This window comes from Tribolium castaneum, chromosome 7, assembly GCF_031307605.1.
Source record: "Tribolium castaneum strain GA2 chromosome 7, icTriCast1.1, whole genome shotgun sequence".
Taxonomy (NCBI): Eukaryota; Metazoa; Arthropoda; class Insecta; order Coleoptera; family Tenebrionidae; genus Tribolium; species Tribolium castaneum.
In genome coordinates this window covers 3,133,121-3,384,457 of record NC_087400.1, presented here as the reverse complement: position 1 = coordinate 3,384,457, position 251,337 = coordinate 3,133,121, and the positions used below count along the sequence as shown (strand labels likewise).

Below are 251,337 nucleotides of genomic sequence, written 5' to 3'. Positions count from 1 at the left end.
CCTGTTCTATTTTTTCAATATTTTAATTCTCAGTTCAGTTGATTAAGTCGATTTTTTATTCTAAGTAGTTTTTTAATCAAAATTCTTTACATTCTTTTTTTATTGAATTTTTTATGTTATATATATTTTTTTATTATCTTCAACGTACTTTTCTGGCGATTTCTTTCTGAGTTTTCAGTTTTGAATATTTTTTGAATATTCTTCGTATCGATAATCAAGAGTTTTGTTTTCAGTTTCTTCATTTTTTCTTCATTCTTCATTCTTTTTTTTCAGATTTTAATTCTCACTTTATTTAATTACATTTCTTTATCCAGCAATTTTTTACTCAGATTTTTTCACATTCATCATTTTCTTGCTCAGTTTCTTCATTAATTAATAATTAACTCAAAACCTACCGTCTTCGACCTACTACATTTTTTTTCAGTTTTTTTTCAGTCTTGCATTTTTTTTAAGTTTTTACTTTTATTGTTCTTCGTTTCTTGATTTTTTTTATTTCAGTAATCATCTGATTTTATCAGTTTTGTTATTTTATTTTCGTTTTTTTTTATTAGTTCTTCTTCTTCAGTCTAATTTTTTCACATTTTAGTTCTCAGTTCGATTGCTAAATGATGTTTTTTACGTAGATTTATTTACTTTCTTAATTTTTATTTAATTTTTCATTATTACCTTTAACGTACTTTTTCATGTTTTCAATTTTATTGTTCTTCTTTCTTCACTTTTGTCTCAGTTTTATTACAATAATAATAATAATAATAATAATAATAATAATAATAATAATAATAATAATAATAATAATAATAATAATAATAATAATAATAATAATAATAATAATAATAATAATAATAATAATAATAATAATAATAATAATAATAATAATAATAATAATAATAATAATAATAATAATAATAACAATAATAATAGTTTTTATTTTGTTTTTTGATAAATTAATATAGGTTTCTTATTTATAGCAGTGTATATTTGGTTGCGGTCATGTCACCCAAATCACCCTGTACAAATAATAAACTTTTTCTTGTTTCGGATACTCAAAGCGAAACATTTGAACCAAAATAAATTATGTTGTCTCATTTTTTTAAATGGAACATTTTAATTTTTTTTTCGCTACATTTATGTAGAAAGAACTCTTATTAAGTATATTAATTATTACCTTCAACCGAAAGAGTATTTTACACTATTATTATGAATTTGCATTTAAACCGTTTTTTGTCAAGGTCTTGGACACAATGTCAAGACCGTTTTTCAAAAATTAAACAAAGAATTTGCTTGTTTTCGTACATTTTGACGGTTCGATGGCTCACAATGCGATGTAAAATAACGGGAAGGTTAATCAAAATTTGCAAGGATGTTTATTAAACAAATAAATGTATATCTAAAATCTTTCAGGGGAAAAAATTGTTGGTTGGTTGCATTATTATCGATTTTGTTGCAAACATAGCCGACAAGAACACAGCTAGTGTTTGCAAACTATCTCCCAACAACTGTTCTGCAAACTGTTTTTGCGTCCATTATCCCTCGGGATCCGTACATATTGGAAAGCCACCGGAGGAGGGTGGCTTAGGGGATGATATGACAGAACAAGCGACCGAATTCGGAAACTTAACATAACTTGGGCTAATTCGAGTCGTTTCTGTGCCAGATTGAATAACAGTTCGAGTGGTTTTTGGGGTGATTAATTGACTGGGGGTGGGGTTAAGTTCACGCAAAACTTAACACATAAAAAATGAAGAACAATAAGAGAAATCAAAAAATATACAATGTGAAGAAGTGAAATAGAAAAATATTTACATGAAAAAGAGAAAAGTTTAGAAAGTAATAAAAAATCTGTGTGAAAAACTGTTAATAATTGAAACTGTTTTTAATAAACTAAGGAAATTACAGCAAAAAACCAAGAAAACAAATAAGAATTTAAAATTTAAAAAAAAAAACCAAGAAAAAAATAAGAAAAAAATTCTGAGCAAAAACTACTTACAGAAGAATTGTACTGAAGAAACTGATCAAGAAATACTGATTAAATTGAAGAAATCTGAGTAAAAAACTACTGATAATAAAAAATTTTCTCAAATAAGCTTAAAATTATCAAAATGTGAAGAAGTCGAGCAGAAGAACACGTGAACTAAGAATGAAGAAACTGAGAACAAATTTTGAAATGACAAGAAGTTGAAGAACGAAGAACAATAAAAAAAGCGTGAAGTAGAAAACAGAGAAAGGGTTTGGAAAGTAAACCAAAGACAAGTAAATAATAGTGAAGAAACTGAACAAGAAATACTGATTAAATTGAAGAAATCTGAGTAAAAAACTACTGATAATAAAAAGTTTAATCAAATAAGCTTAAAATTATCAGAATGTGAAGAAGTAGATCAGAAGAACACGTGAACTAAGAATGAAGAAACTGAAAACAAATTTTGAAATGACAAGAAGTTGAAGAACGAAGAACAACAAAAAAAGCGTGAAGTAGAAAACATAGAACAGCTTTGGAAAGTAAACCAAAGACAAGTAAATAATAGTGAAGAAACTGAAGAAGAAATACTGAATAAATTGAAGAAATCTGAGTAAAGAACTACTAATAATAAAAAAAATTAATCAAATCATTATAATTTAAAGAAGTAGAGCAGAAGAACACGTAAACTGAGAATAAAAAATCTGCAAACAAACCTTGAAATAACAAAAAATTGAAGAATGATGAACAACAAAAAAAGAAGACGTGAGTTAGAAAACACAGAAAAAGTTTGGATTAAATAAAACATTCTTAGCAAGTAAATAATAATGAAGAAACACAGATAAAATCAAGAATATGAAGAAAGTTGAGTAAAAAATTGCTAATAATAAATAGTGTAATCAAATAAACTGAAAATTATTAGGATTTGAGGAAGTACAGTAGATGAACACGAGAACTAATAATGAAGAAACTGAGAACAAATCTTGAAATAACAAAAAGTTGAAGAACGAAGAACAACAAAAAAAGTGTGAGTTAATAAATTCAGAAAGGGTTTGGAAAGTAAACCGAAGACAAACAAATAATACTGAAGAAACTGAACAAGAAATACTGAATAATTTGAAGAAATCTGAGTAAAAAACTACTAATAATAAAAAATTTAATCAAATAAGCGTAAAATTATCAGAATTTGAGCAGAGCAGAAGAACACGTAAACTAAGAATGAAAAATTTGAGAACAAACTTCGAAATGACAAGAAATTGAAGAATGAAGAACAACAAAAAAAGAAGACGTGAGTTAGAAAACACTGAAAAAGTTTGGAAAGTAAACCAAAGACAAGTAAATAATAGTGAAGAAACTGAACAAGAAATACTGAAAAAATTGAAGAAATCTGAGTAAAAAACTACTAATAATAAAAAATTTAATCAAATAAGCGTAAAATTATCAGAATTTGAAGAAGCAGAGCAGAAGAACACGTAAATTAAGAATGAAAAATTTGAAAACAAACTTCGAAATGACAAGAAATTGAAGAATGAAGAACAACAAAAAAAGAAGATGTGAGTTAGAAAACACAAAAAAAGTTTGAAAAGTAAACCAAAGACAAGTAAATAATAGTGAAGAAACTGAACATGAAATACTGAAAAAATTGAAGAAATCTGAGTAAAAAACTACTAATAATAAAAAATTTAATCAAATAGGCTAAAAATTATCAGAATTTGAAGAAGCAGAGCAGAAGAACACGTAAACTAAGAATGAAAAATTTGAGAACAAACTTCGAAATGACAAGAAATTGAAGAATGAAGAACAACAAAAAAGAAGACGTGAGTTAGAAAACACAAAAAAAGTTTGGAAAGTAAACCAAAGACAAGTAAATAATAGTGAAGAAACTGAACAAAAAATACTGAATAAATTGAAGAAATCTGAGTAAAAAACTACAAATAATAAAAAATTTAATCAAATAATCTTAAAATTATTAGAATTTGAAGAAGTAGAGCAAAAGAACACGTAAACTAGGAATGAAAAATCTGAGAACAAACTTTGAAATGACAAGAAATTGAAGAATGAAGAACAATAAAAAAAGAAGACGTGAGTTAGAAAACACAGAAAAAGTTTGGATTAAATAAGACATTCTTAACAAGTAAATAATATTGAAGAAACTTAAAAAGAAACAGATAAAATCAAGAATATGAAGAGATCTGAGTAAAAAATTGCTAATAATAAATAGTGTAATCAAATAAACTGAAAATTATTAGGATTTGAAGAAGTACAGTAGAAGAACACGTGAACTAAGAATGAAGAAACTGAGAACAAATTTTGAAATGACAAAAAGTTGAAGAACGAAGAACAACAAAAAAAGCGTGAGTTAGGAAACACAGAACAGGTCTGGAAAGTAAACCAAAGACAAGTAAATAATAGTGAAGAAACTGAACAAGAAATACTGAATAAATTGAAGAAATCTGAATAAAAAAACTACTAATACATAAAATTTAATCAAAGAATCGTAAAATTATTAGAATCCGAAGAAGTAGATAAATTTGAGAAAAAACCTTAAAATGACAAGAAATTGAAGAACGAAGAACAACAAAAAAAGAAAACGTGAGTTACAATACTCAGAAAAAGTTTAGATTAAATAAAACATTCTAATCAAATAAGGAATGGTAAAGGAACCGAGAAATTCAAAGAAATTTGACTAACCACTACTGACAATAAGAAATTAACAGAAGATTATTAAGAAAACGTAGAATAGAAAAAAACGCAAGCTAAGAATGAAGAAACTGAGAACTGATACTTCCTGAGAAAGGAAAACGCGAGTTCGAAAAAAGAGAAAGGGTTTGGAAAGTAAACCGAAGACAATAGATAATGAAGAAACTGAGCAAGAAATACTGAATAAATTGAAGAAATCTTAGTAAAAAACTACTAATAATAAAAAATTTAAATAAATAAGCGTAAAATTATTAGAACCTGAAGAAATAGAGCAGAAGAATACGTAAACTAAGAATGAAAAATTTGAGAAAAAACTTGAAATAACAAGAAATTGAAGAACGAAGTACAGAAGAAGAAGGCGTGAGTTAGAAAACTCAGAAAAAGTTTGGATGAAATAAAACATTCTAAGCAAATAAAGAATGGTGAAGGATCCGAGAAATTCAAAGAAATTTGACTAACCATTACTGACAATAAGAAATTAACAGAAGGTTATTAAGAAATCGTAGAATAGAAAAAAACGCAAGCTAAGAATGAAGAAACTGAGAACTGATACTTCCTGAGAAAGGAAAACGCAAGTTAGAAAAAACAGAAAAAGTTTGGATAGTAAACCGAAGAGTGAAGACAATAGATAATGAAGAAACTGAGCAAGAAATACTGATTAAACTGAAGAAATCTTAGTAAAAAATTTCAGACAATCGGAAATGTAAACAAATAAACTGAAAATTGGAATCTGAAGAGCACGTAAACTGAGAATGAAAAATTAAGTACAAAACTATTGAATTTAGAAGAAATTGAAGAAAGAACAAAAACCTGAGAAAGAGAGAGCTTGGAACGCAAAAAAAATAGTAATAATGAATAATAATGAAGAAATTGATTTAAATAGATAGAAAAAAATCGTAAAACATCAAAAATAAAATCTCCGATCGATCCGCCTCAAACAACAAGCTTCTTATCTCTGAAATAATTAAATTCGGGCATGCGGTTGTCAAGTTGTATCAATTATCGTCGTACACACGTATCGGAGGATCAATTTGACTAAGTTAATCCGATAGATGTTGCGGCAGTCGACCTTTGATGTGGGAATATAACATGATACAGATATCTAAGTACACAAGCAATTTCCAAGTTGATGTTATTAGAAGCAATATAAACACTGACGCTACCACAACTAATGGCTCTTCCACAACACGATAGTTTAATGCAACTGCAAATTTATTATTAGCGAAAAAAACGCAAAATCCCTCGAGTTTATTTAGGTCCGAGCCCAAGCAAATAGTTCCCCTAATTTCCAATTCAGAGCAATATTTATGTTCAGGTGTTTTGTTTGCTCGCTATTTTAACGTCTTTGTCTCGCGCATAATCCGGGGAATCCAAGGAACGCGCGCTTAATTAAACAGATTTGCTTTTTTTGACTGGAAGAAGCCTACGATAAATTCTCTCTGTTGGAGAATTTATTCAAAATGAGAGCATTTTTCGACACGTGCTGTGAAAATGTCGCACACGTTTTCACTAAAACGTAAAATTATTTTATATATAAAATATTATAATAAAAAATTGGGTCGAGTTTGAATTGGCGTGCCGTGAAATGAATTCACGCTATTTCATACACAATATAAATATTTTTGCTGTGTTTGGATTTATAATTGCAACGGGATAACAAAAGGTGCTTTGATTCAGGTCACTCAAAACAATTTGTTTTTAATATTCCACAATTACATTTCCAAGTGCAGGGTTTTTTAAATTATTTTTCCATTTTCTGGTGGAAAATTTCGTGACGATTTTAAATTGTTTTACAATAAATACTTTCCGAAATATTGAAAATTATTAAGAGGCTTAACAACTAATTAACAAACAAAATTTTAATCACAAACTTTGATCGTTATGTTAAAAATTATCGCTCGTGGACGAAAAATGATAACAGATTTAGAATCCTTGGACAAATTTGCATATGGTAGGTTTAAAGAAACGGGTTACTACAGACTTTTTTTTTCAAAAATAAAAAAAAAATGGACAAGTCTTTGGATAATGAAAAATTAAATTTTAGCAAATGCTTTATTTTTGACTGATATCTTGAAAACTATTTGTCGTAGGTGAAAAACGAGACCAGATTTAAAATTCGTAGACAATTTTGTATAAGACCAGTTAAAAAGTGACTAATCTACACTTTTCCTTCTTTAAAAAAATAAACAAGTGTATGGATAACGAAAAATTAATTTTTAGCAAATGCGTAATTTTTGACTGATATCTTAAAAATTGTTTGTCATAGGTAAAAAACAAGACCAGATGTAGAATTCTCAGACAATTCTGTATAAGACAAGTTAAAAATCTACTATTCTAGACTTTTGCTTCTTCAAAAAAAAAAAAAATAAACAAGTGTGTGAAAAACGAAAAACGAAAAAATTTTAGCAAAGGCTTAACTTTTGATCGATATCCCAAAAACTGTTTGTCGTAGGTAAAAAACAAGACCAGAACTGGAATCCTCAGACAATTTTATTTAAGACAAGTTAAAAATCAACAAATTTTGACTTCTCTTTCTTTCAAAAAAAATTAAAATAATCAAGTGTGTGAATATCGAAAAATTAACTTTTAACAAATGCTTAATTTTTGACTGATATCTTAAAAACTGTTTGTCGTAGGTAAAAAACAAGACCAGAACTGGAATCCTCAGACAATTTTATTTAAGACAAGTTAAAAATCGACAAATTTTGACTTCTCTTTCTTTCAAAAAAAATTAAAATAATCAAGTGTGTGGATAACGAAAAATTAATTTTTAACAAATGCTTAATTTTTGACTGATATCTCAAAAACTGTTTGTCGTAGGTAAAAAACAAGACCAGAACTGGAATTCTCAGACAACTTTATATAAGACAAGTTGAAAATCAACTAATCTTGACTTCTCTTTCTTTCAAAAAAAATTAAAATAATCAAGTGTGTGGATAACGAAAAATTAATTTTTAACAAATGCTTAATTTTTGACTGATATCTCAAAAACTGTTTGTCGTAGGTAAAAAACAAGACCAGAACTGGAATTCTCAGACAACTTTATATAAGACAAGTTGAAAATCAACTAATCTTGACTTCTCTTTCTTTCAAAAAAAATTAAAATAATCAAGTGTGTGGATAACGAAAAATTAATTTTTAACAAATGCTTAATTTTTGACTGATATCTTAAAAACTGTTTGTCGTAGGTACAAAACAAGACCAGAACTGGAATCCTCAGACAATTTTATATAATACAAGTTAAAAACCGACTAATCTTGACTTCCCTTTCTTTCAAAAAAAATTAAAATAGTCAAGTGTGTGGATAACGAAAAATTAATTTTTAACAAATGCTTAATTTTTGACTGATATTTCACAAACTGTTCGTCGTAGGTAAAAAACAAGACCAGAACTGGAATCTTCAGACAATTTTATATAAGAAAAGTTAAAAATCGACTAATTTTGACTTCTCTTTCTTTCAAAAAAAATTAAAATAATCAAGTGTGTGGATATCGAAAAATTAATTTTTAACAAATGCTTAATTTTTGTCTGATATCTCAAAAACTGTTTGTCGTAGGTGAAAAACAAGACCAGAACTGGAATCCTCGGACAATTTTATATAATACAAGTTAAAAACCGACTAACCTTGAATTCCCTTTCTTTAAAAAAAAAATTAAAATAGTCAAGTGTGTGGATAACGAAAAATAAATTTTTAACAAATGCTTAATTTTTGACTAATATTTTAAAAACTGCTCGTCGTAAGTAAAAAACAAGACCAGAACTGGAATCCTCAGACAATTTTATATAATACAAGTTAAAAACCGACTAACCTTGAATTCCCTTTCTTTCAAAAAAAAATTAAAATAGTCAAGTGTGTGGATAACGAAAAATAAATTTTTAACAAATGCTTAATTTTTGACTGATATTTTAAAAACTGCTCGTCGTAAGTAAAAAACAAGACCAGAACTGGAATCCTCAGACAATTTTATATGAGAAAAGTTAAAAATCGACTAATTTTGACTTCTTTTTCTTTCAAAAAAAATTAAAATAATCAAGTGTGTGGATAACGAAAAATTAATTTTTCACAAATGCTTAATTTTTGACTGATATCTCAAAAACTGTTTGTCGTAGGTACAAAACAAGACCAGAACTGGAATTCTCGGACAATTTTATATAATACAAGTTAAAAACCGACTAACCTTGAATTCCCTTTCTTTCAAAAAAAATTAAAATAGTCAAGTGTGTGGATAACGAAAAATAAATTTTTAACAAATGCTTAATTTTTGACTGATATTTCAAAAACTGCTCGTCGTAAGTAAAAAACAAGACTAGAACTGGAATCCTTAGACAATTTTATATGAGAAAAGTTAAAAATCGACTAATTTTGACTTCTCATTCTTTCAAAAAAAATTAAAATAATCAAGTGTGTGGATAACGAAAAATTAATTTTTAACAAATGCTTAATTTTTGACTGATATCTCAAAAACTGTTTGTCGTAGGTACAAAACAAGACCAGAACTGGAATCCTTAGACAATTTTATATAATTCAAGTTAAAAAACAACTAATCTTGACTTCTCATTCTTTCAAAAAAAATTAAAATAATCAAGTGTGTGGATAACGAAAAATTAATTTTTAACAAATGCTTAATTTTTGACTGATATCTTAAAAACTGTTTGTCGTAGGTACAAAACAAGACCAGAACTGGAATCCTCAGACAATTTTATATAAGAAAAGTTAAAAATCGACTAATTTTGACTTCTCTTTCTTTCAAAAAAAATTAAAATAATCAAGTGTGTGGATATCGAAAAATTAATTTTTAACAAATGCTTAATTTTTGGCTTATATCTTAAAAACTGTTTGTCGTAGGTGAAAAACAAGACCAGAACTGGAATCCTCAGACAATTTTGTATAAGGCAAGTTAAAAATAGACTAACCATGACTTCGCCTTCTTCGAAAAAAAAAAGTGGACAAGTGTGTAAATAATAAAAAATTAAATTTTAGCAAATGCTATATTTTTGACTGATGATATCTTAAAAACTGTTGGTCGTAGGTTAAAAACAAGACCAGAATTAGAATCCGTAGAGAATTTTGCGTAAGATAAATTAAAAACTCAGCTCTGATTTAAGAGAAAAAAAAAACTGATTACTACAAAAAACAAATTGCAATTTTTTTTCTTCTTTCCTCCAAAGTAAATCCCTTTATTGATGTAGATTTTAATGGTCAATTCCGCTCGCAGCTCATTACAGCTGCCGTTTTATTTACAACGTCGTCTTAAGACAAGAAGCAGCAAACAAGTCCAAAGAGTAAAGTTTCAGTGTTGCACATGTTTATGTGCTGCAGCCCATAAAATAGTTAGTGTCTGGCGCATCTTCTCATAATAGCCAGAGGGGCACCGCATAAACTGCACACGACTCCATTAACCACTTTTTTTCAATTTAGTTGGAAATCAATTAAAGATCCGCTGAAAAACTCACGGTTCGTTAACAGTCGAAAATTTTCAGCAAGGTTGCAGTGTCATGTTTAGAAAGCCCTCTATCTGATAGATACGAGTAATAATAGCTCATTAGTATGGGTGAAATATGTGAAACATGGCGTATAACACGCAGTTAAATATTGCGATTCGGTTGCACCTAAGGTTAAGTTTGTTGACCCAGATAGGATTTCCGACGATTTTGATGGATGGCTGATTCATTACCGTTAGCCTGGAACGGATTTCGGACCAGCATTTTTACTCAAATTTTACTGAATGTGAGAAAGGTGAAAATCGACCAAAAAAAAATTAAAAATTTGTATATAAAAAAAAGAATATATGGACAAATTTTGACTTTTAACAACTCTAGAGGGTTGTAGAGTGCGAAAAACTATGATAGAACGAGTTTTATAAATTTTATTATTAAATTGGTGTTAATTTTTTTTAAATTTTTTTTATTTTCTCATTTACGGCTAAACTATTCTAAAAAGTGGAACTATTTTGATTTGTAACTGTGCAAACTGATCCAGGAAATCGATTGGAATCAAGAAAAGCGCCAAATTCTCAATAGTTTTTTAGTTATGAATTTTTGAGTATATGATCTAATTCTTGGTTTAATTTGCATTTTCTCTAAAACTATAAGTCGGACAACAATAATCTTTTTTGCAAATGATAGATCATTAAAAGAGCTTTCCAAAGATGGTACACATCATAGGGTTATCTCTAATAGTTCCGGAGCTATTGCTCGAGAAATGTTGCGGGTACTCAAAATCGACAAAAACTGCGACGAAAATTGAAAAAATCAAACATCAAAAAATCGAATATATGGACTTTTTGTGGACTTTTAACAACTTTTGTGGGTTGTTAAGACATGTAGAAGTCCATAAAAATTTACTGGAGTGAGTTTAAAAAAAATTTTTTTCACTTCTTTGAAGGTAAGTGTATTATTCAGGAAATTTTAGCAAAAAATCTGAAAATTTTAAATTTCGTGAAAAGTTGGTGTAATACAGAAAATGAGCCGCTGAATTCAATGGAACAAACCGCATTGCTCTACGACTTTTAGTTTTCGAGTTATGAATTTTTTTAATGGATAATATTTTTCACTATGACAAATGGCTACCCTAAATTTAGGCAAAAAGTTTTAAATTTTTAATTTTTGTGAAAAATTGATATATTATGTAAAATGAGTCGTAGAATTCAATCGAGCAAACCGCATTGCTCAACGACTTTTAGTTTTTTTTTTATTAATTTTTTTAGTGAAAAATTTTGATCGCCTCTGTAGCCGGAACCGTTGCCCGGAGCGGCTCCGGGTTTAAACGAAAAAATAGAGAAAAATAAGCGCTATCAGATGTTTTTTTGTTCGTTGCTCTAAGTCTTACAGTTTCCGAGAAAAACGCAAAAAAAGGTTTCCATTTTCACTTTTTTTTAATTTTTAATCGCTAATTACGGCGAAACTATTAGAGTTATCGAGAAACAGAAATATGGAGGACAACCGAAATAAAAAACTCTACAAAATGGCATAGGACTCAAGGCGATATCTCGCAAAAAAATTTTCAATTTTCAAACGCCGATTACGGCCAAACTAAAAGAGCTAGGAGAAAATGCTTTTTTAGATTGGAAAGAGCACATCAAAATCTATAAGATAGAATCGGTTTTATTTGATTTAGAGACACTTAAAAAATTGACCGATTTCTAAGGGGGGGTATTAACTTTTTTTTAATTTTTTTAAATTTTTTATTTACGGCTAATCTATTCTAAAAAGTGGAACTATTTTGATTCAGACCCATGCAAAATAATCCAGGGAATCGATTGGAATCAAGAAAAGCGCCAAATTCTCAATAGTTTTTTAGTTATGAATTTTTGAGTATATGATCTAATTTTTGGTTTAATTTGCATTTTCTCTAAAACTATAAGTCGGACAACAATAATCTTTTTTGCAAATGATAGATCATTAAAAGAGCTTTCCAAAGATGGTACACATCATAGGGTTATCTCTAATAATTCCGGAGCTATTGCTTGAGAAATGTTCCGGGTACCTAAAATCGACAAAAACTGCGACGAATATTGAAAAAATCAAACATCAAAAAATCGAATATATGGACTTTATGTGGACTTTTAACAACTTTTGTGGGTTGTTAAGACATGTAGAAGTCCATAAAAATTTACTGGAGTGAGTTTAAAAAAAAAAAAAATTTTCACTTCTTTGAAGGTAAGTGTATTACTCAGAAAATTTTAAATCTCGTGAAAAGTTGGTATAATACAGAAAATGAGCCGCTGAATTCAATGGAACAAACCGCATTGTTCTACGACTTTTAGTTTGCGAGTTATAAATTTTTTTTTGAAGAAAATTTTTCACTATGACAAATAGCTACCCTATATTTAGGCAAAAATTTTTAAATTTTTAATTCTTGTGAAAAATTGATATATTATGTAAAATGATCCGTGGAACTCAATCGAACAAACCGCATTGCTCTACGACTTTTAGTTTTCGAGTTATGAATTTTTTTAATGAATAAAATTTTTCACTATGACAAATGGCTACCCTAAATTTAGGCAAAAAGTTTTAAATTTTTAATTCTTGTGAAAAATTGATATATTATATGAAATGAGCCGTAGAATTCAATCAAGCAAACGGCATTGCTCAACGACTTTTAGTTTTTTTTTTATTAATTTTTTTAGTGAAAAACTTTGATCGCCTCTGTAGCCGGAACCGTTGCCCGGAGCGGCTCCGGGTTAAAACGAACAAATAGAGAAAAATAAGCGCTATCAGATGGTTTTTTGTTCGTTGCTCTAAGTCTTACAGTTTCCGAGAAAAACGCAAAAAAAGGTTTCCATTTTCACTTTTTTTCAATTTTCAACCGCCAATTACGGCGAAACTATTAGAGTTATCGAGAAACGGAAAAATGGAGGATAACCGAAATAAAAAACTCTACAAAATGGCATAGGACTGAAAGCCATATCTCGCAAAAAAATTTTCAATTTTCAAACGCCGATTACGGCCAAACTAAAAGAGTTAGGAGAAAACGCTTTTTTAGATCGGAAAGAGCACATCAAAATCTGTAAGATAGAATCGGTTTAATTTGATTTTGAGACACTTTAAAAATTGACCGATTTCTAAGGGGGGGGTGTTAACTTTTTTTAATTTTTTTTACTTTTTCATTTACGGCTAATCTATTCTAAAAAGTGGAACTATTTTGATCTAGACCTATGCAAAATGATCCAGGAAATCGATTGGAATCAAGAAAAGCGCCAAATTCTCAATAGTTTTTTAGTTATGAATTTTTGAGTATATGATCTAATTCTTGGTTTAATTTGCATTTTCTCTAAAACTATAAGTCGGACAACAATAATCTTTTTTGCAAATGATAGATCATTAAAAGAGCTTTCCAAAGATGGTACACATCATAGGGTTATCTCTAATAGTTCCGGAGCTATTGCTCGAGAAATGTTGCGGGTACTCAAAATCGACAAAAACTGCGACGAAAATTGAAAAAATCAAACATCAAAAAATCGAATATATGGACTTTTTGTGGACTTTTAACAACTTTTGTGGGTTGTTAAGACATGTAGAAGTCCATAAAAATTTACTGGAGTGAGTTTAAAAAAAAATTTTTTTCACTTCTTTGAAGGTAAGTGTATTATTCAGGAAATTTTAGCAAAAAAACTGAAAATTCTAAATTTCGTGAAAAGTTGGTGTAATACAGAAAATGAGCCGCTGAATTCAATGGAACAAACCGCATTGCTCTACGACTTTTAGTTTTCGAGTTATGAATTTTTTTAATGGATAATATTTTTCACTATGACAAATGGCTACCCTAAATTTAGGCAAAAAGTTTTAAATTTTTAATTTTTGTGAAAAATTGATATATTATGTAAAATGAGCCGTAGAATTCAATCGAGCAAACCGCATTGCTCAACGACTTTTAGTTTTTTTTTTATTAATTTTTTTAGTGAAAAACTTTGATCGCCTCTGTAGCCGGAACCGTTGCCCGGAGCGGCTCCGGGTTTAAACGAAAAAATAGAGAAAAATAAGCGCTATCAGATGGTTTTTTGTTCGTTGCTCTAAGTCTTACAGTTTCCGAGAAAAACGCAAAAAAAGGTTTCCATTTTCACTTTTTTTCAATTTTCAACCGCCAATTACGGCGAAACTATTAGAGTTATCGAGAAACGAAAAAATGGAAGATAACCGAAATAAAAAACTCTACAAAATGGCATAGGACTGAAAGCGATATCTCGCAAAAAAATTTTCAATTTTCAAACGCCAATTACGGCCAAACTAAAAGAGTTAGGAGAAAACGCTTTTTTAGATCGGAAAGAGCACATCAAAATCTATAAGACAGAATCGGTTTTATTTGATTTTGAGACACTTTAAAAATTGACCGATTTCTAAGGGGGGGGGGGGTGTCAACTTTTTTCAATTTTTTTTATTTTCTCATTTACGGCTAAACTATCCTAAAAGGTGGAACTATTTTGATCCATACCGTTGCAAAATGATCCAGGGAATCGATTAGAATCAAGAAAAGCGCCAAATTCTCAATAGTTTTTTAGTTATAAATTTTTGAGTATATGATCTAATTTTTGCTTTAATTTGCATTTTCTCTAAAACTATAAGTCGGACAACAATAATCTTTTTTGCAAATGATAGATCATTAAATGTGCTTTCCAAAGATGGTACACATCATAGGGTTATCTCTAATAGTTCCGGAGCTATTGCTCGAGAAATGTTCCGGGTACCCAAAATCGACAAAAACTGCGACGAAAATTGAAAAAATCAAACATCAAAAAATCGAACATATGGACTTTTTGTGGACTTTTAACAACTCTAGTGGGTCGTTAAGGGATATAAACGTCCATAAAACTATACTAGAACGATTCTTTACGAAATCGCAATTCGTCTCAAACTTTGGCAATCAAGCCACGTCTTTGCACCACATGCACAATTTGCATGTCCAACTTTGACACTTAGCCTTCGTCACCGAACGAACAATTTGACAAAAATTAAGCGGCCATTGGTCCGGAAGTGACATCAAAGCGTGACGGCCATCACCGAATCGTGTCAGAAAAAAATTCAAAACGTTTTGAAACACTCTGTAGATTAATAACAAAATTGATGCGAGAAAAAATTTCGTTATTAGGTTTTTCAATCGATGTGTGAGCGCGGGACAACGGACGGATAAATCTCATCAAGAACTCGAGCGGTTGTAAACAATGTTTTAATTAAAACGTTACTTACGTTGTTCGGCTTTGCTCTAATTAGAATAAATTTCTCTTAGCTTTGGTAATTTTTAATCACTTGCTTCGCAGATGATAAAACATGGCCGCCAAATGGAGGCTTCACTTAAGTAATTTTCTTCTCTTAAATTCCAATGTTTTTTCTTCATATTTTAATTAGTTTCAAAAATTTTGTTATTATGGTCCACATTTTCATTGATATCTCTGGACATGTAAATCGTAAAAAAAATCCAATTACAAATTCAAAATCCTTGTAAAATTTTACATAAGAAAAGTTGTTTTGTTACTTTAAATTAAAATTATCAGTTAAGTTAACTTGAATTAAATTATACAAAATCTTTGACCTAAAAAATTTGGTTGTTATGGTCACATTTTCATTTATATCTCTGGACAAGTAAATCGTATAACAAATTTGATTACAGATTAAAAATTCTCGGAAAATTCTACATAAGAAAAGTTGTCTTGTTGCTTTTAACTAAACTTAACAATTAAATTAACTTCAAATAAATTCTACACAGTGTTTGACCTAAAAAATTTGGTTATTATGATCCACATTTTCATTGATATCTCTGGACATGTAAATCGTAGAACAAATTGGATCACAGATTAAGAATCCTCGGAAAATTCTACATGAGAAAAGTTGTCTTGTTGCTTTTAACTAAAATTAACAATTAGATTAACTTCAAATAAATTATACACAATGTTTGACCTAAAAAATTTGGTTGTTATGGTCACATTTTCATTGATATCTCTGGACATGTAAATCGTAGAACAAATTTGATCACAGATTAAGAATCCTCGGAAAATTCTACATAAGAAAAGTTGTCTTGTTGCTTTTAAGTAAATTTAACAATTAAATTAACTTCAAATAAATTACACACAATGTTTGACCTAAAAAATTTAGTTGTTATGGTCACGTTTTCATTGATATCTCTGGACATGTAAATCGTAGAACAAATTTGATTACAGATTAAGAATCCTCGGAAAATTCTACATAAGAAAAGTTGTCTTGTTGCTTTTAACTAAACTTAACAATTAAATTAACTTCAAATAAATTATACGCAATGCTTGACCTAAAAAATTTGGTTGTTATGGTCACATTTTCATTGATATCTCTGGACATGTAAATCGTAGAACAAATTTGATTACAGATTAAGAATCCTCGGAAAATTCTACATGAGAAAAGTTGTCTTGTTGCTTTTAACTAAATTTAACAATTAAATTAACTTCAAATAAATTATACACCAAGTTGACCAAAAAATTTGGTTGTTATGGTCACATTTTCATTGATATCTCTGGACATGTAAATCGTAGAACAAATTTGATCACAGATTAAGAATCCTCGGAAAATTCTACATAAGAAAAGTTGTCTTGTTGCTTTTAACTAAATTTAACAATTAAATTAACTTCAAATAAATTACACACAATGTTTGATCTAAAAAATTTGGTTGTTATGGTCACAATTTCATTGATATCTCTGGACATGTAAATCGTAGAACAAATTGGATCACAGATTAAGAATCCTCGGAAAATTCTACATAAGAAAAGTGGTCTTGTTGCTTTTAACTAAATTTAACAATTAAATTAACTTCAAATAAATTATACACCAAGTTGATCAAAAAATTTGGTTGTTGATGTGATTTACATTTTTATCAATATCTTTGGATGTATAAAAGGCAGAAAAAATCTGATTACAGATTCGGAAACCTCGGAAATTTCTGCTCCAGAAAAGTAGTTTCGTTACTTGGAATTGAAATAACAGTTTAATTTAAACGCAATCATTTCCAGGTGAACCACACGTTCAAAACTTGTAAAATAATCCTCTTTGATCTCTATCTATTTGCCTTCGCTCTCCCCAATTTTCTATGTAAACTTGTTCCAAGTTAATCTGGCTTTGACTCCAATCATAAACTTTAGAATCGAGGATTTATTTGCTTTCAATACCTATTGGAAACTGTAGATTTATCTCCCTAAAAAAATTATTCAAAACGCAATAATTTTCGTCTGGTTCATCAACAATTCTCCTCCTCTTCACAAGGTTAGCAACACTGACCCATGGCCCATGGGCATGCGGCGATACGCTGTATAAATCACAGACAATGCCGATGGTCATATCCACTTGTTTGGTGTCGGTGCTGGGTTGCTGCAGTGGGTGAATGCTTGGCTGACTCGGATGACCACCATGGGGTGTTTTAAGGTAAGTACCATCATGGGCAAAGTCATTATTAGCCAGGTTATGGTAATTTTTGCGACCTTGTAGCTTTTTTTAATTGATGGGTTTGAATAGTAATTAAGTGTGAAGTGTTTTTATTTTCTCGATCCGGAACTATTTTGTAAAAAATAAAAATTAATTCAAAATAATTGATTTTTTAAGTTGTAGTCAGTTTAAAAAGTGGAATAATATTTTATATCGGCTTAAAAAAACCAAAATTTAATTAAAAAAATTAACGTTTATATATAATTTTTTGGTTAATCTAATTTTATAGGTTTGATATTTTTGTTTTCTTATCATTTTTTTTTCAATTTAGATGTTTTTGTCTTTCTTACTAAATTAGTCCAATTTTTTTCAGAGATTTAAATATTTCATCTCTAAACCAAACACATTTTGTAGTTTAAAAGACAAAAAAACAAATGTAATAATTAACTATCTAATGATATGTAATAATAATTTTTTGATTAGTCAAATTTTATTCTCTAGACATTTTTTTCCTCATTAATTTTCAAAAATTTTCGATGTTTTCTTCTCTCGTACGAAATTAAATAGCTGACTTTTTGAAACTTAAAAACTTCAAACTTTAACAACAAAACACGAGTTAACTCTTTTTTTGATTAAAATTTTATTTCTAAACCACATAAATTTTTGTGGATTAAATGACAAAAAAAAAGTTAATTAACTTTCATATTTTTGCATAGTTAAATTTTATTATATTTTTTTGATTTTTTTGTTTCCTTTTTTATTTTTGATGTCTTTTTCTATTTTACTAGCTCAAAAATTGACTTTTTGAAACTTGAAAGTCAGTTCCACTTTGAAAACAGTTTTTTCAGATTAAAATATTTTATCTCTAAACCAAACACATTTTATAGTTTAAAAGACAAAAAACAAATGTAATAATTAACTATGTAATGATATGTAATAATAATTTTTTGATTAGTCAAGTTTTATTCTCTAGACATTTTTTCTTTATCTATTTTTAAAAATTTTCGATGTTTTCTTCTCTCGTACGAAATTAAAAAGTAGACTTTTTGAAACTTAAAAACTTCAAATTTCAACAACAAAACACGAGTTAACTCTTTTTTTGATTAAAATTTTATTTCTAAACCACATAAATTTTTGTGGATTAAAGGACAAAAAAAAGGAAGTTAATTTTAACTTTCAGATTAAATTATTTCATCTCTAAACTAAACACATTTTGTAGTTTATAAATCAAAAAAACAAATATAATAATTAACTTTAATTTTTTTGATTAGTCAAATTTTTTTATCCATTTTTAAAAATCCTCGATGTTTTTTTTTGTTACTAAATTAAAAAATTGACTTTATCACAACTTAAAAGTTCAACTTCAACAACAATTTTTTTTTTATTATATTTCTAAACCAGACAAATTTTTGTAGATTAAAAGAAAAAAAAAGAAATAGGTTAATTAACTTAAATATATTTGTTTGGTTAAATTTTATTTTATTTTTGTGATATTTTTGTTTTCTTTACCATTTTTTTTGTATTTTTGATCTTTTTCTTTCTTACTAACTCAAAAATTGACTTTTCAAGACAATTTTCATTAAATTTTTGTGTTTTTTGTGTTACACTGTTTAACTAATCATAAACAAAAAAGTAAAGTAAATATTTTGTGAAATATTTCACAATTTTTAAAACGACAAATTAGCCACGCACCACCTACTTGTCTCAAATTACAATTTAAAGCAATTATAGTTTCAAAATTTCGCATTTTCCTTGAAACTTAAACGCATTCTTGTGTCAACTAATGTCACACAATTAACGTCATTACACAACGGATGACACAATTTCGATTAACATATTATAAAATTTTGTAAAAAAAATTTTGAAACAATAATTATTACAGTCTACAATTTTTTCTCTCACACACGATAATTAATTAAGTAAAAGGACAAATTTCCATTAAATGAAGCAAACATTTCTAATAAAATAAATTTTTTATTCCAATTACTACACAAAACCCATTCTTATTATCCTTTATTCGGTCGATGTCCCCTCATTATGTTCGTATCCGGTGACTAACCATTTGAAAATACAAACTAATTTAACGTAATTTGATTAAAAATTTATTTTCACCAATTTTTGACCACTCTAATGAGGCCCACAATTTCAGAGAGGCGGCACATCACGTTTGCCGCTTCATACAAATCAATAATTAACAAATTACTTAAATTCTGATAATTGTAATAAAAATTCGAATCATTTTCACATCTTTTTGACCATTTTAAAGCGGTCCACTATTTCAGCGGAGCGGCACATCATTAGAAAACTTAATTTTTTTTTAGTATTTTTTGAGTTCCGTTGATTGTAATATTTTAATTCGTATTTTTTTGGCTACTTAAAGCGACCCACAATTTCAACAAAGCGGCACACTAAAAAATATATTTTTTAGTACACCTTGATCCACTTATCAACTCTACTTCTTCTGGCTCATTGTGCAACCGTCAAAGACATATTTAACCTCAACACACGTGTGCCACGTGACAACAAGTACTACCCCCGCTACAGTTCCAGTACTACCAACCTCCAACCGCTAAACCGTGCTGTCAAACCGGAGGAATCCCCCGAAAGCGAATCTCCCGCCAATCCGGTTGAAAAACGATGCACCCGATGTGACTCGAGTTATTCCGATTCGCGATATCCGTACGAGGCGAGGCCGAGGTATGACGAACGTCGATACCGGCCATATGACTATGACGATCGACGTTATGACCGATATGACCGTTATGACGATCGGAGATACGATGATCGGAGATATGACCGATATGATGATCGGTATGAAAGGGACCGGTATGACAGGAGGCCGGGGTATGACCGCTATGATAGGGATCGGTATGACCGGTATGATAGGGATCGGTATGATTATGGGGGGAGGTATGACCGGTATGATAGGGATTATGACCGGGGATTTGGGTACGATAATCGGGGGTATGACTATAGGGATCGGGGATTTGGGGATTATCAGACGTCGGGTGGGGGATGGGATGGAGGGAGGGGGTATGGAGGGCGGCCGGAAGGGGGAGCGGGGTACTGGGGGACTGGGGGGTATGCTAGTGGATGGAACTATGGAGGAGGGAGGGACGAAGGAAGAGATAGGTAAGTCATTGTCAATAGTCATATTATAACTATTGACAATTAACTAAATATTAACGGTCAACAAAATTTTCACGTGATTTTTAAACTAAAAGTAACTATTGACAGTTTATTTAATAATGTTGCTAATAAAACTGTCAATATTTAATAATTTGTAGTTTTAGTTAAGTAAATATTTCCCAGAATTGTCATTGATAATTTACTTGACATAACTAGTAATAAACTTTTTTTGACGATAGCTAAGTAACTATTGTCAAATGTTTTTTGTTGACTAACTGATTAACAAACTAGACAGTTACAATTAGCTGAAGTTATGACCCTCTACTTAACTATTGACAGTTAATTTAATAACTATTGACAAGCAACTAACACATACATAACCGTAACTGTATTTCGTTTACGCAGTTTTAGGAAACAAGTGAACAGTTAGTTAACTATTGTCAGTCAAAAGTTAATTAACTATTGACAAACGCGGCCATAAATCGACACATAATATCATAATAACATAATAGTTCTGAAAATTAGAAGAAATAACTATTTTAGATAATTTTATATTTTAGTGTTACTTATTGACCAACAAAATCAAGCTCTTTTTAACTAGCTAACTATTGACACGCAATTTTAGACGTTTTTTAAAGTTTAATTACACAAATTGTTTCAGTTACCTAAAGGTTTTGCTTATAATGAAGTATTGTCAAAGCACTGTTAACATATTTTAGTCAATCGTTTATAACATTTAATAGTTAATTAACTATTGACAGTCAATAGTTATAAGCTAATGACAAAGATTCCGCAAAAACTTGCATTAATTTATTATTATTTATAGCAAGAGATGTTTTTGTGAGTGATATGCGTTGAATTGTCTTGCAAATGATGGTGTTGACAATAGTTATAATAGTAAAATAAACAGTTAGTTTTTTCAGCCGTAATTACGATCACGAAACACAATTTTTAAACCAATTAACTGGTAAATAATTGTTAGTTTTTTATTTGATTTACGACTGTCAGTCGTTAAGTGAATATTCAATTAATTATTGACAGTCAATATTTATAGTTTTATGTATTTAATAAAAAAATTTTAATTATAGGAAAAGAACTTTTTGTGTAAGGTATGTGTTTTAAATTTTTGGCAAATAATTGTGTCGACAATAGTTATATTAGTAGTTAATGGTAAAATTAGTAGGTAATTTTTCTAAAGATAGTTATGATCAAAATGCGATTTTAAATCAGCTATAACTATTGAATCAACCAAAGATTTCTATTAGGTTATGTAATAGTAATAGTTAAAAATTAACTATTGACAGTTAATATTTATAGTTCTTTTTTTTAACTATTTTTTTAACTTATAACTTTTTAACTTTTTGTGTATTGTATGTATTTTAAATTTTTGACAAATAATAGTGTCGGCAATAGTTATGTTAGTAGTTAATGATAAAATAAATAGATAAATTTTCCAAAGGTAGTTATGATCAAATAAGCGATTTTAAATCAGCTGTAACTATTGAGTCAATCAAAAACTTCTATTAGATTTTCGATTGTCAATGCTTAAGTGATTATGTAATAGTTAAAAATTAACTATTGACAATTAATATTTATATTTTTTTGTATTCTATTATAAATTATAAAAAAATTTCATGTTCCATTGAAATAAACTCCAATTAAAAAATCACGAGACGTGAAAAGTTCCAGCATGTTTCTGCGTTTATTTTTCTTGCAAACTTTCGACCATTCCGTTCCGATTTGATCAGTGTTCTGGCGAACTTTACAAGCAAAAATCAGCAAGTTTATTAAAACCCAATGAAAATAAAACGAGCGGAGTGCCAGCTGCTGCGGTAAAAAACCTGTGTGTTCACCTCTTGTTTAATTAAAATCGGAATGAAGCGAAAAAAAAGTGTTGAATTTCGGGGATTGTAGGGCTTATGACGGCTTCAAACCGTGGGATGAGACATACAGAGGAACCTCTGGATGGGATAGCCAAGGTCGAGGATTTTATTTCGCAACGGGAATCCCCGAAGTTGGGACCGAACATTGGGGAAGTAAAGGATATCTAGATCGGGACAGGTCAGTGTGACCTCTAACACGTTGTTCTTAACACTGGTGGATGAAATAACTCTCTAAGACTAGATTCTTCAATCGGGCCGCTTTATTTATAATCGATACGTGAAGTAGTGGGGGATTCCCAGCGCTTGCGCGTCAAGCGATACCAACATTACCAACGTTTTAATTTTTTTTCTCGTCTCTTTAATAAAAATATCGTGTTTTTATGATCGCTGTTCCGAGATGAATCAGTACGTGAACCCACTTCCGTCCACTCGGCAAATGGCCGGAAATGTAACAAAATCTCACTGATTTCACTTTCAGAATTTGCATTTTTTGAATACGAACGAACGTTTCGTAACGTTTCGTGTGTGTGCCATTTTTCGTCTTATTGAATTATGGTAATGGTGAAGAAATCAATCGCACACCTGTGATTTTAATATCGAAGGAAATGGAAATTTGGCGGAAATTGCAACGGGTTATGAGATAAATTAAATGTTGGAAGGTTTTACGCACCAAAATTCCAGTTAACTGAAGGTCTACTAATATCATTAACACTAAAAATGCCTAACAAAGTTAAATCTCTTAGTTTAGACAATAAAAAATTTGGGGTTGGATTAGTGGTGTCAATAGTTAATAACCTTATTGAAGCATAGTTTAACTAAAAATAGTTGAAATTTAATAATTAATTGAAACTGAAATAACGTCAGTACGCTAAGTTTGGCTGCTTTTTTTATTAATATATATTTAAATGTTTGTCTACATATTAATAGTTAAAACTGTCAATAGTTAATTTAAAAAAAACAATCAAAAATAGTGTTCCAATTACATTTTTTTATGTTATCAATAGTTAGGAATTGAATATTGTCAGTAGCTAACATTTTTAATATATTTTTTAATAAAATGTCGCTAAAAATAAAATAGTTAAGTGACAATAGTTAGTCGACAATTGTAGAATTTAAAAATCTAGCACTCCCAAGTTTGCTTAGCTGTCGAAAATTGTTTTTTTTGTGACTATTTAAGTATTAAGACCTTTGACGTTTTTAAATGTATAGCAGTCAATAGTTAGAAAATATCTGTCAACTGATAACTTTTTTTCATCTATATTATATTCATAACGATAATAAAAATAAATAAGTTTTTTTAACAAATTATTTACAAAAAGTGTTCGTATTTGTAACATCCAATTTTCGAATGACAATAGTTTATTGTCAACAGCTACTCATTAGTTAGGACAGTAAAACTATGTTAAATTTTGGCTCATATTTCAGGCATTAATTTTTTCTGCAATCTTCTAGCATGTCTACAGCTCTTATCTTAAAGAATAGTTAACTACTCACAGTCAGTAGTTAGTGGCAGTGTCAATAGTTAATTTTATTTTACCGCGACCACTCCACTTTTAAAAACATTAATAAAAATAAATATGATAAGAATAAAATTTATATTTGTAATATCAATTTTCGCTTGAATGACAATAGTTAATTGTCAACAGTTAAGAACAGTCAAAAATATATTAAATAAGTTGTGGTTTATATTTCAGGCATTAATTTTATCTGCTACCTTTTAGCATGTCCACAACTTTGAGTTTAAACAATAGTTAACTAACTAATGACAGTCAATAGTTAGTTACAATGACGTGTCAAAAAATCAAACGGTGATGTAATCAAATATTTAGGAGATATTTTCGTTACTTCAACATTCATAATTAGTCAATAGTTAGTAACAATGACAATAGTTAATTGTTAACAGTTACTCAGTTAAGACAGTCAAAATTATATTAATTAAATTGTGACTCATATTTCAAACATTAATTTTTTTGCTAGTTTGACAGTTTTAAGCTTAAACAGTAGTTAACTATTGATAGTCAGTAGTTAGTGACAATGTCAATAGTTAATTTGATTTTACAGCGGTTACTCTACTCTCAAAAAATTATTAAAATGATTATGATATGAGTAAAATTCATATTTATAACATCAATTTTCGAACGTCAATAGTTAATTGTCAACAGTTGTCAGTTAAGAACAGTAAAAAATATTTTAAATAATTTGTGATTTATATTCCTGATATTTATTTTATCTGCTACTTTCTAACATTTTGACAGATTTTAGCTTAAACAATAGTTAACTAACTATTGACAGTCAATAGTTAGTTACAATGACGTGTCAAAATAATCAAATGTTTAGGAGATATTTACACTCATAATTAGTCAATAGTTAGTGACAATGACAATAGTTAATGGTCAACAGTTAATCAGTTGAGACAGTCAAAAATATATTAATTAAATTGTGACTCATATTTCAGACATTTATTTTTTCTGCTACTGTCACTTAACTATTGACAGTCAATAGTTAGATATACCAAAAAACGGGTCACTTGATTCTGGAAAAATTCTACTAAACGGGTAATTTGTAAATAAAATTGTACATATGTGTGACTAATCCCCGTTCTAAAAATCCCATTTCGCTCTAAATCCCTGTATTCCATGTCGATTATAGAAATCCTGGACCTTCCGACAGCCATCACACATCGGTTTCCCCTCTAATAACGATCCAGCCGGTGGACGATAAACGGTGAGCAGAGTTGGAAAATTAGCAGTGGAAAAATGTAATAAGCGAATTTTTATTCAAAACGAACAAAACGTTGCGTATAAACATCGTATACAAAACAAAACAAAAAAAAACAAGTCGGGAAATTCTCCAGACAATGGAGTTTTGCAAGTTTTTCTCCTTCGTTTCAGGTACAGTGGCGGAGGCGGAGGGGCAGGAGGTGGGGGTTATTACCGACCTCGAGATCCCTATGACGGCTACCGGAGTACAAGCTATTTGTATGGAAGGCCGTCCTCGACCACCACCGACCAGAGCCCGGAAAATGACACCGGAGTGACACAAAGTCCGGGACAAGACAACACCTCAGGTTAATTTTAAGGAATCTTATTGTGCAATTTCTTTTTCAATCAAGTAGATTTTAATGTATTTACTTACAAAACTGCCTTGTTTATTTAATCAACCAAAGAACATTAACAGTATTTCATTTCTTGACGTGTATTTAATTTAATTATTTTATAATAAAGGTTTTTGAGATAATGTGTGTTTTTTACTGGACGTGAATTTGCATAATTCGGGCGAGTCGCTTAATGAACAAACTAAATTTAATTTTTCTAGTTTTGTAGTAAAATTTAATTGGGGATAATTACTGAAAAAGTTTCATTGCGCTGAAAGGCGATTAAATTTTAAGTATTTGCCGTGCGGCTGTCGCATATTATTCTGCTAAAATTTTTTACAATTTTAATAACTCTTGCTAAAATTAGCGGTTGTAGATAAAAAACAAGAACAGATTTGGAATCTCCGGACAATTTTACGTTAGGACAGTTAAAAATTGAGTTGTTTAGACCAATAAAATAAAAAATGCAAGTGTTTATTAAATTTTTGCACAACTAAAATTTTATCCAATGTCTCAAACTTTAGCTAGTATTTTCGAAACTATCGGTCGAAAATAAGAAATAATGCCAGATTTGGAATCCTTAGACCATTTTGCATAAGAGAAGTTAGAAATCGAGTTGTTAACACTTTTCCTTTTAAAGAAAAATACAAATGTTAGTATTTTGGAAAACTAAATTTTAACCAATGGCTCAAACTTTAACCGATATCTCGAAAACTATAAGTCACCGGTTAAAAATAAGCACAGATTCGGAATCCTCGGAAAATTCTACATACGGAGAGTTAAACAGTAAATTATCAAAACTTCTCTCTTTGAAAAAAAGATAAAAAAAATCAAGTGTTTGTATTTTGAAAATCAATTGTCTCAAACATTGTTATATGAAAAACTATTGCTTGTTAAAATCAGCGGTTGTAGATAAAAAACAAGAACAGATTTAGAATCTCCGGACAATTTTACGTAAGGAAAGTAAAAAATCGAGTTATTTAGACTAATAAAATAAAAAATGCATGTGTTTCAATTTTGCCAAACTAGAATTTTAACCAACGTCTCATACTTTGACTTATATTTTCGAAACTGTCGGTCGAAAATCAGAAACAAGAACAGATTTGGAATCCTCGGACAATTTTACATAAGAAAAGTTAAAAATCAAGTTGGTAACACTTTTCCTTTAAAAAAAAAAAATACAAATGTTAGTATTTTGGAAAACTAAATTTTAACCAACGTCTCAAACTTTAACCGTTATCTCAAAAACTATAAGTCACAGGTTAAAAATAAGCACAGATTCGGAATCCTCGGAAAATTCTACATACGGAGAGTTAAGCAGTAATTGTCAAGACTTCTCTCTTTGAAAAATAGATAAAAAAATCAAGTGTTTGTATTTTGAAAATCAATTGTCTCAAACATTGTTATATGAAAAACTATTGCTTGCTAAAATTTGCGGTTGTAGATAAAAAACAAGAACAGATTTAGAATCTCCGAACAATTTTACGTAAGGAAAGTAAAAAATCGAGTTATTTAGACTAATAAAATAAAAATTGCATGTGTTTCAATTTTGCCAAACTAGAATTTTAACCAACGTCTCATACTTTGACTTATATTTTCGAAACTGTCGGTCGAAAATCAGAAACAAGACCAGATTTGGAATCCTCGGACAATTTTACATAAGAAAAGTTAAAAATCAAGTTGTTAACACTTTTCCTTTTGAAAAAAAAATACAAATGTTAGTATTTTGGAAAACTAAATTTTAACCAACGTCTCAAACTTTAACCGATATCTCAAAAACTATAAGTCACAGGTTAAAAATAAGCACAGATTCGAAATCCTCGGAAAATTCTACATACGGAGAGTTAAGCAGTAATTGTCAAGAGTTCTCTCTTTGAAAAAAAGATAAAAAAATCAAGTGTTTGTATTTTGAAAATCAATTGTCTCAAACATTGTTATATGAAAAACTATTGCTTGCTAAAATTAGCGGTTGTAGATAAAAAACAAGAACAGATTTAGAATCTCCGGACAATTTTACGTAAGGAGAGTAAAAAATCGAGTTATTTAGACTAATAAAATAAAAATTGCATGTGTTTCAATTTTGCCAAACTAGAATTTTAACCAACGTCTCATACTTTGACTTATATTTTCGAAACTGTCGGTCGAAAATCAGAAACAAGACCAGATTTGGAATCCTCGGACAATTTTACATAAGAAAAGTTAAAAATCAAGTTGTTAACACTTTTCCTTTTGAAAAAAAAATACAAATGTTAGTATTTTGGAAAACTAAATTTTAACCAACGTCTCAAACTTTAACCGATATCTCGAAAACTATAAGTCAAAGGTTAAAAATAAGCACAGATTCGAAATCCTCGGAAAATTCTACATACGGAGAGTTAAGCAGTAATTGTCAAGACTTCTCTCTTTGAAAAAAAGATAAAAAAATCAAGTGTTTGTATTTTGAAAATCAATTGTCTCAAACATTGTTATATGAAAAACTATTGCTTGCTAAAATTAGCGGTTGTAGATAAAAAAACAAGAACAGATTTAGAATCTCCGAACAATTTTACGTAAGGAAAGTAAAAAATCGAGTTATTTAGACTAATAAAATAAAAATTGCATGTGTTTCAATTTTGCCAAACTAGAATTTTAACCAACGTCTCATACTTTGACTTATATTTTCGAAACTGTCGGTCGAAAATCAGAAACAAGACCAGATTTGGAATCCTCGGACAATTTTACATAAGAAAAGTTAAAAATCAAGTTGTTAACACTTTTCCTTTTGAAAAAAAAATACAAATGTTAGTATTTTGGAAAACTAAATTTTAACCAACGTCTCAAACTTTAACCGATATCTCAAAAACTATAAGTCACAGGTTAAAAATAAGCACAGATTCGAAATCCTCGGAAAATTCTACATACGGAGAGTTAAGCAGTAATTGTCAAGAGTTCTCTCTTTGAAAAAAAGATAAAAAAATCAAGTGTTTGTATTTTGAAAATCAATTGTCTCAAACATTGTTATATGAAAAACTATTGCTTGCTAAAATTAGCGGTTGTAGATAAAAAACAAGAACAGATTTAGAATCTCCGGACAATTTTACGTAAGGAGAGTAAAAAATCGAGTTATTTAGACTAATAAAATAAAAATTGCATGTGTTTCAATTTTGCCAAACTAGAATTTTAACCAACGTCTCATACTTTGACTTATATTTTCGAAACTGTCGGTCGAAAATCAGAAACAAGACCAGATTTGGAATCCTCGGACAATTTTACATAAGAAAAGTTAAAAATCAAGTTGTTAACACTTTTCCTTTTGAAAAAAAAATACAAATGTTAGTATTTTGGAAAACTAAATTTTAACCAACGTCTCAAACTTTAACCGATATCTCAAAAACTATAAGTCACAGGTTAAAAATAAGCACAGATTCGAAATCCTCGGAAAAATCTACATACGGAGAGTTAAGCAGTAATTGTCAAGAGTTCTCTCTTTGAAAAAAAGATAAAAAAATCAAGTGTTTGTATTTTGAAAATCAATTGTCTCAAACATTGTTATATGAAAAACTATTGCTTGCTAAAATTAGCGGTTGTAGATAAAAAACAAGAACAGATTTAGAATCTCCGGACAATTTTACGTAAGGAGAGTAAAAAATCGAGTTATTTAGACTAATAAAATAAAAATTGCATGTGTTTCAATTTTGCCAAACTAGAATTTTAACCAACGTCTCATACTTTGACTTATATTTTCGAAACTGTCGGTCGAAAATCAGAAACAAGACCAGATTTGGAATCCTCGGACAATTTTACATAAGAAAAGTTAAAAATCAAGTTGTTAACACTTTTCCTTTTGAAAAAAAAATACAAATGTTAGTATTTTGGAAAACTAAATTTTAACCAACGTCTCAAACTTTAACCGATATCTCGAAAACTATAAGTCAAAGGTTAAAAATAAGCACAGATTCGAAATCCTCGGAAAATTCTACATACGGAGAGTTAAGCAGTAATTGTCAAGACTTCTCTCTTTGAAAAAAAGATAAAAAAATCAAGTGTTTGTATTTTGAAAATCAATTGTCTCAAACATTGTTATATGAAAAACTATTGCTTGCTAAAATTAGCGGTTGTAGATAAAAAAACAAGAACAGATTTAGAATCTCCGGACAATTTTACGTAAGGAAAGTAAAAAATCAAGTTATTTAGACTAATAAAATAAAAATTGCATGTGTTTCAATTTTGCCAAACTAGAATTTTAACCAACGTCTCATACTTTGACTTATATTTTCGAAACTGTCGGTCGAAAATCAGAAACAAGACCAGATTTGAAATCCTCGGATAATTTTACATAAGGAAGTTTAAAAATCAAGTTGTTAACACTTTTCCTTTTGAAAAAAAATACAAATGTTAGTATTTTGGAAAACTAAATTTTAACCAACGTCTCAAACTTTAACCGATATCTCGAAAACTATAAGTCACAGGTTAAAAATAAGCACAGATTCGGAATCCTCGGAAAATTCTACATACGGAGAGTTAAGCAGTAATTGTCAAGACTTCTCTATTTGAAAAAAAGATAAAAAAATCAAGTGTTTGTATTTTGAAAATCAATTGTCTCAAACATTGTTATATGAAAAACTATTGCTTGCTAAAATTAGCGGTTGTAGATAAAAAACAAGAACAGATTTAGAATCTCCGGACAATTTTACGTAAGGAAAGTAGAAAATCGAGTTATTTAGACTAATAAAATAAAAAATGCATGTGTTTCAATTTTGCCAAACTAGAATTTTAACCAACGTCTCATACTTTGACTTATATTTTCGAAACTGTCGGTCGAAAATCAGAAACAAGACCCGATTTGGAATCCTCGGACAATTTTACATAAGAAAAGTTAAAAATCAAGTTGTTAACACTTTTCCTTTTGAAAAAAAAATACAAATGTTAGTATTTTGGAAAACTAAATTTTAACCAACGTCTCAAACTTTAACCGATATCTCAAAAACTATAAGTCACAGGTTAAAAATAAGCACAGATTCGGAATCCTCGGAAAATTCTACATACGGAGAGTTAAGCAGTAATTGTCAAGACTTCTCTCTTTGAAAAAAAGATAAAAAAATCAAGTGTTTATATTTTGAAAATCAATTGTCTCAAACATTGTTATATGAAAAACTATTGCTTGCTAAAATTAGCGGTTGTAGATAAAAAACAAGAACAGATTTAGAATTTCCGGACAATTTTACGTAAGAAAAGTAAAAAATCGAGTTATTTAGACTAATAAAATAAAAAATACAAGTGTTTGAATTTTGCCAAACTTGAATTTTAACCAATTATCTTAAACTTTGACTGGTAATTTCGAAACTATCGGTCAAAAATGAGAAACAAGACCAGATTTGAAACCCTCAGACAATTTTACGTAAGAAAAGTTAAAAATCGAGTTGTTAACACTTTCCTTTTTGAAAAAAAATACAAATGTTAGTATTTTGGAAAACTAAATTTTAACCAACGTCTCATACTTTAACCGATATCTCGAAAACTATTAGTTTTAGGTAAAAAATGAAAACAGATTCGGAATTCTCGAACAATTTTGCGTACGAAAAGTTTAACAATAAAATTTTTACAGTTTTTCTCTTTTCAAAAAAAAAAATAATTTCAAGTGTTAGTATTTTAACGAAGTAATTTTTTTTCATGTCTCATTCTTAAGTGAGATCTCAAAAACTATTAGTCACAGGTAAAAAATGAGTACAGATTCGGAATCCTCGGAAAATTTTGCATAAGGAGAGTTAAACAGTGAGTTGTTTAGACTTCTCTCTTTTGACAAAAGAAAAAAAAATCATGTGATTGTATTTTGAAAAACTTTGTTATTGCTTGCAATTAAAAAATTAAAACTGACTCAAATTCCTTATTTATTGTTTTAATAATATTTTTTAAATTTAACTTTTAATCTGAATAAAGCAACACAATGGGGGCAAACAGCCGTTAAACCAATGTTTAAACCCGATTAGTTGGCCCATTATCGCTAACTGAAACAAAGCCGTTCGACCAAGTCGAGCATTAACAACAACAAAATAAATCAACAAAAATGTACAAAAGTTGCAATTCTCCGAAGATAAATTCTCGCCACATTGAATCCCTTTTGCGTTATCTTGCCACTAATCAGGGCTTAAATTTGCATAACGAGGTTTCACTGCCCAATTATTTGCCAAGTTATTTGGTGAAGGGACAAAGGGCTCGTTATTGGCCCAGCAAGCGTCGAAACGTTGTAATCGGACGAGATTACAAGCGAAAGGTTTCAGGATGGATTTTTAAGGCTTTTTGCATATTTATGATTATAGCGTTGTGCAATAATTTACTCGTGACACTTATGCGTTAGAACAAACTCAACGTTGCAGAGAAATATACAAACCACTAACCGCTACATAATTTATTGAGACAGGATAAGTGTGGAGGGTTTAGCACCTACGAGGGTTGCAGAGATGGGCGACCGAAATTGCTAAATTATTATTAAGTACAGGGATTATGGCCTATTCAGGAATTTAGTTATTTCGAAAAGTTATAAACAAAGAATTTTTTTTAATTTCAGGAACTAAACCACTTAATGTTCCAACTTTTCAGACGCAAAATTTTTCAAGGATTCCGAATCAGTCTTGGTTTTTTCCGACGACTAATACTTACTGAGATATGTCATCAAAAAATAATTTTTCAAAAAAACTTAAAAATGAAATAAATCATGAAAAGTACAAAGCAATTACAATTTACTACTCAATTTTTAACTTTAATTGCGCAAAATCTTTCAAGCATTTCGAATCTGTCCGATAATTGTTAAGATTTGAGTTAACCGGGTTAAATATTGGTTTAACCCAGTGGTTAAAAAAATCTGGGTTAACTAAACCTCGTTTTGTATTTAAATTGTAAATTTTAAGCAAACACAATTTTTCCATTAAAAGTTAAAAACCACTTAAATTTATTCTTCCATAAGCTCGCCTAAATGATAATTAAACCCATAAATCAATATAATAAAAGTTAGCACAGTGGGCGCAGCACCTGTGTGTCCTTTTTAATTATAAAAAAACCCCAGCAAGAGAAAAATGTTCCAGGGGTTGTATTTGCTCATTTCCGGCCACAAATCAAGCTTTGGAACCAAATTGAAGCAAACTTATCGCCGGAGCAAAGTCGGTTCGATAAGTGGTTGAACGATAATCGGTTTATTGAAGCAGATCGGAATTGGTTTGCACCGATTCAAACACTGTTTGCACACAATATTACAAAACGGAAGTGAGATAGGGCGGAATTCACGATTTATGAACACATAGAGCGAGCTTTTATGCTACACCACTTTAAAAGAAAAGTTTATTTCGCTGACTGATGAGACGATTTAAGACGCGGATTCTTTGTGTTATCAGTATTTATAATATTTTTTCGGGCAAACAAATCATTAATCTTTGACTATCTCTTAGCCAAACAACTTGATATACGATCATGTTTGAGACGATTCAAGAAAAAAATTCAAAAGTGGGCGATAAATATTTATTTGGGGGTGTTTCAGGACTGATAAATGAATGGGTGGCTACAAATTTTCCAGGATCATAAATAAATCCTATCAGGTTAATTATTTCATTGAAACTTGAGCTTGTGTGCTAGCTTTAGAGCTCCGCCGTAATCGGTAAACATATGTCTATTAACCTAAAGCATATTAACTTATAAAATTTTAGTTTTTTATAGAAAAAAATTGCCTAAAAATTTGAAAACTGTCTAGATTTCTTATCTACACGTAATAGTTTCTAAGATATAGGTCAAGATATTGATTAAACAAAATACACATTTTTTTTTCAACCCATTCAAAAAAAAATCCAAAATGTGCTATAAATATTTACTTAGAGTTTTTTCTGGGCTGCTAAATAAATGTTTAGCTATAAATTGTGTTTCGATTTTTCAGAATAAGGTTAATTATTTCACTAAAACTTGTGCTTTTTGTGCTAGTTTCAAAAGTTCCGACGTAATCGGCCTTTGAAAAGTAAACATATGTCTATTAGTACTTACAGTTTTTTGCCCAGAAAACTATAAAAATTAAGACAAAAATAAAAAAATAGCAATCGGCTTAAAATTATTTATCGAATGGTCAAAACTAAAGTCAGGGTAACAGTTCCGATTACAGAGGAGTTTTTACTAAAAAATTCATAACTCGAAAACTAAAAGTCCTAGAGCAAAACGGTTTATTCCAACAAATTCTAAGGTCCATTCTACGTATTATAGCATTGCTTTCAAGATTTGAAATATTTTGCTTACAATTATAATAGTTAATCTCATTAGTCCTATTTTTTCTCCGATTTTAAACGACATTTTTTGGAAAACTATTTAACCTAGAGCATTTTAACTTATAAAATTTTATCCTTTCATAGAAAAATTTGTCTAAAAGTTTGAAAACTGTCTTGATTTCTTATCTACACGTAATAGTTTCTAAGATATTGGACAAGATATTTATTAAACAAAATACACAATTTTTTTTTCAAACCATTCAGAAAAAAATTCCAAAATGTGCTATAGATATTTACTTGGGGTTCTTTCAGGGCTGCTAAATAAATGTTTGGCTATAAATTGTGTTTCTATTTTTCAGAATAAGGTTAATTATTTCACTGAAACTTGTGCCTTTTGTGCTAGTTTTAAAAGTTCCGACGTAATCGGCCTTTGAAAAGTGAACATATATCTATTAGTACTTACAGTTTTTTGCCCAAAAAATTATAGAAATCAAAAAAAAAGTACAATCGGCTTAAAATTATCTATCAAATGGTCAAAACTAAAGTCAGGGTAATAGTTCCGATTACAGAGGCGTTTTTACTAAAAATTCATAACTCAAAAACTAAAAGTCCTAGAGCAAAACGGTTTATTCCAAAATATTCTACGGTCCATTCTACGTATTATAGCATTGCTTTCAAGATTTGAATTATTTTGCTTACAATTATAAAAGTTAATCTCATTAGCTCTATTTTTTCTCCGATTTTATACGACTTTTTTTGGAAAACTATTTAACCTAGAGCATTTTAACTTATAAAATTTTATCCCTTCATAGAAAAAAATTGTCTAAAAATTTAAAAACTGTCTTGATTTTTTATCTACACGTAATAGTTTCTAAGATATTGGTCAAGATATTGATTAAACAAAATACACAATTTTTTTTTCAAACCATTCAGAAAAAATTCTAAAATGTGCTATAGATATTTACTTGGGGTTCTTTCAGGGCTGCTAAATGAATGGTTGACTATAAATTGTGTTTCTATTTTTCAGAATAAGGTTAATTATTTCACTGAAACTTGTGCCTTTTGTGCTAGTTTTAAAAGTTCCGACGTAATCGGCCTTTGAAAAGTGAACATATATCTATTAGTACTTACAGTTTTTTGCCCAAAAAATTATAAAAATCAAAAAAAAAGTACAATCGGCTTAAAATTATCTATCAAATGGTCAAAACTAAAGTCAGGGTAATAGTTCCGATTACAGAGGCATTTTTACTAAAAAATTCATAACTCAAAAACTAAAAGTCTTAGAGCAAAACGGTTTATTCCAACAAATTCTACGGTTCATTCTACGTATTATAGCATTGCTTTCAAGATTTGAATTGTTTTGCTTACAATTATAAAAGTTAATCTCATTAGCTCTATTTTTTCTCCGATTTTATACGACTTTATTTTGGAAAACTATTTAACCTAGAGCATTTTAACTTATAAAATTGTATTCCTTCATAGAAAAAAATGTGTAAAAATTTGAAAACTGTCTTGATTTCTTATCTACACGTAATAGTTTCTAAGATATTGGTCAAGATATTGATTAAACAAAATACACATTTTTTTTTCAAACCATTCAGAAATAATTTCAAAATGTGCTATAGATATTTACTTGGGGTTCTTTCAGAGCTGCTAAGTGAATGGTTGACTATAAATTGTGTTTTTATTTTTCAGAATAAGGTTAATTATTTCATTAAAACTAGTGCTATTTGTGGTAGCTTTAATAGTTCCGCCGTAATCGACCTTTGAAAAGTAAACATACATCTATTAGTACTTACAGTTTTTTGCCCAAAAAACTATAAAAATTAAGACAAAAATAAAAAAATATAGCAATTGGCTTAAAATTATCTATCAAATTGTCAAAACTATAGTCAGGGTAACAGTTCCGATTACAGAGGCGTTTTTACTAAAAAATTCGTAACTCGAAAACTAAAAGTCCTAGAGCAAAACGGTTTATTCCAACAAATTCTACGGTTCATTCTACGTATTATAGCATTGCTTTCAAGATTTGAATTGTTTTGCTTAAAATTATAAAGATTAATCTAATTAGACCTATTTTTTCTCCGATTTTAAACGACTTTTTTTGGAAAACTATTTTTCCTAGAGCATTTTAACTTATAAAATTTTATCCCTTCATAGAAAAAATTGTCTAAAATTTTGAAAATTGACTTGATTTCTTATTTACACGTAATAGTTTCTAAGATATTGAACAAGATATTGATTAAACGAAATATAAGAGTAACAGTTCCGATTACAGAGGCGTTTTTACAAAAAAATTCATAACTCGAAAACTAAAAGTCCTAGAGCAAAACGGTTTATTCCAACAAATTCTATGGTACATTTTACGTATTATTGTACTAATTTTTTTTGAAATACTTAAAATTTGAATTTCTTGTTTTTAATTAAACTGATCAGTCTCAGTAGCCCTAATTTTTAACTACTTTAAACAACTTTTTTTCAAAAACTGTAAACCCTAGAGCATTTTAACTTAGACCATCGTGTTTAATACGTTACTTTACGTCCACAAAACTCTAATTAAAACTTTTTTACGTACTACTGTACAAGAAATAGCTGTTTTAGAGATGATAGTTAAAATTTGCGATTTTTTTCAGACGTTCGGGGAGAAAAAATCTAAATTGTGCGATAAATATTTATTTGGGTTTGTTTCAGGCTGATAAATGAATGGTTTGGTGCAAATTGTGCTCTCGTGTAATCTATGCACATATATTTGTAGTCTCATGAGCTTGCAACACGCGAAGAAAATGTACGACTGGAGATTCGTTATTGTCGCTTACAAGACACTTGACTGCCTGATCTAACGGCTTTGTTAGGGGCGGAATTGGGGGCGGTTTGTCATTGGCTCAATGCAACTGCCACGAAAAAAGCGTGAATGTTTCGTCGATTTGATTTTTCAGGCAAAGTTTTAATGAATGCAAAACCTCAGCTTTGACTTTTCCTCTCTCATCTTTTCATTAATTACCGATTTTCCTGAAAAAATACGTCGCAAAAAATCCAACAATTACTCGACTAATTAATCTTTCCGTCGTCTTGTCGGAATTCTTAATCTGAAGCTCGCAAGAAGCTAATAAAGCTCTCGAACCGGAGAATATTAATTTTAGCGCACTATAATGAGGTTCTTTTTTCGACGCTGCAATGATAACTCAGTTTTGTAAACTTGAACAACAAGGATTATTCCATTAAGTGGTCGGATTAGAGTTAATGAAATCATATACTTAAAGATTCAAACGCTCGCCCTCGAATTTAGACGATTCTAATTAAAGTTCTGTCCGATCCAGAACAATTCTTCTCATTAAACACAACCGTCTCGGGTAACAACTTAATTACTTTCTGAATGTTGGGACCTACTTTTCGACGATTTGTTGACACGAATTCGACAAATTAAACAAATTTTATTGGAGATGTAAAATAATTTAACTTGAGAGATGCTTTAACAACAAATTCGTCTCTGTCTCTTAGAAAAAAATTTTTTTCTAAAAACAAAACTTTAAAATTGCTTCAGAATTCACTAGAAAATTGAGAATTATAAGTTTCACGAGTAAAAAGCTTCAGACTTTGAAGTTACAAACTTAAAATACAAAACTTAAAAATTTAGAATTCTAGAAGCTATCGAATTTTGAAATCTTTAAAACCTGAGTTTTTAAGTCACTCCATCGCCAACTTAGAATATAAGAAACGCAAAACTTAAAAATCGAGAATAGAACTCCAGCAGACTTTTAAACTTTTTTTTTAAACTTAAAAACTTAAATTTTAGACTGTAAACTTAAATTTTGGGAAATGCAAAATCGAAAAACTTGTTAAACTCACAATTTTCAGAATGTTTAAAAAACAAATGAAAAACCCGAAACTTAAAAACCCAGAGTTCTAGAAGCTATCTTAAAAGCGAAACTTAAAAATCGATAATTCTAGAAACTTTAACAATGGAAAACATCAGAATTCTACAAACTTACTAAACATCTAAGTTTTAGAATGTAGAAATTACAAATTCAGAAACGCGAAAGATAAAAATTTAAATTTCTAGAAGTTAGAAAATTTTAAACTTAAAAATCTGAGTTTTAGAATTAAATGGCCTTGAATTTGAAATACGAAAAGCCAAAGAATCTAGAATAAAAAACACGCTTCAGATTTTTAAAAACTTACTAAACTTATAATTTAGGAATATTAAGATTACATATTTTTTAATCTTAAAAACTTAGGTTTTAGATTTTTAAAACTGTAACTTAGAAACTTAAAAATAAAAAATTGTGGAATTTTTATCAATAGAAAACTACACAACTTAAAAATCTTGATAAACCTATAATTTCTACAATATTGACGTTACAAATTAAAAAAAGGCGAAACTTAAAAACCTAGAATTCTAAAAACTTGCGAATTTTCAATACTTAAAAACCTGAGCTTTACAATTTTAGAAAAATAAAATTTAAAAATCTAGTATTCTAAAAACTTGCTAACTTATTATTTATGTTGAATTTACAAAGTCAGCAACGCAAAACTTAAAAATCTAGAATTCTAGAAACTAGCGAATTTTAAGAACTTAAAAACCTAGAATTTACAATCAGAAGACTGTAAACTTGGAATCTAAGAAACATAAAACTGAAAAAAAATTGTAAAGTTATAGAATTCTATAATCTTGCTAAACTTATAAGTTCTAGACTGTTGAAATTATAAAACTGAGAAACGCGAAAATTCTAGAAGTTAGAATTACTTGCAGATTTCTAAAAACTTACTAAACCTCTAATTTAAAAAATGTTAACGTAACACTTATTGCAAAACCGGAAAATTTTCTCAAAGATCTTAAACGTATTAGAAATATTATCCTTTTTTTGTTCTTACTTTCTGACTGTACAGTTGTTTTTTCTGACTAGAAACAATGGTTTCAAAAAAAAAAAATTTTCGATAAGCGTTTGTAGTTTGCTGTCAGGTCGATAAAAAATCACCGAACATCCAATTCCAATTGGAATAAATCAAATCTGCGAAAAAATTCCAAACTTGATTATTTCCATAATCGCCATTCATCATGTAACCAAACTGATTAAAACCCCGAGCTTTGGAATCGTCGTCGAGTCGTCGTCGTGACTTTGACAAATGTAGTTGCGAAATTCGTGCTTTTAAGCTTTATAAAGCATCTCCTCCCCCTCATAACTACTCGAAGAATTTTTCATTTCGGTGGTTCACCGGCTAGAATAAAGCGAGTTTCGTATTCAGAACGAGCAACGGCTCGATATTGGCCCGACATCAACTAAATGGAGTCTAATGGCGCAACGGACAGGATTACAAGATGATATTAGGGCCTGGCATGTGCCCGGCATAGTTGATACACCTCCTGGGGCGAAATTTTGACAAAAAAGAGCGATTTTTTTAAGTGAAAATTACGAGCTAATCGTGCTAATCTCGTGATGGATTTTTTTCCAAGGTGGAGAAATATGCTCTGAAACGCTTTTATCGCAAAGTATTTTAACGAGAAACGAGGAGAATGAATTTGTATGCGGTGTTCTGCATTCGGAGCATGTGGATCGATTTAAAGGGGAATAATTGAAATGCTGTTTCAAGATTCTATGATTCCGTGATTCTAAAACACGCATTCTTGCAATTTCAAGATTAGCAACCTTCAAGAATCTAAAATTTACATTATAGAAATTTTAGAATTAAAACGCTCATACAATTCAAGATTTTTAACTTAGGTACGAATTCCTCAAATTATGAAATTCTGAATTCTACAGAACTTTTAAGATTAAAGATTCTAGAATTCACGTATTGGATTTCTCAAAATTTCTCAAATTTGTTGTGGAATTTGAAGATGGAATTTAACATTTTCAAGTTTCTGAAACTCCAAGATCTTGAATTTTTAATAGAATTAATAATGGACCACTAAAAATCTAGATTATTAAACTATGTTTGATATAATTTGAAATTTCTAAGTTTTTATGTTCTAATATTTTTTATTAGAGAAAGATTCTATGATTCTGAAAAATCTATATCTTGAAATTTCAAGATTAACACACTTCTAGAATTTTGAATTTTAAAAAATGTTAAGCAAAGATTTTAGAACTCCAGAATCTAGATTCTGAAACTATAATAAAGATTCTAAAATTCTAGAACTTCTTGAAATTTGAAGATACAATTTAAGATTTTAAAATTTTTCAAACTTTAAGGTTTTGAATTTTTAGAATTAATAGACCTCTAAAAATCTAAATCTTTGAATTATGTTTTCTAGAATAGAAAATTTTCAAGTTGCTAATTTCTAAAAATAGTCATTAGACAAAAATTCTAAAGCTAGAACAAAAATTTTAGAATTTGAGAACCTTCATTTTAAAACTTTAGAAATTTCAAGATGAAATTTTAAATTTTCAAGTTTCTCAAACTCCAAGGACTTGAATTTTTATTAAGATTAATAAGAGACCACTGAAAATCTGAATTTCTAGATCTTTAAACTGGGTTTTCTATCCTAAAGTTAGTCATTAGACAAAGATTTTATGGTTCTGAGAAATCCAGATCTTGAATTTTCAAGATTAAGACGCTTCTAGAATTTTGAATATTAAAAAATGTTATGCAACGATTTTAGAACTCTAGAATCTAGATTCTAAAACTACAAAACAATTTCTAAAATTCTAAAACTCACATTTTTAAAATTTTGAAATTTGAAGATAGAATTCAGGATTTTTAGGTTTTTCAAACTTTAAGTTCTTGAATTTTTAGAAATTAATAATAGACCTCTAAAAATCTAGATCTTTAAATTATGTTTTCTAGAATTTAAAATTTTCAAGTTGTTATTTTCTAAAATTAGTCATTAGACAAAGATTCCATGATTCTGAAACTAGAACAAAGATTTTAGAATTCGAGAACCCTTATTTTTACTGTTTAGAAATTTCAAAGTGGAGCTCAAAATTTTCAAGTTTGTCGAACTCCAAGAACCTAAATTTTTATTAAAATTAATAACAGACCACTAAAAATCTAGATCTCTAAACTGTGTTTTCTATCCTAAAATTAGTCATTAGACAAAGATTCTGTAGTTCTGGAGATCCACACACTTTCAAAATTTTAAGATCAACACGCTTCTAGAATTTTGGAATTTTAAAATTAATAAGCAAAGATCTTATAACTCTAGAATTAAAATTCTAAAACACACATTTTTAAGTTCTAAATTTTGAAGATAAAATTTAAAATTTTCAAATTCCTTAAACTTCAAAATCTTGAAAAATCTTGAAAAAGATTTTAGAACTCTAGAATCCACAATCTAAAACTTTAATTATAGAAAATTTGAAATTAGCAAGCATAATTACTAAACTTTGAATCATTATTTGTGGATTTAGTTGATGATTTGTAAGATTAAAGATTTCTAATTTCTACCGTTTGATTTAAATACTTAATTTCTAAAACTTTTGCGATTGTAAAATCAAGATTCTACTTTTAATAGGTACATTACAGAAGTACAGTGAGGTCAGGTTTCTGAGTCGACAATTTTAAAGCTCGCATTCTTGTAACATCTAACATTCTATAATTTTTAAATGTCGCAAATTCTATAAATAAGTTTCAAAATCAAAATTCTATAATCTTAAAACTTTGTTCTAAAAATTTCTAAAGACAAAATTCTCAAATTTAGTGCTTGAGGTGTTACTTTTCTCAAATTCTTAAATCTTGAAATTTCAAGATAATGTTTCTAGCAGAATCAGAATAATAAATTAGAAAAATTTGAGTTTCCATTTTTTTCTTTGAATTTTTATTTATACGTTTCTGCATTCTAAATAAACTACATTAAAACTTTTAGCTTTCAACAAGAATGATTCGAAAAATTCACACTTTCAAAGTTTTAAGATTAAAGTTTCTGCTTCTAAAATTCTAGAATCTCAAGACTTCAAGCCAATGTTCCTAGAATTGCTGAATCATAAATTAATTAATTAAATTACTTTTAGAAACGAAAACACATCGATAAGCAATAAAATGCTGAAACAAACACCTTGAGACCGTTGAAAAATTCATCGGAATTTCCAGCCTTCATAAAATTTTTGCTCGCTGTAGGCGAACGTCATTGGAATCAATTTCACTTGAAGCGTGTCACGAAGCAGGAAAAAACAAAATTCCTGCTGCCAAGTGCAAATCGACACTAGCACAAGCCGCCATTTTAAGCTTTCATAGCAAGCTCGGCCATAAATTACTCAAACGTTGCATATGATGGAGATTTGAAACACGTTCTTGCGCCGAAATTTAATACTTTTCCTGTTTCAAAGCACTAAATTTCCTGTTACTACTCTAGCCGATTAAATTTTTCAGCAATAATTCCCCGGCTGAATTATTAGTTTGAATTAAACTGTTTGAACGTTTAATTGTAAGCGATCACACACACATCCTGGAAATTAGTTAGTCCATTAAACGCAGGTATATCAATAGTCCGAATCGTTTGAAGCGAGTTTTCTCTCTCTCATCATCAATCATCATAAGCTCCACCGTCTTTGGCGAACACATCAAAGCGAGAACGAATCTATGAATACTATAGCAAACTTTATCAATGGTGGAGTGAGGTTTTGGCGAATTTTATTCCAGTTTGTTGTTTGTGAGTATTTTAAACAAGGATTAAACACTTTCAACTAGGACGAAACAAAAGCTTCACATCATCCACAGTTGAGAAGCGATTAACACTTTCAGCAAAGTTGGACGGATTGCCTTTTAGTCAACGTTTATTAGATAAAAGTTGGGGGGAGAAGTAAACTAATTTAACTTGTAAGACAAAGGAAATAAATTAACAAAAATTTCTAATCTGCAAAACATTGTTTACCAAACAAGATATGAAACTAGGAGAGAAGCTGATTTACATGGAAAGTGCCCAACGTTTTTGCTCACAACTTTACTAAAAAATTATAATTACAAAAAATATTTTAGACAATTTATTCCACCACCCGCAGCTTAGCCACCCCTCTCTAATAATAATTCTGGTGGTGTATCATAAAAATATGAGGGTCACACTTATCCAATTAACAAATAGGGGCGCCCCCCTTTTGCTGTTTTACTTTTCTCCGAATAATTATTGGATTAAATCAATTTTAATTTCGGTGATATTTATGTGAGCAATTACAGGACGAAATCCTTCAATTAGGACGCGCCCGTAAATTGTATTTGAATCCGTCTTTAAGTTCTACTGTTTGCTACAACGAATTTAATTTAACTGGGTTTTATTCCCGAACATATTGGAATCGAATTTCCATCCACTTTTCATAATTTATCAGTTTGACAATTAAAATACACAGAGATAGTTATTAAATATGAATTGCAGAGAACGGTCGTAAAAATAAATTATTACGAGATAAATAAAACGATTGGGTGTTATCATATGCAGGCATAACTAAATAAATTTTCGGAAATTTTAGGAAACTACATTTTGTAATTCTCCATTACATCAGCTGCAAAAATTATGTATTTGTACAATGATTTATCCGATTTTTTAATAAATTCTAGAATTTAGAATTAATAAAATTTAAATTATGAAACACAAATCAGAAATTAAAAAAACTTTGTTTGAAAAAAAAGTTAAATCTTAAATCAAAAACTTTGAAGTCAAAAATAATTAGACCTCACCTAATTGTAAAATTTAGATCATGAAACAGAAATTAGTAACTTCAAAAATATTAATTCTTGAATGTAAAATAGTTGAATCTTGAATCAAAGACTTGGTATATAAAAAATTAAAAAAATTTAGTAAGTTTTTAAATTATTAATTTTGGAAACAGCTAAATATTCAGCAATCAAAAAGTTCTATCCAGTTTTATTATTTGTAAGTCAGATCCACAAAAATTCTCAATTCTGAAAACTTTAAACATTTTGTTCTCAAAACTGATGTTGGATTATTCTTTGACAATAAATTTTTTCTAAGACCCAACTTTAAAGAATTATTTAAGTATTCCTCTGATTGTGAAATCTTAAAATAACAATAAAAAATCTACTTGCAAAAGAACTGTAGTAAATATTTATACAATAATTTTGGAAGATAACTGGCATCTAGAAATTCTAAAATTATAGAATTGGAAAAAAACTTATAGAAATTTTGAATTCTATAAATTTCACTTTTACAACTTAACTGTCAGATCAAATATTTTGTTCTTAATCTTTTTTTTTGTAAAAATTAGATTTCAATTTTTTTTTTGTTATTGTCTTTTTCTGATTGCAAAATCTGCACTCTTAGAAAAACTAGAAATAAGTTAGAAAATAAAAATTCCAGAAACAAATGGCTATTTGCTAAAATGTTGTAACAAATATTAATAAAGCTGGTTGAATTATAAATTAAATATAAACTGTGTGTTTACAATTATATCAATTTTTATAACAATTTAACTAAAAACCAAGAAATGACAAAAAATTTCAAATGATAAATAGATTCAAACGTAAGAATTCTAAAATTTTTTAACTGGAAAAAACTCAAAAATTTAGATTCTAAAACTTTAATTTTGTAACTCAACTCCCAGTTTACTTTTTTTTACCAAACTATTCTTAGATTAACTTTTGAAAATAAAATTAAATTTTTTTTCTAAAACCCCAAAGCTAAGAATAAATTCTGAATGGACTGATTCTAGAATTGTTTTGTATTTTTCTGATTGTGAAATTTTTTATATTTCGAAAAACTAAAAAAATAAAAAATAAAAAAAATTGAAACATTAGAATTAGAAAGTTATAAAGTTAAAAATAATTAGAGTTTCTAATAAATAAAATAAATAAAGTTAAGAAATTTTGAACGTTTTAAGATGTAGTAAGTAATAATTTAGTAAGTAATAAGTAATAAATTAATAATTCTACTCAAGCAAAAAAAAATTGAAAATCTTTAATTTAAATCACTATGTTCAGAGAAAGTTTGTGTTCTGAAACCCGACTTTAAAATTAAGAAAACACTAATTGAAGAACTTTTAACTGTGAATAGAACTCTAGAACAATTATTTAGAAAAATTTCCAGTTTTAAGATTACCATTTCTACTATTTGTTTTTGTGCTATTTGTGTGCGGTCTGTAACCAACTTTTGACAAAATCAACGTTAAAACGCTCAATTTTTCCCAATAAAAAAATCGCGTCCAATTTCCCGCATTGTAAATTAATAATGAACATTATTCGCGACCACCTGCGACCACCGGCTATTAATAATCGCATTTAAATCCTCTTATTGTAAAAATCAATAGCGGTTGTTTTTTGCATTGAATTTTCCAGGGCATAAGAAAGTGCAAATCTGTGTGAAGAATGCGTGCAGCTGTTCTTGGCCCGTGTTCGTCAATAGAAATCCGAACGCAGCTGTCTTGAAAAAGCACGTGTCTTTCGAGCAGATAACGACCGAAATCTCTTGACCAAAGCAAGTGCATAATAGCGATTTGATTTAGAATAACAGAACGTTATGCAATGTTAACCGATCGCTTTCCCAAAAGATTCTACCTGAGAGAGGAGAAACGGGTTTGGGAGCCAAGATGGGCTCCCTAAGGACGAATCCTGCCACTCTACATAACGTACTAAATTATTTTCGTTAACGAAACCGGAGCGAAATGTTGTTCGGATAACGTGGACTTGGCCATATTAAGGGATTTGCTTAATGAGACCAAGGCTGGATAGGGAAGTGATTTTCTGGAGCGATGGGGCTTGGGAATGCACTCTGACACCTATTTGTCTTAAAGTTTTTTGACGAAAAAACAAAAAAAATTTTTTTTGAATTTTGTTTGTTTTTATACAGGGTGGCCAAGGAGTGTGTAATCGGTCTATAACTTTTTTATTGTTTGAAATATTGCCATGCCGTTTTTACTATCCGATAAATCGACGTAAAATCCACAAACTAAAAATATTTTTATTATGCACAGGGTGTTGTATACAGGGTGGTGAACCCAAGTTATATTTTTTTAAATGAAACACCCTCTATATTTTTGCATAGTTGGAATCTACATAAAAAACACTGTAACTTTATATAAACTACTATGGGTCTATTTTTTTTCGTTTTGGAATTATTCAACTTTTTGTTATAAAAAAAACTAATTTTTGAAACATCACTGCAAAGTCGCCTATGAATATTTTCCGGTAAATTTGCAACAGAAAAATTTAGAATACCTTGTAGTTTTAGCAAATACACGACTTTTAGTTAAAGCACGCCGCTAATATACAGAGTGTGCCAAAATGCAAAAAGTTGAATAACTCATTTTTTCAAATGGAACACCCTATATTTTTTCACGTATTGGTAGAATTTTTGATAAGCTTTCTGACGATATATATATATAAAAAATATTTTTATTACAAGAAAATTAGTGATCCTAGAATCTGATAAGTCAAAAGATTTTATTATTTTGATATGTACCAATGTAACCAATTACATATATTACTTGATACATAAATGAATTTTGCTCATCAAAAAATAATAATAAAACAAATAAAAAAAATTTTTTTTTAAACTTTAAGAAATATTTCACATTTGCTATACAAACTGCATATCATTAGAAAGCTTATAAAAAATGCTATCGATACATGTAAAAAAATACATAGTGTTTCATTTGAAAAAAATGAGTTATTCAACTTTTGGCGTTTTGGCACACCCTGTACATTATCTGCGTGTTTTAAGTCACAGTCGATTATTGCTAAAACTACAAAAAATTCTGAGTTTTTTTGTTGCAAATTTTTCGGAAAATATTCATAGGTAACTTTGCAGTGATTTTTCAAAAAGTGGTCTTTTTTATAATGAAAAGTTGAATAATTCCGAAACGAAAAATGATAGACCCATAATAGTTTATATAAAGTTACATTATTTTTTGTGCTGAATCCAATTATGCAAAAATATATAGGGTGTTCTATTTAAAAAAATTTAACTTTGGTTCACTACCCTGTATACAACACCCTGTGTACAATAAAAATATCTTTGATTTGTGGACTTTAAGTCGATCTATCGGATGGTAAAAACCGCATGACAATATTTCAAATAATAAAAAAGTTATAGATCGATTACACACCACTTGGTGGTCACCCTGTATCTTCAATCCTTTTTGTATTTTCAGAGTTTTTCATTTATTTATTTAAGAATAAAATTATTTTTTTTTGGAAATTTACAGTCCTGGAATTGGTTCTACAGTTTACAAGTTCTAAAACTGAAAATTTCTAGAAACTAAAAATTACTATTTCTAGAATTCAAAATTTTCAAATTTCAAGATCAACAAAAAATTAAATCATAAATAGGTAATCTATCGCAAAAAGCCGAAACTCGGACATTTTATCGCATAAAATGCCGACTCCCGGATTTTCATAATATCATTTTAACAGCCATCTTTTATCTCTAAACGACTTAATTAAAAAATTCAAAATGTCTTTCCCGTCTCGCGGCAAAAACTTGCATTTTTCCTCCCTTATCCCAACAAATCCCGAATTAATTCGTCCATTGTGCGCCTTAAAATCCCCGGCAATTTATAAAGTGCGCAATAAAACGTAACTTACCGTTGCAATTACTTAACACCTACTTACAATCACACAGGAGCTTTCAACTAATTGCAGTTTTGTGTTTGAATCGGATTTTTAATAATATTTCCTTCACCGCCAGCTTTTTTCGCCGAATTCATCAATCATTTCGGTCGCCATTAGCGGCCATTTTATTGTTTCGAATCGCTAATTCCGACTGAAAGCTCCATTAAGATGAATTTTTTTACAAATGGTGGGAAAGTGCAAACAGGGGCCGTGAGAATATGTGGGGGAATTCGAGCTAGGTACCTTCAGGTGGCTCGAATCATAACAGAGCTACTGTGAGAAATGAGACAAGGTGCAGATTTACATTTCTGGGGTGAATAATGAAGCAGCTTGTGGACGAACTTTCAGCAAAAAAAGGAAGAATAAATTTGTTTAAAGAAGTTTCTAAATAAAAAATATAGAAAAAAGTAAAAAAGTTGCTTTGTTAAAATTATTTTATGTTAAACTGTAAGAAATTACAACAAAAATGAGGATTTGGACAACTAGTAAGCCAAGGATTTAAATTTAAAGCAACTTCTAACTTTCTCAATACCTATTAAAAAATATTTGAATTTTGGAATTCTGAAATTGTAAATTAAGTGTTTTTGTTTTATCTGAAGAAGAAATATTTAAGATTTTTTTATTTCTATCGTTTAAAAACGACAATAAAATTTTATAAATGTTTTGTTTTCTTGACAAAATGCTAGACAAACGGAAATTAAAATTTTTTCAGAGTTTTTGGAATAAAACATTTCGCTTCAGGAAATTCTAGAAATCGATTGTTTTAGTGAAATTTTAAGTCAAGAAAAAATTGTGATTTTTTAAACAATAGCAAATGTTGTAAAGTTTTGCGAACACTTTTTGATTTCTTAGAATCACTTTTTAAAATTTTAGAAATATTTTTTTTAACAGTATTATTCTAAAATTCTAGAACATTTATTTATTTTGTTAGTGATTTTCAAAAATCGACTTCATTTTGTAGTTTAGTAGTAAAATTCTAGAGTTGATTTCTGAAATAAATAATTCTAGAATCAAAACAAAATCCATTCAACAAACTCTATAATGCGAGATTTTGTATTATAAGAGGTCGTGTTCTTAAATTATAGACGTAAAGAATTAAGTGAAAAAGAAAGAAAAAATAAAAAACCAAAAATTCTAGAATCAAAATATATAGCATCACGAAAACTAATTGTAAAAACTAATACTCTTATTAGAAAATTAGTGTTTTAAAAATTCTGAATTAAAACATTGAAAAATTCTTTAGTGATTTTCAAAAATCGACTACATTTTGTGTTTAGTAATAAAATTCTAGAGTTAATTTCTGTAATAAATAATTCTAGAATTGCAACAAAATCTATTCAACAAACTCTATGATGCAAAATTTTGTGCCATAAAGGGACGTGTTCTTAATTATAGATGTGAAGAATTAAGTGAAGAAAAAAGAAAAAATAAAAAAACAAAATTTCTAGAATCAAAAAGTATAGCATCAAGAAAACTAATTCTAGAAACTAATACTCTTATTAGAAAATTAGTTTTCTAGAAGTTCTAAATTAAAACATTGAAAACAATTTTAGTAATTTCTAAAAATCGACTATATTTTGTAGTTTAGTAATAAAATTCTAGAGTTAATTTCTGTAATAAATAATTCTAGAATCGAAACGAAATCCATTCAACAAACTCTATAATGCAAGATTTTGTACCATAAAAGGTCGTGTTCTTAATTATAGATATGAAGAATTAAGTAAAGAAAAAACAAAAAATAAAAAAACAAAATTTCTAGAATCAAAATGTATAGCATTAAGAAAACAAACTAATTCTAGAAACTAATACTCTTATTAGAAAATTAGTTTTCTAGAAATTCTAAATTAAAAGATTGGAAATTTTTTTTGTGATTTTCAAAAATCAACTACATTTCGTAGTTTAGAAATAAAATTCTAGAGTTCATTTCTGTAATAAATAATTCTAGGATCGAAGCGAAATCTATTCAACAAACTCTATAATGCGAGATTTTGAATCATAAAAGGTTGTGTTCTTAAATTATAGACGTGAAAAATTAAGTGAAAAAGAAAGAAAAAATAAAAAAACAAAAATTCTAGAATCAAAATATATAGCATCACGAAAACTAATTGTAGAAACTAATACTTTTATTAGAAAATTAGTGATCTAGAAATTCTAAATTAAAACATTGAAAAATGTTTTTGTGGTTTTCAAAAATCGACTACATTTTGTAGTTTACTAATAAAATTCTAGAGTTGATTTCTGTAATAAATAATTCTAGAATCGAAACGAAATTCATTCAACAAACTCTATAATGCAAGATTTTGTACCATAAAAAGCAGTGTTCTGAATTATAGATGTCAAAAATTAAGTGAAGAAAAAAAAACAAAAATTGAGTCAAAAAAACGGCTATGAACCAAATCTTTTCGTAAAAAAAAAAATCGAGCCAAGAAATTCCAAAAACAAACGACAGATTACAGAATCGTTGATTTAACTTAACAAATTCACGACTAAATTTCAATTCATTTTCAAACAAAACTGACGAAATTTTTTGATTAAACCGCCGTTTAAAAGCCGACAAATCCCTTCAAAGCCAAACAAAGCCCTTCTCCTTACCCTGGGAAGATTTCTCGCCACCCTTGGGGCGCAAACAGGGTCCCTTTGTCCCTACAAAACCCAATTGTCCGCCTTGGACCCGTTTAATCGCTCCCTCCGCCCTTAAACCATATAAAAAGGCGACGATTTTTCCAAAAGCCATTCTATCACAAGCAGTCGTCGAGTCGTTATCATCGAGTCGGCCCTTGAAGGGCCGCTCTTTACCCTTCAGTTAGTTATCAGTGTTTGTCTCAACTTGAGGTGAGTTATTTTATAATTTATTTTAAAAATTCATCTCTAAATTTAATTCTCCTACTTTCAGATGAACCCAACCACATTCTGTTAAGTTTTTGTTACGTTAAGTTTGTGGTTAAGTTTGCACTCGTTACGTTACGTTTGTGTTATTGTTAAGTTTCATGGAAAGAAATCATGTTGCTGTTCGGCCGTTCAATCAAAATTGCATTGTTAAGTTTACAACAGCGTTAAGTTAAGTTTGTGGTTAAGTTAAGTTTCCGCAATCTCCAAACCAAGCTTTAGAAGATTGCCATTTTTTTGTTTTTTCGTTTTTTTGTGTTTTCCGTTTTTGCCCAAAAGAACCCACATTGAAAAAAACCCAAAAAAAAAAATAACTGTAACTATTAAGTGACCTAAATAATTAATTAAGTGTGTGTCTTAGTTAGGTTAGTGATTAGTTAATAATTAATTGATTGCAACCGGTGTCAAGTTACGTCATAGTTAGGTTTGTGGATTAATTTTAAGCGATTTTTTTTGGTTTGCCTAATTGTGCCTTAAGTTTAGTTGCTTTCGCTGTGAGAAATGTTCAATTTTTTGAGGCACTCTCTACACAAATTACCGAGAATTGGAAAAATTCGAGGCAATTTGAGTACAAACGCCTCAAAAAATCGAATATTTGAGTTTTTGTTTTGAGTTAGGGGACAGTACACTTGATTTTGAGTACAATGAAATAGGACATCTGCTTTAACAACTCGCTAATTCCCAAAAATCCCTTTTTTGTTTTGTTTTGTTTTGTTTTTTTTGTTGAGTTTTTGTTTTTTTTTTTTTAATTGTAAATATGTGTACATAGTGTGACAATAAAATTGTTCTACATAGCTGGTCTATTATTACTTATCCCAGTTGGCTGTGCACAGCACTAGCAGCGCCCCCTCTTAAGCAAACAGCTAACTTTGTGCAGAAATCTATAAAAATAAGCCCAATTTTTGAATTTTAAGATACAGAAAGTAATATCTGGATTGTTTAAGCAAAATTTTGATAAAATAATTCAAACTAGTGATAAGATAAAAACTGTCAAGTGTTAGAAAAGGAATAAAAAGAGAAGGAAAGCAAACATAAACATGTGCTGTATGGTATTGATCAAGAGCTAGTGCAGTGTTGCCAAATTTACAAAATTCTCAGTTAACTCGGCTTAAAACCAATTTGTGGCTATTGAGAAAAAATTTGGACAGTTTTGGAATTTTTGAATTGATTTAAATCATTTATTACTTCATTAGCCATAAAAACATATTTTGGATTTTAATCAGTGTCACAAACTTTGACAGATATTTTAAAAACTATCGTTCCTACGGAAAAAACAAGACCAGATTTGGAATCCTCAGATAATTTTGCATAAGAAAAGTTAAAAATCAAGATGTTTGAACTTTTTCTTTTCTATTGAAATAATATAAATACAGAGGTTTAGATTTTGACAAATTAAATTTTAACCAATTTTAGACTTTGACAAATATCTCTGAAACTATTGATCGTAGAACAAAAATTCAAATATATTTGGAATCCTCAGATAATTTTGCATACGGAATGTTGAGAATTCAGTTATTTAAACTTTTCTGTATTCATAAAAGTAAAAATAAAAATACATGAAATTAGATTTTTTACGAAGTAAATTTTTTCTACTGATATCTTAAAAACTGTTGGTCGTAGGTAAAAAATGAAGACAGATTTAGAATCCTCAGACAATTTTGCGTAAGAAAAGTCAAAAAATAAATTGTTTTTGTTTTTCAATTTTTCAAAAAAAAAACAAAAAGCACAGGCACTTCAATTCTCAAAAAAATTTTTTTGACGAAAACTTCCAACGTTGCCATTTTCTGGCATGCGTTTCTCGCATTTTGCGATTTAGGTGCGCAGTGTGGCATCGTCGCCCCGCCTACCGCGATGGCGCCCCACATCTGCTATTTTCTTCGAATTACTCTCGTTTACATTATTTCCCAGCTTCTGTCTTTTTAAATGACTGTCTTCGCGATTACGTAAACCTACAGTGTGTTTCAAAATCCGGGAGGTGTGTCTGGAAAATTATGCAAAAATTGTGCCAAAAATTTCACTTTTATTGGAATAAAAACGTCAACAAATTTGTAGTTTTGTAACGATGTTAAGGTAAACTTGTTGTTGATGTTTGAGACGTGATGTGCAGTCGTAAATATTATTTTAACTTAAAATAGCCAAAGTTAAAATAATTCAATTAAATTACAGCAATTATAATAAAAATTAACCTTGGAGCGACTTTTCATTCATAATTTAATCACAGGTGAGCGAAATTTAGAGAAAAATTGCTTAATAAGTTTAAAATTTAATTTTTGCAAGTGGTGTCCTTCTAACATTTAAAATCTTGGCCAAATATGTCAATAAAAGCCGGTTCAAGGTGTGAATACATTAAAACGCCCACGTGTATACAATGATTTAAACGGAAAGGAAAAAATCAAAACAACTCAATTTTTCACTTTTCTTACGCAAAATTGTCCGAGGATTCTAAATCTGTCCTTAATTTTTACCTACGACCAACAGTTTTTGAGATATCCGTCAAAGTTTGAGGCAATAGTTAAAATTCACTTTATCAAAATACCAATTTTTGATTTTATTAAATTTTTTTGGGAAAGTCCAAATAACTAAATTTTTAACTTCTCTTACGCAAAATTGTCCAAGGATTCTAAATCTGTTCTTACTTTTTACCTTCGACCAATAGTTTTTGAGATATCGGTTAAAGTTTGAAACATTGGTCAAAATTAATTTTGTCAAAATACCAACATTTAATTTTATTCAATTTTTTAGACAAAGTAGAAGTCTAGCCAACTAAATTTTTAACTTATCTTATGCAAAATTGTCCGAAGATTTCAAATCTATTATTATTTTTTACCTGCAATCAATAGTTTTTGAGATACCGGTCAAAGTTTAAACATTGGTTAAAAATTAACTAAAAATTTTTTGACAACAAAAAAGTCAAATTAACCAAAATTTTACCGTTTCTAATTCAAAATTTTCCAAGGAATCCAAATCTGGCTCCAACTCTCACCTGCGATTAACAGTTTTTGAGATATCAGCCAACACGTCTTATCTCATTCTTCTCCAAACACTCAAATAGCGTTCAAGGTTTATTTACCCCAAATATAATAAAAAAACTGGATGATCTGTTAATCTGAAGCCGAGTTCTCGTGTTTGGTTACTGATAAGTTAATTTATTTAAATAGAGCCGAAAAAAATGGTTTTCAGGGCGTTTTCGGTTTTTTCAGGCGCTGAAACATCGTCAAGTGCATTCTCCTGAAAATGTGAAAAATTCCAAGTGGAAGCGCGCAAGTCGATCGCGTGCTTCTAGTTCTACACCAGTTTTACTAGTGACCAAGAACAGACGCCTACGAGTTTAAATAAATCTCTCGGGAGTTTTCAAATTTTGAAAAATTTCGAGTGATTGTGGTGTGGTTTAGTGACTGTGACTGGGAATAATATGAAGGAGTTTGCTTTCATTCAAGGTTTGTTTCTATTTGAATTTTAATAATTTTTTGTGTTAGAAACAAATTTTTAAGAGGTGACATAAAGTTTATAAAGGTAGCTGGCTTATGGCCGATTTTTCAGAAGTGACAGTTAAAAATTACAGTCGAGGGAATAAGGTTTGTTTATCACCGTTTAAAATAATTTTGTCGTGACAGAAAATTATTCAATTCGGTCGTAAAATGCGTATTTGCATTTATAATAGGCTCTTTGTTGTAATGTTATAAATATAAACAAGCTGAAATGACTTGTGAGAGGCTTATTGTGTGCTAACTAATGGGCAATATTGAACCAGTTAACATTTTTCTATTTTGGTCAGATTTTTTCTTGTTTGTTTTTCTTGTCAAAGTGAGGATTTTAGTTGTTTCCAAATTTTCGATTTTTTTTTGGGAAAATTTGATCTTCTACTATTACATAAAATTGTCTCAGGATTGCGAAAGTAGAGTCTACACTTTTTAGAATATCGCTCATAGAAAAACCAAAGAAAAAAATAAAAATTTTCAAATTTCAAATTCTCGAAAAAATTTTTTTTTTACAAAGTAACTCAAAACAGCTTGCATGTAAACTTTTCTAACGTAAAATTGTCTCAGGATTCCAAAACTGTTTTTATTTTTTATCTGTAGCTACTAGTTATTGAGATATCGGACATTTTTTGAGATTTGGATTAAAAATTTATAAATTTTCTTAAAAAATATTTTTTTGGCAAAGTTAAGTGACAAATTAACTAAAATTTTAACTTTTCTTACGTAAAATTGTCTCAGGATTTCGAATCTGCTTTTACTTTTTATCTGTATCTACTAGTTTTTGAGATATCGGGCGTATTGTGAGAAGTGAACTAAAAATTTATAAATAATTCTTTTAAAAAATATTTTTTTGGCAAAGTTAAGTGACAAATCAACTAAAATTTTAACTCTTCTTACGTAAAATTGTCTGAGGATTTCAAAACTGTTTTAATTTTTTATCTGCGGCTACTAGTTTTTAAGACATTTACATATTTTGAGATTTGTATTAAAAATTTACAAATTCTTTCAAAAAATATTTCTTTTTGGCAAAGTTAGATAACAAATCAACTAAAATTATAACTTTTCTCACGTAAAATTGTCTCAGGATTACGAATCTATTTTCATTTTTTATCTGTAGTTACAAGTTTTTGAAATATCGGACATATTTTAAGAATTGGATTAGAAATTTATAAATTCTTTCAAAAAATATTACTTTTCGGCAAAGTTAGATAACAAATCAACTAAAATTTTAACTTTTCTTACGTAAAATTGTCTCAGAATTTCGAAACTGTTTTCATTTTTTATCTATAGTTACTAGTTTTTGAGATATCGAACATATTTTGAGATTTGAATTAAAAATTTATAAATTTTTTCAAAAATATTTCTTTTCGGCAAAGTTAAGTGACAAATTAACAGAAATTTTAACTTTTCTTACGTAGAATTATCTCAGGATTTCGAAACTATTTTTATTTTTCATTTGTATCTACTAGTTTTTGAGATATCGGGCGTATTGTGAGAAGTGACCTAAAAATTTATAAATTTTCGTAAAATATATTTTTTTCGGCAAAGTCAAGACTCAAAACAACTTAAATTTAAACTTTTTTTACGTAAAATTGTCAGAGGATTTCAAAACTGTTTTTACTTTTCACCTAAAAATAATGGTTTTTAAAATATCAGTTAAAGTTTGACACATTGTAAAAATATATTTTTCTTTCTTTTCTCTTCCTTTATCTGATTTCCATCAGAGAACATTCACCACCAACAAAATTCACTGATTGAGGTCCGAACTCATCAAAAACCAATCGACTTTTCCCTCATCCCTTGTCACAAGTTGCAACAAGGGTTGAAAAGGGTTCAAATAACATTTAATACGCTAGCGTGAGTTTTAAGTTTTTTAAGCGCTTCAAACTTAACAATTACTACTTTTTTTCCTACTTAATTTTCAGGTTCAAAAAACTTAAAAAACGGTTTCAAGTCAATTGAGGTAAATTACTGTGGCTCCTGGCGACCCGATCTAAGGTTTTTACCAATTTTTTTTGTCAAATTTGTCAAAGAAAATGACCAGAAAAAAATGTCAGTAGGTAATTAAAACTATCGACTAATATATTTGAAGCACTCACTCGCTTCGCTCGCTCGTGCTTCAAACCGGCAAAATATTATTAAATTAATCAATTGTTATTATGTCAAAACCGTGTGAAAGTGATGTTTCTGTGTTTCAACTAACATTTTTGTCATCATCTCTTGCAGCTGGCGTCATTAATTGAGTCAATTGAGTTCCAGTGGCGTGCGCGTCTATTTTGATCGATGATTGTGGATTGTGATCGCGTTGGCTGTGGCCCAACTGGCCCGACGCCGGCATCCAGCAGGCCATGACAACACGTGAAGTTGTCTTAGACGGAGGTTCTCCGTGGGGTTTTCGTTTGCACGGTGGTGTCGACGTCCACCAGCCCTTGAGGGTATCTAGGGTAAGTGCGGTTCAAGTGCGCCTATGGGTTTCCACGCCTGCTTTATTTTTGGTTTGGCGTGTTTGCAGCCACCACATGACAATTGTTTACGTCTGATGGGAATTTGTTTCACACAGCACCAGCCAACGCGATGTTGTATTTAATAATTAAATATTGGAATATGTGATAGTTTGTTTGGATTTGGAAGAGGATTGGTTTCACGATTTTTTGTTATTTAGTTATGTTATAACGTATACATGAAATTATAATTAGCGAGTTGTCGTTTCAGTTCAGTTTCAGTTTCTATTTTTTCGGTGATTTATTTTGGGCGCGAGTTAGTGGTTAGGAATATCCAAGGTAAATGCTTGAGTTCAAGAATTGAGAAAATTTGCTAAAAAAATTATATTATATTAGTTTTTTACAAGATTTAAAAATTTAAATTTTTTTGATTAAAATTAGGATAGAAAATTTTATTTAACAAAAAATTCATAACTCAAAAACTAAAAGTCGAAGAGCAAAACGGTTTGTTCTAGTGAATTCTACGGCTCATTTTACATATTATATCAGTTTTTCAGGAGATTTAAAAGTTTAAATTTTTTTGCTAAAATTTCCTGGGTAATACAAAAAATTTTTTTTTAAACTCGTTCTAGCATAGTTTTATGGACTTTTATACGTCTTTACATCCTTCTGGAGCTGTTAAAAATCCTAAAAAAGTCCTTATGTTCGATTTTTTTATGTTTGATTTTTTCAATTTTTGTGGTGATTTTGGCCGATTTCTGGTACTCGGAACATTTATCGAGCAATAACTCCGGAACTATTAAAGATAACCCTATAAAGTTTATTATCGTTGGAAAGCTCTTTTAATCATCTATCTTCTTCAAAAAAGTCTATTGTTCTCCGACTAATAGTTTTCGAGAAAATTGCTGATGAAAGCAAAAATAGGTAAAATTAAAAAAAATCATAACTAAAAAACTATTGGGAATTTGTCAATTTTTTCGACGCCAGTCGATTCCCCGGATCATTTTACATAGGATACTGTCAAAAAAAGTGGATTCTAAAGGCGATTAGAGGCAAAAATTCGCCTCAGGAGTGGATGCAATTAATTTATATCTCTCTATCTGTTATTACATAAGCATGTGTGGGCTTGACAAGGTCATGATATACCGAATGATCGGAAAAATATTGCAGCTACTTATTCACACACTCCAAACATTTGCGATAAATATTTTCTGTTTGCAAAAAATTAAGAAAGCTAATATTTGTTCTAATTACCAGTTTTACGTCCTCGAGCTTTTAAACGCGCCACTCAATATAATATTTATTAGAAGCGTAAAAGTCCACTTTTATTGGTCGTTATTTTTTATACACTCTACTTTATTATTATTACAAACGAGAAAAATTCTAAACGCTTGAATGGTGATTTATCAGAGGGAGAATTATAAGAGGGTTCTAAAAATACAGCCTACGCCACTTGAAGTTCATTTACTTCCAATTGGTTTTAATCTAAGCCCTCGGATTTTTTATTAGCAATTATTCTGTTTAGAGCGGATTGTGAATGCAGATCAGGTAATCCAGTTAAAACCCTTGTCTGGCTGTCGGAACAATACAAAAATTACACTGACCTTTACAGGAACGTGACATTTCTGGTTAATTTCAGTTTGCGTTACGTCGGCTTGTAGCGAGAGAAAAGGGGCTTTAAGGTGACATTTTCGAACGTAAAATTCTTCCAGGATTCCGAATATGTGATTATTTTTTTTGTACGTGCGGAAGTTTTGGAGATATTGGTCAAAGTTTGAAACATTGGTTAAAATTTACTTTGTCACAATACTAATTTTTGTAAATTTTTTTTTGGAAAAAGACGAAAGCTAAACAAGTTGCGTTTTTCTTACGCAAAATTGTTTGAGGATTTCAAATCTATTCTTATTTTTTTTCTACGACCAACAGTTTTCGAGATATCGGTCAAAATGTGAGACATTGGTTAAAATTTAGTTGTTTAAAATACTAACATTTGCAAATTATTTTTTTGGAAAAAGAAAAAATCTAAACAAGTTGCGTTTTCCTTACTCAAAATTGTTTGAGGATCCCAAATCTATCCTTATTTTTTTTCTGCGACTAACAGTTTTCAAGATATCGGTCAAAGTTTGAGACAATGGTTAATATTTAGTTTTCTAAAATACTAACATTTGCAAATTATTTTTTAGGAAAAAGAAGAAATCTAAACTAGTTATGTTTTTCTTACGCAAAATTGTTTGAGGATTCCAAGTCTATCCTTACTTTTTTTCTACGGCCAACAGTTTTCGAGATAGCGGTCAAAGTTAGAGACATTGGTCAAAATTTAGTTTGCTAAAATACTAACATTTGCAAATTATTTTTTTGGAAAAAGAAGAAATTTAAACAAGTTGCTTTTTTCTTACGCAAAATTGTTTGAGGATTCCAAATCTACGACTAACAGTTTTTGAAATATCGGTCAAAGTTTGAGCAATGGTTAAAATTTAGTTTGCTAAAATACAAACATTTGCAAATAATTTTGTTGGAAAAGGAATAAATTTAAACAAGTTGTTTTTTTCTTACGTAAAATTGTTCGAGGATTCCAAATCTGTTCTTATTTTTTTCCTAGGACCAACAATTTTTGAGATATCGGTCAAAGTTTGAGACAATGGTTAAAATTTAGTTTGCTAAAATACTAACATTTGCAAATTATTTTTTTGGAAAAAGAAGAAATCTAAATAAGTTGCATTTTTTTCACGCAAAGTTGTTTGAGGATTCCAAATCTATTCTTATTTTTTTTCTACGGCCAACAGTTTTCGAGATATTGGTTAAAGTTTGAGACAATGGTTAATATTTAGTTTTCTAAAATACTAACATTTGCAAATTATTTTTTTGGAAAAAGAAGAAATCTAAATAAGTTGCATTTTTTTAACGCAAAGTTGTTTGAGGATTCCAAATCTATTCTTATTTTTTTTCTACGGCCAACAGTTTTCGAGATATCGGTCAATGTTTGAGACAATGGTTAAAATTTAGTTTGCTAAAATACTAATATTTGCAAATTATTTTTTAGGAAAAAGAAGAAATCTAAACTAGTTATGTTTTTCTTACGCAAAATTGTTTGAGGATTCCAAGTCTATCCTTACTTTTTTTCTACGGCCAACAGTTTTCGAGATATCGGTCAAAGTTAGAGACATTGGTCAAAATTTAGTTTGCTAAAATACTAACATTTGCAAATTATTTTTTTGGAAAAAGAAGAAATTTAAACAAGTTGCTTTTTTCTTACGCAAAATTGTTTGAGGATTCCAAATCTATCCTTATTTTTCTTCTACGACTAACAGTTTTCGAAATATCGGTCAAAGTTTGAGCAATGGTTAAAATTTAGTTTGCTAAAATACAAACATTTGCAAATAATTTTGTTGGAAAAGGAATAAATTTAAACAAGTTGTTTTTTCTTACGTAAAATTGTTCGAGGATTCCAAATCTGTTCTTATTTTTTTTCTAGGACCAACAATTTTCGAGATATCGGTCAAAGTTTGAGACAATGGTTAAAATTTAGTTTGCTAAAATACTAACATTTGCAAATTATTTTTTTGGAAAAAGAAGAAATCTAAATAAGTTGCATTTTTTTAACGCAAAGTTGTTTGAGGATTCCAAATCTATTCTTATTTTTTTTCTACGGCCAACAGTTTTCGAGATATCGGTCAAAGTTTGAGACAATGGTTAATATTTAGTTTTCTAAAATACTAACATTTGCAAATTATTTTTTAGGAAAAAGAAGAAATCTAAACTAGTTATGTTTTTCTTACGCAAAATTGTTTGAGGATTCCAAGTCTATCCTTACTTTTTTTCTACGGCCAACAGTTTTCGAGATAGCGGTCAAAGTTAGAGACATTGGTCAAAATTTAGTTTGCTAAAATACTAACATTTGCAAATTATTTTTTTGGAAAAAGAAGAAATTTAAACAAGTTGCTTTTTTCTAACGCAAAATTGTTTGAGGATTCCAAATCTATCCTTATTTTTCTTCTACGACTAACAGTTTTCAAAATATCGGTCAAAGTTTGAGACAATGGTTAATATTTAGTTTTCTAAAATACTAACATTTGCAAATTATTTTTTTGGAAAAAGAAGAAATCTAAATAAGTTGCATTTTTTTAACGCAAAGTTGTTTGAGGATTCCAAATCTATTCTTATTTTTTTTCTACGGCCAACAGTTTTCGAGATATCGGTCAATGTTTGAGACAATGGTTAAAATTTAGTTTGCTAAAATACTAACATTTGCAAATTATTTTTTAGGAAAAAGAAGAAATCTAAACTAGTTATGTTTATCTTACGCAAAATTGTTTGAGGATTCCAAGTCTATCCTTACTTTTTTTCTACGGCCAACAGTTTTCGAGATAGCGGTCAAAGTTAGAGACATTGGTCAAAATTTAGTTTGCTAAAATACTAACATTTGCAAATTATTTTTTTGGAAAAAGAAGAAATTTAAACAAGTTGCTTTTTTCTAACGCAAAATTGTTTGAGGATTCCAAATCTATCCTTATTTTTCTTCTACGACTAACAGTTTTCGAAATATCGGTCAAAGTTTGAGCAATGGTTAAAATTTAGTTTGCTAAAATACAAACATTTGCAAATAATTTTGTTAGAAAAGGAATAAATTTAAACAAGTTGTTTTTTTCTTACGTAAAATTGTTCGAGGATTCCAAATCTGTTCTTATTTTTTTTCTAGGACCAACAATTTTCGAGATATCGGTCAAAGTTTGAGACAATGGTTAAAATTTAGTTTGCTAAAATACTAACATTTGCAAATTATTTTTTTGGAAAAAGAAGAAATCTAAACAAGTTGCATTTTTCTAACGCAAAATTGTTTGAGGATTCCAAATCTATTCTTATTTTTTTTCTACGACCAACAGTTTTCGAGATATCGGTCAAAGTTTGAGACTTTGGTTAAAATTTCGTTAACCGAATTTTTTTATTTTTTTACTTATTTCTTTTTCTGAAATGGAGAAGTGGAAACAACTCGATTCTCACCTTTTCTTAGGCAAAATCGTTCACGAATTCCAAATCAGTGTTTGCAATCATAATTTTTCAACTCATCCTCTACCTAATTATGAGCAATGATTTATCCAAAAACCCGTAATTAATCCGTCCTGAATTCACTTAAACTTCGATTAATTATGAGTTTAATTAAAAACCTCCTTAGCTTCCTATTAATCAAACGAAATTACATCATTCAGCCTCGTCGTACATGAATGAAAGTTGTTTATAGTTATCTTAAGGAGCAATTTGTATGAATAAATCCATTGAATCAGATAAGCAGCGAATGAATGGTTATAGTGTTTTTTCCTCTCCCAATCGAGTTGAGAAAACGACCGAAAAAGGTCAAAACGTGAGGTCAAGTCGCTCCTAATTAAAGAAATGTGTGAAGTTAAACAGCCGACAAAGCGTCCGAAAAATCCGGATTATTGTCGCTTGGAAAACAGATAAGAAAAGCCCAAACACTAACCAAAAGCTTTCTGAAACCCTAGCCAAGGGGCGTTGAAGTGTCGAATAAAAACGGTGATAATGCACAAACACTTAATGAAACATTGTGTGTTTGTGTTGGAGGACCGCTTGCATACTAATGCTCGCTTAATATTAACATTCTTGTGCACCCTTGTGATAGTGGAATTCTGGGTTCTGTTGAATGTTAATGGACTTGTATGGACAGTTGGATGCCTGGAAGAGTGCCGATCGATTCAGTGTGGGTGGAAAAATGTTAAAGTTTTGTCCGGTGGGTGTATGTGTAATTTTCTAGCCGCTAAATCAATTTTTTGCAAAACTCCTCCGTAATCGACCGAAAATTAATTTTGAGATATTGACTCCAAAATTGTGCCATCTTGTAGATTTTTTTACACTGATTATTTTTGATATAAGGTGTGTTGGCAAAAATCCTGATAGTTTCGGCATTATTGGCGTTTGAAGACAATTAATTTGAAAAAAAAATGTTTTTTGACATTTTTAACGAGTTTTTCTGGTCAATTACAAATTTAACAAGGAAAACTAATAGACGGTCGGAATTGGCTTTTAATTATCTATCGAACGGTGAAAATTCGGATTTGATCGGAGCTATAGTTCGGGCTTGAGGGCCGATTAAAATTTATGGCTTTTTTTTCGAAATAAAAAAATATAGTCCAAAAACTGTTAGATTTAGGTCAAAACGGTTTGTGTGGTTGGATTTCCCGAATCGTTTTACATTAGATAAGGTTAGGAACTAAAATTATTGATTGCTGATTACGGTGGTGTTTGGCAATTTTCGATATATAATTCAGTTCCGCCGTAATCGGATTTTGAAACTCAAATTTTTTTTTGAGATATGAACACAAAACCTGCGGCTAGTTATGGATTTTTTCACGCTCAGTTTGCCGATATAAGGTTGTATGCCAAAAATTCTGGTAGTTCCGTCGTAATCGGCCTTTGAAAAAAGTCAAAATTTGGATTTTTGAAACACTTTTTTTCCAAAAGTGAAGTGTCACTCAAAAAATACAGTACGACATGGTAAAAACGCAAATTTTGCTGATATTTGGCTTAATATGGAAAGTTATGATAGTTCCGCCGTAATCGACCAAAACTTTAAAATACTTTTTTTCAGAAACTATTAGGGTTACAAAAAATATAAAAATATTGTTGGAATCTGCTTTTAATTATCTATCGAATCGTAAAATCTTGGAGTTGATCGGAGGTATAGTTTCGGGTTGAAAAACCACCAAAATTTTTGGATTTTTTTTTTTTAATAAAAAATTATAACTCGTGAACTATTAGTCCTAGGACAAAGCGGTTTTCGTGGTTGGATTTCTCGGACGATTTTTTGTAACATATTTGATTACTGGTTGTTTCCGGTGATTTCTGGATACCGAAAAATAAAAATTTGTGATATCTTCTTTAGTTCCGCTGTAATCGGCGTTTGAAAATCAAAAAATTAATTTTAAAAAGTCACTTAAAATATTCCTAACATGTTATAATTTTTTTGCGTTTAGTTCATTAACTTACGGCTTGATTGCAAAAATTGTGATAGTTTCGCCGTAATCGGCCAAAACTTTAAATGCGTTTTTCTCAGAAACTATTGGGGCTACAAGAAAAACAAAAATATTGTTGGAATCTGCTTTTAATTATCTATCGAATCGTATCGGAGGTATAACTTCAGGTTGAAAAAAAAACAAAATTTTTGTCTTTTTTTTAAATAAAAAATTATAACTCGTGAACTATTAGTCCTAGGACAAAGCGGTTTGCGCTGTTGGATTTCTCGGACGATTTTTTGTAACATATTTGATTATTGGTTGTTTCCGGTGATTTCTGGATACCGAAAAATAAAAATTTGTGATATCTTCTTTAGTTCCGCTGTAATCGGCGTTTGAAAATCAAAAAATTAATTTTAAAAAGTCACTTAAAATATTCCTAACATGTTATAATTTTTTTGCGTTTAGTTCACTAACTTACGGCTTGATTGCAAAAATTGTGATAGTTTCGCCGTAATCGGCCAAAACTTTAAATGCGTTTTTCTCAGAAACTATTGGGGCTACAAGAAAAATAAAAAATGCGTTGGAATCTGCTTTTAATTGTCCGTCGAATGGTGGAAAGCTGGAGCTGAAGTAGACAACCCATTCAACATGAAACCGTTTTGTTGTAGGTAAACCCTGGCAGTAAAGCTGCGCTTCGAGGCATCCGTGAAGGAGATTTCATCACTTCGATCAACAACCAATCCACAAAGGATATCACCAATGCCGAAGCTCACACTCTATTGAGGAATTCCGGAGATACCTTAAAGCTCGGCTTAAACGAGTAAGTGCAAGCTTTACGCTGAATAAAAAAAAACGAAAAAAAATTTTTGAATCGAGAGTTTTAAAATCAAATGATGAAATGATGCTTTTCCGGTGTGATGGGCGCGTTGTTGCTTTTTATAGCCATGAGATCAATAATATTGAATGGGCTATTTATTCGATTAAAGCAATCACTTTATGATTATTATCCTTGCAAAATTGCACTTTAAACTTATTAAAAAATCACAAATTATTTTGTTTTTGTTTTTTTGAATAATTGGATAAAAAAATCGATTTCTGGAAATAAAAGCCTCGCCCACTGGATGACCCTAAACCCTCCCAAGCATAAATCCTCTGATTATATAACTGTGATTTTTCCAGGGATACCAACCGCTCTCCGAAACGTCGACAATACAAAACCGTGCACCAGGAAACCCATTCGGAGACGGTTAAAAGTGAGTTTGATTTTTTTGCGTTGGTACGCTTGACTGATTTTGTCTTTTGTAGAGTCCAGTGTGACGTCATACACCGTCACGTCGCTCGAAACATCGAATCACAACGGTGAGTTGATGATGATGGACGTGTTGACGGTTTGTTGCAAAATTTAATTAAGCAAACAGTCGAAATTTCGTTGTAGTTTTGTTTGTTTTGGAGGGTTGGTAGACGGATCAATGACCCGTAGCGTCAATATGGCGGCTTTTTAAGGTCAATGACCGATTAGTTATAAAAAATCAATGAATTAATTACAAATCTTCAAAAATCATAGCTATTTTTTTTCTGTTTCACGTCAGTCAACTGAATCTTGGTCGATATCTCAAAAACTAGCAAGAGTATCAAAAAAATAAAAACATATTCGGAATCCTCAGACAATTTTACATAAGAAAACTTTAATTATATGGATTTGTTGGTCTTGAGCTTGATTTAAAAAAATCATAACAATTACTTTTCAGTTTGCTTTAAAGTTTTACTTCAGTCAAGTGAACTTTGGTCGATATCTCAAAAACTAGTGAGAGTAGCTAAAAAATAAAAACATATTTGGAATCCTCAGAGAATTTTACATAAGAAAACCTTAATTACATGGATTTGTTCGACTTGAGCTTGATTTCAAAAAATCATAACTGTTACCTTTCAGTTTGCTTTAAAGTTTTACTTCAGTCAATTGAACTTTGGTCGATATCTTAAAAACTAATGAGAGTAGCTAAAAAATAAAAACATATTCGGAATCCTCAGACAATTTTACATAAGAAAACCTTAATTACATGGATTGGTTGGATTTGAGCTTGAGTTAAAAAAATCATAACTGTTACTTTTCAGTTTGCTTTAAAGTTTTACTTCAGTCAACTGAATCTTGGTTGATATCTCAAAAACTAGCAAGAGTATCAAAAAAATAAAAACATATTCGGAATCCTCAGACAATTTTACATAAGAAAACTTTAATTATATGGATTTGTTGGTCTTGAGCTTGATTTAAAAAAATCATAACTGTAACCTTTCAGTTTGCTTTAAAGTTTTACTTCAGTCAAGTGAACTTTGGTCGATATCTCAAAAACTAGTGAGAGTAGCTAAAAAATAAAAACATATTCGGAATTCTCAGACAATTTTACATAAGAAAACCTTAATTACATGGATTTGTTCGACTTGAGCTTGATTTCAAAAAATCATAACTGTTACCTTTCAGTTTGCTTTAAAGTTTTACTTCAGTCAATTGAACTTTGGTCGATATCTTAAAAACTAATGAGAGTAGCTAAAAAATAAAAACATATTCGGAATCATCAGATAATTTTACATAATAAAACTTTAATGACATGGATTTGTTGTATTTGAGCTTGATTTAAAAAAATCATAACTGTTACTTTTCAGTTTGCTATAGAGTTTTAATTCAGTCAACTGAACTTTGGTCGATATCTCAAAAACTAGTGAGAGTAGCTAAAAAATAAAAACATATTCGGAATCCTCAGACAATTTTACATAAGAAAACTTTAATTACATGGATTTGTTTGACTTGAGCTTGATTTCAAAAAATCATAACTGTTACTTTTCAATTTGCTATAAAGTTTTACTTCAGTCAACTGAACTTTGGTCGATATCTCAAAAACTAGTGAGAGTAGCTAAAAAATAAAAACATATTCGGAATCTTCAGACAATTTTACATAAAAAAATTTTAATTACATGGATTTGTTGGACTTTAGCTTGATTTAAAAAAATCATAACTGTTACTTTTCAGTTTGCTTTAAAGTTTTATTTCAGTCAACTGAACTTTGGTCGATATCTCAAAAACTAGTGAGAGTAGCTAAAAGATAAAATCATATTCGGAATCCTTAGAGAATTTTACATAAGAAAACTTTAATTACATGGATTTGTTTGACTTGAGCTTGATTTCAAAAAATCATAACTGTTACTTTTCAATTTGCTATAAAGTTTTACTTCAGTCAACTGAACTTTGGTCGATATCTCAAAAACTAGTGAGAGTACATAAAAAATAAAAACATAATCGGAATCCTAAGATACTTTTACATAAGAAAACTTTAATTACATGGATTTGTTGGACTCGAGCTTGATTTAAAAAAATCATAACTGTTACTTTTCAGTTTGCTATAAAGTTTTACATCAGTCAATTGAACTTTGGTCGATATCTCAAAAACTAGTAAGAGTAGCTAAAAAATAAAAATATATTCGGAATCCTCAGGCGTTTCTACATCAGACAACCTAAATTTCAAAATTCTCTTGGACCTGAGCTTAATAAAAAAAAATCGTAATATTGCCTTTCAGTTTGGCTTAAATCTTCAAAACAGTCGACTGAACTTTGGTCGATATCTCGAAAACTAGGGAGCGTAGATAAAAAATAAAAACATATTCGAAATCCTTAAACAATTTTACATAAGAAAAACACACTTTCAAGATATTCTAAAGCTTGTCTTAGATGAAAAAAAATATAAATATGGGACAAAAGTTGTCGTTTCGTATTTTCTGAAGTAAAGTTGATTCGGTCTGCTCATCTCATTTCTTAATTGCCCTAAAATAAAACCTCTAAACTTCTCCATCCAATCAAAGCTCGAAACAATAAGACCAAGGAGTGTCCCCTATCATTAGTTCCGGCCAAAGATTCGTCAGCTCAGTCTTGTGCTTTCTCAAGTCGCGATCGATGAAAATCCGGTGGTTGATCTGTTTTAATAAAGTGTCGAGGTTTTTGAAACAACGGCGTCGGCGGAAAAAGCACCACAGTAAGTATTTTAAATAAAGTAGCGCACTTCCGCTATAATCAGGCATGAATCCTCCACTGGACATTGAAATTCAAGGCCCGGTAATTAATTTATCACGGCGCTGTATTGGACATTTTACGTTTACAACTACTTCCGATTGCACAAAAATTGTGTCATTTCGCGTATTGTCGAATTTAAGGAGCGACTCCGGTTACGCTCCGGTGGCTGCAGCCGCTCCCTCCCGGAGCCGGAAGAAGAGTGGGAAATATCTGATCCGTTTTGATCACAACATTGATAGTTGACGGGTTTTGGTGACATGGTTTGGTCATAAAACACTGAGTGCTTTGAACGTAAGTTTTTTGATTTATTGTTGGTGATTTATTTAACGCCCGCTGTATTGTATTGAGGGAAAAAATCTAAGACAATGGTTAAGCGCTCCATTGTTGCGATTTTTTCAAAATTTTATTACCGATTTTTTTATTTATTTAAGACCGTTCTAACACTCTGTATACAAAAATTTGTTCAAAAAAAAACAAGTTTGTAATTATTTTTGAAATATTGCTTAAAGTTGTTTCGTCAAAAAAGCATAAATGAAGTCAAAGTTTAAACACACTTGTGATTTTTTTTGTAAAATGGAAGACGTCTAAACAACTTGATTTGTAACTTTTCTTACGTAAAATTGTCTAAGGATTCCAAAACTGTTTTTGTTTTTTGTCTACGAGTTGTAGTTTTTGAAATATCAGTAAAAGTTAGAAATATTAAAATTTAGTTCGTCTAATTACAAGCACTTGAGCAAAATATTTTTTTCTGTAGTAAAAAATAGACTAGGCTACTTATTTTATGACGTTCTGAATCTGAAATTTTCCGAGGGTTTTAAATCTGTCTTTATTTTTTTCCTACGACCGATAATTCTAGAGATATCTGTTAAAGTTTGAGGTTGTACTCAAAATTTTAAAACACTTGTCTGCATTTTTTTGCTAAGGTGAACAATTAAATTAACAAATTATTTGAATATTATATTTTTGTGTTTTCAGTGTTTTTTTATGTAATTACTTTTCCTAACAATGATTGAACGAAAAAAAATGAGAATCAAAAAAATAATAAAAAAGAATAGTAAATTGAAAAAATATACAAAAGAACTACTCATATAGAATAATAGAAAAAAGAAAACAAATAAAAAATAATGAACTAAATAAAAGAAAAAAATACCAAAAAAATGATGAAGGATAAATAATAAAAAACATGAAAACTGTAAAAAACACAGAACAAAAATAAAAAAATAAGAAAATACAGAAAACATCCAAAAAATACAATGAGAAACAAAAAACAACAATACAATGAGAAAAAATATAAACAAAAATTTTAAAATAAACATCAAAAAAAAATTATTATTATTATGGGTAAATAAAACACCTCGGCTTCGCCTCGGCTATGATTGATTCCAGGGTTCGATTTCGCCAAGATAGAAGTGTTTTACTGATTTTTTATTCAAAATTGTTAATAAAATGTGTTTTTTGAATTTTTGTAGTCACAAAAATTCGGTTAAATAAATAAAAAGTTACATTTACTGGTGTTTTTTATTTACTTTCCTCAACAATGATTGAACAAAAAAATGAAGAACATAAAAAGCAAAAAATTAATAAAAAAGATGCAAAATAAAATGAAAAATAAACAAAGAACTATTCATATGGAATAATAGAAAAAATAAAACAAATAAAAAATAATGAACTAAATAAAAGAATAAAGAGGAAACAATACCAAAAAAATGATGAGGAGAAAATAATAAAAAACATGAAAACTGTAAAAAAACAAAAAAAAATAGTAAACATCCAAAAAATACAAGTTTTTTTAATGAGAAAAAATATAAATGGAAATTTAGAAATAAACACCAAAAGAAAAAGAAAAATAATCATTAGAGGTAAATAAAACACCTCGGCTTCGCCTCGGCTATGATTAATTCCAGAATTCGATTGCGCCAAAATAGAAGTTTTCTACTGATTTTTTATTCAAAATTGTTAATAAAATGTGTTTTTTGAATTTGTGCAGTTACAAAAATTCGGTTAAATAAATAAAAAGTTACATTTACTTGTGTTTTTTTATTTACTTTCCGCAACAATGAGTGTAACAAAAAATGTAAAATGGAAACATAAGAAGCAAAAAATTAAACAAGCATTGTTGACGAAAAGATTAAAACAAAAAAGAAAAATAATATTAAAACAACTAACAAAAAACTAGCCATAAATTACGAAAAAGAGAGTTTTGATCATGCGAAGGAACTGAAATTTTGCATACATACGTAATTTTCGTGACAATAAACCAAAAGGAAAAATAATATGCAAAATTTACTAGATAACAATAAATATAAATAATATCTATTGCCAATATTTTCAAAATAATTATTTTGGAAATACAAAAATGAAAAATATGCAAAATCGACGACTAAACAAAAATTGTAAATAATACATTTTATAAAACCAGTAATATTATTTGTTTTGCGGAAAAGCAAACACGAACACGTGCTGTCGCCCATTTAATCCGGAAATTAACCTTTGAACCTCCTATTACACCGAACAGTTTCACTAAATTACCATAAAACCTTGACCCAAAATTTTTGCAGGTACCTCCAAACCGCCCTGTTCTTCTAGCTCATCCTCCACCTCCACGTACACATCGCTTCCATCTCCTTCAGGTAAGTCCAAGTCCACGTAAACAAACCTTATCATTAGCGTAACATTCTCACGCGCGCTTAAAATAGCCTTGCAAAGTCATAAAAATATAATTCCACCTATGATTAGATCGTCCCGCTTTCTGTTATTGTGCAGTGCTGTGTCGAGTGTGTCTAACTGCGATTCCCCGCCAGTGACGTGTCTCTAACACCAAACACCCAATTTTCCCATAACCTGACGCATTTACGCAGGAATGGCAGATAACGGTCGCTCCAGACGTAAAAAATCCAAAAACCAACGAAAAAAAAACAAGTACCAAGTCGAATCCCCCAAACGTATCAAGTCACCTGAGCGGAAAAAACCCGTCAAAAGTCGAAGTCTGGACGACGATTCGGTCAAAATCGAAGAACTGTCCGAAAACGACGCAAAAAACGATTCTAGTACTTCTAGTACTGCTCTAGTACTTGAAGTAGAGTCGGACCAAGAGGTTGAGGAACCTCCCTTAATGTCCCCCGAGGAGGAACTAACCCTTCGAAACTTCCTCGAAGGCTTAAATCTTGTAAAATCCCCAGAGGAAGCTTTAGGGCAGGTCCATAGCACCATAGAAAGCGTCAAATCCCGAAGGGCCCAAAAAAGGGCAGCTCTGGAACAGTACTTTAACCCAATTGTCCAGAATCCACGATTTCTGGACGTGATCAGTGAAGAAACAAGTGATTTGAGTGACAGGGAACAACAAACTAGAATTTCCCATCATCTAAAACAAGGGACTCCTGAACCTGAAGTTACACCAAAGTTGCGGAAACGTCGCCGAATTTTGGAAAATCCAGTCCTGGTCGGTACTAGGATTATAGAAGTGCCAAATGTGGAGCAAGTTGCTAGTACTAGTCTTGTGGAAGGTAGTACTAGGGCCGAGGTTGTGTTTTTGGAGGATAGTAGTCCGGAGGAGGTGGGGGAGTTGACGCCGCCCCCAACCCCCAAAAATGAGAAAGTTTTTGCTCAAAGTGATCAAATTACTCAGAAAGATACTGAGACTTCTACTTCTACTTCCACTTCAGAATTGGACACAGAAGTGACTGAGTCTTCTAAACCTATTCCTCAAATAGTAGAAGAAAAATTGGAAACTTCTTTAGATTTGCAGTTGTTATCTAATTTAGAAGGAACAAGTGATCAGTTTTCTAATTGTTCTAGTACGGCTTTTGAAGAGACTTCTCAGAAAGTTGAGTTAGATTTTCCAATTTTGCCTGTTTCTAGTCTAGAAGCAACGAAATCTAATCTTCAACTTGAGGAACAATTATCTTCAAATGTAGATCCTGAGCTTACTACTCAACAAAGTTTCAAGTTAGAAGCAGAAGAATTTAAGGAGATGGATTATTTCGAACCGGTTTCAACTTCTGAAACACCACAGTTAGAACAATTAACACCAAATAAAGGATATGAGAGTGAATCTTCTAATACTACTTCTGAAACTTCTAATTCTATTCCTGAGGAAAGTTTACGCATAGTAGATTGCGCCCTGTCTGTTTCGACATCTTCTGTTGCAAAGGAATGTGAAGCTGAATCAAAAATGCTAACAAATTCGGATTGTGAATCTGCTAGTTCTAAAATTTTGGTTGAAAAAATGTCTAGTTTTGAAGAAAATAAAGAAACTTCTACAGATTCTAAATTTGAGAAAACTAGTCAAAAATCAGAAGAGTCTTTTAAATCTCCTGTTAAAAGCACATTTGGTGCAGAAGAAAATCAGAAAAGTTCTGACAATTCTAGTTCTACTGCTATGGAAAGTTTTCAATCAGTAGATTTTGTTCCAATTTATGCAACATCTTCTATTTCTAAAAGATACAAAACTGAACCATTCTTGGAAGAACGTAAATCTTCCAGTTCTGTTTCTAAAATTTTCGGTGAAGAAATGTCTAGTACAAGAGAAAATCAGGAAAAATTTGCAAGTTTTGAAAGTTCTAAATCTACTTTAGAGAAAACTAGTGAAGTATCTAAATCTACAGATGCAGAATGGGAGGGCAAATCTTCTAAATCTGTTTCTAAACCTGTTACAAGCACACTTGGTGCAGAAGAAAATCAGAAAAGTTCTGACAATTCTAGTTCTACTGCTATGGAAAGTTTTCAATCAGTAGATTTTGTTCCAATTTATGCAACATCTTCTATTTCTAAAAGATACAAAACTGAACCATTCTTGGAAGAACGTAAATCTTCCAGTTCTGTTTCTAAAATTTTCGGTGAAGAAATGTCTAGTACAAAAGAAAATCAGAAAAAATTTGCAAGTTTTGAAAGTTCTAAATCTACTTTAGAGAAAACTAGTGAAGTGTCTAAATCTACAGATGCAGAATGGGAGAGCAAATCTTCTAAATCTGTTTCTAAACCTGTTACAAGCACACTTGGTGCAGAAGAAAATCAGAAAAGCTCTGACATTTCTAGTTTTACTCCTAATGAAAGGTTTCACTCAGTAGATTTTCTTCCAAGTTATGCAATATCCTCTATTTCTAAGAAATACAAATCTGAACCAACATTAGAACAGTTGGTTAGAAATTCAGAGTGTGAGTCTTCTAGTTCTATTTCTAAAATTTCTGTTGGTAAAATGTTTAATACTGAACAGAATCAAGAGAGGTTTCCAAATTTTGGTCGTTCTGAAAAAACTAGTCAGAAAGCATCAACCACTTCTCAATTATCTAAAAATTTAAAATCGGTAGAACAATTGTCTACAGATACGGAATACGAGAGTGAATCTTCAAAATCTACTTTTAAAACTACTGTTAATAAAACATTTAGTACTATTCCTAGTGAAAGTTCACACTTTATTCCGTCTTCTGATTCTAAAGCAAAATTAGAAGAACAATTGTCTACAGATACAGAATATGAAAGTGAGTCTACTTCTAAAACTTCTGATAAAAGAACAGTGCGTACGGAAAATCTTACAAACTTAAGAAATTTTAGTTCTATGTATAACGAAAGAGTTCAGAAAACCGACTTTGTTCCACTTTCTTCTAGAATGTCTAAATCTGAACAATTTTTAACAAACAAAGAAAACAATGACGAATTTTCTAAAACTACGTTTAACAAGAAAAATCAGAGTACTTCTAAGCCTTCTTCCAAGGTAATAATTCATAAAATAAATTTAGAACCAACAAAAACAGTACCAGAACCAAATGCTCCAAAAACAGAAGAATTATTTGAAAATGTGGATTCTTTTCTTCCAAATTCATTTTCCACTTCTAAAATTTCTAAATCTGAAGTCTCCACACATAAAGAAACCAAGAGCGAATTTTCTAAGTCTACATTTAACAAACAGAGCAGTTCCAAGCCTTTTTCTAAAGAAATTATTCATAAAATAGAGTTAGAACCAAGAAGAACAGAACCAGAAATTTTTGATCCTTTTTCTCCTACGAAAATTGTAGAAGATTCAAAATCATTTTCTACTTCTAAAATTTCTAAATCCGAACAAATCTCCACAAACAAGGGCGAATTTTCTAAATCTACAATCGACAAGGAAAATCTGAGCAATTCTAAGCCATTTTCTAAGGAAATAATTCATAAAATAGAATTAGAACCAACAAGAACAGAATCAGAAACAGAAAAATTATCTAAAACTTTTTATCCTTTCGCCCACACGAAAATTATAGAAGATTCAAAAGCATTTTCTACTAGTTCCTCAAGCTTCAGGTCGGAGAAAACATTAGAAAAACATTTTAGCAGTCTCCAGTTTTCTAAAAATGCAAATTCTGATCAAAAAATAACCAAACCAGTAGAAATTATACACAAGATTGTTCTTTCTGATGACGATAACAATAGCAAGTCTGGTTTAGAAGAAACAAATCCAAAACCATTAGAAATCATACACAAAATACTTCGTTCTGAAAAAACAGAAGAAGCCAACAGAAGTGTGACTCCACCGTTAGAATCACAAGAATTTAAAGTTTCTATACATCAAGAACCACATCATTATGATAAAAATCAAAACAAAAATTCCTCTAAGAAAGACCAAGAAAAATCAGAAATTTCTGAAAACGGCAATATCCCGGAATCCCCCTCAAAAGAAGTGGAAAGTCTTTGTCTTACTCCCCGCCCCCAAGTCTCCACCACCATCCTCAGCCCCCCAGCGCCCTCCAGGTCCCCCAGCAGCGGCTCCTCCACCTCCTTCTGCACCACCAAACGCCTCTCCACCTCCATTGCCGACATTTCCTCCATCACCTCCAACCCCCAAACCCTCCGCGAGATCTGCCTCTACTTCCTCCTCTCGCAGCCGTTCGGCGCCGCCGTCCTCCAGGAGCTCGCCGACGTCTCCTCCAGCCTCCAACGCCTCACCACCTCCACGCCTCAATTTATTTCAAGCCACCACGATCCTACTAGTGCACCTCGAAACATGAACAGTGCACGTCTCCAAGCGCGAGATTTAACCGAATGGTTACACCACGCCCGAAGTAAAAATAGAAATGATCGTCGGAATTCGCTACCAAACGCACAAATGCTCTACCTCCAACAAAAGGAGCAAGAAATCGAAACGGAACTCAAACGCCTGGAGGAGGAAAAACAACGCTTGGAGGAAGAAATGGAACACAAGTTTCGCATTGAAGATTATCACATCTCCAAGCGTGGTGATTTTGCAGAAAGCAAAAAACGCCCAGTTTCCCTGCCTTCGGAATTCTTCCGACAACAAATGTACAACGAATACATGGACAAAATTGCACAAATGGAACAACGCAAGTTGGAAAAACAAATCAAAGTGTCACAAATCGAACTGACGACACCTGAGACTAAACCAAGCGGGATTTCCGATGAGTTCATGTCGAAAGTCAGGTTGAAACAACAGTTGGGGAAGCTCCAAAAGCCGGAATCGGAGAGTGAACACGAGGATGAGCTCCTCCCTAAACACCTCCAGGAGTTTGTGGAGTTTGGTGAGTGGTTGGTGTGCTCCTGTGTGGCTTTTTCCGTGTTTTTTTTTTTTTTTTTTTTTTTTGGTGGGCTTATATCTTGTTTAGGGTGCTCCAAAAAAGGGAAGGAGGCGAAGAGAATTAGCAAACTTCTGGGTAAAAATCGACGCGTTTTCAGCTTGTTGGAGGAGATAGATGCAGAACTAATCACAGCTAAAGGGTTTTTGCTTGGGAGAGGTTGGTTGACTAACGTGCATGTGCTACTAACAACCTTGAACTGAGCGTAATTGTGTTCCCAGCACTGAAAAGTGCAAACAGTTTTATTTTTACGTTCTCTGGACAAATTTTAACAAAACAAAACCAAGTTTTCAAAATCTGGCGATTTTTTTTTTTTTGAAAATGAGGATATTTTTCCAGTTGCTCAAATAAATGAGACATTAGGTTAGGTAAAACAGTTGTGTTCGAACAGTTGAGACTAGAATTGTTTGTATTTTTGTATTTTTTTTTTGATGATGTGATATTTTTATTTCCAATTTTTCGAAATAAACAGTTGAGTAAAATTGGCTTTTCTTCACTTGTCGCTTCCCAAAACGGGCGAAAACACGTGTAACACAACCCGCCTTCTTACACAACCCAGATTATTTATAATTCCCTATAATTAACTCGCAATTTTCCCATTCTTTGGACGTCACAACAACATAGCGTTTTGAAGCAACATTTTCGCTGATTAATCGCTCGGATGTCCATCAAAACGTCAAATAAACAGTCTTTAAATCGATTCGTCAAATTTAGTCGGTCAGATGACGGGCCTGGTCTATTTCGGCGTCGCGACGCTACTGGTGGTTGTTGGCGTCGGCAGTTCCAAGCGTCGCGTCTACGACAGAGCACGTGTGTTGTATGAGCGCTGAAATGTAGTGTGCTATGATCGCCCCTGCGCCCACTTTCAAGGCCACGGCGGCTAGTCCAAGTAGGTTTTGGAAATTTTTCCAAAAACAAGTGCCCAAAAAACGGTTTAAATTAGCTTAAATCAAGTTAAAGTTGTGGTAATTTCACGAGATATAATCGATTTTAGTTGCATTTTGTTCGGAATAAAGTATAGTTTTAGTAAGAGTGCTAAACCTCGAGTGCTAACACTATTGTTGCTGTAAATCAAGTAAGCCTTGGAATGTTTTGCAGAAATTTGGGCGAAAACGTGCCTATGGGCTTAGTAACGTGTGGCCGAAGTTTGGTCCGATTATCTCAACTAGAAGCCTCAATATAACTACAGAAAGGAATCAAAAAATTTTCAAAAAAAAATCCAAAATTTTTTAAGTTGGCCAAAAAGCGACTTTTTGGTCACATGAAGTTAAATCACGCAATGGCTAAATTAATTTAACAAAGTTCCGGCAAAAATTTATTTGAAACAAGTTCCAAACTGTGTTAGAGTGCTAATTTGAGTTCTAGCACTATAGTGCTGACACTATTATTGCCGTAAATCGGGCATGTCTTGGAATTTTTTATTCAAACTTGGGCTAAAACGTCACTAAAGATTGACTGACGTGTGACCAAAGTTTGGTCCAATTATCTCAACTAGAAGCTTCAATATAACTACAAAAAGGATTCAAAAAATTTTCAAAAAAAATCCAAAATTTTAGAAATTGGCCAAAAAGCGACTTTTTGGTCACATAAGGTAAAATTAAGCAAGAGCCGAATTAATTTAAAGACGTTACGGCAAAAATTTGTTTGAAACAAACTCCAAACTGTGTTAGAGTGCTAATGTGAGTTCTAGCACTATAGTGCTAACACTATTATTGCCCTAAATCGGGCATGCCTTGGAATTTTTTATTCAAACTTGGACTAAAACGTCACTAGAGATTGACTGACGTGTGACCAAAGTTTGGTCGAATTATCTCAACGAAAAGCTTCAATATCATTACAGAAAGGATTCAAAAAAATTCCAAAAAAATCCAAAATTTTATAAATTGTACAAAAAGCGATTTTTTGGTCACATGAGCTTAAATCAATCAATAGTCGAATTAATTTTATGACGTTTTGGTAAAAATCTGTTTGAAACACACTCCAAAATCAGTAAGAGTGCTAGTTCGAGGTCTAGCACTATAGTGCTGACACTATTAATGCTGTAAATCGGTCATGCCTTGGAATATTTTATTCAAACTTGGGCAAAAATGTTACTAGAGATTGATCAACGTGTGATCAAAATTTGGTCCAATTATCTCGACTAGAAGCTTCAGTATAGCTTTAGAAAGTACTCAAGGTGGGCTAAATCGTAGTCAAAAAATTTCAAAATTGTATAATTTAGTTATTTTTAAAGATTTAGCGATGGAATTTAAAAAAAATCTGTTTTTTCATATTCTTTTTCCGAATCTGGAACCATATTAGTGTTACAAATAAACGTTACGCCGTTATGGCCGTCAGTTTTTCAAAAAGATGCTAAATTCGGATCCAGCACTTCTAATGTTTTTTTTATCAAGTCACCTTTGGAAAATTTGGACGAAATTTTCACGACGCATGCATTTTAATACCAGCTTCCCGATTCTGAAGTTAGATTTTCAAAATTGTAAATATTTCGGTCTTTAATGATCTGAGTTTCTTTAATAGAGGGCTAACACTAGCACCAATACCTAAAATCTAGTCTAAATCGCGTAGGCCATAGAGTATTTTGCCAAAACTTTTTAAATTACATTATTGGCCATTTGGCAACTTTTTGGTAAAATTTGAATCAATTACGCCAACTAGAATTTTTGAAAAAAATTCAAAAACTCAAAAATGCTCCAAATCAGGATTAACTAATTCTTCAAAATTGAATATCTCGGGTGTTTGACTAGATATTTGCATGAAACTTGCATTGTTTACGTACATAATTATCGGCTTTCGGAAAACGGAGACGCAATTTTGCTAAAGCCGTTTGGTCAATTTTGGCCAAATTTGCGTCAGTTGTGATCGTTTGTCTAAGTCAAGGTTTCCCAAGTCAATAAAACTTATTTTTGGCATTTACGTTGCCGGAAACTTTTCAAACTTTGAAACAATTTAATTAGTTTCCAGTATCACGTTTCTCCCTGGCGCTAATTTTAAAACCAATTACTTCATCTTCAGGTAAACTCATCCAACACCTGGCCTTAAATCCCTAAGTTGGCAAGCGTCTCCGTCGTTATTTTCGAGTTATTTTCATTAAGCCTTACACAAGACCGGAAGTCGCATTTTTCGCACGGGAAACTTCAAAAATAGACACATAAATAATTATAATTATTTCGCTCGTGTGACTCACTTAGCTAAATCGGGCCGCTCCCCCGCGACTTCAATCAAAAATTTGTCCCGAAATCTCGATCAAACCTATTTTTAAATGCAGGTGTGTGGTCGCCGGGCCAGAAACAGGACTACCAACCACCAGAACGCCAAAGACAAGTCAAAGATGAGCCCATTTCGCCGGTGTGGACACCAAAAAGCGCCACTTCAAGCCCCACAGTCGAAAAAAAGGAGTTTCGACCAGTTAAGTTCGAATCACCGGTTCTGAGCCGAAAAAACCCGAATAAAACCGAGGTAATTCTAATTTTCGGGGGAAAAACACTACCAAAAACGCCTGATTTTAGGGGGGGAAGGAACCTCCCTGGAAATCACCGGAAACGAGCAGCGACACCGGAATCACCCTCTCCAGCACCCTCGAAAAACGTCTTCCAACTAGTCAATCGGCTCCGATTTCCGGATTTTGTGATTTTCCAGCCACAAGATTACCGAAAGCGCAAAATCCAACAATCACGCTGTTGCAGAAAGCGCGAGGTAGGTTTGGACCAATCAGCGGCTCTGTCTACCACCACGTGACCCGACTGGGCCAATCAGCGGCTCGACTATTGTCACGTGGCACAAGTGGGCGGCTCGGTTTACCACCACGTGACCGGATCGAGCCAATCAGCGTCACGTGGCCTGATTTTGGCCAATCACCTCAATCAGACTTTCTCTAGCCTCGAGTTTTGTTGTAGTAATAGAAAAATAAATGTTTTTGGCCAATTAATCTTTGTTTGTAACGTTGCCAAATGTTTTATTTTTGTTTTGGTCTTGATTTTAGAAGGCCAGCTGCCCAAGGGGGCCCTGTATATCGAGGAGCAGCCCCCTTTTGTAGGCCCCGGTGAGATACGTACGTACGCCCGCCTTTTCCTCCGCCCTCTAACCAATCAAATTGCAGTGTACAAGATCAAGAGCGAATACACGAGCGAATCAGATAGCGAGAAGCCGCGTAAAATGGCCGACCTTGGCCCGCGAAAATTTGAAGGTATTGGCCCGACAACAAAAGATGGAATGCCTCTTATACTTAGATCAGTAAGTATTGATAAGTTTCTTATCAGTTGTATTGATAACGCAATGTCACAGGAGGTGAAAGATGCCAACCAGTCAAAATGGTACAAGAAAATGTACGATACCATCCACAAACAGAAGCCACATCGAGGTAACTGCGATCAATTATCATCACTTTTAGGCTTATTTGTTTGGTTTTAGACGAGTTCGTTACCATCAAGTACAAACAGCGCAGAGGTATTGAGTTTTTTAAACACTTTCACTTGATTTCTGTTTAGTGTCAGTCAAAGTTTATCAATTAAAAGAACGATTTGTAAACATGTGTGTGATAAGCGACAAGCTTTGAGTTGGTATTTACTTGTGGTGGAGAGAAGAAGTGATTTTTTGTGTCTGGTTTAGGGAATTATCCTTACTCTTCCGGGTATTTGTCGGAACCGGAACCTGGAGCTTATGACAGCGATTACACGGACTATAAGTACGCCACTCTGGACAGGAGACGCCAAACAAGGGATAAAGAGAACGACTATAGTGTTGCAACTATGCCAAGATCGGTGCCAGAAACGTAAGACTATTTAAAAAAAAATTGTAAATTCAGTATGGCATGGAATTTTTTGGTGAAACTTGTTGAGTTAGCTAACAGGGTTATTAGTAATGTGTGGAAAAAATTTGGTCCAGTTTTGTCTACTAAAAGCTTCAATATGGGGCAAAATCCAATTAGGACCAATACTAGCCAAAAAAAATTCAAGTTCTAGTTTTGCTAGATCTCATATGCCTTGGAATAAATCGATGAAAATTCTAGGATTGTGTAATAAGGTTATAAGAAACGTGTGGATAAAATTTGGTACAGTTATGTCAACTAGAAGCTGAAATATTGAACAAATTCCAAACTGGTCTAACTTTAGTCAAAAAAATTTAAGTTCTAGTTTTTCTAGATCAAGTATGCCTTGGAATATTTTGATGAAATTTGCACCATTACGTTACACGGTCATTAGGACCGTGCAAATAAAATTTGGTACAGGTATGTCAACCAGAAGCTAAAATACTGAACAAGTTCCAAACTGGTCAAACTTTTGTGAAAAAATTTTAAGTTCTAGTTGTGCTAGATTAAGTATGCCTTGGAATATTTTGGTGAAATTTGCAGCATTACATTACTAGGTTATTAGAACCATGTAAATAAAATTTGGTACAGTTATGTCGACTAGAAGCTAAAATATTGAACAAATTCCAAACTGGTCTAACTCTTGTCAAAAAATTTGAAGTTCTAGTATCGCTAGATTAAGAATGCTTTGGAATCTTTTGCTGAAATTCACAGCAATACGTTACAAGGTCATTAGAAATGTGTGTATAAAATTTGGTACAGTTATGTCAACTAGAAGCTGAAACATTGAACAAATTCCAAACTGTACTAACTCTTGCCAAAAAATTTCAAGTTCTAGTTTTGCTAGTTCAAGTATGCCCAGGAATATTTTGATGAAATTTGCAGCTTTAAGTTATAAAGTTATTGGGAGTGTGCATATAAAATTTGGTATAGTTATATCTACTAGAAGCTGAAATATTGAACAAATTCCAAACTGGTCTAACTTTAGTCAGAAAAATTTAAGTTCTAGTTTTGCTAGATCAAGTATGCCTTGGAATATTTTGATGAAATTTGCACCATTACGTTGCAAGATTATTAGGAGCGTGTAAATAAAATTTGGTACAGTTATGACAACTAGAAGCGAAAATATTGAACAAATTCCAAACTGGTTCAACTCTTGTCAAAAAATTTCAAGTTCTAGTATCGCTAGATTAAGTATGCCTTGGAATATTTTTATGAAATTTGCAGCATTATGTTACGAGGTCATTAGAACCATGTAAATAAAATTTGGTACAGTTATGTCAACTAGAAGTTGAAATATTGAACAAATTCCAAACTGGTCTAACTCTATTCAAAAAAAATTCTAGTTCTAGTTTTGCTAGATCAAGTATGCCTTGGAACAATTTGACGAAATTTCCGAGATTGCGTTATACGGCTATTAGCAGCGTGTGGATGAAATTTGGTATAGTTAAGTCTACTAGAAGCTTAAATATTGGACAAATTCCAAAGTCGACTAACTCTAGTAAAAAAAAATAGTTCTAGTTTTGCTAGATCAAGTATGCCTTGGAATATTTTGATGGAATTTTCAGGATTATGTTACTAGGTTATTGATAACGTATGGAAAAAATTCGGTCTTGTTGTGTCTACTAGAAACTTCAATAAGGAACAAAATCTAAAATGGTCCAACTTTAGTTAAAAAAATTGCTAGGTCAAATATGCCTTGTAATATTTTGAGGAAATTTTCAAAAATGCGTTATTAAGGTTCTTAGAACGTCTGGTCAAAATTTGACTAAATTTTTGTTAAGTTTCAATAAAAAAAACTAAACCCAACCCAAAATTTTCCAAAAAAAACAACAACAACGATTGTTTCCCAGAATAATCAAGCATGGCCATGACCCTTACAAGAACCAACCCGGCCGCATCGAGAACTACATTCCCGGCCGCTCCTCCATCTCCGAGAAGGAAGCGAAAGAAGTGAGTCCCTATACCCCAAACACCCCTCCAAGCATGCTCACAAATCAATGACCAAAAATAAAAAAAAAACAATTTTGCTTAGTTCTAAATTCGTGTTTCCCTTTTTAGTGGTGGGACGAAGTGATGGATATATTCGACGGGGTAGGATTTTTATACCTCAAATATTACTTTTTGTTTAGTTTTAATAACACACTTGGTGTTGGATTTGTGACTAACAAACATTTTTTTCTCACAACCAATTATTAGTGGTTGGACGACAATTCAGCACTGCCAAGCTATGATATTATGTTCGCCAGAGCCTTAGCAAAATCTGTAAGAACCAAACAATTAATTCCTTGTTTTTCTTCTTACACCACCAACACACCTTTCAATTGACACGGCATGCTGCATGTCTCTAACTCGAGGAATTTTTTTTGGTACTAAGTAACTTTTTTCTAGCACTTGGAGCAGCAGAAGAGGGTACCACCACAAACCAAGAGTTTCATCAACCAGTGAGTACCCACGTGCCATTTTGACCAAAATTTTTGACCGTTTTTTTAAAGGGCTCTCAAGGAATCTGGATATGAAAGCGACTCGACTCTAGTTTTCCGGCGAAGGGACGAATCCACTCAATTGAGCCCTTCCGAGCAAAAGGAAGCCTACAAGATTATACAAAAAGGGGGCGATATTCCCTTACACGGCCTTCGGAAACCGGCCCCCGAACGCCCCAAAGGTAAGTCCTTCTTACCCTTCCTCTACCAAGTAACAGCTCGCTTTCTACCTCTCCTAACCCGGTGTTGGATCAAGGTTTGTCTTCAAAGTATTTGAACTATCGACACACTTCCGTTTCGTTCACACTTTAACACTCTTCAAGGCCAAAATTTTAACGCGGCCAGATTTTCCAGACGAACCGGAAATGGAATACTTTCCGATCTCGCCAACGTTGACTCGAATCCGCATACACAAAAAAACCATCAAACCACAAAGAGAAATCCTCTGCTACCCTGTAACCATACACCCACACCCATCCCAAGTTTTTGCCAACATTAAGCAAAAAAAACCACCTTCACCACCTCGGAGACGATCCTCCAGAAACAACACCACCTTAAGACTCATTTCGACCATAAAAAGCGAAAAACCAAGACACAGACACGAAACGTGCTTCACTTCCGACACAAACGTGAAGTACTTGCGTGATAAACTCACCTGTAAGTTGGGCACCAAGCCCAAAATTAGGGTATCCAAGGTGGTAACAGGAACACCTGATGTCAAAAAAGTAGTTTCCACGGTTAGCACAACTAAAGATTCGAAAACCAGAAAGGTCGAAAGTCGTACCAGTGTACATGCAAAACCCAGGAGAAGTACTACCCAGCCTGGGAAAACCTTTGGTAGTGAGAAGAAAAAATTTGACTTGACTTTGCCCAAAACCAGGAGTGGTATCAAAAGTTCGCCCGATTTGTTGTCACCAAACGAGGTCAAAAAGGCAGTCGAGTTACAGAAAACCACCTACAAGAAAACCAACGTGGTACTACCCTCACGCACCGTTCCCATCAAAGTCGGAATAACAGAAAAGGGGAAACAAATCCTGAAAGGGAAAAAAACCACGATCTCGACCATTGGTCGCCCCAAAACCATCACCAAAATGAAAGACACGCCCATCATAAAACAAAAAGAAGCGATTCAAACCGACCACTTCTTCCAAAACTTGCTTCTGCGCGATTCGCCACTTCCGCCAGTCGTTCGCCAGACCACGCCCAAACGAACGGAACCCTCCCTAAGCGCCATGAAAGTCTACCTAACGCACACACGTCCTGTAACCGACTCAAAATTCCGCAGTCTTGACCTGGCGATGCGTTCGCGCTCAATCAGCCCGAAAAGTGTGACTTTCGACGGCGAAAAACGCAGCTCAAGTCTTCCCCCAAAACTGATCTTTTCCCAAACAAGTCGCCCCGTTTCGCCCAAAGTGGTACCACGCTCACCATCCACTCGGAAGATCATGCAGTTGAAGGGCCAACCAATGATCCCTGAAGTTTCGCTTTACTCATGCCCCAGTGTTTGCCACAGCACCAGTTCGCTGGAATCGTGCAAATCCACACGGTTTAGAGACTTGAACCAGTTTTATGCCGCCATTGAACGCTTTGGTCGCTTGGAACAAACAGCAGCGTCTCGGACGCCGCGAAGACGTGGCGAAGGCGAAATCATCGACTTCGACAGGTGGAAGGAGGTGCGGACGCGCGAACGGGCGGAGAAAGAGTTGGAAACGCTTGTCATGCAACTGAAACACGATGCCAAGGAGAAGGGGTTCTTGTTCAGTCCCAAGGAAGTGGAGAAGTACCGATGGAAGCGCGAGCTGGACCGGGGGCTGAGGATTAAGGAGAAGTCGGTTGATGATATCAAGGAGGAGTTCGAACGATTGAAATTGTTTGAGCCAAAACCGCCAATTAACGATACGTACAAGCCGTTATGGCGTGGCGATTCTGTCTTGAGTCTTGCCAATAAAATGGTCGAACGGCGGTCGTTATCCGAGGGCCGGAGGACCAAAAAATGGGCCGATTGTGACGAAAAGCTCCTAACTCGGGCCATTGGTAGTAGAATCTGGTCGAGTCTTTCAAATGAACAGATTGGTATCTTGAAGAACCAATTGAGTGAGATTTACGGGCAAAAACAACAAGACTGCTCCATTGACGTACCACCGAACCCCAAGACAAGTAGCGACTTGACTGTGCGTCGGAACTCCGACAGTGGGGCGAAGAGTAGTACGGACGACTCCGCCCAAACCGTAATCGAGGTAAAACGGGACGAAATCAAGGAGAAAGTCAAGTTTTTTGAGAACGCTTCCGTCGAAAGTTACTCTCCGACGGTCTACAAGCCTCTGGAAGACCCTCCTGACTGTTCCCTCAGCAAAGTCAAGTCGCAATCAAACCAGGATTTTGAGGAACTCTTCGGGGAGCGTTTCGGGCGAAGACCGAGCCCTTCATTATCAGACGGAACGTCCCGAAGTCGCAGCTTATCCCCTTTTTTTGAGGTGCGAACCGGCGAAGTTCGCCGGTTGAGGAGCAAGTTCGACGGACGCTCCCACAGCGATTCAAACCTTCACAAAATCGGCGAAAACGTGCAGTTTTTGAGGAGTAAGTACGAGTATCCAGCTCACGTAGGCCGTGGCAGGAGTAGAGTTCGCCGCGGTGTAGTTTCGCCGACGTTTCTAAGAGCTGAGGACCGTTTCATGCCTCATATCAACATCATCAGTAAAATCGCGAGTCTCTACGCACGCAAAGAACCTCAAAAAGGTGAGGATTGTGTTCCTGTTCCGATGGGAGAGGTTGAAAAATTGAGGAGGAGGTTTGACGATGTTTCCCTTCTGGGCGAAATGTTCACTTCTTCGCCCAACTTGAGGGAATTGAGGGATATAGCTCCCTATTTGGCGGCGTCCTGGATTGCACACAAGTACCCGAAATGTGAGGATAATACGAGGTCACTGTCTTCTCCCGAGGGTAGTGCTGGGTCAAGGGATACGTCTCTAGTGCTAAGATCCCGTCCTAAGTCCGTTTCCCCTCTCCCGAAACAAGAAGATGGGAAGAAACGGCTTGAAAGGTACAAAGAGTGGACCAAGTTACAAAGACCCACAGTTTCGTTTAAAGGTGTTGTATTAAGTTTAAGACACACACAAAAACACACAAGATAGTAGAGACACTATTGTACACTTTTTTTTGTTTGTTTGTTGGTATAGTTCAAATGCTTTTGCATGTTTTGTTGTTGTTTCGTTTTGTTCATTCGATTGTTACGTGTAGAACCAGAGGTTCCGGTACCGCCGCCCAAAGGACACCATGCAAGAGGTCTACAGCAAGGTATGGTTTTTTGGATATTTCGAGGTACATTTAAAGGTTCTAAGGATTTGGACTTCAAATTTTAGATTTTTAGATCTAAAATCTATACATATTAAATTTGATATTTTTTATTCAAAATGAAGGAAAGGTTCTTTTTCTATTTACCACATTCTTATTCTATGAAATTTGGATCTTTTTTTATTTTTTTATTATAAATCTATAGATGATTATTGCGATTAGACGTTTGGTAAAGATTTTAGATTTTTGAAATCTACTTCTAAACTATCTCAGGGATATATTATATTCTAAAACGTGTATCTTAATTAAAAAATCAGAAATTAATTAAGGTTTTCTTAAAGCTTCTATGTCTTTTGAGCATTTTAGAGAATTTCTTATTTAATTTTTTGTTTTTTTATCTTTTATATTTTTTTCACTGTAGAATCTCTTTTCTTGAATCTTTTACTTTTGACTTTTTACAAAGACCTGATCCGATTTTCTGAAAAAAAAATCTTTCAAATTTTCTATTATCAAATCTATGAATGACTGTATTTTAATTTTAAATTTAGAAATTAAAACTTTTCAGAACTTCTGGAAGCAATTATGTTCTAAACGCCACATCTAATTAGAAATTCAGAAATTTTATTTACGATTTCGTAACGGTTCTAATTTTTTTCTAGAGTTTTTTTTTGGAATTTAGTTCTACAATTCCAGTTCTTATTTGTAATTTATTCTAATTCTAAATTAAATTAAATTAAATTTATGGATTCTAATTTTTAGAAACTATAAAGTGATTTACTTCATCGATTTCCACAGTTTGTTGTCTATTTTTTTAATTTTTTTTTTAAATTTATGATTGATTTTTTACTGTAGAATTCGTCCTTTAAAGGAAAATTAATGTCTTCTCTAGAATCTATTTTCTGTAATAGACTCCATTGCTGATTTCTTAGAAAACGTAGAACTTGCAATTTTTTGTAAATTAAACTTTTTTGTTTTTTTTTTATTTTGTTACACAAAGTTTTAAATAAACTGTGCTTTTTTAATTTTGAGTTTAGTTTCAATTCTCTCACTAATCAACAGTCTGTCTTTTATTCCAAAATCTTAAAGACAAATAAATAAAAATAAAAAATTAAAAACATAAACTTTTAAACAATTTTTCTTTCGTTTCTTTCTTTTTTGATTCTAGTTTCGAAAGTTTGATTAATAAGGTACCTGTTTTCTCATGCTGTCTTGGAAAACACAGTTACAATTTTTTTATTTAATATAACTTTTCAAGCATCTTGTTTTTTTTGTATCATATTTTTCAAACAAAAAACAATATCTTTAACTATGATTTTATAAATCGATGTCGAATTTAAAACAATATTTTTATTTTTAATGCAGTATTTTTTATAGAATGGGTTTTTTATTTTGTTTATTTTTTATTGTTATTCTATTTTTATTTTTTTTTGTTATTTTTTAATTACGAAATTTTTTTCTAGATCTATTAGCTTCTATATTTTCGTAATAAGTTTTTCAATCAATTCAATTCTAAATTTTCCTTTTTTAATTTTGAAACTTAACAAAAATAAAAGTTTTAAATCTAAATGGTGACATTTGATAAAAAATTATATAATTTTAAAGACCTGACCTGACCTGACCTTTAATTGTAAATTATAGAATTCTAGAAACTTTGTTTGTATCATTTTTTTAAAAAAAATTTTAATTCATAATTTAGATGAATATTTTTGTTTCTATTATTTTTATCTGACCTGACCTGACCTGACCTGGCCTTTAATTGTAAATCATAGAATTCTAGAAACTTCTTTTGTATCATTTTTCAATAAAAAAATAATTGAAATTCACAATATAGATCAATATTTTTGTTTCTATCATTTTCATCAGACCTGACCTGACCTGACCTGACCTTTAATTGTAAATTATAGAATTCTAGAAACTTTTTTTGTATCATTTTTCAAAAAAAAACATTAAATTTATAATTTAGATCAATATTTTTATTTCTATCATTTTCATCTGTTTTATACTTTTTTTTTTATTTTTTATTTTTAATTTTTCTATAATCTCAATTTTAGGATTGAATTTGCTAGAATTTAGAAAATTCTAATCTCTGAATCTACAGCTTTATGTTTTTTTTTACTTTGAGCACCGAGCCTTAACAAAAAAAAATCGTAAAGATGTTTTTGGAAAAATTATAGAATGTGTCATTCAATTTTCCAAAAAAGGACCTCGCCTAAAACAGCACTCATTTCCTCCACTTCCATTGTCAATAAATCGCGATAACAAATCGATCAGTTGATACGTTATCAGTGCTTGCAATGGACGTGGTGCATCTGAGGAAAAAAAACCCTTCCACCGGCACAAGGGAGGAAAAGGCCCATTTTCGGCACACCATCGCCAATTTTCCGCTGGTTTACGGCCCCATACCGTACAGTAAATAGTTTTGCTTTCACCAAAAAATGCGGTAAAAGTGGTTTTGAAGCCCAAGGCTTTTAAATATCGCGTTTCCACCTGCTGTTTTCCGGTCAGTGGGGATTTAATATTGCTAAAGACGGCAATTGCGGTCACACGGTGACAGTTTGTAAATAGTGAGTGTAACGGAAATACGATGTTAGGTATGACTTAATCGTAAAGTATTTACGTTACTAATAATTTTATGTTGGTTACCTTGACTTGGAAAAATAGATTCTTACGTAATGCTTGAGCAAAGTTTACTTAAGTCGCGTGTTTTTTTTTCACACATTTTCGTGAAAAGTGCAAAGAGAAATTCTATGGAAAGACGGTCAATGTGTCGGTGTTATTCGTTCTACTTATTGCGCTGTGGTTGCGTTTAATTTATTTAGTTAATAATTAAATAAATGGCTTTTAAAACGTTGTCGTTTTTGTCAGGTAACTAAAAGTCGATCATATTCTCCATTTTTCATTTTCTAGCTTATCGAAAAAATAATTTGAGATTATAGATATATCAAATGTTGATAAGAATAAATAATATGAGTATTTATTATGCAACTGATAAACAAATTACTCCATTTTTTTTAAATCTTGGACTCTAGATTAGGTTTAAGTCATACAGGGTTAGTCAACTAAAAGGATTTTTTACTATATCTTAAATAATTAATTATAAAAAATTGTGTAAAATTCTGAAAACAATCACAAACATTCAGAAAAATATAAAGCATTTAATTTAATTTAGTATTTCAAATGTGGTAAAAATATGCTTTTAGTAGCCTAACCCTGTAGAATCAAGAAGACTTAACTTAAAACTTACGAATTTTTAGAGCTTTTCTTTTCTTTCTTTTAATAATTATTCTAAAAGATTTACGTTATTTCATATAATTGATTTTAAAAAATTGTGTAAAATTCTGAAAACAATCACAAACATTCAGAAAAATATAAAACATTTAATTTAATTTAGTATTTTTGATGTAGTAAAAATATGCTTTTTGTAGACTCACCCTGTAGAATCAAAAAGACTCAACCTAAAACTTACGAATTTTCAGAATTTTTTTTCTTTTTTTTACTAGTTATTCTGAAAGATTCAACTTTTTACAAAATTAAATTTAGAAACAAAATTCTGTGATTTTAGTTACACAGGGTTAGTCTACTAATAGGATTTTTTACTATATCTCAAATACTTAATTATAAAATATTGTAGTAAAATTCTGAAAAAATCACAGACATTGACAAAAATATAAAACATTTAATTTAATCTTGTATTTCAGATGTAGTAAAAATATGCTTTTTGTAGACTCACCCTGTAGAATCAAGAAGACTCAACCTAAAACTTACGAATTTTCAGAAATTTTTTTCTTTTTTTTATTAGTTATTCTGAAAGATTCAACTTTTTACAAAATTAAATTTAGAAACAAAATTCTGTGATTTTAGTTACACAGGGTTAGTCTACTAATAGGATTTTTTACTATATCTCAAATACTTAATTATAAAATATTGTAGTAAAATTCTGAAAAAATCACAGACATTGACAAAAATATAAAACATTTAATTTAATCTTGTATTTCAGATGTAGTAAAAATATGCTTTTTGTAGACTCACCCTGTAGAATCAAGAAGACTCAACCTAAAACTTACGAATTTTCAGAAATTTTTTTCTTTTTTTTATTAGTTATTCTGAAAGATTCAACTTTTTACAAAATTAATTTTAGAAACGAAATTCTGTGATTTTAGTTACACAGGGTTAGTCTACTAATAGGATTTTTTACTATATCTCAAATACTTAATTATAAAATATTGTAGTAAAATTCTGAAAAAATCACAGACATTGACAAAAATATAAAACATTTAATTTAATCTAGTATTTCAGATGTAGTAAAAATATGCTTTTTGTAGACTCACCCTGTAGAATCAAGAAGACTCAACCTAAAACTTACGAATTTTCAGAAATTTTTTTCTTTTTTTTACTAGTTATTCTGAAAGATTCAACTTTTTACAAAATTAATTTTAGAAACGAAATTCTGTGATTTTAGTTACACAGGGTTAGTCTACTAATAGGATTTTTTACTATATCTCAAATACTTAATTATAAAATATTGTAGTAAAATTCTGAAAAAATCACAGACATTGACAAAAATATAAAACATTTAATTTAATCTAGTATTTCAGATGTAGTAAAAATATGCTTTTTGTAGACTCACCCTGTAGAATCAAGAAGACTCAACCTAAAACTTACGAATTTTCAGAAATTTTTTTCTTTTTTTTACTAGTTATTCTGAAAGATTCAACTTTTTACAAAATTAATTTTAGAAACGAAATTCTGTGATTTTAGTTACACAGGATTAGTCTACTAATAGGATTTTTTACTATATCTCAAATACTTAATTATAAAATATTGTAGTAAAATTCTGAAAAAATCACAGACATTGAGAAATATGTAAAACATTTAATTTAATCTAGTATTTCAGATGTAGTAAGATGTAGTAAAAATATACTTTTAGTAGACTCACCCTGTGGAATCAAGAAGACTCAACTTAAAACTTACGAATTTTCAGAGCATTTTTTCTCTTTTACAGTTATTCTAAAAGTCTCAACTTTTGTCAAACCTAATTTTGGAAATGTAATTTTGGAGTTCATTTATACAGGGTTAGTCTGCTAAAAGAATTTTTTACTATATCTCAAATAATTAATTATAAAAATTTGTAGAAAAATTCTGAAAAAAATCACAGAGACTGAGACTGAGAAACTATATAATTTTCAGAGGTTTAAGACCTTGCAAAATACATACTTTTTCTGAAATTAATCTCGTGAGACTCCACCGTTTCGTAATCAAACCAAAACAATTCGAATTTTCACACAACGTACGAATGCTAATGACACACAACTACGCCGAAGAATTCACTTGACCTCGAAATGTCTCAATTTCGTACTTAAATATAACGGTTCAGTGCTGCAATTCCGCTACTAATTGAAATTTTTCTTCACAAATTTTCAGAATCTCCAAGAAAATATGTGGAAAACGAAGTGACAATCCATTACAAGACGCCAGTCAGGCAAGAAATCAAAGAATATTTGAGCGAAGACGAGCTCGCCCATCGGCAAGCCGAAGCCATGAAGAAAATCTATCAGGAAGAACGTCGACGAAAATATCTTCAGGTTAGCAAGTCGTTGCAAGTAAGTAGAGAGGAGGTGAGATGAAAGAGTGGCGATTTTTTTAATAAAGCTTGAGGCAAGTATTAACAAGTGAGTTAGTTTTGGCGTTAAGACGGCAAGGTTAATTAATGCAGAATAATAATTAACTGGTTTAATTTGCGTTTTTTTATTTTTATTTAGAGCAAAGTCGCAGATTTTTTTCAAAAAATTCCAAAATTTGACGTGATTTCTATTTTTTTTAAACTCCGTAATTAATTTTTTTGTTGTACGTGTTTGAAAATGACTAGAAATCACTCGCTTTCATAACTTTCTCTTCTCTAACAGATAACCAATTAAACAAACCCTTTTTTTTTCATCAATTTTTAATTTTTTTTAACTTTGGTATTTTTCCTTCAGGAACTCCAAGACATGAATAACCGCCGCCACACCGACAACTTCATCCCCTCGCAAAAATCCCCCATCCCCCTTAACCGCTACGACGACTTCGACGGTGGTTTTTCACCCCCAGTTAAACCCCGTCCTAAATCACCAGAACCTAGACTTATGGCTCGAGCTTTGTATAATTTCGTTGGACAAACAGCCAGAGAACTGACCTTCCGTAAGGGGGACCTCATCTACGTGAGACGACAAGTCGACAAAAACTGGTACGAAGGAGAGTTGAATGCCATGGTCGGGCTTTTCCCGGTCAACTATGTCGAGGTTAGTGGGCCAGCGAAAGTTTAATAAAAAAATTAAAAAACAATTAACAAAAGAATAAAAATTGTATCAAAGGGAAATTAACAGCTAAGTGTAGTGTTTCTGATAGGAAATTGTCTCAGGAATCCAAATCTGTAATTGGTTTTCACTTCCGGTTAGTAGTTTTCGAGATATTGGGCAAAATCTGGTCGGTTGAGGTAAAAACTTGAAGCACTGAAAATTGAACTTTAAAAATTTTTTTCGGCAAAATAAACAGCTTGAAGACTTCAAATTTTAACTTTTCTTATGTAGTATTGTCCAATAAACTCAAATATGTCTCAATTTTTGACCTCCGATTAGCAGTTTTCAAGATATCGGTCAAAATGTTGTTGGTTGGGGTAAAAACTTGAAGCAACGGAAAGGCACATTTAAGAATTTTTTCCGTCAAAACGCACAGCTTTAAGGCTTGAAACTTAAACGTTTCTTACGTAAAATTGTCCAAGGAGTTCAAATCTGTTCTCATTTTTAAATTACGACGAGCAGTTTTCGAGATATCGGTCAAAATGTGGTTGGTTGGGGTAAAAACTTGAAGCATCGAAAGACACATTTACGAATTTTTTCTGTCAAAACGCACAGCTTTAAGGCTTGACACTTAAACTTTTCTAACGTAAAATTGTCCAAGGAGTTTAAATCTGTCCTCATTTTTAAATTACGACTAGCAGTTTTCGAGATATCGGTCAAAATGTGATTGGTTGGGGTAAAAACTTGAAGCAACGGAAAGGCACATTTAAGAATTTTTTCCGTCAAAACGCGCAGCTTTAAGGCTTGACACTTACACTTTTCTAACGTAAAATTGTCCAAGGAGTTCAAATCTGTCCTCGTTTTTAAATTACGACTAGCAGTTTTGAAGATATCGGTCAAAATGTGGTTGGTTGGGGTAAAAACTTGAAGCAACGGAAAGGCACATTTAAGATTTTTTTCCGTCAAAACGCACAGCTTTAAGGCTTGAGACTTAAACTTTTCTAACGTAAAATTGTCCAAGGAGTTCAAATCTGTCCTCATTTTTAAATTACGACTAGCAGTTTCCGAGATATGGGTCAAAATGTGGTTGGTTGGGGTAAAAACTTGAAGCAATGGAAATGCACATTTAGGAATTTTTTCCGTCAAAACGCACAGCTTTAAGGCTTGAAACTTAAACTTTTCTAACGTAAAATTGTCCAAGGAGTTCAAATCTGTCCTCGCTTTTAAATTACGACTAGCAGTTTTCGAGATATCGGTCAAAATGTGGTTGGTTGGGGTAAAAACTTGAAGCAACGGAAAGGCACTTTTAAGAATTTTTTCCGTCAAAATGCACAGCTTTAGGGCTTGAGACTTAAACTTTTCTAACGTAAAATTGTCCAAGGAGTTCAAATCTGTCCTCATTTTTACATTACAACTAGCAGTTTTCGAGATATCGGTCAAAATGTTGTTGGTTGGGGTAAAAACTTGAAGCAACGGAAACGCACATTTAAGAATTTTTTCCGTCAAAACGCGCATCTTTAAGGCCTGACACTTAAACTTTTCTAACGTAAAATTGTCCAAGGAGTTCAAATCTGTCCTCATTTTTAAATTACGACCAACAGTTTTCGAGATATGGGTCAAAATGTGGTTGGTTGTGGTAAAAACTTGAAGCAACGAAAGACACATTTACGAATTTTTTCTGTCAAAACGCACAGCTTTAAGACTTGACACTTAAACTTTTCTAACGTAAAATTGTCCAAGGAGTTCAAATCTGTCCTCATTTTTAAATTACGACTAGCAGTTTCCGAGATATCGGTCAAAATGTGGTTGGTTGTGGTAAAAACTTGAAGCAACGAAAGACACATTTACGAATTTTTTCTGTCAAAACGCACAGCTTTAAGACTTGACACTTAAACTTTTCTAACGTAAAATTGTCCAAGGAGTTCAAATCTGTCCTCATTTTTAAATTACGACTAGCAGTTTCCGAGATATGGGTCAAAATGTGGTTGGTTGTGGTAAAAACTTGAAGCTACGAAAGACACATTTACGAATTTTTTCTGTCAAAACGCACAGCTTTAAGACTTGACACTTAAACTTTTCTAACGTAAAATTGTCCAAGGAGTTCAAATCTGTTCTCATTTTTAAATTACGACTAGCAGTTTCCGAGATATCGGTCAAAATGTGGTTGGTTGGGGTAAAAACTTGAAGCAACGGAAACGCACATTTAAGAATTTTTTCCGTCAAAACGCGCATCTTTAAGGCCTGACACTTAAACTTTTCTAACGTAAAATTGTCCAAGGAGTTCAAATCTGTCCTCATTTTTAAATTACGACCAACAGTTTTCGAGATATCGGTCAAAATGTGGTTGGTTGGGGTAAAAACTTGAAGCAACGAAAGACACATTTACGCATTTTTTCTGTCAAAACGCACAGCTTTAAGACTTGACACTTAAACTTTTCTAACGTAAAATTGTCCAAGGAGTTCAAATCTGTCCTCATTTTTAAATTACGACTAGCAGTTTCCGAGATATCGGTCAAAATGTGGTTGGTTGTGGTAAAAACTTGAAGCAACAAAAGACACATTTACGAATTTTTTCTGTCAAAACGCACAGCTTTAAGACTTGACACTTAAACTTTTCTAACGTAAAATTGTCCAAGGAGTTCAAATCTGTCCTCATTTTTACATTACGACTGGTAATTTCCGAGATATCGGTCAAAACGTGGTAAGTTGTCGTTAAAACACAAAAGTGCAGTGTCGACGCCACTTTAGGAATTTTTTGCGGCATAATGAACAGTTGGTACCCCCGAAACTATATCTTATCTTACGTAAAATTGTCCAAGGATCACGAATCTGTTATTATTTCCCACCTCCGATTAATACTTTTCCCAAAATCGAGCAAAGTGTCAAAATCCATACCGACCCCTTGTTATAGATCGTCCCCTACGACACTGCCAAATCAACCCCTCGCAAGTCCCACGAAGGCCAAGCTAGAGCCAAGTACAACTTCGTGGCCCAAACCCACCTCGAGCTCTCTTTAGCCAAAGGAGAACTTGTCATAATTACTAGAAGAGTTGACGATAATTGGTTTGAAGGAAAAATCGGAGGTCGTAAGGGAATTTTCCCTGTTTCTTACGTCGAGGTTCTGATCGATCCTAGTGATCCGCCACCACCAAGCAGCAAACCGGTGGCAAGTCCAGCCGCCCATTCCTTGCTCCTGAATGGGTCAGCTGGAGGGAAGGAGTCCATGGGGAGTCATAGCTATACTCCAGCTTTGTCCTCGAACCAGTTAACTAGCAGTTATCATGCCAAACCTGTACAAGTTAGTAGTTATGGATCGTTGAGTCGAGGGGGGAAAAGTCCGGTTAATCAGGCGCTGCATATTGAGACCCAGTCGGAACCAGTACCGTAAGTACTTCTTAGAAATTTCTAGAATCTCAATTTCGAAATTAGAACTAGTTTTCTGCAGCTCACTGTTAGAACTTTTCAGACATATAAGATATTTGCTTTCGTATTTAGAAATCTGATTTATCTACATGAACTAGTTTCAATTTTAGAACTTGTAAAAAACTTGGATTCCTAAGTTCCTAATTTGGATTACCATAGTTCATGTTTCTTTGTTCTTAGACTACGTAATTTCAGTTCTAGAATCTATAAATTGCAAATACTTTACTTCATAAATCTATTAGAATCTCAATTTTTGTAGTTTTTTGAAGCTCACTTTTAGAACTTTTTAGATATATGAAATTTGTATTTAGAAATCTGATCTACATGAACTAGTCTCAATTTTAGAACTTTTAGAACTTGCTTTTCTAAGTTTGTAAGTTTGCTAAAACTTCATGTTTCGATGTTTCTAGAATACGTAATTTTGTTTCAAATTCTAGAATTTTCTAGCTTTGTGAAACTCACTTTTAGAACTTTTCAGACATAAAAAGTATTTAGAAATTTGATCTATGCCTACATGAACCAGTTTCAGTTTTAAAACTTGAAAAAAACTTGTATTTCTAAGTTCATAATTGTTCTAAAAACTTAGATTATTATATTTCGTGTTTCTGTGTTCTTAGAATGCGTAATTTCAGTTTTAAGTTCAGTTCTAAAATCTATAAATTGCAAATACTTTACTTCAGAAATCTGTTAAAGTCTCAATTTTTATAGTTTTCTTAAGCTCACTTTTAGAACTTTTTAGATATAGGTATGAGACATTTGTTCTTGTATTTAGAAATCTGATCTACATGAACTAGTCTCAATTTTAGAACTTGCATTTTTAAGTATCTAATTTTTCTAAAACTTCATGCTTCCATGTTATTAAATTCGTAGATTTTTCTAGTTTTTTTAAAATTCAGTTTTAGAACACACATACAGGATATTCGTTTTTATAAGAATTTAGAAATCTCGTCTAAATGGACTGGTCTCATAAGTTTTAGAACTTATTTTGTAATATAAATTTACAAACCTAGAATCAGTTATTTCTTTTTTTTTTTTTTCTAAAGCTCGTTATCTTCATTTAGAACACTAAATTCCAGAGTTTCTAATTTCTAAATTGTTTCAAATGTGATTTATGTTTCCATCTTGGAATCCACAGCTTTAATTGTTCTAAATTTCCGTCACTAGAAGCTGTAGATTCTACTTTTTTTTCTCTTGTTTGGTCAAACATAACTTTAGAACTTTTTCTAACCATCAAAACATTCCGTTTTTTCAAATTCAGAAATCTAATTTACGTAAATTAATCTTTATTTGAGAATTCAAAAATTAATTCTAAATTCGTAGAATTAAACACCTGAAAATTAAAATTTTCAAATTTGTGTAAAGCCATTTTTTGTATTTTGTATTTTAAAAATTTTTCCCGAGATAGACTTGTCGCCAGATGGCATAAAATTGTAATAATTATCGTCCATTTCGCATCAAAGCCGAAAACTAGTTTCGTGGGAAAGGCAAGTGCCGGTTTACCGTCTCATTTGTTCCACGAATGCGTAAATCGACCAATAAAAATGCAATCGTCACCTCCTCCGTGTTTATCTACTGGGCAAAAAATTGCAAGCTGCTTGTGATTGGATATTGACGGGCGAATGCACTCCCGAATATAAAACAGGCCAATTACAAGGCACTGCTTTAAACATCGCCCGATTTTTGCCAAATTACGTGGAATTTCGCTGTTTTAAAGCCCTCACAGCCCACCAATAAATCAACTAGCAGATGCTCAGCCAATCAAATTTCAAGATAGCGATGGAAGTGTTACTGATTGGTCAGTTTTAAATAAATCACGTTTCTGATCGTTTTAATTCATTCAGAAGATTAGTCAACGATTATTATTAGGTTTTTTTTGGTTTTTTATTTTTCTATTTTTTTTCAGTTATCGCGCTTTGTACAAGTACCTCCCCCAGAACGACGACGAGCTGGAGCTCCTCGAAGGCGACACCGTCTACGTCCTTGAAAAATGCGACGACGGCTGGTACGTCGGTTCCAGCGATCGTACCGGAGCTTTCGGTACTTTCCCCGGAAATTACGTCGAGAAAATTTAGCACCGAACCAACAAAACATGATGAAAATTGCAACCACCACCACGACACAACTGAGCTAACAACAAATACATTGCCATTTGAATTTCTCATCAACCAGTTGCAATTTTCAGCTTCTTAGGATAATTATACTGCTAGCATCTAGTCATTAGCCAAATAGAAGAGAGAGTCACACCATATCGATATTTGTTCTTCCATTATCTAACCTGTGGTAGGACTGTAATAAATGACGTGTTCGTGCGTTTTTAACCCCTTTCTATATACAAGACTTGAGATAGGAGAGTGCCTTTCAATACAATACCTTTAACCTTGTTATTATTTACGCATCAGTTAGGGATATTTAACTAGGTCAAGTGAGATTGCTTTATTGATGTTCACGTAAGGTTTATTTATAACATTGTTTTACAATAAATGTCACGTTACGAAGCTTTTTTTTACCTAAATACCCTTGGCGCACAACGTGGGGCCATGGCGCCCAACGTGGGGCGGAGGAAAATTAAAACGCAAATTTCCTAATAATCACCTACAATAAATGTCACGTTACGAAGCTTTTTTTTACCTAAATACCCTTGGCGCCCAACGTGGGGCGGGGAAAAGTAAAACGCAGTTAAATTTCCTGATAATCACGTTACGAAGCTTTTTTCAAGCCAACTACCCATGGCGCACAACGTGGGGCCATGGCGCCCAACGTGGGGCGGTGGGAAAAATTGTGAGAAAGAGAGGAAAACGCAGTCAAATTCCTAATAATCACTTTATTGTTTAAAATAATGACGAAAGCTCCTTGAAATAGCACTTAAATAAAGTACACCATCGACTGACTTTTCATATTACACGCCATATAAATAATTTAAATATTCACGTTTAAAATCTATACAGTATCCTATCACTACAGATCTACACCTATGGTCAGTATAAGTCATTATAACAATAAGAACACTATAAAAGAGAACAGAATTTTAGTGGCAGCTTGATAAATGCCGAAATCATGTGTCATTTGTTTTATTTAACCAATCACACCCGAGAACCGGACTTGCACAGATCGGAGTGTTTTCGCAAATGCTCTTTTCCAAATAGATTCTTTTTCGTAAACACAACACAAGGTGTCGAGTGAAAACAAGTCTAGCGGGAACAGAACCTTTCACTCTACACAGAGTTGCAGTAGTACCAACTCGAAAAAAATGATGGTAACTACTGTGATCTGTACAGGCCGGTACCACGTCCAATAGCACCCGCTCGAACGACATGTTTTAATTAAGGAGAGCTACGACAGAGAAGACGAGGGACGAAGGGGCAAGGAAGGAAATTAACTGAGGGGGGAAGGTCAATCGAGACGAAGAACCTTGGGCTTCTCCCAACTGAACCCATCGCGACCGAAGTGCCCATAGGTGCTGGTACGCTGGTAGATGGGCTGGCGAAGGTTCAACTCCCTTAATAAAAAAAAAGAAAAAATCACATACTGTTTTTTTTCTACAACTGGTTTTTTGTCTGGTGCGATTTGCCCTAGTCTAAAGTGGCTTTTAGACAGGAATAGGCGCACACCGGTTGTTCTAGCACACTTATGGAACATTTCAGCGAATCAAGTCACAAAAACGTGGACATTGATGTGTGCCAAAAAATATATATATATATTTTTTTATATAATATTATCCTATTACTGCTATTTTTAACTTTCACTATTAACCGTTGAATAGTTATTTACGTAATCAGTGTTGTTTAACAAGCGTAATGTTTGCCAAACCGAGTGAGCGCAACTTACTTGACGATTTTCCCCGGCCGTAGATCGAAGTTCCTCCTCACGACGGCAAGCAGTTCCTTCTGTGAAAGCTTCGAGGTTCCATAGTCGAAAACAGTGATTGACAAAGGTTCAGCTACGCCGATAGCATACGCCACCTGCACCAAACATCTTCGGCAAAGTCCGGCTTTAACGAGCGATTTGGCCACCCAACGAGCAGCATACGCTGCTGAACGATCCACTTTTGTGAAATCTTTACCCGAAAAAGCGCCACCTCCATGCGCCCCCCAGCCTCCATACGTATCGACGATGATTTTGCGACCGGTTAAACCGGCATCGCTCTGAAACAAACCGGTTAGGTTTTTGAAATGCTTGTGAAAACAAGTAAGGAAATAATCGGTTTGTGACGTAATCATCAGCTATTGGTTTACATCATGGCTCTTCAAGAGTAGCAAATACATAAGAACATCATGTGATTGGTCAATTGAACGCACAAATTGTTTTCGCACCGTTTTTGAAAAATCAAGCAAAAAAAATGTTCGAAAAGTATAGACAAATTTTTGGACCGTTTAAAGAAATTTTGAAAAAATCGAGATTTGGTGATAAAAACACTTAAGATTTTCTGTTTGTTTTTCGAGGAATTTTTTAGAAACAAATATATTTTTAGCCAAAAATCGTGTTAAAAAACTCGAAAAAAGCAAAAACCATTTTATTTTCGAGATAATTTGGTTCTTCTTGTTAGTTTTGACAAGTTACTCATCGAAATAATTGAGTTTTCGACTAAACACAAGACCAACAAAATGTAATTGCCATCATTAATACATTTTGGGCCGTTTTTACAAAAAAGAAGCCAGAAGTTTGAAAAAAAATATTTTTTTAAATTCTTTCGAGTTAATTATTTACTTACCTTCGCTTTCTTTTTGGCCAGTTTTATCAAAAAAAGCACAAAAAATAAAACATTTAACTCGAAAATGTGATTTTTGACCGAAATTTTGCGAAATACTTATGTTTCTGAGTAAAAAAAAAATTATAAAACATCGAAAAGTAAAATAGCATTGTTGTCTCAGTTTTTTAGCCAATTTCGATCTAAATATGCTGTTATTAGTCGGTTTTTCTCAGTAATTTTGCGTAAATTTCGATCAAAAAAAAGAAATATTTTTGGCAATTTTTTTAATAAGACCGTTTCTGGCTGAAAAACTTCGTAAATCACTCAAGAAAAATCAAAAATAATGTCATTTTCGCTTTAATTCAATGATTGCTTGCTCTGTTGTAATAATTAATCGCAAAAAAAAACAAAGTATACAACTCAAAAACGTGCTTTAATACTCAAAAAAGGTAAAAAATAACATATTTACGATTTATTTTAGTGACTTTTCAGACAAAAATTTACAAAACAGTAAGTTTCTTAAAAAAGAATTGTGTTAAAACATTCAAAAACCACTAAAATAACCAAAGTTTTAACTCGTTTTTTTGGCAAGTTTTAGCAAAAATCTCACGGCCAAAGTGATTTTTGGACTCAAAACGTGTTTATATGCCCTAAAAGTATGTTGAAAATAACGTTTTTTTTTAAATAAAATACTAAGATATGAATAAAAATGTTGAATTTTTACAGCAAAAAAACTTTTTTACGTAAAAATAGGGTTAAAGGCTTGTAAAAAACAAAATTGTAACTTTATATGCCATTACTGGGTTTATTTTTTTTTGAAGGCGACTTGATTTAGTGATTTTCGACCGAAACTTTGCAAAATAATTTGTTTCTGAATTAAAAATTTTGCTAAATTTCTAAGACTAAAATAACGACATTTTTGGATAAGTTTTTTAACTTTTTGGTGAGTTTAGATCTAAATATGCTATTATTCGTTTTATTTCAATTAATTTTAGAGTGAATTTCCATTAAAAAAATTATTATTTTCAATGTAAAAAGCTTCTTAAAAACAAAAAAAGGGTGCCTTATTAACTTAATTCACTGATTTTTTTTATGAGTTTTTCTAGTAATTTTTTGACAAAATTTTACAAGTTTTTGAGTAAAAAACTATACTAAAACACTCAAAAAAGTCCAAAATAACGTCATTTTTTGAGTTTGTTTTTTAATTATTCCTATAGTTTTAGCTAAAATCTTTCGAACAAAGTGACTTTGGGATTCAATAACGTGTTTAAATGCCTTGAAAATATGTAACAAAAATAAAAAAAAAATACTAAAATATAGAAAAAAAATACTTCATTTTTATAGCGAAATTTGGCGAAAAAACTTGGCTTAAAAGTGAGTTTAAAAGCTTTTAACAAACAAAATGGCCACTTGATTTGAATTATTAATCGATTTATGTGAAAATTTTTGAACATTTTCGACAAATATCTCTATAAAACACTTAGAAAAACGCACATACTACAAGTTTTTTTTTAATTTCTTTATATTTATATTTTTTTAAGTTTTCAAGCAATCCAGTAATTTTAACGCTCAAAACGGCACCTTTATTAATTTTTTGTCAAAATTTTGGTAATAACAGTTTGTGGATAAAAAAACTGTGCGAAAACATTTGTACAAGTTGTAGCTCAAAAAAATCAGTGACTAACCTGGGGTCCCCCGATGATGAAGAGTCCGCACGGGTTGATGTGTACGATAGTTTGGTCGTCGAGATATTGTGGGGGAATCACAGTCTTTATAACTTTATTCAAAATCTCTTCTCTCAACTCTTCCAACGTGATTTTTTCGCTATGTTGCACCGAAACCACGACCGTGTGCACCCTTTGCGGAATACATGCGCCATGGTCGAAGGTATATTCGCAGGTGACTTGCGTTTTTGAGTCGGGTCTTGCCCACCAGAATTGACCATTTCGGCGCAATTCAGCGATTTGGTGGTTAAGTCTATGGGCTAGTACCACCGTCAGTGGCATACACTCTTCCGTCTCGTCAGTGGCGTAGCCGAACATCAAGCCCTGGGTTCAAATTCGAATTATAAACCCAGATTTTTTTATTAAAAAAAAAGAAAAAATGGCTAAATTTTTGATAAGCCTGACGTTTCTTTTTATTATAAAATTTATTTTTTATTATATTATATATAATTTAATATATATAATATATATATTTTTTTATTTATAATTATATATATATATATATATAAATATTTTTTTATTTTTTATTTAAATAATTCATTTAAACAAAGATTATAAAATAAAAAATATCAATGTTATTTTTTTTTCAAAAGATTTTACAAAAATAAAACAAGTGCTAGAGTCCTTTGACGTTTCTTATTATTATAAAATTTATTTTTTATTATATTAAATATATTATACATTATTATTATATCATTATATATTATATATATATATATATATATATAAAAAAAATTGTTTTTTTAATATATAATTTATATGTAAGTCATATATATATTAATATTTTTTTATTTTTTATTAATTCATTTAAACAAAGATTATAAAATAAAAAATATCAATGTTATTTTTTTTCAAAAAATTTTACAAAAGTAAAACAAGTGCTTGAGTACTTTGAAAAAATCCAACATGAGAAGTCTAGATTAAAGCCCATTTTTTAAACGTAGTCATCAAACTTTTATCAAAAATCAGCCGATTTTTTGTATTTTTTTAATGTCCAGTAGCATTGCCCTTGTCTAATATATTGATTAGATAGGAACGCCTTTTGCTACCGCTGATTTCGCACACTTATGGAACATTCCAGTGACGTATGAAATCGCAAGAATGTGGACATTGTTGTGTGCAATGAGCTGATAACCCGAGCTACATTTTTAGCTGACAATCGTACGATAAGCGAAAGTGTTGGTCTTTCCAAATTAGGAACTGGTCGCTATTTGAAAAAAAAATTCGTAACCTTCACTGGCCTTGATAACAATTTATCACCAGCCTAAAGCAAACTGCGATAAGTATTATTTATAAACAAAAGACCAACACTCGAACCACCCGCCGCCTTCGATTAGTGAAACATGCAAAAATGACTGCGTCAGTTGTACCAACATGAGGAAACAAAGGGTTATGTCTGAATCAAATCACCTGGTCACCAGCGCCAACTTCCTCCTCGTTTCGATTTTCGTGCACGCCGGCAGCAATGTTTGGGGACTGCTGATCGAGAGCCAACAACACATTGCACGTCTTGTAATCAAAACCTGCGTAAAATCGTGCATGCATAAATGACATGTTTATGTTGGTAACAATGGTCCAGTCAATTAGTACGAAAAAAAAGTTTGGAGAAAAATTAAACAAGCATGAAAAGAAGCAAAGCAGTCGGTTTTTCCCCCAAAAGAAATCTTCAATACCTGATCACCAGCACCGATATCGGGCTCTTGACGGTTCTCGTAAACACCCTGTGCTATGTTTGGGGACTGCTGTTCAATTGCCACCAGAAGGTTCAGCGTACGCCAGTCCAATCCTAATCGAAGAATTTTTACCAATTTTTTTTTGTGTTTGTATTTTTTTTTTGTTAAGCATTTCGGAAAATTAGCAAAGAAATAGGCAAAGAAAAACACAAAATCGTAGAAAAAAAATAAATCATACCTTTACTGGAATCGTCATAACCAATGTGTGCAACTGTCTCTCGGACAACTTTCTGGTAATCCACCACGGCCTTTGATGTGATTTCGCCGCAGAGGAGAATCATTCCGGTTTTTGTCACAGTTTCTGTAATTAATTCGTTAAATTTGTCCAAACTGGGGTGATTTTTTTTTACCGCAAGCCACTTTTGCGTCAGGATCTTGCTGGAGGTGGGCGTCAAGAATAGCATCACTGATTTGGTCGCACATTTTGTCTGGAAAAAAAATTCCTTGGTGCAATTGTTCAAAAAATTTTTTGAATTACAAAGTTGGCGCTGCAACAAAACCACAAAATGGCGCTTCTACACAAAACAAAATTAAAATTAAAATTTAAAACTCTTTTATAAAATGGCGTTTCTATGTGAAATAAAAAGTTTCTAAAAGCAAAATATAAAAATTTTCTTAAAACATTGCCTGAAAAGGGCAAAAAAAATTATGTTTTTCTATTTATTCTGTAATTAATTATTGACCAGATATGTTTTTTTCTGATCATAAAACGTAATATACTAGTACTAATAAAATAATCAATAAAATGGCGCCTCCACATAAACAAACAAAAATAATTTCAAAGTGAAATATTTAAAAATTTGTGCATTTCTTTAGTGAAGTTGGTAACACTTTCACTCCAAATTCAGACATCACGTGACAATAACAATCAATAAAAAACAAAAACAAACAATTTAGTAATTCATTTAAAAAATGTTGGCATCACTTCTTATGCAATCATGGCCCTCTCTATCAATGTTTTGCTCCAATAAAATCAAAAACTAACAAAAAGGCGATAAAAATCACTAAAAAACACGTTTTTGTGTTTTCAAACTGACTCACGTAATCTCCGAGCAATTTTTTGTAAATTACGCAATACATGTTTTAGGGGCCTTCGGCCCCAAAACTGCCCCCTGGCCCCCAAACTTTTAAAACTTAATTTAAAACTTAAAACTCTTTTATAAAATGGCACTTCTAGGTGAAATAAAAAGTTTCTAAAAGCAAAATATAGAAATTTTCTTAAAACATTGGCTGAAAAGGTCGCAAAAAATAATGTTTTTCTATTTATCCTGTAAGTAATTATTGACCAGATATGTTTTTTTCTGATCATAAAACGTAATATACTAATACTAATAAAATAATAATCAATAAAATGGCGCCTCAACATAAACAAACAAAAATAATTTCAAAGTAAAATATTTAAAAATTTGTGCATTTCTTTAGTGAAGTTGGTAACACTTTCACTCCAAATTCAGACATCACGTGACAATAACAATCAATAAAAAACGAAAACAAACAATTTAGTATTTATTTAAAAATGTTGGCACCACTTCTTATGCAATCATGGCCCTCTCTATCAATGTTTTGCTCCAATAAAATCAAAAACTAACAAAAAGGTGATAAAATCACCAAAAAAACACTTCTCTCACTTATCTCCGAGCAATTTTTTGCAAATGACGCAATACATGTTTTTGGGGCCTACGGCCCCAAAACTGCCCCCTGGCCCCCAAGCCCCCCCTGAATACCCCCGAGCCCCCCGAAAACCTTGAAAAACGAAAAAAAACACGTGAGATCAATGAACCTAACCTCACTTTCCCCAACCGACGCGTGCTGGATGGTACCATTTTTAGGCCAAATTTTGGGGCGTTTTGCCCCAAAATCGCCGAAGTGGTGGCCAGTTTGTGGTAATTCAAGCCCCGTTCCGAAAATAGCGTGCGCACCAAGCGCCATATTTCGTGTTGGTGTTGAAAAAATACCAGAAATACCAACCTGGATGTCCTTCTCCCACCGACTCGGAGGTGAAGAGGAAATTGGAGCCGTCTTCCATTTCAAACATGTTGTTGTGGCCGTTGGTATATCCGTTGGTGAGCGACGTTTCCGGCATTTTCTGAACCTTGGTCGAACACTGACACAACCTTTAAAACTTTTGGTGGAAAAGAGGACGAAATGGTGGGAGTCTACCACTTATATAACAAGACGCAGGTCACGTGGGGGACGGGCCGGCCGACGATTGGACGAGGAACGGCGCCAAATCTGAAACAGGGTCGATATTGTGCAAACTTGGCCGATTTGAATGAAAAAACAGCCCGTTTTTTAATTAACCAAAGATTGTGGCTAATTTACACGAATATAGTCTTCTATCACATCTTTCTCCTTTAGTTCACCTAGTTTTTTTTTCTTGTTTGCTACAATACAGTTTTTTTGAATAGGACACCTTGTATTTTTTTTTCGTTTTTTTGGTGTAGCTTTTCACACTGATGTTTTTAAACTAAATATGAATATAAATTATTGGTCGATTTTTTCATTAAATTATTACATAAAAAGTTCAAGCCCTAAAGATATATTTTTTAGTTTAATTCAATAAAACAGATAAAAAATAAAGAGGTTAGACACTTCCTATATTTAAAAAAGTTAAAGTTTTAAAATTGACCATTCTGAGTTCAATTAAATTATTTTCAAAATGGTTGAGCTTTCGGAACTAAGAAAAATTCGGACAAACTTTGGAATTTTTATTGCATTTTTGAATTTTTTTTCAGGAGTTCATTCAACATATCACAGTCCTTGAACCTTTACAATAAAAAAAAATTCATTTTGCGTTTTATAACCAAAGGTTAGAAGGCTCTTCTAAATTTTCAACTGTCAAATTGCAAGGCTAATACGTTTTTTTGAAAATGATGATAAAAAAATTATTATAACACAGTTTATTCAAATGGAATAACCCTGTTTTTTCAATTGCAATAAAAAAAATATCGATTTTTAAGAAGACTTTTAACTTTCATCAACAATATCACTTATAGTTTTTGAAATAATCGCAAAAAACGAAATTTTAGCTCATTATTTTCATTTAAGAAATTCAAAATTTTACATAATTTACTAATAAGCCATAATTAATTGCATCTTATTCGATTATGATCACCTAAAAACTGAATAAAATGTTGAATTGTTGACGATTTTGCAAGGCCTACTTGATTAGCGATAAAAAGTCCAATAAAAAGTCCGTTTTTTGTAATTTTTTTTCAAACACTGTAACTGTAACAGGACATGTTGATAAAAGTTACGATAAAATGTCAATATTATTTCCATTGCCGCTAAATAAAGTCGTTTCATTTAAAAAACTAAATTATAGCCGTTTTTTGATAACCATTTTGAAAAAATCATAGTAGCCTTGAATTTTGCCAATTGACAATTTTGAAAATTCTAGAAGGCTCATCGAACTTTCGGTTAACAAATACAAAAAAAAATTGTTCACTTATCGCAAAGGGTTCAAGGACTGTGATATTTAAACAAAACTGCAAATAAAAATTTTTGCAAAAAAAATGACATGTCAGTAACTATGACAGATAAATACTGACAACCTCAGTAAACTTTAGTCAGTTTAACAAATTTAAAAATGCAATAAAAAAGTGTGGTTATTTCAAATTTCAAAGTTGGCGTCTGAAGTTCAGCCATTTTGAAAATAATGTAGTCAAACCCAAAATGGTGAATTTGGGTCGTATACAAAATTTTAAAGCTTTAGCTAAATTAGAATTAAAAAGTTTTTAATAAATTTCCAAGTTTATAAAAAATGACGTAATCTTCAGTTTTTTGGTGTTTTTTAAGGCCTAGTCTTAAAACCACTTACTTTAATGTGTATGTTCTTTTAGCAAAGGTGGTATTAAACTGTCCAACTTTGTAAATTACGCAAGTTTGCACAGATACACCAAACCAACCAACAAAACTGAAGCCACCAAGCACAGCCTTCTATTTTTAAGACTCGAAATTACTCAATTGATTAGTGATAAGAAGATGAGTTTTGTAACTGGAAATAACCGGAGGACATTTTCACAACTGTGACCCCCGATTATGAATTTTTTGCAACATACCTACGAAAAACAAAACACACTATAGCACTTGGCTGGAGACTGACTTGCTTTGAAGACCAATCGCGTTATCTGCGACTTTTATAGACCACTAGATGACGAAATTTCAATACGAAAATCATCTATTTGTGTTACCATGGATGTCATTCATGATATTGGAATATTGTTACCATGGATGCGGCCCCATGCCGCCTTAGATTTCGATATCCAAGAAAAATGCAATTGGATTGTTTTGACGTTGGTTTCTTTTATCTGGAATTGGATACGCCAGCACCTGATTCAGTAGAATAGAGGCACGTGTGTGTAATTATTACAATTAATGAATGGATTCCCTGTTCGCAAATAACTTGTCTTGAGGATAATTAATCAGTTATGTTTCACAATTTTTGTGTCAAAATACGATTTTTCTGACCTTTTTTGATACAGTATCGTTTGGCTATAATTTTCTTGCTTAATGTTTGGGCATTGTGTAATTTTGGCCAGGAGTTACAAAGGAAGGGTAAAGGTTGGAAAAACAACAAATAAGTGCATTGGAAAACACCGAATTGTTCCTGGCCGGATTTGGACGCCGATAACCTCTCAAAAGACAATAAATAGTTTGTTTTGTGTTTATCGCGATTTTTTCAAGGCGAAAAGATGCAACACATTTCGTCACGCTGGCAAATTTTTGCCAACAAATTGAGTCTGATTTTTTGTGCGATTAAAAAATCATACGAAGGAGCAAAGTTTGGTCAAAGCGGTGAAATGGCCGCCTGTTGGCCTGATTTAAGTCTGGGTGAAATTTTGCAGTTCCTAGTTTTTATGACAAAAAAACATCATTTGTTTTTAATTGTACTTCGTCAAAATGTTAATTTTTTTTGCTGACCAAGGAAATATTGCTTTTTTTACTGAGAATATTTATTTCTATCAATCTTTGAAGGAAAATTGATGCTACAAAAAAATCTAACAAATTTTTAGTCCTACTGACTGCGCCAGTTAAGTTTATAAAATACCTTCAGCGACAAAGTTGAAAAGCAAAATTATTGATTAAAAAAAATCAATAATTTCCAGAAACCTGGATTTCAATATTGCAGACAAGATATGAATAGAAGTTTTTCTTTGAGAGCTGCTATCTTGTATTTCTTTATTTATTTTATTTTTTTTGAAAAAAAAGAGAAGTGAATTTACTGTAACAACCGTTAACTTTTTTTTATTTTTTTTATTTTCTTTATTACGACTGAACTATTTAAAAAAGTGAAACTATTTTGATCCATACCCATGCAAAATGATCCGGGGAATCGATTGGCATCGAGGAAATTGCCAAATTCCTAATAGTTTTTTAGTTATGAATTTTTTAAAATTTTACCAATTTTTGCATTTATCAGCAATTTGCTCGAAAACTATTAGTCGGAGAACAATATTTTTTTTTGAAAAAAATAGATAATTTAAAGAGCTTTCCAACGATAATAAATTTTATGGGGTTATCTCTAATAGTTCCGGAGCTATTGCTCGAGAAATGTTCCGGGTACCAAAATCGACAAAATTTGCGACGAAAATTGAAAAAATCAAACATCAAAAAATCGAACATATGGACTTTTTGTGGACTTTTAACAACTTTTGTGGGTTGTTAAGACATGTAGAAGTTCATAAAAATTTACTGGAGTGAGTTTAAAAAAATATTTTTTCACCTCTTTGAAGGTAAGTGTTTTTACTCAGGAAATGTTAGCAAAAAAATTGAAAATTTTAAATCTCGTGAAAAGTTGGTATAATACAGAAAATGAGCCGCTGAATTCAATGGAACAAACAGCATTGCTCTACGACTTTTAGTTTTTGAGTTATGAATTTTTTTAATGAATAAAATTTTTCACTATGACAAATGGCAAATTTAGGCAAAACATTTTTAATTTTTAATTCTTGTGAAAAATTGATATATTATGTAAAATGAGCCGTAGAATTTAATGGAACAAACCGCATTGCTCTACGACTTTTAGTATTCGAGTTATGAATTTTTTTAATGAATAAAATTTTTCACTATGACAAATGGCTACCCTAAATTTAGGCAAAAAAATTTTAATTTTTAATTCTTGTGAAAAATTGATATATTATGTAAAAAGAGCCGTAGAATTCAATCGAACAAACCGCATTGCTCTACGACTTTTAGTTTTTTTTTATGAATTCTTTTAATGGAAAAACTTTGATCGCCTCTGTAGCCGGAACCGTTGCCCGAAGCGGCTCCGGGTTTATACGAAAGAATAGCTAAAATTAAGCGCTATCAGACGATTTTTTGTTCGTTGCTCTAAGTCTTACAGTTTCCGAGAAAATCGCAAAGAAAGGTTTCCATTTTCACTTTTTTTCAATTTTCAACCGCCAATTACGGCGAAACTATTAGAGTTATCGAGAAACGGAAAAATCGAGGACAACCGGAATAAAAAACTCTACAAAATGGCATAGGACTCAAGGCGATATCTCGCAAAAAATTTTTCAATTTTCAATCGCCGATTACGGCCAAACTAAAAGAGCTAGGAGAAAACTTTTTTTTCCATCGTAAAGAGCACATCAAAATCTATAAGATAGAATAAGTTTTATTCGATTCTGAGACACTTTTAAAATTCACCGATTTCTGAGGGGGGGTGTTAACTTTTTTTTAATTTTTTTAATTTTCTCATTTACGGCTAAACTATTCTAAAAAGTGGAACTATTTTGATTCATGCCTACGCAAAATGATCCGGGGAATCGATTGGCATCGAGAAAATTGCCAAATTCCCAATAGTTTTTTAGTTATGAATTTTTTAAAATTTTACCAATTTTTGTTTTTATCTGCAATTTGCTCGAAAACTATTAGTCGGAGAACAATAATCTTTTTTGAAAAAGATAGATAATTCAAAGAGCTTTCCAATGATACTACACTTCGTAGGGTTATCTCTAATAGTTCCGGAGTTATTTCTCGATAAATGTTCCGGGTACCGAAAATTGACCAAAATCGCGGCAAAAATTGAAAAAATCAAACATCAAAAAATGGAACAAATAGACTTATTTTGAACTTTTATCAACTCTAGAGGGATGTAAAGGCATATATAAATCCAAAAAATTATGAGCAAAGGATAAAAATTTATTTTTTAAAAAAAGTTAGACAGTCAAGACAACTCGAAATTTAGCTTTTCATGGGCAAAATTTTTCAATGATTGTGGACCCGTTTTCTTCTTATAATACATTATAATAGAAATTTTGTTCCACTTCTAATTTTCTTAAAAAAAAACTTCTTATGTAAGATTATCCCAAGATTCTAAATCTAACATTGTTTCTCCTCTAGCACCGAAAGTTTTCAAAATACCAAAAATTTTCAAAATCCAGCAACTGGAACTTTAGTTGAATGCAAAGTTATTCCCGTATTTGAATTTGTTTTTGAATACAGTCAGCAACAAATTTATCCTTCTAGTTAAAAAAGCAAAATTATTACTAATTTTGATTAATAAATTCAAAAAGGCCGATATTTAAATATTGCAAACAAGATGTGAACAATGGACGTTTCTCCTTGAACGTGTAATTTTTCACTCAAAAAACCTTCAAAGCTGACATTTTGGCCCGATTGTGCTTGGTGCCACTTTTTTCCATAAAAAAACCCAGACCTGAGTCCGTGTGAATTTCTCTGGGGGTTGCCTTCTCACATTGCATCACATTTTGTGAAATACAAGACTAGATGACTTGCACTTTGTTGCGATTAATATTTTTAAAAATAAACATTTTGTTATTGGAGAAGTTACAAGTGATAATGAATATTTAGAATTTCATGTTGGGGCATTTCTAGGATGCATGATTTGTCGAACTGCGTTCTACTTAACTGTTTATTAATTGTGTGATAAGCGGTACCATTATCTATCACAAAATTCAATGATAAGATTGTAGAGATTGGAGCAATTTGCGAATTAAACGATGAGTTCCACTTATATAATGTGACGTAACCTTTTCCCACCTTCATTCCTCCAAACATGATGCTTCTAAAAGTAGTACTCTTTGTCTCAATTTCCGGTAAGTACCAACTGACTCAAAATTTCAAGTCAAAACCGTGCGAAAAGTGTGTTTTTGTGACAATGACAACCGACCATTGGTCACAACCCCATTGGGCCGAATCCGCGGGTACCACAAAACGTCCCATGATGGTCGAAAGTTCGCCGCTTTCGAAGGCATCCCATTTGCCAAACCACCAGTGGGACAAAGACGCTTCGAAGTAAGTTACCAATGGTCAAAATTTGGTAAAAACGCCCAACATGCAGGAACCTGAGCCTGTGGACCCTTGGCATGGTACCTGGGACGCCAGGTACTTAACCAGCTGCGCCCAGACGTCCATGACCCAGCCGAACGTCACTGAAGGTCAGTGGTACTCCAAATAATCGGCTATAAATAACCCAACGTTCGTGCAGGCGCTGAGGATTGCCTACACATCAATGTGTACGTACCAAGGGAAGTACCAACACCTGGGGAAGGGCTAGATGTGGTGGTACACGTCCATGGGGGGGCTTACATGTATGGTAGTGGGCACGTGTACGCCCGCCCAGATTTCCTAATGGATCGGGACTTAATTTTCGTCACTTTTAACTACCGACTGGGCGTTTTTGGGTTCTTGAGTACCGAGGATGAGGTGGTACCGGGGAATATGGGTTTGAAGGACCAAGTAATGGCCTTGAGATGGGTCCAAAAAAATATTGACAGTTTTGGGGGGAACCCAAACAGTGTGACCTTGACGGGTCTATCAGCTGGTGGTTCCAGCGTCCATTTCCATTACTTCTCCCCTTTGAGTGAGGGTCTCTTCCAACGAGGGTTCTCCCAAAGTGGTGCTGCCACCAATTGTTGGTCTTTACAAGAGGATGGGTTGGCAAAAGCCAAACTTTTGGGTGGTTCCATGGGTTGTCCCATTGGTGGTACCACTCGTGAGTTGGTTCAATGTCTTAAAGAACGACCCATGGAGCAGATTTTGGGCAAGGTTTGGTTGTTCTTCAAGTACCAGTTTTTGCCATTTGCCCCTTTTGCCCCCGTTGTGGAGGAAAAAGGGCCAAGTGCCTTTTTGACCGACTATCCTTTTAACCTCTTAAAGGCCGGGAAAGTGTTAGATGTGCCATGGATTTCGTCAAACACGCAACACGAAGGGATTTTTCCCTCGATTTGTAGGGTGGTACCGTTTTTAGGTAAAATTTTTGATCAAGTGTTTTGCAGTCATGGTAAACGATTTAGAAAATGTTAACCAAAACTGGAAATCTTTAGCACCCGCATTTTTCGATTTTATTTACACTTTGCCCAAAACTCAGCATGAGACAGCTTCCCAGCAAATCCTAGAGTACTATTTGGGCAAAAACCAGAAACTGACCCAAGGAAACTCCGATCAGTTGGCCAAAATGTTCACTGACCGTATTTTCATAATTGATGCCGAAAGTGCAACTAAACTTCAGGCCAAAACCGCCAAATCGCCAGTCTATTATTACTTTTTTACCTATTTCGGAGACTTCAACCAAGTCAAAGGTGTAGGTCATGGTGACGATGCCAAGTACTTCTTTGGCAACATTTTCGAACCCAGACCTTTGAGTGAGAACGAATTGAAAATGAAAGACGTTATGTTGGACATGTTGGTCACTTATGCCAAAAAAGGGTACTACCAAATTTTTTGAGGGAAAAAAATAATAGAAAATTTTAGGACCCCGGTCATAAAAGGGGCCGACTGGAGGCCAACTCAAGGAGACCAGTTAACGTACCTTGAAATTGGGGGCCCTGAAGATGGGCAAATGACGCTCAAAACGAGCAGTGACCTTAGCGGGGCCAAGGACTTTTGGAACTCTCTAGGCTTGTCGGATACTGAAAGTTTTACTAGTAGTACCAAAGACGAACTGTAATACTTTTGCAATAAAATTTATTTTCTACAAGTTTGTTTAGAATTTTTGCCAAAAAAAGCCGACTCATTTGATACATAACAATTATCTATCGATAAGGTTACGATTCAGTGACACAACAATTACGCAAGATCATGGTACCACATTTCCTAATCCTCTTATTTATTTCGTGTAAGTACCCATATTTTGCAAATTCTTGCCTAACCCATCACAAGTGGCCCAGTGTTCGCGCCCGTTGGTACAAACCCCATTGGGTGCCATCCAAGGCCACACCAAAACGTCCCACAATGGGCGGAACTTCTCCGCTTTTGAAGGAGTACCGTTTGCCAAACCACCAGTTGGCCCAAAACGCTTCGAGGTGAGTACCAAGTGTACAAAATTACCATAAAACCCGAAATTTAGCCACCGGAACCCGTGGACCCATGGCATGGTACTTGGGACGCCCGTCACCTTGTAACATGCGCCCAAACACACATGACCCAACCAAACGTGACCGCAGGTAGTACTTTGATTAAAAATTGCTTAAAATTGTGGTAAAGGTTCGGAGGATTGTCTCTACGTCAATGTTTACGTCCCGGGGGAAGTACCAACTCCTGGCAAACAACTAGATGTCGTGGTACATATCCATGGTGGGGCTTTTATGTATTGTAGTGGGCACTATTACGCCAAACCTGAGTTTCTGATGGACCGTGACTTGGTTTTTGTCACTTTTAATTACCGACTGGGCGTTTTTGGGTTCTTGAGTACCGAGGATGGGGTGGTACCGGGGAATATGGGTTTGAAGGACCAAGTTATGGCCTTGAGATGGGTCCAAAACAATATTGCCAGTTTTGGGGGGAACCCAAACAGTGTGACTTTGACTGGGGTATCAGCTGGTGGTTCCAGCGTCCATTTTCATTATTTTTCCCCTTTGAGTGAGGGTCTCTTCCAACGAGGGTTCTCCCAAAGTGGTACTGCCACCAATTGTTGGTCTTTACAAGAGGATGGGTTGGCAAAAGCCAAACTTTTGGGTGGTTCCATGGGTTGTCCCATTGGTGGTACCACTCGTGAGTTGGTTGAATGTCTTAAGGAAAGACCCATGGAGCAGATTTTGGGCAAGATTGGGTTGTTCTTCAAGTACCAGTTTTTGCCATTTGCCCCTTTTGCCCCCGTTGTGGAGGAAAAAGGTCCAAATGCCTTTTTGACCGACCATCCTTACAACCTCCTAAAGGCCGGGAAAGTGTTAGACGTGCCATGGATTTCGTCAAACACGCAACACGAAGGGACTTTTCCATCATTATGTATGGTGGTACCATTGCTGGGTACTTTTTTTCACCAATTATTTTCCAGCTTTGATGAACGATTTGGACCATATTTACCAAAACTGGGAAAGTCTAGCCCCCACATTCTTTGAATTTATTCACACTTTGCCCCCAAGTCAACATGAGAGAGTTTCTGAGCAGATTTTAGAGTACTATTTGGGCAAAAACCAAAAACTGACTCAGGAAAATTCCGATAAATTTACCAAAATGTTCAGCGACCGTATTTTCCTAATTGATTCCGAAAGTGCAACCAAACTTCAGGCCAAAACCGCCAAATCGCCAGTCTATTATTACTTTTTTACCTATTTTGGAGACTTCAACCAACTCAAAGTTGTAGGTCATGGTGACGATGCCAAGTACTTTTTTGGCAGTGTTTTCGTACCAAGACCTTTGACTGAGAACGAATTGAAAATGAAGGACGTTATGTTGGACATGTTGGTCACTTATGCCAAAACAGGGTACTACCAAATTTTCTGAGGGAAAAAAATTATAGAAAATTTTAGGACTCCGGTCATAAAAGGGGCCGATTGGAGGCCAACTCAAGGAGACCAGTTGACATACCTTGATATTGGAGGTCTTGAAGATGGGGAAATAAAGGTCAAAACGTGTGGTGACCTTAGCGGGGCTAGGGATTTTTGGAATTCTCTGGGGTTAATGGATAGTGAAAATTTTGGTAGTACCAAGGAAGAATTGTAATAATTTTTAAATAAAAAAAATATATATTCATAGAAATTATGTGGTCTCTTACTTACCTTATAAATTTTTACGCACTTTCTTAATAATAATCGATGTTTTTTGGAAGGGCAGTGATATTAGGAAAGAAAACAAAATCCATAATACACATTATATTGAAGAATTAATAATTGATACCAATATTAAATACAATAATGAAATCCCATAATTATTTAACTACCCTACGGTAAATACCACGTGCAATCTTCATATCTCTTACGACGGCGGCGGTGGCGGCGGCGTCGTCAACAAGCTATTAACATCAATCCCTGGTGGCGGCGGTGGCGGACAACTCCCCGGCGGCCACGTGAACGCCGCCGCTTGCCACGGCATAGTCCCATTCGTCGTACTTGCCCCAGGCGGCGGCGGCTGATTATTCGCCCCCATCCATTGCATCATCTGTGGCGGACTGGAGGCTCCTGGCGGCGGTGGCGGCGGCATAATGCCCGGCGGTCCCGGCTGCCAACTCATATTCTGTGCCGCTACCGTCCACGGAGGCGGCGCCATACCATTCATACACTGAAGCGCAGTAGGCGTCGGCATCGGAGGCGGCATCAATGGGCGTGGCGTCATCGGCGAATCAAACAAATTAAAACTCGATTTACGCGTCGTCGTCGTGGTGGTGGTGGTAGCGACCGCCTCCGGGGGCGGCGCCTCACCCAACTCCGCCATCAACGACATGTACTCCTCGTCGATTTTGTTCTTTTCGCCGCCGGGGACAGGGGGGCCCCCGGCGCCGGGACGCTTCTGACGACAGTCGCGTGCGATATGGCCGGCAGCCCCACAACTCGAACAGACAATGTTGTTGGTGACGTTTGGTTTATCGGGGCACTAAAAAAAAATAATAATAATAATTTGGTGTTTTTTTTGCAAGGTTTAGGTTGGTATTACCAGCCAAGATTTGTGGTCAGTGGCGCCACAGTTGTTACAACGCATTCCGTCATTTTCGCGCAATGTGCCGTTCAGTTGTGCCAACTCACGCAATTGCATTCGGCGAAGGTCGTTTTGGTTTTCGGGGACTTCCACTCCCTGACGTATAACCTCCTTGATCTGTCATAAGAGAAAAAAAAACAAGTTACGTTACCATGCCAATAAACAGGCGTTGCTATGGCAATAACTGGCGTTACTATGGCAATAACTGGCGTTACTATGACAATAACTGGCGTTACTATGGCAATAACTGGCGTTACTATGACAATAACTGGCGTTACCATGGCAATAACTGACGTTACTATGGCAATAACTGGCGTTACTATGACAATAACTTTCGTTACTATGACAACTGAAGTTACTATGGCAACAAATGTCAAACTCACCCGTTCCACGGCCTTCTTGACGCATTCAGGATTCGTGGCCGTGATGTAGGCATGCAAGGGTTCATCCTCACCGGGAAGTGGTTGTCCGTCTTTTCGTCCAACTTTACCCTCTTTGACACTTCCCTTACCCCTGATAATAATTTTAGCCCCAGTTTCTTTCTCCATTGCTGCGAAAAAATCAATAAAAAATTGCAAAAAAATGATAAAATAATACTAACTTTTTAACGTATTCCCCCTTGGACCAATCAACAAACCTACAAAATTAATCTCAGGATGTTCCTCTTGCGGTATCATAACTTTATCACTTACACGAACCACAGGGGGTCTACAACTGTAACAAATAATTCAATTAAAGGAAAAAATTAAACAAAGGGTCAAAAAATGTGTCAATTATTAAATAAAAAAAAATTACTTGTAATCCATAGGCGGTTTGAAATCTGGGTTGATCTGTTGCATTTTCAAAATGAGCGAATGTCTTTCTTCCTCCAGTTTTTTTCTGGTGCGAAATTCGCGCGTGTTTAGACGTTTGCCATCGCTGCTGTAGATCGGTTCAGGTGATGGTGATCTGCACACATAGATGAAAAAATGAATTAATGAGAGAGAAGTACTCGGCTTCGCCTCACCGCTTGAAATTTTCAAATACCCCTGTATATGGTATAGTATATTACAAAAAAAATTGAAAATTTCAAGCGATGTGCAAAGCGACCTCTCTTAAACCTAAACTGTTCAATTTAAGTGAATAAGTAAATTTTTCAAATTGTATGAAAGAAGAAAACTGTTTTATCGGCTTAAAATTGCCCCCAAAAACAATTTCCTTATTCGCTTTTCCTAAAGAAAGAATTGATTAATTAATTGCTGTAATAGTAAAAATTAATTATCGCCTTCTTGATGGCTGAAAGTAAATTAGATTATATTGTGTGACGTTGTACCAACTGCTGTCAATTTCAGTGGATGATACTCCTGTTAATTAATTAATTAATTATTAAATTAGCGGACAGTTGATAACGTCGCGAGGCACAGGGTGCTTCGATCCTGATACTGTTGAGTGATTAAAAAAAATATTTTCCAAAATATTTTTTGAGTTAGGTGAAAATTATTAATGTTTTAAGGTAAAAACTAGTTTTTTTTCGAAAATTATCGAAACACCTATTCGAAGAAATCTATCTCTTTTGCAAGATTTTTTTTAAAACACTCCAAAAAAATATAAAGATAAATTAAAGTTGACAAAATTCTGCCTGATTTAACTCATTTTCGAGAAAAAAATCGTAATAAAAAATGTAAAAACTACATCTGATCAAAAAAAATCTTGTAAATTTTCGTAAAATAAGCCGAAAAATCACAATAAATCGATAAGCACATTATTTGATCATTTCGAGCAGATTAGTTATTTTAAAACGTAATTCTCTCATTGAAATTAAACCGAAAATGTACCAAACTAGTCAAAAACTACCGTAAAAACTTCTTTCTTTTTGAGTGTTTAAGCATGTTTTTTATGTGAAATAAACAAATCTGGCAAAAATTAACGCTAAATTTGCGTTTTTATGTTTTAAGCATGTTTTTGATGTAAAAACCTCTCAAAATCTCAAAAAAAATGTTCTAAAGGTCAAAAAACTTTTTTTAAGGACGCTAAAAAGTAATAAAAATAAATCAAAATATTGCACAATTTAAGTCGTTTTTATGCAAAACTTTGTCAAAAACAAAAAAAATTCCCATTTTCAAAATTTCACTAAAACAAACCGAACAATCAACAGATTTTCGGCAAAAAACGCGATTAGGTATTCAATTAAGAACAAGATAAAAAAAATCGCAGGATTTGGTTAAAGAAAAAACAGAAGGGGAACCCCCTGTGCCTCGGCCATCTGTTCAAAATTTGGTGCAAATTTTAATCGATTAAAGTAAAAAATGAACTAAAAACATTATTGATTGGTAATCGTTGCCAAACCGCTGCCGATGGTCTGATGGTCGGGAAAATAATGTTGGTAGTAACACTTCACCTGTCCTCTGGATTTGGTGGAATCCCCAGGTCTCCGGAGCGCAGTTTTCTACTGACTTCCTCAATCTGGAGTTGAACTGTAATGAAACGGGTTAGAGGAGGGCAAAAGCCCAAGAGTTAGCATTTTTGTTCAACAAAAGTGAAATACGATCTAAAAAATTTTTTCTCATATTATCTTGGCTCCAGCTTTACACACATACAACAAACCTACTTAATTAACAAACTAGTGAGAAAATTTGGTACTTACGCAAATATGCCTGCTCCTGGTTCTTGTCCAAGCCGGAGGGGAGGATTGTGGGCATCCCAGGGATGAAAATTTTGTCGTGTTCGCCTCCAGCCCATCGGGAGCGCCTTTTGCGTTTTCGGGTGCTGCCCTCCTCCTCTTGGCTCCCTGAATTTTTCAAAAAGATTCGTCAAAAATTAGTGTTTCTGAGATAAAATCTATTTTTTTTGCGATTTTTTTTACTATTTTAGCACGTAAGAAAGTTATTTCTGTAATTAGCCAAAAAAAAACATCGAGTATATACATACAAATTCGTATTTTCGAAATTATTGAAGCCGGCCCTGTTCAAATAAAAAATCACAGGTGTCATCTAATTGGTCGAAATGGCTCTGGTAACCATAGCAATGAAGTAGATAGACAGGACCGGACTCAAAATTAAAAAACTAAAAATTATCTCTAATAACTCTCCGGGGGCCCACTCACCGTTCGACTGATTCGAATTGGTATCGGGCTCCGGCTTGGGGGCGATCAAAGCCGCGAAATTCCTCGTGGCTGCAATAGTCGCCAACGTGTCGGCGATCAATTTCTCGCCATCAGGCTCCGGAGTCTTCTCCCTTCGTTTCTCGCGACTGCGACTCCGGTCCCTGTCCCGATCCCTGCGCTCCCTATCCCTGTCCCTGTCCCTATGCCTGTCTCGACTGCTCTTCCGCCTGTCCCGGCGATCCCGATCCCTGTCCCGGTCCCGGTCTCTTCTATCCCGGTCCCGGCTCCGGTCGCGGTGTCTCGAAGACCCCATTTTACACAAACACAAATTACAGCAAGAGCAAGAACAACACGACAAGATGGAGCGGAAAATGGCCGCCGCCAGGCGTGGGGTGGGGGAAAAAACACACCAGAAAAAATAACAACGGGCAAAAAACGGCCCAGATTGAGCCAAAAACCGTCAGTTGTGATAAGTGTTGTTACGTGCAACTGGCGATTATTTTTACCGATGGTTTTGGGCGAAAAAAGTGGGTCGGTTGGTGATAACAAAATCCCCCAGTTTTTTAAGGTGTTGTCACAAGTCGGTAAATGGGGCCTGGTTTTTGTTATTTTGTGCGATAATCGATAAAACGGACGTGATTTTAGTTAAGTAATTGCCGATAATGGTGTTTTTATTATTTGTGTTTTTTGTTGGGGTGAAAAAACGTAGCGTCCGTGGTGTTTTTGTCGGCGTTGTGTTGGCGTTCTGCGGGAGTGGCATACCTTGCGTCAACTAGGTGCTAGTGTAACTTGTGATGTTTTGCTAGCCCCCTTGTAGTGTGAATAATGTGCGTGCGTGTTGTTTAGCGAAAATGTTCCGTTGTATACCGATTTTCAAGGGTTGCAACCGACAAGTGGAGTTCGTAGACAAGAGGCACTGCTCCCTGCCCACGGTCCCCGAAGACATCCTGCGCTACTCGCGCAGTCTGGAGGAGCTCCTCTTGGACGCCAACCACATCCGCGATCTTCCAAAGGTAAGCCCCGCGCCGGCGCCCCCCTTTTTAGCCCCCTTGTCTCCCCAGAACTTCTTCCGGTTGCACCGGCTGAGGAAGCTCGGTTTGAGCGACAATGAGATCCACCGACTGCCCTCCGACATCCAGAATTTCGAGAACTTGGTCGAGTTGGACGTGTCGAGAAATGGTGGGGTTGGGCCCCCTTGTCTTTTTTGTTTAACTGTTAATTGTAGATATCCCCGATATTCCGGAGAGTATTGGGGCGCTCCGGTCGCTCCAAGTGGCCGATTTCAGCTCAAACCCTATACCGAGACTGCCTCCGGCCTTCAGCCAACTCAAGTCTTTGACGGTTTTGGGGCTGAATGATATGTCGTTGTCGTCGTTGCCCCCAGACTTTGGCATGCTCACCGCATTGACCTCTTTAGAGTTAAGAGAAAATTTGCTCAAGGAGCTACCACCAAGTCTGGCGCAACTCACGCGATTGGAGAGATTAGATTTAGGGGATAATGAGATTGAGGAGTTGGTAAGACTGGACGAGGTGACCTGGCAGTGAGATGCACGCGTTGGTTAAAAAAAAGAACTAAAAAGTATAAAAGAAAAGAATCTAAGAATGTCTAACAAAAAACTACACTTAAAACAAATATCAAAGAAGGAACAAAAAATATGCAAAAATTATGATTTTGTTTTAACCCGATATCTATTTATCCTATCCTATAGTCCTATAAAGCTGACGTGCTTTTTATTTGGTTAAAAAAGAACTTGAACGAAAATAGTTTCGTTTAAAAAAAAACATATTTAATTGTCTTAAATACCTACAAAAAAACTAATTTAAAAAAGTATAAAAAATACTGAAATAATTGAAAAAAGTGGGTATATCTATGCCTACAGATAAGAACTATTCGGATTTTGGTTGAATTAATAAGACAAATATAAAAAAATATTCAATTTCTTAAATAGAAAAATCTACTTTTATGAATATAAAGCTTAAGATTGTCTTAACGTAGAAAAAACATTAAAAAAAACACTTGAACGAAAAGCAAAAAACAGATAACACTGGAAGTGGAAAGAGTTTTTTTTATAATTATTAATTGTTTTGATTTTTATTTTAATACTTTAAGCTTTAAGCACGAAAAACGACGTCGATTAAAGTTTTTATCTAAAAAAAAAGAAATACTGAGAAAATAAAAAAAAACAAATCTTTGATTGAATGGATACAAAAAAATGCGTCTCAGATTACAAAAATATCTCGGAGAGTGTTCTAAAATATTTTTTATTTTTTTAATTTATATTTTTATCGCTTCAAAAAATACTGACGATAATAATAGAGTATCTTAAATTTTCTAAACTTCGTTTATTACTAATTACTTTTATTTTATTAGTTTTTGTTATTTTTTGCCTCGCACGTACTGTCTTTTTATTTATTTTCTTCAATAGTGACGAATTATTATTACTTTGAACTGTTTTTTAATTCATAAAAATTCTCAGAATATAAGTACTGAAAGAATATATCTTTGACGGCTGTTTGGAAGAAATATTAAAAAAAATATACAGAGGGACCATTTTATAACTTCTTCGGATATAAGTAGACGTTGAAACGTGGTAAAATTAATAATAACGTTAATTTATTGACGGTATTTACCTTTTACGAAGATAATTGTTATGAAACAGTCATTAAAGTATGTAAAAAAATGTAGAGATAAGACTTTGAATCTTAAACCATTCACCCATTGACTGTGTTTAGCTTATTGAAAGTTGAAACAGTGGCACTTTAAAAACAGTACTTTAAGCTTTAATCACGAAAAACTACGCCGGTTAAAGTTTTTATCTAAAAAAAAGTACGGAGGAAATAAAAAAACAAATCTTTGACTGAATGGTTACAAAAAAAATGCGAAAAAAATTATTACAGGTTTGGTTTACCTAGGACTTCCAAAAATATGTCTGACAGTATTCGAAAATATTTTTAATTTTTTTAATTTACATTTTTGTAGCTTCAAAAAATACTGACGATAATAATAGAGTATCTTAAATTTTCTAAATTTTGTTTATTGTTAATTACTTATATTTTATTAGTTTTTGTTATTTTTTGCCTCGCACGTACTGTCTTTATATTTATTTTCTTCAATAGTGACGAATTATTATTACTTTGAACTGTTTTTTAATTCATAAAAATTCTCAGAAAAAAAGTACTGAATGAATATAACTTTGACTGCTGTTTGGAAGAAATATAAAAAAATTATACAGAGGGACTATTTTATAACTTCTTCGCTGATAAGTGGACGTAAAAACGTGGTAAAATTAATAATAGCGTTAATTTATTGACGGTATTTAGCTTTTACGAAGATAATTGTTATGAAACAATCATTAAAGTATGTAAAAAAATGTAGAGATAAGACTTTGAATCGTAAACCATTCAACCATTGACTGTGTTTAGCTTATTAAAAGTTGAAACAGTGGCGCTTTAAAAAAAGTACTTTAAGCTTTAATCACGAAAAACTACGTCGGTTAAAGTTTTTATCTAAAAAAAATACTGGGAAAATAAAAAAAACAAATCTTTGACTGAATGGTTACAAAAAAAAATGCGAAAAAAATTATTACAGGTTTGGTTTACCTAGGACTACCAAAAATATGTCGGACAGTATTCGAAAATATTTTTAATTTTTTTAATTTAAATTTTCTAAATTTCGTTTATTACTAATTATTTTTATTTTATTAGTTTTTGTTATTTTTTGCCTCGCACGTACTGTCTTTATATTTATTTTCTTCAATAGTGACGAATTATTATTACTTTGAACTGTTTTTTAATTCATAAAAATTCTCAGAAAAAAAGTACTGAAAGAATATAACTTTGACTGCTGTTTGGAAGAAATATAAAAAAAATTATACAGAGGGACTATTTTATAACTTCTTCGCTGATAAGTGGACGTAAAAACGTGGTAAAATTAATAATAGCGTTAATTTATTGACGGTATTTAGCTTTTACGAAGATAATTGTTATGAAATAGTCATTAAAGTATGTAAAAAAATGTAGAGATAAGACTTTGAATCGTAAACCATTCAACCATTGACTGTGTTTAGCTTATTAAAAGTTGAAACAGTGGCGCTTTAAAAATAGTACTTTAAGCTTTAATTACGAAAAACTACGTCGGTTAAAGTTTTTATCTAAAAAAAAAGTACTGAGAAAATAAAAAAAACAAATCTTTGACTGAATGGTTACAAAAAAATGCGAAAAAAATAATTACAGGTTGGGTTCGCCTAGGACTACAAAAAATATCGCGGACAGTATTCGAAAATATTTTTTATTTTTTTAATTTAAATTTTCTAAATTTCGTTTATTACTAATTATTTTTATTTTATTAGTTTTTGTTATTTTTTGCCTCGCACGTACTGTCTTTATATTTATTTTCTTCAATAGTGACGAATTATTATTACTTTGAACTGTTTTTTAATTCATAAAAATTCTCAGAAAAAAGTACTCAAAAAATATAACTTTGACGGCTGTTTGGAAGAAATATTAAAAAAAATATACAGAGGAACTATTTTATAACTTCTTCGGTGATAAGTGGACGTAAAAACGTGGTAAAATTAATAATAGCGTTAATTTATTGACGGTATTTAGCTTTTACGAAGATAATTGTTATGAAACAATCATTAGAGTATGTAAAAAAATGTAGAGATAAGACTTTGAATCGTAAACCATTTAACCATTGAGTATGTTTGCTTTATTAAAAGTTGAAACAGTGGCGCTTTAAAAAAAGTACTTTAAGCTTTAATCACGAAAAACTACGTCGGTTAAAATTTTTATCTAAAAAAATACTGAGAAAATAAAAAAACAAATTTTTGACTGATAGGTTACAAAAAAAAATGCGAAAAACATTATTATAGGCTGGGTTCGTCTCAGACTACAAAAAATATTTCAGAGAGTATTCGAAAATATTTTTTATTTTATCAATTTATATTTTTGTCACTTCAAAAAATACTGACGATAATAATAGAGTATTTTAAATTTTCTAAATTTCGTTTATTACTAATTACTTTTATTTTATTAGTTTTTGTTATTTTTTGCCTCGCACGTACTGTCTTTATATTTATTTTCTTCAATAGTGACGAATTATTATTTTGAACTGTTTTTTAATTCATAAAAATTCTCAGAAAAAAAAGTACTCATATAACTTTGACGGCTGTTTGGAAGAAATATTAAAAAAATATACAGAGGGACTATTTTATAACTTCTTCTCTGATAAGTGGACGTAAAAACGTGGTAAAATTAATAATAGCGTTAATTTATTGACGGTATTTAGCTTTTACGAAGATAATTGTTATGAAACAATCATTAAAGTATGTAAAAAATGTAGAGATAAGACTTTGAATCGTAAACCATTCAACCATTGACTGTGTTTAGCTTATTAAAAGTTGAAACAGTGGCACTTTAAAAACAGTACTTTAAGCTTTAATCACGAAAAACTACGCCGGTTAAAGTTTTCATCTAAAAAAAAATACTGAGAAAATAAAAAAAAAACAAATCTTTGACTGAATGGTTACAAAAAAAAATGCGAAAAAAATTATTACAGGTTTGGTTTACCTAGGACTACCAAAAATATGTCGGACAGTATTCGAAAATATTTTTAATTTTTTTAATTTAAATTTTCTAAATTTCGTTTATTACTAATTACTTTTATTTTATTAGTTTTTGTTATTTTTTGCCTCGCACGTACTGTCTTTATATTTATTTTTATCAATAGTGACGATTTATTATTACTTTGAACTGTTTTTTAATTTATAAAAATTCTCAGAAAAAAAGTACTGAATGAATATAACTTTGACTGCTGTTTGGAAGAAATATAAAAAAATTCTACAGAGGGACCTTTTTATAACTTCTTCGCTGATAAGTGGACGTAAAAACGTGGTAAAATTCATAATAACGTTAATTTATTGACGGTATTTAGCTTTTACGAAGATAATGGTTATGAAACAATCATTAAAGTATGTAAAAAATGTAGAGATAAGACTTTGAATCGTAAACCATTCAACCATTGAGTGTGTTTAGTTTATTAAAATTTGAAACAGTGGCGCTTTAAAAAAAGTACTTTAAGCTTTAATTACGAAAAACTACGTCGGTTAAAGTTTTTATAAAAAAAAATACTGAGAAAATAAAAAAAACAAATCTTTGACTGAATGATTACAAAAAAAATGCGAAAAAAATTATTACAGGTTGGGTTCGCCTAGGACTACAAAAAATATCGCGGACAGTATTCGAAAATATTTTTTATTTTTTTAATTTAAATTTTCTAAATTTCGTTTATTACTAATTATTTTTATTTTATTAGTTTTTGTTATTTTTTGCCTCGCACGTACTGTCTTTATATTTATTTTCTTCAATAGTGACGAATTATTATTACTTTGAACTGTTTTTTAATTCATAAAAATTCTCAGAAAAAAAGTACTGAAAGAATCTAACTTTGACGGCTGTTTGGAAGAAATATTAAAAAAATATACAGAGGGACTATTTTATAATTTCTTCGGTGATAGGTAGGTAAGTGGACGTCAAAACTGAAAATTTATTGTAATATTTAGTAATTGGTTGAAGGTATTTAGCCTTTATTATGAAACAATTACAAGTAGATATGTAAAAAATTGTAGAGATAAGGCAAATTATTCGTTTAAAAAATATATCTTGTAGCAATATTCTGGAGAAAATATAATTGTATATTTCTTTAAGAATCATTTGAAGTGATTGAAAAAAATAGCCCCAAAAATGAAAATAAATAACTTATTAATTTTTTCCAACGCGCTTGCATCTCACTCGCTCCCGTCACACTCATGTGACATTGGTCCTTTTCTAGCCGCCCCATATCGGTCAATTACCGGCCCTGCAAGAACTCTGGCTCGACCACAATCAATTGCAAAGCCTTCCTCCCGAAATCGGGAATTTATCGAATTTGACATGTCTCGATTTATCCGAGAACCGTCTCGAGAGTATTCCGGACGAAATCGCCGGTTTACAAAGCTTAACCGATCTACATTTAAGCCAAAATGTCCTCGAAACCCTCCCGGACGGCATCGGCAAGCTCGAAAAACTCACCATTTTAAAAGTGGACCAAAACCGTTTAACTTCCCTCAATTCACACATAGGTTTTTGTTACAATTTACAAGAATTGATCTTAACCGAAAATTTCCTAACCGAACTGCCGAAAGAAGTCGGTAAATTAACCAAACTGACGAACTTAAACGTCGACCGAAATAATCTAACTACAATTCCCGACGAGTTAGGGAATTTGCACGAATTGGGCGTTTTGAGTTTACGCGATAACCGCCTAACTTTAATCCCTGATACTTTAGGGAATTGTAAGCGGTTACATGTTTTGGACGTTTCTGGCAATCGATTGCCTCATCTTCCATACAGTTTATTGCAATTGGATTTGAAAGCTGTTTGGTTGAGCGAAAATCAAGCACAACCGTTGCTCACCTTCCAGACTGATACGGATGAGACGGGCAAAGCCGTCTTGACGTGCTTTTTGCTACCGCAACAGGAGTACCAACCCACGATAGGTATAATAAACTATAGGTTTTTTCCCTCCGGATTTTTTCCCTTTGTGAAAGTGTTCACGTTGCTAATTAACGTTAGAAAGGCTTGCGACAAGAAATCACCACTAATTGGCAAAGTATGGATAATGGTTTTTTAGTGAAATCGGTTCATTGACGCCTGCTTGATGCAAAAATCACGTTTTTGTGCGGAAATTACCAGTATGGATTTTGAGTGTTTTTGATATATATTTTTAGCGAGTATGGAAAATGGGTTTTTGCTTAAAATGACTGTTTTTGAGTTCACTTAATCGTTTCTAATCATTTAATTGACTTCATATTACACTCCTGCGTGCTTGTGGTTTAAATCACGCTTCGAGTCTTGGTATTTCCGGTCGGCATAACTTTCTATAAAAAAATTTTTACAAGGGTTGTCCTACAAGTATTACACGCCCACTGTAATTATGGAAATTGAAGTAATAACTCAACGTTTTGTCAAAATAAGAGTATGTAAAAAGTGGCATTCCGTGCAAAATTATGACTTCCGTCGGATGTTGTTGCCTAGATCAAGCAATTACCAACAGGGGGAAAAAATCCGATTTTTGTCTTGTGTTTTTTTTATTTTTTTTTCTTGCTTGTTGTTTGTTTGCACCCACGCACTGTTTTTTTTTGTTCGCTTTGCACTCGTTTAGCCTCTGACGGTCGTTTGTTCCGCTGTGACGTGACATCGTCATTATCTAACGGTGCTATAGCTACCACAGATGATGCAGCCAGCGATGAAGATTGGGAAGAAAAGGAAGCAAGTCGTACCCATTCGGTTAAATTCTCCGATCCACAAGATCAAGATAACAAAGAGGTATATAATAATAGGATTAACCCTTTAACCTCGTCTAATATCGCTTAATTGTCGGCTTGTGTAGACTCCTTTCGTGCGTCAGAATACACCGCATCCGCGTGAACTTAAAGCCAAAGCGCATAAATTGTTCAGTAAGGGACAGAATTCGTTGGAAGATAGTGATTTGCATACGGGTCAAGTTGTCGAAGCGGTTAATACGACGATACAGAGGCCACAAACGCCGCCACCGCCGCCTCCACCACAAGTTGTAAGGGAGGAGGTGATTGGGAACGGGGAGGAGCACAGTGAAGGCGAGGAGGAGACGGTGGATGTGAGTAAAAAAGTGTGATATTGAGTGATATTTGGATGATATTGAGTGATATTGCCGTTTGAGAGTGGGAGTGTGCTTGTTGATGGTGATATTCTGCTGATATTTTGATATTGTGGAGCTAAATATCATAATTTATTTATAGTTTCGTAAAAAAATTGAAATGAAATATCACAGTCTAAAACCAACATATCGCAATTTTTTGAAAACCATTATTTTTGAAAAAGTTTATCAGTTTCAGTGTTGAAACTGTGATATTTACTGAGAAAAATGCATCAACATCATTGATATTTTGGAAATATTAGATATTATGGATGATTTTGTAAAACAGATTTTTGATATAAACTATCATCAGTCTGAATTCAACAAATTGATATTTATTTTTGAAAAGAAATCAATCAATATTTTCTTTGCATTAGTGTTGTAACTGTGATATTTTCTAAGAAAATACAAAATTATGACTTGTTTCGCAAATTAAATGCAACATATCGCAGTTTGATATCTATTTTTGAAAAGGTAACGAAAGTTTATCTGCATTAGTATTGAAACTATGATAATTGCAGTTATTTGCAACTGCAAATATCACAGTCTAAAACCAACATATCGCAATTTGATGTTTATTTTTGAATAGAAGAAGAAAAAGTTGATCAGTTTCAGTATTGAAACTGTGATATTTGCCGAGAAAAATGCATCAGCACCTTTGATATTTTGGAAATATCAGATGTATGGATGATTTTGTAAAACAGATTTTTGATATAAACTATCATCAGTCTGAATTCAAGAAATTGATATTTATTTTTGAAAAGAAATCAATCAATATTTTGTCTGCATTAGTGTTGCAACTGTGATATTTCCTAAAAAAATGCAAAATTATGTCTAATATCGCAGTTTAAATGCAACATATCGCAGTTTGATATTCATTTTTGAAAAGGTAACGAAAGTTTATCTGCATTAGTATTGAAACTGTGATAATTGGAGTTATTTGCAACTGCAAATATCACAGTCTAAAACCAACATATTGCAATTTGATGTTTATTTTTGAAAAGAAGAAGAAAAAGTTGATCAGTTTCAGTATTGAAACTGTGATATTTGCAGTTATTTGCCGAGAAAAACGCAACAACACAGATATTTTAGAAATATCAGATGTTTGAATGATTTTGTAAAACAGATTTTTGATATAAACTATCATCAGTCTGAATTCAACAAATTGATATTTGTTTTTGAAAAGAAATCTTAACTGTGATATTTCCTGAGAAAATGTAAAATTATGACTAATATCGCAGTTTAAATGCAACATATCGCAGTTTGATATTTATTTTTGAAAAGATAACGAAAGTTTATCTGCATTAGTATTGAAACTATGATAATTGCAGTTATTTGCTGAGAAAAATGCAATATCACGACTGATATTTTGGGTTTATCAGACATATGGCTTGATTTTTTTTGTAAAAAAGTTTATATCGAAAAAAAATTTGATAAACTACCAGTCTGAATTTATAAAAAAATTGTTTTGATGTTGTATTTGATAACTTATGTTGTCAATATCATAAAATCTTGAATATATTTTGCTGATATTCTAACTGGTATTGATATGCAATACGAAGAGCGAGTGCGATATACTGACAAAAGGGCAACACCAATATAAAAATATGCAAAATATCACATCTGATTATTATTTAAAAAGTTTTTAGTTTAAAAATATTAAATTTAATTAAAGTGAAATATCACTAGTATTTTATTAGTTGATGTAATGTCATAAAGAAGGAGTTTCTTCACAATTTCATGTGGAGAATATCGTCTAGATTTATAGTAGATTTTTTCGTTAGAGTTAGTACTGATATCAGTATATGATATTTGAAGAAAAACATATTTTATTAATATTTGAAGGAATATTGACAGATTTGTAGTTCAAATGTTTGAAAAATGTGGTAGAAGATACTATCAATATCAGTTGCATTTGTAGGAATTTTGATATCAGCCAATATCACAAAATATCGAATAAATTGTGCTGATTTTTTGAGTGTTTAACCGATTTTAAGGAATATATGAAATTTAATTGGTGATATTTTGAATTGTTTCATGTTATTGATCGTTTGATATTAGCAGAAAGTGTCAATATCACAAATTGTCAAACGAATTATGAGCCCATACATTAAATAATGAATGCTAGTGCTTGACATAATTTTTTTGTGTAATTATTTTTGTACAAAATAACGTTTACATTAATAATAAAGTTAAATATCACGCAATATCGGATGTAATTTGCTGATATTAAGTGCAATATCAGTATTGGTATCATTTCTGTGGTGATATTTAGGCGATTATTGCCGAAATCTAGCGTGAAATTCGCTTATTTTTGGTGTTTTTTGGTCGCAAAAAAACATTTCCTATGCAGGAATTGGTGCCGAAACGTGTGGGATTCACCGGTCCCATACCAATCGGTGAAGAAATCGACCCAACATCGCGTCCTAGTCGATTACATCGTCGCGATACTCCTCATCATCTTAAGAACAAACGAATCACAGCGACGATCGACAAAGATAAGGTCGCTTCCATCATTGCACAGGTTTTCGAAATTTTCTTTTCTAAATTTGTGTGTGTCTGAGTGTTGCTTTTTTGCCCACAATTTTGTTGCAATGTTTATATTTTTTTCTAGATTTTGGAGGTGAGTATTGTAAGCTGATGTGTTGTTTTTTTTATCGAGTTCTTTCACCTCCCGGTCGATGAATTTTTTAATTTGAATCGCTTCCATTAACACAGTTCTAAAAATTCCTCGCGTTCAAGTAAACAAATCGTTTTGTGTCGATTGAACATTCTTGAGGAAATGCATGCGGAATGGATCGATTTAATTTATGATGTATTTTTTTGAAGTAACGTAAAACCGGTCATAAATATGTGCATGCAAAATGTCAATAGACTTTTCCATCGGCTTAAGTCTAATTGAATTTGCTTGGACGACCGATTCTAGGCATTGAAACGTCGTGAAGATGACAACATCAGCGACAGAATGAGCGTTTCCACACCGCCAGAGTCGGAAAGGAGCGCAACAAGCAGTCAAGGTAAGAGTAAGTTTTGTGTATCGTTTCATTCGCTATTTGTCGGTCGTACCGTAATGTATGTGGTGGTAGTAACGTCGTCATCACGACGTTATCAGCTGCTGATAACGTGAATGAATGAATCAATGTGAAATTTTTGGTGGAAAAATGACGACGACTTTGCCGAAAATTCGGGTGAAAAGTGGCGGTAGTAGGATTGATATTGTTTCGAGGACTTTACCGAAAAGTGTACATTCGGGTTTGAACGGGAGAAGGAGTTCGACGGGAAGCTCGGCGAGGAGGTTTCTCAAATATTCAGGTTAGGATTTGAGAGGTTTCCGAACGGCGAGGAAAATTCGTAGTTTGCAGCTTTAAAAGTTTGCTGCTTTTTTTTCCAAAAAACTGACAAATTTTCGAAATTTTTGATTTATCGCCAACAAACGAATAAATTATAACCTGGGCAACCTCTAATTATTCAAGAACTTTGGTCTCATCAAAGTAATTGGTCGGTTATTGTTATTACTGTTTCGGAATTTTTTTTTTTTTTTCAAGATGTTGTTCTATGTTTTAAGAAACTGCTCAATATTAGTGACATTTGAGGAATACTTTGGAACTTTTGGTTCTAGTATCATTATTTTCTGCTAATTTTTGAATTTTTAATTTTTGAATTTTATTTTTACGTTGGATGTCGAAATTTTAAAAGATATTGACGGTTTTTTGTTTCGGAAATTAAAATTTTTCAAAAATTTTTTTTGCGTAATTTCTTTGTGTAAATCTAATGAGAAAAATGTCAAAATTTGGTTATTTTTAATACATTTTGCTGTTTTTTTAAATCAATTTCTTCCAAGGTAATGCTTTTTCTTAAAAAATTTATTCATTTAATTTAATGTGCGCAAAAATTTTTGATGGTTTATTGGTTTTTTTATTATTTTTTCAAACTTTCCATTAAGAAATTTCTAAATTTTAGTGAGATTTGACGAATTTTCGTGAGAAAAATACTCAAATGTCGTAATTTTTTATAAATTTTGTCGGATTTTTGTTTAGTTTTTTTTATAATGAAAAATGGCTACATTTTGACTGAGTTTATTAAAATTTTGTCATTTTTGGTTTTAGAAACCCTATTTTTAACCAGTTAAATTTTTTTTTATTTTTATTAATTTTTGATTTTTTGTTTTTTTTTATTATGAAGCTTTTTTGCAAATTTTAATAAAATGCGATGTATATTTTCAGATTGGAATTTTGGGTTTTAAAATCGTAATTTTGTGGAAGGTTTTTCGAAATTTATTGAAATTTTGTACTTTTAATGCTAGAAAGATTATTTTATGTTGGTTTTGGATTTTTTTGTTTTTATTTTTTTATAACTTTTATTGGGTTTTTGGTTCAAAATTTCTCTTAAATCCAACAAAACGTTGTGCGATTTGAAAAATTTTATTAAAATTTCTGAATTTTCGGCTCTGAAAACATAATTTTGTGTAAATTTTGATAAGAAAATTGTAAAAAATATAAAATTTTTCGTAATTTTTGTTGGTTTGTTTCGAATTTTTTTCGATAATGAAGTTTTCTGTTAATGAAATTTTGGCGTGATTTGACAAGATTTATAAAAAATTTGTAACTTTTGATCGATATTTTGTGTAAATTCCGTGAAAAAATGCAAACATTTGGTCATTTTTTTTGTTCCGGAATTAATATTTAGATTTTTTTTAATTCCTATGAAGCTTTCTTCTGATAAATTTTAGGAGAATTTATAAAAAAATACAATTTTTGGATTTTTCAGTTTTAGAAACATGCTTTTTTGGATATTTTAGTCGATAAATTGTGGACTTGTAAAAATATTATTAGTATTTTGCAATTTTTGGTTTTAGAAGCATAATTTTAGTGTAAATGTTAGATTGTCGAAAATTTTTCCTAGATTTTTTTCATTTTTTAGAAAACTCTCCTTAAAAAATTGCAAAATTTTGAGTAAATTCGGCGAGATTTATTATTATTTTGTGTTAACTTTGTCTTTTTTTATAACTTTTATCTAATTTTTCTTTTGGAATTACGAATTTTCTTAGAAATGTTATTTTAATTTGTTTGGTTTTTGTTTCGATCTTTTTTATATGCCAATTTTTTTGGGAAGATTTGAAGATATTTATTCAAGTTTCTGAATTTTTTGTTTTAGAAACATGATTTTTTGGAATTTTGTACTATTTTTTTTCAGTCGCAAAATAGCGAACATAAGTTTTGTGTTAATTATGCTGAGAAAATGCTAAAATGTCAAATTTTTATAAATTATTTCTTTAGAAATATTGTGCTGTGTCGACTTTGTTTTTTTTTTTAGAACTTTTATCGAATTTTTATTTCGGAGTTAAGTGTTTTTTTATAACTTTTTTTTATACAAAATAACAGAATAAAGTTATTCGTAAATAAAACAGTGAAAAAAAGAGTGTCAGAATAAAAAAAATTAATAACAAGATATAGCAAAAATAATGTGGTACATATTATAAAAAAATGAACTGATTAATAAAATGAATTAATAATGAAAAACGAACAAGTGCCAGGGAGTAAAAAGTCAACGAAAAAATAATAATTAAAAAAAAACAAGAAAAAATACAGGCAAAATTTTTATAATTTTTTTCTTTAGAAATATTGTATTGTGTTGACTTTGTTTTTTTTAGAACTTTTATCGAATTTTTATTTCGGAGTTAGTGTTTTTTTACAAATTTGTTTTTATTTTTTGTAAAAAATCGTATTTTTTTCCAGCCGGCGAAACAGACTCTGTGGTGGAACTCCGTGAAGAAAAATACGAGATCCACATCGAGCGTTCCAACACCGGCCTCGGCCTGTCAATCGCCGGTGGCCGTGGTTCCACCCCTTTCAAAGGTGACGACGAAGGCATTTTCATATCACGCGTCACCGAAAACGGCCCCGCAGACCTAGCCGGCCTTAAAATCGGCGATAAAGTTCTCTCCGTGAACGGCGTCTCCGTAATCGGCGTCAGCCACTACGACGCCGTCGAAGTCCTCAAAGAATCCGGCCCTGTGCTCATCCTCCAGGTGTCGCGCGAAGTCACAAAATTCGTAAAACGCCCCGAAAACCCAACAACCCCTCAACCCCCACCACCTTCCGACGACGTTATCCTAAACAAGGTGTTAGTGCACACGACCCTAATCAGAGACTCGCGCGGTTTGGGGTTCAGTATAGCCGGAGGCAAAGGCTCTCAGCCGTTTAAGGCCGATTCGGAGGCGGTGTACGTGTCGCGTATCACCGAAGGGGGTGTCGCCCATAAAGATGGGAAATTGTGTGTGGGGGATCGTGTGGTGTCGATAAATGGGGTTGATTTAACGGGGGCGTCGCACGATCAAGCCGTCGCGATGTTGACGGGTTTGGAACGATTCGTACGCTTAACGGTGGAGAGGGAGGTGCCGGTGACGAAGGGGGAGGAGGTGCAAATCAGTGGGGGGATGCAACAGTCGCCCAAAGTGTTTGGGGTGCCTAAACCATATACGGGACTTTATTCGGCGAATAGTTATATGGCTAATCGGCCAGGATATACGGGGTATCGGAGGTCGTTGGAGGCCGATAAAAAGGTAAGTTGTAAAAAGGGCAAAATGTTTTTATTTCACCTAAAACAACCAGTTTATTCAAAATAATAGCAAAAATATAACGAATAAAAAATTAATTAATAATGTGATTGTAATCCGGCTCGGAGGACCATTATGTGGGATCGGAATCTAGGTATAAATATTTTTATTTTGTTAACAATAAATAAAAATATTTATAATTTTGTTGTATAAAGAAAAGACGGGAAATAAGGGAGAAAAAAGAAAAAAGAGAACCTAAAACAACCAGTTTATTTAAAATAATAGCCAAAATATAACAAATAAAAAATTCTTAATCAATAATGCAAGCGTAATCCGGCTCGGAGGACCATTATGTGGGATCGTGTAGCTCGAAATAAAAAGAGTTATTTTCTTCTCTGGTGGACTGTATTTCCAAACTACTATGTACAAAATTTTGATTTGTGTATGAGATTATTTTTATGTTTATTTTTGCCACCAATAAACATATCATTATATTATTAAAAAAACTAGTGTTGGTGAAGGGAATTTGAGGTCTTATTGCCTTAAGTTTTGAACAATTTGAGTATAAATATTTATAATTTTGTTGTATAAAGAAAAGACGGGAAAGTAAATATTGAAAAATAAGGAAGCAAAAAGAAAAAAGAGAACCTATAACAACCAGTTTATTTAAAATAATAGCCAAAATATAACAAATTAAAAATTCTTAATTAATAATGCAATCGTAATCCGGCTCCGGAGGACCATTATGTGGGATCGTGTAGCTCGAAATAAAAAGAGTTATTTTCTTGTCTGATGGACTGTATTTCCAAACTACTATATACAAAATTTTGACTGGTGTATGATATTTTTATGTTTATTATTGCCACCAATAAACATATCATTATAGTATTAAAAAAACTAGTGTTGGTGAAGGGAATTTGAGGTCTTATTGCCTTAAGTTCTGAACAATCTGGGTATAAATATTTTTATTTCGTTAACAATAAATAAAAATATTTATAATTTTGTTGTATAAAGAAAAGACGGGAAAGTCAATATTGAAAAATAAGGGAGAAAAAAGAAAAAAAGAGAACCTAAAACAAGCAGTTTATTTAAAATAATAACCAAAATATAACAAATAAAAAATTCTTAATAAATAATGCAATCGTAATCCGGCTCTGAGGACCATTATGTGGGATCGTGTAGCTCGAAATAAAAAGAGTTATTTTCTTGTCTGATGGACTGTATTTCCAAACTACTATGTACAAAATTTTGACTTGTGTATGATATTATTTTTATGTTTATTATTGCCACCAATAAACATATCATTATATTATTAAAAAAACTAGTGTTGGTGAAGGGAATTTGAGGTTTTATTGCCTTAAGTTCTGAACAATCTGGGTATAAATATTTTTATTTCGTTAACAATAAATAAAAATATTTATAATTTTGTTGTATAAAGAAAAGACGGAAAAAGTCAATATTGAAAAATAAGGGAGAAAAAAGAAAAAAAGAGAACCTAAAACAAGCAGTTTATTTAAAATAATAACCAAAATATAACAAATGAAAAATTCTTAATTAATAATGCACTCGTAATCCGGCTCGGAGGACCATTATGTGGGATCGGATAGCTCGAAATAAAAAGAGTTATTTTCTTGTCTAGTGGACTGTATCTCCAAACTACAATGTACAAAATTTTGACTTGTGTATGATATTATTTTTATGTTCATTATTGCCACCAATAAACATATCGTTATATTATTAAAAAAACTAGTGTTGGTGGATGGGAATTTGAGGTCTTATTGACTAAGTTCTGAACAATCTGGGTATAAATATTTTTATTTTGTTAACAATAAATAAAGATGTTTATAATTTTGTTGTATAAAGAAAAGACGGGAAAGTATATTGAATAAGGGAGAAAAAAGAAAAAAGAGAAATGATAGGGAGAAAAAATAAATGGAAATGCAAATAAAGTAAGGAAGTTACGAAACTACTAAAAGTATAAAGGTAAAACTGAAAGCAGGCTGAAAAAGAAATACCTACGAAAGGAAGATAAAAGGGCTGAAAAAACATTTAAGGAAAGAGAATGGAAAAAGATGCTTTTTTCTTCGTGCTTTAATTATAAATATTTGTAACAAAAATGATTTAATAAATAGGAAAGCAAAAGTAATAAGAAAATAGACAGAACAGTAGGAAGAAGTATATAGAAGAAAAGGGAAAAACTAGAAGAAGATTAAAGAACAGAAAAAACATGTAAGGAAAAAGAATGCAAACTAAAAAACAGAATATTATAATAAAAGAATAAAAATATAAAAGAAGACAAAAACACAAAAAATAAGTGAAGAAAAACGTAAAGCAAAACTAAAAACTAATAAGTTACGTATCTATAATATAAAAACTAGCGAATTATTAAATAGGAATTAATAACGAAAAATAAACCAGTACCAAGGAGTGAAAAGTAAACGAGAAAATAAAAAATGAATTGAAAATGTTCAAAAAATAACTTGTGAAAGTTATGCCTATCTACTTAGAATGCTGGCATAAAAAAACAGAATACAAAAAAAATAAAAAGTTGCGGAATCATAAAATAAAAAAACAAGAAAAAAATGCTAAGAACGTAAATAAATAAAAAAGCAGGAAAACAAGAAATACAAGAAGGGGATTAAAGAACAGAAAAAGCAAAAATAAAAACATAAAGTTGAAAATACGTAAAGAAAAGTTACTTATAACTTTCTGTAAAGAATTAATAATTGCATAGGTTTCAAAGTGGTACCTCGTAAAACGACCCACACCTCGTCAATATTTGCAAAAATTGGCCCATAATAACAGTAAAATAAATAAATAAAATTAGCCTTGATTTTGTGTAGGTACAACAACGTTATTATCTAACAGGCTCTGACAAATACAATCAACATTTGACGTCATTTCGATTGTTAATAACAACCACCTGATCCGAATTTTTTTTGCCACATTTTACCAAATGGTAATCTAGTGTCACGGCCAAGGCCAACCACGCCATGCAATTTGAGTTCAAAAAATCACAAAATATGCGAATTTCACTTGTCATGGCCGCCGCGACCATGCATTTGTTTAACAAATGAAGTGTGGTGAAACAGTTGCATTGTTACTAAGCGCCAACTTGATCGAATCGTATTACAAATCCCAGCCTACTAGATTTTGGTGGTTTTTGATTTATTTATTGATAATTTCGCAACGCCATTCCATATTCCACGCCATTCCAAACGTTTTAATAATAATGACATCATCAATTTCAAACTGGAAGGCATTTTTCACCTGTGTGAAGTGTGATGATATCATCGACCAAGACGACAACTTGAACTTTCGAATTTTATAAACGAAACTTTACAACAGTTGTGCAAATATTTTTCAACTATACTACTTATAGGTAGTAAAAAACAAATAAATAATTCGTGAAAGAAGATTCGTGTCAAGGTGGAAAATATCTAAGTAAAATGAACTTCGTAAACAATTAACACACTAACCGTGTGGACATTTGCAATTGTAATTTTTCGTTTAAATACAGTGATTAAGACACGGAAACGTCGGTTTTGTACCGTTACCATCATTTTCTCAGAGAATTTATTTCGAAGAAATTTCGGGGCGGAAAAGTGCACGCCACTGAATTGTTTTCTAATTTTTTTTTGTTATTTCCCAACGCCGACTTATCGGACAATTATCGTCCATTTCGCATCGCAGACGAAAACTAGTTTCGTGGGAAGGGCTAGTGCCGGTTTAGCGGCTCATTTGTTCCAGGAATGAATAATTCGACCAATAAAAACGTAAAAGTACCTCCTTCGTGTTTATCTATTGGACAAAAAATTGCAAAGTGTTTGTGATTGGATATTGACGGGCGAGTGCACTCCCTACTATAAAACAGACCAATCACGAATCGGCTGATTTTTAATTAACACTTTGAAGAATTGTAACAATCGGCTAAAAAAACCGAACTTGATTTATTTCAATTATGAAAATATGAAAAAAAAAAGAAATATTTCCAAATAAGTTGGTTGATTTTGGGTGTTGTTACGAGCCGCATCCGAGTGTCGTTAGTGCAATGTAATATATTTTTTCTTTTTTTTTTTTTCAGACTGTTGCACCAATAAGCGATCAGCTCCAAGAATCGCCAAAAACAAACGGCATCGTCCACGAAGTGCCAAAACCGGCGCCGCGGCGCATCTCAGCCGCCGCCACTACGCCGCCGCCGCCAAACGACAAGAAGGCGGCGCCGTCGACGCCGCCACCGTCCATCGTCGACGGCGACGACGCACAGGTACTGCCGAAGCCAATCACCAACGAAGAGTTCCAAAACATGATTCCCCCCCATTTCCTCAAATCAAATAAATCACAAACCAATAATAATAACAATAATCCCGATACCGTAAATGCCGTTACCGTTACCATTAAGAAGCCAGATCCGATCGAGTTGCCGCCCGCGCCCTCTGGGCCCGGACGCGTCACTGAAACCATCACCAAGAGTACCTTTACGGAAACAGTGGTCACTCGCATCACCGATAATCAGCTGATCGTGCCCGTTATTATCGAGGTATGCCCTGGATTACACAACACGATCAATGATTTTGTACAACCCTTCTCCAGAAAAAAATACGAAAACAATTTTTATAATCTTTGCACCATCATATACACGACTACACGAGGTTGAGGTTTGCTTTCACTCTTTTTTTTCTTTTTTTTTTGTTTTTTTGTTTAGTTTTTCTTTTTAATTTCTAACTTTTCATCACTGTCAAGTTGGCTGGGGCGCATGTGGGTACTGATTGTAACGTGTAATAGTGTAACAGGAAACTGATTACAACAAATAATAACGAAAAAAAAAGCGAAACAGTGAAAGAAGAAGAATGAAGGAATTAGAATCATACAATACATCCAAAAAATAAATAATGTGCCAGTGAAAGTAAAAATAGCAAAATTACGAAGCAAAGTATTAGGAATTTTATTAAATGAAACAGGAAAGACTGAACACTAAATTAAAATAAAAAATAAAATAAAAAAATTCGGGAAAAAAAGAATAAAAACACAAAAACATAAGAAATAATAATAAATAAGATATAACAGAATAGACAAGAATTCAAATTTAAGAGAAATACAAAATAAAAATACGTAGGTTTTAAAAAAAAACTTAATCACGGAAATAAGTTTTGACAATATTAAGTTTTATGTTCGTAATAGGAAAAAATGGTGTCAATGAACTAGAAAATAGAGCGTAAAAGAACTAATAAAAATAAAAAAATCGGCGATTTTAAAAAAATATGTAAGGAAAACGGAAGGAAATAATACTGAATTGAGAAACAAAATTATTTTTTTTCGTAGAATACTTAAATAAAAGATATTTAAAAAATTGCTAAAAGAGATTATTACAAAAAAACGCTGTTTAAAATTTTTAAATAAAATAGTTATTAATAATACAAGTGTGAAGACACAAGCTTAAAGTTCGAGGGCTGTTGTTATGCATCGAGCGAATGCGAGTTGCATATCTAGACACCCGAGTGTTATTAAAAAAATTTTTTTTAATGTTTTAATTTAAAGCACATTGATATGGGAAGCGTGTTTTAAAATAAAATAAATCTAGCATTTAGATATTAAAAAAATATTACCAACAAAAAAATATTTAATAAAAAATTATGAAAAAAAATATGCTAGCAAATAAAAAGAAATGAAAATTACTGATAAGAGATAAATTAAAAAAAAAATAGAAAATATAATAGAAAAAATAAAGAACAATACTTTAAAATAGGTAAATAGGTAGGTAAGTTTCTTCAAAATAGAAGTTAATTTTGAAATGGAATTAAAAAAATAGGAAATAAAACAAGAAACAAGTAAACAAAAAAAGTCGGCTCAGTACAAGACAGTAAACACTCTGTATAAGCTAATAAAGAAAAAACTCTTTAATAAAATACATATGAAGGTATAAGAAAAAAATTAAATATGCTAGCAAATAAAAATAAGTGTTAAATTACTGATAAAAGGTAAATTAAGAAAAAAAATAGAAAATATAGTAGAAAAAATAAAGAACAATACTTTAAAATATTTAAGATATGTAAATAGGTAGGTAGGTTTCTTCAAAATAGAAGTTAATTTAGAAATGGAATTAAAAAAATAGGAAGTAAAACAAAAAAAATCGGCGAAGTACAAGACAATAAACACTCTGTATAAGCTAATAAAGAAAAAATTCTTTAATAAAATATGAAGGCATAAGAAAAAAATAAAATATGCTAGCAAATAAAAATAACTGTTAAATTACTGATAAAAGGTAAATTAAGAAAAAAAATAGAAAATATAGTAGAAAAAATAATGAACAATACTTTAAAATATTTAAAAGATTTAAATATTTCTTCAAAATAGAAGTTAATTTAGAAATGTAATTAAACAAAAACAAGTAAACAAAAAAAAATCGGCGAAGTACAAGACAGTAAACACTCTGTATAAGCTAATAAAGAAAAAACTCTTTAATAAAAAACATAATGAATAACAAAATAAGTTAAGAAACGAAATTACTTGAATACCAAAAATAAAGAAATATAACAGAAAAGAATGAATAAAAATGCGCAGAAAATAAATAAAATACGCCAAATTGTTAATAAATAATGAGACGTAATACCAAATTGAGAAAGAAAAATATTTCGTATTTATAGGAAACACTGAAATAAAAAATCGGATCGAAAAACTAGGAAATAGAGCGTAAAATAAAACACCAAAAACTATTTTTTCTAAGAGATGAGATAAATAAATAAAAGATAGGTAATGAAAAATACGTAATAAATACTCTTTCATAAAAAGGTAGAATTAGATTCGTATTAATTTTAACATTTCACGGTCACTGACTTGCAAAAAATATGTAGCGAGAAAAATGCCTTAATTTGCCACGTTAATTAAATTTTGACCAAAGAAAATTGAGAAATTGAATTCAACGAAAAAAAAAACAAACACTCAAACGCAGAGTAACTGGATATTGAGTAAAATCTACGAGTAAAATTGAAGTTTTTTTAATAAGTTTTGACAAAATTAAAGCATGTCTTATTTTTGCTCATTTATTTTATTTCGTTGGTAGAGCGTGTCAATACAATGTCAAAGATCTTGAGATGTTTTTTTCGTTGTTTGTACAGGTTTTGGAATGCATTTCATTTAATGTGGATTCCGATTTAATTGTTAATAAAATTCAAGGTCATTCTAAAAATAAATTTCGTTGTTGAAAATATTTATCTTGACGTAAGAATTGAATTTGTTTGACAATTTATTAAGTTTTTCGTGCGTAAAAAAATGAAAATTAAAATAACTTAACTAGTTTAGGTCAAGTGCGATAAAAAATATGATTCAGTAAATATTTCACTCGGATAAACCAGAATCATAATTAAATGAAAAATGACTCACGTTTCAATTATTTATTGCTTAGAGGAAATGATCACAATCTAGTCAAATACCACTCGACGCCCATCGTAAAAAATCACTTTCTCTTATCTATTTATAGAATTTTTTTATGAAAAGTTGGCAAGTATTTGATGACAATGACTTAAAAACTATGACAAAAAATAATTCAAGGTCAAAAATATACTTGAAAAATGTATCTGTCTCTTAATTATTTTGACACGATATGTCTTGATTATCAGAAACTGTTTTTCAAAAACCATTTACATCATTGAACTATTGTCATACTTGTCATATATCAAGTGTCAAAAACAATTATTTGACAAATGTTTCAAGGTCAGTCTAAAAAAATCGAGTTAACTGTGAGTTTTGAGATAAGGCCTACTGCGATATTCCCATAAAATTGAATCCGGGGCGGGTCCTTATCAAACTATGATAAGGCAATATTTGACATTTGATAAAATTCTTCAACCGGAAAAATCGAAACGCACGTTCAATCCTTTAATACGGTCATGTGTGTTGACAAAATGTCGTAACATAAAATTTCTCAACTGTTTGAACAATGTAAACCGATTCATTGTAACAACGCTCAGTCGACCCAAATTTACTTTCTTTTCCTCGTTTTACTGATGCGGAGGAGTTAGTGTAGGGTCAAAAGTTCAAATGTCAGGCCGAAAAAATGCCACATTTTCTTCATCATCTTCTTCTTTCACACACAACTGTCAAAGTCGTGGTGCGCGATTTTAATCTTTAGAAAAAATGCGATCAAGTGAATGGAAGGTCTCGTGTAATAACGGACAGTGTGGGATTTATTAAATATCAAGTCGAGTAGAAAACGACTGACAAAGGGGACTATTTTTGGAACGGGATTTGCGATCAGCGGACCGCAGACTGAACACCCGATTGGAAATAATTGAATAAAAAATACGAATGTTTTGTTGTGATAGTAGAATCAATCGGGGAAAGTTGGAGTTGCCTTCGATTGGAGTTTAGTGCAATTTGAATCATGTTGCAAGGTTGGAGGTGTTTAAAAATGTGAACTTGAAGGTTTCCGCTGTAATCGAAATGTGTAATCGGATTTTTCAAAGTTTTTAACTTTTTTTCTAGTTAACTATAAGTCTCTCGGCAATAATAAAAACCATTCATTTAACTTTGAAAACTTGCAGATGAGAGCCGTTTGAAGTTTTTTGACTTGAGCGTTTAGTTAGTTCCGCTGTAATCGGCTTTTGAGAATCAAAAATAGTCACAAATCGAATTTTTAAAACTTTGGACACGTTTTTTTAAGCTACAAGTCTCAGAAACTGTAAAATAAGAGTGGTTTAATTTTTTTTTGACTTTTTTAGATAAAAAAATTGTAAGTCGAAAACTATGAATATTAGGTCAAAACAGTTTGTGTAGTTGAATTTTTCGGACGATTTTACATAAGAAATCGCCGGTTTCAGTCAGACACTTTGAAATAACTCGTCGTAGAAAATTTTAACGAGTTTTTACTTTTATTGAACTTTTTTTTAACTTCTTCCTGTGGCCACATGGCACTTGCGTCATTTTATAGATTTTTTCACCGCTGATTACGACGGAGTTTGGCATTTTGCTATATCTCATTCAGTTCCGCTGTAATCGGCTTTTGAATATCAAAAATATAAAAAAATCGGATTTTTCAAAATTTTGGACACGTTTTTTTTTAACTACAAGTCTCACAGAAACTGTAAAATAATTACTGGAATCTCTCTTTTATTAGCTATCGAAGAGCGAAAACCAGTAGCCAATTGGAATTATAGTTTTGGCGTGAAACAGGTTTAATTTTTTTTTGGCTTTTTTAGATAAAAAAAAATCGTAAGTCGAAAACTGAATATTAGGTCAAAACGGATTTCTCGGACGATTTTACATAAGAAATCGTCGGTGTCAGTCAGACTCTTTAACACAACTCGTCGTAGAACATTTTAACGCGTTTTTACCTCTGTTAAACTTTTTTTTTAACTTCTTCTTTTGGCGACATGGGACTTACGCCATCTTATAAAATCTTATAGAGCCTTTTTACGCGTTTTTATCTTTATTAAACTTTTTTTTTAACTTCTTCTTTTGGCGACATGGGACTTACGCCATTTTATAATTTTTTAACGATGATTACGCCAGAGTTTGGCGTTTGGCTATATCTCATTTAGTTTCGCTGTAATCGGCTTTTGAAAATCAAAAATATTCAAAAATCGGATTTTTCAAAATTTTGGACACGTTTTTTTTTTAAATACAAGTCCCACAGAAACTGTAAAATAATCACTGGAATTCCTCTTTTGGCGTGAAAGAGGTTTACATTTTTTTTGCTTTTTTAGATAAAAAAAATTGTAAGTCGAAAACTATGAATATTAGGACAAAACGGTTTGCGCAGTTATATTTCTCGGACGATTTTACATAAGAAATTGTCGGGTTCTGTCAGATATTTTAAAACAACTCGTCGTAGAGCATTTTAACGCGTTTTTACTTTTGTTAAACTTTTTTTTAACTTCTTCCTTTGACGACATGGGACTTACGCCACCTTATAGATTTTTTTTACGCTGATTACGTCGGAGTTTGGCGTTTTGCTATATCTCATTTAATTCCGCTGTAATCGGCTTTTGAAAGTCAAAAATATTCAAAAATCGGATTTTTTAAAATTTTGGACTCGTTTTTTTTTAAATACAAGTCCCACAGTAACTGTAAAATAATTACTGGAATCCCTCTTTTATTAGCTATCGACGAGTGAAAACCAGTAGCCAATTGGAATTATAGTTTTGGCGTGAAAGAGGTTTAAATTTTTTTTGGCTTTTTTAGATAAAAAAAAATTGTAAGTTGAAAACTATGAATATTAGGTCAAAACGGTTTGTGTAGTTGGATCCCTGGGACGATTTTACATAAGAAATCGTCGGTTTCAGTCAGACATTTAAAAAATACTCGTCGTAAATCATTTTAACGTGTTTTTACATAAAAAAAAAATTTTTACTACTTAGCCGTTTTATTAATTTTTAACGCTGATTACGATGGTGATTTCCGCTGTAATCGCCATATTTTTTAATGTGACGAACTTATTATTACTACAATGCCAAAATAACACATTTTAACCCACTAATAATTAACTCCATAGTTTAGTTATTAGTTATAGGTAGTTATAAGCTAGTTAAATAAGCCAATAGACAAATCTTGGGCACAAACCTAGTAGTGACCGATCAGGATTCAGGTAAAACACCCATTTTTCCCCTTCAATCCCCCTATTCACCCCCTTTTCTCCGGCTTCTTTCTATTTTTCGGTAGAAAAAAAAACCAAAATCGGTGCCAAAATTCAAGTAAACTATTTTTTCTTGTCTCCAGGACGTGACTTTGAGCAAAGCCCATGGCTCACTCGGATTCAGTATTATCGGCGGTACCGACCATTCCAGTATTCCGTTCGGTGTCAAAGAACCGGGAATCTTTATCTCGCACGTGAGTACTAACACGCTAGCGTTAATGCCAAAATCTATGAAAAATTTCACAGTTGGTACCTGGCGGTACGGCCGCCAACTGTGGCAAACTTCGAGTCGGTGATCGAATTTTAAAAGTGAATGGAACTGACGTCACACAAGCCACCCATCAAGAGGCCGTAATGGAGCTATTACGCCCTGTGGAGAAAATAACGCTGACGGTACGGCACGATCCGTTACCGGACGGATATCAGGTTGGTATTACAGTTTCCTGTAACGTGGCCAATGTACGGTTTGTATCACTTTGATTTGGTTTCAAGCAACTCATGATTTCGTACGTTGATGCGAAGGTGAGTGATTTTTAACACGGAACGAATCACCCTGTATAGTTTTTTGTTTGAATTTTCACGCGAATTTCGGTTTTTCCCCCAGGAACTGGTGATCGAAAAGGGCGAGAACGAAAAACTGGGCATGCACATCAAGGGCGGCTTGCAGGGCCAGCGTGGCAACCCATTGGACAAATCCGACGAAGGCGTTTTCATTTCGAAAATAAATTCCGCTGGAGCGGCGCGTCGCGACGGCCGATTGCGCGCCGGAATGCGTCTTCTGGAAGTCAACGGCAAGTCACTTTTAGGCGCAACGCATCAAGAAGCCGTTAACACGCTACGTTCATGCGGAAACGTCATAAAACTGGTCGTTTGTAAAGGCTACGACCGATCCGAAGTCGACAAGGCGATTGCCGAGGGTCGTCTCACGCGCGCCGGGTCGGTCAGCAGTCGCTCGCAAAGTGTCAGCTCACTTGATGTGCCCGACGAAGACGTACAACACGAGCAAAATATCAAGTCGGAAATCGTCCAATTCGAGAAAGAACAAGAAGCCGAAAAACGACTCAAATTGACCGAAAATTCCGACGATGAGTTGCATTTAGTTGAAGCCAAAGCTTCGACAACACCGGCCGATAAGGTGCTTGATGTGGTGCGAGCCGTCGAAACGTTGGCCGAAAATTCGGTACCTCCCAAATCGCCAGGTGGACCGAATTCCGAACTGAAAACCACGACCATTGTTATGAGCAAACATACGCTCGCACCGACGACGACGGTAAGTTGATTTGTTGTCTGTGTAGTGTTTTGTCTGCTTTTGTGGCCGTTTGCTGTGTCTAGAAGGCGCTTTTTTGACATGAACATGAAAAATATATGTTTTTCCGAACTCAGTTGAATTGTTCGGAACTTTGGAAATTTGTGATACGGAACTTCAGAATAGGATATTTCACCGAAAAATTATTAATTTGTGAAGTTCGAACTTTTTGGCGACTGAAAATAGTGTATTATTAAATGAGTATATAATTCGGACACTCGCTCGCTACGCTCGCTCTTGTTCTAAACAATTGAACGACTGCATTGTTTTCGTCAATTTGCATAAAATTGTCGGCCATTTCGCATCAAAGACGACATTATAGTTTTGTGGGAGGGGTTAGCGGAATTTGACCAATGAAATCATAGAAGGGCCTCCTCCGTGTTTATCTATTGGACCAAAAATTGCAAAGTGATTGTGATTGGATATTGACGGGCGGACGCACTCCTGACGTAAAAACGGACCAATCACAAGGCGCTTAAAAAACTGGTGTTTGGTTATGTTATGAATTTCGCTGTTTTAACACTTTGCCTAAAGAATCGAAACAGTTTAGATGTAATCGGCTAAAAAATTTTTTTTTTGATTTTTAGTCGATAAAAGTGATTAAAGAAACTACTTTTATCCGATTTATTGGATTTTTTTTTCAAATTTGCATCATTAGAAGGCTGAAGCATGTATTTTGTCGCATGATGCATGTTAAAAAAGTAATCGTTACTATCGAATTTCTATTTTTGATTCCAGAAACCGAAAAGGACTCCATAACAAACACTCACGAATGAGATTTTACTGTAACACAACAGTACGTAAACATCTAAAAAAAAAAACGCGATTTCTTTTTGTCGAAATTGTTAAACGTGGTGCTCATGTAATAATAATAAGAATAATAAATAAGTAGCGAATAAGCGAATTTAACAATAACACAATTTGGTCTATGTGTTCATCGCTTGTGTTTATTGTATACAGGCTGATTTTTTTAGGGTTTACATTAGAAACTTTTCAACTTCTAATACAGCTAGAGCTTTAATTTGTTTTATACAATCCTGAGTTCAACTAAATTATTTTAAAAATTTAAATTTGTCTTTTGAAACTGAGTACAATGTACCTTATCTGTCAAAGTTTTTGACATATGTCAATTTTTCTTACAAATTTTTATTTTTGAACTTTTTACAATAAGTGAATAATCCTTTTTACGTTTGATAACCAAAGGTTTGAAGGGTTTTCTGAAATTCTCAGGATTGTCAACTGTCAAATTGCAAGCCTACTACGATTTTTTGAACATCAAAAAATCATTTAAAAAGCTGGTATAATTATAATTATAACATTATTATAGCCGTTTGTTGATAACCATTTTTATGCAAATAAAAATTTGAGCAAAAAATTGACATGTGTCATAAACTTTGGCAGGTAAGTACAAACAATTTGAGTAAATTTTCGTCAGTTTGAGGTGAATTCAAAAATGCAATAAAAATGTGTGGTTACTATTTAAAATTTCAAAGTTGGCGCCAATTTCTCTCAGCCAACTTGGATCGTATAAAAAATTTTAAAGCTCTAGGTGTATTAGAAGGCCCTAAAAGAATCACTATTGTGAATCATATCAAAATAATTATGTACCAAATGAATGTCTCAATGGACACCTTTCTGTTCGAGCGAAAGAAACAGTATTTATTTGATATAATTGAACTAACAAATCAGTTCCTCGATAGACCGATTTATTTAAATTCAAATCGTGTTCGTTGTCAAATGCCTTATTGTTTCGGTGTCAAAACATTTGAATTTAAATAATTCTTATATATTTTTCTAAAACATGGTCCAGTCGACTGGATTTTCTAAATTTCGTGCCATAAACTCACACACACACATACAGGGGGGCCATAACTTTGCGTTCACATTCCCGCCAACTAGATTTTTCGGTGTGTATCCAAACGGCCCTCGAATTCTAACCTCAATTTGTGTTTGATTGTTGATTGTCCAACCAGTAGTCGCATAGATTTTTATATTGTTGTTATGACTCGGTATTGTCTATTTATTAAACGCATAAAAAAATATTTATTAATGTGATCATTTTCAATGGCAAATATATTTTTCATATGACGTGTGTGTTGCTTTTGTCCTGTCGTCCGATAGTATAATTAATATCCAATAAACAGGCGAAAATCCCTAACCCCGCCCCGACTCCTCCCACCACACCCACTCGCCTCGAATCGAGTCTCGAGAATCTCGTAATCCCGCCTCCTGACGGCTACTCCGAGGACGAAACTCCGCCCGAATTGCCCAAAACGCCGAAACCAACACTCGATTTGCTCAAAAGTAGCCAATCGCTTGATTTGTTGTGGGAGGGCGGGGCCAAGCCGGCACCGCCTCCACGGCCACAATCGCTGGTCATAGCCAATAAACACGTCCGGTTTTCTAACCAGGTAATTGACACGCCCACAAAAACAAACAAAACACTAGATCGCGTTTTTTGTTTCGTTTTTTATTGCTTTTTTTTAAATTAGCCGCCACAATCACCGAAAAAATCGACAGTTAGTGATAAGAAAAAATTCTTTGAGACTGCAATGGAGGAGAGTCAGAAGCCGCCTCCAAAACTTGACAAAGTTTTCACTTATTTAAGCTCCGACGAACTGGAAAAACTCAAAGCCGAAGAAGAACGAAAAATTGCGAGTCTTTCGCCCGAAATTTTGGATCATTCCGACAGCGAATCGATTGATTCGCAGCATACCAGGTTTGTTTGACATTTATCAAATGTCAAAATTCTATAAAATTGTCAAATGGCAAAAATTTGACGATTTGTCAAATGTAAAAATCGGTCACATTTGACGTTGTCTAATGTAAAAAACTGTCAGATGTCAAAAATTGTCAAATGTCAATATTTGGCCAAATATCAAAATTTGACGATGTTGTCAAATGTAAAAAAAACTGTCAGATTTGACAATGTCAAATGTAAAAAATTGTCAGATGTCAAAAATTGTCAAATCTCACAATTTGGTAAATTTGTCAAATGGCATGATTTGTTCAAAATTTAACAAAATTGTCAAATGTCATATTTTTAGCGTGTCCCATCATAGCAATATCGGCGTGGTGCGCACGGCGAAGGCCGAACGTCGTCTCAAGGACAAATTACGTGAAGAAGGTCTTTTGACAGATGAAGATGACAGTGCATCGCATCTGTCACCGGCCGAAGAAAGGGCCTTAAGGGCCGAAAAAAGGGCCGCTTGGAGGGCAGCACGTCTCAAATCGCTCGAACAAGATGCAATTCAGGCCCAAATGGTTATTAAATCAATGACAGATATGGTAGGAGCCGGGGAATTACCGCCATCGGAAAAAGATGAGGTAAGAAAGAAGGATGGGGTTATGTGATGGGTGTTTTAAGGCTTTGTGTCACTTTTTGTGACGTTTTCCCGGTCATTGTGACACGAATTTATGGCTTGATGTGTTTGAGAGAGATAGGTTTAGAGGGGGAATTACAGAAACCTGTATTTTTTAATGCGGTCTAGAAAATAATAAAACATATTATGATTAAAGTTTATAAAGGTTTGACATCTGTGACAGATTTTTCTCAATAATTTACTGTTATTAATTTTTTGAGATTACAGAAACCTGTAATTGTTTTGTCTATTTTAAAAACCGCAAATTTACAATAATTTTTTCTACTTTTAAATAATTTTATTATAAATAACATTTCGAACTGTATTATTTTCTAGTTTTTAATTTGATTTTTGTACTTTTTTAAGTTACAGAAACCTGTAATTTTTTATTATGTTAATTTATTTCAGTTTTTTTTCTTTACAGAGTGATTTTTTTTTACAATTTTGTTCTAAATTTTGCCGATTTGCGTGAATAGTAGTTTTAAAATTACAGAAACCTGTAATTTTGAAACGTATAATTTGCCATCTCTCTCACACGGTCGCTCTATTTTAACACTTTGCCTTGCATAACTCGGCTTCGCCTCGGGAAAACGTCACCAAACCGAGCGCCATCTATATGTATTGTGTCAAACTAACTCACTAACATTTGACTGGATTCGGTACATGTCCAGCAGGGCTCAGGTACTAACAGCATTGCATGTGTTGTTCAGCTGAGGCCATCTAGTGCCGATTTTCCCAAGTTGGCCGTGCGTAGTAAACCCGGCAACACAACAGTGAGAGAAAGCGAGAAGGTGATAGATGAGAAAGTGACACAACGTACTGAAGAATATATCGATGACGTCACAGGCGAAAAACGAGTTAGGACGGTCGAATATGTCGAGAAGCTGATAGAGAAAGAGGTATAAAAGAGAGAGAAACAAACATTTTCCAACCAATCAGCATGACTTATACACTCACACCTGGTTAGTCTACTTAACACTTTTTTTCTTCTAGTAGCACGCTTTGGTTTTTTTTTTTTTTTGTTAAATGTACTTTTTATCTGAGGCACTGCCGAGGAGTTGTACTTATTCCTTGTTGTGTTGTTCTATCGCTTGGGTGAATATAGTCTATCCCTCAGTTACAGGAACCTGTAATTTTTGGGTTATTGTTTAGTGTTTTTTTTTCGTGAACAGGTGGAAACACTTCAGGAAAAAATCATTTCGTTAGAATTAACCAAACCCGAAGACTTTGTTCCGCTCAATGGAGCCAATAATGACCTTGAGACCGCGTCAGAGCCGCCTACTCCGACCACTGGCGATGAAAAACCTTTCGATGAGGAAAACACAAGTGCGAAAAAACGTCGGAAAAAACGGTCGAAAAAGGGCAAACATTGAACTTTAATAGTTTAAAGACATCACGTTTCTACAGGGTGGATGGGTTTTATTTTTAAGAGTATATAAATTATTGTTATGTACAAAGTATTTAATGTATTATGTAGGCTCCAAGGCTTGTTTTTTAACACTTTTCACTGTGGTGGTACGATTTTATACAAAGACCTCCTAATTCGCTTTGGATTTCAAATTTTAATAAATAATTCAAATGAAGACTGGGGTTTTATATTACAGAAACCTGTATTTTTTTCCCAGATTTGTCTGATTTTTTAATTTTGCATAATTAAAACAGGCAAGAGTGAAAAAACTTTATTAAATAAAAGAAATTGTACTATTTCTTCGGCGCTATGATGCCCTCGAGTTGCGTTTTTAATTGCTGGTTAGTTTTCATCAAGAAGGCTATTTCTTCGGTATGTTTTCTCTCTTCGGCTAGTCTCGTTTCGGCCGCTCTACGGTCGGCTTGTTCCGCCCTTTGCTTCAATTCAATGATTTGATGCTCTAATTCCTGTTTTTCCCGCTTCAAATCATCAACATCCTGCTGCAAATCGGACTTCCCCTGTTCTGCTTGTAGCGCTTTTCGCATTCCAAACGCAATACTGCTGCAATACAAGGCCTGGTAGGCTTCAATTGTCATGCGCATTTCGTCCCGAACGCGTAGTAACAGTAGGCCACGCTCGGCACAGTTGATTGTCACTTGTCGGATGATTTCGTCGAAACACTGTGTATATAACTCGCGTCGGACGGGGCATATGCCAGTCTCGCGCGCCTAAATTTAAAAAATTATAAGCGGCCTCTTGTGGCCTTTGCCCCCACCTACTGGGACTATGGGTCAGGAACAGTTGGTTTGAAGCCAACGAAAAAAAAATAAAATAAAATTGCTTAAACGGCAATATAAGAAAATATAAACTTATAAACATTTCTGATTTTTTGCTATTTTCCAAATTTTTTTTGCTATTTTTTGGGTACAAAAAATCGTAGCGCCTCCTAACCCATAGTCCACCCTAGACCCCACCTGTTGCTGTTGTAGCCTCATATCTAGCTGCTCCTGCAAGTTGATAACGTCTAGCCTCGTTGCAGGGGTGGTGGAGACATTCTGCCTCCACAGCTGGCCTTCTTCCTCCCATTCTTTGGGGGGGAGGATCGTATTAAGAATTTCTTCAGTTTCACGCCGTGCGTCGGTTAAAATCGCCGCTGATTTCGCCCTAGTGTGCGATTCTTCACCCGAACGCTCCTGCAATTTTTTTTTCATAAGGGGTGGTTCAAATAAATTTGTACCTTGGCAAGGGCTGGTTTTTTCTCCTCATGTTTCGTAACAAGGACGGGATTGTCGTATTTGACTAAAGTGGTGCTTAGGGGGATGATACGTTCGGCCATTTTTGACAGTTTTTCGATCAAATTTTAAGGGTGTTATAGCAACAAGGGGGTGAATTCCAAAGCAGGCAACCAGTAATACAGAGCTAGTTATGTTAGAGGTTCAGGTTGGCATTGTCACACTTGCTAGACCGTTATTTTAAATATTGAATAGTTAAACTCATTAAACAATAAACATGGTGAGTTCATCAATACTCATCGATTTTACTATTTTTAACAACGTTTCTTGAATGTGGTCACAGTTTGTGTCATTCCGTTTGTGAAAGTAAAAAAGTGGCAAGTTAACCTAAGAAAAAATGGCGCCAAAAACTGTCCAATTTTTTGTGGACCAGTGTTTGAAAAGCAATTTCGACCACGTTTGTGGCCTTATCACCACCGAAAAGCCCAAACTCGACTCTTCAAGTGCAATAAAAATCATCAATGCGATTTGTTACGCTTGCAACCAAAATTTAGCAACACCTGAGAAAGTCAATGAAGTGGCTTTGGAGCGCCTTTTGGGGCTTTTACTGACCTCCATTGACTTCACAACGGACGACAACTTCGAATCTTACCTCAAAAGTGTTTTCTACATCCTTAAACTACTGGAAAAGGTGAGAGCACTTTTTCCTAATTAAATCAGATAACCAAGTTTTAGAAAAACGTCGAGTTGATTTTACGCTTGGAGCGGCTTTTTTTGCCCCCTTTCAAGCCTTTAATCCTCACCGACAAACACATCAAATTTTACAAAAGCATCTGCTCGGCTTTATACAACGTGATCGTCCGAATCGTCCAAGGTGGGCCCCACAAGGGGGCTGTCTCCGACCTGTGCCACCTCCTCACCCGTATGTGTGCCAAAATCAACAACAAACCCAAACTACTCGAAACAATACACAACTGTCTCGTCGCCTACTTAATACTCAAAATTGACCCCCAAACGGCCTTCAAATTTTACAAATTCAGTCTTAATTTCATCACCGGTGTCGAAACATCATTGTTCCCCCAAGTCGTCAAAAATTTCGACTTAATTTACAACAACTTGCTCAAAAGTGGGGCCAATGACTCGGCAAGTGCCTCGTACCGACTCACCATAGCCAAGCTTGAAGAGTTGTTCCCGGGGCCTGAGTTTCAACATTTGCGCGAAATTATGCGGGCTGTCGAGGGGGCCCCCCCGACAGGGGCCCCCTTGTCTCGGGTGTCCCCCGACACGCCCTTTATAACCCCCGTGTGTGAAGTAATCGCAAACGTGGCCGCAACGCGCCTCCAACTGTACAAGGCCAAGCCCGAGGTGTGGCGAGCCGAAGCCGAGTGTCACACCACATATTTCAAATTTCTGGGGGAGGTTTCGGTAATTTTGGGGCGTTTTGACAAAAAGGGGGCCCTACGTGTGTTGGACACCATCGCCAGCCTGGGCCGACTCACAATAGTGGGTTCGGACGAAATACCGAAAAACTACCAGTTGGAAGTTCTAACTCATTTGGAGTCGTTTATTGACGGTTTGGACGCGTTTAAATCACACAGTGACAAATGGAAGGAGTTCTGGTACGCCTTGGGTGTGCACTTGTACACAATCGGCGTCCATTTGAACCAAAAACACGATTCGGAACTTTCGGTACTCTACTTGCGCAAGTTCGTCCAAAAGTACCACGACTACCAGGCGCTCGAATCGTCCATTATTGGCAAAAACTACGTGGTGGCGGCCCTCCAACTCATCTCCGACCACCACCTCAAACGCCAAGAGTTCGAACAATGCTTGGCTTTCATCGCATTGGCCATTCTCTTCGGCTCCGATCCGAAAATCGAAATCCAGCGCTGGATTTTGGCGAAAGTTGCGGCAAGGGACCGAAATGTTCCGAACGTGCAAGAAATGACACTAGTTTCGGCCCTTGATAAGTCCGAACTTTCGCCAAGTGTGGACAAAGACCGAAAGATCGAACTGTTAGAAGTGGAATTGCGTGGTTATTTGAAACGCTGGCAAAGTAAAGTTTCCATGAGTTCGGCCCTGGACCATTTGAGTCAATTGGCCGACCCGGTCCGAACAGGTCGGCTCATTACCGAAGTGTGGACAAGCGGGGATTTACCGTTTCATGACACTTTTCTAACAATCCTACACCGAGTTATCACAAACTTCGAAAAGGTCCGAACGTGCCCGACCCTGGCCCACTTGTACTTCCTCAAGCACAAATACAAGGTGAAAGCGCGAGTTTGGAAGCACTGTGAGGAGTTAGAGAGGACGCTAAATGACGAAGGGACCGAACCAGGTTCCGACCTACTTTCATGTTTGGAATTAAGTAACTATTTAAAAATGCTCAAAGACTTGCAAAAGTCGCTCGATTTGTGCCGAACGTTCTCGAAAGGGTCCGAACGCTTCTACGCACTCTTGATCGACCTCGGCCACGAGTTCCGACTCCAGGGGCACACGCTCCAGGCCCTGGAGGCCTGGCAGCTGGCCCACGGCCAGGCCCGAACTCCGACCGAAAAGGTCGAATCCATCGGCTTCATCATCGAGTGTTCGGACGCGTCCCAACCCTACGTTCGGTCTTTAGTCGACGAGGCCGACGCTTGCATCGAGTGCCTCGAGTCCGAACAAAACTACAACAAACTTATCGTCTATTTTTTGTGCAAATCTTTGGCGTTTTTCGATTCGGACTTCCAAACGTCATATGCGGCATTCAAGCGAGTGAAGAACTTGCTAGAAACTTGCACTGTTAGTGATATTTTAATGGCGAAAGTTTTTCTGACCGAACATAAGTTTATGTCGTTGCCGTGCCACTACGGCGTGGAAGATCACACGAAATTCACCATAGTCCGAATACATCAAGCAGGCGATAAGGCGACCGAATATTTCAAGCAATCGCGGTGCTCGTCGTTCGGCGTGCGCATTTTTTTCGATGTTTTCGAATTTTTGGCGCGAATGTACACCAACTTGCGGCTACCGCTTGAGGTCCGAAGTTTGATCAAAAGTTCGGTCAGTGTCGCCCGGGAACTGTTACTCCCTTTTCGCACCGCCACTGTCTTATTTTACCTAATCAACGCTGACGTGATGTCAATGCGCTTCGATGACGCTCGTGTCAAGATTCGGGAATTTTCGGACATTGTCGGTTTGAAATACGACGACGTTGATGTGAACAAACAAATCGACGAATTGTGTGATGTGTTGGTACAACTGCAAGTGCAAGAGTCAACCGATGCAGGGTCGCCAATCTTCCGCAATGACACTTTCAAACTTCCCGATTTCATGCGCCACGAGGCGACGTGCGAGTGTTTCAAGTGTATATCTTATGAATATCGGGATAACGTCCTCAAAATTAATTTCCTGGCCGGGCTTTTGGCTTTATACGAAGGGAGATTAACACAAGCGAAGAATTGCTTCATGATTGCCATAACTATTTACAAGTTTATCAAAAATAACCACTCGGACTTTACCAAAAAATGGGCCAAAAAAATCACGCCTGATTTAGTACCGAACCTAGTACCGTTCCTCGAGACATATTGTTACATTTTGATAAATTGGGCCAACTGTGCACTTAAACATGGCAAAATTTCAAGTGGCAAAAAAATGAATAAGATTGTGTTACAAAATCTGGAGCCTCTACACTCAAAACTGCCATACTTGTCTTACGAGGCCTTGGCCCAGGAAATAAACATCGTAGAGTTCGAGAAAGAAACAGAAAAAACTACACTCCAAGTTGAAAGTGATGATGAGGATAAAAATATTAACACCGGCGTAAAAACGCCCGAAAATCGAGTGTCCACGGTTACAGTGTCGCCAACTATTGTTCCCGACAATGCCGACAACTACCGAATCAGGCCGAAGTTGCTCGAGTTCGTCCTGAGCGATGAGGAAGAAGATGGGGAGAAAAAGGGGGAAACCCCGGCCAAGCCTAGGCGGAGGGGGCGTCCAAGGAAGGAGGAAAAAACACCGGCGCCTTCGACCTCCAAAATTAGGATTTATGTCGATGATGGGGTGAAAAAAGGGGCGGCTTTGACCGAAAATCAAAGTGAAGAACCGAATTTTAAAACTCCCGCGCCTAAAAAAGGGGCGAATAAAAATGATGTTTTGGCGAATCGTACAAAGGTTTTGACCAAAACGTTGCGCAGTTCTAGTCAAAAAGTTGTGGAAGCGAACGAGGTCCGAACTAGTCTGTTCCAAGATGGGGGAAGTACCGAAACGTGTGCCAGGAAGACCAGGAGACAAAGATAGGGTTTTGTATTTATGTAAAAATTAGTTAAATTATCAAAGTGTTAATTGTATTTTTGTACTTATGAAAAATAAACTACCAAAGTGTTGATTTACTCTTTTTTTTTTATTTTACGCAATAAATAAGCGCTTGATTTTTTCGTTCTATTTAATAAAAACTAGAAGAAAAACTTGATTTTTGGTCGAAAAACGTTAAATTCTCAGAATTTGCAAAAATAATGTCATTTTTGACATAATTCTGTCATTTATTGGCCTACTTTTTAAAAAATTTTACGGAATAATTAAGTTTTTGCTGAATAAACGCTTAGAAAACGTAAATTTTTTGGTCATTTTCACTTAAATTTGGTAATTTTTTCGTTCTAGTTTAATAAAAACGGGAAGAAAAACTTGATTTTTGGTCTAAAAACGTGTTTAAATCCTCAGAACTTGCAAAAATAATGTCATTTTTTGACATACTTCTGTCATTTATTGGCTTACTTTTTTAGAAATTTTACGGAATAATTAAGTTTTTGCTGAATAAACGTTTAGAAAACGTAAATTTTTGCTCATTTTCACTTAAATTAGGTGATTTTTTCGTTCTAGTTTAATAAAAACGGGAAGAAACACTTGATTTTTGGTCTAAAAACGTGTTTAAATCCTCAGAACTTGCAAAAATAAGTCATTTTTGACATAATTCTGTCATTTATTGGCCTACTTTTTAAAAAATTTTACGGAATAATTAAGTTTTTGCTGAATAAACGCTTAGAAAACGTAAATTTTTGGTCATTTTCACTTAAATTTGGTGATTTTTTCGTTCTAGTTTAATAAAAACGGGAAGAAAAACTTGATTTTTGGTCTAAAAACGTGTTTAAATCCTCAGAACTTGCAAAAATAATGTCATTTTTTGACATACTTCTGTCATTTATTGGCTTACTTTTTTAGAAATTTTACGGAATAATTAAGTTTTTGCTGAATAAACGTTTAGAAAACGTAAATTTTTGCTCATTTTCACTTAAATTAGGTGATTTTTTCGTTCTAGTTTAATAAAAACGGGAAGAAACACTTGATTTTTGGTCTAAAAACGTGTTTAAATCCTCAGAACTTGCAAAAATAATGTCATTTTTGACATAATTCTGTCATTTATTGGCCTACTTTTTAAAAAATTTTACGGAATAATTAAGTTTTTGCTGAATAAACGCTTAGAAAACGTAAATTTTTGCCCATTTTCACTTAAATTAGGTGATTTTTTCGTTCTAGTTTAATAAAAACGGGAAGAAACACTTGATTTTTGGTCTAAAAACGTGTTTAAATCCTCAGAACTTGCAAAAATAATGTCATTTTTTTGACATAATTCTGTCATTTATTGGCTTACTTTTTTAAGAAATTTTGCGCAATAATTGACTTTTTGCTTAATTAATGTATTGTAAGACTTATTTGTATAAGAAATTGAGTCAAAAAAACGCGAAATATGTATGAAATCGGCTAATTATTAGCCGATTTCACCCTAATCTCGCTAGGTAGCCTCCTTGCCTAGAGTAAATCGTGTTGCCAACCGAAACAACCCAAGCCGAGTGGTGTCAATTCGTGGGGTAATTCCCCGTTTGTGGCTTAGTTGGGGCTTTGGCCGTCTCCCGGAGCCCCTTTCGTCCATTTGACGTCACAAATGGCCCCAAAAGTGTGAAAAATCGTGCAAAAAGCGCAAAAACTGGTGCTTTTTTGTCCGTTGTGTTGGCGTTCGGCGACGCCAAGCCGCATGGTACCATGGGATAATCATGTACGTCTGTGACAAGTGAAACAATCGAGTTTGAAGGTAAAAATAAACACAGGTTGGGTGTGTTTTCTGGCCCATTTCGGCCCATGGTAGCCCCCTTGAGCGCGCCCCCGTCCCATTGAGCCCCCTCGGCGCCTCTCCGGCCGCAGTTCGCGCGCAGATCCCTGTAATCGGGGCTCCAAATACGAAGTAAATCGGCTTTTTTAGGCGAGAATTAAATGACACGGGCAAAATGACCGACGAAGAAGGCCCCAAGTACAAGGACGGTGACATTGTTTGGGTGAAATTGGGGCCCTGTTGGTGGCCGGGCGAAGTCACCGAAGACGCCCCCGAAGACTTCACCGCCAAAAAGCCACCATTAGCCATCGTCAAGTTCTTCAACGAGGCCACTTAGTAAGTGCAAGGGGGCGCAGTGCCATAACCTAATTTATGGTTTTTCAGTGAATTTGTCAAGAGCCACAACCATATTTATTTTTACAATTGCGAGCGCAAAAATGAGTTTATCAAAAAAGGAATGGGTGAGTTGACTGGTGTTTGTTGATTTACGCAAGTGTGCAAAAAATTTATGACTTAAAAAAATTACTAAACTTGCCTGAATGCTTATAATGAGATATACAGGGAGTCCCAAAAATTACGAAACCGCTTATGACACGTGGTTGGAATTTGTGCAAGGACTAGTGGAAAAAAAATTACTTTTATATAATAGTGTTATTTAATTTTTTGCACATTTATTAAAACCACAGGGAAATCTGTTTAAATAAGTGTTTAAATGAAAAAAAATCAAGTTAGTTTTTTTACAACTTGCTTTAAAATCGTGTTATTTTGGCTTACTTGTGCCCAAAAACTATCTAAATCTAGTAGGACTGGATAAAATAATATGTATTGTGATCCTATTGCTTTATTTTTCTGCCAGTTTTTGCAATTTTTTTGTGCAAAATTACGTTTATTTTATCGAAATTTTTTATAATAATAATAATATAACGATAATTATTATTTATTTTTATAAATCTTATAGAGAAATAGTGTTTCTAGTTGTTTCTTCAATACTTTCCGTGTTCAATTCAAAAAATTAACTAAATAACAAAAATTTGGTCTTAAAAAAATTCTTAAAAATGATAAAATGGGACAAATCTGGAATTGTTAAAAAAATTACAGATTCCTGTAATTTCAAAAAAAAAAATTATTGATGAAAAAAAAAACACAAAACCGACGCCTACTATTGAAATTGACTATATTTTTACTTTAATTAATTAATTAATCATTTGCACAGTTCTACTGTAATTACTTTGTTACAAAAAATAGAAGTTTCTGTAATTAAAAAAACAAAACTCAAATAAATTAAAAAAAATGAAAAACACTTTGTTTTTAGTTGCAATTTTTATTAATTTTACATGGAAGCCTCTGAGATATGTACTAAAAAAATGCGAAACTTTCGTCATTATTTAAGTTAATTTTAAACATGTGGTAACATTTAAAAAAAATTGTTTTTAATTTTAATAAGTAAGAATAGAGAAATTTTCCAAAGTAATGTGCATATTAGTAATTTAACAAGAAAATGTCAGTGAAAATCAAAGAAAACATTCGAAAAATAGCTTAAATCTGGTGCATATTTATTTTGAAAAAATATTCACACATCAAAAATCACAAAAAAATACAAAAATTCAGGCTTTCGTAATTCCAAATACATAGTAAAATTGACAAAAAACCTAAAAATTTACGTTTTTTTTTAAATAAACATTGTTTTTTAATTTTTAAAAGTAAAATAAAACAAACTGTTCATGATTAATAAAAAAGTACAAGAATTAAATAAAAAAAATGTAATGCCTTTTAAAGAAACAAGCTTTAATTTTAAGTAAAATTAACATAATGTTTCCTTAATAATAATAATAATAATAATAATAAAAATCTTTGTTTATCTGTATTTTTTACAATTTCTTTTAATTAAAGACAAATTTCCCAATGACGCAAACAATTAACGATTTCGGCTTCTAAATGCTTAAGAAAATAAATAATCGGATGAATCAGGAAATATTCAAAAAAATATGAAATAGTAAATTATACGAAAAAATGTTCGAAGGAAAAAAAATGATGAAAAAAAATATTAACGAATTTTTTAATGTATTTTATTAATTTCACGCAAAAAATTACAGTTGTATTTCTTGAATTATGAATTAGTAATTAGGAAAAAAAATGTAGATTTTTGTAATTTTGAATAGTAAAAATATGGAAAAAAATATCGTTTTACTTTAATTTTCTTGAAATTTATGTGTTTATAACTAAGATTTTTTTTAAATTTTAAATGAATAAAAGTTTAAACAAATTTTATTTAAATTATGAGCCTATTTTTATCACAATTCAGCCTTAACCTCGAACCCGCAATTACAGATTCCTTCCGTGCCAACAACCCCCACATGGAGAAATTTCCAGGCGACGTTAGTTTGGCCGAAATACGCACAGATGGCAACCCTAACATTCTCTCAGACCCGATATTCGCCCCCCAAAAGAAAAGTAATATCATTGCAGAGGTGTTTGGCAGCCCTGCACCCAAAAAAACCCCAAAAGACGGCCGAGGACGCTCGAGTAAAACCCCCATTTTTTTCAAAAAAAATTCAACTAACTTTTTTTTTCACAGAAAATTCGTCCAAAAAGCCCAAAGTTAACATAACCCATCGCCGATTTCTCGGTTTAGACGATTACGAGTCACATATTCGTGTCCAATTTCCGGGAAAAGACGTCGAAAATTCCAGTGGTGATGAAGAAATTGTTAAATTGAACGCTGAACCCGAAAAAACGTTCAATTGTTCGTCTTGTAGTTTTCAAACGAATCGAATTGATGTGATGTTGTTTCACGTTCAGTGTCATATTAAAGGAATCGCATCACCTGGGCCGGTTAAGAAGAAAACTGCACCAAAAAAGAAGAAATCGAAGATTATTAAACATATAACTTCCGATGACGATCACACGAATTCAAGTTCTGCCTTCCTTGATACAGACACTGACGAGGAAGAAGAAGAAAAACCGAAACCGAAACGAAGAAGACGAACGGTTTCACCGAAGAAGAAACCCAAACGAAAAGAAGAACCAACTGTTGATATTCGCACCGACCTTTTGGCCGAATGGTCCGATAGTGAAGAAAATGAAGCAGAAGAAGCCGAAACTAGCAAAGAAGAAAATGTTTCGAACGAAGAAACGAAGAATGATGCTAAAGATTTGAACAAATCGTGCTTCGATTTCGACGAAGAAGAGGAAGAAAATGAAGATATGGGTGAAACAGCAACTGGACGTAAAATCCCACGTGTAATTCCCCCAAAATCGAGCGAACTTGAAGAAACCGGAAGCGAATCAACTGAAGCAACAAACGAAGAATTCAAAGATCTGATGGAAGCAACATCGGTTCCCGAACTACCAGAAGTACCAAAACCACAGAATAATCTCAAAACGGAAGTTGCAACGAAATTAACAAACCCGAAGAAACGTTTCGTTAAATCGTTTGAAGATTTCGAATTGTTGCAAAACGAGCAACGCAAAGCACAAGAAGAAGAAGAAAAGAATAAGGGAAAAGAAGAACACAAAACGGCCGAGTCCGAAACTGTTGAAGAAAAGGCCGAATCGAATGAAGAAAGTTCGAAAGATGCCGAAAAAGTTGAAACAATTGAAGAAAAAACTGAAGAAAAGGAAAAAATTGAGGAGGAAAAAATCGCCTCAAATCTACAAATATCAAAATTAAAATGTCAAATTATGTCGAAACTTGGCGATGAAGAACAAGAACTGTCGAAGAAAGTGGCGAAAACTTCGCACAGATCGCCACGAAGTAAAATTCTGGAATCGTATCGAAAAGACAAGAGGAAAAGTGTCGAAGATGAAGAAGAAGCGAAGAAAGTCGAACCGGTGATTGAAGAAAAAGAAGAAGAAGAGAAGAAACCGGTCGAGGAACCGGCTGAAGAAGAGAAGAAACCGGACAAGGAAATCGACGATTATCTCAATGAGTTCCTTTTCGATTTTCCGAAGAAGGAAGAAGAAGAAAAGGAGAAGATCGAACCTGAAGAAAGCTCGAACGAGGTTCGGATCAAGTCGGATTCGGGCGACATGGATATTGCGATTAAAACCAATTTGAGTAATTTTAACAAAGATGAGGAGGAAATGTCAGCGCTGAGTACGCTAGCAATGGTTTCGCAAACGGTCGAAGAAGAAGAAAAGGAAGAAATCAAGTTACCGTTTGTTGAAAAACCCGAAACTGAGATGGTACCAATCGACGGTAACTTGACCAAAGTATCGGAGAAGGATTTAGCCGATGGTCAAGTTGAAATCACCGCAACTTGCAAAAAACCGGTCACTTTGACTAGTTTTTCCATGGATTTCCCCGACTGTAATAATAGTAATAGTGAAAGTACAACGAGCGAAGCGAGTGAGTCAAAACCAGTCGAAGAACCGCCGAAAAATGACGATCTAATGGATTTGGAAGAACACATACCGTCACAAATTGTCGATAAAAAACCGAAAGAAGAAGAAGAACCAGTGGCGACGTCGAAACTACTCGAACGTCTGACCGAAAAACCGAAAAAAGTGCCTAAAGATAATAGTAGTAGTAGTACAAAAGTGACAAAGAAATTCGTAATCAAGTCGCCACCAACGACTAGTTCCAACAACAAACCGGTTATTTTATCCGAGAAGATTATTAAACCGGTTATAACCACTGCTTCGGTTTCGGTTCAGAAAGTCACTTCGAAGCGAAATCTCCACGATCCGGACGAAATCGACGCTTTTATTATCCAGAAAGGTAACAAAACACAAGAAGATGAAGAAAGTGACGAAACACCGGTTAAAAAACTGAAGAAAAGTGCCGTTTCGTCGACTTCGGTGAAGAAACGCGGGAAAGCGAAGATCCTGCAACAGACTATAATCACACCAGCTGGGGAAATCATCCAACCAGGTGTGCCAACCACTGACGACAACAACGTCTTCGACATCAATTCAATGCCAATTGTTCTCTCCGATCAAATCCTAACACCTGAATCCATTGAAAATATGCCAATTTATTTATCCGAAGCGCCAACTGAGACGCCAAAAATCGTCAAAAAACCACCACAAACAACTCAAATGCGTGTTTTAAATAAATCGATTGCAACGCCAACTCCCGGCACTAAGTTGATTAAAACACCGAAAATTTTGGGCTCGATTGGTGGCACCACCACCAAATTGATTAAACAAAATTCCTTTAGTCCTAAACAAAAATTCGTGATTGTAACACAACCACCAACCACTGGCACGACTACTAGTAAATACACCGTGGGTAAAAAAATAATCAAGAGTGCGGCAACGTTGACTAAAGTACAAAATATTGCACCGGAACCGAGTGGTAATAAAATAATGATTTTGACTGATCAACAAGGACAACAACAGAGAGTGCTTCTGACGCCAGCGCAACAAAAAATGATGGGGTATCAGAATCAGGGGAAGGTCAAGACTGTGATGAAAGGTAGGGATTGAAGAAATTGGTGACTGTTATTATTCTAAAGCGTAGAAAATGTTTTTGTTTCGAATGGAAGATAAGAAAGATATTTTTTTTTATTTCGTTAAGTCATAAGTCGAAAACAAAAGACGATAGAGAGATGCGGTTTTGACTAAAATTATCTTCTCAAAAAATGAGCTAGATAATGTATCACTCGTTTTGCTCTAAACCTCGTAGTTATGGAGTTTTTTACGTGGGCATGAAAAATGCCGCACCCTGTACATGGCCGGTGAACGAGAAAAACAGTGATTTGATGTAAATGTAATGAATAAACAACGTAAATAAACATATTCCTTGAAAAAAATAATAAGATAATTTATACAAAGTGAAAAATTTTAAATTAAAAAATTTTTAAACGAGTAAATTTTTTTTTGCTTGGAGATTTTTGACTCAATTTTTAAATAACTTGTAATAGTATTACAGTAAATCGTTTTAAATTAATTTATATTTTTGAAAGTCTAAGCTTGTTTTTAAAATATATTTTTCTTTTTTTTTGTGAGATCTTGCGAGATTCTGATAAAATTCCAAGTTTATGTAATCTGTGTGATGTATGAAACGGTAAAAAAACAAAACATGCGAAAAATCATTTTGTAATTTTTTTCAGGTAATATAATCCAGAAGGCGAAGGACGGTTCAGTGGCGGGCTCCAGCGGCCTAGTCACAAAAACAGTGACACCAAGTCGCATCAATTCATTGATCTCGTCAAATCGGCCAATCACCGGCCGTAAAATCCAAATGCAAAGTCAAAAAGTACCAATCAAACCACCGCAAAAAACCATCCTCATTAAAAACCAACACGGTCAAACCGTTCGTAAAATCCAAGGCACCGACGACGCTCTTTTAGACAAACAAGTCGCCGAACAAATCGAAGCGATCAAAGCAAGCGGCGTATTACAACAAAAACAAAACACAACAGCAACACCGAAAACAGTAACAACCACACCAACCGTGCGACGTTCCTACGTCAAAAAAATCGAAAGTAGTCCGAAAAAAACCGAACCTGCTGTACCACCACTCGCGCCAATTTCGCCGAAAAAACCCGAAAGTGAATCGAAAGACAATAAACCGGACCGAGCCCTACATCAGTTGGTAATCCAGGACGCCATGGGCAACCAAACTACGATCACAGAAGGCCAGATTTTGGCATTGCCGAGTGAGACAATCGATGGGCAGCCACAGTCCTACATGTTGGTAACATTGGACGAAAGTGGCAACTTGACCCCGCTTAATAACGAAGCCCTGTTGTCACTTGATCCGAATCTGGGATTGGGGGGCGATTTAGGCAACACTGTGCTGCAAATTGATCAAAATAACGCCACGAACACACAAACTGAGACGGTGGAAGCGCCACCGAAAAGTACCGAGGAAGAAGGCGCTGCACGAGCCGAAGAAGAAAAGGCGCAACAAGCAGGCGACGGCCAGCAGTTGATTGTGACAGGTGATCCAATAGCCGCCCAAAAATTCTTAGAATCACTAACTGAAGGCAACACTGACTTGGCCAATATCCTGGCAAGTGCCGAAGGCTCAAGCATTTTAATACATGCTGACGGTCAACAAATCCTAATCAACACGGATTCCGACAATCAAATGTTACTCTCCGTCAACACGGATAATTTAAACATGGCGGAAAGTAGCGAGGGTGGGGGTAATCCAATCTTCGCCACCCAACCGTCGAAAAATCAAGACATCCTTGCCGCCGCCTTGGCCGACACTGATGTCTTTCAAGGCGAGCAAAACAACGGCCAAAAACTGAGCCCCAACAGTAGTTTATATCCAATGAATGTTGGCAATGTCCTCGAGACCAGCCTGACCTTGAATTCACCAATCATGACACCGCTGGAAGTGCCGAGCACCAATAGCAAGAAAATCGACGAGAGCGATATTCTGGCGCCGGTACCGAAATCAGTCGATCTACCAATCACAATCACCGATCCGAATATCTCGCAAACGGTTGCGCAGCAACAAGTCGCGTTGCCGGGCAACTTGGAGCTGGCGTTGCCAATCAGCGAGTCGGCCATTGTCACGTGCTCCGACATGTCTTATTATTCGCTGTCGGACCGAAGTATGCCGATCTTGACCGAGGATGACGACAAGGCGAAGGGCGAGGATGAGGGGTTGTGCACATTGGGGGGCGAGATGTGCAGTTCGTTGAGTGAACCCCCGCCTGATATGTTCGATTTAACGGCCGTTTTGTCCTCTCAGAAGGAAAAGGACGAGTCGAATCCGGGTTCGGTCACTGAGACCAGTAGTCCGAATACGTTGAATGAGGATTCGTGTGAAATACCGGTACAGCCGGAGATTGTCACGAAGTTGGACGAGGAGAAAGAGGCGAATTCGACTGAGGTTGTGTAAATAAAACTGTAAAAAAGTGGAGGGGGCTGTATATAGTTGTTGTTATGTACGTGTGTACATAAGGATGCTTCTTTTTTTATTCATATCTTTAATTGTAGGTAAAATATGTATGCACATTATGCTTATCGTAGTGTATGTTAGTGTAGCTCCATGTGTCATTTTTCGTGTGATGAAGTTGGTACTGGATAGGATTTTAATCTTGTTTAAGTAAGCTTAGAGGTAAAGTTCTTTTCAATAATTACGTTATGTATAATTTTATTGTAATAAAAAATTAATCAGACATGGTTAGCTAAGCTAATGGTGCCAAGATGGCGTGTGACCTTGGCTATGACATGTCACTAAACCCAGTCATCGAATAATACAGACTAACCCTGTATATAATTTTTTGCTACTATTGCCATGCCGTTTACTTCATGTTCACAAATTGTTGTATACAAGGTGGTGAATAAAAGTTGCAAAAATATAACTGGCGACCACCCTGTATATAATAAAGATATTTTTGGTTTGTGAACTTCAAGTAAATCTACCGGATTATGAAAACGTCATGGCAATATTTTAAATAGTAAAAAATTATAGAGGGTCACCCTGTATATTATCGGTGCCTTAGATATATTTGAAGACAACATCGCGCCTGTCGGCGACCGTCTGAAGCTCCACTTTTACAGGACACTGTAACCAAAAACTCAACAACTCCTCCGTATAACCGATCAAAAAGTACATTTTCCGGGCACTGACACTCCTCCTCACAATTCCCGCAATCCTGATAATGTTATGTTGCCGTTTTATTATAATTTCACTCAAAAATAACGCGTGCCAAGTCCCTGTCATAAACTTGCGAATGAAAATATCCTCAATTGCGGTTTCGGACGACCTTAAACCGCCCTCCAAGTTCGAAGTGTTGATCGAATTCCAAGTTTTACGGTGGGCTATTTGATGGGGTGGATTTGCCATTTCGTAAGTGAGGGGTAGGTCTTTACGGGGGGTGATTCGGTATCGGCCCGACTGTGATTTCTGACACGCTGTTGATGTGGACAGGAGGCGATAAAAAGTTGGAGCTCTTAAAATCTGGGGGCACCGTAAAGTGAGGTTAGGTTGATTGATTGACTTGTGGGGGTGAAGTACGTACGTTTTTGAGCTGGGGGAGCGACATTGTGGTGGCTCTGAAGGTGAAAAATTACCCCAGAAACGCGTTTTTTACGTTAAATAGCGTTATTTGGGCAATTTTTAGGTTAAAAACTGTGACGGTATTACATTAGATGACTAGCGGCTAGCCCCTGCCGGTCTACAAATGTTCGCTCAGTCGAAATGTTGCGAGCGAGGTCGGAACAGTACGAACGGAGACCATAACGGACTTCTCATTTCAGCTGGGCATATTGGAATAGTGGTTTTTATGGAAATATGTTGCGCGTGGCTGGGGCTTCGCCCCAGTTAACTAAAAGGAAACAAACCCCACGACCAATTAAACTCGAAAACGTGGAACTCGAAACGTGGAATAGTGTTTTTTTATGGAGCTAGGGTGGCGTACAGTTCATAAACATAAACACTATTCCACGTTTCGAGTTCCACGTTTTCGAGTTTAATTGGTCGTGGGGTTTGTTTCCTTTTAGTTAACTGGGGCGAAGCCCCAGCCACGCGCAACATATTTCCATAAAAACCACTATTCCAATATGCCCAGCTGAAATGAGAAGTCCGTTATGGTCTCCGTTCGTACTGTTCCGACCTCGCTCGCAACATTTCGACTGAGCGAACATTTGTAGACCGGCAGGGGCTAGCCGCTAGTCATTAGATGTCGCCACACGCCTAGAATAACACTTTTATAGAAGCGGAACATAATGGTTGGCAATGAATTCCTAGCTGAAGCCATCTAGCCGCATCATAACGTACTAAAAATGGCGCGAATTTAAAATAATTCCGATTACTTTATATTTTTTTAATTTTTGCTCACGTCAAAATGATGCCAATACCTTATCAAATACAATTATTATGAAAATTTCTTAATTGTATTTGAAAAGGTGGATGCACAGACAGCACAGATGGAAGAATTTTACCCAACATGACACGATCACATTTAATGTTAAAGATATTTATTAAATCCATTAAGTTTACGAAACTAATAGTCGTCACCGAATCGATGATAAAGACATACTTGCAATCAGCCAAACTGGCACCGGTCTGGCACCTTATGTTTGCAACTTCTGTCTATGGGAGTCTCCTCGCAGTGTGACTCACTTGCGGTTCGATCTCAAAAAACTCACTTTTGGGAAAAACGCACCTATCTACGTAAACCTTCTGGAGCTCATTACTATGTTATATTTTTGGAGATCATGTTGTTCCTAACCGATAGTAGGCAATAGTCTAACCTAAAGACGACACTTTGATCCACTATAATAATAAAAATTAACGTGATATTATAAAAAATAAACTCAAATTAAAATCAACAAAAATGGCGATTCAAGTAAAAAGTGAGTGAAAATAAAAATTATTTTTCTAATGTTATTTTCAATTTGCACAAGAAAATTCATAGTGTACAGTCATCAGGGCACTCAGAGGAATCGTTTGGTGTAAGTTTCAGCTTGAAAATCCAGAAGTAGTTAAAGTAAAAAATTACCAAGTTATACTTTATGTTTTATTACGTGGTAAAGTTAACAACACACGTTAACATACCCTTTATAAACGTTTAAACACCCTTTTTCATGAAAAGGTTGACACGAGAAGTGCATTTTTCAATAAATCTCACTGAAATTTATGTCGTTGACTCAAGGTAGATTTGTCTGTCCTTAAACATGTTCAATAATAATTAATAGCGCTCTAGAAGAGCAGGAAAGCACACAAAAAACATTAAAGTTAAAATTTAACACTTCAGAAGAGAGCATAATACACCCTAACCCTACTTTCTGAACTTTTGTCCGTATCTGGCAATAGCACATAATAAAGGTAGAGATTTCGACCCTAAATATCCTATCATAACGCTCTGAAAGGGCAGAGATGGAGACAAAATTCATAAAAGTGTAAATTTTGTCATTTTCGAGTGACAACATAACCCTACTTTTGGAACCTACCGAATTTTCAACAAAACGAAACAAACAAACAATGTGGCTATACGCATTGCGATACCACTAATTTTCGCACCAAAATTTCACATTGCCAGTTTCTGTTTAAATAAAAACATGCATTTTTATTTTTCCATTGACTGCATGCGAAACTTTTATAATTTTAGACGTTTATAGGCAAATACATTTGTCATAATTAATTTTTTTAGATCAATGCTGTTCTATTTTAAATAATTCTGTGTATGAATGTTTCTAAATTTCACGAATTTTTCCAGTGAATATTTCTGGTAATGACCTGTTTTAGACTTAGTGACGTCACATCCGTGACGTGTCCCGAGGTTAGGTGTGCGGCGCAGGCGGCGAGAGCGCTTCAGTCGACAGCGAGCAATGGCACGGGTCAGATCGTGAGCGGGAAGCAGGAGGCGAGGTGAGTCGGGTCGGTTTATTTAAATTATTGTGTATTGTGCCGTTTCGTTCAATTTATTCAGTTTGTTACTTGCCGTTGTCGGGAACGGACGTGTGCTCAAGCTAATCTAAATTTTCCGGTTTAAATTTTCTATTCGGTGACTAGTGATCGCGTTTGAGTGACACATTTTAAATACAGTAAATAAAATTATAATCAAACACTCAAATAATTAATTGCCACGTAATAATTTTGTCTTTAATTTCAATGAATGAAAGTGGCTTGCTCAAAATTTAATGCAAATAAACATTTTTTTTATTTCATTTTTATTATTATTATTTTTTTTAATGCTACAAACGGTAGCCAACGTGGAAGCGATATGAAGGTAGGTGTATTTTATTGCTGTGTCGTATTTATTTATTTCACAAACCAATAATTTCATAAAACTTAAATGCAATTAAAATCTTTAAATGCGGTGTTGAAAAGTGATATTTTGAGTGACACATTTTAAATACAATAACTATAAATAAAATAAACCACTCAAATAATTTATTGCCACGAAATTTTGCTTTTAATTTCAATGAATGAAAGTGGCTTGCTGAAAATTTAATGCAAATAAACATTTTTTTTGGTTTCATTTTTATTATTATTTTTTTTTTGGTTTCATTTTTATTATTATTTTTTTTTAATGCTACAAACGGTAGCCAACGTGGAAGCGATATGAAGGTAGGTGTATTTTATTGCTGTGTCGTATTTATTTATTTCACAAACCAATAATTTCATAAAACTTAATTGCAACTAAAATCTTTAAATGCGGTATTGAAAAGTGATATTTTGAGTGACACATTTTAAATACAGTAACTATAAATAAAATAAAACACTCAAATAATTTATTGCCACGAAATTTTGCCTTTAATTTCAATGAATGAAAGTGGCTTGCTCAAAATTTAATGCAAATAAACATTTTTTTTGGTTTCATTTTTATTATTATTTTTTTTTTTGGTTTAATTTTTATTATTATTTTTTTTAATGCTACAAACGGTAGCCAACGTGGAAGCGATATGAAGGTAGGTGTATTTTATTGCTGTGTCGTATTTATTTATTTCACAAACCAATAATTTCATAAAACTTAATTGCAATTAAAATCTTTAAATGCGGTATTGAAAAGTGATATTTTGAGTGACACATTTTAAATACAGTAACTATAAATAAAATAAAACACTCAAATAATTTATTGCCACGAAATTTTGCCTTTAATTTCAATGAATAAAAGTGGCTTGCTCAAAATTTAATGCAAATAAACATTTTTTTTGGTTTCATTTTTATTATTATTTTTTTTTTGGTTTCATTTTTATTATTATTTTTTTTAATGCTACAAACGGTAGCCAACGTGGAAGCGATATGAAGGTAGGTGTATTTTATTGCTGTGTCGTATTTATTTATTTCAAAAAACCAATAATTTCATAAAACTTAATTGCAACTAAAATCTTTAAATGCGGTATTGAAAAGTGATATTTTGAGTGACACATTTTAAATACAGTAACTATAAATAAAATAAAACACTCAAATAATTTATTGCCACGTAATTTTGCCTTTAATTTCAATGAATGAAAGTGGCTTGCTCAAAATTTAATGCAAATAAACATTTTTTTTGGTTTCATTTTTATTATTATTTTTTTTTTGGTTTCATTTTTATTATTATTTTTTTTAATGCTACAAACGGTAGCCAACGTGGAAGCGATATGAAGGTAGGTGTATTTTATTGCTGTGTCGTATTTATTTATTTCACAAACCAATAATTTCATAAAACTTAATTGCAACTAAAATCTTTAAATGCGGTATTGAAAAGTGATATTTTGAGTGACACATTTTAAATACAGTAACTATAAATAAAATAAACCACTCAAATAATTTATTGCCACGAAATTTTGCCTTTAATTTCAATGAATGAAAGTGGCTTGCTCAAAATTTAATGCAAATAAACATTTTTTTTGGTTTCATTTTTATTATTATTTTTTTTTAATGCTACAAACGGTAGCCAACGTGGAAGCGATATGAAGGTAGGTGTATTTTATTGCTGTGTCGTATTTATTTATTTCACAAACCAATAATTTCATAAAACTTAATTGCAACTAAAATCTTTAAATGCGGTATTGAAAAGTGATATTTTGAGTGACACATTTTAAATACAGTAACTATAAATAAAATAAACCACTCAAATAATTTATTGCCACGAAATTTTGCCTTTAATTTCAATGAATGAAAGTGGCTTGCTCAAAATTTAATGCAAATAAACATTTTTTTTGGTTTCATTTTTATTATTATTTTTTTTTTTGGTTTAATTTTTATTATTATTTTTTTTAATGCTACAAACGGTAGCCAACGTGGAAGCGATATGAAGGTAGGTGTATTTTATTGCTGTGTCGTATTTATTTATTTCACAAACCAATAATTTCATAAAACTTAATTGCAATTAAAATCTTTAAATGCGGTATTGAAAAGTGATATTTTGAGTGACACATTTTAAATACAGTAACTATAAATAAAATAAAACACTCAAATAATTTATTGCCACGAAATTTTGCCTTTAATTTCAATGAATAAAAGTGGCTTGCTCAAAATTTAATGCAAATAAACATTTTTTTTGGTTTCATTTTTATTATTATTTTTTTTTTGGTTTCATTTTTATTATTATTTTTTTTAATGCTACAAACGGTAGCCAACGTGGAAGCGATATGAAGGTAGGTGTATTTTATTGCTGTGTCGTATTTATTTATTTCAAAAAACCAATAATTTCATAAAACTTAATTGCAACTAAAATCTTTAAATGCGGTATTGAAAAGTGATATTTTGAGTGACACATTTTAAATACAGTAACTATAAATAAAATAAAACACTCAAATAATTTATTGCCACGTAATTTTGCCTTTAATTTCAATGAATGAAAGTGGCTTGCTCAAAATTTAATGCAAATAAACATTTTTTTTGGTTTCATTTTTATTATTATTTTTTTTTTGGTTTCATTTTTATTATTATTTTTTTTAATGCTACAAACGGTAGCCAACGTGGAAGCGATATGAAGGTAGGTGTATTTTATTGCTGTGTCGTATTTATTTATTTCACAAACCAATAATTTCATAAAACTTAATTGCAACTAAAATCTTTAAATGCGGTATTGAAAAGTGATATTTTGAGTGACACATTTTAAATACAGTAACTATAAATAAAATAAACCACTCAAATAATTTATTGCCACGAAATTTTGCCTTTAATTTCAATGAATGAAAGTGGCTTGCTCAAAATTTAATGCAAATAAACATTTTTTTTGGTTTCATTTTTATTATTATTTTTTTTTAATGCTACAAACGGTAGCCAACGTGGAAGCGATATGAAGGTAGGTGTATTTTATTGCTGTGTCGTATTTATTTATTTCACAAACCAATAATTTCATAAAACTTAATTGCAACTAAAATCTTTAAATGCGGTATTGAAAAGTGATATTTTGAGTGACACATTTTAAATACAGTAACTATAAATAAAATAAACCACTCAAATAATTTATTGCCACGAAATTTTGCCTTTAATTTCAATGAATGAAAGTGGCTTGCTCAAAATTTAATGCAAATAAACATTTTTTTTGGTTTCATTTTTATTATTATTTTTTTTTAATGCTACAAACGGTAGCCAACGTGGAAGCGATATGAAGGTAGGTGTATTTTATTGCTGTGTCGTATTTATTTATTTCACAAACCAATAATTTCATAAAACTTAATTGCAACTAAAATCTTTAAATGCGGTATTGAAAAGTGATATTTTGAGTGACACATTTTAAATACAGTAACTATAAATAAAATAAACCACTCAAATAATTTATTGCCACGAAATTTTGCCTTTAATTTCAATGAATGAAAGTGGCTTGCTCAAAATTTAATGCAAATAAACATTTTTTTTGGTTTCATTTTTATTATTATTTTTTTTTAATGCTACAAACGGTAGCCAACGTGGAAGCGATATGAAGGTAGGTGTATTTTATTGCTGTGTCGTATTTATTTATTTCACAAACCAATAATTTCATAAAACTTAATTGCAACTAAAATCTTTAAATGCGGTATTGAAAAGTGATATTTTGAGTGACACATTTTAAATACAGTAACTATAAATAAAATAAACCACTCAAATAATTTATTGCCACGAAATTTTGCCTTTAATTTCAATGAATGAAAGTGGCTTGCTCAAAATTTAATGCAAATAAACATTTTTTTTGGTTTCATTTTTATTATTATTTTTTTTTTGGTTTCATTTTTATTATTATTTTTTTTAATGCTACAAACGGTAGCCAACGTGGAAGCGATATGAAGGTAGGTGTATTTTATTGCTGTGTCGTATTTATTTATTTCACAAACCAATAATTTCATAAAACTTAATTGCAACTAAAATCTTTAAATGCGGTATTGAAAAGTGATATTTTGAGTGACACATTTTAAATACAGTAACTATAAATAAAATAAACCACTCAAATAATTTATTGCCACGAAATTTTGCCTTTAATTTCAATGAATGAAAGTGGCTTGCTCAAAATTTAATGCAAATAAACATTTTTTTTGGTTTCATTTTTATTATTATTTTTTTTTAATGCTACAAACGGTAGCCAACGTGGAAGCGATATGAAGGTAGGTGTATTTTATTGCTGTGTCGTATTTATTTATTTCACAAACCAATAATTTCATAAAACTTAATTGCAACTAAAATCTTTAAATGCGGTATTGAAAAGTGATATTTTGAGTGACACATTTTAAATACAGTAACTATAAATAAAATAAACCACTCAAATAATTTATTGCCACGAAATTTTGCCTTTAATTTCAATGAATGAAAGTGGCTTGCTCAAAATTTAATGCAAATAAACATTTTTTTTGGTTTCATTTTTATTATTATTTTTTTTTAATGCTACAAACGGTAGCCAACGTGGAAGCGATATGAAGGTAGGTGTATTTTATTGCTGTGTCGTATTTATTTATTTCACAAACCAATAATTTCATAAAACTTAATTGCAATTAAAATCTTTAAATGCGGTATTGAAAAGTGATATTTTGAGTGACACATTTTAAATACAGTAACTATAAATAAAATAAACCACTCAAATAATTTATTGCCACGAAATTTTGCCTTTAATTTCAATGAATAAAAGTGGCTTGCTCAAAATTTAATGCAAATAAACATTTTTGTTATTTCATTTTTATTATTATTTTTTTTTTAATGCTACAAACGGTAGCCAACGTGGAAGCGATATGAAGGTAGGTGTATTTTATTGCTGTGTCGTATTTATTTATTTCACAAACCAATAATTTCATAAAACTTAATTGCAATTAAAATCTTTAAATGCGGTATTGAAAAGTGATATTTTGAGTGACACATTTTAAATACAGTAACTATAAATAAAATAAACCACTCAAATAATTTATTGCCACGAAATTTTGCCCTTAATTTCAATGAATAAAAGTGGCTTGCTCAAAATTTAGTGCAAATAAACATTTTTTTTGGTTTCATTTTTATTATTATTTTTTTTTGGTTTCATTTTTATTATTATTTTTTTTAATGCTACAAACGGTAGCCAACGTGGAAGCGATATGAAGGTAAGTGCATTTATTTACTGAGGTATTGAATTTGATTTGAATTTTAATTGCCACAAATTGAAACGTATTGTGTATTTTTTATTTTGTTTAATATTGACAAACGTTGCTTGTTGTAACTTTCATGCAAATAAAGATTTTTATTGGTGTTGTTTTAATTTTTTAAATGTCTTGCTACAAACAGTAGCCAACGCAGAAGCCATATGAAGGTAGGTGCATTTTTTTGCGTTTTATCTTGTGATGTGTTGATTTAATAGCTTGTGTGCCATATATTATACCGTATTGTGTATTCTTTATTCTGTATAATATTTGTTAAAGTCGCTTGTTGTAACTTTCCTACAAATTATTTTTTTGTTGGTTGTGTTTTTAATTTATTTTTTAGGTTTTGCTACAAATGGTAGCAGATGCAGTATAAAGGTAAGAGCATTTATTTAACGCCAAGTGAAAAAGCTTTGATTTTTGTGTACTATTTTTTCATTTCACAAACCAATAATTCCTTTATTCCCTTCATTTGAAATAATCATTGTTTACCTCATCCTTATATCCATTTTTCCTGGCAAGAATGCTCTAAACCTCCACGTGGTTCTTGCCGGACAAATTAGTTATTGACTAATTTGACCAATTAGAGCAATCCTTAAATATAACATTGTTGACTGTTTTTTACAGCCGTAAAATTATGTCGCTTGTTGTAATTTTCATGCAAATAAAGATTTTTTATTGGTGTTGTTTTTAATTTTTTTTAATGCTACATACGGTAGCCAACGTGGAAGCGATCTGAAGGTAAGGTGTATTTTATTGCTGTGTCGTATTTATTTATTTCACAAACCAATAATTTCATAAAACTTAATTGCAATTAAAATCTTTAAATGCGGTATTGAAAAGTGATATTTTGAGTGACACATTTTAAATACAGTAACTATAAATAAAATAAAACACTCAAATAATTTATTGCCACGAAATTTTGCCTTTAATTTCAATGAATGAAAGTGGCTTGCTCAAAATTTAATGCAAATAAACATTTTTTTTTGGTTTCATTTTTATTTTATATTTTTTTTGGTTTCATTTTTATTATTATTTTTTTTAATGCTACAAACGGTAGCCAACGTGGAAGCGATATGAAGGTAAGGTGTATTTTATTGCTGTGTCGTATTTATTTATTTCACAAACCAATAATTTCATAAAACTTAATTGCAATTAAAATCTTTAAATGCGGTATTGAAAAGTGATATTTTGAGTGACACATTTTAAATACAGTAACTATAAATAAAATAAAACACTCAAATAATTTATTGCCACGAAATTTTGCCTTTAATTTCAATGAATGAAAGTGGCTTGCTCAAAATTTAATGCAAATAAACATTTTTTTTTGGTTTCATTTTTATTTTATATTTTTTTTGGTTTCATTTTTATTATTATTTTTTTTAATGCTACAAACGGTAGCCAACGTGGAAGCGATATGAAGGTAAGGTGTATTTTATTGCTGTGTCGTATTTATTTATTTCACAAACCAATAATTTCATAAAACTTAATTGCAATTAAAATCTTTAAATGCGGTATTGAAAAGTGATATTTTGAGTGACACATTTTAAATACAGTAACTATAAATAAAATAAAACACTCAAATAATTTATTGCCACGAAATTTTGCCTTTAATTTCAATGAATGAAAGTGGCTTGCTCAAAATTTAATGCAAATAAACATTTTTTTTTGGTTTCATTTTTATTTTATATTTTTTTTTTGGTTTCATTTTTATTATTATTTTTTTTAATGCTACAAACGGTAGCCAACGTGGAAGCGATATGAAGGTAGGTGTATTTTATTGCTGTGTCGTATTTATTTATTTCAAAAAACCAATAATTTCATAAAACTTAATTGCAATTAAAATCTTTAAATGCGGTATTGAAAAGTGATATTTTGAGTGACACATTTTAAATACAGTAACTATAAATAAAATAAAACACTCAAATAATTTATTGCCACGAAATTTTGCCTTTAATTTCAATGAATGAAAGTGGCTTGCTCAAAATTTAATGCAAATAAACATTTTTTTTTGGTTTCATTTTTATTTTATATTTTTTTTGGTTTCATTTTTATTATTATTTTTTTTAATGCTACAAACGGTAGCCAACGTGGAAGCGATATGAAGGTAAGGTGTATTTTATTGCTGTGTCGTATTTATTTATTTCACAAACCAATAATTTCATAAAACTTAATTGCAATTAAAATCTTTAAATGCGGTATTGAAAAGTGATATTTTGAGTGACACATTTTAAATACAGTAACTATAAATAAAATAAAACACTCAAATAATTTATTGCCACGAAATTTTGCCTTTAATTTCAATGAATGAAAGTGGCTTGCTCAAAATTTAATGCAAATAAACATTTTTTTTTGGTTTCATTTTTATTTTATATTTTTTTTGGTTTCATTTTTATTATTATTTTTTTTAATGCTACAAACGGTAGCCAACGTGGAAGCGATATGAAGGTAAGGTGTATTTTATTGCTGTGTCGTATTTATTTATTTCACAAACCAATAATTTCATAAAACTTAATTGCAATTAAAATCTTTAAATGCGGTATTGAAAAGTGATATTTTGAGTGACACATTTTAAATACAGTAACTATAAATAAAATAAAACACTCAAATAATTTATTGCCACGAAATTTTGCCTTTAATTTCAATGAATGAAAGTGGCTTGCTCAAAATTTAATGCAAATAAACATTTTTTTTTGGTTTCATTTTTATTTTATATTTTTTTTGGTTTCATTTTTATTATTATTTTTTTTAATGCTACAAACGGTAGCCAACGTGGAAGCGATATGAAGGTAAGGTGTATTTTATTGCTGTGTCGTATTTATTTATTTCACAAACCAATAATTTCATAAAACTTAATTGCAATTAAAATCTTTAAATGCGGTATTGAAAAGTGATATTTTGAGTGACACATTTTAAATACAGTAACTATAAATAAAATAAAACACTCAAATAATTTATTGCCACGAAATTTTGCCTTTAATTTCAATGAATGAAAGTGGCTTGCTCAAAATTTAATGCAAATAAACATTTTTTTTTGGTTTCATTTTTATTTTATATTTTTTTTTTGGTTTCATTTTTATTATTATTTTTTTTAATGCTACAAACGGTAGCCAACGTGGAAGCGATATGAAGGTAGGTGTATTTTATTGCTGTGTCGTATTTATTTATTTCAAATAACCAATAATTTCATAAAACTTAATTGCAATTAAAATCTTTAAATGCGGTATTGAAAAGTGATATTTTGAGTGACACATTTTAAATACAGTAACTATAAATAAAATAAACCACTCAAATAATTTATTGCCACGAAATTTTGCCTTTAATTTCAATGAATGAAAGTGGCTTGCTCAAAATTTAATGCAAATAAACATTTTTTTTGGTTTCATTTTTATTATTATTTTTTTTTAATGCTACAAACGGTAGCCAACGTGGAAGCGATATGAAGGTAGGTGTATTTTATTGCTGTGTCGTATTTATTTATTTCACAAACCAATAATTTCATAAAACTTAATTGCAACTAAAATCTTTAAATGCGGTATTGAAAAGTGATATTTTGAGTGACACATTTTAAATACAGTAACTATAAATAAAATAAACCACTCAAATAATTTATTGCCACGAAATTTTGCCTTTAATTTCAATGAATGAAAGTGGCTTGCTCAAAATTTAATGCAAATAAACATTTTTTTTGGTTTCATTTTTATTATTATTTTTTTTTAATGCTACAAACGGTAGCCAACGTGGAAGCGATATGAAGGTAGGTGTATTTTATTGCTGTGTCGTATTTATTTATTTCACAAACCAATAATTTCATAAAACTTAATTGCAATTAAAATCTTTAAATGCGGTATTGAAAAGTGATATTTTGAGTGACACATTTTAAATACAGTAACTATAAATAAAATAAACCACTCAAATAATTTATTGCCACGAAATTTTGCCTTTAATTTCAATGAATGAAAGTGGCTTGCTCAAAATTTAATGCAAATAAACATTTTTGTTATTTCATTTTTATTATTATTTTTTTTTTGGTTTCATTTTTATTATTATTTTTTTTTGGTTTCATTTTTATTATTATTTTTTTTAATGCTACAAACGGTAGCCAACGTGGAAGCGATATGAAGGTAAGTGCATTTATTTACTGAGGTATTGAATTTGATTTGAATTTTAATTGCCACAAATTGAAACGTATTGTGTATTTTTTATTTTGTTTAATATTGACAAACGTTGCTTGTTGTAACTTTCATGCAAATAAAGATTTTTATTGGTGTTGTTTTAATTTTTTAAATGTCTTGCTACAAACAGTAGCCAACGCAGAAGCCATATGAAGGTAGGTGCATTTTTTTGCGTTTTATCTTGTGATGTGTTGATTTAATAGCTTGTGTGCCATATATTATACCGTATTGTGTATTCTTTATTCTGTATAATATTTGTTAAAGTCGCTTGTTGTAACTTTCCTACAAATTATTTTTTTGTTGGTTGTGTTTTTAATTTATTTTTTAGGTTTTGCTACAAATGGTAGCAGATGCAGTATAAAGGTAAGAGCATTTATTTAACGCCAAGTGAAAAAGCTTTGATTTTTGTGTACTATTTTTTCATTTCACAAACCAATAATTCCTTTATTCCCTTCATTTGAAATAATCATTGTTTACCTCATCCTTATATCCATTTTTCCTGGCAAGAATGCTCTAAACCTCCACGTGGTTCTTGCCGGACAAATTAGTTATTGACTAATTTGACCAATTAGAGCAATCCTTAAATATAACATTGTTGACTGTTTTTTACAGCCGTAAAATTATGTCGCTTGTTGTAATTTTCATGCAAATAAAGATTTTTTATTGGTGTTGTTTTTAATTTTTTTAATGCTACATACGGTAGCCAACGTGGAAGCGATATGAAGGTAAGGTGTATTTTATTGCTGTGTCGTATTTATTTATTTCACAAACCAATAATTTCATAAAACTTAATTGCAATTAAAATCTTTAAATGCGGTATTGAAAAGTGATATTTTGAGTGACACATTTTAAATACAGTAACTATAAATAAAATAAAACACTCAAATAATTTATTGCCACGAAATTTTGCCTTTAATTTCAATGAATGAAAGTGGCTTGCTCAAAATTTAATGCAAATAAACATTTTTTTTTGGTTTCATTTTTATTTTATATTTTTTTTTTGGTTTCATTTTTATTATTATTTTTTTTAATGCTACAAACGGTAGCCAACGTGGAAGCGATATGAAGGTAGGTGTATTTTATTGCTGTGTCGTATTTATTTATTTCAAAAAACCAATAATTTCATAAAACTTAATTGCAATTAAAATCTTTAAATGCGGTATTGAAAAGTGATATTTTGAGTGACACATTTTAAATACAGTAACTATAAATAAAATAAAACACTCAAATAATTTATTGCCACGAAATTTTGCCTTTAATTTCAATGAATGAAAGTGGCTTGCTCAAAATTTAATGCAAATAAACATTTTTTTTTGGTTTCATTTTTATTTTATATTTTTTTTGGTTTCATTTTTATTATTATTTTTTTTAATGCTACAAACGGTAGCCAACGTGGAAGCGATATGAAGGTAAGGTGTATTTTATTGCTGTGTCGTATTTATTTATTTCACAAACCAATAATTTCATAAAACTTAATTGCAATTAAAATCTTTAAATGCGGTATTGAAAAGTGATATTTTGAGTGACACATTTTAAATACAGTAACTATAAATAAAATAAACCACTCAAATAATTTATTGCCACGAAATTTTGCCTTTAATTTCAATGAATGAAAGTGGCTTGCTCAAAATTTAATGCAAATAAACATTTTTTTTGGTTTCATTTTTATTATTATTTTTTTTTAATGCTACAAACGGTAGCCAACGTGGAAGCGATATGAAGGTAGGTGTATTTTATTGCTGTGTCGTATTTATTTATTTCACAAACCAATAATTTCATAAAACTTAATTGCAATTAAAATCTTTAAATGCGGTATTGAAAAGTGATATTTTGAGTGACACATTTTAAATACAGTAACTATAAATAAAATAAACCACTCAAATAATTTATTGCCACGAAATTTTGCCTTTAATTTCAATGAATGAAAGTGGCTTGCTCAAAATTTAATGCAAATAAACATTTTTTTTGGTTTCATTTTTATTATTATTTTTTTTTAATGCTACAAACGGTAGCCAACGTGGAAGCGATATGAAGGTAGGTGTATTTTATTGCTGTGTCGTATTTATTTATTTCACAAACCAATAATTTCATAAAACTTAATTGCAACTAAAATCTTTAAATGCGGTATTGAAAAGTGATATTTTGAGTGACACATTTTAAATACAGTAACTATAAATAAAATAAACCACTCAAATAATTTATTGCCACGAAATTTTGCCTTTAATTTCAATGAATGAAAGTGGCTTGCTCAAAATTTAATGCAAATAAACATTTTTTTTGGTTTCATTTTTATTATTATTTTTTTTTAATGCTACAAACGGTAGCCAACGTGGAAGCGATATGAAGGTAGGTGTATTTTATTGCTGTGTCGTATTTATTTATTTCACAAACCAATAATTTCATAAAACTTAATTGCAATTAAAATCTTTAAATGCGGTATTGAAAAGTGATATTTTGAGTGACACATTTTAAATACAGTAACTATAAATAAAATAAACCACTCAAATAATTTATTGCCACGAAATTTTGCCTTTAATTTCAATGAATAAAAGTGGCTTGCTCAAAATTTAATGCAAATAAACATTTTTGTTATTTCATTTTTATTATTATTTTTTTTTTAATGCTACAAACGGTAGCCAACGTGGAAGCGATATGAAGGTAGGTGTATTTTATTGCTGTGTCGTATTTATTTATTTCAAAAAACCAATAATTTCATAAAACTTAATTGCAATTAAAATCTTTAAATGCGGTATTGAAAAGTGATATTTTGAGTGACACATTTTAAATACAGTAACTATAAATAAAATAAACCACTCAAATAATTTATTGCCACGAAATTTTGCCCTTAATTTCAATGAATAAAAGTGGCTTGCTCAAAATTTAGTGCAAATAAACATTTTTTTTGGTTTCATTTTTATTATTATTTTTTTTTGGTTTCATTTTTATTATTATTTTTTTTAATGCTACAAACGGTAGCCAACGTGGAAGCGATATGAAGGTAAGTGCATTTATTTACTGAGGTATTGAATTTGATTTGAATTTTAATTGCCACAAATTGAAACGTATTGTGTATTTTTTATTTTGTTTAATATTGACAAACGTTGCTTGTTGTAACTTTCATGCAAATAAAGATTTTTATTGGTGTTGTTTTAATTTTTTAAATGTCTTGCTACAAACAGTAGCCAACGCAGAAGCCATATGAAGGTAGGTGCATTTTTTTGCGTTTTATCTTGTGATGTGTTGATTTAATAGCTTGTGTGCCATATATTATACCGTATTGTGTATTCTTTATTCTGTATAATATTTGTTAAAGTCGCTTGTTGTAACTTTCCTACAAATTATTTTTTTGTTGGTTGTGTTTTTAATTTATTTTTTAGGTTTTGCTACAAATGGTAGCAGATGCAGTATAAAGGTAAGAGCATTTATTTAACGCCAAGTGAAAAAGCTTTGATTTTTGTGTACTATTTTTTCATTTCACAAACCAATAATTCCTTTATTCCCTTCATTTGAAATAATCATTGTTTACCTCATCCTTATATCCATTTTTCCTGGCAAGAATGCTCTAAACCTCCACGTGGTTCTTGCCGGACAAATTAGTTATTGACTAATTTGACCAATTAGAGCAATCCTTAAATATAACATTGTTGACTGTTTTTTACAGCCGTAAAATTATGTCGCTTGTTGTAATTTTCATGCAAATAAAGATTTTTTATTGGTGTTGTTTTTAATTTTTTTTAATGCTACATACGGTAGCCAACGTGGAAGCGATCTGAAGGTAAGGTGTATTTTATTGCTGTGTCGTATTTATTTATTTCACAAACCAATAATTTCATAAAACTTAATTGCAATTAAAATCTTTAAATGCGGTATTGAAAAGTGATATTTTGAGTGACACATTTTAAATACAGTAACTATAAATAAAATAAAACACTCAAATAATTTATTGCCACGAAATTTTGCCTTTAATTTCAATGAATGAAAGTGGCTTGCTCAAAATTTAATGCAAATAAACATTTTTTTTTGGTTTCATTTTTATTTTATATTTTTTTTTTGGTTTCATTTTTATTATTATTTTTTTTAATGCTACAAACGGTAGCCAACGTGGAAGCGATATGAAGGTAGGTGTATTTTATTGCTGTGTCGTATTTATTTATTTCAAAAAACCAATAATTTCATAAAACTTAATTGCAATTAAAATCTTTAAATGCGGTATTGAAAAGTGATATTTTGAGTGACACATTTTAAATACAGTAACTATAAATAAAATAAACCACTCAAATAATTTATTGCCACGAAATTTTGCCTTTAATTTCAATGAATGAAAGTGGCTTGCTCAAAATTTAATGCAAATAAACATTTTTTTTTGGTTTCATTTTTATTTTATATTTTTTTTGGTTTCATTTTTATTATTATTTTTTTTAATGCTACAAACGGTAGCCAACGTGGAAGCGATATGAAGGTAAGGTGTATTTTATTGCTGTGTCGTATTTATTTATTTCACAAACCAATAATTTCATAAAACTTAATTGCAATTAAAATCTTTAAATGCGGTATTGAAAAGTGATATTTTGAGTGACACATTTTAAATACAGTAACTATAAATAAAATAAAACACTCAAATAATTTATTGCCACGAAATTTTGCCTTTAATTTCAATGAATGAAAGTGGCTTGCTCAAAATTTAATGCAAATAAACATTTTTTTTTGGTTTCATTTTTATTTTATATTTTTTTTGGTTTCATTTTTATTATTATTTTTTTTAATGCTACAAACGGTAGCCAACGTGGAAGCGATATGAAGGTAAGGTGTATTTTATTGCTGTGTCGTATTTATTTATTTCACAAACCAATAATTTCATAAAACTTAATTGCAATTAAAATCTTTAAATGCGGTATTGAAAAGTGATATTTTGAGTGACACATTTTAAATACAGTAACTATAAATAAAATAAAACACTCAAATAATTTATTGCCACGAAATTTTGCCTTTAATTTCAATGAATGAAAGTGGCTTGCTCAAAATTTAATGCAAATAAACATTTTTTTTGGTTTCATTTTTATTATTATTTTTTTTTAATGCTACAAACGGTAGCCAACGTGGAAGCGATATGAAGGTAGGTGTATTTTATTGCTGTGTCGTATTTATTTATTTCACAAACCAATAATTTCATAAAACTTAATTGCAACTAAAATCTTTAAATGCGGTATTGAAAAGTGATATTTTGAGTGACACATTTTAAATACAGTAACTATAAATAAAATAAACCACTCAAATAATTTATTGCCACGAAATTTTGCCTTTAATTTCAATGAATGAAAGTGGCTTGCTCAAAATTTAATGCAAATAAACATTTTTTTTGGTTTCATTTTTATTATTATTTTTTTTTAATGCTACAAACGGTAGCCAACGTGGAAGCGATATGAAGGTAGGTGTATTTTATTGCTGTGTCGTATTTATTTATTTCACAAACCAATAATTTCATAAAACTTAATTGCAATTAAAATCTTTAAATGCGGTATTGAAAAGTGATATTTTGAGTGACACATTTTAAATACAGTAACTATAAATAAAATAAACCACTCAAATAATTTATTGCCACGAAATTTTGCCTTTAATTTCAATGAATAAAAGTGGCTTGCTCAAAATTTAATGCAAATAAACATTTTTTTTGGTTTCATTTTTATTATTATTTTTTTTTTGGTTTCATTTTTATTATTATTTTTTTTTAATGCTACAAACGGTAGCCAACGTGGAAGCGATATGAAGGTAGGTGTATTTTATTGCTGTGTCGTATTTATTTATTTCAAAAAACCAATAATTTCATAAAACTTAATTGCAATTAAAATCTTTAAATGCGGTATTGAAAAGTGATATTTTGAGTGACACATTTTAAATACAGTAACTATAAATAAAATAAAACACTCAAATAATTTATTGCCACGTAATTTTGCCTTTAATTTCAATGAATGAAAGTGGCTTGCTCAAAATTTAATGCAAATAAACATTTTTGTTATTTCATTTTTATTATTATTTTTTTTTTGGTTTCATTTTTATTATTATTTTTTTTTGGTTTCATTTTTATTATTATTTTTTTTAATGCTACAAACGGTAGCCAACGTGGAAGCGATATGAAGGTAAGTGCATTTATTTACTGAGGTATTGAATTTGATTTGAATTTTAATTGCCACAAATTGAAACGTATTGTGTATTTTTTATTTTGTTTAATATTGACAAACGTTGCTTGTTGTAACTTTCATGCAAATAAAGATTTTTATTGGTGTTGTTTTAATTTTTTAAATGTCTTGCTACAAACAGTAGCCAACGCAGAAGCCATATGAAGGTAGGTGCATTTTTTTGCGTTTTATCTTGTGATGTGTTGATTTAATAGCTTGTGTGCCATATATTATACCGTATTGTGTATTCTTTATTCTGTATAATATTTGTTAAAGTCGCTTGTTGTAACTTTCCTACAAATTATTTTTTTGTTGGTTGTGTTTTTAATTTATTTTTTAGGTTTTGCTACAAATGGTAGCAGATGCAGTATAAAGGTAAGAGCATTTATTTAACGCCAAGTGAAAAAGCTTTGATTTTTGTGTACTATTTTTTCATTTCACAAACCAATAATTCCTTTATTCCCTTCATTTGAAATAATCATTGTTTACCTCATCCTTATATCCATTTTTCCTGGCAAGAATGCTCTAAACCTCCACGTGGTTCTTGCCGGACAAATTAGTTATTGACTAATTTGACCAATTAGAGCAATCCTTAAATATAACATTGTTGACTGTTTTTTACAGCCGTAAAATTATGTCGCTTGTTGTAATTTTCATGCAAATAAAGATTTTTTATTGGTGTTGTTTTTAATTTTTTTTAATGCTACATACGGTAGCCAACGTGGAAGCGATCTGAAGGTAAGGTGTATTTTATTGCTGTGTCGTATTTATTTATTTCACAAACCAATAATTTCATAAAACTTAATTGCAATTAAAATCTTTAAATGCGGTATTGAAAAGTGATATTTTGAGTGACACATTTTAAATACAGTAACTATAAATAAAATAAACCACTCAAATAATTTATTGCCACGAAATTTTGCCTTTAATTTCAATGAATGAAAGTGGCTTGCTCAAAATTTAATGCAAATAAACATTTTTTTTTGGTTTCATTTTTATTTTATATTTTTTTTGGTTTCATTTTTATTATTATTTTTTTTAATGCTACAAACGGTAGCCAACGTGGAAGCGATATGAAGGTAAGGTGTATTTTATTGCTGTGTCGTATTTATTTATTTCACAAACCAATAATTTCATAAAACTTAATTGCAATTAAAATCTTTAAATGCGGTATTGAAAAGTGATATTTTGAGTGACACATTTTAAATACAGTAACTATAAATAAAATAAAACACTCAAATAATTTATTGCCACGAAATTTTGCCTTTAATTTCAATGAATGAAAGTGGCTTGCTCAAAATTTAATGCAAATAAACATTTTTTTTTGGTTTCATTTTTATTTTATATTTTTTTTGGTTTCATTTTTATTATTATTTTTTTTAATGCTACAAACGGTAGCCAACGTGGAAGCGATATGAAGGTAAGGTGTATTTTATTGCTGTGTCGTATTTATTTATTTCACAAACCAATAATTTCATAAAACTTAATTGCAATTAAAATCTTTAAATGCGGTATTGAAAAGTGATATTTTGAGTGACACATTTTAAATACAGTAACTATAAATAAAATAAAACACTCAAATAATTTATTGCCACGAAATTTTGCCTTTAATTTCAATGAATGAAAGTGGCTTGCTCAAAATTTAATGCAAATAAACATTTTTTTTTGGTTTCATTTTTATTTTATATTTTTTTTTTGGTTTCATTTTTATTATTATTTTTTTTAATGCTACAAACGGTAGCCAACGTGGAAGCGATATGAAGGTAGGTGTATTTTATTGCTGTGTCGTATTTATTTATTTCAAATAACCAATAATTTCATAAAACTTAATTGCAATTAAAATCTTTAAATGCGGTATTGAAAAGTGATATTTTGAGTGACACATTTTAAATACAGTAACTATAAATAAAATAAACCACTCAAATAATTTATTGCCACGAAATTTTGCCTTTAATTTCAATGAATGAAAGTGGCTTGCTCAAAATTTAATGCAAATAAACATTTTTTTTGGTTTCATTTTTATTATTATTTTTTTTTAATGCTACAAACGGTAGCCAACGTGGAAGCGATATGAAGGTAGGTGTATTTTATTGCTGTGTCGTATTTATTTATTTCACAAACCAATAATTTCATAAAACTTAATTGCAACTAAAATCTTTAAATGCGGTATTGAAAAGTGATATTTTGAGTGACACATTTTAAATACAGTAACTATAAATAAAATAAACCACTCAAATAATTTATTGCCACGAAATTTTGCCTTTAATTTCAATGAATGAAAGTGGCTTGCTCAAAATTTAATGCAAATAAACATTTTTTTTGGTTTCATTTTTATTATTATTTTTTTTTAATGCTACAAACGGTAGCCAACGTGGAAGCGATATGAAGGTAGGTGTATTTTATTGCTGTGTCGTATTTATTTATTTCAAAAAACCAATAATTTCATAAAACTTAATTGCAACTAAAATCTTTAAATGCGGTATTGAAAAGTGATATTTTGAGTGACACATTTTAAATACAGTAACTATAAATAAAATAAACCACTCAAATAATTTATTGCCACGAAATTTTGCCTTTAATTTCAATGAATGAAAGTGGCTTGCTCAAAATTTAATGCAAATAAACATTTTTTTTGGTTTCATTTTTATTATTATTTTTTTTTAATGCTACAAACGGTAGCCAACGTGGAAGCGATATGAAGGTAGGTGTATTTTATTGCTGTGTCGTATTTATTTATTTCACAAACCAATAATTTCATAAAACTTAATTGCAATTAAAATCTTTAAATGCGGTATTGAAAAGTGATATTTTGAGTGACACATTTTAAATACAGTAACTATAAATAAAATAAACCACTCAAATAATTTATTGCCACGAAATTTTGCCTTTAATTTCAATGAATAAAAGTGGCTTGCTCAAAATTTAATGCAAATAAACATTTTTGTTATTTCATTTTTATTATTATTTTTTTTTAATGCTACAAACGGTAGCCAACGTGGAAGCGATATGAAGGTAGGTGTATTTTATTGCTGTGTCGTATTTATTTATTTCAAAAAACCAATAATTTCATAAAACTTAATTGCAATTAAAATCTTTAAATGCGGTATTGAAAAGTGATATTTTGAGTGACACATTTTAAATACAGTAACTATAAATAAAATAAACCACTCAAATAATTTATTGCCACGAAATTTTGCCCTTAATTTCAATGAATAAAAGTGGCTTGCTCAAAATTTAGTGCAAATAAACATTTTTTTTGGTTTCATTTTTATTATTATTTTTTTTTGGTTTCATTTTTATTATTATTTTTTTTAATGCTACAAACGGTAGCCAACGTGGAAGCGATATGAAGGTAAGTGCATTTATTTACTGAGGTATTGAATTTGATTTGAATTTTAATTGCCACAAATTGAAACGTATTGTGTATTTTTTATTTTGTTTAATATTGACAAACGTTGCTTGTTGTAACTTTCATGCAAATAAAGATTTTTATTGGTGTTGTTTTAATTTTTTAAATGTCTTGCTACAAACAGTAGCCAACGCAGAAGCCATATGAAGGTAGGTGCATTTTTTTGCGTTTTATCTTGTGATGTGTTGATTTAATAGCTTGTGTGCCATATATTATACCGTATTGTGTATTCTTTATTCTGTATAATATTTGTTAAAGTCGCTTGTTGTAACTTTCCTACAAATTATTTTTTTGTTGGTTGTGTTTTTAATTTATTTTTTAGGTTTTGCTACAAATGGTAGCAGATGCAGTATAAAGGTAAGAGCATTTATTTAACGCCAAGTGAAAAAGCTTTGATTTTTGTGTACTATTTTTTCATTTCACAAACCAATAATTCCTTTATTCCCTTCATTTGAAATAATCATTGTTTACCTCATCCTTATATCCATTTTTCCTGGCAAGAATGCTCTAAACCTCCACGTGGTTCTTGCCGGACAAATTAGTTATTGACTAATTTGACCAATTAGAGCAATCCTTAAATATAACATTGTTGACTGTTTTTTACAGCCGTAAAATTATGTCGCTTGTTGTAATTTTCATGCAAATAAAGATTTTTTATTGGTGTTGTTTTTAATTTTTTTTAATGCTACATACGGTAGCCAACGTGGAAGCGATCTGAAGGTAAGGTGTATTTTATTGCTGTGTCGTATTTATTTATTTCACAAACCAATAATTTCATAAAACTTAATTGCAATTAAAATCTTTAAATGCGGTATTGAAAAGTGATATTTTGAGTGACACATTTTAAATACAGTAACTATAAATAAAATAAAACACTCAAATAATTTATTGCCACGAAATTTTGCCTTTAATTTCAATGAATGAAAGTGGCTTGCTCAAAATTTAATGCAAATAAACATTTTTTTTTGGTTTCATTTTTATTTTATATTTTTTTTGGTTTCATTTTTATTATTATTTTTTTTAATGCTACAAACGGTAGCCAACGTGGAAGCGATATGAAGGTAAGGTGTATTTTATTGCTGTGTCGTATTTATTTATTTCACAAACCAATAATTTCATAAAACTTAATTGCAATTAAAATCTTTAAATGCGGTATTGAAAAGTGATATTTTGAGTGACACATTTTAAATACAGTAACTATAAATAAAATAAAACACTCAAATAATTTATTGCCACGAAATTTTGCCTTTAATTTCAATGAATGAAAGTGGCTTGCTCAAAATTTAATGCAAATAAACATTTTTTTTTGGTTTCATTTTTATTTTATATTTTTTTTGGTTTCATTTTTATTATTATTTTTTTTAATGCTACAAACGGTAGCCAACGTGGAAGCGATATGAAGGTAAGGTGTATTTTATTGCTGTGTCGTATTTATTTATTTCACAAACCAATAATTTCATAAAACTTAATTGCAATTAAAATCTTTAAATGCGGTATTGAAAAGTGATATTTTGAGTGACACATTTTAAATACAGTAACTATAAATAAAATAAAACACTCAAATAATTTATTGCCACGAAATTTTGCCTTTAATTTCAATGAATGAAAGTGGCTTGCTCAAAATTTAATGCAAATAAACATTTTTTTTTGGTTTCATTTTTATTTTATATTTTTTTTGGTTTCATTTTTATTATTATTTTTTTTAATGCTACAAACGGTAGCCAACGTGGAAGCGATATGAAGGTAAGGTGTATTTTATTGCTGTGTCGTATTTATTTATTTCACAAACCAATAATTTCATAAAACTTAATTGCAATTAAAATCTTTAAATGCGGTATTGAAAAGTGATATTTTGAGTGACACATTTTAAATACAGTAACTATAAATAAAATAAAACACTCAAATAATTTATTGCCACGAAATTTTGCCTTTAATTTCAATGAATGAAAGTGGCTTGCTCAAAATTTAATGCAAATAAACATTTTTTTTTGGTTTCATTTTTATTTTATATTTTTTTTGGTTTCATTTTTATTATTATTTTTTTTAATGCTACAAACGGTAGCCAACGTGGAAGCGATATGAAGGTAAGGTGTATTTTATTGCTGTGTCGTATTTATTTATTTCACAAACCAATAATTTCATAAAACTTAATTGCAATTAAAATCTTTAAATGCGGTATTGAAAAGTGATATTTTGAGTGACACATTTTAAATACAGTAACTATAAATAAAATAAAACACTCAAATAATTTATTGCCACGAAATTTTGCCTTTAATTTCAATGAATGAAAGTGGCTTGCTCAAAATTTAATGCAAATAAACATTTTTTTTTGGTTTCATTTTTATTTTATATTTTTTTTGGTTTCATTTTTATTATTATTTTTTTTAATGCTACAAACGGTAGCCAACGTGGAAGCGATATGAAGGTAAGGTGTATTTTATTGCTGTGTCGTATTTATTTATTTCACAAACCAATAATTTCATAAAACTTAATTGCAATTAAAATCTTTAAATGCGGTATTGAAAAGTGATATTTTGAGTGACACATTTTAAATACAGTAACTATAAATAAAATAAAACACTCAAATAATTTATTGCCACGAAATTTTGCCTTTAATTTCAATGAATGAAAGTGGCTTGCTCAAAATTTAATGCAAATAAACATTTTTTTTTGGTTTCATTTTTATTTTATATTTTTTTTTTGGTTTCATTTTTATTATTATTTTTTTTAATGCTACAAACGGTAGCCAACGTGGAAGCGATATGAAGGTAGGTGTATTTTATTGCTGTGTCGTATTTATTTATTTCAAATAACCAATAATTTCATAAAACTTAATTGCAATTAAAATCTTTAAATGCGGTATTGAAAAGTGATATTTTGAGTGACACATTTTAAATACAGTAACTATAAATAAAATAAACCACTCAAATAATTTATTGCCACGAAATTTTGCCTTTAATTTCAATGAATGAAAGTGGCTTGCTCAAAATTTAATGCAAATAAACATTTTTTTTGGTTTCATTTTTATTATTATTTTTTTTAATGCTACAAACGGTAGCCAACGTGGAAGCGATATGAAGGTAAGGTGTATTTTATTGCTGTGTCGTATTTATTTATTTCACAAACCAATAATTTCATAAAACTTAATTGCAATTAAAATCTTTAAATGCGGTATTGAAAAGTGATATTTTGAGTGACACATTTTAAATACAGTAACTATAAATAAAATAAAACACTCAAATAATTTATTGCCACGAAATTTTGCCTTTAATTTCAATGAATGAAAGTGGCTTGCTCAAAATTTAATGCAAATAAACATTTTTTTGGTTTCATTTTTATTATTATTTTTTTTGGTTTCATTTTTATTATTATTTTTTTTTGGTTTCATTTTTATTATTATTTTTTTTAATGCTACAAACGGTAGCCAACGTGGAAGCGATATGAAGGTAGGTGTATTTTATTGCTGTGTCGTATTTATTTATTTCACAAACTAATAATTTCATAAAACTCAAATTTGTGAAATTTGTGACGTTTGTAAAATTTTTACTTGTCAGCCGCGCATCGGCACCACGTTTTTCTTCAATAATCTGAAATTTTAAATCCGCCAATAGGATTTCTTTTTCCCGTAAAACACTAAGGCCATCTATCCGCATCATCAGTAAAACCTAATTCAGTGAGGGCTCGATTTGGCTATATCAGTTCGGGATGCCTGGCCACACGTTATTTGAAAGTGACATCTAGGTGCGAGACACTCAAGTATAATCTTACAGGCTTGTATAATAGATGGCACTCTATCGATGCATAGTTTTTTAAAACAGCGGACATTTAAATTAATTTTTTTATCATTCCACAAATTTTAATAAAAATTAAAAAAAATCTGTGATTCACAAAATGCAAAATATCTTCGTACCTGTAGGAGACAGAGGGGTAGTATAAAACAAGTTGTTGAGGAAACAGAACGGAATAAAAAATAAAACACTTGTAACAAATAAAATAATAAAATATATTACTTTTTATTTACAATTAATTAATTCGTGCCTAATCTCCCCTCATATATTGATGACAGACGACGAAAAAATCTGTTTCAAAATTTGCGGCAATTGTGTGACGTCACGACAAATAAAAGCACGTCCGGCTGGTAATTTTTCGGTTAATCTAAAACACAATATTTATAATAACATTTAATTTAACGCACTTGTGCCTTCACCTCTCGGCTTGATCCCCCAATCCTCCGATAAAAATCGCATAGGCACTGATATTTGGTTTGGAGGTCAAAACCTGTGCCAACTTTGACGGTGGTATTCTGTAACGTTCTAAATTAGCATCAGACAGAACAATAACAATTCCCTCGTCACAATCCTCTTCCGCTAGTGAATTAATAGCCGATTCGGCGCCCTCTAGCGTGTGATCACCGGACCAACAATACTGCGCATGCGCGTGCATTGTCTACGGTTGTAACACAGTTGTAGAAAAAAATAAGTGTATGAGTCGTGCGCTTACTCGGATTATATCCAAGCGTTCTTTGTTGTTTTTTGGCGGTTCTTTAAACTTGACGAAGGGTATAGACGGGGCTTCGCCCGAATGGCCGATAATGTCGTATTGGATTTTATCGTCGAAGCCTTGAAACGCCTCCATTACCAAAACGGCGGCTTCGAGCTCGCGGTCAAGTCGGCCGTCGTAACCATTGAACCTTTTTTTAATTTTTTTATTTAATTTTTTTTTTAATTTTTGAAATCTAGCCACACATTTTTGACAAAGAAATAGTTTAACATCTACTATAGGAAAAAAAAAATAGCGGTGGAAGTAGTAGAAAAAATTACCTATACATACTCCCAGAGACGTCCACAACCAACCGGAACAGTTTGGGCTTAATTTGCGGGGCCCCAAGTTCGGGCTCCTGCTCAGCACGTCTGCGAAAAATCGTTTTTTCGCCCAATAATCCATCGATTAGTTTGACATCGTCCAATTCGCCCGCCGTTTGGTGACGTGTCCAGTGGCGTTCCTTGTTTTTCGCCTGTAAATTCCCCAAAATCACGCGCAAACTCTGGACTTGACGTTCGACAGAATGGTAGAATTGGTTGTAAAGCGAGGCGTCGTAACCACTCATTCCGATTTCTTTTAATTTTTCCTGGAACGCCTTGCGCCCCATTTCACGAGCCGCCCTTTGCACGTGCTCCGGGACTGAGTTTTTTTCCTCGTCGGAGAGTTGGTGTACCTGATTTTTTGAAAATTAAGACGTCAAGAAAATATGCTAGATTATGTTATTTTCTGTCATTTTTTTGACAGCTGACAAATATAGCAATACATACCTTGTGCCCCTTATCGAGCCTATAGGGCCCCCCTTTGCCCCCCAACCCGGCCGTGTCCCGCCCCCCGGTGCCCCCCGCCCAGGTATTCCCCCCAACGTGGGGCTCATTCTTCGGATCCTCCTTCCCATGCTTGGGGGCGCTCACATCGAGCCCACTTTTCCTATTCACAGTGACCTGAATCCTCTCCTTCACTTTTTTCGGTGTCAACATCAAGTTTTTCCCCCCTGTGAACCCATGCTTCTCCAGTATTTCCCCCAAGGTATCGACCACTTCCGACGAGTACCGATCAAAGTCGAACACGTTAAATATGACCTCCTCAAGGTCAGAATTGGGGAATTGATTCAAGTGTTTGACAATGTTTACAACCTCACGCGTGGAGTACGGATACGACACTAGACCCTGGTCGGCCATATTGCGTAATTCCCCGAAAACTTTGACAAGTTTTTTGATAGTTTCGAGGGGGACTTCAGGGCCGTACTGGCGCAAAAGGGCGATTTCGGCCTCCGGTTCGGGATTTTCCACCGAATGGCTGCTGAACAAGTCGCCCAAAGCCCCGAAGAAATCGTTGCCAAGGAACGGGAAGCCGGGCCTGTTCGCCAGTACTACCACCCTAAAGTCGGGATGGATGGGGATGTGGTGGGGGGAAGTGCCACCAATCCTACGTCCATCGCTTAGGACCATCTGACCTGATTCGATCAGAGTCTTTAGAATACATGTGACATGGGTGGGGGCCTTGTCTGCCTCATCCACTACCAAAACATGGCCGCTTTTGACAGCCTTGACAAGTGGCGAGTCTTCATGAACTAAAACGCCATCTTTGACAGTGGGCTGCACTGTCAATGTTTGGACGGTGGTGTCCCTGTGCAGCTGGATGTACTCACGAGGGCGATTCATCAATTGCAAAAACCTAAAATTATACAGGGTGTTGCGTCTAAAAAAACCTATAACTCAAAAACTAAGACTCGTAGAGCAAAACGGTTTGTTCTAGTGAATTCTGCGGTTCATTTTACGTATTATAACTGATTTTTATAAGTTTTTGCCTAAAATTCACGAAAATAAAAAAAATATATATTTTTTTTCAAACTCATTCTAGCAAAGTTTCTTGAACTTTTCTATGCCTTACAACCCTCCCGAGTTCTTAAAAGTGCAAAAAACACCTCGATATATATTTACTGACCTATCAATTATTTTATTTTTCCCCACACCTTGATTCCCCACTAGGAGAATACAGACTAACCCTGTATATAATTTTTTGCTACTATTGCCATGCCGTTTACTTCATGTTCACAAATTGTTGTATACAAGGTGGTGAATAAAAGTTGCAAAAATATAACTGGCGATCACCCTGTATATAGTAAAGATATTTTTGGTTTGTGAACTTCAAGTAAATCTACCGGATTATGAAAACGTCATGGCAATATTTTAAATAGTAAAAAATTATAGAGGGTCACCCTGTATATTATCGGCGCCTTAGATATATTTGAAGACAACATCGCGCCTGTCGGCGACCGTCTGAAGCTCCACTTTTACAGGACACTGGAACCAAAAACTCAACAACTCCTCCGTATAACCGATCAAAAACCTAAAATTATACAGGGTGTTGCGTTTAAAAAACCTATAACTCAAAAACTAAGACTCGTAGAGCAAAACAGTTTGTTCTAGTGAATTCTGCGGTTCATTTTACGTATTATAACTGATTTTTATAAGTTTTTGCCTAAAATTCACGAAAATAAAAAAAAAATATATTTTTTTTCAAACTCATTCTAGCAAAGTTTCTTGAACTTTTCTATGCCTTACAACCCTCCCGAGTTCTTAAAAGTACAAAAAAAACCTTGATTTATATTTACTGACCTATCAATTATTTTATTTTTCCCCACACCTTGATTCCCCACTAGGAGAATATGTTGCCCTAAATGAAAATCTTGCAATAAACGTTCCATAAGTTGTAAATGTTGCGGCACGTCATAGAATAAAATTTCGGGGACTTTACTCAAATTCGACGTTTGGTGGACGGGCACAGATGACGCGCCAATCGTCAAGACGCCATCTTGCACCTCACATTTGACACTAATCGGGTCACGTGCCGCTTGCGTCACACCCAACCTCTCAAAAGTACGTTCCAAAGCCCCCCGCGCTAAAGACGGCAAAAACTTGACCATGAAAGTGGTTTCAAGGACATCATAGAGATCAGTAGTCGGGAATTGTGACATTCGGGCTGCTAGTCTCAATATTTGACGCGTTGACAGATGGCCTGCTAGATTTAGGAGAGTTTGGTCGCCACTGTGACGTAACACGTGTGCCAACTCGATGATTTTGTGCATTTGGGGCGAAACCGGGCCGTATTTTGACGTAACAACGTGGAGTTCCTCTTGTTTGGTTAAGGAACGCACTTCGTGGAAGAGAAACAGGCTGAGAACTTCAGGCGTTAGCCAATTGGTGGTGTTGGTGTTTGGGGGTTCCCCGATTGCGACAATGCGGAAATCGGGGTGAATGGGTAAAACCCCGTCGGTTGGGGTGGTTTTGGTTTTGAGAAGTTGGTAGCGCTCGTGGGAAATGAGTCGTTTGCCGTCGTGCAGCTGCAGTTCGCGGTTCTGGACCAGGCGGTGGAGGCACGACAGTGTGCTCGGGTGAATTCGGTGGATTCCGTCCAACACCGCGATTTTCCCCTCCAGTGCTGCCAACACTAACGGGGACAGGGTCCAGACAGTGTCGCCATTTTCCAGTGTTGTGCGCTGTTGGATCAAGTCCCTAGCTGTCATGTCCTGGTACAGGACTATGTTTTCGGTTTGTTTGCCTGCAATGTTGGCAACTTGTTGCACTAGCAGGGATTTACCGGAGCCGCGCGGGCCGATAATGCAGAAATCTGCGGTTTGTTCGCTTTGGAGCATTTCCTCGATTAGTTTGTTTTGGTAGTCGGTTTCGATGTAGGTTTTTTTTGGGGTTGGGGTTGCGAGGAATGTTTTCACTTTTTGGGTGAATGCGGAGAATACTGATTGGGGTTGGGGTTTGACGTCGAACGATTCAAGGAGTGACTCTAAGTGGGTGGTTTGCTCTTTCAGGAAGAGTTTGTAGGGGTAGAGGCGGAAAAAGAGGTCGTAGGGTGGTAGTTTGGGGTTGTTTTCTAGGATTTTTGCACCTAGGGTTAGATTGTCGAGGGGGAAGTCCGGGAATCCCAGAGCGGCGCTTTCTTTTGATGAGATGGCGAAGGCGCATGAGAGTAGTTTGGTGATTGTGGAGTCGGGGGCGGTGGGGGCGGCAGCTTTCATCTCTTGGTAGCATTCCTGACGGAAAAGTGATTTCTACTATTAATAGGAAATTATTTTAACTTGGTGGAGGCGCCGGGTTTTTTTTATTAAAAAAATTCATAGCATGGAAACTAAAAGTCCTAGAGCAAAACGGTTTGTTTCAGCCAATTCTACGGTTCATTTTACGTATTTTTCTAGTTTGTTTCAAAACTAGACTTTACGAGAACAAATTTTAAAAAATTATTATAATTTGAAAAATGGTGGAGGCGCCGGGTTTTTGACTTAAAAAATTCATAGCATAAAAACTAAAAGTCCTAGAGCAAAACGGTTTGTTTCAGCCAATTCTACGGTTCATTTTACGTATTTTACTAGTTTGTTTCAAAACTAGACTTTACGAGAACATATTTTAGGAAATTAGTTTGAATTGGAAAATGGTGGAGGCGCCGGATTTTTGATTAAAAAAATTCATAGCATGAAAACTAAAGTCCTAGAGCAAAACGGTTTGTTTCAGCCAATTCTACGGTTCATTTTACGTATTTTACTAGTTTGTTTCAAAACTAGACTTTACGAGAACATATTTTAGGAAATTAGTTTGAATTGGAAAATGGTGGAGGCGCCGGATTTTTGATTAAAAAAATTCATAGCATGAAAACTAAAGTCCTAGAGCAAAACGGTTTGTTTCAGCCAATTCTACGGTTTATTTCACGTATTTTACTAGTTTGTTTCAAAACTAGACTTTACGAGAACAAATTTTAAGAAATTATTATAATTTGAAAAATGGTGGAGGCGCCGGGTTTTTGACTTAAAAAATTCATAGCATGAAAACCAAAGGTCCTAAAGCAAAACGGTATATTTCAGCAAATTCTACGGTTTATTTTACGTATTTTACTAGTTTGTTTCAAAACTAGACTTTACGAGAATATATTTTAGGAAATTAGTTTGAATTTGAAAATGGTGGAGGCGCCGGGTTTTTCACTTAAAAAAATTCATAGCATGGAAACTAAAAGTCCTAGAGCAAAACGGTTTGTTTCAGCCAATTCTACGGTTCATTTTACGTATTTTACAAGTTTGTTTCAAAACTTGACTTTACGAGAACATATTTTAAGAAATGATTTTGAATTGAAAAATGGTGGAGGCGCCGGGTTTTTTACTAACTCAACTCACTCAAGAACTAAAATTCTACGGTCGATTTTACGTATTGTAGTAAATTTTTTAAAGTTTTTTTCAAGGATTTCAATTAATTTTTCCTGCTGCGTAACAATTAGTCCCCGTTTGGCCTTGCGTGTAATTAAATCAAGTCATTGTGATTCGCTGCAATCGAGTTAAATTCCTTTAATAGTCTTCATTTACTTATTTTTGTGTCTATATCGACCTAACAAACGTCGCTAAAAACGCGAAAAATTTACAATATTCGTCATAATTGTGATTTTATCTTTCGCATCACGCTTTCGTTCGCAATAATGGAATTCCAAAATTAACTTTAAAAAGTGGAATTATCGATAATAGCAAGGACACAATAGCCGGAAATTTCATTACTTAAATTGAATTATTATTATAAGGGAGCTTTAGACTTCATCCACTCACTCATTCAATTTTTCTACAGTTTTCTTCGCCTTCAATTTTCGATTAAAACACCGATTAGATCTGGGGTTATTGAATGCGTTTGTTTGAAGCAATTCACACGAAAACGGATAAATGTTTCCAGTTCATGCGAGCGAGTTTTGTACACTTTTCGAGCGACAAATTGGCGTCTCGCGTGGCGAAATCAATTCGACAAGTTTGCGAATTATTTGTACTTTTTAGACAGGAATAATTAGGACAGTTATCAACTTTCCAAAATTTTTATCTTCCGAACCCGATTCTTTTCAACGGTAAAATTTTGCGCATTTATGACCCTGATCAGGGTCTACGTATTACGAAAATTTCATTGGAAAATATTGATTGGAACTTTGCGAAAAAAATTTGTTTGATGTGGGAGAGGGAAAACGTAAAGTTGCCTCAACTTAACTAAAAAAATTCATATCTCCCGAACCCGGTTTTCTTTAGCAATGAAATTTTGTACACTTATAACCTTCATTCGTGTCTACCGTCTGCCAAAATTTCGTTCAAAAATATTAATTGGAACTTTGCGAAAAAAAATTCGATTTATGTGGGAGAGGGAAAACGTAAAGCTGCCTCAACTTAAATAAAAAAATTCATATCTCCCGAACCCGGTTTTCTTTAGCAATGAAATTTTGTACACTTATAACCTTGATTGGTGTCTACCATCTGCCAAAATTTCGTTCAAAAATATTAATTGGAACTTTGCGAAAAAAAATTTGTTCGATGTGGGAGAGGGAAAACGTAAAGCTGCCTCAACTTAAATAAAAAAATTCATATCTCCCGAACCCGGTTTTCTTTAGCAATGAAATTTTGTACACTTATAACCTTGATCGGTGTCTACCATCTGCCAAAATTTCGTTCGAAAATATTAATTGGAACTTTGCGAAAAAATATTTGTTTTATGTGGTAGAGAGAAAACGTAATGTTACTTCAACTTAAATAAAAAAATTCATATCTCCCGAACCCGGTTTTCTTCAGCAATGAAATTTCGTGCACTTATAACCCTGATTGGTGTCTACCATCTGCTAAAATTTCGTTCGAAAATATTAATTGGAACTTTGCGAAAAAAAAATTTGTTTGATGTGGGAGAGGGAAAACGTAAAGCTGCCTCAACTTCAATAAAAAAATTCATATCTCCCGAACCCGGTTTTCTTTAGCAATGAAATTTCGTACACTTATAACCTTGATCGGTGTCTACCATCTGCCAAAATTTCGTTCGAAAATATTAATTGGAACTTTGCGAAAAAATATTTGTTTGATGTGGTAGAGAGAAAACGTAATGTTACTTCAACTTAAATAAAAAAATTCATATCTCCCGAACCCGGTTTTCTTTAGCACTGAAATTTCGTGCACTTATAACCTTGATTGGTGTCTACCATCTGCCAAAATTTCGTTCAAAAATATTAATTGGAACTTTGCGAAAAAAAATTCGATTGATGTGGGAGAGGGAAAACGTAAAACTGCCTCAACTTAAATAAAAAAATTCATATCTCCCGAACCCGGTTTTCTTTAGCAATAAAATTTTGTACACTTATAACCTTGATTGGTGTCTACCATCTGCCAAAATTTAGTTCGAAAATATTGATTAGAACTTTGCGAAAAAAAATTCGATTTATGTGGGAGAGGGAAAACGTAAAGCTGCCTCAACTTAAATAAAAAAATTCATATCTCCCGAACCCGGTTTTCTTTAGCAATGAAATTTTGTACACTTATAACCTTGATCGGTGTCTACCATCTGCCAAAATTTCGTTCGAAAATATTAATTGGAACTTTGCGAAAAAATATTTGTTTTATGTGGTAGAGAGAAAACGTAATGTTACTTCAACTTAAATAAAAAAATTCATATCTCCCGAACCCGGTTTTCTTTAGCAATGAAATTTTGTACACTTATAACCTTGATCGGTGTCTATCAACTGCTAAAACTTCGTTGAAAAATATTAATTGGAACTGTGCGAAAAAAAATTCGATTTATGTGGGAGAGGGAAAACGTAAAGCTGCCTCAACTTCAATAAAAAAATTCATATCTCCCGAACCCGGTTTTCTTCAGCAATGAAATTTCGTGCACTTATAACCTTGATTGGTGTCTACCATCTGCTAAAATTTCGTTCGAAAATATTAATTGGAACTTTGCGAAAAAAAAAATTTGTTTGATGTGGGAGAGGGAAAACGTAATGTTACTTCAACTTAAATAAAAAAATTCATATCTCCCGAACCCGGTTTTCTTTAGCAATGAAATTTTGTACACTTATAACCTTGATCGGTGTCTACCATCTGCCAAAATTTCGTTCGAAAATATTAATTGGAACTTTGCGAAAAAATATTTGTTTTATGTGGTAGAGAGAAAACGTAATGTTACTTCAACTTAAATAAAAAAATTCATATCTCCCGAACCCGGTTTTCTTTAGCAATGAAATTTTGTACACTTATAACCTTGATCGGTGTCTATCAACTGCTAAAACTTCGTTGAAAAATATTAATTGGAACTGTGCGAAAAAAAATTCGATTTATGTGGGAGAGGGAAAACGTAAAGCTGCCTCAACTTCAATAAAAAAATTCATATCTCCCGAACCCGGTTTTCTTTAGCAATGAAATTTTGTACACTTATAACCTTGATCGGTGTCTACCATCTGCCAAAATTTCGTTCGAAAATATTAATTGGAACTTTGCGAAAAAATATTTGTTTTATGTGGTAGAGAGAAAACGTAATGTTACTTCAACTTAAATAAAAAAATTCATATCTCCCGAACCCGGTTTTCTTTAGCAATGAAATTTTGTACACTTATAACCTTGATCGGTGTCTACCATCTGCCAAAATTTCGTTCGAAAATATTAATTGGAACTTTGCGAAAAAATATTTGTTTTATGTGGTAGAGAGAAAACGTAATGTTACTTCAACTTAAATAAAAAAATTCATATCTCCCGAACCCGGTTTTCTTTAGCAATGAAATTTTGTACACTTATAACCTTGATCGGTGTCTATCAACTGCTAAAACTTCGTTGAAAAATATTAATTGGAACTGTGCGAAAAAAAATTCGATTTATGTGGGAGAGGGAAAACGTAAAGCTGCCTCAACTTCAATAAAAAAATTCATATCTCCCGAACCCGGTTTTCTTTAGCAATGAAATTTCGTACACTTATAACCTTGATCGGTGTCTACCATCTGCCAAAATTTCGTTCAAAAATATTAATTGGAACTTTGCGAAAAAAAATTCGATTGATGTGGGAGAGGGAAAACGTAAAACTGCCTCAACTTAAATAAAAAAATTCATATCTCCCGAACCCGGTTTTCTTTAGCAATAAAATTTTGTACACTTATAACCTTGATTGGTGTCTACCATCTGCCAAAATTTAGTTCGAAAATATTGATTAGAACTTTGCGAAAAAAAATTCGATTTATGTGGGAGAGGGAAAACGTAAAGCTGCCTCAACTTAAATAAAAAAATTCATATCTCCCGAACCCGGTTTTCTTTAGCAATGAAATTTTGTACACTTATAACCTTGATCGGTGTCTACCATCTGCCAAAATTTCGTTCGAAAATATTAATTGGAACTTTGCGAAAAAATATTTGTTTTATGTGGTAGAGAGAAAACGTAATGTTACTTCAACTTAAATAAAAAAATTCATATCTCCCGAACCCGGTTTTCTTTAGCAATGAAATTTTGTACACTTATAACCTTGATCGGTGTCTACCACCTGCCAAAATTTCGTTCAAAAATATTAATTGGAACTTTGCGAAAAAAAATTCGATTGATGTGGGAGAGGGAAAACGTAAAACTGCCTCAACTTAAATAAAAAAATTCATATCTCCCGAACCCGGTTTTCTTTAGCAATAAAATTTTGTACACTTATAACCTTGATTGGTGTCTACCATCTGCCAAAATTTAGTTCGAAAATATTGATTAGAACTTTGCGAAAAAAAATTCGATTTATGTGGGAGAGGGAAAACGTAAAGCTGCCTCAACTTAAATAAAAAAATTCATATCTCCCGAACCCGGTTTTCTTCAGCAATGAAATTTCGTGCACTTATAACCTTGATTGGTGTCTACCATCTGCTAAAATTTCGTTCGAAAATATTAATTGGAACTTTGCGAAAAAAAAAATTTGTTTGATGTGGGAGAGGGAAAACGTAATGTTACTTCAACTTAAATAAAAAAATTCATATCTCCCGAACCCGGTTTTCTTTAGCAATGAAATTTTGTACACTTATAACCTTGATCGGTGTCTACCATCTGCCAAAATTTCGTTCGAAAATATTAATTGGAACTTTGCGAAAAAAAATTCGATTTATGTGGGAGAGGGAAAACGTAAAGCTGCCTCAACTTAAATAAAAAAATTCATATCTCCCGAACCCGGTTTTCTTTAACAATGAAATTTTGTACACATATAACCTTGATTCGTGTCTACCATCTGCCAAAATTTCGTTCGAAAATATTAATTGGAACTTTGCGAAAAAATATTTGTTTGATGTGGTAGAGAGAAAACGTAATGTTACTTCAACTTAAATAAAAAAATTCATATCTCCCGAACCCGGTTTTCTTCAGCAATGAAATTTCGTGCACTTATAACCCTGATTGGTGTCTACCATCTGCTAAAATTTCGTTCGAAAATATTAATTGGAACTTTGCGAAAAAAAAATTTGTTTGATGTGGGAGAGGGAAAACGTAAAGCTGCCTCAACTTAAATAAAAAAATTCATATCTCCCGAACCCGGTTTTCTTTAGCAATGAAATTTCGTACACTTATAACCTTGATCGGTGTCTACCATCTGCCAAAATTTCGTTCGAAAATATTAATTGGAACTTTGCGAAAAAAAATTTGTTCGATGTGGGAGAGGGAAAACGTAAAGCTGCCTCAACTTAAATAAAAAAATTCATATCTCCCGAACCCGGTTTTCTTCAGCAATGAAATTTCGTACACTTATAACCTTGATCGGTGTCTACCGTCCGCCAAAATTTTGTTCGAAAATATTAATTGGAACTTTGCGAAAAAAAATTCGATTTATGTGGGAGAGGGAAAACGTAAAGCTGCCTCAACTTAAATAAAAAAATTCATATCTCCCGAACCCGGTTTTCTTCAGCAATGAAATTTCGTACACTTATAACCTTGATTGGTGTCTACCATCTGCCAAAATTTCGTTCGAAAATATTAATTGGAACTTTGCGAAAAAATATTTGTTTGATGTGGTAGAGAGAAAACGTAATGTTACTTCAACTTAAATAAAAAAATTCATATCTCCCGAACCCGGTTTTCTTTAGCAATGAAATTTTGTACACTTATAACCTTGATCGGTGTCTATCAACTGCTAAAACTTCGTTGAAAAATATTAATTGGAACTGTGCGAAAAAAAATTCGATTTATGTGGGAGAGGGAAAACGTAAAGCTGCCTCAACTTAAATAAAAAAATTCATATCTCCCGAACCCGGTTTTCTTTAGCAATGAAATTTTGTACACTTATAACCTTGATCGGTGTCTACCATCTGCCAAAATTTCGTTCGAAAATATTAATTGGAACTTTGCGAAAAAATATTTGTTTTATGTGGTAGAGAGAAAACGTAATGTTACTTCAACTTAAATAAAAAAATTCATATCTCCCGAACCCGGTTTTCTTTAGCAATGAAATTTTGTACACTTATAACCTTGATCGGTGTCTATCAACTGCTAAAACTTCGTTGAAAAATATTAATTGGAACTGTGCGAAAAAAAATTCGATTTATGTGGGAGAGGGAAAACGTAAAGCTGCCTCAACTTAAATAAAAAAATTCATATCTCCCGAACCCGGTTTCCTTTAGCAATGAAATTTTGTACACTTATAACCTTGATCGGTGTCTACCATCTGCCAAAATTTCGTTCGAAAATATTAATTGGAACTTTGCGAAAAAATATTTGTTTGATGTGGTAGAGAGAAAACGTAATGTTACTTCAACTTAAATAAAAAAATTCATATCTCCCGAACCCGGTTTTCTTTAGCAATGAAATTTTGTACACTTATAACCTTGATCGGTGTCTACCATCTGCCAAAATTTCGTTCGAAAATATTAATTGGAACTTTGCGAAAAAATATTTGTTTGATGTGGTAGAGAGAAAAAAATTCATATCTCCCGAACCCGGTTTTCTTTAGCAATGAAATTTTGTACACTTATAACCTTGATTCGTGTCTACCATCTGCCAAAATTTCGTTCGAAAATATTAATTGGAACTTTGCGAAAAAATATTTGTTTGATGTGGTAGAGAGAAAAGGTAATGTTACTTCAACTTAAATAAAAAAATTCATATCTCCCGAACCCGGTTTTCTTTAGCAATGAAATTTTGTACACTTATAACCTTGATCGGTGTCTACCATCTGCCAAAATTTCGTTCAAAAATATTAATTGGAACTTTGCGAAAAAAAATTCGATTGATGTGGGAGAGGGAAAACGTAAAACTGCCTCAACTTAAATAAAAAAATTCATATCTCCCGAACCCGGTTTTCTTTAGCAATGAAATTTTGTACACTTATAACCTTGATCGGTGTCTACCATCTGCCAAAATTTCGTTCAAAAATATTAATTGGAACTTTGCGAAAAAAAATTCGATTTATGTGGGAGAGGGAACACATAAAGCTGCCTCAACTTAAATAAAAAAATTCATATCTCCCGAACCCGGTTTTCTTTAGCAATGAAATTTTGTACACTTATAACCTTGATCGGTGTCTACCATCTGCCAAAATTTCGTTCGAAAATATTAATTGGAACTTTGCGAAAAAATATTTGTTTGATGTGGTAGAGAGAAAAAAATTCATATCTCCCGAACCCGGTTTTCTTCAGCAATGAAATTTCGTACACTTATAACCTTGATCGGTGTCTACCATCTGCCAAAATTTCGTTCAAAAATATTAATTGAAACTTTGCGAAAAAAAATTCGATTTATGTGGGAGAGGGAAAACATAAAGCTGCCTCAACTTAAATAAAAAAATTCATATCTCCCGAACCCGGTTTTCTTTAGCAATGAAATTTTGTACACTTATAACCTTGATTCGTGTCTACCATCTGCCAAAATTTCGTTCGAAAATATTAATTGGAACTTTGCGAAAAAATATTTGTTTGATGTGGTAGAGAGAAAACGTAATGTTACTTCAACTTAAATAAAAAAATTCATATCTCCCGAACCCGGTTTTCTTTAGCAATGAAATTTTGTACACTTATAACCTTGATCGGTGTCTACCATCTGCCAAAATTTCGTTCAAAAATATTAATTGGAACTTTGCGAAAAAAAATTCGATTTATGTGGGAGAGGGAAAACATAAAGCTGCCTCAACTTAAATAAAAAAATTCATATCTCCCGAACCCGGTTTTCTTTAGCAAAGAAATTTTGTACACTTATAACCTTGATCGGTGTCTACCAACTGCTAAAACTTCGTTAAAAAATATTAATTGGAACTTTGCGAAAAAAAATTCGATTTATGTGGGAGAGGGAAAACGTAAAGCTGCCTCAACTTAAATAAAAAAATTCATATCTCCCGAACCCGGTTTCCTTTAGCAATGAAATTTTGTACACTTATAACCTTGATCGGTGTCTACCATCTGCCAAAATTTCGTTCGAAAATATTAATTGGAACTTTGCGAAAAAATATTTGTTTGATGTGGTAGAGAGAAAACGTAATGTTACTTCAACTTAAATAAAAAAATTCATATCTCCCGAACCCGGTTTTCTTCAGCAATGAAATTTTGTACACTTATAACCTTGATTCGTGTCTACCATCTGCCAAAATTTCGTTCGAAAATATTAATTGGAACTTTGCGAAAAAATATTTGTTTGATGTGGTAGAGAGAAAACGTAATGTTACTTCAACTTAAATAAAAAAATTCATATCTCCCGAACCCGGTTTTCTTTAGCAATGAAATTTTGTACACTTATAACCTTCATTCGTGTCTACCAACCGCCAAAATTTCGTTCAAAAATATTAATTGGAACTTTGCGAAAAAAAATTTGTTTGATGTGGGAGAGGGAAAACGTAAAGCTGCCTCAACTTAAATAAAAAAATTCATATCTCCCGAACCCGGTTTCCTTTAGCAATGAAATTTTGTACACTTATAACCTTGATCGGTGTCTACCATCTGCCAAAATTTCGTTCGAAAATATTAATTGGAACTTTGCGAAAAAATATTTGTTTGATGTGGTAGAGAGAAAACGTAATGTTACTTCAACTTAAATAAAAAAATTCATATCTCCCGAACCCGGTTTTCTTCAGCAATGAAATTTCGTACACTTATAACCTTGATTGGTGTCCACCATCTGCTAAAATTTCGTTCGAAAATATTAATTGGAACTTTGCGAAAAAAAAATTTGTTTGATGTGGGAGAGGGAAAACGTAAAGCTGCCTCAACTTAAATAAAAAAATTCATATCTCCCGAACCCGGTTTTCTTTAGCAATGAAATTTTGTACACTTATAACCTTCATTCGTGTCTACCAACTGCCAAAATTTCGTTCAAAAATATTAATTGGAACTTTGCGAAAAAAAATTTGTTCGATGTGGGAGAGGGAAAACGTAAAGCTGCCTCAACTTAAATAAAAAAATTCATATCTCCCGAACCCGGTTTTCTTTAGCAATGAAATTTTGTACACTTACAACCTTGATCGGTGTCTACCATCTGCCAAAATTTCGTTCAAAAATATTAATTGGAACTTTGCGAAAAAAAATTCGATTTATGTGGGAGAGGGAAAACATAAAGCTGCCTCAACTTAAATAAAAAAATTCATATCTCCCGAACCCGGTTTTCTTTAGCAATGAAATTTTGTACACTTATAACCTTCATTCGTGTCTACCAACCGCCAAAATTTCGTTCAAAAATATTAATTGGAACTTTGCGAAAAAAAATTTGTTTGATGTGGGAGAGGGAAAACGTAAAGCTGCCTCAACTTAAATAAAAAAATTCATATCTCCCGAACCCGGTTTTCTTTAGCAATGAAATTTCGTACACTTACAACCTTGATCGGTGTCTACCATCTGCCAAAATTTCGTTCGAAAATATTAATTGGAACTTTGCGAAAAAAAATTCGATTTATGTGGGAGAGGGAAAACGTAAAGCTGCCTCAACTTAAATAAAAAAATTCATATCTCCCGAACCCGGTTTTCTTTAGCAATGAAATTTTGTACACTTATAACCTTGATCGGTGTCTACCAACTGCTAAAACTTCGTTAAAAAATATTAATTGGAACTTTGCGAAAAAAAATTCGATTTATGTGGGAGAGGGAAAACGTAAAGCTGCCTCAACTTAAATAAAAAAATTCATATCTCCCGAACCCGGTTTCCTTTAGCAATGAAATTTTGTACACTTATAACCTTGATCGGTGTCTACCATCTGCCAAAATTTCGTTCGAAAATATTAATTGGAACTTTGCGAAAAAATATTTGTTTGATGTGGTAGAGAGAAAACGTAATGTTACTTCAACTTAAATAAAAAAATTCATATCTCCCGAACCCGGTTTTCTTTAGCAATGAAATTTTGCACACTTATAACCTTGATCGGTGTCTACCAACTGCTAAAACTTCGTTGAAAAATATTAATTGGAACTTTGCGAAAAAAAATTCGATTTATGTGGGAGAGGGAAAACGTAAAGCTGCCTCAACTTAAATAAAAAAATTCATATCTCCCGAACCCGGTTTCCTTTAGCAATGAAATTTTGTACACTTATAACCTTGATCGGTGTCTACCATCTGCCAAAATTTCGTTCGAAAATATTAATTGGAACTTTGCGAAAAAAAATTTGTTCGATGTGGGAGAGGGAAAACGTAAAGCTGCCTCAACTTAAATAAAAAAATTCATATCTCCCGAACCCGGTTTTCTTCAGCAATGAAATTTCGTACACTTATAACCTTGATTGGTGTCTACCATCTGCTAAAATTTCGTTCGAAAATATTAATTGGAACTTTGCGAAAAAAAATTTGTTTGATGTGGGAGAGGGAAAACGTAAAGCTGCCTCAACTTAAATAAAAAAATTCATATCTCCCGAACCCGGTTTTCTTTAGCAATGAAATTTCGTACACTTACAACCTTGATCGGTGTCTACCATCTGCCAAAATTTCGTTCGAAAATATTAATTGGAACTTTGCGAAAAAATATTTGTTTGATGTGGTAGAGAGAAAACGTAATGTTACTTCAACTTAAATAAAAAAATTCATATCTCCCGAACCCGGTTTTCTTTAGCAATGAAATTTTGTACACTTATAACCTTGATCGGTGTCTACCATCTGCCAAAATTTCGTTCAAAAATATTAATTGGAACTTTGCGAAAAAAAATTTGTTTGATGTGGGAGAGGGAAAACGTAAAGCTGCCTCAACTTAAATAAAAAAATTCATATCTCCCGAACCCGGTTTTCTTTAGCAATGAAATTTCGTACACTTACAACCTTGATCGGTGTCTACCATCTGCCAAAATTTCGTTCGAAAATATTAATTGGAACTTTGCGAAAAAATATTTGTTTGATGTGGTAGAGAGAAAACGTAATGTTACTTCAACTTAAATAAAAAAATTCATATCTCCCGAACCCGGTTTTCTTTAGCAATGAAATTTTGTACACTTATAACCTTCATTCGTGTCTACCAACCGCCAAAATTTCGTTCAAAAATATTAATTGGAACTTTGCGAAAAAAAATTTGTTTGATGTGGGAGAGGGAAAACGTAAAGCTGCCTCAACTTAAATAAAAAAATTCATATCTCCCGAACCCGGTTTTCTTTAGCAATGAAATTTCGTACACTTACAACCTTGATCGGTGTCTACCATCTGCTAAAATTTCGTTCGAAAATATTAATTGGAACTTTGCGAAAAAATATTTGTTTGATGTGGTAGAGAGAAAACGTAATGTTACTTCAACTTAAATAAAAAAATTCATATCTCCCGAACCCGGTTTTCTTTAGCAATGAAATTTTGTACACTTATAACCTTCATTCGTGTCTACCAACCGCCAAAATTTCGTTCAAAAATATTAATTGGAACTTTGCGAAAAAAAATTTGTTTGATGTGGGAGAGGGAAAACGTAAAGCTGCCTCAACTTAAATAAAAAAATTCATATCTCCCGAACCCGGTTTTCTTTAGCAATGAAATTTCGTACACTTACAACCTTGATCGGTGTCTACCATCTGCCAAAATTTCGTTCAAAAATATTAATTGGAACTTTGCGAAAAAAAATTCGATTTATGTGGGAGAGGGAAAACATAAAGCTGCCTCAACTTAAATAAAAAAATTCATATCTCCCGAACCCGGTTTTCTTTAGCAATGAAATTTTGTACACTTATAACCTTCATTCGTGTCTACCAACCGCCAAAATTTCGTTCAAAAATATTAATTGGAACTTTGCGAAAAAAAATTTGTTTGATGTGGGAGAGGGAAAACGTAAAGCTGCCTCAACTTAAATAAAAAAATTCATATCTCCCGAACCCGGTTTTCTTTAGCAATGAAATTTTGTACACTTATAACCTTGATCGGTGTCTACCAACTGCTAAAACTTCGTTAAAAAATATTAATTGGAACTTTGCGAAAAAAAATTCGATTTATGTGGGAGAGGGAAAACGTAAAGCTGCCTCAACTTAAATAAAAAAATTCATATCTCCCGAACCCGGTTTCCTTTAGCAATGAAATTTTGTACACTTATAACCTTGATCGGTGTCTACCATCTGCCAAAATTTCGTTCGAAAATATTAATTGGAACTTTGCGAAAAAATATTTGTTTGATGTGGTAGAGAGAAAACGTAATGTTACTTCAACTTAAATAAAAAAATTCATATCTCCCGAACCCGGTTTTCTTTAGCAATGAAATTTTGCACACTTATAACCTTGATCGGTGTCTACCAACTGCTAAAACTTCGTTGAAAAATATTAATTGGAACTTTGCGAAAAAAAATTCGATTTATGTGGGAGAGGGAAAACGTAAAGCTGCCTCAACTTAAATAAAAAAATTCATATCTACCGAACCCGGTTTCCTTTAGCAATGAAATTTTGTACACTTATAACCTTGATCGGTGTCTACCATCTGCCAAAATTTCGTTCGAAAATATTAATTGGAACTTTGCGAAAAAATATTTGTTTGATGTGGTAGAGAGAAAACGTAATGTTACTTCAACTTAAATAAAAAAATTCATATCTCCCGAACCCGGTTTTCTTCAGCAATGAAATTTCGTACACTTATAACCTTGATTGGTGTCTACCATCTGCTAAAATTTCGTTCGAAAATATTAATTGGAACTTTGCGAAAAAAAATTTGTTTGATGTGGGAGAGGGAAAACGTAAAGCTGCCTCAACTTAAATAAAAAAATTCATATCTCCCGAACCCGGTTTTCTTTAGCAATGAAATTTTGTACACTTATAACCTTGATCGGTGTCTACCATCTGCCAAAATTTCGTTCGAAAATATTAATTGGAACTTTGCGAAAAAATATTTGTTTGATGTGGTAGAGAGAAAACGTAATGTTACTTCAACTTAAATAAAAAAATTCATATCTCCCGAACCCGGTTTTCTTTAGCAATGAAATTTTGTACACTTATAACCTTGATCGGTGTCTACCATCTGCCAAAATTTCGTTCAAAAATATTAATTGGAACTTTGCGAAAAAAAATTCGATTTATGTGGGAGAGGGAAAACATAAAGCTGCCTCAACTTAAATAAAAAAATTCATATCTCCCGAACCCGGTTTTCTTTAACAATGAAATTTTGTACACTTATAACCTTGATCGGTGTCTACCATCTGCCAAAATTTCGTTCGAAAATATTAATTGGAACTTTGCGAAAAAATATTTGTTTGATGTGGTAGAGAGAAAACGTAATGTTACTTCAACTTAAATAAAAAAATTCATATCTCCCGAACCCGGTTTTCTTTAGCAATGAAATTTTGTACACTTATAACCTTGATCGGTGTCTACCATCTGCCAAAATTTCGTTCGAAAATATTAATTGGAACTTTGCGAAAAAATATTTGTTTGATGTGGTAGAGAGAAAACGTAATGTTACTTCGACTTAAATAAAAAAATTCATATCTCCCGAACCCGGTTTTCTTTAGCAATGAAATTTTGTACACTTATAACCTTGATCGGTGTCTACCAACTGCCAAAATTTCGTTCAAAAATATTAATTGGAACTTTGCGAAAAAAAATTCGATTTATGTGAGAGAGGGAAAACGTAAAGCTGCCTCAACTTAAATAAAAAAATTCATATCTCCCGAACCCGGTTTTCTTTAACAATGAAATTTTGTACACATATAACCTTGATTCGTGTCTACCATCTGCCAAAATTTCGTTCGAAAATATTAATTGGAACTTTGCGAAAAAATATTTGTTTGATGTGGTAGAGAGAAAACGTAATGTTACTTCAACTTAAATAAAAAAATTCATATCTCCCGAACCCGGTTTTCTTTAGCAATGAAATTTTGTACACTTATAACCTTGATCGGTGTCTACCATCTGCCAAAATTTCGTTCGAAAATATTAATTGGAACTTTGCGAAAAAAAAATTTGTTTGATGTGGGAGAGGGAAAACGTAATGTTACTTCGACTTAAATAAAAAAATTCATATCTCCCGAACCCGGTTTTCTTTAGCAATGAAATTTTGTACACTTATAACCTTGATCGGTGTCTACCATCTGCCAAAATTTCGTTCGAAAATATTAATTGGAACTTTGCGAAAAAATATTTGTTTGATGTGGTAGAGAGAAAACGTAATGTTACTTCGACTTAAATAAAAAAATTCATATCTCCCGAACCCGGTTTTCTTTAGCAATGAAATTTTGTACACTTATAACCTTGATCGGTGTCTACCAACTGCCAAAATTTCGTTCAAAAATATTAATTGGAACTTTGCGAAAAAAAATTCGATTTATGTGAGAGAGGGAAAACGTAAAGCTGCCTCAACTTAAATAAAAAAATTCATATCTCCCGAACCCGGTTTTCTTTAACAATGAAATTTTGTACACATATAACCTTGATTCGTGTCTACCATCTGCCAAAATTTCGTTCGAAAATATTAATTGGAACTTTGCGAAAAAATATTTGTTTGATGTGGTAGAGAGAAAACGTAATGTTACTTCAACTTAAATAAAAAAATTCATATCTCCCGACCCCGGTATTCTTGAGCAATGAAATTTTGTACACTTATAACCTTGAGTGGTGTCTACCATCTGCCAAAATTTAGTTCGAAAATATTGATTAGAACTTTGCGAAAAAAAATTCGATTTATGTGAGAGAGGGAAAACGTAAAGCTGCCTCAACTTAAATAAAAAAATTCATATCTCCCGAACCCGGTTTTCTTTAACAATGAAATTTTGTACACTTATAACCTTGATCGGTGTCTACCAACTGCTAAAACTTCGTTGAAAAATATTAATTGGAACTTTGCGAAAAAAAATTCGATTTATGTGGGAGAGGGAAAACATAAAGCTGCCTCAACTTAAATAAAAAAATTCATATCTCCCGAACCCGGTTTTCTTTAACAATGAAATTTTGTACACTTATAACCTTGATCGGTGTCTACCAACTGCCAAAATTTCGTTCAAAAATATTAATTGGAACTTTGCGAAAAAAAATTCGATTTATGTGAGAGAGGGAAAACGTAAAGCTGCCTCAACTTAAATAAAAAAATTCATATCTCCCGAACCCGGTTTTCTTTAACAATGAAATTTTGTACACTTATAACCTTGATCGGTGTCTACCAACTGCTAAAACTTCGTTGAAAAATATTAATTGGAACTTTGCGAAAAAAAATTCGATTTATGTGGGAGAGGGAAAACATAAAGCTGCCTCAACTTAAATAAAAAAATTCATATCTCCCGAACCCGGTTTTCTTTAACAATGAAATTTTGTACACATATAACCTTGATTCGTGTCTACCATCTGCCAAAATTTCGTTCGAAAATATTAATTGGAACTTTGCGAAAAAATATTTGTTTGATGTGGTAGAGAGAAAACGTAATGTTACTTCAACTTAAATAAAAAAATTCATATCTCCCGAACCCGGTTTTCTTTAGCAATGAAATTTTGTACACTTATAACCTTGATCGGTGTCTACCAACTGCCAAAATTTCGTTCGAAAATATTAATTGGAACTTTGCGAAAAAATATTTGTTTGATGTGGTAGAGAGAAAACGTAATGTTACTTCAACTTAAATAAAAAAATTCATATCTCCCGAACCCGGTTTTCTTTAGCAATGAAATTTTGTACACTTATAACCTTGATCGGTGTCTACCAACTGCCAAAATTTCGTTCAAAAATATTAATTGGAACTTTGCGAAAAAAAATTCGATTTATGTGAGAGAGGGAAAACGTAAAGCTGCCTCAACTTAAATAAAAAAATTCATATCTCCCGAACCCGGTTTTCTTTAACAATGAAATTTTGTACACTTATAACCTTGATCGGTGTCTACCAACTGCTAAAACTTCGTTGAAAAATATTAATTGGAACTTTGCGAAAAAAAATTCGATTTATGTGGGAGAGGGAAAACATAAAGCTGCCTCAACTTAAATAAAAAAATTCATATCTCCCGAACCCGGTTTTCTTTAGCAATGAAATTTTGTACACTTATAACCTTGATCGGTGTCTACCATCTGCCAAAATTTCGTTCGAAAATATTAATTGGAACTTTGCGAAAAAATATTTGTTTGATGTGGTAGAGAGAAAACGTAATGTTACTTCAACTTAAATAAAAAAATTCATATCTCCCGAACCCGGTTTTCTTTAGCAATGAAATTTTGTACACTTATAACCTTGATCGGTGTCTACCAACTGCCAAAATTTCGTTCAAAAATATTAATTGGAACTTTGCGAAAAAAAATTCGATTTATGTGAGAGAGGGAAAACGTAAAGCTGCCTCAACTTAAATAAAAAAATTCATATCTCCCGAACCCGGTTTTCTTTAACAATGAAATTTTGTACACATATAACCTTGATTCGTGTCTACCATCTGCCAAAATTTCGTTCGAAAATATTAATTGGAACTTTGCGAAAAAATATTTGTTTGATGTGGTAGAGAGAAAACGTAATGTTACTTCAACTTAAATAAAAAAATTCATATCTCCCGAACCCGGTTTTCTTTAGCAATGAAATTTTGTACACTTATAACCTTGATCGGTGTCTACCATCTGCCAAAATTTCGTTCGAAAATATTAATTGGAACTTTGCGAAAAAATATTTGTTTGATGTGGTAGAGAGAAAACGTAATGTTACTTCAACTTAAATAAAAAAATTCATATCTCCCGAACCCGGTTTTCTTCAGCAATGAAATTTCGTACACTTATAACCTTGATTGGTGTCTACCATCTGCTAAAATTTCGTTCGAAAATATTAATTGGAACTTTGCGAAAAAAAAATGTGTTTGATGTGGGAGAGGGAAAACGTGAAGTTGCCTCAACTTAATTAAAAAAATTCATATCTCCCGACCCCGGTATTCTTGAGCAATGAAATTTTGTACACTTATAACCTTGAGTGGTGTCTACCATCTGCCAAAATTTAGTTCGAAAATATTGATTAGAACTTTGCGAAAAAAAATTCGATTTATGTGGGAGAGGGAAAACGTAAAGCTGCCTCAACTTAAATAAAAAAATTCATATCTCCCGAACCCGGTTTTCTTTAGCAATGAAATTTTGTACACTTATAACCTTGATCGGTGTCTACCAACTGCTAAAACTTCGTTGAAAAATATTAATTGGAACTTTGCGAAAAAATATTTGTTTGATGTGGTAGAGAGAAAACGTAATGTTACTTCAACTTAAATAAAAAAATTCATATCTCCCGAACCCGGTTTTCTTTAGCAATGAAATTTTGTACACTTATAACCTTGATCGGTGTCTACCATCTGCCAAAATTTCGTTGAAAAATATTAATTGGAACTTTGCGAAAAAATATTTGTTTGATGTGGTAGAGAGAAAACGTAATGTTACTTCAACTTAAATAAAAAAATTCATATCTCCCGAACCCGGTTTTCTTTAACAATGAAATTTTGTACACTTATAACCTTGATCGGTGTCTACCAACTGCTAAAACTTCGTTGAAAAATATTAATTGGAACTTTGCGAAAAAAAATTCGATTTATGTGGGAGAGGGAAAACGTAAAGCTGCCTCAACTTAAATAAAAAAATTCATATCTCCCGAACCCGGTTTTCTTTAGCAATGAAATTTTGTACACTTATAACCTTGATCGGTGTCTACCAACTGCTAAAACTTCGTTGAAAAATATTAATTGGAACTTTGCGAAAAAATATTTGTTTGATGTGGTAGAGAGAAAACGTAATGTTACTTCAACTTAAATAAAAAAATTCATATCTCCCGAACCCGGTTTTCTTTAGCAATGAAATTTTGTACACTTATAACCTTGATCGGTGTCTACCATCTGCCAAAATTTCGTTCGAAAATATTAATTGGAACTTTGCGAAAAAATATTTGTTTGATGTGGTAGAGAGAAAACGTAATGTTACTTCAACTTAAATAAAAAAATTCATATCTCCCGAACCCGGTTTTCTTCAGCAATGAAATTTCGTACACTTATAACCTTGATTGGTGTCTACCATCTGCTAAAATTTCGTTCGAAAATATTAATTGGAACTTTGCGAAAAAAAATTTGTTTGATGTGGGAGAGGGAAAACGTAAAGCTGCCTCAACTTAAATAAAAAAATTCATATCTCCCGAACCCGGTTTTCTTTAGCAATGAAATTTTGTACACTTATAACCTTGATCGGTGTCTACCATCTGCCAAAATTTCGTTCGAAAATATTAATTGGAACTTTGCGAAAAAATATTTGTTTGATGTGGTAGAGAGAAAACGTAATGTTACTTCAACTTAAATAAAAAAATTCATATCTCCCGAACCCGGTTTTCTTTAGCAATGAAATTTTGTACACTTATAACCTTGATCGGTGTCTACCATCTGCCAAAATTTCGTTCAAAAATATTAATTGGAACTTTGCGAAAAAAAATTCGATTTATGTGGGAGAGGGAAAACATAAAGCTGCCTCAACTTAAATAAAAAAATTCATATCTCCCGAACCCGGTTTTCTTTAACAATGAAATTTTGTACACTTATAACCTTGATCGGTGTCTACCATCTGCCAAAATTTCGTTCGAAAATATTAATTGGAACTTTGCGAAAAAATATTTGTTTGATGTGGTAGAGAGAAAACGTAATGTTACTTCAACTTAAATAAAAAAATTCATATCTCCCGAACCCGGTTTTCTTTAGCAATGAAATTTTGTACACTTATAACCTTGATCGGTGTCTACCATCTGCCAAAATTTCGTTCGAAAATATTAATTGGAACTTTGCGAAAAAATATTTGTTTGATGTGGTAGAGAGAAAACGTAATGTTACTTCGACTTAAATAAAAAAATTCATATCTCCCGAACCCGGTTTTCTTTAGCAATGAAATTTTGTACACTTATAACCTTGATCGGTGTCTACCAACTGCCAAAATTTCGTTCAAAAATATTAATTGGAACTTTGCGAAAAAAAATTCGATTTATGTGAGAGAGGGAAAACGTAAAGCTGCCTCAACTTAAATAAAAAAATTCATATCTCCCGAACCCGGTTTTCTTTAACAATGAAATTTTGTACACATATAACCTTGATTCGTGTCTACCATCTGCCAAAATTTCGTTCGAAAATATTAATTGGAACTTTGCGAAAAAATATTTGTTTGATGTGGTAGAGAGAAAACGTAATGTTACTTCAACTTAAATAAAAAAATTCATATCTCCCGAACCCGGTTTTCTTTAGCAATGAAATTTTGTACACTTATAACCTTGATCGGTGTCTACCATCTGCCAAAATTTCGTTCGAAAATATTAATTGGAACTTTGCGAAAAAAAAATTTGTTTGATGTGGGAGAGGGAAAACGTAATGTTACTTCGACTTAAATAAAAAAATTCATATCTCCCGAACCCGGTTTTCTTTAGCAATGAAATTTTGTACACTTATAACCTTGATCGGTGTCTACCATCTGCCAAAATTTCGTTCGAAAATATTAATTGGAACTTTGCGAAAAAATATTTGTTTGATGTGGTAGAGAGAAAACGTAATGTTACTTCGACTTAAATAAAAAAATTCATATCTCCCGAACCCGGTTTTCTTTAGCAATGAAATTTTGTACACTTATAACCTTGATCGGTGTCTACCAACTGCCAAAATTTCGTTCAAAAATATTAATTGGAACTTTGCGAAAAAAAATTCGATTTATGTGAGAGAGGGAAAACGTAAAGCTGCCTCAACTTAAATAAAAAAATTCATATCTCCCGAACCCGGTTTTCTTTAACAATGAAATTTTGTACACATATAACCTTGATTCGTGTCTACCATCTGCCAAAATTTCGTTCGAAAATATTAATTGGAACTTTGCGAAAAAATATTTGTTTGATGTGGTAGAGAGAAAACGTAATGTTACTTCAACTTAAATAAAAAAATTCATATCTCCCGACCCCGGTATTCTTGAGCAATGAAATTTTGTACACTTATAACCTTGAGTGGTGTCTACCATCTGCCAAAATTTAGTTCGAAAATATTGATTAGAACTTTGCGAAAAAAAATTCGATTTATGTGAGAGAGGGAAAACGTAAAGCTGCCTCAACTTAAATAAAAAAATTCATATCTCCCGAACCCGGTTTTCTTTAACAATGAAATTTTGTACACTTATAACCTTGATCGGTGTCTACCAACTGCTAAAACTTCGTTGAAAAATATTAATTGGAACTTTGCGAAAAAAAATTCGATTTATGTGGGAGAGGGAAAACATAAAGCTGCCTCAACTTAAATAAAAAAATTCATATCTCCCGAACCCGGTTTTCTTTAACAATGAAATTTTGTACACTTATAACCTTGATCGGTGTCTACCAACTGCCAAAATTTCGTTCAAAAATATTAATTGGAACTTTGCGAAAAAAAATTCGATTTATGTGAGAGAGGGAAAACGTAAAGCTGCCTCAACTTAAATAAAAAAATTCATATCTCCCGAACCCGGTTTTCTTTAACAATGAAATTTTGTACACTTATAACCTTGATCGGTGTCTACCAACTGCTAAAACTTCGTTGAAAAATATTAATTGGAACTTTGCGAAAAAAAATTCGATTTATGTGGGAGAGGGAAAACATAAAGCTGCCTCAACTTAAATAAAAAAATTCATATCTCCCGAACCCGGTTTTCTTTAACAATGAAATTTTGTACACATATAACCTTGATTCGTGTCTACCATCTGCCAAAATTTCGTTCGAAAATATTAATTGGAACTTTGCGAAAAAATATTTGTTTGATGTGGTAGAGAGAAAACGTAATGTTACTTCAACTTAAATAAAAAAATTCATATCTCCCGAACCCGGTTTTCTTTAGCAATGAAATTTTGTACACTTATAACCTTGATCGGTGTCTACCAACTGCCAAAATTTCGTTCGAAAATATTAATTGGAACTTTGCGAAAAAATATTTGTTTGATGTGGTAGAGAGAAAACGTAATGTTACTTCAACTTAAATAAAAAAATTCATATCTCCCGAACCCGGTTTTCTTTAGCAATGAAATTTTGTACACTTATAACCTTGATCGGTGTCTACCAACTGCCAAAATTTCGTTCAAAAATATTAATTGGAACTTTGCGAAAAAAAATTCGATTTATGTGAGAGAGGGAAAACGTAAAGCTGCCTCAACTTAAATAAAAAAATTCATATCTCCCGAACCCGGTTTTCTTTAACAATGAAATTTTGTACACTTATAACCTTGATCGGTGTCTACCAACTGCTAAAACTTCGTTGAAAAATATTAATTGGAACTTTGCGAAAAAAAATTCGATTTATGTGGGAGAGGGAAAACATAAAGCTGCCTCAACTTAAATAAAAAAATTCATATCTCCCGAACCCGGTTTTCTTTAGCAATGAAATTTTGTACACTTATAACCTTGATCGGTGTCTACCATCTGCCAAAATTTCGTTCGAAAATATTAATTGGAACTTTGCGAAAAAATATTTGTTTGATGTGGTAGAGAGAAAACGTAATGTTACTTCAACTTAAATAAAAAAATTCATATCTCCCGAACCCGGTTTTCTTTAGCAATGAAATTTTGTACACTTATAACCTTGATCGGTGTCTACCAACTGCCAAAATTTCGTTCAAAAATATTAATTGGAACTTTGCGAAAAAAAATTCGATTTATGTGAGAGAGGGAAAACGTAAAGCTGCCTCAACTTAAATAAAAAAATTCATATCTCCCGAACCCGGTTTTCTTTAACAATGAAATTTTGTACACATATAACCTTGATTCGTGTCTACCATCTGCCAAAATTTCGTTCGAAAATATTAATTGGAACTTTGCGAAAAAATATTTGTTTGATGTGGTAGAGAGAAAACGTAATGTTACTTCAACTTAAATAAAAAAATTCATATCTCCCGAACCCGGTTTTCTTTAGCAATGAAATTTTGTACACTTATAACCTTGATCGGTGTCTACCATCTGCCAAAATTTCGTTCGAAAATATTAATTGGAACTTTGCGAAAAAATATTTGTTTGATGTGGTAGAGAGAAAACGTAATGTTACTTCAACTTAAATAAAAAAATTCATATCTCCCGAACCCGGTTTTCTTCAGCAATGAAATTTCGTACACTTATAACCTTGATTGGTGTCTACCATCTGCTAAAATTTCGTTCGAAAATATTAATTGGAACTTTGCGAAAAAAAAATGTGTTTGATGTGGGAGAGGGAAAACGTGAAGTTGCCTCAACTTAATTAAAAAAATTCATATCTCCCGACCCCGGTATTCTTGAGCAATGAAATTTTGTACACTTATAACCTTGAGTGGTGTCTACCATCTGCCAAAATTTAGTTCGAAAATATTGATTAGAACTTTGCGAAAAAAAATTCGATTTATGTGGGAGAGGGAAAACGTAAAGCTGCCTCAACTTAAATAAAAAAATTCATATCTCCCGAACCCGGTTTTCTTTAGCAATGAAATTTTGTACACTTATAACCTTGATCGGTGTCTACCATCTGCCAAAATTTCGTTGAAAAATATTAATTGGAACTTTGCGAAAAAATATTTGTTTGATGTGGTAGAGAGAAAACGTAATGTTACTTCAACTTAAATAAAAAAATTCATATCTCCCGAACCCGGTTTTCTTTAACAATGAAATTTTGTACACTTATAACCTTGATCGGTGTCTACCAACTGCTAAAACTTCGTTGAAAAATATTAATTGGAACTTTGCGAAAAAAAATTCGATTTATGTGGGAGAGGGAAAACGTAAAGCTGCCTCAACTTAAATAAAAAAATTCATATCTCCCGAACCCGGTTTTCTTTAGCAATGAAATTTTGTACACTTATAACCTTGATCGGTGTCTACCAACTGCTAAAACTTCGTTGAAAAATATTAATTGGAACTTTGCGAAAAAATATTTGTTTGATGTGGTAGAGAGAAAACGTAATGTTACTTCAACTTAAATAAAAAAATTCATATCTCCCGAACCCGGTTTTCTTTAGCAATGAAATTTTGTACATTTATAACCTTGATCTGTGTCTACCATCTGCCAAAATTTCGTTCAAAAATATTAATTGGAACTTTGCGAAAAAAAATTCGATTTATGTGGGAGAGGGAAAACGTAAAGCTGCCTCAACTTAAATAAAAAAATTCATATCTCCCGAACCCGGTTTTCTTTAACAATGAAATTTTGTACACATATAACCTTGATTCGTGTCTACCATCTGCCAAAATTTCGTTCAAAAATATTAATTGGAACTTTGCGAAAAAAAATTCGATTTATGTGGGAGAGGGAAAACGTAAAGCTGCCTAAACTTAAATAAAAAAATTCATATCTCCCGAACCCGGTTTTCTTTAGCAATGAAATTTTGTACACTTATAACCTTGATCGGTGTCTACCATCTGCCAAAATTTCGTTGAAAAATATTAATTGGAACTTTGCGAAAAAATATTTGTTTGATGTGGTAGAGAGAAAACGTAATGTTACTTCAACTTAAATAAAAAAATTCATATCTCCCGAACCCGGTTTTCTTTAGCAATGAAATTTTGTACACTTATAACCTTGATCGGTGTCTATCAACTGCTAAAACTTCGTTGAAAAATATTAATTGGAACTTTGCGAAAAAATATTTGTTTGATGTGGTAGAGAGAAAACGTAATGTTACTTCAACTTAAATAAAAAAATTCATATCTCCCGAACCCGGTTTTCTTTAGCAATGAAATTTTGTACATTTATAACCTTGATCTGTGTCTACCATCTGCCAAAATTTCGTTCAAAAATATTAATTGGAACTTTGCGAAAAAAAATTCGATTTATGTGGGAGAGGGAAAACGTAAAGCTGCCTCAACTTAAATAAAAAAATTCATATCTCCCGAACCCGGTTTTCTTTAGCAATGAAATTTTGTACACTTATAACCTTGATCGGTGTCTACCATCTGCCAAAATTTCGTTGAAAAATATTAATTGGAACTTTGCGAAAAAATATTTGTTTGATGTGGTAGAGAGAAAACGTAATGTTACTTCAACTTAAATAAAAAAATTCATATCTCCCGAACCCGGTTTTCTTTAGCAATGAAATTTTGTACACTTATAACCTTGATCGGTGTCTATCAACTGCTAAAACTTCGTTGAAAAATATTAATTGGAACTTTGCGAAAAAAAATTCGATTTATGTGGGAGAGGGAAAACGTAAAGCTGCCTCAACTTAAATAAAAAAATTCATATCTCCCGAACCCGGTTTTCTTTAGCAATGAAATTTTGTACACTTATAACCTTGATCGGTGTCTACCATCTGCCAAAATTTCGTTGAAAAATATTAATTGGAACTTTGCGAAAAAATATTTGTTTGATGTGGTAGAGAGAAAACGTAATGTTACTTCAACTTAAATAAAAAAATTCATATCTCCCGAACCCGGTTTTCTTTAGCAATGAAATTTTGTACACTTATAACCTTGATCGGTGTCTATCAACTGCTAAAACTTCGTTGAAAAATATTAATTGGAACTTTGCGAAAAAAAATTCGATTTATGTGGGAGAGGGAAAACGTAAAGCTGCCTCAACTTAAATAAAAAAATTCATATCTCCCGAACCCGGTTTTCTTTAGCAATGAAATTTTGTACACTTATAACCTTGATCGGTGTCTACCATCTGCCAAAATTTCGTTGAAAAATATTAATTGGAACTTTGCGAAAAAATATTTGTTTGATGTGGTAGAGAGAAAACGTAATGTTACTTCAACTTAAATAAAAAAATTCATATCTCCCGAACCCGGTTTTCTTTAGCAATGAAATTTTGTACACTTATAACCTTGATCGGTGTCTATCAACTGCTAAAACTTCGTTGAAAAATATTAATTGGAACTTTGCGAAAAAAAATTCGATTTATGTGGGAGAGGGAAAACGTAAAGCTGCCTCAACTTAAATAAAAAAATTCATATCTCCCGAACCCGGTTTTCTTTAACAATGAAATTTTGTACACTTATAACCTTGATCGGTGTCTACCAACTGCTAAAACTTCGTTGAAAAATATTAATTGGAACTTTGCGAAAAAAAATTCGATTTATGTGGGAGAGGGAAAACATAAAGCTGCCTCAACTTAAATAAAAAAATTCATATCTCCCGAACCCGGTTTTCTTTAACAATGAAATTTTGTACACTTATAACCTTGATCGGTGTCTACCAACTGCCAAAATTTCGTTCAAAAATATTAATTGGAACTTTGCGAAAAAAAATTCGATTTATGTGAGAGAGGGAAAACGTAAAGCTGCCTCAACTTAAATAAAAAAATTCATATCTCCCGAACCCGGTTTTCTTTAACAATGAAATTTTGTACACTTATAACCTTGATCGGTGTCTACCAACTGCCAAAATTTCGTTCAAAAATATTAATTGGAACTTTGCGAAAAAAAATTCGATTTATGTGGGAGAGGGAAAACATAAAGCTGCCTCAACTTAAATAAAAAAATTCATATCTCCCGAACCCGGTTTTCTTTAACAATGAAATTTTGTACACTTATAACCTTGATCGGTGTCTACCATCTGCCAAAATTTCGTTGAAAAATATTAATTGGAACTTTGCGAAAAAATATTTGTTTGATGTGGTAGAGAGAAAACGTAATGTTACTTCAACTTAAATAAAAAAATTCATATCTCCCGAACCCGGTTTTCTTTAGCAATGAAATTTTGTACATTTATAACCTTGATCTGTGTCTACCATCTGCCAAAATTTCGTTCAAAAATATTAATTGGAACTTTGCGAAAAAAAATTCGATTTATGTGGGAGAGGGAAAACGTAAATCTGCCTCAACTTAAATAAAAAAATTCATATCTCCCGAACCCGGTTTTCTTTAGCAATGAAATTTTGTACACATATAACCTTGATTCGTGTCTACCATCTGCCAAAATTTCGTTCAAAAATATTAATTGGAACTTTGCGAAAAAAAATTCGATTTATGTGGGAGAGGGAAAACGTAAAGCTGCCTCAACTTAAATAAAAAAATTCATATCTCCCGAACCCGGTTTTCTTTAGCAATGAAATTTTGTACACTTATAACCTTGATCGGTGTCTACCATCTGCCAAAATTTCGTTGAAAAATATTAATTGGAACTTTGCGAAAAAATATTTGTTTGATGTGGTAGAGAGAAAACGTAATGTTACTTCAACTTAAATAAAAAAATTCATATCTCCCGAACCCGGTTTTCTTTAGCAATGAAATTTTGTACACTTATAACCTTGATCGGTGTCTATCAACTGCTAAAACTTCGTTGAAAAATATTAATTGGAACTTTGCGAAAAAAAATTCGATTTATGTGGGAGAGGGAAAACGTAAAGCTGCCTCAACTTAAATAAAAAAATTCATATCTCCCGAACCCGGTTTTCTTTAGCAATGAAATTTTGTACACTTATAACCTTGATCGGTGTCTACCATCTGCCAAAATTTCGTTGAAAAATATTAATTGGAACTTTGCGAAAAAATATTTGTTTGATGTGGTAGAGAGAAAACGTAATGTTACTTCAACTTAAATAAAAAAATTCATATCTCCCGAACCCGGTTTTCTTTAGCAATGAAATTTTGTACACTTATAACCTTGATCGGTGTCTATCAACTGCTAAAACTTCGTTGAAAAATATTAATTGGAACTTTGCGAAAAAAAATTCGATTTATGTGGGAGAGGGAAAACGTAAAGCTGCCTCAACTTAAATAAAAAAATTCATATCTCCCGAACCCGGTTTTCTTTAACAATGAAATTTTGTACACTTATAACCTTGATCGGTGTCTACCAACTGCTAAAACTTCGTTGAAAAATATTAATTGGAACTTTGCGAAAAAAAATTCGATTTATGTGGGAGAGGGAAAACATAAAGCTGCCTCAACTTAAATAAAAAAATTCATATCTCCCGAACCCGGTTTTCTTTAACAATGAAATTTTGTACACTTATAACCTTGATCGGTGTCTACCAACTGCCAAAATTTCGTTCAAAAATATTAATTGGAACTTTGCGAAAAAAAATTCGATTTATGTGAGAGAGGGAAAACGTAAAGCTGCCTCAACTTAAATAAAAAAATTCATATCTCCCGAACCCGGTTTTCTTTAACAATGAAATTTTGTACACTTATAACCTTGATCGGTGTCTACCAACTGCCAAAATTTCGTTCAAAAATATTAATTGGAACTTTGCGAAAAAAAATTCGATTTATGTGGGAGAGGGAAAACATAAAGCTGCCTCAACTTAAATAAAAAAATTCATATCTCCCGAACCCGGTTTTCTTTAACAATGAAATTTTGTACACTTATAACCTTGATCGGTGTCTACCATCTGCTAAAATTTCGTTCGAAAATATTAATTGGAACTTTGCGAAAAAATATTTGTTTGATGTGGTAGAGAGAAAACGTAATGTTACTTCAACTTAAATAAAAAAATTCATATCTCCCGAAGCCGGTTTTCTTCAGCAATGAAATTTCGTACACTTATAACCTTGATTGGTGTCTACCATCTGCTAAAATTTCGTTCAAAAATATTAATTGGAACTTTGCGAAAAAAAATTTGTTTGATGTGGGAGAGGGAAAACGTAAAGCTGCCTCAACTTAAATAAAAAAATTCATATCTCCCGAACCCGGTTTTCTTTAGCAATGAAAGTTTGTACACTTATAACCTTGACTCGTGTCTACCAACTGCCAAAATTTCGTTCGAAAATATTAATTGGAACTTTGCGAAAAAAAATTTGTTTGATGTGGGAGAGGGAAAACGTAAAGCTGCCTCAACTTAAATAAAAAAATTCATATCTCCCGAACCCGGTTTTCTTTAGCAATGAAATTTTGTACACTTATAAGCTTGATCGGTGTCTACCATCTGCCAAAATTTCGTTCGAAAATATTAATTGGAACTTTGCGAAAAAAAATTCGATTGATGTGGGAGAGGGAAAACGTAAAACTGCCTCAACTTAAATAAAAAAATTCATATCTCCCGATCCCGGTTTTCTTTAGCAATGAAATTTCGTACACTTATAACCTTGATCGGTGTCTACCGTCTGCCAAAATTTTGTTCGAAAATATTAATTGGAACTTTGCGAAAAAATATTTGTTTGATGTGGTAGAGAGAAAACGTAATGTTACTTCAACTTAAATAAAAAAATTCATATCTCTCGGACCCGGTTTTCTTCAGCAATGAAATTTTGTACATTTATAACCTTGACTGGTGTCTACCATCTGCCAAAATTTCGTTCGAAAATATTAATTGGAACTTTGCGAAAAAAAATTCGATTGATGTGGGAGAGGGAAAACGTAAAACTGCCTCAACTTAAATAAAAAAATTCATATCTCCCGAACCCGGTTTTCTTTAACAATGAAATTTTGTACACTTATAACCTTGATCGGTGTCTACCAACTGCCAAAATTTCGTTCAAAAATATTAATTGGAACTTTGCGAAAAAAAATTCGATTTATGTGGGAGAGGGAAAACATAAAGCTGCCTCAACTTAAATAAAAAAATTCATATCTCCCGAACCCGGTTTTCTTTAACAATGAAATTTTGTACACTTATAACCTTGATCGGTGTCTACCATCTGCTAAAATTTCGTTCGAAAATATTAATTGGAACTTTGCGAAAAAATATTTGTTTGATGTGGTAGAGAGAAAACGTAATGTTACTTCAACTTAAATAAAAAAATTCATATCTCCCGAAGCCGGTTTTCTTCAGCAATGAAATTTCGTACACTTATAACCTTGATTGGTGTCTACCATCTGCTAAAATTTCGTTCAAAAATATTAATTGGAACTTTGCGAAAAAAAATTTGTTTGATGTGGGAGAGGGAAAACGTAAAGCTGCCTCAACTTAAATAAAAAAATTCATATCTCCCGAACCCGGTTTTCTTTAGCAATGAAAGTTTGTACACTTATAACCTTGACTCGTGTCTACCAACTGCCAAAATTTCGTTCGAAAATATTAATTGGAACTTTGCGAAAAAAAATTTGTTTGATGTGGGAGAGGGAAAACGTAAAGCTGCCTCAACTTAAATAAAAAAATTCATATCTCCCGAACCCGGTTTTCTTTAGCAATGAAATTTTGTACACTTATAAGCTTGATCGGTGTCTACCATCTGCCAAAATTTCGTTCGAAAATATTAATTGGAACTTTGCGAAAAAAAATTCGATTGATGTGGGAGAGGGAAAACGTAAAACTGCCTCAACTTAAATAAAAAAATTCATATCTCCCGATCCCGGTTTTCTTTAGCAATGAAATTTCGTACACTTATAACCTTGATCGGTGTCTACCGTCTGCCAAAATTTTGTTCGAAAATATTAATTGGAACTTTGCGAAAAAATATTTGTTTGATGTGGTAGAGAGAAAACGTAATGTTACTTCAACTTAAATAAAAAAATTCATATCACCCGAACCCGGTTTTCTTTAGCAATGAAATTTTGTACACTTATAACCTTGATCGGTGTCTATCAACTGCTAAAACTTCGTTGAAAAATATTAATTGGAACTTTGCGAAAAAAAATTCGATTTATGTGGGAGAGGGAAAACATAAAGCTGCCTCAACTTAAATAAAAAAATTCATATCTCCCGATCCCGGTTTTCTTTAGCAATGAAATTTCGTACACTTATAACCTTGATCGGTGTCTACCGTCTGCCAAAATTTTGTTCGAAAATATTAATTGGAACTTTGCGAAAAAATATTTGTTTGATGTGGTAGAGAGAAAACGTAATGTTACTTCAACTTAAATAAAAAAATTCATATCTCTCGGACCCGGTTTTCTTCAGCAATGAAATTTTGTACATTTATAACCTTGACTGGTGTCTACCATCTGCCAAAATTTCGTTCGAAAATATTAATTGGAACTTTGCGAAAAAAAATTTGTTTGATGTGGTAGAGAGAAAACGTAATGTTACTTCAACTTAAATAAAAAAATTCATATCTCCCGAAGCCGGTTTTCTTCAGCAATGAAATTTCGTACACTTATAACCTTGATCGGTGTCTACCAACTGCTAAAACTTCGTTGAAAAATATTAATTGGAACTTTGCGAAAAAAAATTCGATTTATGTGGGAGAGGGAAAACATAAAGCTGCCTCAACTTAAATAAAAAAATTCATATCTCCCGAACCCGGTTTTCTTTAGCAATGAAATTTTGTACACTTATAACCTTGATCGGTGTCTATCAACTGCTAAAACTTCGTTGAAAAATATTAATTGGAACTTTGCGAAAAAAAATTCGATTTATGTGGGAGAGGGAAAACATAAAGCTGCCTCAACTTAAATAAAAAAATTCATATCTCCCGAACCCGGTTTTCTTTAACAATGAAATTTTGTACACTTATAACCTTGATCGGTGTCTACCAACTGCCAAAATTTCGTTCAAAAATATTAATTGGAACTTTGCGAAAAAAAATTCGATTTATGTGGGAGAGGGAAAACGTAAAGCTGCCTCAACTTAAATAAAAAAATTCATATCTCCCGAACCCGGTTTCCTTTAGCAATGAAATTTTGTACACTTATAACCTTGATTCGTGTCTACCATCTGCCAAAATTTCGTTCGAAAATATTAATTGGAACTTTGCGAAAAAATATTTGTTTGATGTGGTAGAGAGAAAACGTAATGTTACTTCAACTTAAATAAAAAAATTCATATCTCTCGGACCCGGTTTTCTTCAGCAATGAAATTTTGTACATTTATAACCTTGACTGGTGTCTACCATCTGCCAAAATTTCGTTCGAAAATATTAATTGAAACTTTGCGAAAAAAAATTCGATTGATGTGGGAGAGGGAAAACGTAAAACTGCCTCAACTTAAATAAAAAAATTCATATCTCCCGATCCCGGTTTTCTTTAGCAATGAAATTTCGTACACTTATAACCTTGATCGGTGTCTACCGTCTGCCAAAATTTTGTTCGAAAATATTAATTGGAACTTTGCGAAAAAATATTTGTTTGATGTGGTAGAGAGAAAACGTAATGTTACTTCAACTTAAATAAAAAAATTCATATCTCCCGAACCCGGTTTTCTTTAGCAATGAAATTTTGTACACTTATAACCTTGATCGGTGTCTATCAACTGCTAAAACTTCGTTGAAAAATATTAATTGGAACTTTGCGAAAAAAAATTCGATTTATGTGGGAGAGGGAAAACATAAAGCTGCCTCAACTTAAATAAAAAAATTCATATCTCCCGATCCCGGTTTTCTTTAGCAATGAAATTTCGTACACTTATAACCTTGATCGGTGTCTACCGTCTGCCAAAATTTTGTTCGAAAATATTAATTGGAACTTTGCGAAAAAATATTTGTTTGATGTGGTAGAGAGAAAACGTAATGTTACTTCAACTTAAATAAAAAAATTCATATCTCTCGGACCCGGTTTTCTTCAGCAATGAAATTTTGTACATTTATAACCTTGACTGGTGTCTACCATCTGCCAAAATTTCGTTCGAAAATATTAATTGGAACTTTGCGAAAAAAAATTTGTTTGATGTGGTAGAGAGAAAACGTAATGTTACTTCAACTTAAATAAAAAAATTCATATCTCCCGAAGCCGGTTTTCTTCAGCAATGAAATTTCGTACACTTATAACCTTGATCGGTGTCTACCAACTGCTAAAACTTCGTTGAAAAATATTAATTGGAACTTTGCGAAAAAAAATTCGATTTATGTGGGAGAGGGAAAACATAAAGCTGCCTCAACTTAAATAAAAAAATTCATATCTCCCGAACCCGGTTTTCTTTAGCAATGAAATTTTGTACACTTATAACCTTGATCGGTGTCTATCAACTGCTAAAACTTCGTTGAAAAATATTAATTGGAACTTTGCGAAAAAAAATTCGATTTATGTGGGAGAGGGAAAACATAAAGCTGCCTCAACTTAAATAAAAAAATTCATATCTCCCGAACCCGGTTTTCTTTAACAATGAAATTTTGTACACTTATAACCTTGATCGGTGTCTACCAACTGCCAAAATTTCGTTCAAAAATATTAATTGGAACTTTGCGAAAAAAAATTCGATTTATGTGGGAGAGGGAAAACGTAAAGCTGCCTCAACTTAAATAAAAAAATTCATATCTCCCGAACCCGGTTTCCTTTAGCAATGAAATTTTGTACACTTATAACCTTGATTCGTGTCTACCATCTGCCAAAATTTCGTTCGAAAATATTAATTGGAACTTTGCGAAAAAATATTTGTTTGATGTGGTAGAGAGAAAACGTAATGTTACTTCAACTTAAATAAAAAAATTCATATCTCTCGGACCCGGTTTTCTTCAGCAATGAAATTTTGTACATTTATAACCTTGACTGGTGTCTACCATCTGCCAAAATTTCGTTCGAAAATATTAATTGGAACTTTGCGAAAAAAAATTTGTTTGATGTGGTAGAGAGAAAACGTAATGTTACTTCAACTTAAATAAAAAAATTCATATCTCCCGAACCCGGTTTTCTTCAGGAATGAAATTTCGTACACTTATAACCTTGATCGGTGTCTACCAACTGCCAAAATTTCGTTCGAAAATATTGATTGGAACTTTGCAAAAAAAATTCGATTGATGTTGGAGAAGGTTAACGCAATTTTGCCTCAAATAATTCAAAATTTCGTATCTTCCGAACGTGTTATTCTTCGCCTTTGAAATTTTGTGCATTTATAGTCCTAACTCAAGTCTATCACCTCCCAAAATCTCATTCAGAAATATTGATTATAACATTACAAAAAAAATTTATTGTTTAAATTGGACAGGGAAAAAATTGTTTGACACAAATTTGGTTTAAGATCGATAAAAAACGTAATTCCTTCGCAATTCCTCATCCCTAATTTTACGCTCCCTTCACACGCAATTACCCGAATTCCTCCACAGTGTCTCTGATCAAAAATGCAAATCCCCTCAAAAACATCTCCTCAAACACTGCGCAATTTCGTGTGCCATGCAGTTCCACATCTCAAGTGTGGTTTCTCAGTTTCTCTGTTTATTTCCGGGTGAAATGTCGTACAAGTCGCCTGTGCCTGTCCCCGGAGTTTCGATTCGCGTGTCCTCGCCTTGAAAAAATGCCCGGAAACCGCTGGGAATCGAGCAAGAGACCGCTCTTCATCCGAACGGTGTGGAAAGACGGCCATCACCACGTCCTTTTCAAAAAAGAGGACGAGACCCGGACCCGCGCCCGGAAAAATCCGGGCACAGCCCGCCGACACCCCGACTTATCCACCCCTCAGGTGCCGCCAGTGACGCTATTCCTCTCCGGGTTGCGGAGTTTCAGTGAACACGCGAAAATCCGGAAATCCGCCAAAACTGACCGGAAATTCGCCAAAAGTGCGCTCACTGTTGACGTTATTCCGGGTGATTCGGTGCGGTTTAGCGATTTAAACAAACAGGTGTTTTTCCAAAACGAGAAAAAAATACACTTCAAGGCCAAGAGTCTTGAAGTTGAGCGCGAAAATCTCGAAACGCCGCCGCCGTTTTCGTACGAGAATTTCTGCATGGATCAGTTTAACACAACGTTGAGTGAACGCGTGATTATTTGGCTTGACTTAGCCGTGCAGAATAATAAAGTGATAAAGATTTTGCCCCCCAAAAAATTGGAAAAAACCGAGACAGTTCCAGTGAAAAAAGTGGCCCCTTTGGTGACCTCCCGGATGGAGTGTGAGCGAGTGGAACAGCCCCCCGTTGTAGAGGAGGTGCCAAAAATTCGCCCCCATACCGCCGCCAAAAGACAGTTGCATATTTTTTTGCCGAACTTGCCGAAAAAATCGAGCGAGAGTGGAAGCAGCAAGTCGAGTTCTTTGTTTCAAAAATGTGATCGATAAATTTTTAACAATGACTCAAGGTGAAATTGTTGGCATTGCGGAGAGTTACGCATGGAGTTTTAAGTTGAAGATTGTATTTGAGATTTTTTGTTGAATAAAGGTTGGAAGAGAAATTGTTTTTTTGTTTCCGAATTGTTTTATATTTTTGATTAAAATTTTGTGGGACTTGTAGACCCTTATCAAGGCTATGAAAGCACGAAATTTTATTGTTAAAAAAAATGGGGTGCGGGAGTTATGATTTTTTTAATTTATGGCAAATTTATATTTTTTTTACACACATATTAAAGCAATAATTAAATTTCACAGCCAAATGAGTGTAATTAAGCAAACGTTGCATGAAATTAAACAATTTGGACAATTAAACGTGCGGGGAATATTAAAAGTTACGTTACAATTGATTAAAATCAAAATCAAGTCGTAATGCATGCAACCAACAATACACCTGGCAGGGTTGGTTGCATACACCAACAATCATTTTTATTAATTTTAATAAAAGTAGATTAAAAACGCTTAACACCTACTTGGTAGCTCATGGTCCCCACATCCCTGGCTTGAAACCGCGACCTTAAGGGCGGATCCAATGGATTTCCCCGATACCTAACCAAAAAAAATTAAACACGAAAAAATAATAAAAAACACATAGAATTACTTAGGCACAGGTAGTCCCAAGGCAATAACACGAAAATTGTCATCCACTCGCACCAGTTTCCACTTATCTAACTCTTCGCTACCATATTTCTATAAAAAAATGGGTAAATACCCCAACCACAAACATTGCTACCAACTACCCACTTCTCGTAATTTATCGTATCTGGCGGCAGGAATGAGCAATCTCCCGTCCTCTAAATGCATTTCCCTGTTTTCAAGTAGGTTATTTAATACTGGAAGAACGTTTCGTTCCGCTTTTTCGACACCTTCAAGGATTAAAACTCGCCCTTCAGTGGCGGCCCTCACAGCGCTCTAAATATTGCTAATTATTGTTGGCCCTTTTCGGGATAGTGCAAACCTGGTCAAAGTACGTCGCTGTCCCTTTAACAATCTCCCTTCGTTGTTTTAAATCTGACTCAGTGGTGTCCCTACTAAGGGCAACATATTCGTGCTCTCGATTCGTTAATTCTAAATATTGCATCGCTAAGTTGCGCTTGAGGGCCCCCGGGGGCCCCAGAAGGAAGATATCCTGCCCTAAAACGTCCTTTTGCATCATCCATTTGAGGTGGTTTAAGCTAGTTTGCCCTAAGCCATCCCTATCTAAAACTCGCTTTTTTGTACTCGAAAAAAACGGCAAAAATTACACAACGTTACAGTAGTTACAAGGGACGTATTCGGGCCGTTTCGCCTCCGTTACAACCTTTGTAACTCCACCAATTGAAACGGAATCTTGCGAGACATAGGCGCGCACGTTGTGGCCCCAAATGGGGTTGGCACGGGTCAGAATGCGAAATAAAGTGTTAATGCGGCGATTTGCAGGGGTTTGGTACAACATTTTCGCGTCAAAAGTGCCGAATTACTGATTTGCACGATTTTTGGGTGAAGATACAAAGGTTAGGTTGTCATTTAGCTGTCAAGTGTTACGTACGCAGTGGCGTAACAATTACGTGACACAGCTAATCGGAAAATTGACAAAATCTCGCACAAAAAGTGTTTATTTGCCTCAAAAACGTGTCATTGACTTGAAAAATAATATTATCATATGTTATATAACATAATTACAAGCAACGGAAGTGCTCAGTTTTTTATGTGTTTTACACAGTGTCGTAACATTAAAGGGGCAGGTTAAGTATTTTTTTCTAGTTAATTATCAATCAGTGAAGCAAATAATATGAATAACACAACTTGGTCAAAATTTGTACATGCTTATATAACAATTTTTAAGTGATCATGGCCACAGTGGCGTAACATGCGTTACAAATCGGGGACCTAAACTATAAAAATGTGTTTATTTTTCACAAAATTAACCACGTAATAAACCAACTCGCAGATTAGGACAACAAAAGAAATAGTTAAACCGACCAAAAAACACACAAAAGCCGATTTGAGACGCTCCATATTGACATAAGAACTGTCACTAGTTGCGTTCAATTTTGACATTTCCTCGCTCTTCCACTTGTGACTGTAGACCTGACGCGCCCAAAAATCCACAAAACCGCCTTCTACAAGCCGCGAAATGATCCCATTTAAGCGGGATTTTAGGGGAAACCCCTTCTTCATCAATAAAACAACAGGATATGTTGCAATATTATTCGGGAAGCAATAAATAAGGGGCTTATTGTCACTAATGTATGACTTTTTGACGTAATAAATGTACGTCGATGACAGACAGAGGGCGCTGTCTCGGTCATAGGCGACTCGTTTGAAACAATCCCTCATGTCACTACATTCGAGACTTTTGTTCAAAATGTCGTCACTCATCGAGAGATTTTTATCAAAATGGCTGAAAAAACTCGACGGAAATAGCAAACCCAGCCTATTTTCAACCACCTGATCCATTGTTTTAATCTGTGCGTCATAAGTTGGCCTAGTTAGGACGCTGACAAGTCTCGTGTTATACAAGATGGCGAAATTGAAACAAAAAATTAACCAGAAACAGGTTATACAACGTAAAAAATGACTTTTGGGGTACGAAGGCACCGAAATGCCCAACGCCATTGCGTAGAAATTTACTAAACAGTTGGCAAAACTGCGATAGGTCGTTTCGGCCCGTCCCCGACTCAAATTCCAGAGCAGCCAACTGAACGCAGCAAAAGAAACCAAAAACGCGCCCCATAAATCGGCGCTAACTGCGTCCAGTATTTTGCGCCAAGTTGGCTGCGCATGCGCGTGCGGGACGCACCACCGGAACGACTCAAAGTAATATGATTGGCTCGTTTCGAAAAACTTTAATCTTTCGAAAGTTGGTGTGAGTGATGCAATGCCTACGTCGATTTTTTTCTGACGCAGGAGTGCCATAAGACCGGTGCCCGTCCCATTGACAGACAAATGTCCCCAGTTTAGGGGTTTTTCCGAAATCGTGTAACTCACGTTCATTTTAAGTTGGTTACTTATGGTTTGAATGAGACGCACTTCAAGACCGTCCGTTATGACGTAGCGATCGGTGTTGGCAACCCTTTTTTTGGGCGACATGACGTAAGGGGGCCACACCACGGCCCCCACCCCCAATTTACAAAATCTCAAAGTTTTGGGGATTTTGGCCGGGAATAGGTTGGTACCACGTGTCATAAAACCAAACTGACAGGTGTCAATGAGTTGTAACTTGTCGTAACCGTTTTGACACTTCTTGTAGGGGTACCAACTGTATAAATTTACAACTAGGGGATTATGGCAGCTCGGTATAACTAAAATAAAGTTATAAATGCCTTCGTACCATAAAATTTCCACCATTTTTGCTAAATTTGTTTCGGTTTCGTTGTCAACTCCGATTATAAAGCGGGCTTTGGAGTTCCAGGAGTGTAAATATTTGAGATTCTGGATCGTTGATTCGAGTTGGAGGTGGTCTGGGGCTTCAATGAGATAGTTGGCGATTTTTTGCCTAAAATTTTGGTCCAGATTCGGGTTAAAGTCGCTGGAGATGGCGATTGGGCGGTTTTGGGACACACTTTTGACGAAGTTTGAGTCGAAAAGATCAGTTTGGTTGTGTGATAGCCAAAGGGTTGAAAATTGGGTCGAAAATTTGGTGGTAATTGAGTGGAGACACTTGGAGAGGGAAGGGTTTGGATGAGGGGATGTTTCGGTTAGAAGGAGAATTAGGAGCAACATTTTTATGGAGTGAAGGGAGAAGAACTGGCAGTGATTGTAATTCGTTTAATGCGTTAATTAATTAAGTTATTGTGTTTGATGCAAACAGTTTTGAACTTATTTTTTATTCATCACGTCAACAAGCAGCTTCTACTAATAAAATTTTAATGAATATATAATTTTTATATATTTTTATATAAATAATTATTGTTGAAATTAATCACAATTTTGTAATTTTTTCTATGTATTTTTGTCGCCTTTATGAAAATAAATCAAACGATTAACTTTTTAACAAGTGTTTTATTAGACCTCATAATAATTTTCCCTTTCAACTTGAGAAATTATTTTAATTTGAAAAATGGTGGAGGCGCCGGTTTTTTGACTAAAAAATTCATAGCATGAAAAGTAAAAGTCCTAAAGCAGAACGGTTTGTTTCAGCAAATTCTACGGTTCATTTTACGTGTTTTACTAGTTTGTTTCAAAACTAGATCTTACGAGAACAAATTTTAGGAAATTATTTTAATTTGAGAAATGGTGGAGGCGCCGGGTTTTTGTTAAAAAATTTATAGCATGAAAACTAAAAGTCCTAGAGCAAAACGGTTTGTTTCAGCAAATTCTACGGTTTATTTCACGTGTTTAACTAATTTGTTTCAAAACTATACCTTACGAGAACAAATTTTAGAAAAATATTTTAATTTGAAAAATGGTGGAGGCGCCGGGTTTTTGTTAAAAAATTTATAGCATGAAAACTAAAAGTTCTAGAGCAAAACGGTTTGTTTCAGCAAATTCTACGGATCATTTCACGTATTTCACTAGTTTGTTTCAAAACTAGATCTTACGAGAACATATTTTAGGAAATTATTTAATTTGAAAAATGGTGGAGGCGCCGGGTTTTTGTTAAAAAATTTATAGCATGAAAACTAAAAGTCCTAGAGCAAAACGGTTTGTTTCAGCAAATTCTACGGTTTATTTCACGTGTTTTACTAGTTTGTTTCAAAACTAGACCTTACGAGAACATTTTTTAGAAAATTATTTAATTTGAAAAATGGTGGAGGCGCCGGGTTTTTGTTAAAAAATTTATAGCCTGAAAACTAAAAGTCCTAGAGCAAAACGGTTTGTTTCAGCAAATTCTACGGTTCATTTCACGTATTTTACTAGTTTGTTTCAAAACTAGACCTTACGAGAACAAATTTTAGGAAATTATTTTAATTTCAAAAATGGTGGAGGCGCCGCGTTTTTGTTAAAAAATTCATAGCATGAAAACTGAAAGTCCTAGAGCAAAACGGTTTGCTTCAGCAAGTTCTACGGCTCATTTCACGTATTTTACTAGTTTGTTTCAAAACTAGATCTTACGATAACAAATTTTAGGAAATTATTTTAATTTCAAAAATGGTGGAGGCGCCGGGTTTCTGACAAAAATTCATAGCATAAAAACTAAATGTCCTAGTGCAAAACGGTTTGTTTCAGCAAATTCTACGGTTCATTTCACGTATTTTGCTAATTGTTTCAAAACTAGACTATTGAAAAACATATTTTAAAAAATTATTTTAATTTGAAAAATAGTGGAGGCGCCGGGTTTCTGACAAAAATTCATAGCTTGAAAACTAAATGTCTTAGGGCAAGACGGTTTGTTTCAGCAAATTCTACCGTTCATTTCACGTATTTTACTAGTTTGTTTCAAAGCTAGACTTTGCGAGAACATATTTTCAGAAATTATTTTAATTTAAAAAATAGTGGAGGCGCTAAAAATAAAAAAAATATAATTATTATTGAAACTAATCACAATTTTGTAATTTTTTCTATGTACTTTTGACGCCTTTAAGAAAATAAATCACACAGTTAACTTTTTAACAAGTGTTTTATTATACATCATAATACTTTTCCCTTTCAACCCAATTTGTCAATACGAAACCAATTAAAGCTCACGCAATTTCCCACTTAGCTGAACCACATCGCACATATCTTCTGTATCAAAACTTCCATTACAAACACAACCCCCGAAACGCCAACGCCCACAACCCAGCAAAAAAGCGGCGCCTCAAAAAATTTCAAATCCAAACTTTTGAATTCATCCCCACCTTTGATAAACTTCCTTTCAAGAAAAGTCTGTTTCTTCCAAAAATCAACCAATCCAGCTTCGACAAACCGTCCCAAAACCCCATCAATAAAGTCCCTCAAAATAAAATCGCGCCTCATTGCGAGAAAAATGGGCGAGAAATTAATTCCACCGTTAAAACAATGAATCAAAGGCTGGTTTTTGTGATCAAAAAGTCGGTTTTTAACAAAATCGATGAATGACCTTGAGGCAAAAAACGCCGAATTTCGCCCAAAAGCCACCTTATTGATGCACTCAACTGGGTTCAGACACTTGGTGTACCGTTTGAGGAACCTCCTCAAAGCTTTACTCTCGCCAAAGAGTGAATAGGTTGAGTGTTTGATTTGTATTTCAAGTTTGGAGGCCCATAACCCATCCATTGAGTCAACCTGACTGTCTTTTACCCCTCTCTGCATCAAACTGATGAATTCCGTTTGGTAAATAATCGTCAAAGTGAGACAAATCAGCGTCCAAAACAACACAAAGTAGCTTTTTGACCGGTTTTTCACCGAAATCCCGAGCAAAATCGCAAAGTTTGTGAAAACCCACACCTGGACCCCCTTTTTTTCAATCCTGTGACAAATCACCGTCACCTGGAGGAACACCAGGACAATCAAAACCCAGGTTTGGGGCCGCAATGCCACCACGACCTGCCTCCAGGAGATGCTCCTCCCGGCCTGGGGGACGCACCAGGAGTAGACCTCGTTGGAGTAGGGGTAGGAGGAGTCAAGGAGGGCGAACCGGTCCGGTTGGAGGATGAAGCCACCAAGGGCCAGGTCCACCCTCTGGTGGTACACTTCGGACACCATCCCCGTGACGGTGTTATTGGGGTAGGAGGTGCCGAAATCGTAAGGGGTCTCACTGTGGGTGATGACAACCCCCGTTTGGAGTATCTCCCCCAAGTGCTGGATTATGGAGATGTCGCTCCCATGGCTGGGGTCCAGGACGTAGGGGACGAACACCACGACCTGGACTTTCAGAGGGTTGGGGGTGAAGGCTCGGGGTGGGGTTCCTGTGAAGGCACCGCCCCCAAAAGGGGTCCCAATGGTCAAACTCCCATGGTAGGGGTACCACAAGTATGTTTTTTCCTCCACGTAAACCACGATTTTGTAAATATTGAATGACCACAACTTTTGGAACACTTCTTCAAGTGGTAGAGTTTCAAGAGTTACGATCAAAAATTTTGCACGTGAGTTCCAAAATTGCAAAAGTTTGAGTTTTGTGATTTTTTTTTGTAACTCCTCCAAGCTTGTGACACCTAAAACGAACACTTGGTTTGGGTTTTTGAGGGTGTGTTGGAGGTTGGGCTTGTTTATGGTTACAAAAACCAGGTCAGGGTTTGTGAAAATTGTTTCAATCGGGTTGGCGAAATTTTGGTCAATGTCTACTATGACGGTGTTTCCAAATTCGGTGAATTTTTCAACCAAGTGGTTGAAATTTTTTGATTTGTCGCTCAAATGGAGGAGGAACAAGCTGAGTGTAATGTTGGGTCTCATTTTTCGAGTCAAATGATGGAATCTTTAATCAGAGATCGTTTAGTTGTTATAAATTGAGTTGTTTGGTTTTATTGTACCGATTTGTTACTTGTAATGTGGAGGAATTTTTCTTGGGCCATGTTTACCGGTTGGGGATGTTTACGAAAAGTGGGTTTTAATACGATTTTATCGAAACTGTTATTATTTCTGTTCCGGAAATTTTACCAAAACAATTTCACAATTGGTTTCATGCAAACATGATTAATGATTCATTACTTATAACGAAATCTGATATATTTTTAAATACAGACAGGGTGTCCCAACAATCGGAAAAAGCTCCATAACTTGTTTATTATTCAAGATTTTGTATTTTTCTTTTTTCTGGATTTTAAATTTAGATTATTGAAGAATATATTTAAAAAAAAATTTTAATTTGAAAAATGGTGGAGGCGTCGTTTTTCTGACAAAAATTCATGGCATGAAAACTAAAAGTTTTAGAGCAAAACGGTTTGTTTCAGCCAATTCTACGGTTCATTTCACGTATTTTACTAGTTTGTTTCAAAACTAGACCTTACGAGAACAAATTTTAGAAAATTATTTTAATTTCAAAAATGGTGGAGGCGCCGGGTTTTTGGCTTAAAAAAATTCATAGCATGAAAACTAAAAGTCCTAGAGCAAAACGGTTTGTTTCAGCAAATTCTACGGTTCATTTCACGTATTTTACTAATTTGTTTCAAAACTAGACCTTACGAGAACAAATTTTAGGAAATTATTTTAATTTCAAAATTGGTGGAGGCGCTGGGTTTTTGACTTAAAAAAATTCATAGCATGAAAACTAAAAGTCCTAGAGCAAAACGGTTTGTTTCAGCAAATTCTACGGTTCATTTCACGTATTTTACTAATTTGTTTCAAAACTAGACCTTACGAGAACAAATTTTAGGAAATTATTTTAATTTCAAAATTGGTGGAGGCGCTGGGTTTTTGACTTAAAAAAATTCATAGCATGAAAACTAAAAGTCCTAGAGCAAAACGGTTTGTTTCAGCAAATTCTACGGTTCATTTCACGTATTTTACTAATTTGTTTCAAAACTAGACCTTACGAGAACAAATTTTAGGAAATTATTTTAATTTCAAAATTGGTGGAGGCGCTGGGTTTTTGACTTAAAAAAATTCATAGCATGAAAACTAAAAGTCCTAGAGCAAAACGGTTTGTTTCAGCAAATTCTACGGTTCATTTTACGTATTTTACTAGTTTGTTTCAAAACTAGACCTTACGAGAACAAATTTTAGGAAATTATTTTAATTTAAAAAATGGTGGAGGCGCCGTGTTTTTGACTTAAAAAAATTCATAGCATGAAAACTAAAATTCCTAGAGCAAAACGGTTTGTTTCAGCAAATTCTACGGTTCATTTCACGTATTTTACTAGTTTGTTTCAAAACTAGACCTTACGAGAACAAATTTTAGGAAATTATTTTAATTTCAAAAATGGTGGAGGCGCCGTGTTTTTGACTTAAAAAAATTCATAGCATGAAAACTAAAATTCCTATAGCAAAACGGTTTGTTTCAGCAAATTCTACGGTTCATTTCACGTATTTTACTAGTTTGTTTCAAAACTAGACCTTACGAGAACAAATTTTAGGAAATTATTTTAATTTCAAAAATGGTGGAGGCGCCGGGTTTTTGACTTAAAAAAATTCATAGCATAAAAACTAAAAGTCCTAGAGCAAAACGGTTTGTTTCAGCAAATTCTACGGTTCATTTCACGTATTTTACTAGTTTGTTTCAAAACTAGACCTTACGAGAACAAATTTTAGGAAATTATTTTAATTTCAAAATTGGTGGAGGCGCTGGGTTTTTGACTTAAAAAAATTCATAGCATGAAAACTAAAAGTCCTAGAGCAAAACGGTTTGTTTCAGCAAATTCTACGGTTCATTTCACGTATTTTACTAATTTGTTTCAAAACTAGACCTTACGAGAACAAATTTTAGGAAATTATTTTAATTTCAAAATTGGTGGAGGCGCTGGGTTTTTGACTTAAAAAAATTCATAGCATGAAAACTAAAAGTCCTAGAGCAAAACGGTTTGTTTCAGCAAATTCTACGGTTCATTTCACGTATTTTACTAATTTGTTTCAAAACTAGACCTTACGAGAACAAATTTTAGGAAATTATTTTAATTTCAAAATTGGTGGAGGCGCTGGGTTTTTGACTTAAAAAAATTCATAGCATGAAAACTAAAAGTCCTAGAGCAAAACGGTTTGTTTCAGCAAATTCTACGGTTCATTTTACGTATTTTACTAGTTTGTTTCAAAACTAGACCTTACGAGAACAAATTTTAGGAAATTATTTTAATTTAAAAAATGGTGGAGGCGCCGTGTTTTTGACTTAAAAAAATTCATAGCATGAAAACTAAAATTCCTAGAGCAAAACGGTTTGTTTCAGCAAATTCTACGGTTCATTTCACGTATTTTACTAGTTTGTTTCAAAACTAGACCTTACGAGAACAAATTTTAGGAAATTATTTTAATTTCAAAAATGGTGGAGGCGCCGTGTTTTTGACTTAAAAAAATTCATAGCATGAAAACTAAAATTCCTATAGCAAAACGGTTTGTTTCAGCAAATTCTACGGTTCATTTCACGTATTTTACTAGTTTGTTTCAAAACTAGACCTTACGAGAACAAATTTTAGGAAATTATTTTAATTTCAAAAATGGTGGAGGCGCCGGGTTTTTGACTTAAAAAAATTCATAGCATAAAAACTAAAAGTCCTAGAGCAAAACGGTTTGTTTCAGCAAATTCTACGGTTCATTTCACGTATTTTACTAGTTTGTTTCAAAACTAGACCTTACGAGAACAAATTTTAGGAAATTATTTTAATTTCAAAAATGGTGGAGGCGCCGGGTTTTTTGTAAAAAAAAATTATAGCATGAAAACTAAAAGTCTTAGAGCAAAACGGTGTGTTTCAGCAAATTCTACGGTTCTTTTCACGTATTTCACTAGTTTTTTTCAAAACTAGACTTTTCGAGAACATATTTTAGGAAATTATTTTAATTTGAAAAATGGTGGAAGCGCCGGGTTTCTAACAAAAATTCATAGCATAAAAACTAAATGTCCTAGAGCAAAACGGTTTGTTTCAGCAAATTCTACAGTCCATTTCAAATACTTTTTAAACCATTCGCATGTAAAATGTTCTGATGCATCGATTAGCATGGGACAAATATCAACAAGTTTTTAGTTTTTATACGTTTTTTTGTAAAATAACAAATCACAGCTGATTATTTTTGAGGTAAATGTATGCAAAATGTTTAAATTCAAGCTAATACTTCCCGAAAATAAAAAAAAACAAGCTGTCCAATTCTTCAGAATAAAAAAATAATCTAAATTCAGAATACAAACACTTAATAAAAACCTTTATTTCTCTCCATTGTTGTTTTAACAACCTCACAAAGAAAAACGAACGAAGCGACAAGACAACCAATCCCCCAAATCCAAAAAATCACCTTCAAACTGTTGAAATCAAGCTCGTGATTTGTTTTTTCCACTTCAACGGACACAAAAGTAAAATTTTCGAAACGTGTCCGAAAAACTTCCCTCTCCCATTTACCGATAATCCCAGAATTGAAAAGACGTAAGATTATGTTACTGATTCTTTGATAGAATTGTAACCCTTTTCTCATCAAAAGTGTAGTAGGGTATGATACGACTGGTTTCTCGAAACAATAAATAAGTGGCCCATTTGAAGTTTGGTAATTATTTAAAATAAATTTGGTGTAGGATTGTGGTGCACAAAAGGCCACATTTCGCTCAAAAGCCACGAAATCGAGACATTTGCGCATGTTTGGACAACGTTTCCATTTTTTTAAAATAGCTGCGTTGGTACGACCCATGGTACTATCACTACCATCAGTGGTGAAGTACCGAGAGGATATGCCATAAATGTCTAAACCATGGGCTAGAATATCGTCGATGGTACTAATCTCTTGTCTGGTACTAGCACTAGCTAGGGCACTCGTCAGTAACGTCTGATATGCCGTAACCATATAGAAACTATAAGTGATCAGTAAGCCAATAAAGAACCTAACCTTGGTACTTCTGGGTTGTTGGTAAATGGGCAAACCCAACAAAATCTGGTACGTGGCAATGGCACACGTGTCAAATTTTTGGTAATGGGTGTGGTCTTGACCACTCACCAACCATGACATTGTCGTACCCACAAGGTACAAAATCATTGTTAGTACCAACGGTCCAAGACCCATAATTTCGCTCAAACTCGTCAATTTCGAATTAATTAACTTGTAGGGGACACAAAAAACTAGATCTTGGTTATGGTAGTAGGAAACATCGTCAAAGAAACGGATCCGTTTTATGGTTTTGGCATAATGACCAATTGCCATATCGTTGATTTCATGGTACAAGTAGTTCAGATTTCCGGTGATGGTACCATTGTCGTAAACATCGCCCCAGTTTTCTGGTACTTGGTCATGTTGGTAGAACATTCGTAAGTTTGCAAATTCCGCCACCAGGTCTAAAATACTGATCTCGATGCCGCGAGTACTGGTCTGGGTACCACTCCAGGAGTTATTTGGTATGTTTATGATGAACGGGGGCCATTGGATCATGCGTACTTTGATGGTACAGTGGTTGAACTTGTTGGGGATTTTTGGTGGGTACCAGTTGACCACTTTGGTACTACTTCCATTGGAGCAAGAATCGATCAATGTGATTTGGTTGGTGGTACCACAGGTACCACCATGGTAGGGGAACCACGAGTAGGCGTTGAACACAGTTGGGTTCAAATGGTCAGGGAGAAGTACCACCCCATTGACTATGTGGTACTTCCACAACTTTGTAATAACATCACTTGCGACTTGCCTGGGTTTGGTTAAGGTACTACCTATGATTACCAAAAATTTGGCAAAAGGGTTCCAATTTTGGGAACTTCGTAAAATATTGATGGTTTCACTAAACTCACGTTGGTTTTGCATGTGGATGATGTAAAAAGTGGGTTTTTGGGCGATTTTTGGTTCGTCTAGTGTGACGTTTTTGACGACCAATGACCAGAAAAACTCGTGGGTTAATTGGGGTAAAAGTACTTGATCTAAAAGTGTTACTGACTCGCTCAGGGGAAGAAAATAAAAGATGGTTTCTCCCTTTTCTAAAAACAGCTCAACTGCGTTATAAATACACTGAGTGAGTGACTGAGTTATTTGTTTTTCTTCAAAGGAGAAAGGAGGAATGTGGAGGAAAGTTGGAGTAATGAAAAAGAGGAACACAGTAGAAGTTGGAGACATCGTTGGACTGTGACGAATTCATCACTTTCTCGAAACATTCGTTTTAGATTACATTTATTTATTAAATGTGTATAATTTATGAGAATTGATTGGTAAAATTAAAGTTAGTAGTTATGTGGTAATGGCAAGAATCATTTTCTCCACTCTTCTAAATTAATAATAAAAAAATGATAATATTGACGATTTGTTTTTTTGTCTTAAATTATTACTTCAATGTAGGTGTATAAAGTCAATTTAAGTTTATTGTGTTCTAATTAAAACTTGTTCTTAACACAATTATATACTCCATATCGAGCGCGATATTATAACCTTGAAAAACAAAATTTTGAATAGAACTTGTTTATTCAATGAGAAATACAAATAACACAAATTTTTACTTTCTGCACTCTTCTAAATTAACAATAAAAAAATCGTAAAATTGCCGATTTTTTTATATTAAATTAATACTTCAATCTAGGTGTAAAAAGTCATTTTAAGTTTATTGTGTTCTAATTACAACTTGTTCTTAACACAATTATATATTCCATATCGAGCGTGATATTATAACCTTGAAAAACAAAATTTTGAATAGAACTTGTTTATTCAATGAGAAATACAAATAACACAAATTTTTACTTTCTGCCCTTTTCTAAATTAACAATAAAAAAACATAAAATTGACGATTGTTTTTTTTTGTTTTAAATTAATACTTCAAACTAGGTGTAAAAAGTCAATTTGAGTATAGTATGTTTTAATTACAACTTGTTCTTAACACAATTATATATTCCATATCGAGCGCGATATTATAACCTTGAAAAACAAAATTTTGAATAGAACTTGTTTATTCAATGAGAAATACAAATAACACAAATTTTTACTTTCTGCACTCTTCTAAATTAACAATAAAAAAATCATAAAATTGCCGATTTTTTTATATTAAATTAATACTTCAATCTAGGTGTAAAAAGTCAATTTAAGTTTATTATGGTTTAATTATAATTTGTTCTTAACACAATTATATATTCCATATCGAGCGCGATATTATAACCTTGAAAAACAAAATTTTGAATATAACTTGTTTATTCAATGAGAAATACAAATAACACAAATTTTTACTTTCTGCACTCTTCTAAATTAACAATAAAAAAATCATAAAATTGCCGATTTTTTTATATTAAATTAATATTTCAATCTAGGTGTAAAAAGTCAATTTAAGTTTATTATGATTTAATTATAATTTGTTCTTAACACAATTATATATTCCATATCGAGCGCGATATTATAACCTTGAAAAACAAAATTTTGAATAGAATGTGTTGCTTATTCAATGAGAAATACAAATAACTCATATTTTCACTTTCTGCACTCTTCAAAATTACCAATAAAAAAAAATCATAAAATTGACGATTGTTTTTTTTGTTTTAAATTAATACTTCAAACTAGGTGTAAAAAGTCAATTTGAGTTTAGTATGTTTTAATTACAACTTGTTCTTAACACAATTATATATTCCATATCGAGCGCGATATTATAACCTTGAAAAACAAAATTTTGAATAGAACTTGTTTATTCAATGAGAAATACAAATAACACAAATTTTTGCTTTCTGCACTCTTCTAATTTAACAATAAAAAAATCATAAAATTGCCGATTTTTTTTATATTAAATTAATATTTCAATCTAGGTGTAAAAAGTCAATTTAAGTTTATTATGATTTAATTATAATTTGTTCTTAACACAATTATATATTCCATATCGAGCGCGATATTATAACCTTGAAAAACAAAATTTTGAATAGAATTTGTTCTTTATTTATTGAGAAATACAAATAACATAAATTTTCACTTTCTGCCCTCTTCTAAATTAACACTAAAAAAACATAAAATTGACGATTGATTTTTTTTTTGTTTTAAATTAAAACTTCAGTTTAGGTGTAAAAAGTCAATTTAAGTTAATTATGTTTTAATTATAACTTGTTCTTAACACAATTATATATTCCATATCGAGCGCGATATTATAACCTTGAAAAACAAAATTTTGAATAGAACTTGTTTATTCAATGAGAAATACAAATAACACAAATTTTTACTTTCTGCACTCTTCTAAATTAACAATAAAAAAATCATAAAATTGCCGATTTTTTTATATTAAATTATACTTCAATCTAGGTGTAAAAAGTCAATTTAAGTTTATTATGATTTAATTATAATTTGTTCTTAACACAATTATATATTCCATATCGAGCGCGATATTATAACCTTGAAAAACAAAATTTTGAATAGAATTTGTTCTTTATTTATTGAGAAATACAAATAACATAAATTTTCACTTGCTGCCCTCTTCTAAATTAACAATAAAAAAACATAAAATTGACGATTGTTTTTTTTTGTTTTAAATTAAAACTTCAGTTTAGGTGTAAAAAGTCAATTTAAGTTTATTATGTTTAAATTATAACTTGTTCTTAACACAATTATGTATTCCATATCGAGCGCGATATTTAACCTTGAAAAACAAAATTTTGAATAGAATTTGTTGTTTTTTCAATGAAAATAACACAAATTTTCGTTAAAAAAATTTCAAATTTTATTTTTCCTCAATTTCTTTATACAAAATTGAATCTCTTCCACCCAATTACAATAAACCACCTCACACACAAAAACAACGCACGCCACAAAACAGCCAACCCCCCAAATATAAAAAATCAACTTCAAACTATTGAAATCCAACTCATCGCTTGTTGTTTTCTCTTCGACAACAACAGACGTAACATTTTCGAAGCGCATCCGTAAAATATCTTGTTCCCACTTTCGGATAAACCCTGAACTGAAAATACGGACGATCAAAGTATGGATTCGTTCATAAAACGGCAATCCTTTCCTCATCATTACGGTGATCGGATAAGTCACTGCTGGTTTTTCAAAACAATAAATCAGTGGGTCATTATTCGAAGTCACGTAACTGTTTATTATAAATTCGGTGAAAAGTTTTGGAGCACAAACTGCAACATTTCGCTTAAACGCCACCAAATCGAGACACTGACGCATGTTTGGACAGTTTCTCCATTTTTGTAAAATGGCGGCGTTGGTACGACTTGTGGTACTACCACTGTTGTCATTATCAAAGTACCGTACTGTGGTTTTAATACCATGGATATCCAAACCATGGTCTAGGATATCCTCAATGGTACTGATCGCTTGCTTGGTACTAACATTAGCCAAAGCACTGGCAAGTAACGTCTGATACGCTGTAACTATATAGAAACTATAAGTGATCAATAACGCAATAAAGAACCTAACTTTGGTACTTCTGGGTTGTTGGTAAATGGGCAAACCCAGCAAAATGCGGTACGTATCAAGCGCACACGTGTCAAACTTCTGGTAATGGGTGTGGTCTTGACCACTCACCAACCATGACATTGTCGTAACCACAAGGTACAAAAACAGGGTTAGTACCAACGCTCCGAGACCCATGATCTCGCCCACGCTTTGCAATTTCGAGTTGTGGGTTTTAAATGGTACGCAAAAGACTAAACCTTCATGGTGGTACGGAACATCGTCGAAAAAAAGGGCACGTTTCATGGTCTTGCCATAAGCACCGATGGCAATGTCGTCCCGTTCCTGGTACAGGTACTTCAAGTTACCGGTGATGGTACCATTGTCATAGACATCGCCCCAGTTCAATGGTACTTGGTCCTGGTGGTAGAACATCCGAATGTTTGCAAATTGGGCGACCAGATCCAAGATACTGATCTCAATGCCGCGAGTACTGGTCTGGGTACCACTCCAGGAACCGTTGGGGATGTTGATGATGTATGGTGGCCATTGGATCATGCGGACGTTGATGGTACAGTGGTTGAACTTGTTGGGGATTTTTGGTGGGTACCAGTTAACCACTTTGGTACTACTTCCATTGTTACAAGAATCGATCAATTTGATTTGGTTGTTGGTACCACAGGTACCACCATGGTAGGGGAACCACGAGTAGGCATTAAACACAGTTGGGTTCAAATGGTCGGGGAGAAGTACCACCCCATTGACTATGTGGTACTTCCACAATTTTGTAATAACATCAATTGCTACTTTCCTGGGTTTGGTTAAAATTCCATCTGTGATTACCAAAAATTTGGCAAAAGGGTTCCAATTTTGGGAACCTCGTAAAATATTGATGGTTTCACTAAACTCAGCTTCGTTTCGCATCTGGATGATGTAAAATTTTGGTTTTTGATTGATTTTTGGTGCGTCTTGTGAGACGTTTTTGACGACCAATGGCCAGAAAGAGTTGTGAGTTAATTGGGGTAGAAGTACTTGATCTAAAACTGTCACTGTTGGAACTTCACTCAAAGGTAGGGAATAAAAAATCGTTTTGCCTTTCTCAAAAAAACGTTCGACTGCGTTATAGACACACTGAGTGAGAGATTTACGTACAAGTTGGTCTTGAAGGGGCAAAGGGGGGATGTGGAGAAGAGTTGGAGTGATCAGGAGGAGGAGAATGGTGATGGTTTGAGGCATTGTTGAGGAGTGATGAGTGACAATGATGATATTGCGTGTCAAATGGTTGTTTAATCGATTTGGGAGAGAGACATGGGTTTGAAATTAGGTTTATTTGTGTTGTAATTAAATGTGCATAATGTAGTACAATAATTGATTTTTTTTGGTGGAAAATCAGAGGTTTATTTAAATTTTCAGGATTAAACTATCAATCGATTGTAATTATTATATAGTTAACAAAATTTGAAAGACGTAGTAAAGGTGGACAGTTGATTTTGTGGGTAGTACCCGATTTTTTTTTAAATGAGTTCGAAATATGGAAAATGGAGGAATAAAAAGCTGAAATACTGAAAATAAACTTAAAATCTTTGTGACAAAAACACTAAGAAACTATCAGATTGAGAGAGCTTAGAAACATAAAAAATAAAAAGATTTTTAAAAGTTGAATAACTTAAAAAAATTAAATTAATTAAACAAAATTCTAAAATCTATTGCACGCCACTTTATTTTCCCAGGGAAAACCCCTAACTTCTAGTTATTTTTATCGTTTCTACATTTTTCCACTTTCTGTTTCTTTCTCTTTTGTATTAAGTTTGTTATGAAACTCTACAATTATAGAAATTTTCTTTAACTTGAAAAAAAATAAGGAAAAGTAGCGATTTATTTGCGCCAATTAAACAAAGATTAAAATTTTTTTAGATTTTTTTTTTAATTTTGTAATTTCAGGTTCTGTGTCAACATATTTTACACGCAATTCTCTGATTCTAAAAAACCCCTGATTTCTAGTTATTACTATCGTTTTTAAATCTAAAAATCGAAAGACGTAATAAAGGTGGACAGTTGATTGTGTGGGTAGTACCGGATTTTTTTTTAAATGAGTTTGAAATATGAAAAATTAAGAAACTAAAAAGCTGAAATACTGAAAATAAACTCAAAATCTGTGCGACAAAAATACTAAGAAACTATCAGATTGAAAGACTGGAAGCTTGGGAACATAAAAAATAAGAAGTTTTTAAAAGTTGAATAACTTAAAAAAATTAAATGGAAAAAAAATTTGGCTAATATTTTGATTTTTTTTAGAAAATAAGTTGCGTGACTAATTAAGAAGAGTAAAACCAACGGCATTTTTTTCACCACCTAGCCTCCAACTCATTTTGTAATAAAAAATTATTGTCTCATATTTTATGCACATTTAATTACACCAAATAGAACTAATTTAAAACCAATGTCTTTTTCTCCAATCAATAAAACCGATATGACACGCACTTGGTCATTGTCCAGCAATGACTCCAACCATCATTGTTTTACTCCTGGTCATTACTCCAACTTTCCTCCACATTCCTCCTTCCTCCTTTGAAGAAAAACAAATAACTCAGTCACTAACACAGTGTATTTATAACGCAGTTAAGCTTTTTTTAGAAAAGGGAGAAACGATCTTTTATTTTCTTCCCCTGAGCGAGTCAGTGACACTTTTAGATCAAGTACTTTTACCCCAATTAACACACGAGTTTTTCTGGTCATTGGTCGTCAAAAACGTCACACTCGACGAACCAAAAATCGCCCAAAAACCCACTTTTTACATCATCCACATGCAAAACCAACGTGAGTTTAGTGAAACCATCAACATTTTGCGAAGTTCCCAAAATTGGAACCCTTTTGCAAAATTTTTGGTAATCACAGGTAGTACCTTAACCAAACCCAGGCAAGTCGCAAGTGATGTTATTAACAAATTGTGGAAGTACCACATAGTCAATGGGGTGGTACT

General features: G+C 32.6%; 12 protein-coding genes and 2 non-coding genes across 51 annotated transcripts; 6 read left to right on the top strand and 8 right to left on the bottom strand.

The window, feature by feature from the left end:
• Positions 1 to 17,372: 17,372 nt before the first annotated feature.
• On the top strand, positions 17,373 to 25,782 carry LOC103314436 (uncharacterized protein). Of its 4 annotated transcripts, XM_008200516.3 has the most exons (5): positions 17,373 to 17,533; positions 19,962 to 20,665; positions 22,577 to 22,723; positions 25,195 to 25,269; positions 25,437 to 25,782. In XM_008200516.3, the coding sequence occupies exons 1-5, from the start codon at positions 17,510 to 17,512 to the stop codon at positions 25,615 to 25,617; spliced, it is 1,131 nt and encodes a 376-aa protein (XP_008198738.1). In that variant the 5' UTR covers positions 17,373 to 17,509; the 3' UTR covers positions 25,618 to 25,782. The 4 variants fall into 4 exon arrangements, with proteins under 4 accessions (XP_008198738.1, XP_064214030.1, XP_064214029.1 ...); XM_064357960.1 differs by lacking the exon at positions 22,577 to 22,723; XM_064357959.1 differs by lacking the exon at positions 25,195 to 25,269.
• A 26,288-nt stretch (positions 25,783 to 52,070) lies between these two features.
• On the top strand, positions 52,071 to 97,513 carry CAP. Of its 17 annotated transcripts, none has more exons than XM_015984328.2 (27): positions 52,071 to 52,305; positions 53,436 to 53,672; positions 55,941 to 56,158; positions 63,789 to 63,940; positions 64,300 to 64,373; positions 64,426 to 64,479; positions 69,736 to 69,807; positions 70,036 to 74,685; positions 74,770 to 74,898; positions 78,008 to 78,198; positions 78,249 to 78,435; positions 78,722 to 78,781; positions 78,839 to 78,972; positions 79,024 to 79,099; positions 79,150 to 79,185; positions 79,348 to 79,510; positions 81,400 to 81,499; positions 81,608 to 81,640; positions 81,746 to 81,811; positions 81,938 to 81,990; positions 82,042 to 82,211; positions 82,384 to 85,116; positions 85,267 to 85,323; positions 90,742 to 90,935; positions 91,296 to 91,598; positions 94,507 to 94,979; positions 96,922 to 97,513. In XM_015984328.2, exons 3-27 carry the CDS (start codon positions 56,063 to 56,065, stop codon positions 97,088 to 97,090), a joined length of 10,425 nt encoding a protein of 3,474 aa, XP_015839814.1. In that variant the 5' UTR covers positions 52,071 to 52,305; positions 53,436 to 53,672; positions 55,941 to 56,062; the 3' UTR covers positions 97,091 to 97,513. The 17 variants fall into 17 exon arrangements, with proteins under 17 accessions (XP_015839814.1, XP_015839811.1, XP_064213817.1 ...); XM_015984325.2 differs by having other exon boundaries at positions 78,722 to 78,790; XM_064357747.1 differs by having other exon boundaries at positions 78,722 to 78,972; positions 90,742 to 90,902.
• Positions 97,514 to 97,824: 311 nt separating this feature from the next.
• Sam-S (S-adenosylmethionine Synthetase) lies at positions 97,825 to 107,364 on the bottom strand. 6 transcript variants are annotated; one of them, XR_010334766.1, is made up of 9 exons: positions 106,983 to 107,133; positions 105,131 to 105,394; positions 103,513 to 103,590; positions 103,341 to 103,463; positions 103,103 to 103,215; positions 102,840 to 102,952; positions 101,391 to 101,753; positions 98,844 to 99,160; positions 97,825 to 98,514 (listed from the first exon to the last, which is right to left on the bottom strand). XR_010334766.1 is itself a non-coding variant. In XM_008200563.3 (8 exons), the coding sequence occupies exons 2-8, from the start codon at positions 105,243 to 105,245 to the stop codon at positions 98,409 to 98,411; spliced, it is 1,215 nt and encodes a 404-aa protein (XP_008198785.1). In that variant the 5' UTR covers positions 105,246 to 105,394; positions 107,224 to 107,364; the 3' UTR covers positions 97,825 to 98,408. The 6 variants fall into 6 exon arrangements, 5 of the variants coding, with proteins under 5 accessions (XP_008198785.1, XP_064213830.1, XP_008198784.1 ...); XM_008200563.3 differs by lacking the exons at positions 102,840 to 102,952; positions 106,983 to 107,133 and adding an exon at positions 107,224 to 107,364; XM_064357760.1 differs by lacking the exons at positions 103,103 to 103,215; positions 106,983 to 107,133 and adding an exon at positions 107,224 to 107,363.
• On the bottom strand, positions 98,628 to 98,706 carry Mir3804a (microRNA mir-3804a). Its single transcript, NR_038618.1, has one exon. It is a non-coding gene; the product is annotated as a microRNA mir-3804a (primary transcript).
• Positions 102,469 to 102,569, bottom strand: Mir3804b (microRNA mir-3804b). The gene has a single exon (NR_038619.1). It is a non-coding gene; the product is annotated as a microRNA mir-3804b (primary transcript).
• A 3,688-nt stretch (positions 107,365 to 111,052) lies between the features above and the next one.
• Positions 111,053 to 115,111, top strand: LOC659501 (uncharacterized). Its single transcript, XM_965803.5, has 12 exons — positions 111,053 to 111,225; positions 111,273 to 111,424; positions 111,471 to 111,567; positions 111,618 to 112,358; positions 112,408 to 112,837; positions 112,883 to 113,074; positions 113,173 to 113,246; positions 113,291 to 113,433; positions 113,478 to 113,574; positions 113,615 to 114,355; positions 114,405 to 114,834; positions 114,880 to 115,111. Exons 1-12 carry the CDS (start codon positions 111,186 to 111,188, stop codon positions 115,070 to 115,072), a joined length of 3,330 nt encoding a protein of 1,109 aa, XP_970896.2. The 5' UTR covers positions 111,053 to 111,185; the 3' UTR covers positions 115,073 to 115,111.
• A 95-nt stretch (positions 115,112 to 115,206) lies between these two features.
• SF1 (Splicing factor 1) lies at positions 115,207 to 119,580 on the bottom strand. The gene is made up of 8 exons (XM_008200567.3): positions 119,124 to 119,580; positions 118,665 to 118,808; positions 118,419 to 118,494; positions 116,837 to 116,989; positions 116,643 to 116,755; positions 116,425 to 116,591; positions 116,000 to 116,158; positions 115,207 to 115,939 (listed from the first exon to the last, which is right to left on the bottom strand). Exons 1-8 carry the CDS (start codon positions 119,434 to 119,436, stop codon positions 115,325 to 115,327), a joined length of 1,740 nt encoding a protein of 579 aa, XP_008198789.1. The 5' UTR covers positions 119,437 to 119,580; the 3' UTR covers positions 115,207 to 115,324.
• Positions 119,581 to 119,714: 134 nt separating this feature from the next.
• Positions 119,715 to 151,276, top strand: scrib (scribble). 11 transcript variants are annotated; one of them, XR_010334765.1, is made up of 19 exons: positions 119,718 to 120,136; positions 120,185 to 120,302; positions 120,349 to 120,638; positions 125,956 to 126,661; positions 127,327 to 127,490; positions 127,555 to 127,800; positions 130,193 to 130,363; positions 130,766 to 130,856; positions 133,575 to 134,401; positions 138,480 to 138,935; positions 145,109 to 145,219; positions 145,272 to 145,451; positions 145,518 to 145,547; positions 145,630 to 146,295; positions 148,476 to 148,742; positions 148,824 to 149,050; positions 149,379 to 149,658; positions 150,365 to 150,655; positions 150,866 to 151,007. XR_010334765.1 is itself a non-coding variant. In XM_064357737.1 (19 exons), the coding sequence occupies exons 1-19, from the start codon at positions 119,975 to 119,977 to the stop codon at positions 151,064 to 151,066; spliced, it is 5,361 nt and encodes a 1,786-aa protein (XP_064213807.1). In that variant the 5' UTR covers positions 119,718 to 119,974; the 3' UTR covers positions 151,067 to 151,276. The 11 variants fall into 11 exon arrangements, 10 of the variants coding, with proteins under 10 accessions (XP_064213812.1, XP_064213807.1, XP_064213811.1 ...); XM_064357737.1 differs by having other exon boundaries at positions 127,387 to 127,490; positions 150,365 to 150,592; positions 150,866 to 151,276; XM_064357741.1 differs by having other exon boundaries at positions 138,480 to 138,662; positions 150,365 to 150,592; positions 150,866 to 151,276.
• Positions 151,277 to 151,357: 81 nt separating this feature from the next.
• Dnali1 (Dynein axonemal light intermediate chain 1) lies at positions 151,358 to 152,501 on the bottom strand. The gene is made up of 3 exons (XM_965979.4): positions 152,339 to 152,501; positions 152,076 to 152,294; positions 151,358 to 151,829 (listed from the first exon to the last, which is right to left on the bottom strand). Exons 1-3 carry the CDS (start codon positions 152,435 to 152,437, stop codon positions 151,395 to 151,397), a joined length of 753 nt encoding a protein of 250 aa, XP_971072.1. The 5' UTR covers positions 152,438 to 152,501; the 3' UTR covers positions 151,358 to 151,394.
• On the top strand, positions 152,500 to 156,706 carry LOC103314438 (hypothetical protein). 2 transcript variants are annotated; one of them, XM_008200519.3, is made up of 3 exons: positions 152,500 to 152,613; positions 152,677 to 153,024; positions 153,069 to 156,706. In XM_008200519.3, the coding sequence occupies exons 2-3, from the start codon at positions 152,731 to 152,733 to the stop codon at positions 156,612 to 156,614; spliced, it is 3,840 nt and encodes a 1,279-aa protein (XP_008198741.1). In that variant the 5' UTR covers positions 152,500 to 152,613; positions 152,677 to 152,730; the 3' UTR covers positions 156,615 to 156,706. The 2 variants fall into 2 exon arrangements, with proteins under 2 accessions (XP_008198741.1, XP_064213813.1); XM_064357743.1 differs by having other exon boundaries at positions 152,550 to 153,024.
• A 1,436-nt stretch (positions 156,707 to 158,142) lies between these two features.
• Positions 158,143 to 166,502, top strand: LOC100141580 (titin). 3 transcript variants are annotated; one of them, XM_064357726.1, is made up of 7 exons: positions 158,143 to 158,400; positions 158,569 to 158,754; positions 158,803 to 158,879; positions 160,747 to 160,941; positions 160,994 to 163,837; positions 164,475 to 166,268; positions 166,321 to 166,502. In XM_064357726.1, the coding sequence occupies exons 2-6, from the start codon at positions 158,594 to 158,596 to the stop codon at positions 166,220 to 166,222; spliced, it is 5,025 nt and encodes a 1,674-aa protein (XP_064213796.1). In that variant the 5' UTR covers positions 158,143 to 158,400; positions 158,569 to 158,593; the 3' UTR covers positions 166,223 to 166,268; positions 166,321 to 166,502. The 3 variants fall into 3 exon arrangements, with proteins under 3 accessions (XP_064213796.1, XP_015839850.1, XP_015839851.1); XM_015984364.2 differs by having other exon boundaries at positions 158,144 to 158,400; positions 164,475 to 166,502; XM_015984365.2 differs by having other exon boundaries at positions 158,144 to 158,754; positions 164,475 to 166,502.
• mRpS24 (mitochondrial ribosomal protein S24) lies at positions 166,461 to 168,051 on the bottom strand. The gene is made up of 3 exons (XM_064357727.1): positions 168,012 to 168,051; positions 167,349 to 167,481; positions 166,461 to 167,287 (listed from the first exon to the last, which is right to left on the bottom strand). The coding sequence occupies exons 2-3, from the start codon at positions 167,370 to 167,372 to the stop codon at positions 166,826 to 166,828; spliced, it is 486 nt and encodes a 161-aa protein (XP_064213797.1). The 5' UTR covers positions 167,373 to 167,481; positions 168,012 to 168,051; the 3' UTR covers positions 166,461 to 166,825.
• A 25,029-nt stretch (positions 168,052 to 193,080) lies between these two features.
• Positions 193,081 to 234,130, bottom strand: c12.2. The gene is made up of 11 exons (XM_064357828.1): positions 233,817 to 234,130; positions 233,521 to 233,762; positions 233,307 to 233,474; positions 233,164 to 233,252; positions 233,036 to 233,111; positions 196,262 to 197,691; positions 194,411 to 195,317; positions 193,922 to 194,316; positions 193,602 to 193,791; positions 193,309 to 193,547; positions 193,081 to 193,256 (listed from the first exon to the last, which is right to left on the bottom strand). The coding sequence occupies exons 1-11, from the start codon at positions 233,995 to 233,997 to the stop codon at positions 193,151 to 193,153; spliced, it is 4,023 nt and encodes a 1,340-aa protein (XP_064213898.1). The 5' UTR covers positions 233,998 to 234,130; the 3' UTR covers positions 193,081 to 193,150.
• A 252-nt stretch (positions 234,131 to 234,382) lies between these two features.
• Positions 234,383 to 236,267, bottom strand: LOC107399116 (uncharacterized). Its single transcript, XM_064357995.1, has 3 exons — positions 235,876 to 236,267; positions 234,537 to 235,803; positions 234,383 to 234,436 (listed from the first exon to the last, which is right to left on the bottom strand). The coding sequence occupies exons 1-3, from the start codon at positions 236,265 to 236,267 to the stop codon at positions 234,383 to 234,385; spliced, it is 1,713 nt and encodes a 570-aa protein (XP_064214065.1).
• Between the last annotated feature and the right edge of the window lie 15,070 nt (positions 236,268 to 251,337).

Bases quoted from the DNA above. Each gene is read 5' to 3' on its own strand.
- LOC103314436 (XM_008200516.3), top strand. From the start codon at position 17,510: ATGACCACCATGGGGTGTTTTAAG. The intron at 17,534-19,961 runs GTAAGTACCATC...TATATTTTTTAG, and splicing joins CCACCATGGGGTGTTTTAAG to TACACCTTGATCCACTTATC. The intron at 22,724-25,194 runs GTCAGTGTGACC...TGTCGATTATAG, and splicing joins GGATATCTAGATCGGGACAG to AAATCCTGGACCTTCCGACA.
- CAP (XM_064357744.1), top strand. From the start codon at position 56,063: ATGACAACACGTGAAGTTGTCTTAGACGGAGGTTCTCCGTGGGGTTTT. The intron at 64,374-64,425 runs GTGAGTTTGATT...TGTCTTTTGTAG, and splicing joins CCATTCGGAGACGGTTAAAA to AGTCCAGTGTGACGTCATAC. The intron at 79,511-81,399 runs GTAAGACTATTT...ATTGTTTCCCAG, and splicing joins CCAAGATCGGTGCCAGAAAC to AATAATCAAGCATGGCCATG.
- Sam-S (XM_008200563.3), bottom strand. From the start codon at position 105,245: ATGCCGGAAACGTCGCTCACCAACGGATATACCAACGGCCACAACAAC. The intron at 101,754-103,102 runs GTATTGAAGATT...ATTTGAACCCAG, and splicing joins ATATCGGTGCTGGTGATCAG to GGCTTGATGTTCGGCTACGC. The intron at 99,161-101,390 runs GTTAGTCACTGA...GGTTTGTTTCAG, and splicing joins TCATCATCGGGGGACCCCAG to AGCGATGCCGGTTTAACCGG.
- LOC659501 (XM_965803.5), top strand. From the start codon at position 111,186: ATGATGCTTCTAAAAGTAGTACTCTTTGTCTCAATTTCCG. The intron at 114,356-114,404 runs GTATGGTGGTAC...ATTATTTTCCAG, and splicing joins AGGGACTTTTCCATCATTAT to CTTTGATGAACGATTTGGAC. The intron at 114,835-114,879 runs GTACTACCAAAT...AGAAAATTTTAG, and splicing joins GTCACTTATGCCAAAACAGG to GACTCCGGTCATAAAAGGGG.
- SF1 (XM_008200567.3), bottom strand. From the start codon at position 119,436: ATGGGGTCTTCGAGACACCGCGACCGGAGCCGGGACCGGGATAGAAGA. The intron at 116,592-116,642 runs GTTAGTATTATT...ATTTTTTCGCAG, and splicing joins AAGGGGGAATACGTTAAAAA to CAATGGAGAAAGAAACTGGG. The intron at 116,159-116,424 runs GTGAGTTTGACA...CTCTTATGACAG, and splicing joins TCAAGAAGGCCGTGGAACGG to ATCAAGGAGGTTATACGTCA.
- scrib (XM_064357733.1), top strand. From the start codon at position 119,975: ATGTTCCGTTGTATACCGATTTTCAAGGGTTGCAACCGACAAGTGGAG. The intron at 126,662-127,326 runs GTATAATAAACT...GCACTCGTTTAG, and splicing joins GGAGTACCAACCCACGATAG to CCTCTGACGGTCGTTTGTTC. The intron at 149,659-150,364 runs GTAAGAAAGAAG...GTACATGTCCAG, and splicing joins CGCCATCGGAAAAAGATGAG to CAGGGCTCAGGTACTAACAG.
- Dnali1 (XM_965979.4), bottom strand. From the start codon at position 152,437: ATGGCCGAACGTATCATCCCCCTAAGCACCACTTTAGTCAAATACGAC. The intron at 152,295-152,338 runs GTACAAATTTAT...AAAAAATTGCAG, and splicing joins AAAAACCAGCCCTTGCCAAG to GAGCGTTCGGGTGAAGAATC. The intron at 151,830-152,075 runs GTGGGGTCTAGG...TTTTAAATTTAG, and splicing joins TGAGGCTACAACAGCAACAG to GCGCGCGAGACTGGCATATG.
- LOC103314438 (XM_008200519.3), top strand. From the start codon at position 152,731: ATGGCGCCAAAAACTGTCCAATTTTTTGTGGACCAGTGTTTGAAAAGC. The intron at 153,025-153,068 runs GTGAGAGCACTT...ACCAAGTTTTAG, and splicing joins TCCTTAAACTACTGGAAAAG to AAAAACGTCGAGTTGATTTT.
- LOC100141580 (XM_064357726.1), top strand. From the start codon at position 158,594: ATGACCGACGAAGAAGGCCCCAAGTACAAGGACGGTGACATTGTTTGG. The intron at 158,755-158,802 runs GTAAGTGCAAGG...ATGGTTTTTCAG, and splicing joins TTCTTCAACGAGGCCACTTA to TGAATTTGTCAAGAGCCACA. The intron at 158,880-160,746 runs GTGAGTTGACTG...CCGCAATTACAG, and splicing joins GTTTATCAAAAAAGGAATGG to ATTCCTTCCGTGCCAACAAC.
- mRpS24 (XM_064357727.1), bottom strand. From the start codon at position 167,372: ATGTCGCTCCCCCAGCTCAAAAAC. The intron at 167,288-167,348 runs GTACGTACTTCA...CGGTGCCCCCAG, and splicing joins CGCTCCCCCAGCTCAAAAAC to ATTTTAAGAGCTCCAACTTT.
- c12.2 (XM_064357828.1), bottom strand. From the start codon at position 233,997: ATGTTGTACCAAACCCCTGCAAATCGCCGCATTAACACTTTATTTCGC. The intron at 233,112-233,163 runs GTAATTCTATGT...TTTTTTGGTTAG, and splicing joins TTGGGACTACCTGTGCCTAA to GTATCGGGGAAATCCATTGG. The intron at 194,317-194,410 runs GTATGTATTGCT...TCAAAAAATCAG, and splicing joins GGCTCGATAAGGGGCACAAG to GTACACCAACTCTCCGACGA.
- LOC107399116 (XM_064357995.1), bottom strand. From the start codon at position 236,267: ATGTTGCTCCTAATTCTCCTTCTAACCGAAACATCCCCTCATCCAAAC. The intron at 235,804-235,875 runs GTACGAAGGCAT...AAATTTATACAG, and splicing joins AAAATGGTGGAAATTTTATG to TTGGTACCCCTACAAGAAGT. The intron at 234,437-234,536 runs GTGTGTTTTTTG...ACATTTTTATAG, and splicing joins AGCGTCTCAAATCGGCTTTT to TTTAGGTCCCCGATTTGTAA.